General features: G+C 38.8%; 24 protein-coding genes, 2 long non-coding RNA genes and 1 pseudogene across 52 annotated transcripts in view; 9 read left to right on the top strand and 18 right to left on the bottom strand.

The window, feature by feature from the left end:
• Positions 1-12,610, bottom strand: part of gas1a (growth arrest-specific 1a) — a 12,623-nt gene extending 13 nt beyond the window's left edge. The window contains exons 1-2 of the mRNA XM_037778592.1: positions 12,594-12,610; positions 1-3,264 (exon numbers count right to left, since the gene is read on the bottom strand). The exon at positions 1-3,264 is cut by the window's left edge and continues 13 nt beyond it. Coding sequence (XP_037634520.1) covers positions 1,934-2,737 — 804 coding nt within the window. The 5' untranslated portion in view covers positions 2,738-3,264; positions 12,594-12,610 and the 3' untranslated portion in view covers positions 1-1,933. The remainder of the gene's footprint in view (positions 3,265-12,593) is intronic.
• Positions 12,611-67,030: 54,420 nt separating this feature from the next.
• On the bottom strand, positions 67,031-89,853 carry LOC119493268. Its single transcript, XM_037778424.1, has 5 exons — positions 89,545-89,853; positions 86,550-87,577; positions 79,603-79,804; positions 76,165-77,175; positions 67,031-70,035 (listed from the first exon to the last, which is right to left on the bottom strand). The coding sequence occupies exons 1-5, from the start codon at positions 89,714-89,716 to the stop codon at positions 67,763-67,765; spliced, it is 4,686 nt and encodes a 1,561-aa protein (XP_037634352.1). The 5' UTR covers positions 89,717-89,853; the 3' UTR covers positions 67,031-67,762.
• A 1,335-nt stretch (positions 89,854-91,188) lies between these two features.
• Positions 91,189-93,027, bottom strand: LOC119492639 (zinc finger protein 699-like). Of its 2 annotated transcripts, XM_037777225.1 has the most exons (3): positions 92,718-93,027; positions 92,151-92,567; positions 91,189-92,108 (listed from the first exon to the last, which is right to left on the bottom strand). In XM_037777225.1, exons 1-3 carry the CDS (start codon positions 92,884-92,886, stop codon positions 91,501-91,503), a joined length of 1,194 nt encoding a protein of 397 aa, XP_037633153.1. In that variant the 5' UTR covers positions 92,887-93,027; the 3' UTR covers positions 91,189-91,500. The 2 variants fall into 2 exon arrangements, with proteins under 2 accessions (XP_037633153.1, XP_037633151.1); XM_037777223.1 differs by having other exon boundaries at positions 91,189-92,567.
• A 795-nt stretch (positions 93,028-93,822) lies between these two features.
• On the bottom strand, positions 93,823-96,231 carry LOC119492636 (zinc finger protein 121-like). The gene is made up of 2 exons (XM_037777219.1): positions 95,926-96,231; positions 93,823-95,783 (listed from the first exon to the last, which is right to left on the bottom strand). Exons 1-2 carry the CDS (start codon positions 96,095-96,097, stop codon positions 94,558-94,560), a joined length of 1,398 nt encoding a protein of 465 aa, XP_037633147.1. The 5' UTR covers positions 96,098-96,231; the 3' UTR covers positions 93,823-94,557.
• A 1,414-nt stretch (positions 96,232-97,645) lies between these two features.
• Positions 97,646-157,215, bottom strand: LOC119492638 (zinc finger protein 664-like). 3 transcript variants are annotated; one of them, XM_037777222.1, is made up of 2 exons: positions 155,959-157,215; positions 97,646-99,307 (listed from the first exon to the last, which is right to left on the bottom strand). In XM_037777222.1, exons 1-2 carry the CDS (start codon positions 156,128-156,130, stop codon positions 98,334-98,336), a joined length of 1,146 nt encoding a protein of 381 aa, XP_037633150.1. In that variant the 5' UTR covers positions 156,131-157,215; the 3' UTR covers positions 97,646-98,333. The 3 variants fall into 3 exon arrangements, with proteins under 3 accessions (XP_037633150.1, XP_037633149.1, XP_037633148.1); XM_037777221.1 differs by lacking the exon at positions 97,646-99,307 and adding an exon at positions 154,067-155,795 and having other exon boundaries at positions 155,984-156,296; XM_037777220.1 differs by lacking the exon at positions 97,646-99,307 and adding an exon at positions 154,067-155,794 and having other exon boundaries at positions 155,959-156,295.
• LOC119492645 (zinc finger protein 699-like) lies at positions 101,802-104,088 on the bottom strand. 2 transcript variants are annotated; one of them, XR_005207821.1, is made up of 3 exons: positions 103,783-104,087; positions 102,653-103,688; positions 101,802-102,603 (listed from the first exon to the last, which is right to left on the bottom strand). XR_005207821.1 is itself a non-coding variant. In XM_037777235.1 (2 exons), the coding sequence occupies exons 1-2, from the start codon at positions 103,952-103,954 to the stop codon at positions 102,724-102,726; spliced, it is 1,137 nt and encodes a 378-aa protein (XP_037633163.1). In that variant the 5' UTR covers positions 103,955-104,088; the 3' UTR covers positions 101,802-102,723. The 2 variants fall into 2 exon arrangements, 1 of the variants encoding a protein (XP_037633163.1); XM_037777235.1 differs by having other exon boundaries at positions 101,802-103,688; positions 103,783-104,088.
• Positions 107,316-109,016, bottom strand: LOC119492649 (zinc finger and SCAN domain-containing protein 12-like). The gene is made up of 2 exons (XM_037777240.1): positions 108,704-109,016; positions 107,316-108,567 (listed from the first exon to the last, which is right to left on the bottom strand). Exons 1-2 carry the CDS (start codon positions 108,873-108,875, stop codon positions 107,426-107,428), a joined length of 1,314 nt encoding a protein of 437 aa, XP_037633168.1. The 5' UTR covers positions 108,876-109,016; the 3' UTR covers positions 107,316-107,425.
• LOC119492633 (zinc finger protein 121-like) lies at positions 109,837-116,453 on the bottom strand. Of its 2 annotated transcripts, none has more exons than XM_037777209.1 (3): positions 116,135-116,453; positions 114,771-115,988; positions 109,837-111,300 (listed from the first exon to the last, which is right to left on the bottom strand). In XM_037777209.1, the coding sequence occupies exons 1-3, from the start codon at positions 116,304-116,306 to the stop codon at positions 111,041-111,043; spliced, it is 1,650 nt and encodes a 549-aa protein (XP_037633137.1). In that variant the 5' UTR covers positions 116,307-116,453; the 3' UTR covers positions 109,837-111,040. The 2 variants fall into 2 exon arrangements, with proteins under 2 accessions (XP_037633137.1, XP_037633139.1); XM_037777211.1 differs by having other exon boundaries at positions 114,855-115,988; positions 116,135-116,452.
• Positions 117,423-120,350, bottom strand: LOC119492646 (zinc finger protein 112-like). Its single transcript, XM_037777237.1, has 2 exons — positions 120,038-120,350; positions 117,423-119,872 (listed from the first exon to the last, which is right to left on the bottom strand). Exons 1-2 carry the CDS (start codon positions 120,201-120,203, stop codon positions 118,908-118,910), a joined length of 1,131 nt encoding a protein of 376 aa, XP_037633165.1. The 5' UTR covers positions 120,204-120,350; the 3' UTR covers positions 117,423-118,907.
• LOC119492650 lies at positions 118,050-129,455 on the top strand. Its single transcript, XR_005207822.1, has 3 exons — positions 118,050-118,087; positions 124,352-124,356; positions 129,324-129,455. It is a non-coding gene; the product is annotated as an uncharacterized LOC119492650 (long non-coding RNA).
• Positions 121,321-133,523, bottom strand: LOC119492640 (zinc finger protein with KRAB and SCAN domains 8-like). 3 transcript variants are annotated; one of them, XM_037777228.1, is made up of 3 exons: positions 133,178-133,506; positions 132,432-133,028; positions 130,845-131,238 (listed from the first exon to the last, which is right to left on the bottom strand). In XM_037777228.1, the coding sequence occupies exons 1-3, from the start codon at positions 133,347-133,349 to the stop codon at positions 131,183-131,185; spliced, it is 825 nt and encodes a 274-aa protein (XP_037633156.1). In that variant the 5' UTR covers positions 133,350-133,506; the 3' UTR covers positions 130,845-131,182. The 3 variants fall into 3 exon arrangements, with proteins under 3 accessions (XP_037633154.1, XP_037633156.1, XP_037633155.1); XM_037777226.1 differs by lacking the exons at positions 130,845-131,238; positions 132,432-133,028 and adding an exon at positions 121,321-123,055 and having other exon boundaries at positions 133,178-133,523; XM_037777227.1 differs by having other exon boundaries at positions 130,845-133,028; positions 133,178-133,504.
• Positions 124,088-163,166, bottom strand: LOC119492642 (gastrula zinc finger protein XlCGF17.1-like). Of its 4 annotated transcripts, none has more exons than XM_037777231.1 (3): positions 162,805-163,166; positions 129,631-129,709; positions 124,088-125,540 (listed from the first exon to the last, which is right to left on the bottom strand). In XM_037777231.1, the coding sequence occupies exons 1-3, from the start codon at positions 162,974-162,976 to the stop codon at positions 124,586-124,588; spliced, it is 1,206 nt and encodes a 401-aa protein (XP_037633159.1). In that variant the 5' UTR covers positions 162,977-163,166; the 3' UTR covers positions 124,088-124,585. The 4 variants fall into 4 exon arrangements, with proteins under 4 accessions (XP_037633159.1, XP_037633158.1, XP_037633160.1 ...); XM_037777230.1 differs by lacking the exons at positions 129,631-129,709; positions 162,805-163,166 and adding exons at positions 126,992-127,169; positions 144,679-144,750 and having other exon boundaries at positions 124,088-125,619; XM_037777232.1 differs by lacking the exons at positions 129,631-129,709; positions 162,805-163,166 and adding exons at positions 141,542-141,573; positions 141,721-142,382 and having other exon boundaries at positions 124,088-125,587.
• LOC119492648 (zinc finger protein 391-like) lies at positions 128,284-129,317 on the bottom strand. Its single transcript, XM_037777239.1, has one exon. The coding sequence runs from the start codon at positions 129,112-129,114 to the stop codon at positions 128,320-128,322; it is 795 nt and encodes a 264-aa protein (XP_037633167.1). The 5' UTR covers positions 129,115-129,317; the 3' UTR covers positions 128,284-128,319.
• On the bottom strand, positions 135,750-139,021 carry LOC119492632 (annotated as a pseudogene).
• On the bottom strand, positions 140,185-144,695 carry LOC119492635 (zinc finger protein OZF-like). Of its 7 annotated transcripts, none has more exons than XM_037777214.1 (4): positions 144,501-144,695; positions 143,753-144,358; positions 143,088-143,581; positions 140,185-140,476 (listed from the first exon to the last, which is right to left on the bottom strand). In XM_037777214.1, the coding sequence occupies exons 1-4, from the start codon at positions 144,670-144,672 to the stop codon at positions 140,279-140,281; spliced, it is 1,470 nt and encodes a 489-aa protein (XP_037633142.1). In that variant the 5' UTR covers positions 144,673-144,695; the 3' UTR covers positions 140,185-140,278. The 7 variants fall into 7 exon arrangements, with proteins under 7 accessions (XP_037633142.1, XP_037633143.1, XP_037633144.1 ...); XM_037777215.1 differs by having other exon boundaries at positions 143,088-143,323; XM_037777216.1 differs by having other exon boundaries at positions 143,088-143,239.
• On the top strand, positions 145,075-154,315 carry LOC119492651. 2 transcript variants are annotated; one of them, XR_005207824.1, is made up of 4 exons: positions 145,075-145,150; positions 145,491-145,583; positions 145,673-145,804; positions 153,897-154,315. It is a non-coding gene; the product is annotated as an uncharacterized LOC119492651 (long non-coding RNA). The 2 variants fall into 2 exon arrangements; XR_005207823.1 differs by lacking the exon at positions 153,897-154,315 and having other exon boundaries at positions 145,673-145,834.
• On the bottom strand, positions 145,864-148,070 carry LOC119492644 (zinc finger and SCAN domain-containing protein 12-like). Its single transcript, XM_037777234.1, has 2 exons — positions 147,585-148,070; positions 145,864-147,355 (listed from the first exon to the last, which is right to left on the bottom strand). Exons 1-2 carry the CDS (start codon positions 147,754-147,756, stop codon positions 146,376-146,378), a joined length of 1,152 nt encoding a protein of 383 aa, XP_037633162.1. The 5' UTR covers positions 147,757-148,070; the 3' UTR covers positions 145,864-146,375.
• LOC119492641 (zinc finger and SCAN domain-containing protein 2-like) lies at positions 157,581-159,329 on the bottom strand. The gene is made up of 2 exons (XM_037777229.1): positions 159,014-159,329; positions 157,581-158,865 (listed from the first exon to the last, which is right to left on the bottom strand). The coding sequence occupies exons 1-2, from the start codon at positions 159,183-159,185 to the stop codon at positions 157,829-157,831; spliced, it is 1,209 nt and encodes a 402-aa protein (XP_037633157.1). The 5' UTR covers positions 159,186-159,329; the 3' UTR covers positions 157,581-157,828.
• LOC119492631 (zinc finger protein 883-like) lies at positions 160,127-166,765 on the bottom strand. 2 transcript variants are annotated; one of them, XM_037777207.1, is made up of 3 exons: positions 166,518-166,760; positions 164,983-165,830; positions 160,127-162,663 (listed from the first exon to the last, which is right to left on the bottom strand). In XM_037777207.1, exons 1-3 carry the CDS (start codon positions 166,687-166,689, stop codon positions 161,290-161,292), a joined length of 2,394 nt encoding a protein of 797 aa, XP_037633135.1. In that variant the 5' UTR covers positions 166,690-166,760; the 3' UTR covers positions 160,127-161,289. The 2 variants fall into 2 exon arrangements, with proteins under 2 accessions (XP_037633135.1, XP_037633136.1); XM_037777208.1 differs by lacking the exon at positions 164,983-165,830 and having other exon boundaries at positions 160,127-162,674; positions 166,518-166,765.
• A 2,104-nt stretch (positions 166,766-168,869) lies between these two features.
• Positions 168,870-174,977, top strand: cenatac (centrosomal AT-AC splicing factor). Its single transcript, XM_037777238.1, has 11 exons — positions 168,870-169,148; positions 170,131-170,297; positions 170,758-170,856; positions 170,947-171,013; positions 171,791-171,853; positions 172,291-172,358; positions 172,472-172,586; positions 172,697-172,727; positions 173,027-173,128; positions 173,614-173,746; positions 174,469-174,977. Exons 1-11 carry the CDS (start codon positions 169,032-169,034, stop codon positions 174,587-174,589), a joined length of 1,083 nt encoding a protein of 360 aa, XP_037633166.1. The 5' UTR covers positions 168,870-169,031; the 3' UTR covers positions 174,590-174,977.
• A 2,193-nt stretch (positions 174,978-177,170) lies between these two features.
• On the top strand, positions 177,171-207,858 carry LOC119492782 (protein FAM214B). 2 transcript variants are annotated; one of them, XM_037777527.1, is made up of 11 exons: positions 177,171-177,505; positions 190,585-190,761; positions 197,710-197,896; positions 198,150-198,363; positions 199,225-200,571; positions 202,295-202,353; positions 202,703-202,802; positions 203,894-204,052; positions 204,955-205,023; positions 205,345-205,550; positions 206,646-207,858. In XM_037777527.1, the coding sequence occupies exons 5-11, from the start codon at positions 199,384-199,386 to the stop codon at positions 206,797-206,799; spliced, it is 1,935 nt and encodes a 644-aa protein (XP_037633455.1). In that variant the 5' UTR covers positions 177,171-177,505; positions 190,585-190,761; positions 197,710-197,896; positions 198,150-198,363; positions 199,225-199,383; the 3' UTR covers positions 206,800-207,858. The 2 variants fall into 2 exon arrangements, with proteins under 2 accessions (XP_037633455.1, XP_037633456.1); XM_037777528.1 differs by lacking the exon at positions 190,585-190,761.
• A 3,402-nt stretch (positions 207,859-211,260) lies between these two features.
• On the bottom strand, positions 211,261-235,856 carry naaladl1 (N-acetylated alpha-linked acidic dipeptidase like 1). Its single transcript, XM_037778333.1, has 19 exons — positions 235,660-235,856; positions 235,129-235,301; positions 234,608-234,729; positions 233,435-233,554; positions 217,936-218,128; positions 217,618-217,711; positions 217,417-217,521; positions 216,588-216,673; positions 216,366-216,485; positions 216,189-216,274; positions 216,021-216,084; positions 215,617-215,684; positions 215,402-215,493; positions 214,403-214,496; positions 213,838-213,919; positions 213,435-213,608; positions 212,961-213,048; positions 212,775-212,867; positions 211,261-211,710 (listed from the first exon to the last, which is right to left on the bottom strand). Exons 1-19 carry the CDS (start codon positions 235,854-235,856, stop codon positions 211,533-211,535), a joined length of 2,229 nt encoding a protein of 742 aa, XP_037634261.1. The 3' UTR covers positions 211,261-211,532.
• Positions 219,104-225,388, top strand: LOC119493189 (zinc finger protein 664-like). 3 transcript variants are annotated; one of them, XM_037778336.1, is made up of 2 exons: positions 219,104-219,426; positions 223,079-225,388. In XM_037778336.1, the coding sequence occupies exons 1-2, from the start codon at positions 219,255-219,257 to the stop codon at positions 224,083-224,085; spliced, it is 1,179 nt and encodes a 392-aa protein (XP_037634264.1). In that variant the 5' UTR covers positions 219,104-219,254; the 3' UTR covers positions 224,086-225,388. The 3 variants fall into 3 exon arrangements, with proteins under 3 accessions (XP_037634264.1, XP_037634262.1, XP_037634263.1); XM_037778334.1 differs by lacking the exon at positions 223,079-225,388 and adding an exon at positions 219,717-221,436 and having other exon boundaries at positions 219,105-219,426; XM_037778335.1 differs by lacking the exon at positions 219,104-219,426 and adding an exon at positions 222,308-222,675 and having other exon boundaries at positions 223,079-225,387.
• LOC119493191 (zinc finger protein 664-like) lies at positions 226,651-231,356 on the top strand. Its single transcript, XM_037778337.1, has 2 exons — positions 226,651-226,952; positions 228,314-231,356. The coding sequence occupies exons 1-2, from the start codon at positions 226,781-226,783 to the stop codon at positions 229,339-229,341; spliced, it is 1,200 nt and encodes a 399-aa protein (XP_037634265.1). The 5' UTR covers positions 226,651-226,780; the 3' UTR covers positions 229,342-231,356.
• Positions 235,857-238,054: 2,198 nt separating the features above from the next.
• Positions 238,055-259,352, top strand: LOC119493126 (endoplasmic reticulum aminopeptidase 1-like). 4 transcript variants are annotated; one of them, XM_037778221.1, is made up of 17 exons: positions 249,078-249,770; positions 250,982-251,120; positions 251,319-251,453; positions 251,607-251,727; positions 251,924-252,078; positions 252,276-252,389; positions 252,723-252,854; positions 253,103-253,234; positions 254,242-254,399; positions 254,591-254,670; positions 254,790-254,973; positions 255,163-255,319; positions 256,625-256,809; positions 256,966-257,127; positions 257,263-257,403; positions 257,965-258,046; positions 258,155-259,352. In XM_037778221.1, exons 1-17 carry the CDS (start codon positions 249,301-249,303, stop codon positions 258,323-258,325), a joined length of 2,718 nt encoding a protein of 905 aa, XP_037634149.1. In that variant the 5' UTR covers positions 249,078-249,300; the 3' UTR covers positions 258,326-259,352. The 4 variants fall into 4 exon arrangements, with proteins under 4 accessions (XP_037634146.1, XP_037634147.1, XP_037634148.1 ...); XM_037778218.1 differs by lacking the exons at positions 249,078-249,770; positions 256,966-257,127; positions 257,263-257,403; positions 257,965-258,046; positions 258,155-259,352 and adding exons at positions 238,055-238,420; positions 239,599-240,117; positions 254,499-254,507 and having other exon boundaries at positions 256,625-256,886; XM_037778220.1 differs by lacking the exons at positions 256,966-257,127; positions 257,263-257,403; positions 257,965-258,046; positions 258,155-259,352 and adding exons at positions 248,042-248,058; positions 254,499-254,507 and having other exon boundaries at positions 249,252-249,770; positions 256,625-256,886.
• Positions 259,353-261,506: 2,154 nt separating this feature from the next.
• Positions 261,507-273,003, top strand: LOC119493125 (endoplasmic reticulum aminopeptidase 1-like). Its single transcript, XM_037778217.1, has 19 exons — positions 261,507-261,835; positions 263,000-263,518; positions 264,246-264,384; positions 264,584-264,718; positions 264,880-265,000; positions 265,197-265,351; positions 265,549-265,662; positions 265,944-266,075; positions 266,248-266,379; positions 266,898-266,981; positions 267,307-267,464; positions 267,848-267,927; positions 268,042-268,225; positions 268,415-268,571; positions 270,021-270,205; positions 270,371-270,532; positions 270,663-270,803; positions 271,763-271,844; positions 271,961-273,003. The coding sequence occupies exons 2-19, from the start codon at positions 263,028-263,030 to the stop codon at positions 272,129-272,131; spliced, it is 2,823 nt and encodes a 940-aa protein (XP_037634145.1). The 5' UTR covers positions 261,507-261,835; positions 263,000-263,027; the 3' UTR covers positions 272,132-273,003.
• Positions 273,004-275,174: 2,171 nt separating this feature from the next.
• si:dkey-283b1.6 lies at positions 275,175-279,150 on the top strand. 3 transcript variants are annotated; one of them, XM_037776663.1, is made up of 4 exons: positions 275,175-275,304; positions 277,639-277,735; positions 278,211-278,487; positions 278,631-279,150. In XM_037776663.1, exons 2-4 carry the CDS (start codon positions 277,707-277,709, stop codon positions 278,748-278,750), a joined length of 426 nt encoding a protein of 141 aa, XP_037632591.1. In that variant the 5' UTR covers positions 275,175-275,304; positions 277,639-277,706; the 3' UTR covers positions 278,751-279,150. The 3 variants fall into 3 exon arrangements, with proteins under 3 accessions (XP_037632591.1, XP_037632590.1, XP_037632592.1); XM_037776662.1 differs by lacking the exon at positions 275,175-275,304 and adding an exon at positions 277,405-277,532; XM_037776664.1 differs by lacking the exons at positions 275,175-275,304; positions 277,639-277,735 and adding an exon at positions 277,942-278,024.
• The last annotated feature ends 4,101 nt before the right edge of the window (positions 279,151-283,251 follow it).

The raw sequence follows: 283,251 nt of genomic DNA, 5'->3' as shown, positions 1-283,251 counted from the left end.
CCTTTATGCCTTCTATAAAAGTATATCATTAAGGCAATCATACAGTGGATTTAGACATTTCTTTCTCTAGGCTATACACAGTGAATAAATCAGCTCGTAGCCTAAAACATAAAGGATTCTCTGAAAAAAAAAAAAATCTATATAGGCTATACACATATATACAATGCACATTATCTTTGAAGAGAATACAGTCAAGATAACTTCCCTTTAAAGCTGGAATATTCAGTCTTTTTATTCACATGATGGACATTTGGATGTAACTATAGGTGGCATGTAATAAATTACTGTTTCACTTTAACTCCTAATAATCTATTTACAGTTTCATACAGTTCCAGCATTAAATACGTGTAAATCAGATCGGCCTGGTGCCAAATGGCATCAGTGTCATATATAAAAATAGTTCATATCTCTAAAAAAAAAAAAAAGAAAAGATTGGCAGTGCACAGCATGTACTGATTAAAACCAAAACAAGCCTCTATTGTGACAACTTTACAATCAGAGTCTGTGACTGAGGGGAAAGTAGACAATCTAATTTAGCTTATCACACACAAGCAAAGCATCTGGAGAGCTGTGGAGTGGTGTGGTTTGATAAGAGAGCATGCCTGGAGCTCAGGCAAGTTTAGGGAAACATCTTTCTGGTGTCATTTGCATAGAAAATATCCTGATTTGATATCCTTCAGCGTCTAAAAACACAGACTAAAAACACCCTTTCCTCTAGTCTGTGGGGCTCTAACCTTTCACAATAGTAGCAGGTCAAAGAGTGACAAAAGTTTAGATTGCTTTTTTATCCGGACAAAAGTCGGGGGCAGATTATGAACCTATACATCTACCTACCTATACATCTCTGTAAATGTTTAAACATCTGACAGGTAGGTTACAGATAAGTGACCAGCAGCTGGAGTCAGCTGGACGATGGAAGTTTTTTAATCCTGCAGCTCTTTCAGTTTAGAGTTCCTCCGCAGGACTCTGACACAAAGTGAAGTTTCTAAACTCACAGGACAGACAATGGTTTGATTTTCATTCTGAAACACTGTGGATGTCCTAAATCGTTGAAGCCCTTTCTGTTTATAGACTGAAGCTTGTGCTGATTGTTTGAAATGGTTTCTGTGAGCCGAGTGGACGCACAACTGAGAAAAGGACCTGGAATTTATCTTTGTTTTTGTTCAGGGATTATTAGAAAGGCCTGGACTGTAATAGGACTATGATAATGCAAAGTTAATAATTTGTTTTGTATGAATGTTCCTACTGTTTATTATGCACCTAATAGGAACATTCATACAAAACAAATTATGAACTTTGCATTATCATAGTCCTATTACAGTCCAGGCCTTTCTAACAGGGATTATATGAAGGGCAATAGAGCCAAAATGGATAGAAAATATCCTGATTTGATATCCTTCAGCGTCTAAAAACTCTTAATTCAAACAAGGCCTGCAGCAAAAAACACACTTTCCTTTAAGTCTGTGGGGCTCTAACTGTTCACAATAGTAGCAGAGCAAAGAGTGACAAAAGTTTAGATTGCTTTTGCTTTTTATCCGCACAAAAGTCGGGGGCAGATTATGAACCTATAAATCTACCTACCTATACATCTCTGTAAATGTTTAAACATCTGACAGGTAGGTTACAGACTCTAACCTTTCACAATAGTAGCAGGTCATAAGAGTGACAAAAGTTTAGATTGCTTTTTTGCTTTTTATCCGGACAAAAGTCGGGGGCAGATTATGATACCTGGGGATTATATGAGGGGCAATAGAGCCAAAATGGATAGAAAATATCCTGATTTGACATCCTTCAGCGTCTAAAAACTCTTAATTCAAACAAGGCCTGCACCAAAAAACACACTTTCCTTTAAGTCTGTGGGGCTCTAACTTTTTCACAATAGTATCAGGTCAAAGAGTGACAAAAGTTTAGATTGCTTTTGCAGATTATGGGATTATATGAGAGGCAATAGAGCCAAAATGGATGCCAGCAGGGTGAATACACAGTGGGCTGCTGGAAGAGAGGCTGAGCTCTCCGGCTCCACTAGATAGTCCGCATCCGGTAGTCCGTCGTCGTCGTCATCTGGGTACTGACTGTAGTCGGATCCGCTGCCTTCTTCTCTCACTGGAGAGTCAAAGCAAAGCGCCTTCATGCTGCTCTTCACAAACTCACAGATGGGCCGATCCGTGCCATCACACATGCATGTGTCCAGCTGCTGACCTTTAGGTATTTTACGCATATTGGCGATCACATTCCTGCATGCATTCGTGCAGATCGCCCCGCTGAAGAGTTTCCCGCAGTGCTTCAGATAGTCGTGCATCGCGGAGCTGCACTGCCCGTCTCTCTCGCACTGGCGCCGGGCTTCCGTGCAGCCGGTGCTGGTAGTCCTGGGCAGGCACGGCTCTATTGCACGCTTGGTGCTCGTACACAGCGGGTCGTGCGCGCAGCTGCAGTCCTCCAGAGCCGGGCCGTTTTTGGTCAAGTTGAGCTGCACGAGAGAGGAGATGCAGTGGCTCGGGCACTTCCTCCTCTCGCCCTTCAGCACGGGCCCACAGGCGCGCGAGTAGTGTTCGTATGCGTAATTGCACTCCGGCTCGGCTTGGCAGTTCATGATGGCTTGCCAGCATATCAGTCTGCGGTTATGGGACGAGGAAGAGGCCACGGAGAAGTAGCCGAAAAACAAAAAAAGCGCACAACCGAGAGGCCAAACGAGTCTGCAGGAGACGCTCCTCCGTGCCAGTGCGCCAGAGCGTGCCATTGTTCTCTGCGAGAGAAAACTGCACAACTCACAGCAGCAGTGTCATATGGGAAACTTCTACACTATACTTCCATGGATAGTGTCAACAGGCTGGCACTGCGTAATGTGTAATCCCAGCTCCATAAATCTGATCCATATGAGCCGGATTCTTCAGATAAAGTCCTGTTATCCATGCATGATTTCGGGGGAAAACTAAAAACAGAAACTCACAGGAGGAAAAAAAAGACAAAAAAAAAGTTTTCCACAAGTTTTTGGAGAGTTTCTGCTCATTCCATTGCAGGGAATCTGAGATCATGAGCAACAAACTGCCTCCAGCTCAGCTCAGCTCTCTGGTGTCCTCCTCTCTCTCTCTCTCTCTCTCTCTCTCTCTTCTAGCGGATCTCTCAAGCAAAAAGTCCCGAGAGCCCTTTTGGAGGACTCCGCCGGATCATCTAGAAGTCCTGAGTGCAAACAAACAGTGCATGAGGAAGAAAAACAACAACCCTTGTGGGTCGCTAAAGTGGTCCTCTACTCTCTCTCTCTCTCTCCTTTGAGCATTTGTCTTTCTGTCCCTCAGCCCCCTTCTCTCTCTACATATTAGAGAGGTGCTTCTCATTGGTTGGCCACTTGTTGTGGGTTTCCTACGTAGTGATGATGGGCGGGAGTTCAGGGTGGGAGGAAGATGATGGTCTTCTTGAGAAATACAAGGTGAGGTGGGATGAATGTGTTGGGGAGTAGATTCAGTGGAAAGAGCATGCAGTCCTCCTTTATTATCTGGGGAACTGATTCTGTAAACTTTTTTTAGGCACAGAGAATTTTATCAAATCATATCAAACCCCCAAAATAAAAGGTTTTCACTAGAATAGTGTTGATATTTGTCTATACGGTCTGCAGGATGGATAATAATGTACTATACCCATTTTTAACAGTCTCTTCTGCACTATATTCACTTTTTTAATAGTCGTGTATCACAGCTGTTACCCTGCACTATATTCAGTTTTAACAGTTTTCTTCTTCATCTCCTTGTATTTTTATATCTGGTATATTTTTTTGTACTTTGTACTACTAACTTTTTTACTGCCTTTTTACTAACATGTTTCGCACTATGGAACTGTGATGCTGGAAACTTGAATTTCCCTCGGGATTAATAAAGTTACTATCTATCTATCTATCTATCTATCTATCTATATATATTATGATCATCAGCTTAGGTTCATCATTTTAATTTACGTTACTGAATACATACCCATGACCTACTTTGCTTGCACAATAATAAAAGCCATAGGGATTTATTTAAATCGCTTGCGACATGTTATACCTCAACTGATGTTTTTTAGTGTTTAAGTGTGTTAGAGAGTAGACTTAGCAGAGAGAGCAGTCCTCCCTGTTTATTATCTGAGAAATTTACATTATTCATGTTTTCACAATTTCTTAATGTACACCCTAAAAAATAAATGATAATAGGGTTTTAAGGGGGGAAAATAGGGCTGTGAATTGATTAAAATATTTAATCTGCTCAAGGGAGATTGTCAAGTATTTAATACTCTTATCAACATGGGAGTGGGAAAATATGCTGTTTTATGCAAATGTATGTATATGTTTATTATTGGAAATCAATTAACAACACAAAACAATGACAAATATTGTCCAGAAACCCTCACAGGTACTGCATTTAGCATAAAAAATATGCTCAAATCATAACATGGTAAACTGCAGCCCAACAGGCAACAACAGCTGTCAGTGTGTCAGTGTGCTGACTTGACTATGACTTGCCCCAAACTGCATGTGATTATCATAAAGTGGGCATGTCTGTAAAGAGGAGTCTCGAGGTCAAGGGACCCCTTTGAATATGGCCATGCCAGTTTTTCCTCGCCAAGATTTAGAGTAAATTCGGAGCGTTACTTAGCCTCCTTCGCCACAGGCTAGTATGACATGGTTGGTACCAAAGGATTCTTTATGTTTTCCTATGATGCCAGTAACTTCACTCTAGCTTTAAAACTGAGCCCAAAGGTCACAATCACAGTAAATGTGCTTCAACCACCAGACCAACATGACACCCCAATACAGCACTTTTTACCCTGTAATATCCTGCAGATAATTGATAATGACACTGTGACTGCACTGTTTTACAATAATAAATTGAACTCCGTGCCTGCAGTGCTAATGATCTGAGCAGCGCCCTCACTGATAACTTCATCATCCACATCCTATTAACTCTTCCTCAGCAGAGCAGTTGAGGACAAATTAATTGTGGTATAACAGGGAACTCATTGAACATCATTTAATATAATCACTCATTAAGGCTAACTTCCTTCATATTACTGCACTCCATCATAACGCTGTCAGATGTTAAGCCGGTGAATCATTGGCACTTTCATTTGCAGCGTCTTGCCTTAACATGTGATCTGATATTAATCCTACCGGAGTAGACACACTAATATCATCAGTTAAACCTGACTGACTTCAACCTCCTTTACAGTATATCAGTGATATCTAAGTGATCACTTTTTTCACTTACCTCAACCTGCCGTGTTAACGTCAAGATGTTGAATTGGGCAATAGGTAATAAATGTGAGCTTAGTATCTCTGCATGTAAATCATAATATCTTGACACAGCCTCTATGATGGATTTCTCTCTGCATACTTGTTGAATAACAACAAAATAAAAAATTGTTGATTCTGTTGGGTTGGACACCAAAATCTGATGTTTACTGTTGATGTTTAATACAGTTTAAAAGTATTTCTGCTGTCAAACACTACAGGAAATATCTTGTGACATCATGCTAATAATTATTCATGGGTATAAGAAAAATATGTCACCGAACAACTAAATGAGCTCAGAGAATCAATGTGCGTTGCAAATAGCAATTTTACAGTGTTATAATAGCTTTAGTGTATATAATTTATATACTTTAATTGAAATAAATCGCTCCTCTGTTGGTTGTGATTCACACTAGTCCTCGACCAAAGAAATTCTTAGTCGACTAACACTCAAACCATTTTGTCGACTAATTTATTGGTTGATTTAATCGACAGATCTGTAAAACAGAGTTTCTCCCAAAGAATAACACAAAAGCACCACTTTAAATCTTGCGTTTACCAGAGATGTGCTCACAAGTTTGTTAGAAATTAGTCATTCAGCATGAAAAATGCATAAAAAGATGACTAAAGAAATCTTAGTCAACCAAGACCAAAACGACCAATTAGTCGACTAATCATCTAAGAAGGGGCAGCCCTAATTTACACCTCTGTTTCTACTCATGTTTTCAATAGTTTACATTTTCACTATAGAATAATCTGACTGCTAAATGGAAAAATAAGAGGTGATTTTACATATATATAAACTTGACTGTATTCATGACGTGTTTCTGGGGTTAAAATTCTTCTGTTCACTACACATAAGTATAGAATAAAGCAGTTTGGGGGTCAAAAAACATTCAGCAGGTCCGTAAATTTGTGTCCTGCAGGTTTGAATCACACTAGAAACAGTCTGGTTTTGGGAGAGAATTTTTGTTTAAAGGTATTGGATGAAGTGACCTCAACCACCAGCAGGGCTGCAACTAACACTTAGTTTCATTATTGATTAGTCTATAAAACCAGCAGTCTATAAAACCACCTAAACCAGCAAATCTTCACATTTAAGGAGCTGAAACCGGTGATTTTTTTGTTTTGTTTAAATCCTTAAAAAATGTCTAACAATTATCAAAATTATTCAGGCTAATTCTGTCAACCTACAATTTATCGACTAATCGTTTTAGCATCTTTCTCATGTAAATGTCCATATTCGTGGAGATAAGTTGAGCCCAAGGTTCGCAGACATTTGCCAATTCTACACTGTGCTGTCAACATTAATCTGCCACTAAAAAAAACATACTGTAAATACAAGAGTATGAAAACAAAATCACGGACCAGGTTGCTATAGAGGAAAGTACACATATTAAGAGCTGCAGTTCTTCTTAAAACAGCCCTGAATGATATTTTTTTCTCTGACTATGAAAAAGGTCAACAAAAATCTGAAACTCTTGTTTGTTTTAGAAAAAGTTTTGACTTTCCAGCTTCTTTCCAGGAGCTTAGATAGTCGCCTTAAGATATCTGCCTGGACCTCATCATCAAAATGACACATGAGTGTGTGTGTGAGTGTGCGTGTGTGGGTGTGAGTAAAATGATAGCCCACATGTTGACACATGAGCAAGAGGAGGCAGTTTAGTTCTTGAGGCTTGATGTGGATGAGGGAGTCAGGGAAAGAGAGCAGCGAGGGCACAAAGGCTGTTTGTGTTTCAAACAGCATTCTGATCTCAGGAATGTACCTTTAGGCCACAGCCGTGAGCTTCCCGCTGCAAACAATGCACTCAATGTCAGTTACGGCTGGCTAGCGCAGACGCTGCTGGCGCTACTCCAAGGTCCCAACTCGTCGAAAATGATGGATACAGGGAACTCAATACCTCAGGAGTCCCACTCCTGCCTTCCCCTCCAACACAAAGAATGGAAACACTGTGCGCTCCGACAAAAGATTCCCAAACACCAAAGTCTTCATTGTTTCAAGTGCTTTTAGCACAACTGTAATATGAAACAGAGGCAACGCCATTCAAGCGAGGTATCCAGTCATTCATCTTTTTATATTAGTGCAAATAAAGCAGCAATTTAGCCTTTCAGAGTCCATAATAATTTGCATATTTTGAAAGCAGATTAAGTCAAGACTTCTAGGAGAAAAATCCTCTTTAAAAACTCATCAACCACATTAAAAAATCTTTAATCCTAAAACACTTGCAGACGGGAAAAAAAAAGCTGATAGAATCATCCAACACTTTTGTCTTTGCCAACAGCTGTACGCTTAAACCAGATGTGCTGCACTGAGAGCCGAGTGTCGTTACTTTGAGGGCTCAATTAAACCAGAGTTCTTGCCGCAACAGTCCAATTAAGGGACAAACATAATGGTATTAAAACCATCCCCTGCTGATGTTCAGAGCAACGAGAGCGAGCGACGTTCGGCGGTTTTTTAACATCAAACCAGGAAATGAAGTTAAGTTGACTGAAATAAAAACATCATTATATTTTATAGAGGACCCAAGTTAGCATTGCTTACAAGTATGTTAAGTATGTGCTGTTGTTTTTTTTCATCTTTAGTTTATTTTGACATGTTTCACAGTTTCATTTTTGCATGAAACGAATTTCAACAGACTAGTTTTATAATGTGTTTGTAAAACTGTGTGAAAATCTTAATAGTGAAAGCACCATAAAATGGTTGTATAGGTCTGTAAGAACCAAAAAATCCTTCACACTGTCTAACACTTTTTTATTCTCCTGTCTGAGGATTGTTTAATCATAAACAGGTATGATAAAAGTTTATGAACCAACACCCTTGTCCATAATACTTCCTGGAGTGCAAAAACTTAGTTGAGATTGTTACTTAAAATATAATTTTTCTACTTAAAGTATAAGTTTTAAAAATAAACACTAGATTATGGCTTCTACTTGTGCTAATGGTTTCTCTTAAACTACATTAATGGCATTTCTGATGTCCTATTTTATACATTATGAGATTCTTGTTGCACATTTTTTACATTTCTAGCCCACTAATGGTCACAGGATCGCTGTTGTTGAAGTGTAAAGAAAGGTTGTGTTGTATCTGAGTGAAGCTGAATCCCAGCAGAGCGGGTCAGTCAGCGGCAGTAGGCCTGCACCGAGCCGTCTGAAAAAGGAAATATCAGGATACAGGAAATGAGTTGGCAGGAACTATCCATTCAAATTGCTTCCTCTTTGGGATTTCAGAGAAGCGATAATGGCAAGTGATAAGTTATTTGGAACGGAACCAAACAAGATTAAGGATTCATTTCCTTCCTCGTGTCGGCCTATTAATTTGCCTCCCGTTTCATCCGTCCTCTTCTGAGGATTTGTGTTGATTTCTTCGGTTTGGAACTGCACAGTGACGCACGAGTGATTACAACCGTACAAGTTGGCAGATAATGGCAGAAAGCCAAAAATAAAACCACCTATTTTTACCATTTCTAGACAGCTTTGGCTGCAAGAGTCAGGAATCCCTGGAAATTGCTTTGCTCGGAAGGGAAAATCCCCTGCAGCAATAAACAACAACAACAACACCCCCCTTTCACAACGATGAAAAACATTAATATAATGCAGTTTTCAGAGAATAAACACATTTGACTTTTCTAAAAATCAAATCAGATTAGGGGATTTAAACTTCCTTTCCTGTTGTGCTATATTGAGTGGGTGGATCCCATCTTCAAAATCCTGCTAAATGGTTAAAATGTTAAATGAAGTGTTATGGGGGGGGGGGGGCGTGTTCCTTTAATCAGTGAGATTAAAGTCATCCATCATGTCAAACAGGCACCGATCCTGCTGACCCTTTTAGCACAGTCCACTGCACTATAATTTCTACAAGATTCAACATGATCTGATCTGCACATTAAGATCTGCCATAGAAAGAGGAAATAAACTCTGACAAAATAGTTATCACAAGTTTGGCCATTTTGATGGGGTGCAGCAGCAGTCATAGTTTATATACAGTAAATCAGTAATTTGTAAAATAAGAATCAGTGACTCCGATCCATAGAATCAATAATTGAGAGAGTGTATTTTATTGTCTATGAGACAAACATTGTTTAAATAGGAACTAAAACTGCAAAATATCTAAATGTGGTAGAGAAGAAAATCAGCCCCGTCTCCTACAAAATTACGTTCCCATACAACTAAACTGTATCGTCAATTATGTTTTGAGGGAAACGTATTTTCTCCCAGTTTATGGTCACAGTTTTAAACATGTGGTTAACCATGTAAACTGAAACAAAAAACACCACAAAACTACTTCATTAGGTTTAGTAAAAAAAAACATCATGGTTTGGCTTAAAATTACTGTTATATTATTAAGCTACGATCGTAAATTCAAATAATTGAATGTTGAATTTCAGTTTTAGACGGGACACAAACAGCGGTCTCCCTGGGTGAAAGCCTTGTGTTTGTTTGACCCTTCCATAAACCCCGATCTTCTCCCTGCGCGGACTTCCTTGGACTATCATTACAAACGTATTTGTGATACGTCAAAAACAAACGTAATCCATGACAAAATCCCTTGAAACGTAATTCACAAAGCAGTTTCGTCGTATGGGAACGTACATTTTCAGGAGACAGGGCTGAGAAAGCCAGGTGTTACCATTACAAAATACAACAATATCTTTAAAACAAATAGTTTGGTGTGGCATTGGGCCTAAGGTGCACCGTCTGCAACACCCTCAGTTTGCGTCTGGACTCAGACCTTTATTGCATGTCCTTCCTCGTTTCTCTCTCTCCTCTCATTTCCTGTCTTCTTTCTACTGTCAGCATCAAAATAAAGTCATATAATGCCCCCCAGTGTTATTTCAAACCCGTCATTGAGATACTGTAGACGCCAGTCAAACAGACAGAAAGTGGAGTTAATAGATTTTGCAAACTGTCCACACCGCCAAACCACAAACCAAGCAGCAGACTGGATGTTGGTTATCACGATCACAGAGGTCAACAATGGCTTTTACAACTATAAGAGGTAAAGACATTTAATCGAGGCATCCAGAGACCTCCTCTTCCTGCTAGGCTCCTAAGTGGAACCTGCAAACAGTCTTGGGGGGATTGTCATCATTTGAGCTCCTAAATCAGGCAGACCTGGACATCCTGATCATGAAAACAGCACTCATCTTGGCCCTCGTGTCCTCTAATAGTAAACAGTGAAGTCCATTAGTGGTGGAGAATGCGCTTTTAGAACTGTAATTACATCCAGGTAACTTTTACAGTATTTACCCCGACAGACCTCTATGAATCTCTACACGGCCTCCGCACACCACATATCACACAAGCAGCTGTTGCAACACATGCTGCTCCGCCGTCAGCCTGCATGAGCGGCTGTTTATACAGGCCCGAAGGCCTTTCATATCACTGCAGACAAACACCAGCACATATGGACCGACCAATAAAGAGCCTAACCTCCGACACAGACACATGACCTTAATCTCACAAACATGGAACACAGCAAGAAAGAATTTAACAATATAAAAACACAACAAAGCAAAAGGTACACATAATCACTTTGACTACATAAACATTCCTGATCTGCTGTTGATGAAAGGATCAGCTTCGTTAGAGAGAGTCATAGAGACTTGTGACGGTCTGCAAATACTGCAGGCTTTATAAATACAAACTAGTCACAATGGAAAGTTTGTTTTTAGCTATTTTGTGAGACTGTTTATGAGAAAATAATGTGATTGAATAGTTTTGCGACTGGCTAATGGTATTATGATGGTAGGGCTAGGTATCGTTTGAATTCTTTCAATATTGCTGCCAATGCAGCACCTGAATTTCAGCACTAATACCAAAAAGATACCTTGTTAAATAATACCTTAATTTGAGGAATATTAACATGTTTTGTTTACAAACCATTTTTCCCATAAAAATTCATTACACACCTCAATGCATCAGCATTTAAAGTAATAATCTCAAAGATTTTCATTTAAATAAATATCTGTAAAGTCACTATCTATCGCCAAATGAGGTAAAACAATAGTGATTGACCCTATGGTCCACTGGTGAAAGTTAGCGACGTGTTTTCAATCACCCAGCAGTGGTTGGTCCACCACAGAGGGTGGGCGGAGGTAACGCAACAGACTCACTCTTCAGCACACTTGTGTGTGAAGCACTGTTTTTGTTTTTGGCAGTTCTTCAAACTTGATGGTATAGATACATTTCGGTCTGTACTCGAGAAACATTGGAGTTAAAAATCCAACCAGATATGATGGTAAAGCATACATTCACTGTGTTATATTAATCTATGTTTGTATGTATTTATGACAACCTTAGTATCCCACAAAGTGTGTTCATACTCAACGTCTCTGCAGGTCAAGACACACTACTTGCAGCAGAAGTGGTATGTCCTATATGTAGCAAGGCAGAAAGTATGGGTGTGGAGGTTGGAGTAGTGGGTGGGCATGTAGCACATTGGACTTCATGCAGGAGACCAGAGTTTGCATCCCATCACAGACTAACCCTAACCATACATTGACCATAGTTTGTTTGCCATAAACACAATCATTTCCAAACCTTACCCATCTTGTAGTTGCCCGATATTGTAGAAAGTAAAAAATGTAACCACCTTGGCATTGGATTTGAGAAATCGTTACCATTGAATATAACCTGGGGTTTAGCAGAATTGTCCAATATCAATAATCTTGTCTGGCAATAGGGCTGTGTTATGTTCTTTTTGTGTTTTATATTTAGGATAGTAGTTTGGAAAGAAAAAAAGAAATACACTTCACTGAACTCCTCCGTGCATCTCTGACATTTATGCTACCCAGTCCTCAAGTACACAGTTGATAGGATATGTAAACAACAGAACACTCAGCAGAATACCATCTTGCATGGCTTTCAAACTTGCATCCCAGAACCCCCCTGCAGTATTTTGGCAGACCTCCAAACCTCGAGTACCAATTTAAGAGATTAGACCCAGAAAAAGCACACAAGACCAAGACAAATGGCCCCCACCAGATCTCCCCCAGCCAACCTCTGGCATCATAGCCTGCTATAGAGACGTCAAGTAGTGCGGGAGGGAATGTGAAACCCTAGCATGTTCCCCCATTTGGCACGTTCCTGAGGCTCCGACGCCGTTATGAGGCCACTTCATAGGAGTGTAAACTGTGTATTTAAAAAGCCGTCATTGTGGGACTAACATTGGCCCTGGTGTAGGTTGTTAGAATAACTGAATGACACAATGGTTTCTTTTCTAAATAAACAGATGTGGGTAGGCTATTAAAACCTCCATTTTTTTCTCTTCCTCTTCGTCTCCTCCTCCCCCTCCTAAATCCCATCTGTAAGTGGCCTCACACACATATATACACACTCTCTCTCTCTCTCTCTCTCTTTCACTCACTCTCACTGCTTCACTCTCTCTCTTCCTCCCTCCGTCCACATGTCTAAGAAAGGCAAAGGGCCGGTTTCCTCCTGCAGCTGTTCAGCACAGACGGGCCTCTATTCCAGCCTCCACAGTCAAGTGATATCGGTCGTCTGCCCAGGCTGATTAATTGCGTGTCATTCTTAACTCCTTCAAGACCACTGCCCCTCTGTTACCCCCCCAAAAGCACCCCCACTCCTCCTCCTCCTCCTCCCACGCTGCACATGGAGGAAATGAACTCACCACAATCCTGCTGGCACTGGACTCCTATCAAATCTAATTCTCAATGAAAGATTACTGTGGGATTTCAAAAAGACTGAGGCCGCTCCAAATAATAATAATAATTCATAAGTTCTGTGGATAGCTAATGAAAAGCAGCTTACCACACAATTAGAGTAATAATGTGATATATTTTTCACTTCACTCCGTGCACTGAAGCTTAAATATATTCTACAATTGTTGATTTAAAAGGTAGGTTAAAAAGAAAAAGAAATGTGCTTCATATTATTGGAAGAAACAATTGTGGTTTGTAATAAACAAATAAACATAATAGTTACCAAAAAAAAACACAAGGAATGACTTGTCAAGTATTGCCCAATCTGTTCGATTTAAGGCAATCTCCAGGAACAGCAAAAACACCAACATCTAGATAACTAGAAAATGCATTTTCGGCTGTAAATGCGTGGGAATGCTGAAATTAACTGCGAAGTATTACTGAAAATACGGAACTGAATTGTAAAACTGGCAGAGTTGAAAGCTGAACTGCATGACCCAAAAAATGTAAGAGCTGAAATACATTGCTAGAAAAGCAGGAAGCTAAACTGTAATACTGTCAAAGGTAGAAGATGAAATTAATTAACTCCTTAGACAGAAAGTGTTTTTTGGGTGGAATGAACCTTCAAAACAATAAGTCGTTAGAAAGAATTGAATAGTGATAAAAAGTTTAATATTTGAAATAGTATAGTATAGTAGAAATATTAGAAATAAGAAAAGTCACCGCACTAATGTCCTTAAAGAGCTGAATATTTTGATATTTGAATGGTTTCTGTAGCTGAACGTATGCAGAAGTAGTTAAAGTCCATATAACTACAAAACTGTGGATACTGAATGTTATTGAGAAAAGATATCCAACAAGATCCACTGCTACAAAGCTTTCAACAATACGAAATATCTAATTCTGTAGTGGTTTATGGCCCATTGAAAACTGTTGTGGGGCCCTTTTTGGGGAATACCAACTAAGTCAAAGAAACTTCAAACTGGTTCCTTCAATGCAAAAAGACAAAAACTTTCTGGGGTTGTTTTATTTTGGAATTCTGGATGGAAATTTGGCTGCAAAGGAAAAACACATTATTAGCTTGAGAACTGCTAAAAAACATAATCAAGATAAGTAAATGAACTTGTGAAACTTAAGCTGGAAGTGTGCTTTAAAAGTCAGAACATTTCAACCACTATTTGCCAATGTCCCCAACAAAGTAGTGCAGAAGTGAATTCCCAGCTGGTTCTGCAATGCTGATAAGGCAGAGCGGCTGCCTGGTGACCAAATAAAAAGCACATGTCTGACATAGCATCAGCGATGCATCAATCCTCCGTGAACTCTTGACTCCGAGGGGATTACTGTGGATAAGAATGATGTGACCAATCCACATGTTGCGTACTTTGAAGAAACACAGGCGCCATTTTGGAGTGTCAGCTTTCAGGAAACCGTTTTTCAAATACATACATTTGAAGGTTTTAGTGTTTTTACGTTGACGGTATTTACTTTTGAAGCTGGAGTCCCTTCCTTAAGGACAGTTTTTCCTTTTTAATAAAGCATAGTATTGTTAGTGTACTGAATATTTGTAGTGTAGCATCACTTTGTTTACTTTAAATCCAACCATGTGTAGGAACAGATTAAATGTGCAATATACAAATATTTTTTTAAAACCACAACTAAACAACTCAGCCTCTTTTCTTGTGTCTACGTGCCTTACTCCCCTCCATTTGCTTAAAGCAGGCTTTTCAAGGACGATCAATACACTTTTGGTTGAATAGTTTTTGCCATAGGCTTGGTCACTGCTGAGCTGAGTTGTGGTTATCTGAAGGAAGTCCTAGCAACAACAACAACAACATCAGAAAGCAGTATGCTAAGCCAAACATGCGAAGACAAGACCTGCTGGGAAACCATCCTGAACACGAGGATTGCTTTTTTAACTTCAGATTCCCTGCCTTCACCTTTAGCTGCCTTTGGCTTTATGGATGCCAATCACCTTGGCCTCAGGCTAGATGATGTTTCATTGCAGACGGCACATCAAGATGACTGACAAGTGTGCAGGCTTAGCCGAGGGAAGAGGAGAGAGGGATTAAGAATACACTTCCCCGAACCAAAAGGCAAAAAGTTGATCTGAGCCAGAATTTCCAGTACCAGTTGGTGTTCACTTAGAAGCCATATTATTGATTCTGAAACAACCTGTACAGACATGACAGCTCTAAAATCTTAACTGAATCAGTCAAGCGAAGCAACAGTTTTTGGCCTGAAGACACAAGTGATGTTGGGTTTTAATGTGCCAAACAACTGGACAGCTAAAAAATAAAATGTTTCTCCACATCATTTCTCATGGTGAACAAATATCTGAAGCATCAGGTCTCGCAAGAAGTTATCAACCACATCATAACACCAGTCCCAGCGTTAGCTAGAAGATAATTGTTTCTTGTTTGGGATTGCAGACCAAAATACTGTATATGTATATTTACTGACTTAAAACTGTGAAACTTGTAACAGATTGGCATTAATTTAAAAGGTAGTGTGTACGATTTATCGGTATCGAGTGGTGTGGTTGCAGATTGCAACCAACTGAGTACCCTTCCGCTCACTCCTCCCTTTCCAAGACTGCGGTAACGTGAGCCGCCGAGTGCAAAACCGTGGTCAGGTCAGGTAAAGTAAAAATGCGAAAGGATCTCTCTAGAGCCAGTGTTTGGTTTGAGCAACATGGCAGACTCTGTGAAGATATAAGTGGCTCATTTGAAGCTAAAAAACACGATTCTTTATTTCTGGTGATTTTACACTAATGAAAACTTAGTTATGAATATTATATTATATTTCTGCCAATAGATCCCCTGAAATGTTACACAACGTTCCTTTAAAACATCAGGTATTGTTATCTTGACGATTGAAATGCGTTATCGAGTCATTAATTTGGTAAAACTGTTACAATTTGAGGTATTTCTGTCTGATTAGTGGTAGTCTGTTGATTTGAAAAGCAAAAAGAAAAGAACTACATCTCACTATAAGTATTTTGATGCTATTCTGATATTGTTGCTTTTTGTTTTTTAAAGAAGACATCATGTAAAATTCCTTCCACAAAATGTAATGTCCTTGGCAAACAGAGGTTTTCATATTGATGCATTTGGTCCGCTCACATGTGTGTGCGTGTCACGGTCTGGGATTTCCATTGCCTGAAATTACCTCATTAAATCATTTCAAAATGACAAGTTTATCGTAATCGTTGTGCAATCGGAACACAAATTATCCAAGATAAGGTGCATTCAAATCCAGTAAATCACGATGACTCTGACTATTACCTGACATTTTTATGCTCTAAGGACCCACTCATAGTTTTATCTTTCTGTGGAAGAAGACAGGCTTCCCAAAATGTTTTCTCCCGAGTAAGAATCCAAACTTGTTAAACAAAAGCCGTCTTGGTGCTGATGCCACAACATACCCCGTCAGTGTCTGCTTTCAACTGATAACAGCCAGGCAATCACTCTAGTGGGGCCCCAGATGGTTTTGGACAGATTCATCACAACTAACACCCAAGGTCAGCTGCAGGTAATCCATCAGGGCGCTGGGCTAATTCAGCAGTGTCAGGTAGGAGAAAAATAAGTCTGTCCATGGAGGTTACGACTCCATTGACACAACTTATGGCTTCTTCCAAGTGTGCAAAGTTAGAGCTGGACTGTGTGCAGGTCACGCTCTGATCTAACATGGATCAACAAAACCCCTAAGTATGTAGTGTGCACAGGAGTATACACACACACACCAATTAACTCCCATGACCGTGTTGTATGATGTGGTGTTCGACTCAAATCACAGGAGCTACTGACAAAAGTACCCCAGTCAACGGCCTCATTACTCAGCACTCAGGGCAACTCCCAACAAACAAGTCACATAGCATACAATAATTACTAGGAAGAATTAGGCATCAGTCCAATCCAGAAAATGTGTGTCTCATTGCTGGAACTTCCTTACACTGACGTCAAATAAAAAAGCTCCAACAAACCGTATCAAAACAACCAAAAAAGAAACCTTTTCTTAACACGGAGTCCTTTTGCAATGTCCTCTGTAATGCTGCGTTACAAAAATATTGTTAGCATAACATGTGGCTCATTATGCATTTTCTGCAAAAACATCTGTAGGCCAAGAAAAATAATGACTTCATATCCCATATTGGATCGCTCTGAGATTCTCATTAGACTCGTTGCCACAATGGTTTGTGTTTGTTTGGTTTATGCTGTATAAACAAGTAATAAGTCAAGCTGAATTCACAGCTAATTGAACATTGATCCGCAGGAAGGGGAAGCTCAGGATAGTGATCCTTGAAGCTTAGTTATTACAAATATTTATTGGCCAAGTCATCCAAATATCAATTATTTAGCTCCAATCACCAAGCCTCCAACAGTGACGTTTCTGTGCTTTATTACCTACACAAAGGAGGTTATGGTTTTTTTTTTTCCTGGGTTTGTTTGTTAGTTAGCAGTGTAGCTCAAGAACTACTTCACAATTCAATATAGTGTAAACTTATACCACAGGCCAAGGAAGTTTGGGCTCATATCTCCTGCACCATATCGTGTAGAAACAAAATATTTTTTCTTTGATTCAATATAGACCAAACTGACTTCAGCCATTTTGAGCATTTTTCTAAAAAAAAAATTCCCAATACTTTTGCGAATTCTTCTTAAATACATATTTTTTTGTTTTGTTTTTGTTCGTTTTTAATAAAAAAAATATCGTACTGTATGCATGGCCTGTATAAACCACCATAACTCATTGCAACTTAATTTCAATGACACAGAAATACGTCAACTCTGAGCAATCCCACTCATTCTGATAGCACTATGATACGTTTAAATTGACATAACTCAGTGGTCTGAATTTTGCACAATTCACCCTAAAGTCTATTCATAGGTATGTATATAATGATACCTGTATAAATCTCAAGTGATGTTAATGATCAGTAAAATCCAGGCTTGTTTGATTAAGGAGTCAATACCTTTTATGCGCAAAAAGTGAACTGCAGCCGGTGTCCGTCGGGGGGGTAAAACACACCAAGTCTTAAAATTAAGTCAGTGAACTCTTAAATTCACCATTAAGACTATTAAAAGTTAACCAAACACCACATGAAAGCTAAATTAGGAGTAATATGGTGCGGTGGAATGTGTTTAGTCTTCCTAAAATAGTTGGAAACAGTGAAGAAGAAGAAGAACTGTTCTGGCTTGTTAACTGAAACAGGAGAAGAGAGGGCAAAAGAGAGAAGGCATCGGCATGCACTGCATGGACAAAAATATTTGAGAATCACCACTTTTTATGAGGTAATGAAGTTGACATAGTTAAAAGACATTTCACTAAAGAGCTGCACATTAATACCAGGAAGGTAATCATTCAGAGATTAAGTTTCCACAAGCCAAAGCTGAGGTTTAAAAGTTAATTATTCTATTTATATGTGATAAGCAAGGGACCTTCAATGGTGTTTCTACTTTTTACCCAATACATTGTGGGATTGCTTTAATTTAAGCAAAGCAAGTTAAACTTAATTACGGTGTGAAAAGTATGTTGATCAGTTTCAATCAATGCTATGAAGTTGCCGCCTTTGGCTGCTTGGTTTTGTTGCTGCACTCACATTTCCAATCCAGGTGTGCACCCATGACTCCTCCCTGTGTCTCTTTGTGTTAAAGGGCAGGTGTGTCCCGCTGTGGTGTATACGGCCAAGAGTTTACGACCTTGTGTGCTGCCATTTTCTGTTACCTCACACTGTTAGCCTCTGGTCGTCCCGTGAGCTGGTAGGAATGTGAGCGTGGATGTGCAGTGGCTTGCTCAAGACACCTTTTATGACCCTTGGGTGCCTGCTGCTAACTCAGTGGCCTTTCCAAACCTAAATGGAAATGTTTTGTAAGGAAGATGTTCACACATTTATACAAACTAAAATTCCAGAGCATATTAATGTAGGCTAAGAATGAGTATACAGACAGATAGCAAGACATTTATGTCTAATTTCAGAGATTTTACAATAGAAACTCATGGGACGGCAAAGACTGACGCTCGAGAGCAGACTAACAGTGACGCCATATCTCCACTCTATTACATACCATATCCATCACCACGAAGGACACTGAGGCAAAGGGGACATTTGGCATAATCACGGTCATTTCCTGGACCCAGCCATGCACCCCGGCTGTCTCTATGTATGGAGTCTGGCAGTCTGGGCCCATATAGACAGTGCAAACACACAGCGAACACACTCATCCATCCAGCATACAAGAAGACCTCTGATCCATCTGCGACAGCAGCCGAACAATCTGCTCCTTCTTCTGGCTTTCGCTGTCCAGACATACTTTCTGCTGCAATCTGTCCTCCCCGAATGAAGATAAAGAAGAACACCAGAGCCTGATTTATCAGTCAACATTGAACTATCTGAAAGTCCCTTACACAGATGGCTGGATAATGTCAACTCCAAGACCTTTCTCTGCCCCTGCTGATTTCTTTTATCTACCTCCTCCAGACATATTCCTGAGAATACTCAAGAGCACTAATGATAAGCCTGCAGCTTCAAAGTTACAACTAAAGATTTTGTTATCGCAGCAGCTAGGCTAAGCATTTAGATTGTAGTGGACGTTGCGTTAGTAACTGTAAAAATAAGAAGGCACTTTCCATTTATTAGATGCCTAAGGTGACCTTAGGGGTCAAACACATCAGACCCTCCCAAAGCCAAGCTGGTAAAATTAGAAACGGATAGAAACACAGCTGCTCTCTCGGCTAATAAAGTTATTACCAATGTTTCAAACAAACATTTGTTAGTGTGTTTCTTCAAAGACACCTTGACAAAGGTGTTGACGCCAGTTATTGTCTTTCATGCAATAAATAGCACCTCTGTTAATTTGATGTTGGTTTACCATTACAGAAGCTAATAAAAGTATCATTACAAACGGTTATTTATGAGTTGTGTGACTTCTTTCTTAGACAGTGATTCAAGTTTAGATTTAAAGCGGTATTAATACACTTTCTCCTACAGTTTCCTACGTACACACCCAGAAAACCTGGAGAAACATTTTCATTTATTTAGAGCTGTGTTTTCTTTTGGCTCTATTTTAGTCTCCACCGCCTCCCAAGGGGAAGATCTGTCTCTTTAGCTGCTAAATGCTCCACTATGTTCACCAGCTAGTCGCTAACTTTGTCTTTGTACGCTGGGAAGGTAGCATACAGTGGGTTTAGTCAGAGCTTTTTCACTGATAACAGCCGCCAGCTACTGCGGAAACAAGATTGATGAGAGTGATGAGACTCAACCAAAACAGTAAAGTTAAAGTGCACCTTTAAACCAAAACAATAAGTTTAAGGACGCTAAAAAGTTCCACAGAGCTGAGGGGAACTGCAGAGCTGAATACAATTTTTAGAAGAAATTAAGCGGTTTAACAGAAAGCAGTCAAATTCCAGTCTCTAATCTGAGATAATTGAGTTAATTTGTACTGTATGGTCCAAGTACAACGGTATCTTACATAAACGATAAAATGCCATCATATCTATCTGTCTGTGCTGTTAGTTGTCTCTCCAACTCCTCCACTCTCCTGTCAAGCTAAACGCTCTGCTGCTGATCACATGAAGCATAAGTGCTTTTCTCGTCTGTCAGCGCAGCTCAACCCACAAACACACGATAAACACCATAATGTGATATTATCTGGAACTGGCATCAAATGTTCTTTCTAGTGGTGTTGTAATGTAACGTCTGAAATCCCGTCAACCTCAAACCTCAGGCGTGTTTTGACAAATCTGGCATGCAGCGACAGTTTTTGTTTTGTTTTTTAAAAGTATGCAGACTCTGATGACTGTCAAAATCTGATCAGTGTAATCTTCTCCATGGAAAAAAAAAATAGGTTAATGGTGTTAAAATGTTGCTATTCTTGTTGTGTCTTTCTCACTTGCTGAAGTGGTGACGATTATCTCTCCATGGACAGAGAGCCATATTTAGACAGAGTTCATGGTGATGTGATGAATGTATGTTTCCAGGGCATGACATAAACTTTATGGTCCACCAGCTTGCAAGAGATTTGCACCATCAAAATTAATTTCCAGCATATTTTGGCCACATTGTTTGGAAGATCAGTCCATCATAAATATTTCTACTAACCAAAAACTTAAGCTTGTGAATAGCATTAAATTTAAAACGACTGTCACTTTACTTTGGCTAAACAGTTGGATGTTTTCCCCTCACAGAGAGAAAAAGGTCAGCACGTCTGGTCTTTGAATCTTTGATATCAAACTATCCAGCACACTCAGGTCTTATCATTAAAGCATTTTCTGGGCTTGAGTAAGCCTCTTCACAGGGGAGGAAAGACACCCGGGCTATGCTTTGAACTTGAGATAACATGGTCTCCACATGGTGTGTGTTACGGAAGTGCTTTTGTGTGTGTGTGCATGCATTTGCATTTTCAAGTTAAAGTAAAATAAGGCATAAGGAACATTTGGCAGGTAGAATCTGCAGAGTTCACTATCCGAAATGTTTTATTCATGCAGGCACCTTGGAAAAGAAATAAGGGAAGTATTTAAAATTGTTCAACCACATGTTAAACATCAGCACACACATAAATAACAATCTACAAAACATTAACCAGTTTGCCACGTTGTGATGCCATTCTTTCTTGATTGTAATGCTCCCTTCAGTCTCAAATTCATTCCAGTTTCCTGTTAGTTTTTCTAGTTGTACATGTTTAGGGCATTCAGAGGACAAACTCTCCTGACTGAGTCCAAAAGGATTCCTTCTAAGTAGCCTGATTTTTCCATCAGGCTTCACTCAAGTCTCTGGTTGGAGTTTGGGGACAAGCAAGACCTGATTTACACATCTTCCAGTTCCTCCACCCACCCCCCTCCCCTACCTGACAGGAGCAGCTGCATCTCATGACAGATAGGCCATGTCATCTCCAAAATTCCTGCAGGGCTGCCCTGCTCTCAGCATTTCTGTCAGCACTCAATATGACGTTCTAATTTTACCAAGGCTGGCACGCCTGTGCACCCTCAGTGTGCACCGCACACATATGTATATTCTCAGTTGTATAGATGCGCTCTTTTGCTACATGTACCAAGTACTGTCCTGAAGTACTCGAGTATTTACATTTTCTGCAACTTTATACTTCAACTGCACTACATTTCAGAGGGCAATATTTTACATTTTACTTCACTAAAGGTTTTATATAGAAAATATAACATGAAAGGAGAGCGGTGTTCGTACCCGTGTGAAACCAGAAGTCAACAATGATATATTTGTCACGCAGCTTCCATATTTAAGTTACGCCATTTCCACAGTTATTTTAATCCAAACCACGATCTTTTCCTAAACCTAAGTAGTTTGGTTGCCTAAACCCTAACCAAGTTGTTTCCTGTGAAGACGGAAGTTTATTTTGAAAAGACTGTATGCATGTAACAAGCAGAAATTGAAATATGTCGCTGGACAGTTGGGCACGCTCACATGCACGAATATGCTCTAAAAGCACGCGCAGCCGACCCGGCTATGTCAACAAAGCACAGAGAAGCTTGGATTATAACACACACAGAGGGAGAGCGACTTCATTCTCTGCTCAGGCAGCAATTAGTCCTCTATATCTTTACATAACAAATAGTTGTTTGATGCTATATTAATGCTCTGGATATCATAAAGAGCACCTTAAAAATCAAAATACGTTTTCTTCCACTGCCACATACACAAACCAAAACAAGGATAAACAGATGCAATTAGAAAAAAGAAGTGACTTGCTGGTGTCTCTGGATTTGTGGAGCCTGTACACGCGTGAAAAATTGGTGTTGCAACAAATTCTCATACACAACATCCAATGCACAGCCATACACAAACCAATGCAGGCGCTCCAAGGTCTTGTTAAGGCCATGGAATGAGCTGCACAGCCCTCTGGGTAATGGACTGGGGATGTGCTGGAAGGAAACTCAAGCCTTCTTGCCATTCCAGGCAGAGCACAGCAGGCCTTGCTCCGTATCAATGACAAAAGCAGACAGGCAGCAAGAGCTGATGCATAAAACATGAGCCTGAGAAAGTTAGCACAACTGAGTCAATTATCATTTTTTCAGGAACATGGGATAAGTTGCTGCAACAGAACGTCTACCGAGTGTTTGGTAAACTACATAATAACTCACCGTCAGACTACCAGACTCCGTAGAGAATATGATTTAAAGAATTACGGAGGAAAAAAGTATTTCATATAATGATGTGTAGTAAAAGATGACTTTGCTAAGGAGTGTTAACTCTAAGACAAACACATTTAAACACGCATGTAGTCAAACTACTGTGTAGTCCACAAAGATACAGCAGTTTTGTATAAATTCAGACAAGGCCAAGGAGTTGTTTTAGTTGAAGCCATATGGGACTCATTTGCGAAGGAACTTCTGGCATCGATTCCAGGGCCTGGTTTTGATGTTCAGATAGGCACGGTACACACTTCGATCAACATGAAACTATTCCAAGACAAATGTGTCGCTGTCACTGTAATAGTGAGGAAAAATCCAAACCTAAACCACATTTAAATGTCTTTTATTTCCTTTTTTTTCCACACTTCAACAGACATGAAGGGAGTTAGCTTGTTCCATATCTTTTAATAATCCTCTCGCTACGTCCATAAAAAAACAAACGTCAGTATTAATATTTCTTTGCCTTGAAAGTCGAGCGCAGCTTTTTATGGCGGGATATTCCAGTAATTGGATTCCATTTTAAAAAGTGTAAAAACTATTGTGTCTATAAAGTTACAGTGAACGTTTCTCAGTTCAACTTTAACAGGCAGATTTCTGTCTGCTTTTCTCTCCTGCTTGGATCAAATTAGTTGAGGGGCCTGTTTGGGGAGAACTTCGGCTACAGCAGGGACCAACACAAGGTTCAACTGCAAAACGTCTTGTGTTGCATCAGCTTCTCATGCAGTTACATCAAATCTTTGAAAAAAATAGGGCACATAGAGAGCAAGAAGCTTCCCAAAACAACAAGGAACCTCGTGATGAACTAACCTGTGACCTCCGAGACAGGGAGCCAAAAGAACATCTGTGAGAGCTTGACTGATTATAGCTTTTAGTCGTAAGTAACAGTAGAAGAGACAATTGTCTTGGGCCAGTAGCATCTTTATAAAATTTTCTACTTAGTCCACACAACTTCAAACGTCTGCTGCAATGGGCAGAGAGAGGCTGTTGTTTTTTTCCCCACATATTACTGGCATTGGTTGTTTAGGTTTTTTTAAATGCAATTTTTCAACAATGTTCTCACGATGAAAACAGAGGTGCAGTGTCGAGTATGGGTCCCTAGAGCAGCCAAATTTAGTGGTTGCGCTGCAATCCGACTCCCACAGATAAAAATGCAAACAAAAACAAAATGTCCTATCTAAAAGTACATGAAATTGCTGCCGATTACAGTGCTGGTAATCATTCATATAATGCCGTTCTTTGAAAACAGCACAACATATTAGTGTTCTTGTAATCTGGTGTGTTGCCCTTGAATGTTTCACAGTAATGCCCCTCACCATGTTAGCCATGCTGTGATTACCATCTGAGCAGCTATGAGAACGCCATTTGCTTTAGATGCGTGGTAAATTACAAGGAAAACAAAGCCCACACACACGTATAGTAACATGCAGACACTGTGGCACCAAAATACCAAATGTTGCACCATTCTGTAGCTGTGAGAAAAACCTCCAGCTCTTTTGACACTACCTACACTGTCCTGGCGTAGCACACTGGAGAGGGAAAACTAGATTAAGTATTGTACCATTCTCAAATTTCCACTGGCCAACTTCTTGCTCCTTTAAAGCCAAATGAACGTCTGAGCGGAGCCTCCAACTGGTCCAGGACTCTCAGCAGGCCACAACTACCTTTAAGCTCCAGTAAGTGGTTTCTTGGCACACAAAGGGAAAGTTCTCCCATTTTAGCGAGCAGTTTAATCTTGTGGTTTTTCTGGAACTGATGGATTGAACTTTACCTTAAACGCCGGGGCTTCTTTGTGGACTTGTGTCCTAGAAGACAGTCTCCAAGCATTCAAAAGTACACCATCATGTTACACCAATGATCTAGCAGTGCCAGTAGTCGGATTTTACATATCAAAGTCTGATTACAGATCTTGGGGAGTGCTACTGCATGAAAAAAGTTGTATAAATCCTTGTGTAGCTCCAGAGGGAGCTGCGTGAAATCGGAAAATTGCCTGAATATCTTTGGGTTCTGGACTGTTGCTTGAACTAAATACAATATTTCATTACATCACCTTGCAGTTTACGTACATTTTCAGTATTTCAGAAGCCTACATTCTTTTCTTCATAGCACACAGTACTGTACTCATACACAAAGCATCTCTTTTGGCCATGGCCAATTCTTGCAAAGCTACTTAATGACATATTTTAGTTTAGCATAACAAATGACCAAGATGAGGTTTTACCGAACAGCAGTCATTTCTGACATTTTATTAGAATGATCCAACAACCCCATGCTAGAAATAAGTTGGAGAAAATGTAGTAAATTGGCTTTGGAGCAGGAAATTTGAGAATGCTTTCAAGTGCAGGTATTACACACCATGCAGTGTTTGGAGACAGGAGGGCAGCGCTGAAGTCTGTTGGAATTTCTTCACCTCAGATGAATTTGACAGACTCAAATCAAAGTGTCTGCGTGGAGCCTCGGCCTCTCTTTTTTATGGCAACCTTGCGCAACAAAGGAGGCCTCTTCTATGAAATATGAGTACAGTGTGTTTAGTAGTAGTAGTATTATGAGTATAGAAGCTTGCTGTAGCTTCTTCTCCTGTAGGCCGTGACTCTTTCAACCTGTAACTTCAGTCCACCAGCAGCTGCACGCCCGCATGGAGCCGCCTCCATGAGAGATTCACTGCCTGCATCCATCAGACAGACGGAGAGAGATTGAGGATGCAGTCAGGGTGACAGGCAGCGCAGGTTAGATTTCACATTCACATATTGATCAGAAGAGATATAGAGGATCACTAGCAGGGACTGAGACACCCATTTTAACTCACACAACACTATTCTTTTAAAGGATGAGGCTGGTGTTGTTCTCTATTTTTCATATTGTCAACAAATTCAATGAAAAGACGAAAACCAACAATGTTTTAGACTGATCAAAAATGTATCAGAGCAATCGCAAACAGGCTGGAGATCGCAGCGAAATAGGAAACGCACACTTGAATTTGTCCATCATACAGGCTTCAATAGATATGAAGGGGAAACAGAGTGCAAGATAGGGAGCATTTCTATTGCCTCCGCACGGCTCTCTACTTGGCAACAGTTGAGCTGGCAGCTCATAGCTAACAGGGCTAACAGTGAAAACAACGGCAACACTAATGACAGAGCTAACAGTGTTATCCTGAGGGGGCCCACCGGAGGATGGGTGCTACACTTCCAAAACAACGCCGTCGGTAGAGATGGCGTTATCAACTTTAACCGCCGTATGTGCACAGTGCAGAGCGGTGGCTGTGAGTTAGCTAGTGGGGCACACTCACATGCACGAAAAGCATTCGCGGCCGGCGAGGTCAACAAAGCACAGAGAAGCTCGGATTACAACACACTAGGGATGGAACGGTTCAGGTAAAAAATCCCAACCGTTCAGGTCGCTAGTCACGGTTTGGGACGTGTATGAATTGTTCGGTTCATTTGAAATAAGTTATGCGGCCGATTCTGTATTTTTTCATGTAGAGTTAGGCTCCCGTTTATTTTCACATAGAAAACAAGGCCTATTGAAGGAGGCTGGGAGGTAAGGGGTTTAAAACATGCGCAGTGTAACTGAAGCTGCGGTCGTGCGTTGCTATTGGCTCAATTTCGGCGAGTGCAGACCAGATTTTACTGCGCATGTGTTGTACCCCTCGATATGACGCGTGACCCAGCCCCTTCTCAGCTGGCACGGATGAAGTGGCGAATGCTGCTGTCACTCAGATAAGGAAATGGCGAGTGGACACGATAAAGTCCAGTTAGAGGATCCACCAGCATCGTTTGGCTCTGCTGTATGGGAGCATTACGGATTTAGTGTTACCTATGAAAATGTCGGAAAAAAGTGGTGGATAAAACCACCAACTTTAACAGCACCAAGATGGTGTATGTGTGGCTCACTGATGTGTTTTATGGACAACTATGGAGCTCTATGGCACAGAGGAATGAGATATATTATGCTTTGTCTATACGACAATACGCATTTCAGTTCAACAGAAAAAAAAATATTTTTTTCTGTTGAACTGCCCCTTTATCCGCTGCCGGTATGCCTTTAGGGAAGTGAGAAGATGAAAGAATTTGTTGCATCTATTATCATTTCACATTCATGATTTCTAAGTAAGAGGCAAATACTTGAAGGGAAATGGGATACCTTCTCTTCTGGTGGTGACAGCTGGTCAGAGAGAGAGAGGGAGGAGAGCGGTGTGTGTGTTGGTCAGAGAGAGAGGGAGGAGAGCGTGTGTGTGTGTGTGTGTGTGTGTGTGTGTGTGCGTGCGTATAAGTGAGAGAGGATGCAGCTGCAGCCTGGCTATATGATGGTAGGGGTCCAGAAGCAGATGGGGGATTCAGACTGCACTGCAACACGATAGCCATTTTTGAAATACCCACATATTTTAAAAAAAATATATAAATTAAATCACTTTCTGGACCCAGGCTCTTGAACATAACAACAAAAGGAAAAATCAGCATTTCCCAAGCCCCTATTTAACCAAGTTTTTTCTTGTAATGGATGACATTCTCTTATGCAAACACTTTTAACTTTAGGACTTAAGTGCATTGTGACATTTGAAAAGATAAATTACATAATAACCCATCCGTACAGATGTAGTTTCTGTCTTCTGTAAAGCTTCCCATGACGAGCGACGTCAGCTGATTATGGAATCCTGCAGTCTAGTTTTCGTCCTTCAGGTTTGAAATGACTGAACAACTTTGGCATCTGAACTGAAGGAAACCTAATATTAGGAATTCTCCCCCATAAAGCATCTCTCCCTCCCCCCCTCTCTCTCTCTCAGCCCTGAGGGCTTCTAGCCTCGAGCCTCATGAGGTCTCACTCTAATGATATAAGCAATTTTGGTTGAGCAGGAATGTTTCATGAAATTTACTGCGGGCCAGTCGTAGGTTGGCCGTCTGTGAAGAGTTTCTGATTACTGAAATGTGTAAGAGATTGTTCCCTAATTACTAATATCTGCTGTGGAGTCAAAAGTGTACGATGCACGTAGAGAGAGACATAAACAATAAATCACATTTTGAACTTAATTTAAATGGACAAACTTTCTAGGCAATTTAACATTTTCAGCAAAAACAGCATTCCTATATGAAGCTTTTTGGACCATTACTTTTTGGTACAATATAAATTTATTTTCATTTAAACAAATTAATATGGAGTTTCTGTTTTCCAGATGACATACTAGAGCTCCAAGAGTGTGGGTAACGTATTAATACCACAAATCCAAACTTAAATCCTTTGCTCCATTTAAGCAATTTCCATCAAGTCTGTAGCCAGGATGACGACATAATGCGACACCACTCAAATCTTACACATCTATGTAATGACACAATATTATGAAGGTTTCATATTACCATCTATAGCCTCAATAGGCTTAAATATATATTACAGGCTGAAAGCGATAAAGGAGAAAGCTCCCTCGCTGCTCTGGATGTGATCAAAACCTGCTGTCCCTCGAGGAGGTCGACCCCATGAGGCCAAATCTGTTTGACTCTACTTTTTCTCACGTTTGTCTTGTGTGACAGCGCTGAGAAAAATGAAAATAACACTGACTGCACCATAATCCAGTGTGATATATAATATTGCAGGATTTCAGGTGACACAACACATCGTCTGCAGCCTCACAGATCCTCAGTCTTAATAATGTTGCCATTGATCTACTTTAGATTAACAATGCTGGGTTTTCGGTCAGCTCGCCAAGTTGTCAACTACACAGATATTATCCTTTTTCTTAATTAAATGTATTATTAATAGCACTCTCATGGCTGTAAGTTAAATATGACGCTACAGCAAATCCAAACTCACACCTTAGAGTCTCTGCTGGTTACCTGGCAACCTCGGGATGACAACAAAACAAGTCACTGCACCAAATAGTCCTGCATATGTTCCTGGTAAAATCAAAAGTTGTCGTTTTTACATTTTGTCTAGATTAAATAAACGATATATAACATGTTAATTAGTGAGCTTTAGAGGATTGTTAGGACACAGTCAGGCTAACCGTTTCCCCCTGTTTCAAGTCTTTATGCTAAGCTAAGGTAATCAACTGCAGCGTTATATTTAACGGGCATATATTCTAATGGTATCAATCGCCTCATCTAACTCTCAATATGAAATCTAATAAACATATTATATTATTGTTAGGGCTGTCATTGTAAACGCGTTAACGCAAATTAATTTTAATGCCACTAATTAATTTAACGCAACTTGCAACTTTTAGGCTAGAGTGAAGATACTGGTATCATATGAAACTAGAAGGAATCCATTGGTACCAACCATGTCATACTAGCTTGTCAGGAAGGAGGTTAAATAAAGCTCTAAAGTTACGCTCAATTTTGGCGAGGAAATACTAGCATGGCCATTTGAGCATATTTTTTATGCTAAATGCAGTACCTGTGAGGGTTTCTGGATAATATTTGTCATTGTTTTGTGTTGTTAATTGATTTCCAATAATAAATATATACATAAGTTTGCATAAAGCAGCATATTTGCCCACTCCCATGTTGATAAGAGTATTAAATACTTGACAAATCTCCCTTTAAGGTACATTTTGAACAGATAAAAAATGTGTGATTCATCTGTGATAAACTATGGACAATCATGCAATTATCATAATTGGTTGACAGCTCTAATTATTGTACTATATCTATTATCTTTCTATTTACAATATAAAAATCCGGCTTCCATTAATGATGAAGCCAATTAGCTGATAAAGGCTTTCTTGACCTCGCCATGCTAGAACATATCTCTCTTGCACAGCAGCATGCAAATCCTCCTATATGTTACCCGAGTCTGGACATGAGTTACAGCAGCTATAATGTGGTGGCTGTTTCACTTTTATCACTCCAATTATAGTTAAAAACATGACGCCTGCGTAAGTGCCTGCTTGAATTTTCACTGGTCAGGGGAATAGAAGGGGAGAGCGGAGGGCTGCAGAGGGAAACGTACACTCAACACTGTGAAGCGAGGGTTTATGAAGAGCCTATCCCCCCAGCAGGAGATGTTTTATTAGTGGTGTTTAAATGACCGGCTTGTTAAACATCAAGCGGCAGGCAGGCAGCCAGGCGGCTGTGGCCTCAAGATCCACTGCAATGCTACATCGCTGGCTATTTTCACCCTCTTCAGAGCTTTATTTGACATGCTAGTGTGTAGACAGGGTTGTTTCGAGACACAATAATCACTTTTAACTTCAGTTGAAACACTAGATTCCCACCTGTGAGTGCTCGGGTGGTCCTGGGTTATTCAGTATCTCCACAACGTCAGAGAGAGATAGAAAAGCAGGCCAGGGAAGAGATGTTAGATAAATAAGAAGCCTCTCCTGAAGTCTTGATGATATTAACACCTCCTTGACACATGCAGAGAATCAACTTAAAAACCCTACATGTATATTCATTCACACACATGAAGAGTCATGGAATAATCAAACCACAGGCCCCATCTTTAACTTTTAATGTATGATAAAATGTGATTCATTTGCTTAAAGGTCATGGGAGCACGTTAAAAGTAAATGATCCCTGGAGATTAAGGATGCAGTCATGGAAAATATGGGACATTAACTGTGCTCTTTGATGATGATGACACAGATGGAACATAAGAAAATGGGAAAAGTCAAGTAATCGCTTCAGATGTCGATCCATTTTAGGGCAGTGCTCAGTTATTGCTGATTATTTCCTCTCCTTTCTCTTGGTTTAGATTCCTCCAACAGTTCATGTCTGCACGGTTTTAAAGCATCTTGAACATTATTTATCACTGGCTGCAATTAAAATGACTTAGAGGGATTTTGCAGTAATTAAAGTTTGGAAAAATAAAATTTTCTTAAAGACTGATGTAATCAATTTAGAGCTGCAACGATTAATCAGTTAGTTGATTGACAGAACTAATCAGCAAAAGTGTTTGGAGCTATTTCAAAATACCCAAATTCCCTAGTACCTGCTTCTCAAATGTGAATATTTTCTTTGATTTCTAAATATGTTTTCTTTTATGATTATAAATTTAATATCTTTGGGTTTTGGACTGTTGGGCGATCAAAACAAGATATTTGAAGACATCACAATGGGCTGTAGGAAATTGTGACTGACATTTTCCACTAGTTTTCAAATAGATCAAACAATTAATAGAGAAAATAACTGAAAGATTAATCGAAAATGAAAATAATGCTGATGTTAAAACCAATTTAATGAATTAATTATCCCTTTATGGTTATTTTACTTTATTTTTTTAGTGGAATTTTGTGCACTTCCGTTGAGGTCATGACATTTATGTTGGCTAAGAAATTGTGACCGACATTTTTCATTATTTTTAAATAGATCAAATAATTAATAGAGAAAAAAACTGACGGATTAATCAAAAATGAAAAAAATCTGATGTTCTGAAAGCCAATTAGATTAAATAATTATCACTTTCTGGTTATTTTACATTTTTTACTATAATTTTCTGTATATCTGTTGAAGTCATGACCCTTATGATGGCTAAGAAAATTATATTATAAAAAATATTATATTACATTATATAATATATCTGTATATCTCATATGGATATATATTATATATCATGTGCAAAATCTACAGATGCAAGTCCAACAACAACAAAAAGTCTCATTTTGACATGACACCAACAAATGTGGATTGCCTGTTTCTTATTTGCATACACAGCAGCCTACTAAACTGCAGAGAAAGTAAGGAGCATCACAAACTGTCAGATGGTTATTCTGCACTCTGTACTGTCAGACACGTATTGCAGTATCAAAAGATTATGCACCAAATCACTTCCCATCCCACAGACTGTCAATCAAAACAGGAGGATTCTGGCTGCATGAAAAGGTAGTGAAGACAGTTTTGCAAGACGTTTCTCTGTCGCAACTTTCAGTGTTATTCTCCTATGATTGAATTATTTTATCCTCTCTGCAGTCTGGGTTTGTGTCGGTGCCTCTTGAGGGGTGAATAAGAGGACTCCTCTGGCTGAAGACAGAAAATTGGCACAGGAGGATCCAAATTTAAAGTTGATTGTAAACCTCAAACTAGAACACTTTCAAGTGTTTCTGCTGTGGATGTCAAAAGAAGCAGTCAGTAGTGCTCAGACGGGGTTAACCTCGGTCACTTTCAAGCTGTAAAGTAGAGGATGTTTGAAATCTGAAGATCATTTGCCTGCAATGACGCAACTTAAAGGTTCTTGAAGGATAAAGTAGATAAAAAGCTAGAAGAATAAAGTATTTTAGAGGTGACCAGCTACTTGCAGCAGAATTAAACTGAAAAAAAGGGGACAAAGTCAGGGATTTGTCAGCCTCCGTCAAAGGAGGAAAGGAAGCACCATATATTCACGACTATATAAAGTACTGTAAGTTCTCATGCATGTTTACACGGACAGGAATAGCATGCTATACTGCAGATAAGTATACAGGCAATAGACCTTGAAGCCATTCCAGAAACAAACCACTCAAATTCACAGAAGACAACTTATCTCTGCAGTAACTCAAACAACACACTAGATTTAGAAACCTTATCATCAAATCCACCTGCAACAGTCTAAATAAAGCTCTGTTGTTCTGTTGGACTGGTTGCTGGAGTGCCGAGCGACACTTGTGTTAGTTTGCAGCACATTCGTGGTCCTGGTTACAATGACTGAACACTCAGGGGTGGTCTGATCTATTATAGACAAAGCTGTTACTGATATATTATCACTGTTTTCCATGCCCGACCTAATATAATGATGTGTCTTCAATTGAGCTTTCGCTTTGGCAAGTGATCGAGGGATCTAGGATGGTATTTAAATAAAGGAATAGTGTGAGCTAGGTGTTCTTCCTAAACCTAACTAAGTGGTTTTGTTCACACGGAAAGCCTAAAATGCGTTACCATAACACGTGGAAATGTCATGCTATTTATACGCCTTCCCATGAGATCAGGTTGATGAAATGTTATGACAACTCTGCACATTTTGTCAGGTTTTGGTGATTATAAGGAGAAATCAATCGTTGAACTAACTCCAGTCAGCTCACCCAAATTGCATAAAACATATCGCCATGACAAACTGTAAATCATTTCCATTGGAACTATTTCTTAGAGTGCTTTCACAATCAATCAAACCCAATGAGGATCAATACTACTTGAAAAGGTTCCAAGTGAACTCTGGTACGGCTTTTAATAAATCATTAAAAAGTGTGTGACATATCAATCCCTCAGTAATAAATCACGTAACATTGCTGTACAGTATAAGATGTCACTTTTTCATCCCGTCTCTTCCTGTTTGACACACGGCCGATTTGCAGTCTTGTAATACTAATGATGTTCATAATCAGTTATTTCTTTGCGAGGTGACATCTTTGTGATACCAGACCTGCTGTTGGTCAACAACAGGATTACATTTTCCGACGTGACTCCTGAAAATGTAGGCTGACAGTCGCCAAAACTGTCTAATCAATGCGCATTATCAATCTGTCAGTCTATATAACTTCATTTTTACAACTCTTGGTTTATTTGTGAAACGTCAGTGTGAACAGGGACAGGTCCAGAGGTAAAAAGCAACATGGTATAATTTTTTCCCCTTCATCCAGACCAAAATGAATCGAACTACAGGTGTGAAAGCGCCCTTGGATAGAAAATAATTCCACAGAAAACAGCTCACAACGTGTGTGGTTTACTCAGAGAAGGATATTGTTTCTGTAAAAGCTCATTTTTCAATGCTGTGAGCACCACAAAAGGAATTTAATTTACTTCCACTGCGTTGGGATGGCGACAGAAATCTCAGAGATGAATATCTCACAACCTCGACAAATACAACATTTCTAGATACTGTATCACTTGGTGTAAGAAAATATGTTTTTTTCATAGTAATTTGGATGAAGTGGCCCTTATATGTAATCTTACCTTCCTCACTGTCTGACCTTTCAGTGATTTAACTTGTTCCTGCGACAATAATATGACTTTTTCTTTTACGGGAGCACAAGCAGGCTTTTATTGCCGAGTCCCGAGCCGTCCAATTGATAGATTTGATTTTGATCCTGCTACAACTGCCCGGCGTGGTTGTCCAGACTGCCTGTGATTTATCTGGTGTCTCTAGATTAAACAGTGTACACTCTGGCAGCGTCGGAGACAAGCTGCGCTCTGAACAATTTCAAATGTAAATACAACCTGACTATGAAAATCTGTCTTTGAGCTTTAGGGCTTCGTTGTGTTCTCCAAGCAAATGAGGGCAGGGAGCGGGAGTCAGATGATTGACTGCACAGGGAGTCTTCCTTCAGCTAGTGAAAAACTTAGATAGGAGTTTGAGAAAGTTGTGTAAGCCTGAAAACCTGCAGGGAATTGTGCAAAATAGACATTGTTTTTAGTTTGATACACATTTATGCAAACAAAAGCACACAGGATGATCGGATAATTCAAACAACATGAAAAGAGAGCAAACATTTGGTCTAACATGGTGTCAAAGCAGAACAAGCTGAACAAATTCTCCTGAACTGTGATTATATTCCATTAACCCCAGCCTGCTTTCTCTGTAAGAGACAACAGTTGAAAGCAAATGCTGGCAGCACTGACACAGCGCCGTATTAATGATCCACTGGGGAGTGGTTTGAGTCCAGAACATATTTCATGAGCCAGAAGAATGAGCGCTGAGGTTTCTGGTTTGGGGTCAACTGAAGAGTCAAGACCAAACATCCCTCGTGGGGTCCCCACAGGAAGTCATCGCTAAGAGTGCAATTAGAGAGAGGAAGCCCCCCAGTTTTTGCTCCGAGTCTTCCTGCCCAAAAGATAGCATTGGCATCTTTATCTTGGGTCAAATTGATATCTGGGTGATTCAGTTACATGAGCTGTAAAACAGAGACATGTAGTCCTGAGAGTCATGCTGAAAATGCACCTCATATGTTCTGTGAACATGAAGATAACCAAGTAAACTCCGCTCTATACTTCAAGACTTTGGCAAGTAGTTCAACAAATACGTTTTGATTGATTGAAATATCACAAAAACGCTTATATGCTCGGGCTGAGGTGGAAAAGTAGTGAAACGCACATTAATCACGCATTTTTCTTTTGCCCTTTTTTTGGAAAATTCAGTTAAAATTTGCACGAAATCTGCATAGAAACTTGACTAGTGATCCACTATACAGGATAAGTTATTTGTAATGTAAACAAAACTATTGTTAAAAAAAAAAAAATGACTGACAAAGCAAATTAATGGTTTATAAATGTAATTTGAGAGTCTGATTAACCATTCAACTTAAATTTTATTTTAAATCGTCACATACCAACACGTTCTCATCCCATCTAATCACATACTGATGCTTGGTTAGAACCCCTTTGGCATCACTTTCTAACAAACTGAGTAACCCAGCGCGTCAGACGCTGCGATACGGTCGCAGTAAACACATGGTTAACAATGCTTCCGTTTAGGCAACGAAACCACTAAGTTAGGTTTAGGGAAAAAACATCATGGTTTGGCTTAAAATGACCACGTATGTAAGGTGAAAGTGAAACTTAACGTAGTGAACAAAAATACAAAAAATAATACGTTCCAACACGGATACCAACAGCGGTGGCCTGTATGAAAGCCCTGTGTTTGTTGGACCCATCCACCTCCACACCCACCCACACCTGTGTGTGTATTTTCGGTCTTTAAACTACATCATCCCATTTCCGGAGCACTTTCTCTGAGTGTTTAATATTTATGTGGATGGGTTTACATTGTCATACAGACGCTAAAGGTTGCCTTGTGCGTCGGTATCAGACGCCAAGGGGCGGGACAAAGCGTCGCTATTTGATGCCCTGGGAGTGGGAACTGGCTGCACATATACATTAAATCAGACCTCTACATTTAATCCATCCTAAGCATTTAAGGAGCAGTGGGCTGCTGTGACGCCTCCGGGGAGCATTAGATGCCATCTTTCAATGATTGACAGTTTTTGATATTTGGTGCTCATGACCCACGTTTCCCATCCCTAATTGGGAATAGATGGGAGATTAAACAAAATTGACACACAGAAAAGGTCTTCAGAACAGTTAAAAAATAATCACCTCTGAGAATCTGAATCTGAAGTGCTAATAGATTTTAAGGGATAGTGCTCTGAAATAGCATTAATACTATAATAACAATCATAAGTTAATTATGGCCAAATTGAAACACACTGACTAATGTCTAATGTTGTATTATTTGGTGGAGTTGAAGCAATCTAAAAACATCTGAAAGCTATCAGCTCATTTGATCAAATTACACCAATCTATTCCCTTATGTTTCACAGTTACACGCTGGAGCTGCTAACCACTATGCTGAAACAGATCACAACCTTAAAACAGAACTTGCCAAGTCTCTGCGTGTTGATGTCTCCAACTGTGATGACTTTTACGTGACCGCTTACTCACAAAGCTGACTGATGTGTGTTTACGTGTTGAGGAGTTTGGCGTTAGCACCAGGCGGGCTCCTGCTCCAGCTGCTTGTTTATGTTCATTCTGGAGACCAACCACCTTCGACCGACATCAATTCAGGCTGGAGAGACACAACCACCATGTGTGAGTGTTCTCGTACTGTAAATATTTCCTTAGCTGTCGGCTGCCCTCCCTGCCAGCGCTCACATTTTAAGAAGGTGTGGGCTCAGACAGATTTAGAGCAGGTTTACATACTACAGTACATCAGGGGCTGTTGAGGATTACTTGTCAGTTAAAGAGTTCTCTCAACAAAAATATGTCTTTCTACATGACGACTTTAGTTAGTCTGGTAAAGTTGATTAATGGTGACTTTGTCCTCATCATTTGAACAAATTAGTCGTTAGATACCTAAGATTCAAACCTGATCTTAGATCAGTATTCATGTAATCTAAAGAATATCAAACAAGGCAATACCTGAACAAACGCATCACTTCATCATTTTATCCTATTAGACATTTCTGTGAAATTGTCATATGAATTCTTGAGTTATGGCCAAAAACATGTTTTGTGAGGTCACCATTACCATGACCTTGACCTTTGACCACCAAAATCAAATCAGTTCATCCTTGAGTCCAAATGGGCGGTTGTGCTTCGGAGATGTCACATTCACGAGAATGGACCGGACGGACAAACCTCTGGCCACGTCTGTCGCCGGTGTGGGGCCATAAAAATACATCAGAGCCAAATCAGCTTTGGCAAGACTCTGAATGCTATTTTTAAACTTCTTGATTTTTATGGGGGTTGAGAGACATTTTAGATGAAGCAATTAATCGATTAATGAATTAATCAAACTTTTCAATATCAATTAATCATTTTTAAACAACTAAAAACCAAACCAAACCAAAAAGAAACTAATATGGAAAACAAATTAACTTGTTCCAGCTTGTCAAATGTGAACTGAAAATATCTGGATCTTGGACAAAACAACACATTTTAAGGCGTCACCGTGGCCTCTGGGAACTATTTAAATGTTTTGCTATTAGCTGACATAAATAAATCAAGACAATAACCTGTAGATTAATCAATAATGTCTATTATCATTAGTAGCAGCCCTAAAGACTTTACTTCACTATTAAGTGTTCTAAATACTACATGCTTACAAGGTAGCTCAGGCGTTTAATTGCCTCGTAGCCTCATTTACAGTTTGTACAAGCTTTGTAGGAAGAATATGAGAATATGTGGACTTGAGGGGGAAGATATACTAAAAAATAACTGTAGTGGAAACATTTTGAACAAAGACCTCCAAGATATTCATTACTAGATTATTGGTTCATGGTTTTCATAGCATTTAAACTTTCAGTGCACAGTCACTGTGAGGGATCTGGAGCTGGTTTACTGTGTGGATTGAATGCACCACAATGGGATGGGTGAGAGTCCCGCAAAAATCAAACGTTTCTTGGGTGGCTTTTTATTTCACAAAAGCAAACACTAGCATGACTAATCACCGGACAGTCTCACTTTTCTTCTTTTCTTTTTCCACACATTAGGAGACTTTGCACTATTTATCTTCCCAAGCTGTTTGAGTGTGAAAAAAAAACACTTCTTTTATTCCAATCCAGAAAATAACGAGTGTCCATATTAGTTGAGGGTTTTTTTTCACAATAAATAATTAGTTGCTATGGCTATGCTGAAGGGAAAATATGATGTTGCTCCATTGGAATGTCTCCTCCATGTCCTGCCAAATCTGAGCTGGAAACACTTAGTAGGGAACCTGTGTGTACTAGGAACCACTAATAATTTGCTTAAGGGAACCCACATCTGGTCGGATGGCTGAGGCAGAGGTTAAGAGTGTCGAAACTGGGCCACCGCTCCCTGCCAGTTGCAGGCTGAGAATAGGGCCTAATGTTAAACAAAAATCTTAACTACAGGAAATAGGCCTGTTATCATAATATAACCATTTGCCTTGGCTGACAACCAGACTGAAATTGCTCCTTGTTTACTATTTTTGAGTGGGGCCAGAAGTTTATGGACAGATAAATCACAAATCCTTAGCGGAACAACTGCAGTCGCCGAGCTGTTTATTTTTAGTATCGAGGCCAAAAAGTAGAGCAAATAGACGGAACAAGTGTGAAAAAAGGCAAGTTTGTTTACACAGCTATCAGCTTTGTTTGAGGGCTTAGATGATAATCCGGAGAGTTCCGCCCTCCGAGCTACCGAACACTGACGAGCGCTCAAACGCTTCACAACTTCTCAAAACAGCTGCTTTTGGAACAGAAGCAAACAGCAGAGGAGTGTTTAAAAGTTACAACCTGGCTGAAACAAAACCCGAAAACCAATTAAACAACACGAGGAGGGAGATGGTTTCTTCAAACTGCGAAGGCCGTCTCTGTCATTTTGGGAGTTTTAAGGTAGAATATGTCCCAAAACATGTCACTCATGTTTTCCTCCTATCTAGATTACACTGGCTATCTATTACTGTAGGGCTGTATATTGGCAAGAATCTGTCGATACGATGCGTATCATGATACAGGGGTTACGATTCTATTTATTGCGATTTTTTTAATATCTAATTTTAGGAAAACTGTCATAGTATAAAGAACACACCACCATATGCATAAAATTGGAGTATATAAAGTTTACTTTTTTGCGTTTTATTTGCATTTATCACAGTCCCTGTAACACCCAAATAGGGCTGCAACTAACGATTATTTTCATTGTCTATTAATCTATTGATTATTTTCTCGATTAATCGATTAGTTGTTTGGTCTATAAAATGTCAGGAAATGTTGATCAGTGTTTCCCAAAGCCCAAGATGATTTGCTCAAATGTCTTGTTTTGTCCACAACTCAAAGATATTCAGTTTACTGTCATAGAGGAGTAAAGAAACCAGAAAATATTCACAGTTAAGAAGCTGGAATCAGATCAATTTTGACCTTTTTCTTAATCGATTATCAAAGTAGTTGGTGATTACTTTAATAGTTCATAACTAATTAATTAATCGTTGCATTTCTACATCCAACATCATGGCACTATACGAATAAAGTATTGACTGAGTTAATCTTTGCATGTATACTAGTGTTTTTGAGAATCAATACAGTATCACAAAGCATAATATCGCGATGTTCGATATTTTCCCTACTATCTACTGGTGAAGAAGACAAGAGGGAAGGAAGAGATGATCAAGTGAGAAGGAATTTTTGGGAAGGCATTTGTGTTTTAGCATCACAAATGTGTGAATTTTGGCCTAAAGGGTCTCACCTGTGTTCTAACGCTGTAAACTCTGCTGACGAACCATTCCTTCCACTCGCATAACCTTCAGTGAGAAATTAACCCAAAGCGACAGCGTTGCACAGTTTGACCCAACGTGAAAACGACTTCTCAAATCCCCTCTGAAAGACCCTTTCAGATGACGGCAGCAGGACCCAAGCGGCTCATTGGTGACCAGGAACAAGCCTCGAATCAGTGCAGTGTTTTGGCAGCGTGCCCTGCCCTGCGCTGATGGGATCAGTGTTTTGGTTCCTGCGTCAGGGTGTAGTTTTCCATCAGAACTAGGGTGAACCACATCCATATGAATTGCCGCATATTTTGAGGTTATTAAAGGAGGCCTATGCTGGCACGCTGATCCTCGGTTCTGTGTATGATAAAGTTTTAGGACCCCGGGACAGCGCGGCACCCTTGTTACTGCAGCAGACCCGCTGAGAGAAGCCTAAAGTAAAAAGAAAAGACCAGCTGGGAACACTTAAAAGCAAAGCTAGCATATTAAGTTTTTCCAAAAACAAAGTAAAGGTCTTTTCACTTCTATCGCTAATATACCAGCTTTCTTTTTTTTTTCTTAAATGTGAGCAGTGGTTGTTTCACCCAGTTTGTTTTGTGTTTTGCCTGCCAAAGAAAAGTTATTTTTATGAAGTTCCTCAGAAGTTTTAAGGTAAGAAGGTCAGAAATAAGAAATAGTGTACCATCACAACAATAAAAGCCTCTGAGAAAATCAGAGTCCTATGGCCAGAGTAGAAAGTAGAGTGATTGATTTTTGAATAAGTTAAAGTGAGACTACTTAGCTTTTGAAAAATGAAATAGCACAATATTCCTCTTGCAAATGAAAAGTTGGTTTTATTAGCAATAAAAACGCAAACTTGCTCAGTTCAATACACCACTTGCTCATGGTGGCTCATGCTGGCTAATGTTAGCAAACTTTAGATGGATATTGTTTTAGTGTAACTGACATTGCTGAGTCAGTTTGTGTGTAATGTCACAGATCAGCATTCCAAAGGTTTTATCACAAAACTAAAACAAGAAGCAAACACACTGTACCTCCCAAGGACGCGTGTTTGTGGTTTCCTGGTTTGTGATCTCATTCCACTTGTATGTAAAAGCTTGTTTTGACCAACCCACAGATAATCACTACCCAGCTCAGCAGTTCACTGAAACTCTACAAAGTTCTTTAGCATCTTTTAGCTCATTGATTTCGTTTTCTGACCCACAACTTTACTGTTTTGGTTCACTCTCCTAGCTCAGTGGTTTTTACTGTTTTCAGGGAGAAAGCTTCGATAAACCTGCTGTACACTACCTGGTAAAGTTAGCTACTAGCTGGTGAACATAAAGAAGAATTTAGCTGCTAAAGAGCCAAATATTTCCCTCAGGAGTTGGTGGAGACCAAACACAGAGTCCAAAGGAGATTGAATATTGGACTTGCATTCATCGGGTGGACACAAGCAGAATTGCAAATGAATGCTAATGTTTCTCGGGAAGGTTTGGGAGATGTGTAAATAGGCAAACATTCACAAACAAGTTCCCCACATAAACTTAAATAGTGATGTCAATGTCAATGATGTGATCACAGCTTGTTTCTGTTCACAATTCAGTTATTGCAGGTTTAAAGTAATGGACTGAAGGGACAATGCCATTATGCTGCAACTTCAAATTGTGGCCAAAACAAGCCAAAAGCTTGTTTAGTAAAAATTACATAATCTCACTTTAAGAAAATCTCACACTACAGAAGTGCACTGAAAGCCAATCTCAAGTTGTTCACGTGTGATTTTAAGATTTTTATCAAGCATGAGATGAGAACTACACAGAAATGCAACATAAATCTTCAAGATAAATATGACAGAGAGAACACAAAAGAAAAAGCGGGTATTGTATGCAGTGTTTTGTCTTACTATCAATTACACCAGCACACATTGTAGACAACTCCAGAGGGATATAATTAATGTCTCAGACCAACAAAAAACAGATGTAATTCTGTTCATAAAGAGGCCAACATGCAGCCTCTACCAATGTTTTACCGTGGAACTATTCGCTTCGGGCACTGCTACATGCTTATTTGTTTTAACGAGGATTTCTAGCCTGCATGGTTCTCCTATATTAAAGCAGTGAAATACAAAGAGGAGAAAAGTACACCAGCCATGAAGAAAGGGGATATTTATTATAAAGCTGGGACACTATACAGGTATGATAGGAAAAAAAAAAAAAAAATGGCTCGTTCGCCTCTAGGAAAGACCTGATTCACAACGTCATTTTTGCTGCATTAGGCGCTGGCACGTTTCTTTGGAAAAACAAATGAACATGTGCTGCTAGTGGTGACACATATGTAAGGTCACTCATATCCCAGACAACCAAGTGTTTCATTTGAACACCATTAAAAGAGCTCTTTGTCAAAACAGAGGAGCCAACAAGTGACGGTACAAACTGCACCTAATGGAGGCAGTTCCTTTTCTGAGTCTTGAGTTTTAACGTATAGTTTAGTAGAGTAATGTTACATCTTGTTAGGATCTCATTAACTGTCTATTAAAAGGAAGTAGTAAAGTAAAATAAGGGATACAAAGTATGATGCTATTGAGGCGTTATGAAGTTAAGCTATAGTAAAAAGATTGCACTGTGGAGCCAGACACAAAAATGCCAGCTTTCCCAGCGTATTACAAATTTATATGATAATGAGCACATGAATGTGTTAGCTTTAAATCAGTTAGCTGCTTTTAAGTATTTATATTTGCCATTGAATGCTGTTTTTTCTACCAGATTTATTTGGTCAGATTTCTCTCTGTTTTCTCAGGCTGCTACATCAAGTTGGCTCTGCATTTCCCAAACTCCAAAAATGACCATCAACATCTGCAAGGGTTCATGCCAGCTTTCCAACATTTTGTTTTTGGTCACTCTGACTAACATGATGACTCACTCTTTAATAGGGAAATGCAACAGATCTCTTTAAAGTTTACGATTATTTCTAATGGAAAAACAGTTGTACAGTCACGAGTTACTGAAACAAAACTGTCCAGTACAAACCCCTTTCTATGGGGTCATTACATGCAACGAGGGGATTTTATGTAGGACAAATCAAGGAAACAACGTCATTATGGATTACATTTGTGTTAACTTCATTCTAGACGTTGTTTTTAAAGTTTTAACAGAATAAAATGTTCTGTCCCGATGTCTATTACTGTATTCTGTAGATATAGTAATGCCATAAAAGTGTTTTTAAACAAAGTACAAAGTATTTGTTTGTTTTCAGGGTGGAACAGGTAAAAGTCTGTGTGAGACAAACCAGTAGGTTTTTGTCTGCAGGCCTATCTTAACCATCTGAGGGAACCTAAAGCAGGGGGCTGTACCCAAATCTACAGACTCTTGTCGGAGTTCATTTCCCCCCAAACCTCCTCCTCTCAATGAATTCCAGATGTTTTGCAGACGAAAGTGAATTCTAAAGGGTGGAGGGATGCTGGCAGTTGGAGGTAGTTGTTCTTTTTTTTGCACAGTATGTATAATGTATGTATGTCGTCTACCTAAAAAGCAATATAGGCCCCTTACACATGGCAGTGCTCCAAGGTCGTGCAGAGACATTTTGTCCTTAATGTCTTAAACAAGTTTTGAAACTCAATTCAGCTGTACGCCCAGCTACATACGATAAATGCAAATGCAGAATATACAGCTGATTCAGCTGAAACAGTCGTAACAAAAAGCAAGTCCACACATACTACACGATTGCCAACTCAGTTCAAGTAACAGCCAGCATAGAAACTATTCCAAGTCTAATGAAGTCCTGACTTGCACATCTTTGGCACAGAAACTCTACAATTCTGCGAACCCTCAAACTCAAATAGTAGGTCAGGCAAACAAGCAGAGGAGGTGTTTCAGATCTAGTGACTGTGTGTGGTCCGCCTTCACTGGAACAACCTGGGGTAATGAAGACACGACTGGAAGAAATACACTGCTCTCTATTTTTAATAAATATCAAATCCGCCTTGCCTGAGGGCAAGATGAAAAGAAGCCTCAACCTGGTGTTCCTCTTGGCTCGTAATAAAGTGGCAGCCCCCATCCAAGCTTCTCAGACAAGAGGAATCAAACAAAGAAATGCATGAAATGCAGTTATTATCCCCGTAGTTTCTACAAAGTCTATAGATCTAAAAGTACACCACACTGATGAGGTGTTTCTACTCTTGCAGACAACTATACTGGAAGCGTGAACTTGAACATGACATACTTTAAAATCTTTCGTAAGGATGTTTATGCTTTTAGCTACCTGTGGTTTGTTTTTCTTTCAAATATGAACGAGGCTGATGTGAGAAATTAGTGTTTCACCATGAACTTCCCTGACCCCTCATCAGACCCATTAAGGCATCCCTCAAACTGCTCTAAGCACCGCTGTCCCCGAACCAGTCTGACTTATAGCTGCAAATCATGGTTTCGTGCTCACTACTCTTTTGCCTGACTCACTCGACCAAGACTGCAGACTCATTGTTTGCTTTCCTTCCTGGTAGCGGCACACGTCGGCTACCGCGCATGACATTGGCAGCAGATGTGGCGGGGCCCAGAAAAAATAAACTGGCCGACGACGATGCCGTCCGCAGAAGCTAAATATTGACTTAGCGACCTGTAATCAGATTCACACACATGACAGAATGGAAATAAACAGCAAACTTTTACCCGTGTCGCCTCTGCCGACCCTCCCACCACAACACAGGAACCCCAGCTCGCTGGGAAAAACCAGCCGCCTGGGGCTCTCGGCTCAGCCGATCTGGTAATGAGAACTTGCCTATGACGCCAAGGGGTGGGAATAAGAAAATAGGAGACATATTATGATGTATAATTACTTGTGTGACAGTCCTGCCTCCTACCAGCTCTAAGATCAAGCTTTGGAGTGAAAGCTTTGGAGTTCTTTTCTTCTCAAAATAGAAGATTTCTAGCAAAAAGGCGACTTTTGAAGATGAAGTGACTGAGTCTATGGTTATATGGCTATATTTTGACGTTAAAAAGGCAATAATGAATAAGTAAACACAGATTTCCTATTGGATTCAGTGGAGTTTAGAACCAAGGTTTCTATTTTTGACTAAAACTAATGTAGCCTGTTTAAGAGATAACCTTTCTCCACATCTGTTTATAAGATCAATGTTAATCCAAGCATCTGTTTATCTGCAAGAGTCACAGTGCTGGCTCATCTTCTACAGAGACAGAAAACATTAAGCCTGCATTCTCTGAGCTCTATAAATTAAGTCTCCAAATATAAAGACCTTCATGTGGTTGGAATCTGGAGATTAAACAATGGTCGTAAATCAGGCACATCTGGGGTGCAATAAATCTGTCGTCCTATCTTTGGGCTCATCTCGCTCTGGGTCCCGTTTACCAGGATTTGAAGAGCTCACAGTGCAGATAGAGGGATCACTTTGAGGGGATTATCTCACGCGCTTGTTGCATTGTTCATCCATGAAAATCACTTTTTGCTATGGATCAGCATGTGCTTGGAATCAAATTGTGCATGAATTTCATTACTTTAGATACTTACATTTGTTTCCAAGGATTATTTTTGGCTCACAACAAGGGCTTTGCTTTCCACTAATCTGCAAAAAGGCCCGATATAGTGGTGACTCATACGGCTTCATAGTTTGAATTGAGAACTACTAGCAAGTCCCAATTTGCGTGTTATATCCCGGAATTAAGTCTTAAAATGTTCTTGTGAGTGCACCTGCTTTCATACCTGCAGGAACTAGTTATCATACCAATTATTTGTGCACGAAAATTCTGTTAAACATGCAACACTATGATGTTTGTGCTTCATATCAGACACCAGTCATTTCTCTAGACACAACCACTCCTTCTTTATGTGTTAAAATATGTAATTCCTTCATTATTATGCAGTAATGTGTTTTACACCCCTTTCAGAATACTACTGAATACATTATTGTACCAGTATGCTTTGATCAAGCTACAGTATAGTCACGTCTACTGTATATTTAAAGTTTCACGCATAATTATTATTTCTCTCCATGTCTCCCTGGCTTATTTGCACCAGATGTTTGGGAATTGATTCTGTATCATACACCACCAAACCATCTGTTATTCATTCACTCTTTATTTTGTTTTGTTTCTATGAATTTAACACACTCAAAGTGAATGTCGAGAATCTTTTATCACTTGCCAGTGGACCAAACTAATGAGGGATATGAAAGCTTTCTGCCGAGCTTTATGTTTTGGAGCACTGAAGCCTTCAACCACATACTTTTGTAGCCTATATATATGTATCTGAAGTCATCAATCTGAAGTACTATAAGAGGATAAATTGACGTTGAAGTCAACAAGATGTTCATTTTTTCCCCCATAAAAGAGTTAGAGGGATAAAAAGCTTAAGTTAGACCACGCCAAACTGGCGTGGCGCTTTTCCAACCTAAGCTAAGTTCAATACTTTACTTTTTCCAGCCTTCTCACAAGTACAGTATACCAGGAACAGTCTCTTCTTGCGGATTCAAGCAACAACAATTATAAAACAACGTTTAAAGAATACATGGCGTCCACTGTGATGTTTTAGGTATCTCAAGCAAGTTTCAAGTCTCTGCAAGTGGATTTGGATTCTGTGCCGACATGAACTGGAACTATTGGCAAGGTAAAGTGGGGAAAACACATTAAATCTAATAATCTACAGTATGCCTTTGGAAAATTGGCAGGTTCTCTTTAAGATGCTCAAAGTACATCCAAATGTGGGCTTGTTTTAGACATTATATTTCAGAAAGGGGCCATTTTACAATTTGACTCAGACAATTCGGGGCTATCTAACAAATGATTTGAATCATCAAACTCAAGGGGACAGCCCTATTTGTTCTACAAAGACCTGTCCCAGAATGAAATATGCATAAGTCATCGGAATACCTAAGACACAGTCCATTACCAAGGTAAAACACCCACATGCGTTCAGACTTATGCAGGTCAGTAGAATAGATGACACTAAATTGCCCATATCTTTTGATGGTGGGAGGAAACCTGATGACAGAGACGAGATTCATAAAAGACAAGGAGAAAATGCTTCACACAGAAAGGACTAAGATTGTGATCAGCTGGATATTAGCGCTGTGAAAAAAAATGCAGCCCCTTCAAACGTTTAAATGAGACCACTGCGTTGGCACAGCAGTAGTGCCAACACAGAGGGCTCAGGGGGGAAAAGCGGGATTTTCTGGCAAGAAAAGTTACACTTTGCCCAACTTTTACCACAACGCATTGCGATGACATCCAGCAACACGCTGTGTAAGCCTATCAAATATTCACAAGCCTACATTCCTGCTAGATTTATTTGTAATGTCAACAGTGAATTTCCATTATTCTAAAATGATTGTTGCTGTAATAGTTGTAAAAATTCTCCCTAATAGTTTTATAAACCACTGTGCAGTGTTTTGGCATATGATAATACTTTAAATTTTACTCAAATTGGACTTCTTGGATCGTGTTTCATGTCTCACCAGAACCTGAAGCAACATGCTCCCACCAATGCAGCCCCTCGTTTTAATGCTGCTTGGGTAACACAGAACTTTAAAACCAGAGCCAGAGTGGTATTATCTCTCAGGTAGCATTTTATTTACTTAAAGGTCCTAAATACGAAATTGGGAGCATTTCTATTGCCTCCACATGGCTCTCGTCGGCGGCTCGCAGCTAACGATGCTAACAGCACTAAAAGTGAAAACAACGGCAACAGAGCTCACATTGTTTACCTGTCAGGACGGAGTTATCAGCAGTAGCTAGCCAGTGAGGCACGCTTATATACATGAACGTGTACTAAAAGCATGCCCGGCCAGCCCGGCTATGTCAATAAAGCAAGGAGAAGCTCGGATTACAACACACAGAGGGAGAGTGACTTCATTCTCTGCTCAGGTAGACATTACTTATCTTTATCTTTATCTTTATATAGACAATAGTTATTTGCTGCTATATTAATGCTCTGGATAACGTATAGCACCTTTAACAGCAGCTCAACACACGCACTTTAATATTATAGACTCCACCACAACGTTTCCCTCAAACAGTCTAGGACACAGCTTGTAAAATGTCTTCTTGATCAAAATATTTTTTTAGAGCCTAGACGACAAGCACTTTACCGTGTCCAAGATTTGACAATAAGTGAATATTCATGGCTACACTATATATCTAGTGTATTCCATAGTGGTTACAGTAAAAGCTTAATGTGGAAATAGATGTTAAACTACTGATGCTACTTTTTTCCATACACTCTAAAAGGCAGGATTTGAACCAGACCCAGGTAGGATGGCTGCCATATGGTTCCATTTGTGTGTGGGAATGTGTTTTGACATTTCCTCTCTATTGTTAAGATCTAAATGAACTATCCAAATGTTGCCTTTTATTTCAGTAGGAGGCTGTAATTGTCGGATGCCTGGATAAACTGTCAGCTTAGACCAATTTCTTCCGCAGCCATCTGGACCATTCACGATTTGGCCCATTAGTCCCCCCCTCAATGCCTGCACATTTTTGGCCTCCCTACACAGGAGAGGAGATAGCGGCTCAGATGACGCCAAAGGTAATCACAGGAACTCGAACGAGCCCCTGCCATTGGTGCGCGGTCCAGACTGATAAGTTGGACAAAATGCACATTGGAGGTTGAAGAGGAGATTTTATTCCAGGCCAGGCTAATTGCTGCTGATTGCCGGGCAGATTGGTGGATCGTTGGCTAATCAAGATGGCAGCAAATTGATTAAACCCTGGCCAGTCCTTTGAATGAGGGTTTGTTCCCTCCAAGTTAAAATGACTATCATGGAAAAAAATCAGCAATCAGGAAAGAAACACGATTGTTTCGTGAGAAAAATGTGTCATGTTCGTAAACATGCATCTTGTTGGTCTGTTTTGTGATAGGAGGGCATATAAAGGACACATTTTTGAAATAACAACAAAATATTAGGGCTGCTCCCTGTTAGTCGACTAATTTTGGCCTTAGTTATCTTAGATTTCTTTAGTGGATTTGTCTTTTTTTATGCTTTTTTTCATGCTGAATGACTTCTTTCCAAGAAACTTATGATGGTAAACACAAGATTTAAAGTGATGCTTTTGTGTGATTCTTTGAGGAGTAACCCAGTTTTAGAGATTTAGTTTTGGAGTTTAAATCAACTAATCGATTAGTCGACAAAAGAATCATATGAGTATTAGTCGACTAAGAATTTCTTTGGTTGAGGACAGCCATAGAAAACATTAAGGCAAATGAATATTGTATTGATAAGTTGCACTTTAAGTATTCTTTACATATATCAGTGTTAATTTAAAGTGTTAAAAATTAGGATTCGAGTCAACTATTACCAGGAAATTAGACATAATGGTACGTCCTCGCTTAGCTAATAACTATTTAAATGCAATCCTACAGATATCTTAGCTTTCATCAGTAAATGCCACAGTGCAGTATAAATGCCAAACTCTTTTCCAGGGTATGAAATATTTCTCCTGAATAATAGCAGTCATGAGAAGAAGTTTTGTGAAATCCACCGGGTTTGGAAAATAATTTATCCTTCTAACCTTCTGTGTTATAAACGGAAGTCGGCTCTCAAGTTTGATGATGTGGTTATCTAAAATGATGGCCTTGCAACACTAACGTCTAATTATCTAATCACATTCATATACGTCAAGTAATAAAAACATAAATATGAATAGATACACAGTACAAGTATAATTCAAAAGGAGTCTTGCACAAACTTTCAATCAATAGGTCCCAAAAGATTCAATAAAAACATCAAACAGACATTTCATTTAAGTAGCAAGGTTATCAAAGTTAACAATACACTAAGGTGAAACAAGGGTCAATAAAAGAAGAAAGAACTGTTATGTCTCCATATGTTGTGTAGTATGAAAAGTGCAAAACATCTTAAAGCGTTTTCATGATCAGCTTTGGATGAAAACAGGATGAGAGCTGCATATTACATAAATCCTCCTCAGCTCATTTGTTGTTTACTTAATGACACTTCCAACCCCCTTCTTCAAATGAACTTGTTGCCTTCACTAACTCCTGGCTTGTCCAGTGTTAAAATTAAAGTGTTACTCTTGTATTCTTTTGTTCTGTTCAAAATATGATAAATGAGATGGCGAAACAGTGGACTCAGCATCAATTCCTGGAACTGATCTGATCCCCCAGAAAATCCCCCTGGAGAAAGCCATGTGCATCTTTTCTACATTTTCCATCTCATCTATTTCATTTCCTCTGGAGCTTTGCGCAAATGAAACTCTTCACTTGCCTCTGGCAGAGCGAATAAAGTGGAGTAGTGAATGTTTACTACTGCAGACTGCAACCGTAACAGGGAATCACCAGATCTTTCAAACACAATAATAGGGCGCATTCACGGCTACTGACAAATTGATGAAAACTGAAAAATGTAAAAGAATTGGAACAGGAGTAAATATGAGAATCTACAAAGCTCTTCAAAATGTCTCATAAGGTGCTAAGTGATATCTCGCTAATTCCATTTTTGCAATTAAACCTGCAATAACTGATTTGTTTTGCAGTGCAACAAGCTATAAACACAACATTGACATATTATCACCCCATAAAGTCGATGTTGCGTTTCTAGTCACCTGATTAGATTTTATTTTATTGATTTTATTCCGTCATAAAAAAATACATGATGCCTTTTTAAATAATCACAAAAAAGACATAATGGAACGTGGACATGTGAGGGGGAAATATATATATATTTTTTAATTATAAACCAATTATTAACACATTATTACATTACATATTGAACTTGGCAAATGTATTCGCTCTCCTTTAAGCTCTGTTTTGAACCTAAAGGGCCACATATCGTTGCGCGGGGCATAAATGGACAGTGCAGCTCCTTAACTTGGATATAAGCTTTAACTCTGAGGAGATACAAAGGGTCTATTCTCCGCCTTGCTGACCTGAACACCTTACTGTAGGGCAAAGGGATTTCTGTTACTGAAAGAAGAGGGATGGGGAAGTGGAGACAGAGCAGTGACCCTCTGAAAATTACATTTCGATGTCACATAAACAGATTTGAGTTTCAACCACTCACATGCTTTTTTATAGCTGCACTCCGGCTTTAGTTAAAAAACAAAAAACAAACACTTAGTGGATTTTACCCTTCAATTTAACAATGCACACAGAGTGGTTGACTGAATAAATTCAATAACGCACCAAGCTGAGATTTGTCTCGGATGAATTTAAATCCACCCTATTCCCATTTGGGAAGGGCTGTCGGAGATACAATCCCAGTAGAGACGGGGGGACAGCAAACTGTTGTTTATTCTTTAATTCTCTCCAGGGCGCTAAGAAAATGCCAACAAGGTTTCCATTGTGAAAGAACAGACGTCCTTTGTGTGCCCTGCCACAGAGTTCTGTGTTTCCATAGCCCTGTGCTCTCCACCCTCTAAATCATATAATATTCCTGAATTACAATGACATGTGCAGGATAGGGTTTCTCCTCTCTCAGACGTTTCTGTCAGAGCGTCTTAAAGTTTTGTCTTGGCCAGGAAATCTGAGCCAGCTCAACACACTGACTGAAGACAATGGTCTTCAGTAATTTATGGGTTTAAAGAGGTCTGGTGTAAAAGCCATAAAAAGTTAAAGTCTGAGGGAAGAGGAACAGTTTTGAATTATTTTTGGTATCAACAGCATCCAGCATGGATTTAACCAGTCAACCAAATTTACAAGACTAAAGGCACTTTCACAAGTCAACATTTAGTCCGTTTTAATCTAACTCTGGCGCGGTTCAACCCCTGGTCCATCTGGGCCGTTGTGGATGCAGAAATCGTACTCTGGTGTGGACCAAAACAACCGGTTAGAGACTGTTTGAGATAGGTATTCTCGGAGCGTTTCCAAGCGAACCAAAATGCAGGCTGCTCGTGCGGGCATTTGTTGAGTTGGACACAGGTAAAAGACAGGTTAACATGAGTGGGAGAGGACTGACTTTTCAGTTGACATCCGGGCCAAAGAGAACATACAGAATATGTTAAATAAAGTCCAAACTGGAGGAGAAGAGATTCATAAGCATAGTAGGTAAGTGCCGAATCAAAGTGAATAAAGTTAGGACAGCTATATATCAAAGTTTGCGATTCCCTGCGTAGAAGTGGCAGAATCATCTGAATAATGAAATTATCTTCTGAATTCCCATGAATGTTTGTGCCAAGTTTTACGACAACCCATCTAATAGCTGTCCAGATATTTCAGTCAACCAGCGGGCAGACATTGCCTTCCCTTGAGACCACAAGCATGGCTAAAATGAGAGTAAGAAAGAATGTCTACAATTTGTTGCAGGAACACTGTATTTTCGGGAATTGCATATGCAAGTGTGTGCTTCTCGGTTTGACATGTGCATTAACATCTTGGCAGAAATACTGTCTGTTGCAAAATCCTCCCTCTCCTTCTTACTCTCACCCTCTTTCATTCTGCCTGCAGTTCTCCCTTCATGCCCTCCTCTCCTCCTCTCTCATTGGCTGTCGGAGACATGTCTGTGGTTCTGTGGGATCCTCCCATGTAAACAAGCATGTTTCACCGCCAGCAGACTGCCAAAACCCCTCAATTTGTCACTTCCCCAAGTCAGTTAGTGTTTTGCGGCTTGCAAGGTGCTAGCAAAGGTACTTCAAGGGGAAACCTCAGGCAAAGTGAGGCCAGAGATGGAGGAGATGTGGTTGGTGGCTGGCGCTTTTGTAGGTGTGCTGAAAGTAAAAACCACCAAACAGCCTCCAAAAGAAACCAATACAACCTTCATCTGTTTACACTTCAGACTATGTTTTAGCTTGACAGATGTTACTTCTTAGCGAATTAGACCATCAGGTCGTCATATTACTCCCGGCACAGTCAAACTGTGTAACCGATGGTCACTGGCAGCTCTGCGCATCCAGAACTTGGCATCTGTCTGGTCCGAACCACAAACCCACCATTCATTAGCAGCACATGGCCATGAAAGGCTGAATACTCTTATTTTAGTGCTTTTTATGCTTCAGCTCAAAAGTCACGATGTCAAAAGTTTAACAAAAAAAGTGTCAGAGAAATCACATAATATCATAATACAGTACTACACATAAATAAAGGAATTCATCTCAAAAGGTCCCTTTTTGAACACTTTTCTTTTCCAAATGTCATCTGTCAATACTCATGTTCGTTAACATCATTCACTGATACTTCATTGATGATTGAGGTTTCATGACCCCAAACTTTGTCTACAAAGATGATCAGCCATTGGGTCACAACATATCAGTAGTATATCATTTGATTTTGACTGAGCCTACTGGACTAACTTTATGAGTAGTAGTAGTAGTATTTAACCCTAATGACTTTAATACAAGAGGTCATTTTGCCATGTGAGGTGTCAAAATGGAGTACATCTTATTTTGAAAGGGTATGACTACTGCAGAACTGAAGATTAGTCTATCAATCAATTAGCTGATTGAAAATAAATCTGCTCCAATTATAATGATCAATTCAAAGTTTACTCTTTTTTAAAGTAAAAAAAATCCCCAAAATTCACTTTAAAATGTGAATATTTGTTGTTTTTTAGTTTTCTGTAATAGTAAACTGAATATCTTCTGATTTTTGTGTCTCTTGTTATGATGGCCATTTTTTAGCTGATGTTTTACAGGCTAAACAATGAATCTATTCATCAAGAAATGGATCTGTAGATTGATCAATAACGGAAAAGATTAATTGCAACCCATTAATATACTAAACATGCAATTTACTAATTGCAAGGTGGTCTCAGCTGTTTGTACTTGTAACAGCTTGTCAGATAATCTACAGCTTGAGGATCTAGTGTGGCTATGATGGTACTTGAGGTTTCATATAAACAAGGGATGCCCAAACACTGACAATCAACTCTCAAAGTTGAACATCTTTGCATTTGAACACATTTGTATTATTTTTAGTACATTAAAGCATGCTAATATTAAAAATAACTGGGAGGACTGATGGGGGAATTAACATTAAACTATAAATAATGTGAAAAAAATAGATATATCCACGTAATTTAAATCTAAAACAACTTCAACTCAAAGATGTCTAATCACCATGTTCACAACCTGTACCTGTATGAAAAGCATAGGGTGGCAAAGCAGCAGAATATATATCATGTGAAAAAAGCGTGAGGACAGATAAAAGGTTTGATAAGAGATCTGTTAGCGTCCGAGTTTAAAGGTGCTAAATGTGAGATTGGAGCATTTCTATTGCCTCCACACGGCTCTCAACATGACGACGGCTGAGCCGGCGGCTCGCAGCTAACGATGCTAACAGCGAAAACAACGACACTGAGCTATCAGTTTTTATCTGAGGGGGAACCGGAGGGTGGGTGCTACACTTCCACGACAGCTGCATCGATCACGACGACGTCATCAGCTGTAATCGCCGTATGAGAGCAGTGCAGAGCGGCGGCCGCGAGCTCGCCAGTTGGGCACGCTCACATGCGCGAACATGCACTAAAAGGCACGCGCTCAAGTAGGTATTGGAACCCATCCCTAATTGTCCCTGATAAACCTGAGTAACAAAACGTAATCTAAGCCAAACACAGTCTGCATTGACTGTAACTACTTATAAACCATTTTGAGTTATGAGGGCTGCTTCGCTATATAGAAGTTGTTGCAGTCCCCTGACAGACCAACCAGTATACATGTTCCTGTATGATTCTGTCCAGTTGTTGTCAAGACAGATGGATACATTTGCTGTTAAGGGGATAAAATCTGTGATCACATCGTTACAGAACGGACTCTCTAACCACCAGGCTTCTTTGCCAGCTTTTGAACTGCAGAGTATGTTCATGATATTATGACATACTGAGAGATTTCAGCAGCCCTTGTTGGACAGCTTAGAGACTCAAGTGTCAGTGGTTTTGTGGGTGTCAGTACAGAACCCAAAGCTCATGTGAAAATACTTTCAGATGGGATTGAGTTAACGAAGACGCACAGTTGTCTTTGTCATCTGTGCATATGTGCACACGCATGCAGATGTGTACAGCCGCCCCCGCACAATACACACACACGCTCGCCCACACACTTCTCCCATTACTTGTCTGTTGTCTTTCCACAGCTCATGTTCACCAGATGCAGCAAGAAACAGATGAGAGAGAGAGAGAGAGAGTGAGTCTAAGGAAGCGATTGAAAATGTAAAAGAAGATAGAGGGAGAAGGGAGGAGAGAGGAGAGGAGTGAGCAGAGGGAGGGAGTGTGGATAGAGATGTGTGCGTGTCTGATGATTCACGCCTGCAAGGTAGAAGAGGAGAGGGGTCAAGGGGACCGAGAAGAGAGGGGGAGGGAGAAGGAGAAGAGGGAGTGCAAACCTCCCTTGGCCAAGCTGAAGAAAACACATGCTGGCCTCCCGCTGATATCTGTGTTAGCCATGAGACCGGCCTGGACAGGTCTGCTCACTTTCTCCCCTCATTCCTCTTCACTCCCATCTTCTTTTTCACACTCACCATTTGCTCACTGCCCTATTGCCTCACATTTCCTCCTCTCTCTCTTTTTCCTTTTTTGTGAGCTGCAAACTGTTGCAACCACTCAGCCTTTCTACTCTCTCTCTCTCTCTCTCTCTTGCTCTCATGCTGTTTGGGCTGCGACCTTATAAGGGTGTAAGAAAATATATATAATCGAATACTGATACTGAATTGATTTTTTATTAATATTGAAAGATGAACTCAGTCAATACTCTATTTAATTTGCAAAGAGATGCGCCCTCTCAGTGTATGCACCCTCTCAAAGTAGTGCTATGGTGTTACAGGGACTGTGATAAATGCAAATGCAGATCCCACTGTTCTGATTGCTTAAAAAAAAAAAAAAAAAAAAAAAAAAATCGCAAAATTTTAAATTGCAATATATCGCCTTGCTTACAGTATACAGTATACTGTCGCAATATACTGATTCGTGACCCCTGTATCATGATACGTATCGCATCGCCAGATTCTTCCCAATACGCAGCCCTAGTGTATATGTTGATATTGAAATGAATGATTGATTTTAATCATATAGCCCGGCCCTACTTACTGTATATCTAACTTTTTCTTGAGTCATGTGTCTACCTCGTAACTGTACCTGAAAATGTTGTCCCACTTTGCTTCCCTTCCACATAGCCTTTCTCAGGCCACAAGGTCAAACCAGAACACAGAAAAAGCCCAGGAGCCTCCTGGAGATATCTGGAGAATGCCGAACATGGCCGACAAATGAAGACACAGCTGCGCTGGTCTGAGAGCTCTCAGGCTCTCAGGAACGTGGAGTTATGAGGCCGCTCACACACGACTCTGTTTGCTTAGTCTCTGACACGGAAAGACAACCAACACGAGAGACGGGCAGAGAGGGAGAAAGGAGGGAAGAAAAGGGAGGAGAGGGGTGAGACGAGAGAGGGTGGGTGAAAGACTGATGGTCAGGACGTTGCCGCTACTGGAATGCTCAAACACCCTGCAGGCCCCTCAACACATGATCAGCTGCTTTCATAATAAGGAAAAGTTGTTAAAGTGATGCGTCCCTTTAGAGAAACATTAACAAATACAAGCATTATATGCTTTTATTCATTCTAATATGTGACCACAAGGATGTTTGGGCATTTTTCTTGTAATTGCAAACAACTTCATCGGTTTCTTAAAAGAATGTAGAACAAAGTCTTTGTCCAAAAAATTGCAATATCATGAATTTTGAAAAGAGAAATCATTTCCCAAATTCTTGTGTCAGTATTAAAGCCAAAGGAATCCATTTTATTAAGCAACTGTATGCTTTGGCAAAGTTGCCCATAATCTTTTGAGAAGTAGCTTTTTTCTTGAGAAAATTCCTGTTTCATACATTTCTTCTCAGAATGATTCAGATTAGATTCTCAAATTAGACCAAACTCCTGTATGTTTTACAATAAAGCTTTTCTTCTCAGAGGTCAATCACACTCTTTCATGAGATGTCAGACCTCATGCGGCAGCCGTTTTTTAAATATTTAGTGTTTTTCCCATGGGTGTGACTCACTTGGAGACAAAATGTTCAAAAAAATTATATAAAATATAGATTTTGCTGTTCTGTGATCTGAGATTAGTTGTTTTTTTGTCAGAGAACTATAAGATTCAAGCAGCATTTTGCCTGTTTTTCTCATTTACTGCAAATCACATATACTCCACATAGATGGAGACCTTTTCCTAAAGTATGCTGTAATATTTTAGGTATCTTGTCTTTCAAAACAGCTCTTACAGCTGCATCAACAAGCTGAGATGAAGTAGCTGATAACAATAAATGCAAAAATTAGGATTATTTTCCCTATCGGTTAATCTGCAGTGGATTATCTGAATTAATCAATTAATTCTTTGGTCTATAACATGTCACAATATAGTCATAATGCCCGTTATATTTTCCCACAGTCCAGAGTGACTGAAGATATTCAGTTTCCTATCATATATCATGAAGAGAAGCAGTAAATTCCTATATTTTAAAAGCTTTTTTGCTTAAAGAATGAATGATTAATCAATAATCAAAACAGTTGCCAATTAATTTTCTGTCCTTTGACTAATCAATTAACCGTCTCATTGTTGCAGCTCTACTCTCAAATAAGTTGATTTTCATATTGTAAAGGACATGAAAGGAAACTACGGTTTCCTGGAAGGTAAAAACACATTTTAACACTAATAGGCTTTCGAAAATGATGATTTGTAGCAGATGGACTACAACGTGTAAAAACTTTAGTATGGTCCTTTAAAACTCAAAACGTTTCAGGATGACACACACACAAACAAAAACACCGTCCAAAAGGTGTCAGTCATTGCTCCTGGTTGGTGGCCTATTGATGTCAATCCCAACACACACACACACACACACACACACACATGCAGTTGAAACAGCTGGCCAAGCTAAACCTGTATCAGTAAAGGCAACAAGTTCATTTGAAGACAGGGGTTCTCTTTGAAGTCGTGTCACTCGGTCAGTGAGCCAACACTATTGTGAGCGGAGGAAGATTTACGACCTCTCCTTTGCGTTCCCACAGCTGCTTTAACACTATCTGCTGGTGACAGCGCAGCCGGGCAACTGATAAAGACTCACATAAAAAACACCACAAAGTACCACTTTTCAACTCTAATGTGCACTCTGATTTAGTAAGTGTGATGCATTATACAGACATTAAAAATAATGCATACAAGCTTTGTTTGGTAAACGCACCTGTATGTAGTAAAACTATAATAAGCTTTCTTTGTTTTATGTCTAATGCAGGTGTGGTTTGAATAGAAAAAATCTGAATTTGATTTGTGTCTTGGTTTAAATCCTGATCCTGTTGAAAAACTCATGCTATGACCACCTCTTTATTTTAGATTTTAGATTTAGATTCAGGGTGAGGCAGTCACAGCCCAATCAGCCAGTGAACTGGCGCCCCCTGCTGGCCATGGGGAGGTACTCACGGCTAGAAATGTGTCTGAGAAATGAGATTTTGATACTTTCTGGCAGGGCTATATAATATGACCTATAATCAATATCAAAATAAAGTTTGTTGCAAACTGAGTAGGGCTGCAAATACCTATTTTTAATATCGATTAATCCAATGATTCTCAAAGTGGGGTCTGTGGCACTCTGTCAGGGGTCCGCAAAATAATTTGCTATAAATCATAAAAGTGTGCTGTCTCATTAAAAAGTACATATCTACAAAGCATATTGTGTCCAATACTTCCACCCACGTTAGAAACTCTGATATGATTGTGACACACAGCAATAAGTTCATTATTGTAAAGCTGAAGCACTTACTGAAAGTCAGCTTTAGACTGGTGAGTTTAAAAATCTGGATTTTGTAGGACTATGTCAGTCTTGCTAATTAAACTAAGTTAATTTTACAGTAAATTAAGTTAATTTTCTGTAAACTTTTAAGATCAATTATTTGAACTGTAGGCTATAAATGCTGTCAAGTTGAGTCTAAATGCTATTTGAATAAAATCACACTCTGTTTAAAAGGTATATAAGTGGTATTAGAATTAAATAACGTTGCAAATTATTGTGAAAAATGGCCACCACAGAGTCCTGAAGTCAGCAAAAAGTAACTAGTTTTGTCAGAACAGCAGTCCAAAACCTCACGGAAACAGAGCATTTTGGCATTTCTCTTTAAAAATGACTCAAAGCGATTAATCGATCACTAAAAGTGTTGCAGATTAATTTTCTGTCGATCGACAGAGCAATTAATCTACTAATCTTTGCAGCTCTACTGTGTGCACATACTACATGCACATTAACATCTATGGCCACAAGCATTGATTATCTAAAATTTTGCCCATCTGGAAGCAAAACACAATCTGCTGCCGTACAACACACACCCACAGATTAAATATAAATATTAAAATGTCTAATAGCACACAGTTGTATACTTTAACAGCTGGCTGATTAATGCTTCCTCCCTTCTGCTCTCCTCTCATCAGCTACACCGCCTACCCAGGTTTAAAGGCCCTTTCAACCATTATTTCTGTAAAAGACCCTCATTCTCACTGCATTCAGTCCAAGTTATCACAACCACGGAGCTGCACTTAAAGGCCATTATTTATGTTAGAGCTCCGGCTGCCAGGTTGAAACTAGAGCACTTGTCTCCCATGGCTAAAAGGGAACTGGAAGAGGTAATGCCACCATTACACAACTCTAATGTGTCTGCTTCTCCTTGGCTCCCTGATGGTGAAATAACTGTCCTACTGTGATCAGAACAGCAGTCGCTTCCTTCCTTAAAAAGCCATCTTTTCAGCTATTACCTCATGTCACCTTGAAACAATCAGATCGCCTCTCCGCTTTTCACTCAAAAGTTTCCGTAAAACTCCCCTCTCACAGCTCTTAAAATATCATTCTGAGGTCATGGGAATATTGTTAGAGAAATATTCCCTGACTTTCAATTGTTTGGCTGTACGTTTTGGGAAGTAGGAACAAAAGCTTGTTGTGCTGGCGCTCTGGATAACGGCATCAGTTTAAAGCCCTGAAGCATAAAAGCACTGGAGGAAGACCGAGAAATAGACTGAATTCAAACTTCTATGAGCAGTTTTTGAAGAAAATTACATACAAAACCCCACTAACTAAAAGCAGAATAACATACAGTAAATAGAAAGGGCCTTAGATATTCAAAAGGGGACTTGTCACGAAGATTCTGGTAAAAAAAAATACAACAAATACAGGAGTGAAAATTGGAGAGATGGTTGGAGCCCACGTTGTTTGTCCTTCACATTGTCAGTAATAATCCGCTATGTTTGAGAAAATGGACCTGCACCTGTTGACAACAACTGCCACACTGCCTGAGTCATCCTCCTGCTCATTAGTGTTCATCTCTCATCTGTTGCAGAAGTTTTACTGTTACATAAAGTGTTGGACATATTAAAAGTTTCTTTAGAACATCTCAGTTCGACATTAAATCCTATAACACTATCATGTAATAATACTCGGGCTGCAACTAATAATTATTTTCATTATCTATCAACCTGTCAGTTATTGTTCTCAATTAAATCAATTGTTTAGTCTATAAAAAACATTAGAAAATAGTGAAAAATGTCAATCACAGTTAGATGTCATCAAACATTCCGCAACCCAAAGATATTCGGCTTACAATGAAATAAAAATCCTCACATTGGAGACGCTGGAACCAAAATGATTCATCAAACATTAAAATAGTTCAGACAGTTATTGATGGTTGATTATCAATACTGTTGAAATAATTTATCAAACAAAAATTCCAAACATTCAGGTTATCGGATGTGAGGACTGGACTAGTTTTCTGTGTTTTATTTAACATTGTAGAGCTGCAACAATTAGTCAGTTAATTGATTACTCGATTGATAGAAAATGACTTGGCAGGTACTCTGATAATTGGGTAATTATTTACGTCTTTTTTTTCATGCAAAAATACTGAATATTGGATGGTTCCTGCTTAAATATTTTCCTTGCTCTACATTAATTGCAGATCTTTGAGTTTTTAACTATTAATTAGATAAAAAAAAAACATTTGATGACATCACGTTTGGCTCAAGGACACTGTAATGGACGTTTTTCAATATTTTCTGATGTTAAAGACCAAATGATTCATCGGGAAAATGGACTACTGAACTATAAGGATAAAATCTTCAATCATGGGGTAGGCAATTTTATATCATGATATCACTACAGTATATTTTGATATAGTAAATGTTCTGAAAACTCAATTGAGAAAATATTTATAGATAAAATAACGAGATGTGAATGTCTGTTTAAAGATACTTCATCACGTTGATGCAAAAATCCTGTCAATCGATTTTTATCATAAAGAAATGGTGACCTAATACTACCAGATATATAAAAGGGATAGTACACTCCACCTTATTAGGTATACCTGTGCAGTCTAATGCAATCCAATGCAAGTGTTCTGCCATAAAATCTCCTTTTATGATGACTATAATGTTCAGGTTTGTTGACACTGTCATAGAGGTGTTTATTCAATTATATGTTTTAGTATTGAGGTCACAGTTAATAGTGGTGGTGTTGTACTGGGCTGCATTATACTGAGAGGTGTTGCTAATATTCTGCTCCCCTCACGTATTGTATGTAAATGGGAAGGACAAAAAATTAGGAACACTTCTCAATATAATGTACGGTAACACCACCTTTAACTATGACCTCAGTGATGACCATAATTGAAACTGACAAAGTCAACACAAACTGAACATTATGTGCTTCGTAAAGATATGTTATGAGAGTTGAATTGCATTAGATTGTACATGTGTAGCTAATAAAGTGGCCGCTAAGTGCATTCGTCATATTGCCCAATAAAAACTCTAGTGCAATTTTATTAAACAATATGAAAATTACACAACCATTCAGCCACAACAGGCCTTAGTCAGAGTCGTTATATTGTGGCTGAAATGTTGCCTGCGACTCAAGATAAAGTAGAGCACATTTTCTCCTTACAACAATAGGACATGCATATGGTGCTTGTTAGAGTGAAACATTTTTGCTCTGGCACAAACTAAATACAGAACTAGTTCAGAATATCATACAGTCTGTCAGCAGTGTATGATCAATAGTTTATGAGTCGTCAATCTGCACACCTGCATCCATGCGCTTTTTAGACCCAAATGTAACATCTACAAAAATCCCACATCCTGTGAAAATTAGAGCTCAGTTTTTAAAAACATGCATAACTTCTTACACGAAAACGCAAACAAACAAACCCAAAGAAAAACTGGGGTCTCAAAATTGCTACGTTTGTAACCATGAAATTACAAGGTAACATTATGGTTTATACAGCTATAAAAACATAATTATGCACTGTGGCTTTATGAATACTACAGTTTTCAAAATTAGGTCTCTTAGAAAAGCTAAATACCTTTCTGTTAATTTGTTCCCCTTTCCCAGGCCTTTGATTTGGCCACTGTGGTGAGATAAGCGTTTATAAATGACGGGGTTAGCAACTGAGACACTTTCCGCGAGCACACAAGCGTGTCGGGCCAGAATGGATATGGATTTGATTTGCAGTGCACGCCGACGCTCCAGCCAACGCTAATCGCCAGGGAAAGCTTGTGAAAACCATGATGGATTCCGCAGACATGGTTTTTGAGCTTGGGGTTTCATCACAAATCCATTTAAGCTTTTATGTAATTTGGTTAAATATACAGAAACCTTTTTATCTTTTTATGTGTCCATTTCTGACCCACTAGCCTTGTTGGAAAGTATGATGTAGGGGGGGAAATTCCCATTGAAACTGACCTCATTTATGAAACTCAAACTCTGCAGTGTGTGTGTGTGTGTGTATAAGAGATAAAATGAAGGTGATGCTGAGTGACAGAATTAACAGACGGTAGAACCAGACAATATTGGAGTTTAGTACTATAGTATTTGGTTTAAGGAGCTCTGCCGGAGCAACTCGGCTTCTAGGGCCTGACTGCTGTCCAATCCAATTTCCACAGTGTTAACTAGAAACAAATATTTGCTGAAAAGCAAAATGTCAGCCAGAACATATAGGCAGTGACAGGCTGCTCCAACCTGCTGAGCTTAATGAGAAAGAAGACGGAGAGACTGTTGTTAATGAGGCTAAGGCGTCACGTTTTTTGACCTGTGATGATTCCTGATTAGGATTTGAGTTAGTATTTTAAAAAAAACTACAGAGAGAAGGAATATATGAAAGGCTATGTTTTTCTTCCTACATTTGTTATTTGAAAAATAGTTATATTACTCCCAAACTCATACGCAAGTTTCATCTGTTCATGCATGGTCTGTCACAGCCACAAAAAAATAAAATGGACCAATTTGGCCAGTAATGTGATGGACCCTACCAGCATGGACCAAAAGCAAAGATGCAAACCCACTAATGACGGCTAGAAACTCCTCTCACTCCAGAGTTCAAATTTCTCTCATAAAATATGAAGTTGGTGGTTATTTTTTTACAGCATGTTATGTTTTTAATACCCGATTTCACTTCATCCAAAATTGTCTTGCAAAGATAGTCTCCCTGTCAACTGTTGTTGCCACTTCTTATCAAATATATATATATATGTATATATACATATATATATATATGCAAATATGGCTCCAGTTACTGCCAAGATGGCTGCAGGCCGAAAACCCAAACCTTCTGTGCATTCCAATATCCATACTACCATACCATTTAGTATGCTAGAAGTCGATTTAGTATGTCCCAATACATAGTATGTCAAATACAGTATGCCAAAAATACCAGGATGTCCTACTACATCCGGACACATTTTGCATTATGCAAACCTGCATGCTTTTCTGACTATTTTGACCCACTATCCTCTGTGCAGCAAGAAGGTCAAAGTTCAAGACACAATGTTATGATGAAATAGTATGTCCCAATTGTGTGCATACTGCAACAGTACGTACTTTGTAAAGGCAGCTGCAGTATAGACTAAAAGTAAAAATAAAAAAGTATGCAATTTGGAATGTAGCCTTGGCCTTTAATATGACTTCAGAAACTTATGATCACAGATGCTTTCACTATGTTATAGTTCAGTAAGACAACTCGAATGAATGTAGCCTATTGTGTACAGAATATGTGCAGAGATGTTATTTGCCATCTACAATATAGGCTCTGACCTCATCACTCCCCACAAGCAACACCTAGCTCAGCACACCAGATGTAAGAGATAATAATTTCCCCCCAATGAAAACTAAGACACAGAAACTGTAAGCTCATGCCGAGGAAATGCTATCTGAGCAGCAGCAGCAGCAGTGTTACATCAAAGAGTGCAGCAGCAGCAAATCCAAACATGAATACATTTAAGATGAATGCACAGCAGCAGGCCAAAATATAAAGCAACGAGTAATTATTAAAAAATGCATATTTAAATTCATATGAAATCATGGCATGCAGCAGGCTAATTTAAAGTCTTGTAGCATGGTAAGCAACAGATGATCACCAGTGCATGAATATGGAGATGAGTGTGGCTGAATGTAACAGCAGTATAGGCGATAGAGCAGAACATCAGCAGTAAAGCAAGCTGACACATAAAGCCACTGTTCTGCAGGAAAAATCATATTCACATAGGCTATATAGAACCAAAATTAGAGACTACAAAAACTATAGTGACCCACGTTTGCCGTGAGACAGGGTAACACCTCAAAAAACAACGACTTGAGAAGAAACAAACATGCCACAAAACCAAACATCCATTCATCTATTCTGTAAACAACTTATCTACTCTGACATGTGCATTCATCACCATGTAAATCAATAGCATGAACTGCATCAAACAGTTGCAAAACAACAACCAAAGTAAAAGCAATATTAGACAAGAAATTAATTCAGCATGATTAAATAATACAATGAAAATGCAAGCACACAAGCAGCAGCATAATCAGACATTAGCAGCTGGAAGAGGCCAAAACATTGAACACAAGCAAATGTAAACACTGCATTGAACAGCCATCAGCAGCATCATACTATGCCACAAATACTTACCAAACAGAGCCAAAACACGGGCTCACAATTTACATATATTAATACAAAAGCAGCAAATTCTTACCTTGCAGAAGTAACGTTAAAGCAGCAGATGTTTCGCCTCTGGACAGGAAGGGGTTGCAGGTGTTTCGACTTGAAGGGCACATGTGCGGCTGACAAACAGAGCAGGAAACATGATGCAAATATATGTTATTTCTCTACAAATCCTTCCATAATCAACAGGATCGGACTGTTAATCAATGAAATGCTACTTACGGTCTGCTTCTTGCTTGTGGTGCAGTAAAGTTTGCACATGTGCAATGCAGCAGCAGCAGCGGTGTGAGCAGAGCATTAGGAGCTAGGAGCAGGTAAAGGTGAAAGGGTGCGTGTTGCAGTGAATAGAGTCCGCCATGTGAACCAGGGTACCAAAAAAACAATAAAAATGTAAAATCATAATTATGTTCTTCATAAAGTGTATGGCTGGCCGAGACATGCAAAATTGCACTGTGCAATTAATGAGGGGGTAGGGAGGATCCTCCTGGTGGTTGCACTTAATTAGGGGTGTAAGAAAATATTGGAAAAAGTTCATGATATTATTTGTGATGCAAAAACACTGCATCGATATTTAATTAATAGTTTACATGCAAAGATGAACTCAGTCAACTTTATTTAAAACGTCAGTAGGCAACACGTTTTTGGCATCATTGGGAAAAAATTCCATAATAACCTTTCAGCATTTAGAGATGTTTGCAAAATGCCTAGAGCATCCTAAAGGACTCTTTCCAGCCCTCTCACAGACTGTTTGACCCGTACTTTGTATGAGATACCGCAGTATTAAACCTGCAGTAGGCAGAATGTTTTTGGCATCATTGGGCAAAAATTCCATAATAACCTTTCAGAATATTGTAATTCAAGTGTTCTGAGAGAAAACTAGACTTCTGCATCTCCTCATGGCTCTGTTTTCTGGCATTAAAAAATCTAGCAGGTGATGGGAGAATTTTATCAGTCACAGGTAATTTCAGAGAGCGAGCGTTCCTATTGAGCGTTCCTATTGGCTGTGCTCCGGCTGGTGGGCGGTGCTTGATATTTCCTCAATTGATCTCGACATGGCTGCTGGGTCACAAACTTTCTCATTTTACAGCTAAACAGTGCACTACAAGATGATTCTGAAAACATTTTATGAGAGAAATAGGCATTACAGTAACAGAATATTGATTCATATTTGATCAGCGCTGCCTAGTTTGACTGTTTGATTGGACTTTGCGAGTGTTTGACCTGCGTTGAATGAACCACCAATAGGAGCGCTCTCTCTCTGAAATTACCTGTGATTGACCAGTCTCCCATCACAAGTTAGATATTTTAAAGCCTGAAAACAGAGCCATGAGGATGTGCAGGAGTCTAGTTTTCACTCACAACCCGTGAATTACAATATGCTGAAATGTTATTATGTTATTTTTGCCCAATGATGCCAAAAATATTCTGCCTACTGCAGGTTTAATACTGCGATATCTCATACAAGGTAGGTGTCAAACAGTCTGTGAAAGGGCTGGAAAGAGCCCTTTAGGATGCTGTAGGCCTTTTGCAAACATCTCTGTGTCCTGGATGGAGGATAAAAATAACCATTAGCGTTTTCTTTGGTAGATAAATGGTGTCTAGTTATACAGTCTAGAAGAAAAACATTAATTTCAATCCAACATACTGTATTTTGGGACTGTTTTTCTGTTTTGCAGTTGCCTCCCCCGAAGTCTTACTCACACTTCCTCCATCAATCACATAATGAAACAAAGTAACACAAGTCATCCAAGATGATTACAAATATTTGCCTGTTTGAAACTGATACAGTGGCTGAGGTTAGGGTTAGGAGAGTGGAGGGTTGCAACCAGCTGTGCAAACACAATCTAGATGATTTATGAACCCACCTGTGAGCTGCTAATGGTTCAAAATGACACTGGAGCCACTGCAGCTCTGGAACCACGACCCACTGATTAACCACTGCAACACAGACTGATAAATATACTGTACAAAGATGTAGGTGGGTGGTCTGGCAGACAGATAGAGACAGTTTCTTTAAGTTCATTTTATTTATCTATCATCAATTTTTATCACTTTGTATACGCCGTGAAACTACAACTATATACATGCATATGGGCTACACTTCATTTTGATATCTGACAGGAAGCTCTGCACTAAAATAATATTTTGCAGTGAGTGAGCCTTCGGTTGGGAGTGTATATATAACTGAGAAGACAAGATGAAGAGATAGATAAAGTGTGTGTGCATACAAAGGATATAGTGAACGTAATGAAAACATACCATATTTGGTAATGAGCCCACTCAGGTGGTAGGTTTCAACCACAAGGCAAAGCACACTTTGAGTCTGGATCTCAGCTTTAATGGTTGCCCCTGTTACCAGTCTCAAAATAACTACAACATCTGGGGGTTATTTTAAGAGCATAAAGTTAGCTCAATAACTTTAAAAAGAAATGCTATTAAATATCTAGTGAAATCAACAACATGGTTCACATAATTACTATTATTTGACTATTTATTGACTTCAATGGTGCAAGTACATAAATGGAAAGCAGAATTAGGTTATATTTGATTAAATGCTGCTAGAAGGTTTCTCTTTAACAACATGAGACAGATAAGGTTGATAATTTAATAAGCTTTACATGAGGGATTACCTCACACATCACAATTTAATTGAGAGACAAAAACATCAGCTGCATGAAAGCATCACATGCCAAACAAACACCAGAATAGAAAAAGTTCAGCCACTATACAAGAAATTAATTCACAATACCAATAAAAATTGGGCAGCTGACAGCAGCATTAAAAGCAGAAATATACAGCCTAAACATGTACGTACAATTTGCACATTAACACACCACCACCACAGACAATATCGCCTACTCAAAAATATAAAATTCAATGATGCAAATATAAAAAAGACCACATGATGGCAGAATGGGACCATGAGTGTTTTTCCTGCAGAGGCACGTGTTGTAACCGGTCTATCAGATCTGTCTCAGAATTTCGACATCCATTTCCACATGGGTTGTGATGTCATCACTTACCAGTCATTGCATATGTGTGCTTGTGTCAGCCATTTCAACAGCAGTGTGCTCTGGAAAGCAAAGGCATAAACCTCCAAGACTATCTCTAAGGCCAAAGTTCATTGTTGTTATGCCCATGCAGAGAATTTTTATTACATGATCTATAAAAAAAAGGCCCTATTGATTAGTCAGGTACAATTAAAACTTTTAAGAACTGCCCTTCCGTAAGACATCTTTATGAACACTCATGTGACTACACCGTTTTGTGTTGCTTATGAACGCAGCTCCACACAAACGGCATATGTACGGTCTCTCGCCTGTGTGGATCCTAATGTGTGTTATCAAGTCTGTTTTTTGAGCAAAACTGGTTCCACAAGTGTCACACTGATACGGCTTTTCACCTGTGTGTGTTCTAATGTGCTTTGTCAAAGTCGTGCTGATTGAGAATCTTTTCCTGCATTGAGGGCATTTATACGGCTTCTCCCCTGTGTGCACTCGAAGGTGAATTTTGAACGCCGAGGAATCTGCAAACTCCTTCCCGCATTCGATGCAGGTGTACGGCTTCTCGCCGGTGTGAACCCTGGAGTGCTTCTTCAAATTAGCACCGCAGCTGAATGTTTTCTCACAGGTTCTGCAAACGTACGGCTTCTCGCCTGTGTGAGTTCTCATGTGGTTAGTCACCGCAGCAAACTGGGCGAACCTTTTCCCACATGTGCTGCAATTGAAGGGCTTTTCTCCAGTGTGAGTTTTTATGTGTCGTTTCAAGGTCGACTTCTGGACGAACTTCCTTTCACAGTAGCTGCATTTAAACGGCCTTTCACCCGTGTGGATTCTCATGTGAACTTTCAAGTTTTTCATGTAAGAAAAGGGTTTACCGCAGTCGTCACACTTGTAAGGTTTGTTTTGGGGGTTCGGCTCAGTAGTATCAGCTGATTTTGCGTTCCCATGGTGACTCTCTTGTGTTTTTTGTGTATGATTTGAAGTTAATGTGGCATGGCCATTGTTACATTTACTCTTTGGTTTTGGCTCAATGCTTGTAGCTGATCTTGCATCCTCATTCTTCTTTGGTTTCGTCTCAGTGCTTATGGTTGATTCTGTGTTCCTTGGGCTCTTCTTTGGTTTTGCCTCAGAATTTGTAGTTGATGTTTTCTCTGCATTATGTTTCTTCTTTGGTTTTGGCTCAGTATTTGTCGTTGATGTTGTGTTCCCAGAATTCCTCTTCAGTTTAGGCTCAGTATTTGTCATTGATGTTGTGTTCTCAGACTTCCTCTTCAGTTTAGGCTCAGTATTTGTCGTTGATGTTGTGTTCTCAGACTTCCTCTTCAGTTTAGGCTCAGTATTTGTCGTTGATGCTGTGTTCCCAGACTTCTTCGGCAGTTCAGGCTCAGTAGTTGTAGTTGATGTTGTGTTCCCAGGCAGTTTAGGCTCAGTATTTGTAGTTGATGTTGTGTTCCCAGACTTCTTCGGCAGTTCAGTATCAGTAGTTGTAGTTGATGATGTGTTCCCAGACTTCTTTGGGTTTAGCTCAATATTGGTAATTGATGTATTCTCTGAATTATGTTTCTTCTTTGGTTTTGGCACAGTATTTGTGGTTGGGGTTGTATTCACAGAGGTCTCTTTTGGTTTTACAGTATTTGTAGTTGATGTTATGTTCCCAGACTTCTTCGGCAGTTTAGGCTCAGTATTTGTCTTTGGCGTTGTGTTCCCAGACTTTTTCGGCAGTTTAGGCTCAGTATTTGTAGTTGATGTTGTGTTCCCAGACTTCTTTGGCAGTTTAGGCTTAGTATTTGTAGTTGATGTTGTGTTCCCAGACTTCTTTGGCAGTTTAGGCTCAGTATTTGTTGTTGGTGTTGTGTTCCCAGACTTCTTCGGCAGTTTAGGCTCAGTATTTGTAGTTGATGTTGTGTTCCCAGACTTCTTCGGCAGTTTAGGCTCATTATTTAATGTTGTGTTCCCAGACTTCTTCGGCAGTTTATGCTCAGTATTTGTCGTTGGTGTTGTGTTCCCAGACTTCTTCGGCAGTTTAGGCTCAGTATTTGTCGTTGGTGTTGTGTTCCCAGACTTCTTCGGCAGTTTAGGCTCAGTATTTGTAGTTGATGTTGAGTTCCCAGAGTTCTTTGGGTTTAGCTCAGTATTTGTCATCGGTGTTGCGTTTCCATGGCTTTCCCTCCTGGGGTCTTGGTTATCAGCAACACGGGAGGTGTGAGAGAGGAGCTGATGGTCACTCTTTGGGTCTGATACTCCAGAGTCCGTCCTGTCACATTCAGATCTTACACATTCAATACGGATTTTGTCAAGGGGATCATCCTCTACTGCACTCTCCTGCTTCAGTACAAGCTGACTGGTGGAGATGTCCTCCTGTTCCTCTTTGATCTGGGGAGGCTTTTGGTCCAGACTGGAGTTCCTCTCTGGATTACAGAGCTGCTGGTCAAGAAGAACTTCCTTCTTCTCATCCTTACAGACATATTGCTGAGGGAGCTCTGAAGGGACAAAACAAAGAACATTAATGATTTTTCTTTCTCCCTTGTGCAGCTTTATTAAGAAATATACTATAAAATAACTCTTGGTGTATGACATATGACTCCGTTTTTAACTACTGTGGCAGTATAAAAGTGCCAGTAGTCTGTGGTCTGCTCAATAAATAAAAAGTAGAATATAAAGAGAAGTCAATCCAAGCTTCACTTTATCCTAAGTTATCCTATGGGGACTGTGTGTTAATTTTCTTTAGATGAGGGGGGCAGGTCTGATTGTTTTGGGGACAAGGGAGGGCCTTTTATTAATTTCTTTTTCACTCCAGATATATATATTAATTTAGCTTTCCTTTGAGACATGTACTGTGTAAAACAACAACAAATATTTACATTGACACAGAACCTTGTAACTCACTGCTTCTGCATCATAACTGTAAGCAGAATTGGAGTATAGCTAGGCTAAATTGTCACTGAGTTACCTGACCTACTAAAACTGAATTTCAGTATAGGCCGTAAAATAAACTCACATTGACAATAAAAATAGGCCTCACATTTCTTTTCACTTAACTTTCAAGTGCAAATATTTTTAATAAAGTGAATTCATTCATTCAATTTATTAATTTCAATGAAGTGAATTCAAATATTTCTACTTCCCTTATCTGAATGGAAATTTCCATTTCTGCCTTACCAAAGCTGCTATCCATCTATATCAAAGATAACATCACTAGCAAAAGAGGGAAGATTTCACCTATCAAATGCAGATCTGTGTGTAAGACAAATTCAGAAAAAAAATGCCAGTGTGACACATGGTGACAAACTTCAGTGTGACATTAGATGAACTGGGCATTTACCTTGCTGTATTTTTCAGGTATAAAAGACCTTTCAAACGTGACAAGATAAACATCTTAAATAGGCCCCTTTCTATTTCCTGTTTCCAGTGGTTGCAGTAACTGACAGGAATTAAACTTAGAAGCTGTTGCCTTAGCATCAGAATGGCAATGAAAAGGTCTATAAAGACCCTTTGATGCCACTGGTCAGCAAGATTCACTGACTATTGCCATGGAAATGTGGCTCTTAGGTCTGAGTAGGGAGGCTAACTTATTTTGGCATACATTACTGTATTTTTGTGAAACTGTCTAACTTGCATTAGACAAACCTAAGAGCAAAATCAAGACAGATATGAAAAAAACCTTGACTTCTGCTTGACTTGCTTCAATTTCACACCAAAAAATAGCCTATATTAATTAATTAATTAATTAATTAATTAATTAATTGTAGGGTACTTTATACTTTATACTTTACTCCACGACATGTATTTAACAGCTGAAGGTACTTTTCAGATTCATTTTACAAACAAAAAATATGATCAATTTATAAAATATGTTCCTCCTCCAGCAGCTGCAACATTAAATAAATAATAATATTCCAATAATATGATATACATAATAATCTATCTAACTCTCTGAAAGGGACCATTCTGTCCAACAAGTACTTTAATTTAATACTTCAAGTACATTTTGTTGTTACGTACTTTTAATTCAGTGAAATCTTGAATGTAGGACTTTCATTTGTAATTTTTACAGAGCAGTAGGCGTACTTCTACATGTACTAATATGTAAAAAATATGAGTAAGCTACTTCTGACACCACTGGTTGTTATAGTCCTATTTGAACTTGTTTCACTGACAATAAAATAACAATTAAGATTGCTTTGTAAAACATGAATTTTAATTTTCAATGAGTAACATGATGAACCAGCAACAGCAGCTGAATGTGGTTCATCTGTCAAATGTCCAAATTTAAACTGACGTTTATTTTTTTGTTGTTGATGTTTTTTCTTTTTACACCTAAACCGAGTTAGAATAATGTTACAGTAACAAAATGATCTTCTACAGACCTGTCCTGTGTAGCTTTATCACAGGCTTCAAAAGGACATCCAGCAGTCTGCGTTGACGGACGAGCTTCTCCTCATACACAACTAAAGTCTGCTCACAAACTCCTAATATTTCCTCCACGGCAGCATTTAGTCGCTCGTTGATTAACTTTCTCAAACTCTCAATTGCAGACATTTTCAGGAGATTAGGATTTTAGTTCTGTGGCTGTAACTCAGACACACACTGTTCGTCACTTATCTGAACAGAAACACTTCCTTTCCTGACAAAGCTGTTGGTTATCTATCTGTTCATTAGTGATAACCTTAGAAAAAAATCGAAAGAGAGACGGTCTCATCAACCCAAACCGGTAGTGCTGCGTGATAGAGGCAGCTACAGGAAAGCCACGTTAGTAGCTTACATCCTGCAACTACATGTCACCCTCAGTAATGTCTGTCCATCAGCTGCCAAAAATATAAATTACAAGCACACAGTTTAAGGAAATAAGGTAATTACAATTTATTAAAAATGTATGAAGTAAAAACATCCTCAATGCATTCAGTGCGTTTTACAGAACGGATGTGCTGTAGAGAGAAATAGACTGCATTTTTAAAAACAAACTCATTACATAGAAGCAACATTTGCCTACAATCAATAATATGAAATCTGATAACAACATTGAAAAATTGCATTAACAATTTTTAATAATTTCTTTGTATTTTAACAACAAAAACTTTGCAAGGCCCAAAACTGTGAGTCCTTTCCAGTTTCTAGATCTATAAAAGAGTCATAACAATCTAAATCCCAGTGTTCAAAAATATATACAGATGTTTGACAATTTCTCTGTATTCACAGTCTATATTCCACAAATGAATAAATAGCCTCAGAAAATGGGATCCAAGACTGTCTCTGGAAATAGGCAACAGACTTCCACAGAAGCAGGCATGTTTTCCAGTGTGTGGTAAATACAACAACAGCTTGAACATTTGATTCAATTGAAGCCGTCCTAAACTACTATGTTGACATTCATTTTGAGTCACCATCATGAGACCCAAAAAAACAGCGATAAGGCCACATTCAGACTAATATTGGCATTGCGTGCAAAAGCGCAGCCCACTCATTCATTTCAATGAGACAGCTCAAAAAAGAACACATGGCTGTCTAGCAAAAAAGTTAAAGCTAGATCAAGTTTAGCTGTAACACAATGCAACTGCATCCAATCCGGCAAAGTACCACGTTGGCCAGTCAAATACATGCAAGATCACATTCCAGGCAGACTACTTTGTAACAAAAATAGCGTAAATCCACTATTTACGTCACGATTGTTGATAAATGACTGTCACTGTGATAAACATCTGTGCAGTGTTCAAGCCTTCAAACTCATAGATCTATTACTCAAACCAACCTTCCTGGACTGTATTTCATCTTATATCATGAAGCAACAAACCCTCACCAAAGCTTCCCCGTCTGAACACCCGATGCGAGTGGCTAGTACACTAAAGTTTGTGCAGCAAAAAAAAGCTGATTTTATTTACAATCAAGACCACAAAGTAAAAACTAAGAAAGAGAGAACATTTAAAGGGGAACTCCACCTATTTTAAGTCTGTATACAGATCTAATACTGCATATATGAAAAAAAGTTGTAATATTCTATTAAGACAGTGTAACACTAACAAGGTGAACAATAACTGCTGAGTCCTGGAGGCTCGATAAAGCTCTGTGGCTCCAGAGAGAGCTGTGTGAAGTCTGATGAATTGTGTCAGCACGGTTGGGATTGAAAATTACAAAAACATGAATGAAAAAAATCTGGGGGTGTGGAGTTAGGAGCAAGTGAGCTTGCCAGATATCTGAAGCCCATTCCTCATCTCTGACTGAGGCTAGCGTCCCAAGGCTATATTATTAGCAGCTACTAGCACACCAAAATCTTTGGCCAAACTGTCTGCAGATGTGCTGCATTGTGGGAAATGTAGGCATCCAATTTTGACAAGGAAGAAGAAAAAAAAAAAAAAAAGACGATATGTCTGATTCTGCTTTCTGCTTGTCTGATTTTTACATTTCTTAACTGTCATCCCTGAGTGCAATGCTAAATTGTTGGAGCACTTTAAAATAAAATGAAAAATTTGCAGTAGCAATTCTACTTTAGTGTAATTCATTTACTTGTATCTTACGTATGGTGTATCAAATGCAGACAGGTTTTTAATCAGTGGACCTTTCTGTATCACTTGCATGTACTTTCTTGTTGTGTTTGTGGCGTTTTATCCAGGTGGAGAACTGTTCTCCACAAGTACTGCATTTGTAAGGCTTCTCCCCAGTATGTAGCCTCATGTGTATTTTCAGGTCTGTTTTATGACCAAACATCTTCTCACACTCAGTGCACCCGAATGGCTTTTCCCCCGTGTGTGTCTTTTGGTGCCTTCTCATAGCTGTATTGGTAGCAAATTTTTTCTTGCAAAAGGAACACTTAAAGGGCTTTTCCCCCGAATGCACTCGCAGATGATTTTTGAAAGACGAAGAATGTGCAAAATCCTTCCCGCAGTCGGTGCAGATGTAAGGCCTCTCACCTGTGTGAATTCTCATGTGCTTCTTCATGTTCACACACGTGCTGAAGCTTTTATCGCAGGTGTCGCATTTGAACGGCTTTTCCCCAGTGTGAACCCGAAGATGCAGGTCGAGATTATAACGTCGGAAGAATTCGTTTCCGCAAACCTTGCATTTGAAAGGCTTGTCAGAGTGAATTATTATGTGTTTATTCAAATCCCAACTCTCCCTGAACATTTTCCCACAAGTGTCGCATTTGAAAGTCTTTTCAACAGTGTGGGATTTCATATGAAATTTGTAGTTTTTGAAATTAGTCATCACTTTACCGCACCTGTCACACTTGTAGGGGTTATCATCATCCTCGATGCTACGGCCAGATGTCTTCCCATCTTTTTTCTTTGAGGGTGGGTCAGTACTTCCATTGTTGCGTTTCTCACTTTGTGTTCGCTCTGTACTTGTGGTTGATGTCGTCTTTCCATCCTTGCGTCTCTTTTTTGGTGTTGGGTCAGTACCTCCATTTGACGTTGTGCTGTCATCGTTTTGTCTCTTATTTGCTGTTGACACCTTGCTTCTTGTAGACATTGCGCGCCCATCATTACGTTCCTTATTTGGTGTTGGCTTTGTACTTGTAGTTGATGTTATTTTCACATCTTTGGGTTTCTTATTCGGGGCTGCTTTAGTGCTTTTAGCTGATGTTGTGTTCTCACTGTTACAATTCTTATTTGATGTTGACTCAGTACTTCTAGTTGACGTTGTTTTCCCACCATTGCGTTTCTTATTCGGTGCTGGTTTAGTGCTTGTAGTTGCTGTTATTTCCCCATCGTTGGGTTTCCCATTTGCTGTTGGATCAGTACTTTTAGCTGATGTTGTCTTCTCATTGTTACGTTTCTTAGTTGGTGTTGGCTCTGTGCCTGTAGTTGATGTTTTGGTCTTATCGCTACGTGTCTTATTTGGCGTTCGCTCAGTACTTCTGGCTGATGTTTTATTCCCCTCGCTACGTTTCTTTTTTGGCGTTTGCTCAGTATTTCCATTTGATGTTATGTCCTTGTCTTTGCATTTCTTCTGAGGTGTTGTTTGAGTTCTTGTAGCTGATGTTGTCTTCTCCTTGTTACATGTCTTATTTGATGTTGGCTCAACACTTCCAGGTGAGGTTGGTCTGCCATCTTGGCTTTTCTTGTTTGGTGTTGGATCACTATTTCCTTTTGATGTCGGGTCATCATCATTACCTTTCTCATTTGGTGTTCGCTTGGTACCTCTAGCTGATGTTGTGGTCTTATCGTTACTTTTCTTATTTGGTGTTGGTTTTGTACTTTTAGTTGATGTCGTGTTCTCACTATTATGTTTCTGGTTAGCTGTTAGCTCAGTACCACTGGTTTTATTCCCATCGCTACGTTTCTTATTGGGTGTTGGCTCTGTATCCCCATTTGATGTTGTGTTCTCATCACTATGTGTCTTATTTAGCGTTGGGTCACTATTTCCACTTGATGTTGGGTTCTCTTTGTTACCTTTCCTATGTGGTGTTGGCTTAGTACTTGTAGCTAATGTTGTTTTTACATTATCTGGTTTCTTATTTGGCGTTGGCTCAGTACCTCTATTTGGTTTTGCTTTCCCACCACCACTCTTTAGTGGTGTTGTCTTAGTACTTCTGATTGACACTGTGTTCTCATCATTATGTTTCTTATTTAGTGCTGGCTCACTATTTCCACTTGATGTTGGGTTCTCATTGTTACCTTTCTCATTTGATGTTGGCTCAACACTTCCAGTTGAGGTTTGTCTCCCATCTTGGCTTTTCTTATTTGGTGTTGGCTTACTCTTTCCTTTTGTAGTTGGTGTCTCATCTGAGGTGGTGTTCTCATTATCTTTCCCATGTGGTGTTGGCTCCGTACTCGTAGCTGATGTTGTGTTCCCATCGTTGCTTTTCTTTTCAGACGTTTGCTCTGTACTTGTAGCTGATGTTGGGTTCCCATCGTTGCTTTTCTTTTCAGACGTTTGCTCCGTACTCGTAGCTGATGTGTTCCCATCGTTGCTTTTCTTTTCAGACTTTTGCTCTGTACTTGTAGCTGATGTTGGGTTCCCATCGTTGCTTTTCTTTTCAGACGTTTGCTCCGTACTCGTAGCTGATGTTGTGTTCCCATCATTGCTTTTCTTTTCAGACGTTTGCTCTGTACTTGTAGCTGATGTTGTGTTCCCATCGTTGCTTTTCTTTTCAGACGTTTGTGCTGTACTTGTAGCTGATGTTGTGTCCTCGTCGTTGCTTTTCTTATTTGGTGTTGACTCAATATTTCTGGCGGGTGTTGCACTTCCATGGTTACAAGTTATCTGATCTTGGTTCTCAGCTCTCACAGGAGATTTGTGAGAGAGGAGCTGCTGGTCAGTGCTTGGTGCTGATGCTGCAGAACTCTCCCTGTCAGATCCAGATAATATATCTTTGTTTGAGATGCTGGATTGAGGATCTTTAGTCGCTGCACTCTCAGTTTGGTCAGGGTCCAAAGGCTGAGACCGGTCACTGTGGACACTTCCCTCACAAGTTGGAGTCACCTTAGAGGCGTTAGCTTCCTGTTGCTGTGCAAGCGGCGGTTGTTCCTGACTGATGCACATTTCCACATGTTCCTCTTTAATCGGTGGAGGATCTGGTGGGACCAATCTGGATCTCGTCTCATGGTGCTGCTGCTGCTGCTGCTGCTGCTGCTGCTGCTGATACAGGATAACCTCCTCCTTAGGGACATGAGTGCGTAGGAGATCTGAATGGAAGGACAAAAGAATGGGACAATGATGAAATATAAATATATATATAGCCTAGATTTTAGGGCTGCAACTAATGAGTATTGTCATTATTAATTAATCTGTTGATTATTTTCTCAATTAATTGATTAGTTGTTTGGTCTATAAAAAGCCAGAAAATGATGATGGTGATGATGGTGAAAAATGTCATGATGATCAGTGTTTCCCAAAGCCCGAGATGACGTCCTCAAATGTCTTGTTTTGTCCACAACTCAAATAGAGGAGTAAAGAAACAAAAAAATATTCACATTTAAGAAGCTGGAATCAGAGAATTTTTACTCTTTTTTTTTCTTAAAAAATTACTCAAACCGATTAATTGAATATCAAAATAGTTATAGGCGATAATAACGTGTTAACGCAAATTTGTTTTAACTCCACTAAGTTCTTTAACACATTAACGCAATCAATGTTTTGGAGGTTGTAGCAGGCTTAGTTTGAAAGCCAGAGGGAAGATACCGGTATCATATGAAACAAGAAAACCTAAGGAATCCATTGGTACCAACCATGTCATACTAGCTTGTCACGAAGGAGGTTAAATAACGCTGCAGATTTGCGCTGAATTTTGGCGAGGAAAAACTGACCATTTTCAAAGGGGTGCCTTGACATCTGACCTCAAGATATGTGAATAAATAAAATATTTAAAAAGCCTCTTGGATCAGCTGGAAAAAGCATCGTCACAAAACTGAAAACAGGGCTGATTTTCTGAGCTCATGAAAAGTTGACTTTTTAGAGATACATGTATGTGGTTCTCACAGGACAGCGATGCTACAAACATATGATAATCTTATAGAATATGATGCATCACTGTAGATTAAACTACCCAACAGTATATAAAATAGTTAAAAACACCTACAGGAGTAAAATGCAACATGCACATTAATGCAGCAGTAATATTAATCCAGAACCATCACATATAATAGTAAAACACTGATAGGGAACATTTTACTGCATGATCAATACTTTTACTTTTAATACTTTGAGTCCATTTTGCTGATAATACTTACATACTTTTACTTAAATACGTTTTTGAATGCAGGACTTTTACTTGTAGTGGAGTATTTTCACAGCGTGGTATTAGTACTTTTACTGAAGTAAAGGATCTGATTAATTCTTTCAAAAACTCAAAACTGCATTTAAATACAGTACTTGAGTAATAGCCTACAGTATGTTTAGTTACTTTCCAACACTGATTATTGTCAGTGGTGGAAGAAGTACTCAGATACTTTACTTAAGTAAAAGTAGAAATACTGTAGTCTAAAAATACTCTGTTACAACAAGTAAAAGTCCCAAATTCAAAATATTACTTAAGTAAAAGTACAGAAGTATTATCAGCAAAATATACTTAAAGTATCACAAGTAAAAGTGCTTATACTATGCAGAATGGCTCCTTTCAGTGTAATAGAATATTATATCATTCTGTTTTTATCACTAACACATACATGTAAGAGCATTTGAATGTTGTAGATCCTCATCTTGGAGACAATTGTAGATAATTTGTATACTACTGGGTAGATTTAAAGTAAAGTATTACATCCTATCATGTGTGTTTTTTTATGTAAAAAAAAAAAGTAGTTATAACTGTATATAAATGTAGTGGAGTAAAAAAAAAGTACAATATTTCCCTCTGAAATGTAGTGGATTAGAAGGCTAAAGATCTGAACACTCAATACTGCATTTAAATACAGTACTTGAGTAATAGCCTACAGTATGTTTAGTTACTTTCCAACACTGATTATTGTCAGTGGTGGAAGAAGTACCCAGATACTTTACTTAAGTAAAAGTAGAAATACTGTAGTCTAAAAATACTCTGTTACAACAAGTAAAAGTCCCAAATTCAAAATGTTAGTAAAAAAAGTACAATATTTCCCTCTGAAATGTAGTGGAGTAGAAGGCTAAAGTAGCAGAAAATAAGCAGGAAATACTCAAGTACATTACAAGTGAGTCAAAATTGTACAGTACTTGAGTAAATGTACTTGGTTACATCCCCTAGCAACAGTAGCAACAGCAGTTGCTAGGGGCAACAGCTAGCTAATAACTGTCATGCGTGTATTTACCATGGATGTATTAAAAGAAGGTATTTACTGGTATTTACTGCCCTCTGGAGGATGTGACCCGGTATGACCGGAGAACAGAGACTTCCGCATGTAATGACATATCACGTGTGATAGTATTTCGTCAGAAATAAGCACATTAAAGTGTAGAAACAATGCGGACACACGTAGCGAATCCGTGTTTTGATCAACTGTACACTAATCCATCACAGCTTTAATCTCTAGAAACCAAATAATCCGTTACAACTTTCAACCTCTGTAAAGTGGGACTATACATAGTTAAAGAAATACACATATAACACACAACTGTCTTCATTAGAGATGATTGTTTCTCACCTGTCCGTCGTAACTTGAGCTCAGGTGTCAACACGACGTCCAGTATTCTGCGCTGTCGAGCGATTTCTGTCTCTAAATCTTCTACTTTCCTCTCAAAGGTTCCTAATATCTCCTGAGCAGCCGCAGTGAGACGATCACTGACGAACTGTCTCATACTTTGGACTGAATCCATTGTTGAATTAAAACTGAGATGAACTTTTATTCGTTAAAAAAGTTCATCCAACTCTTTGAAGCTGAACTGAACGTGCTTACTATTTACAGTTTACTTCCTCATTTAGACGGGAGTGTCTACAAGGGAACCTGGAAATTGGGGGGAACTCTCGCGAGATTTTAAGGTGAGGCTATTGATCTATAATAGTTAAGGTTAGGCATTTTATTGTGTTATAAAGTGATTAAAAAACAAGTGAAGACATGTGCAGGGACATATATAAAAAAGACCAAAATATATTATACAGAGAAAGACAAATAACAAAGTACAAAACTAAACTAAACTAAACTGAAACAACACAAGGGGATAAAAGCCGGTTGAAGAATGTGTGTGTGTGTGTGTGTGTGTGTGTGCGTGTGTGTGTGTGTGTGTGTGTTTGGCATTGAATGAGGCTAGATGGTCATATATGACATATATCTACTCTTAAACACATATACTGTACACATGCACACATATCAAGCACACACACACAGACACGCACACAGATATCCTTCCTTTTACGTGTAGAGCATAGGGGGAACAAAAATAAAACAAAAATAAAATAAATGAGTAAAATATATTTATAATACAGTATATACACATACACATATATATTAATAATATGAATAATAATAAAGATGATGATGATGGTGATGATGATGATGAGGTCATGATAATAATATCAATAACAATAATAATACCAACACTTACAATAATAAGTGAGATAAATAAATAAATAAGTAAATAATAACAATAATAAAGAAAAAAAATGTTTTAAGTTAATTCGAAGGTCATATATAATTATAACTGTGTATGTGTGTGTGTCAAACTCTTTAATAGGTAAAGTTAAGCATTGATCTCGAATAATTAAGGTTGGGATAGGATGGGTCGTCGGGCAGTAAGTCTCGCGAGAGTTTTTGCAAGTTTCTGCAGATCTCAGATCAGATTTCACAATTTGCAGGTTACCTTCTATACCTTTTAGACACGACCACATTAGTAGATTATAAACAACTTCTGTCGCTCATACAGCCACCTACTGTCCCGGAGTGTGTGCTAAAAACAGTGTGTTATCTTCTACAGTATTTCCATGTGTCATTTTTAAAATAAAGAAAACCTGATTCTTATTAGCAGTTTATAAATAATAATAATAATAATAATAATAATAATATACTTTATTATATGGTACTTTTCAAAACAGCAGTTCCAAAGTGCTTCACTGTTAATAACAAAAAATACATAATAGTACACTGCATGAAAATACAATTTATAAAACGAAAGAAGATACTCAACAATAAAAACAATACAACAAACAAAACACAATTAAATGTCAATAAAACCAAAGTTGATTTAATTAAATTTTAATTTTATTTCATTTTTTTTAAAAAAGGACAATTAATCAACATTCAAACAAATGTAAATTTCACTACACTCTACATTTCTCCATCCACTGAGATTTGTTTATCAACACCGTCTTGTATAACTTTAAATACTACATTACATTTCTGATTCACCGAGGTGAATTACTGACACATCCCTGTTACGCACAATTAAAGCTTGTAAATATCCACACCGGTTATTTTATATAAAATAAAGACAATAAATAAAGTTGGATAATAGCTTCTTTGTTCTAGCTTTTTGTCCATTAGCTCTTAAAGCTTTGTAAATAGTTACAACTAATTATCTTTGTGATCGATTACTCTGTCAGTTTGTTTGTTTTGTCAAACAATTTTCTCCGTTTGTGTCCCGTGCGCCACGTTACAATCAGCTGTTCGTTCGTGTCCCCTGTTCACAACGTTCAGTGTCATTTTCACTGTACAATCATAGTAGTTTAAAGCCCAACCATGTAGTTTTTTTCCTAAACCTTACTTTAGTGGTTTTGATGCCTGATCCTAAAGTGACGCCAAGTGGCAAGACAAAGCATCAGTATGTGACGAGTTGGGATGAAACGTGTTGATCAGAGATATGATACTGCAAGGAACAAAATGTTTTGACTGTGGGAACATGTGATGATCTACAGCCACAGGGAACGAGAATTCCTGGTAAATAAAGTCAAACATTTGTAACTAAAACTCTCTTTTCAACATGTCATGTCTGCAATGATACACTCAGAAGCATCACACAAGTCTCTGTGTAAACAGTTATCTGCTTCTTCATGGTTGAGCAGCCGCTCGTGAACTCATTTCCTTCGAGGCGGCACTTGTTATTGTAAAAGTGTAAAAGCTCTCCCCAAATGCTGCAGCTCTAAGGCTTCTCACCCGTGTGCAACCGGACGTGTTTCGTCAAGGCCGAGCTCGAAGATAACGCCTTCTCACAGTAAACACAGCTGTAAGGCCTTTCACCTGTGTGACTCCTTATGTGAACTTTCAAATGTTCGAAGCGCCGGAAAGTCCTCTGACATTGGCTGCAAGCGTACGGCTTCTCGCCTGAGTGGGTTATCATGTGTCGTTTGAGGTTACGCTTGAAACTGAATCCCTTTCCACAGACTGTGCAACTGAAAGGCTTCTCGGCAGTGTGAGTCGTCATGTGAATTTTAAGATGTGTGAACAAATAAAAGTCTTTACTGCAGCTGTTGCACTTGAATGGTTTGTCGCTTAGTTTGGTCCCCTGGTGTTTCAACCAATGCAACCCATTTCCATGGTCGCCACTTGTGTGATCTCGGTTATCTGCTACGTGAAAGTTGTGAAAAATTAACTGATGGTCAGTGTTTTGTTCTGGTCCTCCAACGCTCTCTCTGTCAGATTCAGATTTTGTCCTTTTTGGTGAAATGTTGTCTGGAGGCTCAGTCTGTGCTGCACTTTCATTTTGATCAGGAGCCAATAGCTGAGTCCAGTCTTCCTCGTAAGTAGTCTCCTGTTTCAGTTCAAGCTGCTCTCCCTCCTGACTGGTGTAGAGTTCCTCCTGTTCCTCTTTAATCTGTGGAGGCTCTGGGTCGTCTTGGTCCAGACTGGAGTTCCTCTCCTGAATACAGAGCTGCTGGTTAGCGAGAACGTCCTCATCCTTACAGACATCTTGCTGTGCGAGCTCTGGAGGGACAGACAACAAAAGGCTTGCTGATACCAATACCGGTATATATCATGGGATGGCAATGTATGCAAAATCACATTCAAAATAATCAAATTAAAGCTGGATTGCAGACTTTTACATATAAATGAACGAGCCCTTGCCATATGAGTTCACACAATGCTGATTAAGCCTATCGTCGCCAGGGAAAGTTCTCTGTATTTCGCAGTATACTGGAGTTGTGGTGTCTGAGCCGACTTTCCCGCACTGGCGCACATGCCTACAGGTGAGCTCGCCGCAACTCCACAACCCCCCAGGAGCGCTCTCTACAAGTCTTCTTGTAAACATTTTTTTTAAAACTTTAATCCCTCTTCTGAATGCTTTCTTTTGTTATCTGGAGCATCCAGTTCAGAAACTTTTCTTGGACGCTTCTTCGCGACACTTATTTTGTACAAATAAAGAAAAAGAAGCACAACATCCCGATAGTTTTTTCCTTTCATTTCCCATATTGTGTTGACAAGAAGATGCAAGGGATTAACAAGAAGTCACTGCTGTTAAATCTAAGGTAAAAGGCAAAACAAAATGTTGTACAAAGCAAAGAGATGACCTGTGTATTTAAAATCACAAGTGTTTACTGCTCTCTAGGGGTCACTGTGAAAAACTGCAATATTAAATTCATCAAGTTAGCATCAGTACAGCCACGTTAACATACTGCTACTGGGAAATGTATACTTTCTTAGCACATTACATGGTGCAGGGCTTTATATTATTTTATAACAAAGTATACATTAGAAATACAGATAATATTATGAACATATGATTGTCTTATCGATACCTCTAAAGAATATAATCTGTATTGATAACTGTATTATTCCTACTAAAGTCTGCAATGGTGCTAGTTTGACAAAGTCTAATAAAGTTCCTGCCTGTGACCACTGGAGGACATTAAAACTCGTGATTTTAAATAAACAGGTCAAGTTAGTAACAGGTCATTTTTATTTACCAGTTGTTTAACCTGAATAATGTACATTTTTTATTATTATCAGTTTCTGAGTCTGCCTCTATGTTGATCTGTGCATTTAAAATCACGAGTGTTTGCTGCCCTCTAGTGGTGACAGCTATGAACTGCTAAATTAGTAAAAGTAGCGTCACTGCAGACATTATAGCATACGCACACTTCCGGCAAATCATTTCAAAATAAAACTTACATAGATGTATAGTTATTCGTGGTCAGCGCGGGAGGGCAGTATATATTGTCATGGCAATGATTGGCTATAAGCAATAACGACATGGCAAATACATGATATTTAGTGTAATAATTTCATATTATATAGAGTATTTTTTAGAGATTATTTTGTGCACATATAGGAAAATAAAGGAAATAAAATAAAATAATATATAAAATATAATATAATATATATATAATTATAATTACAATTATAATTATAATATATAATATATAATATAATATAAAATAAAGGAAATACAAAGGGAAACACGATTAGGATGTTGTGCTTCGAAGCACAACATCCTAATCGTGTTTTCCTTTGTATTTCACATATTGTGCTGACAAGAAGATGCAATTCACTGCTGTTAAATCAAAGATAAAAAGCAAAAAAAAAAAATGCTCTTCGGTTGTACAAAGCTAATATTAAACTGCAATGTTAAATTGTCAAGTTAACATCAATGCAACCATAATATAGGAGGACAGCTGCACAGCTCCTAAACTCTCTATAAACCCAGAGGGAAACCTGTGTACACTGATTTTCTCTCAGTACCCTCGACCCAGTGACTACATGTCTGCGTACTTTGCACCATGTCAAGCAAAGGAAGAATAAGTCACCGAGTCTTTATTCATGTGTGCAACGAATAGCAGTTTTTCAGTGAGCATGATTGCTTGTACTGTATTGTTATTGTTGTTATTATATATATCTTGTCCTAATTGTTTCACTATTATGTAGTCATATTATTTCTTTATATTAATCTTGTCTCTGGGTGGAGGCTTCAAATAAGCCCAGTAGGTTTTTTGCCTCTTCCTGCACTGTTTGTTATGTTGTATAGTCTTAAATTGTGCAAAACAAATAAACAAATTGCTTGCACACCGGCAATATTTGAGCTATCTGTTTATATCATGTTTATTTTTGTTTATAGCTTATTTTGTATATTGTATATTGGTAGAATTTCAAAAAAAATTTAATTCTTATTTTATTCAAACGTTTTTATCTATTATTTTGTTATTATACTGTTTAACTTGCACCAACAAAACCAAAGCAAATTCCTAGTGTATACCTCTCACACCTGGCAATAAACACGATTCTGATTCTGATTCTGAACAAATAAACAAATATTAAAGTTAACATCCTTGCAACCATAATATACATGGACTCCTGCACAGCACATAAGCCCTCTATAAACCCAGAGGGGAAACCTGAACATTAGAATAAAATGTTGCTAGTAACTATTAGATATAAATCATCCTGGACATCATGGCTGGACAACATGCACCTCGTGTAGCATTTAGTATGACTCCATTATATAGACTGATTTTCTCTCTGCTCCCTCATCTCCAGCTACTGCAACGTCTGTGCACTCTGCAGCAAATAATAATTCACTGTGTCTTTATTCATGTGTGATTGATTGTTACACACCTGTCCTGTGCAGCTTTATCTCAGGCCTCAAGACGACATCCAGCAGTTTGCGTTGACGATAAATCTCCTCCTCGTATGCTGATACAGTTTGTGCAAAAATGCCTAATATCTCCTCTGCAGCTGCAGTTAGTCGCTCGTTGATCACATTTCTCAGATTCTCAACTGAATCCATATTTCTCTCTGCTGTGGAGAATAAGCTCAAACGACTTCCGTGTTTTTTTCCCTGGCAGGAACAACAATAATACAACTTCCGGCCAAATTTTCACATTAAAATCGCAATTTCATATTATTACTCTCGTATTTTTGTATTATTATTGTTGTTTTTTGTTATATTTTTTTGTTTTTTGAACTCTATTCTTTCTTTTTATCATTATTATTATTATTATTATTATTATTATTTATTTTCTTAATTTTATTTCAATTTTGAATGTTGAAGTTGTTTTCTCTAGTGTATTTAATGAGTTTGTCTATAAGCTCATCTACTTAAAAATTGGTTTATAAACTGTTGTAATTACGAACTGTAAATTGCATGTATGAAAACAACCTTGAAAAAAGGGAAAAAATAAAGTATAAAAAAAATTAAAGTGTAATTTCTACAAATCCACAGAAAAAAAATACAAAACACAGATACACATTCTGACTGAAAACCCAAGGTATTCAAATAAATAATCATATAAGGGAAAAGAAAGAAAAAGAAAACAGCAAATCTGGGACCAGTGTATGTTTGGAATATTTCCTTGTTTATTTCAAATAATTATTTCATGAACAGTTTTTAGCCATGCGTAGGGAGTTATTTTGATTACTTATCACCTACATTTGAATGGCATGCGTCCGCTCATATAGGGAGCATGCAGGTAGTGACATATTTCTTATAGAGCTGGATGGTAAATAAACAGACCTGTACATTTAGATCCAGTTTTTCAGTAAGTCACCCCCGTTGTTTATATGTGATGGTAATTTAACATGTCTGAATAAGCTTTTGAGTCAGTTTTACTTACAAATCTTGAATCTCTTTCTGTTATGCTTCCAATTTGGCACAAATTTTACGTTAAATCGCACCAGTCTTATCTAACTTTGTACACATTTTGAACCTTTCTCAAAAAAAAATGTCAGCTCTGTTGTTTCTCCCGTGCATGGATCCTCTTGTGTAATGTCAGTCCTGTGCTATGAGCAAAATTCCTCCCACAAATGTTGCATTGATACGGCTTTTCCCCTGTATGGACTCTGGTGTGTATTTTCAACGTTGTGCTGACAGCAAACCTTTTCCCACACCAAATACATTTATATGGCTTCTCCCCTGTGTGCAGTCGGACGTGATTTGTGAGAGATGAGTGGTAAGAAAACTCTTTTTCACAGAAGACACAGCTGTACGGTTTCTCCCCCGTATGAGTTCGGGTGTGCCTCCTCAAGTCTGCGCCACGGCTGAAACCTTTCCCGCAGGTGTCGCAAGCGTGGGGCTTCTCACCTGAGTGAGTTTTCATATGAGTGACGCGGTTTGACTGACAGTTGAATTCCTTCCCACAAACTCTGCATCTGAAGGGCTTCACCCCCGTGTGGGTCATCATGTGTTTCCTCATCAGAGCCTTCTGGGTGAACCCTTTCCCACAGGTGTCACATTTGAAACGCTTTTCACCGGTGTGGGTCCTTAGGTGAATTTTTAACTTCAAGAAATCATGAAACTCCTCAGCGCAAAATACACATTTGAAATGTTTGTCCTCTGGTTTCTGATCATCAGAACTTGCATTCTCTTGGTTCCCTCTCGCTTGGTCTTGGCTTTTAGCTCTGCGAGAGTCGTGAGGAAGGCGGTGGTCATCGTTTGGTTCTGATACACCTGAGCCCTCACCGTCAGATTCAGATTTTATTACTATAACTGCGGTGTTGGTCGGTGGCAGTGGATCCGGAAGCAGAGTCTGATCTTCACTGTGATCCCTTCCCACACAAATAGGCCTCAACTTAAACATATCAGTCTTCTGCTTCAGTACAAGCTGCTCTTCCTCCTGACTGGTGCAGAGTTCCTCCTGTTCCTCTTTAATCTGTGGAGGCTCTGGGTCCTCTTGGTCCAGACTGGAGTTCCACTCCTGAAAACAGAGCTGCTGGTCTGCAAGAACTTCCTCATTACAGACAGATAACTGTGAGATCTCTGAAAGAAAGGACAGGAGAAGCACTGTTATTGGTCAGGTTAAAGAAGCTCCTATGTAAAGCCAGTGGTGGAAGAAGTACTCAGATCCTTTCCATATGTAAACATAGCAATACCACTAAGTAAAAATACTCTGTTACAGGTCCTGCATTAAAAATGTTACTTGAATAATTATACATCATATTAGATTATACATGTTGATGCATTAAACGGACTGTTTGTAACTTCTTACACGTATAAATCAATCCTGGTCAGTGTCCCATGCGTGCTCGCGTGTAGCTACGCTGTTCAGACGCAGAGTACAACACAAACTACACGGAAGCACCAAAACCACAAAGTTCTATCTAGTGAAGCCCGTCTTGCAAAACAGTGTTGGCCGCGGTCGGAGGTCACAGGGGAGACCGTAGCTTTGGTCTCCAGGGCCGGAGTCTCTGCTGTACTCTGCTCCTCTGCCTGCTTGCCTAAATACAAATATTTACCTATACATTTATTGAAAATTACTTTACTATAAATATTATTTAATAATTATATTCCGCTATTTCCCCAATAGCTAGTAATTTATTTAATACATTTCCAGGAAAAGAATACAAAGTTAATTGATTTGCTTTATTTCTATGTCTGCTGGTAAATAGATGATAATGAGCAAATAACTTCTTTGAAATTTCTTTAAAAACTCCCTGAATCATGACATTAGCTACCAGGTTACATCTGTGTAGACAATAAGTCACACAATGGTGAGATTTGTGCCTGATCAGAAGTGTTTTCTATTAGTTTTGGTTTTGGAGGTAAATATTAGGTAAATATTGGGGTAATTTGACAGTAATTTCAAAGAAATTGCAAACAAGTAACTTGCTAATTATCACCTAATTACCATAAAATGTATGGACCTGTAAAATGAAGTGATACCAAATATAGTCATGCATTAAGGTTACATGATATATTCCATAATTCTACAGTCTGGTTTCACTGACTCAGTGTTGACAATTTTAAAGTGTTCTCCATATAGATTTCAGAAGTGGCACTCAAAACGAGAAAAAAGTCGTAATATTATGAGAATAAAGTCATAAATTTAAGAAAAAAAGTTGTGATATTATGAGAATAAAGTCATAATATTATGAGAATAAAGTCATAAGTTTACGAGAAAAAAAGTCGTAATATTATGAGAATAAAGTCATAAGTTTATGAGAATAAAGTCATAAGTTTAAGAAAAAAAGTCGTAATATTATGAGAATAAAGTCATAAGTTTACGAGAAAAAAAGTCGTAATATTATGAGAATAAAGTCATAAGTTTATGAGAATAAAGTCATAAGTTTAAGAAAAAAAGTCGTAATATTATGAGAATAAAGTCATAAGTTTACGAGAAAAAAAGTCGTAATATTATGAGAATAAAGTCATAAGTTTAAGAAAAAAAGTTGTGATATTATGAGAATAAAGTCATAATATTACAAGAATAAAGTCATAATATTATGAGAATAAAGTCATAAGCTTACAAGAAAAAAAGTCGTAATATGAGAATAAAGTCATAAGTTTAAGAAAAAAAGTTGTGATATTATGAGAATAAAGTCATAATATTATGAGAATAAAGTCATAAGCTTACGAGAAAAAAAGTCGTAATATTATGAGAATAAAGTCATAAATATAAGAGAAAAAAGACGTAATATTATGCAAATAAAGTAATAAGTTTACGAGAAAAAAAGTCATAATATTATGAGAATAAAGTCTCATAATAAAAAATAAAGAAAAAATGAATGGCCAGTAGAAATGTTCAGTGACCTGCCACAGTGTCAGGTGAGGAAAAAGCTTAATTTCAGACCCTGGTACTTATGTACAAGTATCATAAGGCAATACAGTAAAATATACTAATAAGAATACATGCAGGAAGTAATCATTAGGATCAACTGAATAAGAATATAAACAGATCCCCTCACGTGATCTACTAGCAAAGGAAAGGACAATGTAATATAACAAACTTTTCTTATGTAGTTTGATCTCTGGCTTCAGAGCGATATCCAGCAGTTTGCGTTGTCGGTCGATCTCTTCTTCATACTCGACGATGGTTCTCTCAAAGACTCCTAATATCTCTTCAGCAGCAGCAGTTAGTCGCTCGTTGATAAAGTTTCTGAAGCACTGGACGGAAGACATTGTGAGCGAAGTAGTTAAACATCAGATAGCATGCAGGCCTTTTGGTTTTTATTAGATAAACACACCAACAGCTAAAAACAGCTATGTCTGCTCTGCTACTAACTGCTTCTTACTTCCGCCGGACTCAATATGATGTTACACCGATTTAAAGGGAACGCGCTTTCTACTGCAGAAGTGTTACATCCGGTTTCATCTGTCACAAAATAATGTGAAAAATGTGAAAATTAAAAAAAAGTTCATACACAAATTATATAATAAAACTACGAAGGAGAATTAGGGCCACATTGAGGAAAAATAAATTAATTTTAATTTCGAGAATAAAGTTAAAAGTTTACAAGAAAAAAGACGTAATATTATGAGAATAAAGTCATAAGTTTAAGAGAATAAAGTCGCAATATTATAAGAAAAAAGTCGTTATATTATGAGAATAAAGTCATAAATTTAAGAGAAAAAGGTCGTAGTATTATGAGATTAAAGTCATAATATTATGAGAATAAAGTCAGAAGTTAACGAGAAAAAAAGTCGTAATATTATGAGAATAAAGTCAAAAGTTTAAGAAAAAAATATCATAATATTATGAGAATAACGTCAAAAGTTTAAGAAAAAAAAGTCGTAATATTATGAGAATAAAGTCATGTTTAAGAGAGAAAAAGGAGTCGTAGTATTATGTGAATGAGAATAAAGTCATAATATTACGAGAATAAAGTCATAAATTTAAATACCACAGTGTAATTCATGGTGCATTCAAAGTGTTAAGTAAAAAAATGGAAGTACTAGCAAAACATGTTTAAGGTAAGAAACGCTAAATCAATTATTATATGATATTTAAATATTTTGGGGGTAAAAGTAAACAATTCCAATACAGCTTGGATATTAATAAATATTTCATTACAAAAGTGATGTTATTTTTAATTTTGACTTTCAAACTGTATCTACATCAGCTGTCAGTGTTTTCAACTGATTGCACACTAGAACTACTGAAAAAAAAAACACGTACAAGACGCTGATCTTTTGAAAGACGAACATTTATTGAATTTTTGCAAATGCTCAGTCATCCACATCATACCATTAAATTAACAGCCACTACTGTGCACTCACTGTGAAACAAAGATTCTAGAGATGCTGTGATTTTCCTAGAAACGCTTTCGCTCCAACATATATCTAACTCATGACAAACACACTCGCAGCTTACTCATGGTCACACTGTCGATTCTGCGTCCAGAGGGCTATCCTCGTTTGTTGACTCAAGGGAAGCGAAGAAGAGTCCGGTTGTAACATTATCCAGCAAAGGATCCGCTGCTGCACAGAGCGCTGTGAGCTTGTTTATTCAAAGTTTTACAAATATTGAACATGTCACATGCCCAAATTCAACAAAGCACTCCATGGGGTCCCCAGCGACACACCCGCTAAGTGTGAAGTTGATCGGATGAGCGGTTCTCGAGATATGTGAAGGACATACAGAAAGGCAGACAGAGATTCCTTGCTTTATAGTTAAAAGAAATACAGCGGCTAACAGAAATATAAGTAATACAGTCATATGACTGGAAACTTTACACAATGATATTGACATGTCATCTTTGTGCAAACCATTTTACATTCAACTACAGAGATGAAGCTATTGCTACAAGTGTATTTCATTCTGTTAGTGAAAACATCTCCACAGCAGTTTCAGCTCAATAGTTTCTCCTTTGTATATTGATCCTCGGGAGTTTTTCCAAGTATGTCATTTGAGTAAAACTTTTTCCACAAAAACTGCAACGATGTGGCTCCTGACTTGTGTGAGTTCAAATAGAAAACGAATTGTCTGTATGCACTCCTATATGCCTTTTGAATTCAAGCACTCCAAAGAATCTTTCCCCACAGATCTTGCAAAGGTACGGCTTCTCACCAGCGTGGGCTCTTATCATGTGGAGCAACAAGCCCCTATTACGTCCGTAACCTTTTCCACATGTTTTGCAAGGAAATGGCTTCTCACCTGTGTGGGTTCTCATATGGACTGTCAAGTTACTGTTCTGTCTGAAAGCTTTCCCACATGTTTTACAAGCATACGGCTTCTCACCTGTGTGGATTCTCATATGTTTTTTCAATGCTGAAAAATCACAGAATCTGTTACCGCAGGTCTTGCAAAGGTATGGCTTCTCACCTGTGTGGGTTCTCACGTGGACTTTTAAGTCACCAGGAAGTCTGAAATCTTTCCCACATGTTTTGCATGAATACGGCTTCTCACCTGCGTGTACTCTCATGTGCCTCTGCAATTTAGACTTATAATTAAAATCTTTTCCACATGTTTCACATTTAAAAGACTGTTTACCTGTGTGAGTATTACAGTGAATCTTTAACAAGTTAGAGTTGTTTACATTGTTACTGTAACTTCTGTTTTGTTTCTTTGGCTTCAGCTCTTCATTACTAGTTGATCCTGAGTCTCCATGTTTGCCTCCTTTCTGATCTTGGCTCTCAGCTACATGAGAGTTGTGAGAGAGGAGCTGGTGGTCACTGTTTGATTCTGATTCTTCAGGATTTTCACAGTCAGATTCGTCTTTTAGCCAACTGATACACATGCTAGGTGGAAGCTCTGTCTCTGCTACACTCTGACTTTTGTCAGGATTAAAGTACAAAGTCTGATCTTCACTGTGATCACTTTCCTCATCAGTAGGAGTCAACATAAAGGTTTCAGTCTCCTGTTTCAGTTCAAGCTGCTCTTCCTCCTGACTGATGCAGAGCTCCTCCTGTTCCTCTTTAATCTGTGGAGGCTCTGGGTCCTCTTGGTCCAGACTGGAGTTCCTCTCCTGAATACAGAGCTGCTGGTCAGCGAGAACCTCCTCCTCCTTACAGACATGTTGCTGTGGGAGCTCTGGAGGGACAGAACAAAAGGAAGAGGATACTACTGTGTTGGTAAAGAAAAACCAACATCTGAGCAGAAAAAATACAATATTTAGACCAGGATCATATAGAAGAGACATTGGCATGTTAGGTTATTAAAGATTACTGAAGTTGTACACACCTATCATGTGTAACCTTTCGGGTTTCCAAACGATATCCAACAGTTTGCGCTGACGATCGATCTCTTCCTCGTACTCGATAATAGCTTTTTCAAAACCTCTGAATATTTCTTCAGCAGCAGCAGTTAGTCGCTCGTTGACAAACTCTCTCAAATACTCAACTGAAGACATTGTTGCTTAATCATAAATTAAATAAGTATCCGTAATTACAAGATCATCTTACAGCTAAAGCTACTAGAGCTTGTGTTGTTTACTTCCGCTGGGTGTCACACTGTTAAGGTCCGACACCGGAAGTGCAGCAGCTTCTCTTTCCGGTTTCAACTGATGGCATTTATTCAAACGTGTGTGTTTTAACAGCAGTAACCAGGATGTTCATGTGTCTCGCTTCATTCCACAAATAAATCTGGTAATCTTTAGTAAACTACCACTTTTAACTGACAGACATGTTTTTGTTGCGGTTAGGTTTTTTTTGCACATGTTGTGTACTTCTTGTTATTGTTTAACTTTTGTTGTTTTTTTTTAAAATGATGTTAGTTTAGATCTTTCTTCCTTTTTTGTTATTGTTTTTTTTTTTTCCTGGGGTTGGGGGGGAGGTCCTTTGTATAAGCCTGTGGCTTCTTGACCTCTCCTGACACATTTCTTGTTTGTTTTTCATTGACTGGATTTTTGTGCAGTTTTATATACAGTATGTGCAAATAAATAAATAAAATAAATCTTTATTTTGCAGATAATGATTTTGCATTAAAAAAAATAAGCAGTGGTGGAAGAAGAGTTGAGACAGTTTAAGTAGAAATACTACAGTGTAATTCAGGGTGCATTCAAAATGTTAAGTAAAAGAATGGTACTAGCAAAACATGTAAGAAACGTTAAATTAATAACTATGCATAATAGCCCTCGTTATTGTCATATATAATTATAAAATATTTAAATGTTTTGGAGTAAACGGTGGTGAACAATTCCAACACTGCTTACATGTTAACAATTATTTCATTACAAAAGTGATGCTATTTTTAATTTTGACTTTCAAACTGTATCTAGATCAGCTGTCAGTGTTTTGAACTGATTTCACACTAGAACTACTGACAAAAAACACATACAATACGCTGGTCTTTTGAAAAATGAACATTTATTAAAATTTAGGGCAAATGCTCAATCATTCGCACAGCAATAAGTCAACCACATCACACCATTAGAGTAACACTGTGCACTCACTGTGAAACAAAGATTCCCGGGATACTGTGATTTTCCCAGAAATGCTTTCACTCCAACATACTGTAAAATATAAATACAAAGACGCACCTATTGCAAAATTGTGAGGTTATACATCTTATACGGAACTGAAATCTCTCCTGCATATTTTGCAAGAGTAAGGCTTCTTGCCTTTATGGGTCAGACTACACCAGAAACCTCTGTGCCACAACTAAGCACTCACTATGAAACTAACATTTCCCCTTGATTTGGGAAACTACGATTGTTTCAGAGAAATACTGTTTGCAAACAGACATATAAGTAGTCATATAAAGGGAAACTTTACATTAAAATATTACATCTCGTCAAGTGGAAAACATTTTAAATTCAGTTATAGAGATGTAACTATTGCAAAAGTGTACTTCATTCAGTTTGTGAACACGTTTCCACAGCAGTTTCAGCTCAATGGTTTTTCCTGTGTATATTGATCCCCTTGTGTTTTCAAGAATGTGATTAGCTTTTCCCACAAGTGCTGCAGTTATGTGGCTCCTGCCTTGTGAGAGTTGAATTACAAAACTACCTGTCTGTAAGCACTTCTATATGCCTTTCCAATTCAAGTACTCCAAAGAATCTCTCCCCACGGGTTTTGCAAAGTTACAGCATCTCACCTGTGTGGGTTCTCATGTGGACTGTCAAGTAACCACTCTGTCTGAAAGCTCTCCCACATGTTTTGCAGGTATACGGCTTCTCACCTGTGTGGGTTCTCATGTGGACTGTCAAGTCACCATTGTTTCTGAAAGCTCTCCCACATGTTTTGCATGAAAATGACTTCTCACCTGTGTGGATTCTTATATGAGTTTTCAGTGTTGACATATAACCAAATCTTTTCCCGCAGGTCTTGCAGAGGTATGGCTTCTCACCTGTGTGGACTCTCACATGCCTTTTCCATGCTGAAATATCACAGAATGCTTTGCCGCAGATTTGGCAAACGTACGGTTTCTCACCTGTGTGGGTTCTCATGTGGACTTTCAAGTCACCACTTAGTCGGAAATCTTTATCACATGTTTTGCATGAATACGACTTCTCACCTGTGTGGATTCCTATATGAGTTTTCAGTGTAGACATGTAACCAAATCTTTTCCCGCAGATCTTGCAGAGGTATGGCTTCTCACCTGTGTGGACTGTCATATGCCTTTTCACTGCTTGCATGGAACAGAATCTTTTCCCGCACGTCTTGCAAAGGTACGGCTTCTCACCCGTGTGGACGCCCAGGTGTCTCTGCAATCTTAACTCATACTTAAAAGCTTTCCCACACGTGTCACATTTGAAATATTTTTTACCTGTGTGAGTATTACTGTGAATCTCTGACAAGTTAGAGTTATGTACATTGCTACTGTAACTTCTGTTTTGTTTCTTTGGCTTCAGCTCTTCATTACTAGTTGATCCTGAGTCTCCATGTTTGCCTTCTTTCTGATCTTGGCTCTCAGCTACATGAGAGTTGTGAGAGAGGAGCTGGTGGTCACTGTTTGATTCTGATTCTTCAGGATTTTCACAGTCAGATTCGTCTTTTAGCCAACTGATACACATGCTAGGTGGAAGCTCTGTCTCTGCTACACTCTGACTTTTGTCAGGATTAAAGTACAAAGTCTGATCTTCACTGTGATCACTTTCCTTATCAGTATAAGTCAACATAAAGGTCTCAGTCTCCTGCTTCAGTTCAAGCTGCTCTCCCTCCTGACTGGTGCAGAGTTCCTCCTCTTCCTCTTTAATCTGTGGAGGCTCTGGGTCCTCTTCGTCCAGACTGGAGTTCCTCTCCTGAATACAGAGCTGCTGGTCAGCGAGAACCTCCTCCTCCTTACAGACATGTTGCTGTGGGAGCTCTGGAGGGAAAGACAACAAAGAGAAGATACTACTGATGACAGAAAAACAGACATCTGAGCAGAAAAAACACATTTAAAACAGGATCCTATACGAGTCATACAGCCATGTTAGGTTTTTAAAGACCGTTGAAGTTTTACACACCTATCCTGGTTATCTTTATTTCAGGATTCAAAACGACATCCAACAGTTTGCGCTGACGATCGATCTCTTCCTCGTACTCGAAGATAGTCTTTTCAAAACCTCTGAATATTTCTTCAGCAGCAGCAGTTAGTCGCTCGTTGACAAACTCTCTCAAAGACTCAACTGAAGACATTGTTGTTTAATTACAAAATTAAATAATTATCAGTACTACAACTACAATATCGTCTTCCAGCTAATTCAACACGTCCATACAGCTGACGCTACCAGAGCTTGTGTTGTTTACTTCCGCTGGGTGTCACACTTTTAAGTTCCGACACCAGAAGTGCGGCAGCTTCTCTTTCCGCTTTCAACTGATTGAAATAATTATCTGCGCTTCAGCTACAATATCGTCATCCAGCTAAATCCATATATCCATAGAGTAAACGTTAACTTTGTAGTAGCTTGTATTGTTTACTACCTCCTCCTTGTTCTTCTGCTTCTTCTTTTTGGGGGTTTACGGCATCCGTTATCTTGTATTTATTTTATTTATTTTATTTATTTTATTTATTTTATTTATTTTATTTATTTTATTTATTTTATTTTATTTATTTGCGTAAGGACCTCCCCCTCCAACCCCAGCAAAAAAAAAAACAATAACAAAAAAGGAAGAAAGATCTAAATTAACATCATTTTTAAAATACAACAAAAGCTAAACAACAACAAGAAATACACAAAATGTGCAGAAAAACCTAACCAAACAGTGGAAAACAATCCAATATAAACAATGAAATACATACAAAAAAACAGTACAGAAGAAAAGAAAATATATCTAAACATATCAAAAGATAATTAGACATCATTAATTAAATGTGATGATAATTTCCTTTTAAAATGTTCTAAGGATAGCAAGCTCTTGATAACATGTATTTTGGTGTTCCATATTTGTACACCACGATATCTGAGGGAGTACTGGCCATGTTTTGCTCCCTCCTTCTGAAACTAGTCCGCTACTGCACCATCTTCAAGATCCTTTTCATTAGGCCAGTGTGTCTCTCAAGAGGTCAAATAGGCATTTTACTCTTAACAACTAAAGAAATCCATTTTAAAATATTAAGCGGAGTGTATCCATCCAGTGATTTGTCGCGACAACGATTTGGAATTGAAACCAATAACTGTATTTTGTGATGATACTGAAACTACTGATGATTTATTATTTTTCATTGTATGTATTCTGGAGCTTTATGGCTTTATGATATACATGACTGGCTTTTCCCAAAAGTTTCTCATCTGGGAAACTTCTCTCAAAAGGACATTGTTTATGGGCTTGTCATGGACAATAACAAAGATGACTTTCTGGTGAATAACATTCTCATTCCTGGAAAATTTTATTTGCACAAATCCAAGTATATGAAATTGAAACCTGTGTTTCATTCTGAGTTTTGTTTCTTACATAAAAGCCCTTAAAGTCATGAAAAACGAATATGCATTGAAACTTCTTAGTATAATAGAAGAATATGAAATACAGGTACAGCCCTAGCCCCAATGATATATGAGCCATGTTGTTTGTAAATTTGAATTTGTTTAATTAAAAAAAAAACTCTTAACAACTTGTTTGGCTAGTCTGCAACTCTCTCATTAGCTAGAATGTAGAGACTCAACCGTATATACATTAAAGAAATGTGAGGTCTGCATTAGGTTTGCATTATGTCACCACTGTGGCTGGGAAGTATTCATCACATCATCACCATACAAATCTTTATTGTTAGAATACATACATGCAAAACTGCATTTCGTTGCAGACGTTCCTTTCGGCACTATATCATATTTTAATTGTTGATCAAATTCATTGATTGCGTCATGTAGCACATCATCTACAATGTGTGTGTGGGTCTCCTTCAAAGCCCAAAACATTACAGTATATCAAGTAATAGTATAGTATATCACATTGAACCAATCACAAAATACCCAAAAATATTAAATTAACAGAAATACTGCAGATAATAGACTAGCTGGCAGGATTACAACATAAGTGACCCCAACACCAGTAGAGGGTTTCACAGCTTCAACATCAGAGTTCACAATCCACTCATATAAGTTAAGTAGTGTATACTTAACAAAAAATAAATAAAATAAAATAAAATAAATAAATATTATATATATACTTTTTCAACTTTTTTTTGGCTGTACAGAAAACTACTTGTCTGTATGCACTCTTGCATGCATTTCCAATTCAAACACTCCAAAGAATCTTTTCCCATAGATCTTACAAAGGTATGGCTTGTCACCAGTCTGGGCTTAAGTCACCACTAAGTCTGAAAGCGCTCCCACGTTTTTTGCAGGTATACGGTTTCTCATCAGTGTGGATTCTCATGTGCTTTTTCAAATCTGGCATCCGACAGAATCTTTTCTCACAAGCACGAATATGGTTTTTAACCTGTGTGGATTATTATATGATTCTTCAGTGCTGACATGTAGCCAAATCTTTCCCCGCAGGTCTTGCAAAGATACGGCTTTTCACCTGTGTGGATTCTCATGTGGACTTTCAAAGCATTGCCACGTCTGAAAGCTTTCCCACATAATTCGCAAGTATGTGTTGTCTCACCTGTGTGGATTCTCTTATGCCTTTCCAATGCTTTATTGTCACTGAATCTTTTCTCACAGGTCTTGCAAAGGTACGGCTTCTCACCTGTGTGGGTTCTCATGTGGAGTTTCAAGGCACTGCTAAGTCGGAAATCTTTCCCACATATTTCGCAAGTATGTGGCTTCTCACCTGTATGAATTGTCACATGCCTTTTCAATACTGAAATGTCACTGAATCTTTTCCCGCAGGTCTTGCAAAGCCACGGCTTCTCACCTGTGTGGGTTCTCATGTGGACTTTCAAGACACTGCCAAGTCGGAAATCTTTCCCACATGTTTCGCAAGTATGTGGCTTCTCACCTGTGTGGATTGTCATATGCCTTTTCAATGCTGCCTGGGCACAGAATCTTTTTCCGCAGGTCTTGCAAAGACACAGCTTCTCATCTGTGTGGACGCTCAGGTGTCTCTGCAACGTTGACTCATTGTGACTTATGCTTTGTGCCTTTGGTTTTGGCTTCTCATTTCTAGTTGATCCTGACACTCCATGCTTGCCTCCTTTCCGATCTTGGCTATTAGCGACATGATAGTTTTGAGAGAGGAGCTGGTGGTCACTGTTGTTATTTTCCTCATAAGTAGGAGTCAACATGAAGGCCTGCTTCAGTACAAGCTGCTCTCCCTCCTGACTGGTGCAGAGTTCCTCCTGTTCCTCTTTAATCTGTGGAGGCTCTGGGTCCTCTTGGTCCAGACTGGAATTCCTCTCCTGAATACAGAGCTGCTGTTCAGCGAGAATCTCCTCCTCCTTACAGACATGTTGCTGTGGGAGCTCTGGAGGGAAAGAGAACAAAAGCAATAAATTACCTTTGTGATGTAGACAAAAACTAGAATTAGCACCTCACTGTTGTATACCTCCGCCAATCAGTCTAGTTGTAGTTGACATTCATGTCTTAGACGGTAGTGGAGTAAGTGTTTTAAAAAGTACGATTTTGGCGAAAATGCATGTGTTCAGGAAGTATTGCGATAAACGAGATTTGGATTATTCTGCACGAGTTTTTTGATTTTTGATATAGTTTTGCTGTTGTTAAACCTGGCTTCCATTTACTCTGTTCCGGACATTTTTGGATTCTCTTCACCGTGGAGGCATTCAAGAAAAACAAAGTTTTCTTCAAGAATTCAAGTAACACGCGATGAGTAATTGATATACAAATGGTCATTCTAAGGGTGAAATATTCCTTTAAAGGGACTGTTAGTAAGAATCAGAAATGCTTGTTAACAGCGACACCTGTGGCCGTTAAGTCAACGAAAGTCAGCGTCGGGCTCGCGCTTGTGCTCGCTCCACATAGACATGAACGAGCATCGCTCAAAACAGTGAGGTGACACACGTCAGCTAAAACCACAATATCACTCTATATTTCAGCTGCTTGGCAGTAATGTTAGCTGACCAGACGAAGGTCTCTCCATGAATCAGTGCTGATCCTAGTGTTGGCTTTTCCCGCCTCAGCCTCCTGACCGCGGCCGGAGGGAGACACCGGCCACAGGTGTCGCTGTTAACAGGCAATTCTGATTCTTACAAACAGTCCCTTTAATGAAGTTTGACAAACACAAGTAAATTGATTTTTTATTTTTTCTCTTAAAGGCAAGAGCCTGGAAGAAAACACTTAAAATAAAATACCACAATTGGCATCTTCAAGGTAACATGATGTGTTGCTACAAAGTGCTGTCCCATTCATATTTATACCAATTTCAAGCCCTCACAGCCTCTCACACTCAAGGATTTTTTAAGGTTTAAGGCCTTAGGGAGGACATTGGGAAGCAAATAAGTACCAGTATATATTAGTATATATATTCCTCTGTTCTGTGTTAATAAGATAATTACATTTTTACACACCTATCCTGTCAGGATTCCAAACGACGTCCAACAGTTTGCGTTGACGATCGATCTCTTCCTCGGACTCCAAGATAATGTTTTTAAAAACTCTGAATATCTCTTCAGCAGCAGCAGTTAGACGCTCGTTAACAAACTCTCTCAAATACTCAACTGAAGACATTGTTATCGGGTTAAAAAAAATGAAATAATTGGCTGCACTACGACTACAACATCGTCTTCCAGCTGATTCAATGCACGCAGCTAAAGCTACTAGTGCTTGTGTTGTTTGTTTACTTCCGCTGGGTGTCACACTGTTAAGTTCCGACAGTGTCTTTCCGCTTTCAACTAGTCTACTACATCTCAACTACATGTAGCCTACATCTATCTTGCTTCATTCCACGTGGAAATGACTAAAATGTTATTATTTTCTAAACTACTACTTTTAACTAACAGACAACATTTTTGTGACTTCGCAGATAGTCTAATTATTTCGTATTAAAAAATAAACAGTGCCCATGTAAATTTTATTACTATATATTTGCGCTTCACACCCTCCCCCCCTTTTTTATTTTCTATTAACTTATTTATTTATTTAATTTATTATTACTCTTATTTTTGTATTATTTTTTTAACTCTATTCTTTCTTTTTATCATTATTGTTATTATTATTTCTTTTTTTAATTTTATTTCAATTGAATTGTATATATATTATTTATTATTGTATTTATTTCAACTGAATGTTGAAGTCGTTTTCTCTAGTGTGCTTAATGAGTTTGTCTATAAGCTCATCTACTTAAAAATTGGTTTATAAACTATTGTAATTACGAACTGTATATTGCATATATGAAAACAACCTCGAAAAAAGGGGAAAAAATAAAGTATAAAAAACAAAAATAATAAAATAAACAGTGGTGGAAGAAGTGTTCCAATTATTTAAACCTGCAGTAAGCAGAATGTTTTTTGGCATCATTAGGTAGAAATTCCATAGTAACCTTTCAGCATATTGTAATTCAAGTGCTCTGAGAGAAAACTAGACTTCTGCACCTCCTCATGGCTCAGTTTTCAGGCTTTAAAAAAATCTAGAGAGAGCATTCCTATTGGCTGTGCTCCGGCTGGTGGGCAGTGCTTGGTATATCCTCAACTGATCAACTGATGACTGCTGCCGGTTCACAAACTTTCTCATTTTACAGCTTAACAGTACACTTAACAGAAAACATTATTTACTTCCGCTGGATGTGACACTGTTAAATCATCCTCCAAATCATAATTTAATTCAACCTCCAGCTGGTGAGCTGCAACATTAAAACACCTCTTGCATGCTATAACTTAACACTGTGAAAAGAACTATTCTTCACTATAACTCTTACTTGTGATGTCAGTCACATCCATTTGCAGCCTTGATGAACAGAATTTTCTTATAGCTTTAGACTTCAGGGTGAATCTGGGATTCTTGAATCATCACCATACAAAGCTTTATTAACATACATACATGAGATCAAATAACTGCATTTCATTGCAGACGTTCCTTGGGCAATCATGGCATGCACTACATTGTTATTGCTTGTAGTTAACGTAATCCTCCAATCCATCAAGCTGGGAACATCGGTCTGAATAACTGGCATTTAAAAAATATTTTAATTGTTTACAAAATTATTTACAGCACCATGTAGCACACCATCCGCATTGTGTGTGTGTCTCCTTGAAAGCCCCCAAACAACATTACAGTATCAAGTAATAGTATAGTTTATCAAGTTGAACCAATCACAAAATACATAAATAATAAAATGTATAGAAATACTGCAGATAAAACATTTGCAGGATGACAACATACGTGACACCAGTAGAAAGTGGGTTTCTCAGCCTCAACATCAGAGTTCACAATCCACTCATATAAGTGAAGTGGTGTATGAAAATATTTTTTTAAATTACATTTATTTAATTTAACAGGTCAAATGTTAAAAGGAACTATAAACTCATTGTGTAATAAAGGCGTTTCAAAGATTTGATTGTTTCAAAGAAATATTGTTGCTACACAAATATGAGTAATGCAGTACTATGAAGGAAAAAACAGGTTGATTTAACAAACCTTGATGGGATTGTTGACGATGTACTACTTCATTACAGTAAGATTTTGTGATCTCTTCTTTATGGGAAATTGTGTATAAACAATTACAAAGATGTTGCTATTACAAAAGTGTATTCATTTAGGTGAGTGAACACTCGACCAGAGGGGCTGATGGTTTGTCCTGTTTATGGACTGTTTTGTCAGGTCACATAACCTGACAAAGAGAAAAACGTTTCCCACAAGTGCTGCATTCATGTGTTGGTTCAAATAGAAAATTACTTGTCTGTATGCACCCTTTAAGACCTTTCCAATTCAAATACACAGCGTCTCATCAGTGTGGGCTCTTCTCATGTGGACACCCAATTCATCGTTACGTCTGAAATATTTCCCACATGTTTGACAAGCATACGGCTTTTCACCCGTGTGGATTCTCATATGCCTTTTCAATTTTGACATTTCACTGAATGTTTTCCCGCAGATCTTGCAAAGAAACGGCTTCTCACCTGTGTGGGTTCTCATATGAGCGTTCAATCCCGATGCATGACTAAATCTTTTCCCGCATGTCATGCATAAATGTGGCCTCACACCCGTGTGGATTTTTTTATGAGCGCTTAATCCTGATGACTGACTAAACCCTTTCCCGCATACTTTGCAAAGGTACGGCCTCTCATCTGTGTGGATTCTCATGTGGCATACCAACTGACTATTGTGTCGGAAATCTTTTCCACATGTTTTGCAAGTATATGGTATCTCAACTGTGTGGATTATCCTGTGTCTCTGCAATAGGGACTCATTGTTAGTGTTGCTTTTGTGATTTCTATTCTTCTCTTCTTCTGGCTCTGCATTTCTAGCATGCTTGCCTCCTTTCTGATCTTGGCTCTCAGCTACATGAGAGTTGTGAGAGAGGAGCTGGTGGTCATTGTTTGATTCTGATACTTCAGGATCTTCCCAGTCAGATTCATCTTTTATCCAACTGACACACATGCTAACTGGGAGCTCTGTCTCTGCTGCACTCTGACTTTTGTCAGGTTTAAAGTACAGAGTCTGATCTTCACTGTGGTCACTTTCCTCATAAGTATGAGTCAACATAAAGGTCTCAGTCTCCTGCTCCAGTTCAAGCTGCTCTCCCTCCTGACTGATGCAGAGCTCCTCCTGTTCCTCTTTAATCTGTGGAGGCTCTGGGTCCTCTTGGTCCAGACTGGAGTTCCTCTCCTGAATACAGAGCTGCTGGTCAGCGAGAACCTCCTCCTCCTTACAGACATGTTGCTGTGGGAGCTCTGGAGGGAAAGACAACAATAAGAAGAGGATACTACTGTGATGGTAAAGAGAAAAAAATTGGATTATATGTTTAAAAATAAACGTTTTACACACCTATCCTGTGTAACTTTATTGCAGGTTTCCAAAGAATATCCAACAGTTTGCGCTGACGATCGATCTCTTCCTCGTACTCGAAGATAGTTTTATTAAAAGCTCTGAATATTTCTTCAGCAGCAGCAGTTAGTCGCTCGTTGACAAACTCTCTTAAATACTCAACTGAAGACATTGTTGTTTAATTACAAAGTTGAATAATTATCTGCGCTTCGACTACAACATCGTCCTCCAGCTAATTGAATTCAATGCTAACGCTACCCGCTCTTCTGTTGTTTACATCCGCTGGGTGTCACACTGTTAACGTTCCGACTGTGGAAGTGCGACTGGTGGTCAAAACATGTACATCTACCTCGCTTCATTTCACAAGGAAATGAAAGATGTAGAAATCTAGGAGAGATTCTCTTTACTGAATCTCTCCTAAATACTTTGCATACATTCTTGCATTTATGGGTCCGACTACACCAGAAACCTCTGTGCTGCAGCTGTTCATCTGTGTGCGGCCTCATGTGGCCTTTCAAGTTACTGCTAGATTTCAAATCTCTCCCACATGTTTTGCAAGTATATGGTTTCTCACCTGAGAGTTCAGGGCGTGTAGGGATACACATGTATGTGTAGGCTCCTGTACACACACAGAGGCCATGGTTGGCCCTGCATACATTCATGTATTTTTTTCTAATTTATCAAAATATTTCTATGAATTTATATGCTGTCGTTTTGCTGTAATAATGTTTTTTGCTTTCTTTTCAAAGTTTGGATAAATGATAGATGGTCTGGTATTGCATTGCACCCTCATTTCTACTTAGCACAACTTTTTCCATTATATTTATTGTTATTATTATTATTTATTGTCATTATTATTATTTATTTATACTTACTATGTATCTATACATTTCCCACATCTAACAGTCAGACCAATGATCTGAATCTGGACCCATAACAAGATTTCAATGCAACCTGACTCAATTTAAATATCACTTGCATAATCCAACCTTCCTGGACTAGTGACACTGTAGACATTTTAGAAAGTAGACCTCTAAGACTTATATTTGAGTACCGCTTATATCTTGCTATATCTTGGTGGTACTCAAATACAAGTATACATTTTCTAGAATATGTACATTTCACTGTATCAAGCAACTTTTCACAATTTGTCACAATTGTTGTTTAATTAAACGTTTATTTGTCTGGATGTTACACTGTTAAGTTCTGAAAGTGGAAATGAGGTTCCACTTATAATTGTTGGCATTTTATTCTTTGAAATCAGTTAGCATTAATCAAAAACTAACTTTAATCAATTAATCATTTTGTCATTTATTAAGGAAAAATGGCAAAAATTTGGCCAGACATAAAAGTGAAATAGTGAATAAAAATAGCAAAAAGAAAGGCACATTCACATTGATAGGGTTTCTCTCTGGTAATATAAAACAGTGATGCCAGTTGCTCTCAAATGTAAAATCTGACTTCTTATAAAGATGTGTAGGAGGTTTCATATAAAACTGTCAAAGATGACTTGAAGTATATGGATTTTACTGCAAACTTCACATTAAGATATTGATTTCTCGACTTTATTTAAAACAGTTTCAGATCGATGGTTTCTCCTGAGCATATTGATCCTCAAGTGTTCTTTCAGGAATGTGATTTGAGTAAAACTTTTCCCACAAGTGCTGCAATTATGTGGCTCCTCAATTCTGTGTGTTCTTGTGGGTTTTGACCTTGAACCATGATAACTGAAACTGTGAAGCCTCCCACATATTTTACAAATACAAGGCTATTTGCCTGGATGCGATCTTATATGTTTTGCCAAATAAGATACATTAAAGTACATTTTCCCGCAGATCTTGCAACGTTACAGCTTCTCACCAGTGTGAGATCTTCTCATGTGGACTGTCATGTCACCGCTACGTCTGAAATCTTTCCCACATGTTTTGCAAGTATATGGTTTCTCACCTGTATGAATTCTTATATGAGTGTTCAATGATGATTTCTGACTGAATCTTTTGCCACAGGTGTTGCAAGAATACGGCTTCTCACCTGAGTGACTTCTCAGGTGCATGTCCAAGCATGACTGATAGTTAAAAGCTTTCCCACATGTGTCACATTTTAAAGTCTTAAAGCAAGAATATTGACTTTCACCTGTGTGTGTTATCAAGTGTCTCTGCAAATGTGACTTATACTTGAACGCTTTCTCACACGTGAAACATTGGAAAAACTGTATACCTGTGTGAGTATTACTTTGAATCTTTGACATGGTAAAGTTATGTACATTGTTAATTTGACTTCTGCTTTTCGGATGTTGATTCTTTGTTTTTTGTTCTGCATTTCTAGTTGATCCTGAGTCTCCATTCTTGCCTCCTTTCTGATCTTGGCTCTCAGCTACATGAGAGAGGAGCTTGTGGTCACTGTTTGATTCTGGTACCGCGGAGCTGACTGGCATGTTGACCAAAGACTCTGTCTCTGATGCACTTACAGTGTCATCAGGATTAAAGTACAGAGTCTGATCTTCACTGTGGTCACTTTCCTCATCAGTAGGAGTCAACATAAAGGTCTCAGTCTCCTGCTTCAGTTCAAGCTGCTCTCCCTCCTGATCGATGCAGAATTCCTCCTGTTCCTCTTTAATCTGTGGACGCTCTGGGTCCTCTTTAAATAATTATCTGCGCTAAAACATCGTCCTCCAGCTGATTTAATTCAATGCTAACGCTACCGGCTCTTCTGTTGTTTACTTCTGCTGGGTGTCACACTGTTAACGTTCCGACAGTGGAAGTGCGACTGGTGGCCAAAACATGAACATCTACCTCGCTTCATTCCACAAGGAAATGTAAAATGTAGAAATCTAGGTTCTAGATTCTCTTTACTGAATCTCTCCTACATATTTTGCAAGCGTACAGCTTCTTGCCTTTATGGGTCCGACTACACCAGAAACCTCTGTGCTGCAGTGCTGCAGCTTTTCATCAGCATAACAGACAAATAGCAGTAAACAATAAATAAGATGAACAATAAAGATTAGTCAAAGTGATCTGAATTTATTGAAAAAACAGTGATAGTACAGTAATTATACAAGTAAACAAAAAACAATCATACCCAATATCGTAACAGTTATTCATTGGTGTCACATGTTACACTGTAAATGGCAACTTTATCGTCCATTTTCAAGAATACCCCCCCAAAAAAGTCCAAATGAGTGTCCGTAGTACTTCAAAGTTTACTGAGCACATCTTCTCATATGGACTTCCCGAATATGGATTCTCATGTGGCTTATCAAGTAACAATTGTATCGGAAATCTTTTCCATATGTTTTGCAAGTATATGGGATCTCACCCGTGTGAATTTTCATATCCCTTTTCAATACTGAAATGTCACTGAATTTTTTTCCGCAGATCTTGCAAAAGTGCAGCATCTCGCGTGTATGGATCGGTATATGGACCTTCAATGTTGACGTCCGACAGATTCTTTTTGCACGTTTCGCATGAATATGGTTTCTCCCTGTGTGGATTCTAGCATGAGTTTTTAGCGCTGTCATGTAACTAAATGTCATCCCGCAGGTCTTGCAAAGGTACGGCTTCTAACCTGTGTGGATTGTCATGTGGAGGTTAAATTCACCTTTATGTCTGAAATCTTTCCCACATGTTTTGCAAGCGTACGGCTTCTAGCCTGTGTGGATTCTCATGTGGCGGTTAAAGGTACCTTTAAGTCTGAAATCTTTCCCACATGTTTTGCAAGTGTACGGCTTCTCACCTGTGTGGATTCTCATATGCCCTTTCATGACTGAAAGGTCACAGAATCTGATCCCGCAGGTCATGCAAATGTGTGGTTTTTCACCTGAGTGAATTGACATATGCCTTTTCATGATTGAAAGTGTACGAAATCTGATCCCGCAGGTCTTGCAAGGGTGTGGTTTATCACCTGTGTGTGTTCTCATGTGGATTTTCAATGTTGATGCTCTGATGAATTTGTTTCCGCAGATCTCGCACAAGTACAGCTTCTCACCTCTGTGGATTTTCATGTGCATGTTAACGGTACTTTTATGTCTGAAATCTTTCCCACATGTTTTGCAAGCGTACGGCTTCTCATCTGTGTGGATTCTCATATGCCTTTTCATGACTGAAAGGTCACAGAATCTGATCCCGCAGGTCTTGCAAGGGTGTGGCTTTTCACCTGTGTGATTTAACAGGTGTCTCTGCAATAGTGAATTATACTTAAAAGCTTTCTCACAGGTGTCACATTTGAAAGACTTTTTACCTGTGTGAGAATTAAAAATAATCGTTGACATAGTAGGGTTACATACTTTGTTAGTGTGACTTCTGCTTTTGCAATGTCTTTTTTCTAGTTTAGGCTCTGCATTTCTAGTTGATCCTGAGTCTCTATTCTTGCCTTTTTTCTGATCTTGGCTCTCAGCTACATGAGAGTTGTGAGAGAGGAGCTGGTGGTCACTGTTTGGTTCTGATACTTCAGGATTTTCCCAGTCAGATTCGACTTTTATCACACAGATACACATGCTAGCTGGGAGCTCTGTCTCTGCTGCACTCTGACTTTCGTCAATATTAAAGTTCAGAGTCTGATCTTCACTGTGGTCACTTTCCTCATCAGTAGGAGTCAACATAAAGGTCTCAGTCTCCTGCTTCACTTCAAGCTGCTCTCCCTCCTGACTGATGCAGAGTTCCTCCTCTTCCTCTTTAATCTGTGGAGGCTCTGGGTCCTCTTGGTCCAGACTGGAGTTCCTCTCCTGAATACAGAGCTGCTGGTCAGCAAGAACCTCCTCCTCCTTACAGACATGTTGCTGTGGGAGCTCTGGAGGGACAGACAACAGAAGGAAGAGGATACTACTGTGATTAAGTGCAAATAAGTTCTAGGATATATTTAAACAACTGAATTCCACTGTTTTGTGGTATTGAAATAATAATAATAATAAAAAAGTTTTACACACCTATCCTGTGTAACTTTATTTCAGGTTTACAAACGATATCCAACAGTTTGCGCTGACGATCGATCTCTTCCTCGTACTCGATAATGGTTTTATTAAAAACTCTGAATATTTCTTCAGCAGCAGCAGTTAGTCGCTCGTTGACAAACTCTCTTAAATACTCAACTGAAGACATTGTTGTTTGATTATAAGTGAAATAATTATCTGCACTACAACTATAATATCGTCTTCCAGACAATTCAACACGTGCATGCAGCTCACGCTACTAGAGCTTTGTGTTGTTTACTTCCGCTGGGTGTCACACTGTTAAGGTCCGACAGTGGAACTGCGGCAGCTTTTCTTTCCGCTTTCAAACTGATGGCATTTTATTCAGAGCTTGTGCGTCTTTAACATCATCTACCTCGCTTCAATCTACAAAGAAATTTGGTATAAAACTACAACTTTTAACTGACAGACAAAATAGTGTTTTTGTTACTTCGCAGGTACTGATTTTGTACAAAAAACAAGCAGCGGTATTCTGATTATTTAAGTAGAAATAACACACAGTGATCATTGTGTATTCAAAATGTTAGTTAAGAAAAAGTAAAGAAGTATTATAAGCAGCAGTTAATCGTTCGATGACAAACTCTCTCAAATACTCAACTGAAGACATTGTTGTTTAGTTACAAATTCGCTTCAACTACAACATCATCTTCCAGCTAAGTCAATACTTTCACAGGGAAAGTAGGTTATTTTCTATGTACTACTACTTCATGTAATTGATGTCTTTTAGAGCTATCACAAAATCATATTAGTGGATGTTGAAGAACTTTAAAGGTAGGATGTTAAAAGTAGCAATAACACACTAAAATTTACCCATGCACTGAAAATGTTCGCACACCTACCAAATCAGAAACATTTCATTTAAAACAAGAAACATTAAAGTGTTTGTCTAGTTCACATAGTGATGGATAACAAGGCGTCATACTTAATAAACCGACTACAAGTTTTTGAACAAAAAAGTATTTATCAGGAAAGTTACTATAGCTGTCAAATAAATGTAGTGAACTGAAAAGAACAATATTTGCCTATAAAAGGTAATAAAGTGGAAGTATGTGTAGCATAAAATGAAAGTAATGAAAGAATACCTCAAAACGGATGTTTGTTTTTTTATTCGTAGATTTGTGTGGAATTTACATTTAATCTTGGCCAACAGAGGACAATCATTGTTGTACATGAGTACATGCATATATATTTGTTTTAAAATAAGGCAGCTCCACTGATCAAACTTCATAGTGGTATTAAATAAAATATTTACTCTATCTTCAGCCGGTGAGCTCCAACATTGAAACACCTCTTGCATGCTGCCACACTCTATTCTTCACTATGACTACTTTTTGCTTTTAATGTCACTCACACACATCTGCAGCCTTAATGAACAGAATATACTTATAGCTTTTTTTCTTACATCACCTTACAAAGCTTTATTGCTAAAATACAAACATGAGATCACAAAACAGCATTTCCGTGCCCACCTCCCTTTGGGCACTGATCATTGCATTCATTCACTATTCATTCATTACTACTGCTTGGGCTGATTCGTTTGAGAGCACCATGTACAATTTCTGTTTGTGTGTCACTTCTGAAGTCCAGAAACAACAGAAATTATAACAAGTTGATGCAATCCCAAAATACATTCAAAAACATTAAATTAAATGACATGACAAAAAAGAAAAGTCATTGGAAGAATTGCAACATACACGACCCAGCCCCAGTAGAGAAAGGGTTTCTCAGCTTCAACATTACAGTTCACAATCCACTCATATGACTAAGGTGGTGTATAAAAATTGTAAAAAAATAATAATATTCATTTTACAGACTGAAAGTGTGTATAAGAGCTATAAACTCATTGCGCAAGAAAGATTTGAGAGATTATGATTATTTCAAAGATATAATGTAGTAATATGAAGAAAATGTACTACTTTATTATAATAAGATATTGTGACCACCTCTCAAAGGAATTGTTGACATTCAGTTAAAGAGATGTAGCGTTTGTATTTCATTCAGTTAGCAAACACATCTCCACAGCAGTTTCAGCTCAAAAGTTCCTCCTGTGTTTATTGATCCTCAGGTGTTTTTTCAATTCTGTGATAAGAGTAAAACTTTTCCTTCAAGTTCTGCAATTATGGGGCTCCTCACTTCTGTCAGTTGTTCTGTTTTAACCATGAACCATGAGAACTAAATTGTCTCCCACGAATTTTGCAAATACAAGGCTACTTGTCTGAATGCAATCTTATATGCCTTGCCAAGTGAGACAAATCAAAGTATCTTTTTCCACAGATTTTACAAAGGTACGGCTTCTCACCGGTGTGGACTTTTTTTATTGTGTACTGTCAATTCACGGCGACGTTTGAAAGCTCTCCCACATGTTTTGCACAAATATGGTTTCTCACCTGTGTGGATCCTCATATGTTGTTTCAACGATGAAACGTCACAGAATCCTTTCCCGCAGGTCTTGCAAAGGCACGGCTTCTCACCTGTGTGGATTCTCATGTGGCCTCTCAGGTGACTGCTACGTCTGAAATCTTTCCCACATGTTTCGCACGAATATGGTTTCTCACCTGTGTGGATTCTCATGTGACGGTTAAATACATCTTTAAGTCGGAAATCTTTCCCACATGTTTTGCAAATATATGGCTTCTCACCTGAGTGAATTGTCATATGCCTTCTCATGATTGAAAGTGTACGGAATCTGATCCCGCAGGTCTTGCAAGGGTGTGGTTTATCACCTGTGTGTGTTCTCATGTGGATTTTCAATGTTGATGGTCTGATGAATTTGTTTCCGCAGATCTCGCACAAGTACAGCTTCTCACCTCTGTGATTTAACAGGTGTGTCTGCAATAGTGAATTATACTTAAAAGCTTTCTCACAGGTGTCACATTTGAAAGACTTTTTACCTGTGTGAGAATTAAAGCTAATCGTTGACATAGTAGGGTTACATAATTTGTTAGTGTGACTTCTGCTTTTGCGATGTCTTTTTTCTAGCTTAGGCTCTTCATTACTAGTTGATCCTGAGTCTCTATTCTTGCCTCTTTTCTGATCTTGGCTCTCAGCTACATGAGAGTTGTGAGAGAGGAGCTGGTGGTCACTGTTTGGTTCTGATACTTCAGGATTTTCCCAGTCAGATTCGACTTTTATCACACAGATACACATGCTAGCTGGGAGCTCTGTCTCTGCTGCACTCTGACTTTCGTCAGGATTCAAGTACAGAGTCTGATCTCCACTGTGGTCACTTTCCTCATCAGTAGGAGTCAACATAAAGGTCTCAGTCTCCTGCTTCAGTTCAAGCTGTTCTCCCTCCTGACTGATGCAGAGTTCCTCCTGTTCCTCTTTAATCTGTAGAGGCTCTGGGTCCTCTTGGTCCAGACTGGAGTTCCTCTCCTGAATACAGAGCTGCTGGTCAGCGAGAACCTCCTCCTCCTTACAGACATGTTGCTGTGGGAGCTCTGGAGGGACAGACAACAAAAGGAAGAGGATACTACTGTGATTTAGTGCAAATAAGTTCTAGGATATATTTAAACAACTGAATTCCACTGTTTTGTGGTATTGAAATAATAATAATTATTATTATAGTAAAATAAAAAAGTTTAACACACCTATCCTGTGTAACTTTATATGAGGTTTCCAAACGATATCCAACAGTTTGCGCTGACGGTCGATCTCTTCCTCGTACTCGATAATAGTCTTTTTAAAAACTCTGAATATTTCTTCAGCAGCAGCAGTTAGTCGCTCGTTGACAAACTCTCTCAAAGACTCAACTGAAGACATTGTTGTTTAATTATAAGTGAAATAATTATCTGCACTACGGCTACAATATCGTCTTCCAGACAATTCAACACGTGCATGCAGCTAACGCTACTAGAGCTTGTGTTGTTTACTTCCGCTGGGTGTCACACTGTTAAGGTCCGACAGTGGAACTGCGGCAGCTTTTCTTTCCGCTTTCAAACTGATGGCATTTTATTCAGAGCTTGTGCGTCTTTAACATCTACCTCGCTTCAATCTACAAGGAAATTTGGTATAAAACTACAACTTTTAACTGACAGACAAAACAGTGTTTTTGTTACTTCGCAGGTACTGATTTTGTACAAAAAACAAGCAGCGGTATTCTGATTATTTAAGTAGAAATAACAGGGAAAGTAGGTTATTTTCTATGTACTACTACTACTACATGTAATTGATGTCTTTTAGAGCTATCACAAAATCATATTAGTGGGGGTTGAAGAACTTTAAAGGTAGGATGTTAAAAGTAGCAATAACACACAAAAAAATACCCATGCACTGAAAATGTTCGCACACCTACCAAATCAACATGTGATTTAAAGCAAGGAAGTGTTTGTGTAGTTCACATACTGATGGATAACAAGGCGTCATACTTAATAAGCCGACTACAAGTTTTTGTACAAAAAAGTCTTCATCAGCAAAGTTACTATAGCTGTCAAATAAATGTAGTGAACTAAAAAGAACAATATTTGCCTATAAAAGGTAATAAAGTGGAAGTATGTGTAGAATAAAATGAAAGTAATGAAAGAATACCTCAAAACGGATGTTTTTTTATTCGTAGATTTGTGTGGAATTTACATTTAATCTTGGCCAAAAGAGGACAATCATTGTTGTACATGAGTACATGCATATATATTTGTTTTAATATAAGGCAGCTCCACTGATCAAACTTCATAGTGGTATTAAATAAAATATTTACTCTATCTTCAGCCGGTGAGCTCCAACATTGAAACACCTCTTGCATGCTATAACACTCTATTCTTCACTATGACTACTTTTTGCTTTTAATGTCACTCACACACATCTGCAGCCTTAATGAACAGAATATACTTATAGCTTTTTTTTAGACTTCAGTATGAATCTGGTGTTCTTACATCATCACCTTACAAAGCTTTATTGCTAAAATACAAACATGAGATCACAAAACAGCATTTCCGTGCCCACCTCCCTTTGGGCACTGATCATTGCATTCATTCACTATTCATTCATTACTACTGCTTGGGCTGATTCGTTTGAGAGCACCATGTACAATTTCTGTTTGTGTGTCACTTCTGAAGTCCAGAAACAACAGAAATTATAACAAGTTGATGCAATCCCAAAATACATTCAAAAACATTCAATTAAATGACATGACAAAAAGAAAAGTCATTGGAAGAATTGCAACATACACGACCCAACCCCAGTAGAGAAAGGGTTTCTCAGCTTCAACATTACAGTTCACAATCCACTCATATGACTAAGGTGGTGTATAAAAATTGTAAAAAATAATAATAATAAAATTCATTTTACAGACTGAAAGTGTGTATAAGAGCTATAAACTCGTTGCGCAAGAAAGATTTGAGAGATTATGATTATTTCAAAGATATAATGTAGTAATATGAAGAAAATGTACTACTTTATTATAATAAGATATTGTGACCACCTCTCAAAGGAATTGTTGACATTCAGTTAAAGAGATGTAGCGTTTGTATTTCATTCAGTTAGCAAACACATCTCCACAGCAGTTTCAGCTCAAAAGTTCCTCCTGTGTTTATTGATCCTCAGGTGTTTTTTCAATTCTGTGATAAGAGTAAAACTTTTCCTTCAAGTTCTGCAATTATGTGGCTCCTCACTTCTGTCAGTTGTTCTGTTTTAACCATGAACCACGAGAACTAAATTGTCTCCCACGCATTTTGCAAATACAAAGCTACTTGTCTGAATGCAATCTTATATGCCTTGCCAAGTGAGACACATCGAAGTAACTTTTCCCACAGATTTTGCAAAGGTACGGCTTCTCACCGGTGTGGACTTTTCTATCGTGGACTATCAATTCACGGCGACGTTTGAAAGCTCTCCCACATGTTTTGCACAAATATGGCTTCTCACCTGTGTGGATCCTCATATGTTGTTTCAACGATGACACGTCACAGAATCCTTTCCCGCAGATCTTGCAAAGGCACGACTTCTCACCTGTGTGGATTCTCATGTGGCCTCTCAAGTTACTGCTACGTCTGAAATCTTTCCCACGTTTCGCACGAATATGGTTTCTCACCTGTGTGGGTTTTCATGTGGCGTATCAAGTAACTATTGTATTGGAATTTTTTCCCACATGTTTTGCAAGTATGTGGCTTCTCACCTGTGTGAACTGCCATATGACTTTTCCACGCTGACTGGTCACCGAGTCTTTTCCCGCAGAACTTGCAAAGGTATGGCTTCTCGCCTGTGTGGATTCTCATGTGGACTCTCAAGTTACTGCTACATCTGAAATCTTTCCCACATGTTTCGCAGGTATACGGCTTCTCGCCTGTGTGAATTGTCACATGCCTTTTCAATACTGAAATGTTACTGAATCTTTTCCCGCAGGTCTTGCAAAGGTGTGGCTTCTCACCTGTGTGCTTTCGCATGTGGAGCGTTAAGCAACTATTCCATCTGAAACCTTTCCCACATGTTTCACAAGTATATGGACTATCACCTGTGTGGATTCTCATGTGGACTATCAAGTGACTGTTGTATTTGAAATCTTTTCCACATGTTTTGCAAGCATACAGCTTTTTAACTGTGTGTATACTTAGGTGTCTCTGAAAATGTGACTTAAACTTAAAAGCTTTCTCACACGTGACACATTGGAAAAGGCTTTTACCTGTTTTGGTATTACAGTGAGTCGTTGACGTAGTAGGGTTAGATACATTGATAGTGTGACTGTTGCTTTTGTGATCTTCATTCTTTGGTTTTGGCTCTGCATTTCTAGTTGAGTCTCCATTCTGGCCTCCTTTCTGATCTTGGCTTTCAGCTTCATGAGAGTTGTGAGAGAGGAGCTGGTGGTCACTGTTTGGTTCTGATACTTCAGGATTTTCACGGTCAGAATCATCTTTTAGCCGACTGATGCTAGCTGGGAGCTCTGTCTCTGCTACACTCTGACTTTTGTCAGGATTAAAGTCCAGAGTCTGATCTTCACTGTGGTCACTTTTAACTGAAATGTAGCTTAGAGGCTTTTCCTCCATCAAACTATAGGTTTCATCAATTCTCATGTTGCAAGTCTGACCTTCGATGTGGTCACTTTCCTCATCAGTAGGAGTCAACATAAAGGTCTCAGTCTCCTGCTTCAGTTCAAGCTGCTCTCCCTCCTGACTGATGCAGAGTTCCTCCTGTTCCTCTTTAATCTCTGGAGGCTCTGGGTCCTCTTGGTCCAGACTGGAGTTCCTCTCCTGAATACAGAGCTGCTGGTCAGCGAGAACCTCCTCCTCCTTACAGACATGTTGCTGTGGGAGCTCTGGAGGGACAGAGAACAAAATGAAGAGGATACTACTGTGATTATTAAGAAAAAATGCTTGCAAATAAATTCCTGGATATATTAAAACAACTGAATTCTATTGTTTTGTGGTATTGAAATAAAAATAATAAAAAAGTTTTATACACCTATCCTGTGTAACTTTATTTCAGGTTTCCAAAAGATATCCAACAGTTTGCTTTGACGATCGATCTCTTCCTCGTACTCGAAGATAGTTTTATTAAAACCTCTGAATATTTCTTCAGCAGCAGCAGTTAGTCGCTCGTTGACAAACTCTCTCAAATACTCAACTGAAGACATTGTTGTTTAATTACAGATGACATAATCATCTGTGCTACAACTACAATATCTACTACGTCTTCCAGCTAATTCAACACGTGCATGCAGCTGATGCTACCAGTGCGCTTGTGTTGTTTCCTTCCTTTGAATGTCACACTTTTAATTTTCGACAGTGGAAGTGGGTTCTTCCTCTTCTTCCTCTTCTTGGGGTTTTACAGCAGCTGGCATTCTTTGTGTTGCATTGCTGCCTCCTTCAGGTTTTACCCGTCCACTACACTAGCCACAATGACCAGTAGGGTGTTTTCCAATAATATATAGTGAGCTGTTTAATTTGGCAGTGCCCAATTCTTAGTCTGCTAATTATAACCTGTTCTTTTCTGTTTTTGCCATGACTTCTTAACCCTCCTTCTTTATTTTGGATTTTACATAAATGTCTCCCCAGTGCTATCCCAGTGCTGCTGCCACTGTTGAAGTCATTTATCTCTCTGCTTTTAATAAGGGTTGTCTGTGGTTGCACAGCTGTCTCGCTTAATTTCACAGGGAAATTATGTTTTTTTTTCTCTGTGCTTGACTGATGTATTTATGAGCTATTTCGAAAAAAAAAAAAATGTTGAATAAAAAAAATATTAGCAGGGATGGAAGGACTTAATACAGGTAACGTTCAGTAAAACATACCCCTGCATTAAAAATATCCGTAAACACACAACACTTTATTGTTAGAATACATACATGAGATCACAAAACAGCATTTCGTTGCCCACATTTCTTTGGGCACTGATCATTGTTTTCATTCAGCTTAGGCTGATTTGTTGACAGCTCAACTCATATCACTGAGAGGGTGTATGAAAATAGTAAAACAAATGACAAAATATATATATATATTGTGTGTATTCATTTTTAGGAACTATTAACTCACTGTGCGTCCAATATTGTTTTCAAAGTTGGGAGTCTCCCAATGAGAAATTAATTGTTTCAAAGGAATACTGTTGCCCATAAAAAATTCAAGTAATGCAGTAATATTAAGAAAAAGGTTAGTTCACCAAAACTTGATGGCATTGTTGCCAATGCACTACTTCATTATAATAAGACATTGTGACCTCTTCTCAATGGGAAATTGTAGAAATTAAATTATGTAGCGATTGCAAAAGGGTATTTCATTCAGCTAGTGAACACATCTCCACGGCAGTTTCAGCTCAATGGTTTCTCCCGTGTATATTGATCCTCAGGTGTTTTTTTTTCCAAGTAAATGATTTGAGTAAAAAAATGTCCTTCAAGTGCTGCAATAATGTGGGTCTTCACTTCTGTGTGTTCTTGTGTTTTGACCATGATCCACTAGAACTGAAACGTCTTCCATATATTTTACAATTATAAAGCTACTTGCCAGTATGCAATCTTATATACTTTACCAAATCAGATATATAAAAGTAAAATTTCCCACAGATCTTGCAAATGTACGGTTTTTCAACCGTGTGACTTTTCAATTCTGATGTACGACTGAATCTTTTCCCACAAGTGCTGCCAAAAATATGGCTTGTCACCAGTGTGCATTCTCATGTGGACTGTTAAGTCCGTATTAAAATATAAATCTTATGTTTCACATAAATAAGGCTACTCACCTGTGTGGATTCTCAAGTGTATATCCAATTTTGACACTGAAAAGCTTTCCCAGATTGTCACTGTGTAAGTATTAGGGGGAATTTCTGCCATGGTAGAGTTGCATACATTGTTACTGTGACTGGTGCTTTTGTGATGTCTTTTATGTGATTTTGGCTCTGCATTTCTAGTTGATCCTGAGTCTCCATGTTTGCCTCCTTTCTGATCTTGGCTCTCAGCTACATGAGAGTTGTGAGAGAGGAGCTGGAGGTCACTGTTTGGTTCTGGTGCTTCCGAATTTTCATGGTCAGATTAATTTTGAACTCCTCCAGAATTATCATTATGAACGTAAACATAATGAATGTAAACAATGAACATGTTGTTAGTACTTACAGTTGAGAACTTAGTAGCTTGTGGAAGATGCACAGTGAGTGCAACGGCAGAGTGTGCCAGGCAGGCAGGCAGCCCATCCAATCATTTCATTCGGACCAAATTAAATTATTGGACGGGCTTATTACAGTCCTACGACAGCCACAGATCCCGGATTTTTTTCTTTTTTTGTCAGTACATAGTGAATTTCAACAAGTATAACAAAACAAAGTGTGGTAAAAAGCTAGCTAGCTTAAACTTTCAAAGTATCTACTCTAACTATAGATCGTATAAATGTTTAGATTACAAAAGTGATGCTATTTTTTGTCTTGTTTCCTGTCCATCAGGTTGTATCTAGATCAGCCGGTCAGAGTTTTGAATTGATTGCACACCAGAACTACTGACAAAAAATCACAAGATTAACAGCCACTACTGTGCACTAACTGTGAAACAAATATCCCCAAGATATGGAAGACTGATTGTTTTGAGAAAATTATTTTACTTAAACATATTGTCATGTATGTAAATACTAAGATGCACCTACTGCGAGGTTATACATCTTTTTACTAAAATAAAAAAACCCATCCACGTTTTTTTTAAGTACATAGCTTCTCTCTTCTAACTCAAACTGAAACCTCTGTGCTGCAGTTATATAGCATTTCACCTGTGTGAGTTCTCGTGGCCTTTTAAGTTACTGCTAGATTTGAAATCTCTCCCACATGTTTTGCAAGTATATGGTCTCTCACCTGAGTGTGTTCTCATGTGGAGTTTTAAACAACTACTCCATTTGAAACCTTTCCCGCATTTTTTGCAAGTATACGGCTTCTCACCGGTGTGAGTTCTCATGTGGTCTAACAAGCCACAACTGCGTATGAAACCTTTTCCACATGTTTTGCAAGAATATGGCTTCTCACCTGTATGGATTCTCATGTGAACAGTCAATAATGATGTCTCAATGAATCCTTTACCACAGATGCTGCAAGAAAATGGCTTCTCACCTGTATGGATTCTCAGGTGTCTCTGCAGTTTTGACTTATACCTAAAAACTTTCCCACATCTGTCACATTCTAAAGGCTTTTTGTGAGTATTACAGTGAATATTTAACATAGTAGGGTTACATTCATTGTTAGTGTGGATGTTGCTTTTGTGAGGGCTTTTCCTTTGTTCTGGTTCTGCATTACTAGTTGATCCTGAGTCTCCATTCTTGCCTTCTTTCTGATCTTGGCTCTCAGCTACATGAAAGTTGTGAGAGAGGAGCTGGTGGTCACTGTTTGGTTCTGATATTTCAGGATTTTCCCAGTCAGATTCGTTTTTTAGCCAACTATTACACATGCTAGCTGGGAGCTCTGTCTCTGCTGCACTCTGACTTTTATCAGGATTAAAGTACAGAGTCTGATCTTCACTGTGGTCACTTTCCTCATCATGAGGAGTCAACATAAAGGTCTCAGTCTCCTGCTTCAGTTCAAGCTGCTCTCCCTCCTGATTGATGCAGAGTTCCTCCTGTTCCTCTTTAATCTGTGGAGGCTCTGGGTCCTCTTGGTCCAGACTGGAGTTCCTCTCCTGAATACAGAGCTGCTGGTCAGCGAGAACCTCCTCCTCCTTACAGCCATGTTGCTGTGGGAGCTCTGGAGGGACAGAGAACAAAATGAAGAGGATACTACTGTGATGGGAGAGGAATAAAATGCCTACATGCGAATAAATTAGTGCCAGTAGGCTAACTAAACAATTTGGATTTTACATAAATAGATTTCCTCTGTTTTGAGGTATTAAAACAATTAACTTGTACACACCTAACGTGATCCTGTGGAACTTCATTTCGATATCCAACCGTTTGCGCTGACGATCGATCTCTTCCTCGTACTCGAAGATAGCTTTTTCAATAACTATAAATATTTCTTCAGCAGCAGCAGTTAGTCGCTGGTTTACAAACGCTCTCAAATATTCAACTGAAGACATTGTTGCTTAATTACAAATGATTATCTGCGCTACGGCTATAATATCTTCTTCCAGCTAATTCAACACGTCCATGCAGCTAACGCTACTAGCGCTTTGTGTTGTTTACTTCCGCTTGTGTTGTTTACTTCCGCTGGGTGTCACACTGTTAAGTTCCGGCAGTGGAAGTGAGCTGGCCTTTCCTTCCGTTTTCACTTGAAGTTGAACATCTCTCTTGATTCATTCCACAGAAAAAAAAATAGGTTATTTTCTCTACTAATACAGTTAACTGGTGTCTTTTCGAATTATTTCAAATAAATTATTTTAAATAAAAAAACACAATAGCAGGGATGGAAGGACTCAGGGAATGAAATTAGCACCTGCCACTTGCCAAATAACGGTAAATGTTGGCTGTGGCAGGTACAGAATTCAGGTCACCTGCCACCATGGCAGACAGGTTTTCCTTATATTAAGAAATATTATTTTTTAAAAAGCAATTCTAAAGCATAAATTAAATATTAATTTATATTACTTATATAGGTAGTATAAGGTTATAAGGTTACATGATATATTCAGAATTCTACAGTCTGGTTACCACTGACACAGTGTTTACAATTTTAAAGTGTTCAAGCTAGAGTTCAGAAGTGGCAGACAAAAGAAATTGAGTGGCCGGTAGAAATGTTTAGTGACCGGCCAAAGGGGCAGGTGAGGAAAAAGGTTAATTTCAGACCCTGGAAGGACTTAACACAGGTAAGTAAAAGTAGCAATAACACAGTGTAAAAATACCCCCATGCATATGTTAGTAAACATGCCAAATTAGTGTCAGAAAAAAGTTAATTCAAAGTATGAAACGTGAAAGTATTCATTCACATTGGCCTGTCGGTGTTACTGCAGTTATAATTTGTAAATAGCATTTTTGTAGTACATAATTGAGGTGGAATTTTTTACCTGGTTCACATACTAATGGATATTTCAACAAGGCTTCATACGTAATAAGCTCACTATAGGTTTTTGGATGTAAACATCCTTATCAGCAAAATAACTATAGCTGTCAAGTAATTGTAGTGGCCTAAAAAGTAAAAAAAAAAATGCCTGTAAAATGTAGTAAAGTAGAAATATAAGATGATAAAAAGGGCAGTAATCAAAGAATACCTCAAAACTGTCTTTTTATTTGAAGTGTTCAAGATTTCATATCCGTGTGGAATTTACATGCACTCTTGGTCGTCTGAGGACAATCAATGCTCATAGGTTTAGACTTCAGGGTGAAGCTGCGGTATTCTTAAATCATCACCTTACAAAGCTATAATAGTAGTAATTACATGAGATCAAAAAATTGCATTCTGTTGCCCACATCCCTTTGGGCATTGATCATACTTTTGTAGGAACTATGAACTCATGCAACAAAGATTTTTGAAAGATTTGGGATTTATGATTGTTTCAAAGAAATGATGTTACCAACAGAAATGAGTAATGCAGTAATATGAAGGAAAAACAAAAGTAGTTTAACAAAACTTGATGGCATTTTTGAAAATGTACATCACAATAACACATTATGACCTCCTCTCAATGGGGAATTATATATATTCAGTTACAAGATGTAGCTATTGCAAATCCACAAGTGTATTACATACTGTGAACAAATCTCCACAGCAGTTTCAGCTATTTTGATCCTGAGGTGCTTTTTCAAGTGTGATTTCAGTAAAACTTTTCCTTCAAGTGCTGCAATTAAGTGGCTCCATACTTCTGTGAGTTCTTGTGTTTTGACCATGAACCACTAGAACTGAATTGTCTCCCACATATTTTGCAAATACAAGGCTAACTGCCTGTATGCAATTTTATATGCTTTGCCAAATGAGACGAATCAAAGCATCTTTCCCCACAGATCTTGCAAAGGTATGGCTTCTCACCAGTGTGGGCTCTTCTAATGTGGACCAACAAGCCATCATTACGTCCAAAATCTTTTCCACATGTTTTGCAAGAATATGGCTTCTCACCTGTGTGGATTCTCATGTGGCCCATCAAGTAACTGTGAGATCTGAAATATTTTCCACAGGTTTTGCATAAATATGGCTTCTCACCTGTGTGGGTTCTTATATGAGTCTGCAAATCGTTTGACCGACAGTATCTTTTCCCACAGGTGTTACAAGAATACGGCTTCTCACCTGTGTGGATTCTCATGTGAACATTCAATAATGATGTCTCACTGAATCTTGTTCCACAGGTGCTGCAAGAAAATGGCTTCTCACCTGTATGGATTCTCAGGTGTCTCTGCAACTTTGACTGATACCTAAATACTTTCCCACATGTGTCACATTCTAAAGGCTTTTTGCCTGTGTGAGTATTACAGTGAGTCTTTAACATAGGGTTACATACATTGTTAGTGTGAATATTGCTTTTGTGAGGGCTTTTCCTTTGTTTTGGTTCTGCATTACTAGTTGATCCTGAGTCTGCATTCTCGCCTTCTTTCTGATCTTGGCTCTCAGCGACATGAGAGTTGTGAGAGAGGAGCTGGCGGTCATTGTTTGGTTCTGATACTTCAGGATTTTCCCAGTCAGATTCGTCTTTAAGCCAACTGATACACATGCTAGCTGGAAGCTCTGTCTCTGTTGCGCTCTGACTTTTGTCAGGATTAAAGTACAGAGTCTGATCTTCACTGTGATCACTTTCATCATCAGTAGGAGTCAACATAAAGGTCTCAGTCTCCTGCTTCAGTTCAAGCTGCTCTTCCTCCTGACTGATGCAGAGTTCCTCCTCTTCCTCTTTAATCTGTGGAGGCTCTGGGTCCTCTTGGTCCAGACTGGAGTTCCTCTCCTGAATACAGAGCTGCTGGTCAGCGAGAACCTCCTCCTCCTTACAGACATGTTGCTGTGGGAGCTCTGGAGGGACAGACAACAAAAGGAAGAGGATACTACTGTGATGATAAAGAAGAAAATACCTACATGTGAATACATTAGTGCCAGTATATAGGCTAACTAAACCATTCGGATTTTATATAAATTGAATTCCTATGTGTTGTGGTATTAAAATACTTAAGCTTTACACACCTAACGTGATCCTGTGGAACTTCATGTCGTGTCTCCAAACGATATCCAACAGTTTGCGCTGACGATCGATCTCTTCCTCGTACTTGAAGATAGTTTTATTAAAAAACTGCAATTATTTCTTCAGCAGCAGCAAACTCTCTGCTTAACTGAAGACATCTTTGCTTAATTACAAATTAAATATCTGCGCTACGACTTCAATGTTGTCTTCCAGCTGATTAAATCTGGGCATGCAGCTAACGCTACTAGTGCTTGTGTTGTTTACTTCCGCTTGTGTTGTTTACTTCCGCTAGGTGTCACACTGTTAAGTTCCGACAGTGGAAGTGAGCTAGCCTTTCCTCCCGTTTTCACTTGATGTTGAACATCTCTCCTGCTTCATTCCACAGGGGGGAAAAATACGTTATTTTCTCTGTACCACTACATTTAACTGATGTATTTTCGAACTATTTCAATTAAATTATTTTAAATAAATAAATAAAAAACATAATAGCATGGATGGAAGGACTTAATACACCTAAGTAAAAGTAGCAATAATACAGTGTAAAAATACCCCTGCATATGTTATTAAACATGCCAAATTAATATCAGAAAAATTTAATTTAAAGTAAGAAATGTGAAAGTACTCATGCACATTGGCCCGTTAGTGTAACTAAGGTTATAATGTGTAAATAGCATTTTTGTAGTGGAGATTTCTCCGCTTTCAACCTGATGGTTTGAATAAATTGCAACATTTGTCGCTTGTCACTTTTTAGAATTAAATGCTCCGATAGTGTCTGAAAAACTCTCCAGTCCAGCGAGAAAGTCAAGAATAATTTCATCCACCAAATGCAGAAAAACAAACTGAACAAAGTGGTAAAATAACAAAACTTTTGTTTTTCACGACATTTAATATTTTCAAAAGTAGGAGACCTACTTTCGTAGGAGCTATGAACTCATGTGCAACAAAGATTTTTCAAAGAAGCAATAATGTTGCCAACAGAAATGATGATTACTGATGATAATGCAGTAATATGAAGGAAAAACTAGGTTAGTTTAACAAAACTTGATGGCATTGTTATAAATGCATCACTTCATTACAGTTAGACATTGTGACCTCCTTTCAATGGGGATTACATACATTCAGTTACAAAGACGTAGTTATTACAAAAAACAAAACTGTATTACATACTAGTGAACAAGTCTCCACAGCAGTTTCAGCTTGTTGGTTTCTCCTGTGTATATTGATCTTCAGGTGTTTTATCAAGTCTGTGATTTGACTAAAACTTTTCCCACAAGTGCTGCAATTATGTGGCTCCTCACTTTTGTGAGTTTTTATGTTTTGACCATGAACCTGAATGGTCTCCCACATATTTTTCAAATACAAGGCTAACTGCTTGTATGCGATCTTATATGCTTTGCCAAATGAGACGAATCAAAGCATCTTTCCCCACAGATCTTGCAAAGGTATGGCTTCTCACCAGTGTGGGCTCTTCTAATGTGGACCAACAAGCCATTATTGCGTCTGAAATCTTTTCCACATGTGTTGCAAGAATATGGCTTCTCACCTGTGTGGGTTTTCATGTGGCCCATCAAGTAACTGTGAGATCTGAAATATTTTCCACAGGTTTTGCACATATATGGCTTCTCACCTGTATGGCTTCTTATATGAGTCTTTAAATCGTTTGTCCGACAGTATCTTTTCCCACAGGTGTTGCAAGAATACAGCTTCTCACCTGTGTGGGTTCTTATGTGGCATAACAAGACACTATTATATCGAAAATCTTTTCCACACATTTTGCAAGAATATGGCTTCTCACCTGTGTGGATTTTCAGGTGTCTATACAAATAGGACTCAAACTGAAAAGCTTTCCCACATGTGTCACATTTGAAACACTGTTTACCTGTGTGAGTATTACGGTGAATCTTATGCAAGTTAGAGTTGTTTACATTGTTACTGTGACTTGTGCTTTTGTTATGTCTTTTCTTTAGTTTTGGCTCTGCATTTCTAGTTGATCCTGAGTCTCTATTCTTGCCTCCTCTCTGATCTTGGCTCTCTATATGAGAGTTGTGAGAGAGGAGCTGGTGGTCACTGTTTGGTTCTGATACTACAGCGCTTATAACTGAAATGTAGCTTAGAGGCTTTTCCTCCACCACACTCCGAGATTCATCGAACCTCAAGTCCAGAGTCTGATCTTCACTGTGGTCACTTTCCTCATCAGTAAGAGTCAACATAAAGGTCTCCGTCTCCTGCTTCAGTACAAGCTGCTCTCCCTCCTGACTGACGCAGAGTTCCTTCTGTTCCTCTTTAATCTGTGGAGGCTCTGGGTCCTCTTGGTCCAGACTGGAGTTCCACTCCTGAATACAGAGCTGCTGGTCAGCGAGAACCTCCTTCTCCATACAGACAAGTTGCTGTGGGAGCTCTGGAGGGACAGAGAAAAAAAGCAATAGGATACTACTGTGAGAAAAACAGACATCTCAGAAGATAACATTTTTGTATATTTACTCCTGTTTTTAAATGGAGCCCGGGGAGGGACATGGAGGGGGAAAAAAACAAAGTTTAAAGGTGTACCTTTGCGAGATTTTGCAAATGTTAATGTACCTCTGGGTCAGTTTGGCATCATGAAAACAATGGTTAGGTTAAGTTATCTTTATTGTACCATGAGGGGAAATTTGTTTTGCAGCCAGGGCTCACCACGAGAAACGCATGCAGCTGTTCGCTGCAAGAGCAGCTGTTCGCTGCAAGAGCAGCTGTTCCGCTCTCTGGAGCGCACAGACCCGTGGGAGAGGTTCATAGAATGTTATTTTGAGATTGGTCTCAAATATAAAGACATTAAATCAGTGATACTAAATACTTGTTGCAACAACAGATTAATGCTTAAAATATAATTTATTTCAATTAAAGACTGTGGTTAAAACAAAAACGTACTTTTGAAATCAACGTAGTTTTAGTATGCTAACAGAGAGACCAGATACTGCAACGATACAGTAGCTAGCTGTATAGTATGATTCATTGCAATGACATAAAGCATGATAAGCATGTATAGTTTACATTTTTATATGCGGTTTATATTATTATATGGTTAAATAGACAATAAATGAGTACGTTTATTTTTATTTAACATTTTTAACAGCTGGGTTTAAAGGGGATGGCAGCAAAAAAAAAAAAAAACACTGTCTGGGGTGAATGTAAATGAGTATAGCTAATTACTTCTCTATCAATTTATACTTTTCATGTTATGTTAGTACACCATATATAGATTTATTCCATAGAGTTGTTTTTTTAATGTTGTGTGTGTAGAATCAAATATTTGCAAATGACAATACATATTGAAAGATTAGGTATTGAAGAGTAGTTCGTCAAAGAATACAATAAAAGCATGAGAAATTGCAATGACTTAATTATTTTAACTTTAAAGGAGAGATTAGAGATTGTCTTTTTTTATATATATATTTACTGTATTGTTATTGTTATTATATATATCTTTTTCTAATTGTTTGTTATTACTCATGTTATTTCTTTATATTAATCTTGCCTCTAGGTGGAGGCTTCAGATAAGCCCAGTGGGTTTTTTGCCTCTTCCTGCACGTATATTATTATTTATTTTTTGTTATGTTGTGTAGTTTTAAACTGTGCAAAATAAAAATATATAAAATAAATTAGACTTTCATTTTAACTAAAAATGGGGCAGTAGGCCTATACTGTATATTAACATGTCTGAAAGGCTGATTTGCTGGGCTGAATGTGAAACCATACTCCTCTGTTACTATTTTTGAAAGACCAGTTTTACACACCTATTCTCCGTAATTTGATTTCAGGTTTCCAAACGACATCCAACAGTCTTCGCTGGCGATCGATCTCTTCCTCGTACTCGAAGATAGTTTTATTAAAAACTCTGAATATTTCTTCAGCAGCAGCAGTTAGTCGCTCGTTGACAAACTCTCTCAGATACTCAACTGAAGACATTCTTGTTTAATTAATTACAAATGAAACAGATGCGCAACGACTCGTCTTCCAGCAGAAACAAGCAGCTGACTAACGCTACTAGCACTTACTTGTGTTGTTTACTTCCGCTGGATGTCACACTGTTAAGCTCCGACAGTGGAAGTGAGCAAGCTTTTGGTTCCGTTTTCAATTGGAGTTGTACATGTGTGCTGCTTTAATTTTACAGGGAAACAGGTTATTTTTTCTTTTACTCCTACATTTAACTGATGTATTTTCGAGCTATTTCAAAGAAATTATTTAAAATGAAAACATATTAACTTATTCATATATGTTATATTTATAACATATAAACATATTCTGCACTTTAGTCTATTTAAAAAAACAAAAAAAATCTCTACCTCAGTTCTTATCCCGCATTATATTACATATTTGAAATTTCTTAATATCTATATCTCCTATATTTTATTATCCAGCACTATATTCACATTTTTAATAGTCCCGTATCTCAGTTGTTACCCTGCATTATATTCATTTTATATTCTCCTGTTATTTTTTTATATCTGGTATATTTTTTTATACTCTGTATTACTCAATGGGGAATTGTATCCATTTCATTAGAGATGTAGCTATTACTTAATTTTGCTGGTGAACACGTCTCCACAGGAGTTTCAGCTCTATGGTTTCTCCTGTGTATATTGATCCTCAAATCAAGTATGTGATTTGGTTAAAACTTTTCCTTGATGTGCTAAAATTATGTGGCCCCTCACTTCTGTGAATTCCTCTGCGTTCTGACCATGAACCACTAGAACTGGGGCCCATTCCATAAAGCATTTGTTTTAATTTGCTTTAGATTGTTTAATTTGTTTTAAATTAATGTATCTTTGTATTAATTCCCTTATTTATTTAGTCTTGTTAAATTTCCACTTACATTTTTTATGTACTGAGTGTTGACTTTCTACTGGGACACTGTGTGAAACAACTCCTTATCTGTGTAAAACTACTCCTTTTCCCACACTCCGTTGTAGATTTCTATATAATCACATTGTAATAATCTCCTGCAGGCAGTCTTCTGCAGACTCTGTGTGACTCTGTATAACCAGTGCCTCTTCTTATAAGAATAAAATACAACAAAGACATTTCATCTGTTTGAGATCTTTATTTCAACGTTCATTAGGACTCATCTAGGAAAATTGACAGAATTTCCATTACAATGCAAATATCTTTTATGGCTTGACAATACACACGCATCAAAGAATTTTTTCCCACAGATCTTGCAACGGTACGGCGTCTCACCAGTGTGGGCTCTTCTCATGTGGACCAACAAGCAACTATTACGTCTGAAATTTGTTCCACACATTTTGCAAGAGTGCGGCTTCTCACCTGTGTGGATTCTCATGTGCCTGTTCAATGATGAAATGTCACCAAATCGTTTCCCGCAGCTCTTGCAAAGGTACGGCTTCTCACCTGTGTGGGTTCTCATGTGGCCTGTCAAGTGACTGCTACATCTGAACTCTTTTCCACATGTTTTGCAAGAATGTGGCTTCTCATCTGTGTGGATTAACAGGTGTCTCTGCAATTTTGAATTATATTTAAAACCTTTTCCACAAACGTCACATTTTAAAGACTTTTTTTCTAGACCTGTGGGAGTAGTACGGTGAATTTTTAACATGGTAAAGTTTTTTACATCGTTACTGGGACTTTTCATTTTGTGATGTCCCTTCTTAAGTTTTTCCCCAAAAGGGTTGCAAGAATATGGCTTCTCACCTGTGTGGGTTCTCATGTGTCTGTCCAGTGATGACTTATGCTTAAAAGCTTTCCCACAAGTATCACACTGGAACAACTTTTTACCCGTGCTAGTATTACAGTGAATAGTTGACATTGTAGAGTTGTTCACATTGTTAGTGTGACTGTTGCTTTTGTGACGTATTTTCTTTAGTTTTGGCTCTGCATTAAGAGTTGATCCAGTCTCCATTCTTGCCTTCTTTCTGATCTTGGCTCTCAGCTACATGAGAGTTGTGAGAGAGGAGCTGGTGGTCACTGTGTGCTTCTGACACCACAGAGCTTATAACTAGCATGTTGACTACAGACTCTGTCTCTGCTTCACTTAGAGTTTTATCAGCATTCAAGTCCTTAGTCTGATCTTTGTGGTCACATTCCTCATCAGTAGAAGTCAACATAAAGCCTCCTTTCTGATCTTGGCTCTCAGCTACATGAGAGTTGTGAGAGAGGAGCTGGTGGTCACTGTTTGGTTCTGATACTTCAGGATTTTCCCAGTCAGATTCGTTTTTTAGCCAACTGATACACATGCTAGCTGGGAGCTCTGTCTCTGCTACACTCTGACTTTTGTCAGGATTAAAGTACAGAGTCTGATCTTCACTGTGGTCACTTTCCTCATCAGTAGGAGTCAACATAAAGGTCTCAGTCTCTTGCTTCACTTCAAGCTGCTCTCCCTCCTGACTGATGCAGAGTTCCTCCTGTTCCTCTTTAACTGGAGTTCCTCTCCTGAATACAGAGCTGCTGGTCAGTGAGAACCTCCTCCTCCTTACAGACATGCTGCTGTGGGAGCTCTGGAGGGACAGAGAACAAAGGGAATATTATACCACTAGAAATGCAGACATGTGACCAAATTAGTACCATAATATGTATAGTGATCATATATAAATCTTAGTCCTCTGTCTTGTTTCATTAGGGTTGTACATGTGTTGCTTCATTTCACAGTGACAAATTAGGTTATTTTTCTCTTTACTACTACATTTAACTGATGACTTTTAGAGCTATTTCGCAGACAATCATGTAAAATAAAAACAGTCTTTTAGCGAGGATGGAAGAACTTTACACAGGTAGGTAAAAGTAGTAATAACACAGTGTAAAAACACCCATTCATTCAAAAATATTAGTAAATGTACCAAACTACAATCAGAAAAATTTAATTTAAAGTATAAAACATGAAAGTGCTCATGTAAAATGGCCCCTGTCAGGTTATATAGCATTTTATTTTATAGCAGCTAGTTGAGATGGAGAAAATATATATATTTATAATTTAAGGCGTCAGTCGTTTACATTTATAGGAGAGTTTCTCAGTTTCAACATCCATCCACTGAGATAACCTACGTATGTAGTGTATAAACATAGTGAAAAAATAATATTAATTTAACAGGTCAAACATTTGACATATGGCTTCTCACCTGAGTGCAACGCCGAAAGGAGATACAAAAACATTCAGTAACTTCACTGTTATACAGTGTAGTGCTACCAAAAGCCCTTCACACATCGTTAGTCTCTTCATGATAATAGTACACCAGTTATTTTAGGGAAAATGTGCTTTTGCATCATGTCTGTGATTTTTTTCTTTTGACAAATATTCAATACCTTCGCTGTTATAAAGTTTAGTGCCACCAAAATGTTTTGACACATCAACGGTCTCCTGTTGGTTATACTCCAACACTAAGTTTGGAAAAATGTGCTTTTGCATCACTTTGGTGAATATTTGTGGGATATCCAATAACTTCACTGTTGGGAAAAATGTGATTTTGCATCATTTTGGTGACTTTTTAGTGGGAAAATATTCAATCAAGTGCAAACAGCTGCTGACGGCAAATTATTATATCAAGAACATTCTCTTACATTCAAATTTTCTGTATTTCATGTTGTCTTGTAGATAGACATGAGTGTGTTGTGTGTATAATATATATCACTCAATCATATAATGCCACTCTTTATTTGTACAGTATAGTACTTTTCATACAAACATTTGTAGTGCTTAACACAATACAATATATAAAGGCTGTAATTTAAAGATCCAACATCCGTTCATTCTTGTTGCATTATGTCACATTGTGAATTGAATTAGTACTAGTAAATATAGCCTTTAAGTTGTCATGAACAATGTATGCACATCTGAGAGAGATCATAAAATACATTGGTAAAACAAAACAATGGACGTCTGATGCAGCTGTGCCACAAGTCACATTTAATTGACGTTGCATTAAAATGACGGCTCCGAGGCAAAGATGTCTCATTTGTTGCAATGCCTGTTGCCTTCACTCCTCTGTCCTCGCCTCCTCCGCTCGCATCTCCCGTGGGAGGGACTTAGACGCGAGGAGATGAGTCGAGGAAAGGAATCAAGGATGTACAAACTGGGAAATGGGAAAGGCCTTATGACTTCACCAACCCTGGCACTCACCAAGAGTGCATGTAAAGGCAGATTTCAAAGTAGTGTCAAAAATTCAGTTATCAAGACAACATTTGGAGAATTTGTGTACTTCATCTAGACAGCATAGAGATGTCTGTAATTTGTTATTTTTACAAAGATGTATTGCTCAATAAGTGGGAAACTTAAGTTTAAAGATGCTCTATTTCAATTGACTGCAATAGCCTACATGATAGAATTAAAAATACTGTCAAACATTCAGTTTTTGAGATACAATTAATCCACCACACAACATCTACCATGGCATCAACATTTTGTCATTTATTTTCAAGAACATTGGAGATTTATTTAGCGAGCATTTGCAGTAGCAGTTTAAAGTAAAACATTTTGATGCACTGTGGGCTCAATTTTTAATAATTCAAAAATCTGTCTGGATCATTTGTAGAGGACAGTCTGAAGAAAGCGTAGCAAAAATAGTGTCAATCGAGCAATAAACGGGGGAGGAGATAGGTTTAATTAGTTTTACAGTTTTTGCAAAAAACAGAGTGATGGACTTCACAACTCCTGGCAGCTTGAAGCATCTGAACATTTCTGCTCTCTCAATTAATTTCAAATTTCAATTAATGACATGATGCAGACAAAAAAAAACTAGTTAGTAGGATGACTAAATAAGTGACCCAACACCACAAGAGAGGGTTTCTCAGCCTCAACATTAGAGAGTTCAAAACCCACTCATACCGCTGAAGTATCTAAAAATTGTAAAAGAGAATATTGATCTGGCAAAGGTACGGCTTCCTTCTTACCTATGTGTGTTCTCATGTGGCGTATCAACTGACTGCTACATCTGAAATCTTTCCCACACGTTTTGCAAGAATATGGCTTCTCACCTGTATGGATTCTTACATGAGTGTTCAATATTGACTTCTGAGTGAATCTTTTCCCACACGTACTGCAAGAAAATGGCTTTTCGCCTGTGTGGATTCTCAGGTGGGATGTCAACTCACTACTCTGTCGGAAGTCTTTCCCACATATTTTGCATGTAAACGGCTTTTCTCCTGTGTGGATTCTCATGTGGTTCAACAGGTTACTGCTACATCTGAAATCCTTCCCACATATTTCACAAGAATACGGCTTCTCACCTGAGTGGATTCGTATATGACCGTTCAATATTGATTTCTGCGTGAATCTTTTCCCACACGTGTTGCAAGAGTATGGCTTCTCGCCTGTGTGAATTCTCAGGTGTCTCTGCCAATGTGACTTTTTCTTAAAAGTTTTCTCACAGGTGTCGCATTTGAAAGACTTAATAGTTGATCCTGAGTCTCCATTCTTGCCTTCTTTCTGATCTTGGCTCTCAGCTACATGAGAGTTGTGAGAGAGGAGCTGGTGGTCACTGTTTGGTTCTGATACTTCAGGATTTTCCCAGTCAGATTCATCTTTAAGCCAAGTGATACACATGCTAGCTGGGAGCTCTGTCTCTGCTGCACTTTTGTCAGGATTAAAGTACAGAGTCTGATCTTCACTGTGATCACTTTCCTCATAAGTAGGAGTCATCATAAAGGTTTCAGTCTCCTGCTCAAGCTGCTCTCCCTCCTGACTGGTGCAGAGTTCCTCCTGTTCCTCTTTAATTTGTAGAGGCTCTGGGTCCTCTTGGTCCAGACTGGAGTTCCTCTCCTGAATACAGAGCTGCTGGTCTGTGAGAACCTCCTTCTCTTTGCAGACATGTTGCTGTGGGAGCTCTGGAGGGACAGACAACAAAAGGAAGAGGATACTACTGTGATGAAAGGAAAAAACGACATCAAATTAAATTAAAAGTGTGTATTTAACCCATCAGGATGCTACATGTCACACTCCTTTGTCAGTATATCAAAGAACAGGTTTTACACACCTATCCTGTGTAGATTTATTTCAGGTTTCCAAACGATATCCAACAGTTTGCGCTGACGATCGATCTCTTCCTCGTACTCGACGATAGTTTTCTCAAAAACTCTGAATATTTCTTCAGCAGCAACAGTTAGTCGCTCGTTGACAAACTCTCGTAAATACTCAACTGAAGACATTGTTGTTTAATGAAGTAATTAGCTGCACTACGACAATAATATCGTCTTCCAGGAAATCCAATACGTGCATGCAGCTAATTGAGCTAATGCTACTAGCGTTTGTGTGGTTTACTTCCGCTGGATGTCACACTGTTAAAGTTCCGACAGTGGAAGTCAGTTATCGTTCCGCTTTAAGTCTACAGCTGCTTTTATCTGGATCAAACAGTCTCAACGAGCAAATACACATAACTTTATGTCCATGGTAATAGCAAAAGTATGTCTTTGTGAAACTTTAACGTTTATTGTAACCGAGTAATAATTACAATTGTGGCTAAAGAAGTGTTTGCAGTTTATTTATATAACCAGGCATGACATTTACATGAGAATATAGGCATAGGCTACTATAGGCTCTTGTTTCTGATGTTTATATGTGTTTGGTAGGCTTAGCTATGTCTAAAATCATTGTTTTATTTTGAAACTAGACTGTAATTAACATGGTTTACGGATGGATTATATATCAAATAAAGAAAAGGTCTATTTTGCAAATATGACTTCATTATTTAACCTACCTACAAACCATAAAATGCTGTGATTTAAAGCTGTTTCAGTGATTCAGTGAGTTTTTTTAATTCATTTATGAGGATTATATCTGACAGATTAAAGCCCACTCAGTCCTTTTTAACTGCTGAAATTCCTTTAAAGGACCATTACAATACAGTTTTCACCTGCCAAAAACTGTTTGCAGCTCCTAAATTGTGCCCGGAAAGTTTTTTCTGTCTCAGAATGGTTTGATTTCATTCATGAGGATTAAATCTGACAGATTAAAGCCCACTCAGTCCTTTTTACCTGCTGAAATTCTTTTAAAGGGCCATTAAAAGCCATAAAAAACTGTTTTCACCTGCCAAAAACTGATTGCAGCTCCTACCTTGTGACTGGAAAGGTTTTTCTGTCTCAGAATGGTTTGATTTCATTCATGAGGATTATATTTGACAGATTATAGCCCATTCGGTCCCTTTTACCTGCTGAAATTCCTTTAAAGGACCATTACAGCCCATGAAATACAGTTTTCACCTGCCAAAAACTGATTGAAGCTCCTACCTTGTGACTACAAGGTTTTTTTCTGTTTCAGAATGGTTTGATTTCATTCATGAGGATTATATCTGACAGATTAAAACCAACTCAGTCCTTTTCACCTGTTGAAATTCTTTTAAAGGGCCATTACAAGCCATAAAATACAGTTTTCACCTGCCAAAAACTGATACTATTAATATTTCTAGTAATTTTACCTTTATTTGATAATCGTTAGGTGTACATATTTGTGTTATTTTCATATTTGTATGCAGTTATTTAACTTCCATAGAATTTTATACTACAGTATCCATGGTAACTATGGAGCTATAAAAGCTCATCACTGGGGAAACAAGTCAGACCGGGCTTGTATTTCCCAGGTGAGTGTGAGTGTTTAAACTTTAATCTGTAAATATGAATGTATAGTCTATGTGTATAATCTAAGAGACTGGGTTTAACGTTTGTCCCGAAGTGCTTGTAAGCAAAATAAATGTATGTTGAATCGACATCGGAGCTGTCTGTGGTTCATTGGAGTGAACCGTTAACCGTTAACCGTCAGCTGTTGGTCTACATTCAAACACAACGCAGAGACTGTTGGCTGCCACCGCTATCAGCGGTACAATACAAAGTTAACGGGGCCGTCATGAACTGTTTTATAGAGGAAGTAACCTGAGGAAGTTACACTGTGAGGTAAGTAAGTTGGAGTTGAGTGGTATAAGACGGTCCTTGGTGCTACACCTTTCGTGTTCCTCCGCCATATACCGTTTCCTAACGGTCGGCGGTAGTGATGGGAATTCCGGCTCTTTTTAGTGAGCCAGTTCATTTGGCTCAGCTCACCAAGAAGAGCCGGCTCTTTCGGCTCCCAAACGGCTCTTCGTTTTACCACTTCTGCCTTTTATAATTCAGCTAAATTTAGCGCTGTTTTGACCTATGATTAGTATGTGTGCACATATATAACTTAAATTATTCAGTGTAATTATACCTGAACGGTACACCATCAGGGAACAATTTATACCACTCTGTACCACAGCGACACACCATTAGCCACTTTTCAATCTCGGCGCTACTGAAATATTCATCAAGAAGGTCTTGTCATTAAAATTTAGATCAAGTCAAAAAAACTTTCAGTCACAAGGTAGGAGCTGCAATCAGTTTTTGGCAGGTGAAAACTGTATTTTATGGGTTTTAATGGTCCTTTAAAGGAATTTCAGCAGGTAAAAATTACTGAGTGGGCTATAATCTGTCAAATATAATCCTCATGAATGAAATCGAAAAACTCACTGAATCACTGAAAAAATGTCAGTCACAGCATTTTATGGTTTGTATGTAGGTAAATAATGAAGAGTCATAGTTGCAAGAGACCTTTTCTTTATTTATATATAATCCATCCGTAAATCATGTTAATTACAGTGTAGTTTCAAAATAAAACAATGATTTTAGACATAGCTAAGTCTACCAAACACATATAAACATCAGAAACAATAGCCTAGTAGCCTATGCCTATTGTCTCATGTAAACGTCATGCCTGGTTACATAAACCTCAAAAACTTCTTTGGCCACAATTGCAATTATTTGGTTACAATAAACATTAAAGTTTCACAAAGACATACCTTTGCTATTACCATGGACATAAAGTTATGTGTATTTGCTCATTGAGACTGTTTGATCCAGATAAAAGCAGCTGTAGACTTATATAAACTGGGCGATACAGTTTTAAAGGGCTGTGCGCGCTCCCGCAGACGGCAATCAGTTTCTGGCGGATGATCGCTTTTTGGCACAACACCTGCTCTTTCGGCTCCCAAACGGCTCTTCATTTTACCACTTCTGCCTTTTATAATTCAGCCAAATTTAGCGCTGTTTTGACCTATGATTAGTATATATGCACATATATCACTTAAATTATTCAATGTCATTATACTACATCTTATAATTTCCCGAATTCTGCTTTTGTGTTATCACAGTTATTAAAATGCATCCAAATGCCGCTTCGTTTCAGACTGTAGTGTCTGGCTGCTGGCACTGCTCACATAACCTGGTTGGATAATAAGGTTATTTTCTCTGAGTACACAAAGTAGTAAAGTAGTACTTAAGTAAAAGTAGCACCATGTAGTACATCGGCTATAATTTGTGTTTGTTGGTCACCTCTAAAGCCCAAAAAAATGAAATATCAAGTTGGTGTTATCACAAAATACATACAAATATAAAATAAAATGACATCTTGCAGATGAAGAAAAAAGTTGGCAGGATGACAAAATAAGTGACCCGACACCACTAGAGAGAGGGTTTCACAGCTTAAACGTCAGAACTATCAACTCACTTTGCAACAAACAAGGTTAGTTTAACAATACCTGATAGCATTGTTCACAATATACTACTTCATTACACTCAGATAGTGCAGATCGACAGATCGACCTTTTCTCAATGGGAAATTGTAGACATTCAATTACAGAGAAGTAGCTATTTTCAAAAGTGTATTTGATTGAGTTATTCAGTTAGTGAACACGTCTCCACAGCAGTTTCAGCTCGATGCTTTCTCCTGTGTATATTGATCCTCAGGTGTTTCTTCAAGTCTGTCATTTGAGTGAAATGTTTAAGTGCTGCAATTGAACTGTATTGTCTCGCACATATTTTCAAATACAAGGCTACTTGTCTGTATGGGATCTTATATGCCTTGTCAATTGAGACACATCAAAGAATCTTTTCCCACAGATCTTGCATAAATATGGCTTCTCCCCGGTGTGGGCTCTTCTCATATGGACCAACAAGTCATTATTACGACTGAAATCAATTCCACAAGTTTTGCATGTAAACGGCTTCTCACCTGAGTGGATTCGTATATGAACATTCAATGTTGATTTCTGAGAGAATCTTTTCCCACACGTGTTGCAACAATATGGCTTCTCGCCTGTGTGGATTCTTATATGAGTCTTCAAATCGGATGTACGAAAATAATTTTTCCCACAAGTGTTTCAAGAATATGGCTTCTCACCTGTGTGGGCTCTTCTCATGTGGACCACCAGGTCACTATTCCGAAAAAAATTGTTTCCACACGTTTTGCATAAATATGGCTTCTCACCAGTGTGGACTCTTCTCATGTGGAACAACAAGTTACTATTACGACTGAAATCTTTTCCACATGTTTTGCATGTAAACGGCTTCTTACCTGAATGGATTTGTATATGAACATTCAATGTTGATTTCTGAGTGAATCTTTTCCCACACGTGTTGCAAGAATATGGCTTCTCGCCTGTGTGGATTCTTATATGAGCCCTCAAATCGGATGTACAAAAATAATTTTTCCCACAGGTGTTACAGGAATATGGGTTCTCACCTGTGTGGACTCTTCTCATGTGGAGCAACAAGTCACTATTACGACAAAAATCTTTTCCACAAATTTTGCACAAATATGGCTTCTCACCTGTGTGGGCTCTTCTCATGTGGACCGACAAGTCAGTATTACGACTAAAATCTTTTCCACACGTTTTGCAAGTAAACGGCTTCTCACCTGTGTGTATTCGTATATGATTGGTCAATATTGATTTATGAGTGAATCTTTTCCCACACGTGTTGCAAGAATATGGCTTCTCGCCTGTGTGGCTTCTCAGGTGTCTCTGCCAATCTGAGTTGTTCTCGAAAGCTTTCTCACAGATGTCACATTTGAAAGACTTTTTACCCATAGTAGAGTTATATATGTTGTCACTGTGACTTGTGCATTTCTGATGTCTTGTCTGTGGTTTTGGCTCTTCATTACTAGTTGATCCTGAGTCTCCATTCTTGCCTCCTTTCTGATCTTGGATCTCAGCTACATGAGAGTTGTGAGAGAGGAGCTGGTGGTCACTGTTTGGTTCAGCTATGTCAGGATTTTCCCAGTCAGATTCGTTTTTTAGCCAACTATTACACATGCTAGCTGGGAGCTCTGTCTCTGCTGCACTCTGACTTTTGTCAATATTAAAGTTCAGAGTCTGATCTTCACTGTGGTCACTTTCCTCATAAGTAGGAGTCAACACAAAGGTCTCAGTCTCCTGCTTCAGTTCAAGCTGCTCTTCCTCCTGACTGGTGCAGAGTTCCTCCTGTTCCTCTTTAATCTGTGGAGGCTCTGGGTCCTCTTGGTCCAGATTGGAGTTCCTCTCCTGAATACAGAGCTGCTGGTCAGCGAGAACCTCCTCCTCCTTACAGACATGTTGCTGTGGGAGCTCTGGAGGAACAGAAGGAAGAGGATACTACTGTGATGGAAGAAAAAAACATTAGAGCAAATTACAAGTTTTTATTTAATCCATTAGGATGCTACATGTCATACTCTTTGTTAGTATATTAAAGAACAGGTTTTACACACCTATCCTGTGCAACTTTATTTCAGGATTCAAAACGATATCCAACAGTTTGCGCTGACGATCGATCTCTTCCTCGTACTCGAAGATAGTTTTATTAAAAACTCTGAATATTTCTTCAGCAGCAGCAGTTAGTCGCTCGTTGACAAACTCTCTCAAATACTCAACTGAAGACATTGTTGCTTAATTAATTACAAATTAAATATTAACCTTCTCTACAACTATAATATCGTCTTCCAGCTAATTCAACACGTCCATGCAGCTAACGCTACTAGCGCTTGTGTTGTTTACTTCCGCTGGGTGTCACACTGTTAAGGTCCGACAGTGGAAGTTAACTTATTGTTCCGCTTTCAATCAGGGTTGTACATCTTTATTTCTTGGGGTTTCAAGGCAGCTGGCATCCTCCTAGAACTAGTCCATTACTGTGCCATCTTCATTATAGGTCCTTTTTACTGGACCAGTGTCTCTCAAGATAGCCGCATTATTCCCCTTCCTTTATACTATTATATTACATATTATACTTATTTCTGTTAATCATTCCTCATTTCAGTTAACATCACTTCTGTTTCTGCCTCATACCTCCTAGGAGACACAAGAACATGCTGTACTGTCACTGGCTGCTGGCACTGCTCACATAACCTGGTTGGATAATAATAATAATCTTCTCTGTACTACTATAAAGTACAGAGAGTAGTAAAGTAGTACTAAACTAAAAGTAGCAATAGTACGATGTAAAAATACCCCTGCACTCAACATTTTAGTAAACATAAGAACATTTATTGTGAGAATACATACACAAGATCACAAAAACAGAATTTCATTGCCACATCACTTTGGCCACTGCTCATTGTATTTATTATTAGGCTTAATCATTGACAGCACCATGTAGTACATCGGCTACAATTTTTGTTTATGGGTCACCTCTAAAGCCGAAAACAACAAAAAATATTTAAAGAACATGCCATTACAAACATAAAAATATAAAATGAAATGACATGTTGCAGATAAAAAAAAAGTTGGCAACATCACCAGAGAGAGGGTTTCACAGCTACAACATCAGAGAGTTCACAATCCACTCATATTAACAGAGGTGGTGGATTGAAAGAATATTATTTTAAGAGGTCAAACATTTGTAGGAATTATAAACTCACTTTGGCACAAATATTTTTCTAAGATTTGGGAGTTTACGATTGTTTCAAAGAAATATGGTTGATACCAAAGATATGAGTAATGCAGTACTATGAAGGGGAAAAACTAGGTCAGTTTAACAATACCTGATGGCATTGTTGACAATATACTACTTCATTACACTCAGATATTGCGACCTTTTCTCAATGGGACATTTTAGACATTCATTACAGAGATGTAGCTATTTGAAAAAGTGTATTTCATTGAGTTATTCAGTTAGTGAACATGTCTCCACAGCAGTTTCAGGTCGATGCTTTTTCCTGTGTATATTGATCCTCAGGAGTTTTTTCAAGTCTATGATTTGAGTGAAATGTTTATATGCTGCAATTGAACTGAATTGTCTCCCACATATTTTCGAATACAGGGCTATTTGCCTGTATGTGATCTTACATGCCTTGCCAATTGATACGCATCAAACCATCTTTTCCCACAGATCTTACAAAGGTACGGCTTCTCACCATTGTGGACTCTTCTCGTGTGGAGCAACAACTCAGAATTACTACTGAAATCTTTTCCACATGTTTTGCATGTAAACAGCTTCTCACCAGTGTGGACTCTTCTCATGTGGAACAACAAGTTACTATTACGACTGAAATCTTTTCCACATGTTTTGCATGTAAACGGCTTCTTACCTGAGTGGATTTGTATATGAACATTCAATGCTGATTTCTGAGTGAATCTTTTCCCACACGTGTTGCAAGAATATGGCTTCTCGCCTGTGTGGATTCTTATATGAGCCCTCAAATCGGATGTACAAAAATAATTTTTCCCACAGGTGTTACAGGAATATGGGTTCTCACGTGTGTGGACTCTTCTCATGTGGAGCAACAAGTCACTATTACGACAAAAATCTTTTCCACAAATTTTGCACAAATATGGCTTCTCACCTGTGTGGGCTCTTCTCATGTGGACCGACAAGTCAGAATTACGACTAAAATCTTTCCCACATGTTTTGCAAGTAAACGTCTCACCTGTGTGGATTCGTATATGATTGGTCAATATTGATTTTTGAGTAAATCTTTTCCCACACGTGTTGCAAGAATATGACTTCTTGCCTGTGTGGCTTCTCAGGTGTCTCTGCCAATCTGAGTTGTTCTCGAAAGCTTTCTCACAGATGTCACATTTGAAAGACTTTTTACCCATAGTAGAGTTATATATGTTGTCACTGTGACTTGTGCATTTCTGATGTCTTGTCTGTGGTTTTGGCTCTTCATTACTAGTTGATCCTGAGTCTCCATTCTTGCCTCCTTTCTGATCTTGGCTCTCAGCTACATGAGAGTTGTGAGAGAGGAGCTGGTGGTCACTGTTTGGTTCTGATATTTCAGGATTTTCCCAGTCAGATTCGTTTTTAAGCCAACTATTACACATGCTAGCTGGGAGCTCTGTCTCTGCTGTACTCTGCCTTTTGTCAATATTAAAGTTCAGAGTCTGATCTTCACTGTGGTTACTTTCCTCATAAGTAGGAGTCAACATAAAGGTCTCAGTCTCCTGCTTCAGTTCAAGCTGTTCTCCCTCCTGACTGGTGCAGAGTTCCTCCTGTTCCTCTTTAATCTCTGGAGGCTCTGGGTCCTCTTGGTCCAGACTGGAGTTCCTCTCCTGAATACAGAGCTGCTGGTCAGCGAGAACCGCCTCCTCCTTACAGACATGTTGCTGTGGGAGCTCTGGAGGGACAGACAACAGAAGGAAGAGGATACTACTGTGATGGAAGAAAAAAAAACATCTGAGCAAATTACAAGTTTTTATTTAATCCATTAGGATGCTACATGTCATACTCTTTGTTAGTATATTAAAGAACAGGTCTTACACACCTATCCTGTGCAACTTTATTTCAGGATTCAAAACGATATCCAACAGTTTGCGCTGACGATCGATCTCTTCCTCGTACTCGATAATGGTTTTATTAAAAACTCTGAATATTTCTTCAGCAGCAGCAGTTAGTCGCTCGTTGACAAACTCTCTCAAATACTCAACTGAAGACATTGTTGCTTAATTACAAATTAAATATTAATCTGCGCTACGGCTATAATATCGTCTTCCAACTAATTCAACACGTGCATGCAGCTAACGCTTCTAGCGCTTGTGTTGTTTACTTCCGCTGGTTGTCACACTGTTAAGGTCCGACAGTGGAAGTCAGTTAACTTATTGTTCCGCTTTCAATCAGGGTTGTACATCTTTATTTCTTGGGGTTTCAAGGCAGCTGGCATCCTCCTAGAACTAGTCCATTACTGGGCCATCTTCACTCTAGGTCCTTTTTACTGGACCAGTGTCTCTCAAGATAGCCGCATTATTCCCTTTCCTTTATACTATTATATTACATATTATACTTATTTCTGTTAATCATTCCTCATTTCAGTTAACATCACTTCTGTTTCTGCCTCATACCTCCTAGGAGACACAAGAACATGCTGTACTGTCACTGGCTGCTGGCACTGCTCACATAACCTGGTTGGATAATAATAATAATCTTCTCTGTACTACTATAAAGTACAGAGAATAGTAAAGTAGTACTAAACTAAAAGTAGCAATAGTACGATGTAAAAATACCCCTGCACTCAACATTTTAGTAAACATAAGAACATTTATTGTGAGAATACATACACAAGATCACAAAAACAGAATTTCATTGCCACATCACTTTGGCCACTGCTCATTGTATTTATTATTAGGCTTAATCATTGGCAGCACCATGTAGTACATCGGCTACAATTTTTGTTTGTGGGTCACCTCTAAAGCCCAAAACAACAAAACATATTTAAAGAACATGCCATTACAAACATAAAAATATAAAATGAAATGAAATGTTGCAGATAAAAAAAAATTGGCAGGATGACAACATAAGTGACCCAACATCACCAGAGAGAGGGTTTCACAGCTACAACATCAGAGAGTTCACAATCCACTCATATTAACAAAGGTGGTGGATTGAAAGAATATTATTTTAAGAGGTCAAACATTTGTAGGAATTATAAACTCACTTTGGCACAAATATTTTTCTAAGATTTGGGAGTTTATGATTGTTTCAAAGAAATATGGTTGATACCAAAGATATGAGTAATGCAGTAGGCTACTTGCCTGTATGGGATCTTACATGCCTTGCCAATTGATACGCATCAAACCATCTTTTCCCACAGATCTTACAAAGGTACGACTTCTCACCATTGTGGACTTTTCTCATGTGGAGCAACAAGAGAAAATTACGACTGAAATCTTTCCCACATGTTTTGCATGTAAACGGCTTCTCACCTGAGTGGATTCGTATATGAACATTCAATGTTGATTTCTGAGTGAATCTTTTCCCACACGTGTTGCAAGAATATGGCTTCTCGCCTGTGTGGATTCTTATATGAGTCTTCAAAACGGATGTGGAAGAATATTTTTTCCCACAGGTGTTACAAGAATATGGCTTCTCGCCTGTGTGGACTCTTCTCATGTGGCGCACCACGTCAAATTTAAGAAAGAAATCTTTTCCACATGTTTTGCATAAATATGGCTTCTCACCAGTGTGGGCTCTTCTCATGTGGACCAACAACTTAGTATTACGACTGAAATCTTTTCCACATGTTTTGCATATGAACGGCTTCTCACCTGAGTGGATACGTACGTGAACATTCAATGTTGATTTGTGAGTGAATCTTTTCCCACACGTGTTGCAAGAATATGGCTTCTCGCCTTTGTGGATTCTTATATGAGCCCTCAAATCGGATATACAAAAATGTGTTTTCCCACAGGTGTTACAAGAATATGGGTTCTCACCTGTGTGGACTTTTCTCATGTGGCGCAACAAGTCACTATTACGACTGAAACCTTTTCCACATGTTTTGCATGTAAATGGCTTCTCACCTGTGTGGATTCTCAGGTGTCTCTGTAAAATTGAGTTGTTCTTGAAAGCTTTCTCACAGATGTCACATTTGAAAGACTTTTTACCCGTGTGAGTATTAATGCCAATTGTTGACATAGTACGGTTATATATGTTGTTACTGTGACTTGTGCATTTGTGATGTCTTGTCTGTTGTTTTGTTTCTGCATTACTAGTTGATCCAGAGTCTCCATTCTTGCCTTCTTTCTGATCTTGGTTCTCAGCTACATGAGAGTTGTGAGAGAGGAGCTGGTGGTCACTGTTTGGTTCTGATACCACAGAGCTTATAACTGGCATGTTGACTACAGACTCTTTCTCTGCTGGACTTAAAGTGTCATTAGAATTGAATTTCAGAGTCTGATCTTCACTGTGGTCACTTTCCTCATCAGTAGGAGTCAACATAAAGGTTTCAGTCTCCTGCTTCAGTTCAAGCTGCTCTCCCTCCTGACTGATGCAGAGTTCCTCCTGTTCCTCTTTAATCTCTGGAGGCTCTGGGTCCTCTTGGTCCAGACTGGAGTTCCTCTCCTGAATACAGAGCTGCTGGTCAGCGAGTACCTCCTCCTCCTTACAGACATGTTGCTGTGGGAGCTCTGGAGGGAAAGAGAACAAAGGGAAGAGGATACTACTGTGATGATAGAAAAAAACATCAGAGCTAATTACAAGTTTTTATTTAATCCATTAGGATGCTGCATGTCATACTCTTTGTTAGTATATGAAACAGGTTTTACGTACCTATCCTGTGTAGCTTTATTTCAGGTTTCCAAACGATATCCAACAGTTTGCGCTGACGATCGATCTCTTCCTCGTACTCGAAGATAGTTTTATTAAAAACTCTGAATATTTCTTCAGCAGCAGCAGTTAGTCGCTCGTTGACAAACTCTCTTAAATACTCAACTGAAGACATTGTTACTTAAGTACAAATTAAATATTAATCTGCGCTACGGCTATAATATCGTCTTCCAACTAATTCAACACGTGCATGCAGCTCACGGTACTAGCGCTTGTGTTGTTTACTTCCGCTGGTTGTCACACTGTTAAGGTCCGACAGTGGAAGTCAGTTAACTTATTGTTCCGCTTTCAATCAGGGTTGTACATCTTTCTTGCTTGGGGTTTCAAGGCAGCTGGCATCCTCCTAGAACTAGTCCATTACTGTGCCATCTTCATTCTAGGTCCTTTTTACTGGACCAGTGTCTCTCAAGATAGCCGCATTATTCCCTTTCCTTTATACTATTATATTACATATTATACTTATTTCTGTTAATCATTCCTCATTTCAGTTAACATCACTTCTGTTTCTGCCTCATACTTCCTAGGTGACACAAGTACATGCTGTACTGTCTCTGGCTGCTGGCACTGCTCACATAACCTGGTTGGATAATGAGGTTATTTTCTCTAAGTATAGAGTAGTAAAGTAGTACTAAAATAAAAGTAGCAATAGCACAATTTAAAATACCCCTGCACTCAATATTTTAGTAAACATAACACAATTTATTGTTAAGATACATACACAAGATCACAAAAACATAATTTCATTGCCCACGTCTCTTTGACCACTGATCATTGCATTTATTATTTAGGCTAAATCGCAGACAGCACCATGTAGTACATTGGCTACAATTTGTGTTTGTGGGTCACCTCTAGAGCCCAAAACAACAACAAATTATATCAAGTTGATGCCATGACAAAATACATTAAAATGTAAAATGAAATGACATCTTGCAGATGAAGAAAAATTTGGCAGGATGACAACATAAGTGACCCAACACCACTAGAGAGAGCTTCAACATCAGAGAGTTCACAATCCACTCATATTAAGTAAGGTGGCGGATGGAAAGAATATACTTTTAACAGGTCAAACATTTGTAAAAACTATAAACTCACTTTGCAACAAATATTTTTTTTAGATTCTGGAGATTATGATTGTGTCGAAGAAACCGGCAGCGGTCGGGAGGCTGAGGCAGGAAAAGTCAACACTAGGATCAGCAGTGATTCATGGAGAGACCTTCGTCTGGTCAGCTAACATTACTGCCAAGCAGGTGAAATATAGTGATATTGTGGTTTTAGCTGTTGTGTGTTGCCTCATTGTTTTGAGCGATGCTCGTTCATGTCTATGTAGAGCGAGCACAAGCGCGAGCCCGACGCTGACTTTTGTTGACTTAACGGCCACAGGTGTCGCTGTTAACAAGTAATTCTGATTCTTACAAACAGTCCCTTTAAGAGATTATGATAGTTTCAAAGAAATGTTTCTAACAAAAATGAGTAATACAGTAATATGAGGGAGAAAACGAGTTTAGTTCAACACAACTTGATGGCATTGTTGACAATATACTACTTCAACTTATGGTGACCTCGTCTCAATGGGGAATTGTAGACATTCAGTTACAGAGATGTAGTGATTGTATTTCATTCAGTTAGTGAACACGTATCCACAGCAGTTTCAGTTCGGTGGTTTCTCCTGTGTTTATTGATTCACAGGTGCTTTTTCAAGTCTGATTTGAGTAAAACTTTCCCTTCAAGTGCTGCAATTATGTGACTCCTCACTGCTGTGATTTCTTCTGTTTTGACCGTGTACCACTTGTATCACCAAATATTTTTTCAAATACAACGCTACTTGTCTATATGGGTTCTTATATGCTTTGCCAATTGAGACGCATCAAAGTATCTTTTCCCACAGATCTTGCAAAGGTACGGCTTCTCACCAGTGTGGGCTCTTCGAATGTGGGACAACAAGTCATTACTACGCGTGAAATATTTTTCACATATTTTGCAAGAATATCGCTTCTCACCTGTGTGGGTTCTCATGTGGACCGTCAAGTCACCGTTACGACCGAAAACTTTCCCACATATTTTGCAAGAATATGGCTTTTCACCCGAGTGTATTCGTATATGACCATTCAATACTGATTTCTGAGTGAAGCTTTTCCCACACATGTTGCAAGAATATGGCTTCTCGTCTGTGTGGATTCTTAGGTGTCTCTGCCAATCTGAGTTGTTCTTGAAAGCTTTCTCACAGGTGTCACATTTGAAAGACTTTTCACCCGTGTGAGAATTAAAGTGAATTGTTGAAAGAGTAGGATTATATACGTAGTTGCTGTGACTTGTGCATTTGTAATGTCTCGTCTCTGGCATTGGCTCTTCATTTCTAGTTGATCCTGAGTCTCCATTCTTGCCTTCTTTCTGATCTTGGCTCTCAGCTACATGAGAGTTGTGAGAGAGGAGCTGGTGGTCACTGTTTGGTTCTGATACTTCAGGATTTTCCCAGTCAGATTCGTCTTTTAGCCAACTGATACACATGCTAACTGGGAGCTCTGTCTCTGCTACACTCTGACTTTTGTCAGAATTAAAGTACAGAGTCTGATCTTCACTGTGATCACTTTCCTCATAAGTAGGAGTCAACATAAAGGTCTCAGTCTCCTGCTTCACTTCAAGCTGCTCTTCCTCCTGACTGATGCAGAGTTCCTCCTGTTCCTCTTTAATCTGTGGAGGCTCTGGGTCCTCTTGGTCCAGACTGGAGTTCCTCTCCTGAATACAGAGCTGCTGGTCAGCAAGAACCTCCTCCTCCTTACAGACATGTTGCTGTGGGAGCTCTGGAGGGACAGACAACAATAAGAAGAGGATAATACTGATAATAGAAAAAAAGGATAGCTGCGAAGAAAAAAACAAGTATGTATTTTAAGCATTAGGATGGTATGTGAGTTTCTATAGTGCCTCTTGTGTTATTTTTTTTTATATGAACCTTGATTCTGCAAATAAAGTTTTAATTGAATTGAATATCACACTCCCTTGTTGGTATATTAAAGAACAGGTTTTACACACCTATCCTGTGTAACTTTATTTCAGGTTTCCAAACGATATCCAACAGTTTGCGCTGACGATCGATCTTTTCCTCGTACTCGAAGATAGTCTTTTTAAAAACTCTGAATATTTCTTCAGCAGCAGCAGTTAGTCGCTCGTTGACAAACTCTCTCAAATACTCAACTGAAGACATTGTTGTTTAGTTACAAATGAAATATTTATCTGTGCAGCGAGTTTAATATCGTCTTCCAGCTAATACAACACGTCCATGAAGCTAATGCTACTAGTGCTTGTGTTGTTTACCTCCGCTGGTTGTCACACTGTTAAGGTCCGACAGTGGAAGTCAGTCAGCTTATCGTTCCGCTTTCAATCAGCGTTGTACATCTTTATTTCTTGGGGTTTCAAGGCAGCTGGCATCCTCCTAGAACTAGTCCATTACTGTGCCATCTTCATTCTAGGTCCTATTTACTGGACCAGTGTCTCTCAATACAGCCGCTATATTCCTTTTCCTTTACCTCCATACTATTAGAAGAAGAAGAAAGCACTTAATTGATCCCCTGAGGGGAAATTACATTTTTTCACTCTGTTGGTTTTTTTTACAAACAGGCCCAAAATACACACATGCATAAGCAGGACGTATATAAATGCATTAGTGGAGGGATGTCAGAGCGAGGGGGTTGCCCCTGACAGGCGCCTCGAGCAGTTGGAGGTTTGGTGCCTTGCTCATGGGCACCTCAGCAGTGCCCAAGAGGCAAACTGACATCTCTCCAGCTACCAGTTCACACTCAGTACTGAAAAAAGTCTGAAAAAATGTCTGAAAAAAAAGTCTGAAAAAAAAGATCTGAAAATGTCAGACAAAAAAAGTCTGAAAAAAAGATCTGAAAAATGTCTGAAAAAAATGTCTGAAAAAAAAGTCTGAAAAAAAGATCTGAAAAATGTCGGATAAAAAATGTCCGAAAAAAAGATCAAAAAAAATGTCCGAAAAAAAGATCTATAAAATGTCTGAAAAAACAGATCTGAAAAAAAAGATCTGAAAAATGTCGGACAAAAACAGTGTGAAAAAATGTCCGAAAAAAAGATCTAAAAAAATGCCCGAAAAAAAAGATCTGAAAAAGGTCTGAAAAAAAAGTGTGAAAAAAAAGATCTGAAAAATGTCTGACAAAAAAAGTGTGAAAAAAAGATCTGAAAAATGTCGGACAAAAAAAGTGTGAAAAAAAGATCTGAAAAATGTCGGACAAAAAAAGTGTGAAAAAAAGATCTGAAAAATGTCGGACAAAAAAAGTCTGAAAAAATGTCCGAAAAAAAGACCTAAAAAAATGCCCGAAAAAAAAGATCTGAAAAAGGTCTGAAAAAAAAGATCTGAAAAATGTCTGAAAAAATAGATCTGAAAAATGTCGGACAAAAAAAGTCTGAAAAAAAAGATCTGAAAAATGTCTGAAAAAATAGATCTGAAAAATGTCGGACAAAAAAAGTCTGAAAAAAAGATCTGAAAAATGTCGGATAAAAAAAGTATGAAGAAAAAGATCGGAAAAATGTCTGAAAAAAAAGTCTGAAAAAATGTCTGAAAAAAAAGATCTGAAAAAATGTCCGAAAATAAAAGATCTAAAAAAATGCCCGAAAAAAAAGATCTGAAAAAGGTCTGAAAAAAAAGTCTGAAAAAAAAGATCTGAAAAATGTCGGACAAAAAAAGTATGAAAAAAAAGATCTGAAAAATGTCGGACAAAAATAGATCTGAAAAATGTCGGACAAAAAAAGTCTGAAAAAAAGATCTGAAAAATGTCGGATAAAAAAAGTCTGAAGAAAAAGATCGGAAAAATGTCTGAAAAAAAAGTCTGAAAAAATGTCCGAAAAAAAAAGATCTAAAAAAATGTCCGAAAAAAAAGTCTAAAAAAATGTCCAAAAAAAAAAGATCTAAAAAAATGTCCGAAAAAAAAGCTCTGAAAAATGTCTGAAAAAACAGATCTGAAAAAACAGATCTGAAAAAAGCAGATCTGAAAAAATTTACGAAAAAAAAGATCTGAAAAAAGTCTGAAAAATGTCGGATAAAAAAAGTCTGAAAAAAAAGATCTGAAAAATGTCGGATAAAAAAAGTATGAAGAAAAAGATCGGAAAAATGTCTGAAAAAAAAGTCTGAAAAAATGTCTGAAAAAAAAGATCTGAAAAAATGTCCGAAAAAAAAGATCTAAAAAAATGCCCGAAAAAAAAGATCTGAAAAAGGTCTGAAAAAAAAGTCTGAAAAAAAAGATCTGAAAAATGTCGGACAAAAAAAGTCTGAAAAAAAAGATCTGAAAAATGTCGGACAAAAATAGATCTGAAAAATGTTGGACAAAAAAAGTCTGAAAAAAAGATCTGAAAAATGTCGGATAAAAAAAGTCTGAAGAAAAAGATCGGAAAAATGTCTGAAAAAAAAGTCTGAAAAAATGTCCGAAAAAAAAAGATCTAAAAAAATGTCCGAAAAAAAAGTCTGAAAAAATGTCCGAAAAAAAAAGATCTAAAAAAATGTCCGAAAAAAAAGCTCTGAAAAATGTCTGAAAAAACAGATCTGAAAAAACAGATCTGAAAAAAGCAGATCTGAAAAAATTTACGAAAAAAAAGATCTGAAAAAAGTCTGAAAAATGTCGGATAAAAAAAGTCTGAAAAAAAAGATCTGAAAAATGTCGGATAAAAAAAGTATGAAGAAAAAGATCGGAAAAATGTCTGAAAAAAAAGTCTGAAAAAATGTCTGAAAAAAAAGATCTGAAAAAATGTCCGAAAAAAAAGATCTAAAAAAATGCCCGAAAAAAAAGATCTGAAAAAGGTCTGAAAAAAAAGATCTGAAAAATGTCGGACAAAAAAAGTCTGAAAAAAAAGATCTGAAAAATGTCGGACAAAAATAGATCTGAAAAATGTTGGACAAAAAAAGTCTGAAAAAAAGATCTGAAAAATGTCGGATAAAAAAAGTTTGAAGAAAAAGATCGGAAAAATGTCTGAAAAAAAAGTCTGAAAAAATGTCCGAAAAAAAAGATCTAAAAAAATGTCCGAAAAAACAGATCTGAAAAAACAGATCTGAAAAAAGCAGATCTGAAAAAATTTACGAAAAAAAAGATCTGAAAAAAGTCTGAAAAATGTCGGATAAAAAAAGTCTGGAAAAAAAGATCTGAAAAATGTCTGAAAAAAAAGATTTGAAAAATGTCTGACAAAAAAAGTGTGAAAAAAAAGATCTGGAAAATAAAGTCTGAAAAAATGTCTGAAAAAAAAGTCTGAAAAAAAGATCTGAAAAATGTCTGAAAAAAAACTCTGAAAAAATGTCCGAAAAAAAAGATCTGAAAAATGTCCGAAAAAAAAAATCTGAACAATGTCTGAAAAAACAGATCTGAAAAAATGTCTGAAAAAACAGATCTGAAAAAATGTCTGAAAAATGTCGGATAAAAAATGTCCGAAAAAAAAGATCTGAAAAATGTCTGAAAAAACAGATCTGAAAAAATGTCTGAAAAAAACAGATCTGAAAAAAATGTCTGAAAAAACAGATCTGAAAAAAACAGATCTGAAAAAATTTACGAAAAAAAAGATCTGAAAAAATGTCTGAAAAATGTCAGATAAAAAATGTCCGAAAAAAAAATCTGAAAAATGTCTGAAAAAACAGATCTGAAAAAATGTCTGAAAAAAAACAGATCTGAAAAAATGTCTGAAAAAAACAGATCTAAAAAAATTTACGAAAAAAAAGATCTGAAAAAAGTCTGAAAAATGTCGGATAAAAAGTGTGAAAAAAAAGGTTCTGAAAAATGTGCGAAAAAAAAGATTTGAAAAATGTCTGACAAAAAAAGTGTGAAAAAAAAGATCTGAAAAATGTCTGACAAAAAAAGTGTGAAAAAAAAGTCTGAAAAAATAGTTTGAAAAAAAGATCTGAAAAATGTCTGAAAAAAAAGTCTGAAAAAATATCCGAAAAAAAAGATCTGAAAAATGTCCGTAAAAAAAGATCTAAACAATGTCTGAAAAAATAGATCTGAAAAAATGTCTGAAAAAACAGATCTGAAAAAATTTACGAAAAAAAAGATCTGAAAAAAGTCTGAAAAATGTCGGATAAAAAAAGTCTGAAAAAAAAGATCTGAACAATGTCGGACAAAAAAAGTCTGAAAAAAAAGATCGGAAAAATGTCTGAAAAAACAAATCTGAAAAAATGTGTGAAAAAAACAGATCTGAAAAAATTTACGCAAAAAAAAGATCTGAAAAAAGTCTGAAAAATGTCGGATAAAAAGTTTGAAAAAAAAGATCTGAAAAATGTGTGAAAAAAAAGATTTGAAAAATGTCTGACAAAAAAGTGTGAAAAAAAACGATCTGAAAAATATCTGACAAAAAAAGTGTGAAAAAAAAGTGTGAAAAAAGTCAGAAAAAAAAGATCTGAACAATGTCTGAAAAAACAGATCTGAAAAAATGTCTGAAAAAAACAGATCTGAAAAAATTTACGAAAAAAAAGATCTGAAAAAAGTCTGAAAAATGTCGGATAAAAAAAGTGTGAAAAAAAAGATCTGAACAATGTCGGACAAAAAAAGTCTGAAAAAAAAGATCGGAAAAATGTCTGAAAAAACAGATCTGAAAAAATGTGTGAAAAAAACAGATCTGAAAAAATTTACGCAAAAAAAAGATCTGAAAAAAGTCTGAAAAATGTCGGATAAAAAGTGTGAAAAAAAAGATCTGAAAAATGTGTGAAAAAAAAGATTTGAAAAATGTCTGACAAAAAAAGTGTGAAAAAAACGATCTGAAAAATATCTGACAAAAAAAGTGTGAAAAAAAAGTCTGAAAAAAGTCAGAAAAAAAAGATCTGAACAATGTCTGAAAAAACAGATCTGAAAAAATGTCTGAAAAAAACAGATCTGAAAAAATTTACGAAAAAAAAGATCTGAAAAAAGTCTGAAAAATGTCGGATAAAAAAAGTGTGAAAAAAAAGATCTGAAAAATGTCTGAAAAAAAAGATTTGAAAAATGTCTGAAAAAAAAGTCTGAAAAAATATCCGAAAAAAAAGATCTGAAAAATGTCTGAAAAAACAGATCTGAAAAAATGTCTGAAAAAAACAGATCTGAAAAAATTTACGAAAAAAAAGATCTGAAAAAAGTCTGAAAAATGTCGGATAAAAAGTGTGAAAAAAAAGATCTGAAAAATGTGTGAAAAAAAAGATCTGAAAAATGTCTGACAAAAAAAGTGTGAAAAAAAAGTCTGAAAAAATAGTCTGAAAAAAAGATCTGAAAAATGTCTGAAAAAAAAGTCTGAAAAAATGTCCGAAAAAAAAGATCAGAAAAATGTCCGAAAAAAAAGATCTGAACAATGTCTGAAAAAACAGATCAGAAAAAATGTCTGAAAAAACAGATCTGAAAAAATTTACGAAAAAAAAAGATCTGAAAAAAGTCTGAAAAATGTCGGATAAAAAAAGTCTGAAAAAAAAGATCTGAACAATGTCGGACAAAAAAAGTCTGAAAAAAAAGATCAGAAAAATGTCGGACAAAATAAGTCTGAAAAAAAAGATCGGAAAAATGTCTGAAAAAAAGTCTGAAAAAATGTCTGAAAAAACAGATCTGAAAAAATTTACGGAAAAAAGATCTGAAAAAAAGTCTGAAAAATGTCTGACAAAAAAGTGTGAAAAAAAGATCTGAAAAATGTCGGATAAAAAATGTCCGAAAAAAAAGATCTGAAAAATGTCTGAAAAAACAGGTCTGAAAAAATGTCTGAAAAAAACAGATCTGAAAAAATTTACGAAAAAAAAGATCTGAAAAAAGTGTGAAAAATGTCGGATAAAAAAAGTGTGAAAAAAAAGATCTGAAAAATGTGTGAAAAAAAAGATTTGAAAAATGTCTGAAATAAAAGATCTGAAAAATGTCGGACAAAAAAAGTCTGAAAAAAAAGATCTGAAAAAAGTCTGAAAAAAAAGATCTGAAAAATGTCTGAAAAAAAAGATCAGGAAAAAAAAGTCTGAATAAAGTCTGAAAAATGACGGACAAAAAAAGTCTGAAAAATGACGGACAAAAAAAGTCTGAAAAGAAGATCTGAAAAATGTCGGATAAAAAAAGTCTGAAGAAAAAGATCTGAAAAAGGTCTGAAAAAACTGATATGAAAAAATGTACGAAAAAAAAGATCTGAAAAAAGTCTGATAAAAAAAGTCTGAAAAAAAAAGATCTGAAAAATGTCCGAAAAAAAAGATCACAAAAAAAGTCTGAAAAAAAAGATCTGAAAAATGTCTGAAAAAAAAGTCCCTACAGACAGAGCTACTGCCATATTACATATTATGTATTATACATATTTCTCTTAATCACATGTTCCTCATTTCAGTTAACATCTCTTCTGTTTCTGCCTCATACCTCCTAGGTGACACAAGAACATGCTGTACTGTCTCTGGCTGCTGGCACTGCTCACATAACCTGGTTGGATAATGAGGTTATTTTCTCTGTACTCCTATAAAGTACAGAGTAGTAAAGTTGTACTTAAGTAAAAGTAGCAATATCACAATGTAAAAATACCCTTCCATTCAACATGTAAGTAAATATAAGCACATTTATTGTTAGAAAACATACACAAGATCACAAAAACAGAATTTCATTGCCCACGTCACTTTGGCCACTGATCATTGTATTTATCATTTAGGCTGAATTGCTGACAGCACCATGTAGTTCATCGGCCACAATTTGTTTTTCTGGGTCACCTCTAAAGCCCAAAACAACAAAAATTATTTCAAGTATTTGCTGTGCAACAAATATTTTTCCAAGATTTGGGAGATTAAGATTGTTTCAAAGAAATGTTGTTGATACCAAAATTATGAGTAAAGCAGTACTATGAAGGGGAAAAAACTAGGTTAGTTTAAAAAAATGTGATGGCATTATTGACAATATACAACTTCATTACACTCAGATATTGAGACTTTTTATCAATAGGACATTTTAGACATTCAATTAAAGAGAAGTAGCTATTTCCAAAAGTGTATTTCATTGAGTTATTCAGTTAGTGAACACTTCTCCACAGCAGTTTTGGCTCGATGCTTTCTCCTGTGTATATTGATCCTCAGGTGTTTTTTCAAGTCTGTCATTTGAGTGAAATGTTTATGTACTGCAATTGAACTGAATTGACTCCCACATATTTTCAAATACAAGACTACTTGCCTGTATGGGATCTTACATGCTTTTTCAATTGAGACGCATCAAAGAATCTTTCCCAACAGATCTTGCAAAGGTACGGTTTCTCACCAGTGTGGGCTCTTCTAATGTGGACCAACAAGTCACTATTACGACAGAAATCTTTTCCACATGTTTTGCACAAATATGGCCTCTCACCAGTGTGGGCTCTTCTCATGTGGTCCATCAAGTTACCGTTAGATCTGAAATAATTTCCACATGTTTTGCACAAATATGGCTTCTCACCGGTGTGGGTTCTCATGTGGTCCATCAAGTTACTGCTAGATCTGAAATATTTTTCACATGTTTTGCAAGGATATGATTTCTCTCCTGTGTGGATTCTCATGTGTTTTATCAAATTACCGCTACACTTGAAACTTTTCTCACATGTTTTGCATGTAAACGGCTTCTCGTCTGTGTGGATTCTCAGGTGTCTCCGCCAATTTGAGTTGTTGTTGAAAACTTTTTCACATGTGTGACATTTGAAAGACTTTTTATTTGTGTGAGTATTAAACTCAATCATTGTGCTTGTGCATTTGTGATGCCTCTTCTTTGGTTTTGGCTCTGCATTTCTAGTTGAGTCTCCATTCTTGCCTCCTTTCTGATCTTGGCTCTCATTTACATGAGAGTTGTGAGAGAGGAGCTGGTGGTCACTGTTTGGTTCTGCAGAGTTTTTAACTGATGTGATAATAGACTTATCACCTAGATTCTGATTTAAATCATGATTCAAATACGATACACTGTTTGGTTCTGATACTTCAGGATTTTCCCAGTCAGATTCGTCTTTTATCCAACTGATACACATGCTAGCTGGAAGCTCTGTCTCTGCTACACTCTGACTTTGGTCAGGATTAAAGTTCAGAGTCTGATCTTCACTGTGGTCACTTTCCTCATCAGTATGAGTCAACATAAATGTCTCAGTCTCCTGCTTCACTTCAAGCTGCTCTCCCTCCTGACTGGTGCAGAGCTCCTCCTGTTCCTCTTTAATCTGTGGAGGCTCTGGGTCCTCTTGGTCCAGACTGGAGTTCCTCTCCTGAATACAGAGCTGCTGGTCAGCGAGAACCTCCTCCTCCTTACAGACATGTTGCTGTGGGAGCTCTGGAGGGACAGACAACAAAAGGAAGAGGATACTACTGTGATTATTAAGCAGAAAATGCAGACATGCGAGTAAATGAGTATCCAGCATATATTTAAACAATAGTAACCATATCTTAATCGAATTCCTCTGCTTTGTGTTATTGAAATAATTAAGTTTTACACACCTATCCTGTTCAACTTTATATCAGGTTTCCAAACAACATCCAACAGTTTGCGCTGACGATCGATCTCTTCCTCGTACTCGAAGATAGTTTTATTAAAAACTCTGAATATTTCTTCAGCAGCAGCAGTTAGTCGCTCGTTGACAAACTCTCTCAAATACTCAACTGAAGACATTGTTGTTTAATCACAAATGAAATATTAATCTGCTCTACAACAATTAAGATGACTCGAAGTTTTACTGATTGACTAACTTCCATAAATAAACTCAATCAATCCACTCAAGTAGCGCGACTGGCGCCTGTCATCTGTTTACTTCCGCTGGATGTTACACTGTTAAGTGTCCGACGGTGGAATGTATGTGTATTTTTGTTCCGTTTACAATTGTTCCCATTTTTACAGAACATGTGTTTAACACCATCGTCAGGGCTGTAACCAGTTATTTCAGTAACACTTGTGGCTTATAAATAGGCAACAATGACTGCGCAGAAGCCTTTTTTTGTATTTAAACTAAGTATGGGAATTGTTGTGTTGGGTTTACATTTGCCCCCCACTGAATAATATGTCCTCATCAGAACCTGAGTCTCCATGTTTGCCTTCTTGTTGATCTTGGCTCACAGCTACATGTAAGTTGTGAGACAGCTGATGGTTATTGTTTTGTTAGATATAATTATACATTAACGTTACAACAACATCATTTGACATAGCATATAGCACATGATCTACAGATTGTGTCACTTTATATCACGTTGAACCAATCACATGCATGACAATACACGGTTAAGAGAAATGCTGCAGATTAAAGACTGAAAACAAAAATGACCCAACTCCACTAGAGGGTTTATTCATTTAATTTTATTTCAATCAATAATTTCCATTTGTAAAAGAGTTCATAGATTCATGATCAGAGAGTTCACAGTCCACCCATATAATTGAGGTAATGTATTGTATGAAAATGGTAAAAAAAAAAAAAAAGAAAGATTATTAATTCAACAGGTCAAACATTTATAGGAACTATGCAACAAAGATTTTTCAAAGATTTGGGAGATTACAATCGTTTAAAAAAAAAATACTGTTGCTAAAAGCAATATTAGCAATACAGTGATGTGAAGGGGGTAAAACAGGTTAATTTAAAGGAGCAATGGGTAGAAATGGAGCAAATGATTAAAAAAAGTTTTTTTATAAAACGGTCACTATATCCTCACATTAGTGCATAAAACAGGTAATCTGAATCATATGCCTCTGTGTCCTCCGGTGCTCCTAACGGCATCTGCAAGATTTCACAGACCGGAGGAAAACAACCAATCAGAGCCGAGCTGGAGCCTTGCCGTCTCTGAGCAGCTGTCAATCACTTGCAAGCTCCGATCAAACTAGGCAGCGCTGATCAAATATGAATCAATATTCTGTTACTGTAATGCCTATTTTTCACCTCAGATGTTTTCAGAAACATCTTATAGTGTACTGTTTAGCTGTAAAATGAGAGTTTGTGACCCAGCAGCCATGTTGAGATCAGTTGAGGAAATACCAAGCACCGCGCCAGCTCCAGCTGGAGCAAACTTTCTCATTTTACAGCTAAACAGTACAATACAAGATGTTTCTACTCATTACAATAAGAAATTGTCACCTCTTAACAGGAAATGCTTTATTTACAAAGATGTTGCCATTACAAAAGGGTATTTATTTTAGTACGAGGACACTCATACAGAGGGGTTGGTGGTTTGTCCTGTTTATGGATGTATGTGAACTGAAAAAAACTTTTCCAAAAAAAGATGCATTCATTTGCATTTGGACTTGTGTGTGTTCAAATAGAAGGCTATTTGTCTGTACTCCTGTTATGCCTTTCCAATTCAAACATCTTTTCCCAAAGGTGTGCAATTATGGTTCCTCATCTGCATGGCTTATTAAATGAACCTTCAATAGTTTTGTCCACCTGAATCTTTTCCCACACGTTTTGCAAGGATATGGCTTCTCACCTGTATGGATTGTCATATGAGCTTTCAATAGTGATCTCCGACTGAATCGTCTCCCACAGGTGTTGCAAGAATGTGGCTTCTCACCTGTATGGACTTTCATATGAGCGTCCAATAGGGATTTCCGACCGAATATTTTCCCGCAGGTGGTGCAAGAATGTGTCTTCTCACCTGTGTGTGTTTTTGTATGAGCGTTCAAAGTTGATACCTGACCGAATATTTTCCCACAGGTGGTGCAAGAAAATGGCTTCTCACCTGTGTGGATTCTTTTATGAGCATTCAATGTTGATGTCCGACTAAATCTTCTCCCACACGTGTTGCAAGAAAACGGCTTCTCACCTGTGTGGATTCTCAGGTGTCTCTGCAATTGTGACTTATACTTAAAAACGTTCTCACACGTGACACATTGGAAAACGTCTTTACCTGTGTGAGTTTTACGGTGAATCGTTGACACAGTAGGGTTAGATATATTGTTAGTGCTGTTGCCTTTGCGATATCTTTTCTTTCGTTTTGGTTTTGCATTATTAGTTGATCCAGAGTCTCCATTCTTGCCTTCTTTCTGATCTTGGCTCTCAGCTACATGAGAGTTGTGAGAGAGGAGCTGGTGGTCACTGTTTGGTTCTGATACCACAGAGCTTATAACTGGCATGTTGACTACAGACTCTTTCTCTGCTGGACTTAAAGTGTCATCAGAATTAAATTTCAGAGTCTGATCTTCACTGTGGTCACTTTCCTCATAAGTAGGAGTCAATATAAAGGTTTCAGTCTCTTGCTTCACTTCAAGCTGCTCTCCCTCCTGATTGATGCAGAGTTCCTCCTGTTCCTCTTTAATCTGTGGAGGCTCTGGGTCCTCTTGGTCCAGACTGGAGTTCCTCTCCTGAATACAGAGCTGCTGGTCAGCAAGAACCTCCTCCTCCTTACAGACATGTTGCTGTGGGAGCTCTGGAGGGACAGAGAACAAAAGGAAGAGGATACTACTGATAATAGAAAAAACAAATAAGCAAATAAGTTTGTATTTAAACCATAAGGACTCTATATGAGTCATATTCCCATGTTTTTGCTTTTAAAGACCATTCAAGTTTTTACACACCTATCCTGTGTAACTTTATTTCAGGTTTCCAAACGATATCCAACAGTTTGCGCTGACGATCGATCTCTTCCTCGTACTCGAAGATAGTCTTTTTAAAAACTCTGAATATCTCTTCAGCAGCAGCAGTTAGTCGCTCGTTGACAAACTCTCTCAAAGACTCAACTGAAGACATTGTTGTTTAACTACAAACAAGATAAATCTCTGTGCAGCGACTACAATATCGTCCTCCAGCTAATTCATCACGAGCATACAGCTAATGCTACTAGCGCTTGTGTTGTTTACTTCCGCAGGATGTCACACTGTTAAGGTCCGACAGTGGAATGTGTGTATACTTTGTTCCGCTTGCAGCTATGGAAAAACTATGAAACCACTGTATACCTGCTTGGTCAATATGAGGCTGCCCCACTGATTAAACTACCAAATGGTATTAAATCCTATATTAACTTAATCTCCAGCCCGTGAGATAAACACCTCTTGTTCACAACAACTTAAAGGTCCCATATTGTAAAAAGTAAGGTCTTTTATATTATAAAGCAGGTTTAAGTGCTATATAAATACTGTGGAAGTATCAAAACGCTCAAAATACTGAGAAACACACACACACACACACACAGCCCGTATTCAGAAATTGTGTGTTTGAAACAAGCCGTTAGGATTTCTGTCCATTTGTGATGTCACAAATATACAATATTTAGATCATTACACGGTTTTAAACATAAACCTTCTAAATGTGTCCCAGTTTATTTCCTGTTGCAGTGTATGTAAATAACATCAGCTGACAGGAAGTAAACATGGACCCAAGCTGTTGCCTAGCAATGCAATTCCATTGAAAGGTGCTAAAACGGAGCGTTTCAGAAAGAGGTTGAATACAAGTATATTCAGGGAGACAGTAAGAGGAAAATAAAGTTGTTTTTTTAACATTACAGCATGTAAACATGTTCTAGTAGAAACACAAAATACAAGTATGAACCAGAAAATGAGCACGTTAGGGACCTTCAACACTCTAATATGACGACTTCAACTTTTGATGTCAGCCCCACCCATCTGCTGTCTTGATGAAAAGAATTTGCTCATAGCTTTAGACTTCAGGATAAATCTGGTATTCTTACATCATTACCTTACAAAGCTTTATTGTTAGAATACAAACATGATATTGAATAACTGCATTTTGCTACCCACATTTCTTTGGACACTAATCATTGTACTTATTTATTACTTTATTTATGTATTGCTGACACATTAACAGCACCATGTAGCACACCATCTACAATTTGTGTTCATTGTATGTCATATGTACATATGCATGCTTGTAGTTACCGTAATCATCCATTTCATCAATTTGGGAACATCAGTGTAAAAAAATATAATTTATAAAAATATTTATATAGTTAACAAAATTCTCTGACATCATGTACCACACCAGATACAATGTGTTTGTGTCTTATTGACAGCCCAAAAACAACAACAATTATTATATCAAGTTGATCAAATCAAATGACATGCTGCAAATAAAAGAAAAGACTCTAAATTGGCATGGTCACAACTTGAGTTGCCCAACACCAGTACAAAGAGGGTTTCTCAGCCTCAACATCAAAGAGTTCACAAACCACTCATTAAATGAGGCGGTGTATAAAAAAATATATAAAAAAGAATATGCATGTAACAAGTCAAACATTTGTAGGAACTATGAACCCACTGTGCAAAAAAAGATGTTTCGAAGATTTGGGAGATTATGATTGTTACAAATAAATACTGATGCTAACAAAAATATGAGTAATGCAGTAATATGAAGGACAAAAAATAGATATATCGAGCAAAACTTGTATGCATTGTTGATGATGTACCACTTCATTACAATAAGATATTGTGACCTCTTAATTAATGGAAAATACTTTATATACAATTACAAATATGTTACTACTATATTACAAAAGTGTATTCCTTTTAGTGGGGTGAGAACCAAAAAGGTTTCAGCTCAGTCGTTGGTCCTGTTTATGTATTGTTTTGTGCGGAATGAGAAGAACATTTCTCTTCACTTTTGTGGCTTTAGGTGAGCTTTGCTCATGAAGCATAACAACTGAGTCCTCTCCCGGATTTGCGAGTAGAAGTCTACCTGCCTGTATGCATGCAGTCTTATGTATGCCTTGCCAATTGAGACACATGGAATAATCTTTTTCCCACAGGTGTTGCAATTATTTGGCTACTCATCAGTGTGTGCTCTTTCATGTGGACTGTGAAGTCTCCACAGAACTCTCCTGTGTTTTGCAAGTCCACTGCTAGTCACTTGTATGAAGTCTTGAGTGCCTTTTCAAGTCTATCATCCGATGGTACCTTTTCCCACAGGTGCTGCAGTTAAACGGCTTTTCATCCGAGTGAATTTTAATGTGGACTTTCAAGTCACCGTTAACTCTGAATTTTTTCCCACATGTTTTGCATGAATATGGCTTTTCACCTGTGTGAATTGTTTTATGCCTCCTTAATGTTGATATGTCATTAAAACCAGTCTCACAAATGTTGCAAAAATATGGCTTCTCATCTGTGTGAACCCTAAAGTGTCTATCTAATTTGTACTTGGTATCAAAATCTTTCCCACAAACGTCACATATGTGATTACCTGTGTAAATATTCAGGGGAGTCTTACATACATTGTTACTGTGACTTTTGTTTGAGTCTCCATGCTTGCCTCCTTTCTGATCTTGGCTCTCAGCTACATGGGAGTCCTCTTGGTCCAGACTGGAGTTCCTCTCCTGAATAAAGAGCTGCTGGTCAGCGAGAACCTCCTCGTCCTGACAAATATACTGAATTGTATGAATTCTTGAGTGCCTTCTCAAGTCTACCATCCGACAGTATCTTTTCCCACAGGTGTTGCATTTATACCGTTTTTCACCTGTGTGGGTTCTAATGTGGGATTTCACGTCACTGTTGAGTCTGAATGTTTTCCCACATATTTTGCATGAATATGGCCTTTCACCTGTGTGAATTCTTTTATGACCATTCAATGTTGATGACCAACTAAATCTTTTCCCACACGTGTTGCAAGCAAACGGCTTCTCACCTGTGTGTTTTCTCAGGTGTCTCTTCAATAGTGACTTAAACTTAAAAACTTTCTTACATATGTCACACTGGACAATGTTTTTACCTGGGCGAGTATTACCGTGAACTGTCGACATAGTAGGGTTAGATACACTGTTAGCGGGACTGTTGCTTTTGTGATATATTTTCTTTGGTTTTGGTTCTGCGTTACTAGTTGATCCTGAGTCTCCATTCTTGCCTTCTTCCTGATCTTGGCTCTCAGCTACATGAGAGATGTGAGAGAGGAGCTGGTGGTCACTGTTTGGTACCAACACCACAGAGATTATAACTGGCATGTTGACTTCAGACTCTTTCTCTGCTTCACTTAGAGTTTTATCAGCATTCAAGTCCAGAGACTGATCTTCACTGTGGTCACTTTCCTTATAAGTAGGAGTCAACATAAAGGTCTCAGTCTCCTGCTTCACTTCAAGCTGCTCTCCCTCCTGACTGATGCAGAGTTCCTCCTGTTCCTCTTTAATCTGTGGAGGCTCTGGGTCCTCTTGGTCCAGACTGGAGTTCCTCTCCTGAATACAGAGCTGCTGGTCAGCAAGAACCTCCTCCTCCTTACAGACATGTTGCTGTGGGAGCTCTGGAGGGACAGACAACAGAAGGAATATCATACTACTGTGATAGTAGAGGAATAAAATGCAGACATGGAAGTAAATTAGAACCAGAATATATTTAAACAATTTTAAACGATTAAAACATGCTTTACACACCTGTCGTGTGCAACTTTAACTCGGGTTTCGAAACGATATCCAACAGTTTGCGCTGACTATCAATCACTTCCTCGTACTCGAAGATAGTTTTATTAAAAACTCTGAATATTTCTTCAGCAGCAGCAGTTAGTCGCTCGTTGACAAACTCTCTCAAATACTCAACAGAAGACATTGTTGTGTAATTACAGATGAAGTTATTATCTGCGCTGCGACTACAACATCCTCTTCCAGCTAATTCAACACATGTATTCAGCTAAATGTAGCTAGCGCCTGTTTTGTTTACTTCCGCTGGGTGTCACACTGTTAAGTTCCGGCAGTGAGTTCGTCTATTGTTCCGCTTTAACTGAGGGTTGCGCATCTTCATTTGACTGAGGGTATTAGGTTATTTTCTCTGTACTACCCATGGTACGTCTGCATTTAACTGATGTTTTTCGAGTTATTTCGAAAACAATCATTTTAAATAAATAAAGGAGGAAGAACTTAACACAGATTAGTGGGTGCAAATGTGTAAATGTCAAAATACCCATGCATTCAAAATGTTAGTGAAATGAAACGTGAAGGTTCTCATGCACAATATAGCCCGTCAGTGATTGGCCATGATGTGTAAATATATTTTTTTGTAGCATGTAGTTGAGGTGGAGCTATATCATTTTTATTTATGTACTGCTGATACATTAACAGCACCATGTAGCCCACCATCTACAATTTGTGTTCATTGTACAGTATGTCATATGTACCTTGCTTGCTTGTAGTTGCCCTAATCATCCAGTTTATCAATTTGGAAACATCAGTCTGAAAAGGCATAATTTATAAAAACATATTTATATAGTTAAAAAAAAATCTCTGACAACACCATGTAGCATACAATGTGTGTTTGTGTCTTCTTGACAGCCCAAAACAACAAAAGATATTATATCAAGTTTATAAAATTAAATGACAAATAAAAGAAAAGACTCCAAGTTAGCAGAGTGACAACATAAGTGACCCAACACCAGTAGAAAGAGGGGTTTTCTGCTTCAACATCAAAGAGTTCACAATCAACTCATTAAATGAGATGGAGTATAAAAAAATATATAAAAAAGAATATACATGTAACAGGTCAAACATTTGTAGGAACTATGAACCCACTGCGCAAAAAAAGATGTTTCGAAGATTTGGGAGATTATGATTGTTACAAATAAATACTGATGCTAACAGAAATATGAGTAATGCAGTAATATGAAGGACAAAAAATTAGCTAAATTGAGCAAAACTTGCATGCATTGTTGATGATGTACCACTTCATTACAATAAGATATTTTGACCTGTGATTTATTGAAAATACTTTATATACAATTACAAATGTCCCTCCACAGAACTCTCCCGTGTTTTGCAAGTCCACTGCTAGTCACTTGTATGAGTTCTTGTGTGCCTTTTCAATTCTATCATCCGACGGTATCTTGTCCCACAGGTGTTGCAGTTAAACCGCTTTTCACCTGTGTGGGTTCTACTGTGGACTTTCAAGTCACTGTTAAGTCTGAATTTTTTTCCACATGTTTTGCATGAATATGGCCTTTCACCTGTGTGAATTGTTTTATGCCTCCTTAATGTTGATATGTCATTAAAACCAGTCCTACAGGTGTTGCAAAAATATGGCTTCTCATCTGTGTGAACCCTAAAGTGTCTAACTAATTTGGACTTGGTATCAAAATCTTTCCCACAAATAGCACATATGTGGAGTGGAAACATTTGACCTGTGCATGTATTCAGGTGAGTCTTACATACATTGTTACTGTGACTTTTGTTTGGGTCTCCATGTGTGCCTCCTTTCTGATCTTGGCTCTCAGCTACATGAGAGTTGTGAGAGAGGAGCTGGTGGTTACAGTTTGGTTCTGATACTTGAGAGCTTTTAACTGATAAATTGACAATAGACTCCTTCTCAGCTGCATTCTGAGTTAAATCATGATTTAAGTCCAGAGTCTGATCTTCACTGTGGTCACTTTCCTCATAAGTAGGAGTCAACATAAAGGTCTCAGTCTCCTGCTTCACTTCAAGCTGCTCTCCTTCCTGACTGGTGCAGAGTTGCTCCGGTTCCTCTTTAATCTGTGGAGGCTCTGGGTCCTCTTGGTCCAGACTGGAGTTCCTCTCCTGAATAAAGAACTGCTGGTCAGCGAGAACCTCCTCGTCCTGACAGATATACTGAATTGTATGAATTCTTGAGTGCCTTCTCAAGTCTGTCATCCGACAGTATCTTTTCCCACAGGTGTTGCATTTAAACCGTTTTTCACCTGTGTGAGTTCTAATGTGGACTTTCACGTCACTCTTGAGTCTGAATTTTTTCCCACATATTTGACATGAATATGGCCTTTCACCTGTGTGGATTGTTTTATGTCTCGTTAATGTTTGCATGTCCTTAAAACTATTCCCACAGGTGTTGCAAAAATATGGCTTCTCATCTTTGTGAGCCCTAAGGTGTCTATCCAATTTGGACTTAATATCAAAATCTTTCCCACAGAAGTCACATATGTAAAGTGGAAACGTTTTATCCGTCCAAGTATTCAGGTGGGTCGTAAATACACTGTTGCTGTGACTTTTGTCTTGGCTTTCCTTTGGTTCTGGCTCTGTATTTCTGGTTGATCCTGACTCTCCATGCTTGCCTCCTTTCTGATCTTGGCTCTCAGCTACATGAGAGTTGTGAGAGAGGAGCTGGTGGTCGCTGTTTGGTTCTGGTACCACAGGGTCTTTAACCGATATGTTGACAATAGACTCCTTGTCAGTTGTATTCTGAGTTAAATAATGATTCAAGTCCAGAGTCTGATCTTCACTGTGGTCACTTTCCTCATCAATAGGAGTCAACATAAAGGTCTCAGTCTCCTGCTTCACTTCAAGCTGCTCTCCCTCCTGACTGGTGCAGAGTTCCTCCTGTTCCTCTTTAATCTGTGGAGGCTCTGGGTCCTCTTGGTCCAGACTGAAGTTCCTCTCCTGAATACAGAGCTGCTGGTCTGCGAGAACCTCCTCGTCCTGAAAGATATACTGCAGTGGGAGCTCTGGAGGGAGAAAGGAAACAGGACGTGTGATGGAAGAAAAACTGACACCAGAGCAAATACTATACTAATGCGATGTTGAATGAGTTCCAAACATTCCCCTGTCCAACGCTTTGCTCCAGCCTGAAGTACCGCTATTTGGTGGATCGGCATAAACTTTAGTACACACATTCAGGATGAATTACACTGACTTTAGTTATCCCCTAACTTTTATCTTCCGCCATCAGCAGGTCTTTTTTTTTTTACTTTGACAATACTTGAGTGCATCACCAAATGCTTCCAAAACTAATAATAAAAATAATAAATGTATTTATATAGCACTTCTCAAAACAGATGTTACAAAGTGCTTCACAAGACAATAAAAGCAGATAAACAGAACATCACAGAACATATCAATAATAATATAAATGGTAAAATGGTAGGACAAGTTGATAAAACAAATATGCAGTATATATACATAAATGTGTATAAATGTACACATGCGTCCAGATGTTTATATACATATATTTATACCCAGCCTTATACTTATAGATGCAATCCTAAGAAAGAAAACAAATAAAAATTGACCTCCCATGAGCCACAACTGTAAGCATACTAACAGGCTGATGGTGAACATGGTAAATAATATACCTGCTAAACATTAACATGTTATATATTATGTACAGTGAGATAATTTAAAGGATCTCACACCTATCCTGTGCAGCTTTATTTCAGGTTTCCAAACGACATCCAACAGTTTGCGCTGACGGTCGATCTCTTCCTCGTACTCGAAGATAGTCTTTTCAAAAACTCTGAATATTTCTTCAGCAGCAGCAGTTAGTCGCTCGTTGACAAACTCTCTCAAATACTCAACTGAAGACATTGTTGTTTACAAATGAGGTTGTGCTTCGTGTCTACAGCTACAACTGTCCTCCAACAGCTGAGACGACTAGCTAGTAACGAGGCTCTTCCTTCAACCATCAGTCTTCTTCTTCGTGTTCTTTTTTTCTGGGCGGTTGGCAAACAAAGAGCTGATGCAGTACGCCACCTACCGGTATGGAGTGTGACTCCAGTCTAGCCTGTATAGACTATGCCAGACAGTCTATGATTAAAGTGGCAGTAGGCAACAATATTTTGGCATAATTTGGCAAAAATTCCATAATAACCTTTCAGCATATTGTAATTCAAGTGATCTGAGAGAAAACTACACCTCTGCACCTCCTCATGGCTCTGTTTACAGGCTTTAGAAAATCTTGCCCGTGACGGCAGACTTTGACCAATCACAGGGCATTTCAGAGAGAGCGTTCCTATTGGCTGTTCCACAAAAGGAGATGCGCGTTCACGTCTGGTCTCTGCAGATAGTGAAAGCCTCGGTCAATGGCGGAACAACCTACTGGAAAGCTTGCTATTCCAGCATTGGCAGCAACTGCCTACACCTCAAAACAACCCAAAAAAAGAAAGACAGACTTTCAAAAAGACAGTCCAAACTGTTGATGTCGTTAGAAGGTAATGTGTAGCTCGCTGCGGTAGCCTCCTCAGATGTAGCGAGCACGTATGAAGCGCGTGCATATGCCCGTTCTCGTGTGGGGGGAGGGGCTTCAGACAGAGAGGGGAGAGCGGAGAGAGGAGAGAGAGGAGAGAGCAGCTCGAGGGGATGCAGGATTTTGCGTTTTCCGGATTTCTACGCACTGCAGCTTTAATACCAATAATTTAAATTGATTAATGATAATAGTACGACGGAGTATTCAAGATTCAAGATTCAAGATTCAAGATGTTTATTGTCACGCCGGTTGTACAGGTACAAACGTGTGAAATACTTTTCGCTAGGAAGCTCCATTAAATAATAAATTATATTACATTTACATTTACATTTACATTACATTTACATTTACATTACAATTATAAAAGGAAATACTTTATACAAGGGCATATTAAGAACATATACAGGCATATTAAGAACATATGTATTAACAATATATACATATATATTAGGGCCACATTGAGGGGGGAAAAACAAATTGGAGATTTCGAGAATAAAGTCATAGCTTTACGAGGAAAAAAAAGTCATAATATAACAAGAATAAAGTTGTAATTTTACGAGAAAACAAGTCATAATATTACGAGAATAAAGTCATAAGTTTTATTTTAGAGGGGAAATAGAGCAGCGTGTCGTCTGTGTGAAAATGAGGAACGTGGAGCATCTTGTAATACTTTAGTAAAGGTTTCACAAATAAGGAAATACTTATTCTGGTACATCAGCACCACATTATCATCAGTATCAGGACATTGAAAAGATTGTGAAAGAAACTGCAATTATTCCAAAGAAATAAACCGAGACAAACAGCTGCTACCCGTCCAGAAGCAGACTCAGGCTGCTATGTCCTCTCGTCCGTTTTGTTGGTTACTGGTAATATATTTTCCTAATATTACGACTTTTTTTCTCGTAAAATTACGACTTTATTCTCGTAATTTTAGAACTTATTTTCTCGTAAAGTTACTTTATTCTCGTAATAAAATCTCAGATTTTTTTTTTCCCTCAATGTGGCCCTAATACTCCGTCGTATAATAGAAAGTTAAGCAATGAAAATAATAAAATAGTGTTCCTCTATGACAATGAAACAAAAAATAGATAAAATTCATCTCATGAAATTATCACATAAATCAGACTTCAATTAAATATCTCTTTTTTTATCTTATCATATATATCTGACAGTTCTGTTTTGTATTATGTTTTCATATTTCAGTTAATGTAGACTACTGTTTAGTCCTGTATGACCAAATCTTAACCTGGAAATTATTGTCTTTCTCCTGCTTGTAGCCTACTTTTCATTTCCCCAACTATAATCTATAAAAAAAAACATTGTCCTTTTCTCTCTTCAAGCATATGTTGAAGGACAAGTGGCAAAAATCACACTTTATTCTCTCTTTCTGTTTTTGTCTTCCAGACCCTTCCCCTCTCCATCTCTTAATACATCCATGTTCTCCATAGCATGAGAGAGTCGGAACAGTTTAACAACAGCACCACATCCTGTCTGCTTCTGCTTCCGAGGGGAAACATATCGAGACGGCATCGCTTCCGGTTGTCTTGTGTTTTCCCGCAGTAACGTTAGATGTTTTAGGAAAGAAGGCCACAAAATGCATCGAAATGCTTAGTTTTAGCTCGGGGCTTGCGTCTAAACAGCTTTCGTAACATATATTGTAGGGTTTTTACTGTTTACTGTCTCAATGGGTGCATATTACTGTGCTATTTGTAGGCAAACAACCTTCACTGGGAAGGGACATATCTTCGGCAAAAATCACCAGAGCAGACTCAGAGTGGTTCTTCTTAAGTTCTTAGAAAAGGTAAGTAATTTGTTCCTACTGATGTATAACATTTGTAATATTTTGTGCTCATATTTTCTTCCACATTGCTGAAGTTGACCTATTAGCTTTCTAGCCCCGATGCCAATGTTAGCTGCAAACCTTTGTCACAATCCAAGTAATCAAGTTGTCACACTTTGAATGACATAGATTTCTTTATTTTTATGTTTAATAGCTTGTGCTACCCAGCAACCCAGCAAAAATTTCAGGTCACCTGCCACCATGGCAGACAGGTTTTCCTTATATTAAGAAATATTATTTTTCAAAAGCAATTCCTAAATTAAAGATAGTCAGTGATTAAGGTTACATAATCCATATTTCTACTATCTGTTAACACTGACTCAGTGTTTACTAGGGATGGAAGAAAATATACAAAATATGGAGTATTGCAATATTATGTTTTGTGATACTGTATCGATTCTCAAAAAATATTGATTTCTAATTATTAGTTTACAAGCAAAGATCAACTCAGTAAATACTTTATTTTATTTGAATAGAGAAATGCAAATGCAGATCCTACTATTCTGATTGCATAAAAAAGTTAAAAAATATATATTTTTACTCAGATTTTATGCACATGGCGGTGTGTTTTTTATACTATGACCGTTTTCCTAAAATTAGATTTTAAAAAATCAATATATCGTCTTGCTTACAGTACCGCAATATATTGCAGTATATTGAATCGTAACCCCTGTATCATGATAGGTATCGTATCGACAGATTATTGCTAATACACAGTCTTAGTGTTTACAATTCTAAAGCGTTCTACATCGATTTCAGAAGTTGCAAACAAAAAAACTGTGTGGCTAGTAGAAATGTTCCGTGACGTGCCACAGTGGCACGTGAGGAAAAAACTTAATTTCAGACCCTGCCAGCAACACATAATGTTTTAAGGTATCATCAGTTTAAATCAGGGTGTAACTTTTATGTTTCCTGTCTTTGTCTTATATCCACTGTCTTCTAGGTGAAGGACGCTCGCAGAACACTTAAAAAACCCCAAGTAGAAAAGTTTGATTGCACCCAGCACAAGAAGACATTCTGGTGCTACTGCTGTGGGTGTGAAATTGACAGAAATGTTACAGACGACAACATGACTGTGCTGTACGGAGGCTTGATAGAACACATGGCCACGTAAGTTTTATTAAATACACTTTTATTCAGGTTATTTTGTTTTCACTGATGCCCTGCTACACGTCCACCCTGTACAAGCGCAGGATGATCCACACAGAGCATCTGACTTAAGATAAAAGAACATTTTTACTTAATACACACATCATCAGTCTGTCCTTTTATTATAAAATATTATTAAAAGTACCCTAAATCATCCCTCATAATAAGGAAGCAATTTAATTATAGGAAATAGTATTAGGGTATCATCTGTGTTGTGTTCTGCGTCAGAAAAAATACTTCAGAAATTTGTTTTTGCCATTTTGATTGTATATTTTGTGATTACACTACGGTTTAGATGCAGCTCATGTTGCCCAAACTAACACATACATTTGGTAGAATTCTCATACCCATGCTTTTGTCCATATGACTTTTTGTGATAAAGTGCTTTTGTTTTGACATTTTAAAATGCATTTGCTTTCAGCCCAGAACACAGGAAGAATACTCACAAGTTCTGGTGGGACAATAAGGCCGACCCCAAGTTTAGAGACAAGGTCATCATCACAGAGGAGGAAACTGAAAGGTAGGCCTGGTGAGCCAAAAATCTATATTAATTAAGCTTGTTTGGGAAATAAAAGATTCTCTGCAAAGATAATTGTTTGTTTTTGTTTAGGTTTAAAGTGGAGGTGGCAAAAGCGCTGGAATCATTTGTGGAGGAGGAGGATGAACACATAAAACTGGTAATGCATAATCACTTAAAAAAAAAAAAAATGAACTCCACATTAACCTTAATAACAACTTAACAAGCCAAAGAGTCATACAGTCATGTGATGGGGCTTTATTAAGCTGACACCATGGTGATTAAAGCTAAATGCAAACATCAGCATGCTAACATGCTCACAAAGACAATGCTATCATGCTGATTTTAAGCCGGTTACCATGTTCACTATCTTAGTTTAGTGTGCGAACATGCTAACAATTGCTACTTTGCATTAAACACAAGTACAGCTTAAGGGCTGATGTCATAAGTTTTGGTCATAAACCAAAGTTTTGAACGATTTGATATTCTCACCTGATGATCGTGATGAATGAAGTTGGGGGATCACAAAAGTTTTTACAATTCAACCCTGAGATAGACATTAATGTCTATGTCAAATTACACAGCAATCCATCAAATAGTTGTTGAGACATTTCACTCAAAACCATAACTGTCAACCTCACGGTGGCGCTTGAGGAAAAGTCAGAGGATTAACGTCATTTAGTCATGAGGCTATATCCTCCGGGCACCATGGATGTATGTACCATACGTTATGCCAATCCATCCAGTAGATGGATATTTCACAGGATAAGTGAGAACTTTGACCTGCCTCTTGGCAGTGATATAATTCAGTCGGGACTAAAGTGTTGGACAAACCGACATTGCCACCCTTGGAGCCAAACTGCTAGCATGTCTATAAAAAACAGACTTAAAATCTGCTGATAATTTTTTTTTCTTGTTTTTCTTTTCATGCCTGCAGCAAGCTCATCATATCCGGGCCCAGGAGAAGCATCGTCAAGAGGTCCTTCAGTCTCTTTTAGAGGTTTGTTTTCCAAGGATGCAGTGGCAGTATCCATTGCTGTGGCCTTGACTGTTGTTTTTTTGATTTTGACTAATATGGGAAATGCCATCATTCTCCAGCTTAATTGTTGTAACTGCCACAGTAAGTAACCAATGAGCCTCTGGAGATCCTGTTTGAATTTAAATATTGAGGATGGCAAAATCTTGTATTTGGTGGCTTGGGTGGTTTAGAGAAAAAGTAATTTTACTCATCATGTTATAGTAAAAATGAAAAAAACTTTTTTTAGTTACAATCCTAGATGAGATGGTGAGAATGGATAGAAGTTGTAAGAGAAAAAAAAAGACATGAATAGAGAGAGGTTTATATTAACATTGTGATGATAAAAGCTGAGATGAAGCATGATTAGTGCTCAGACTTCCTCTATGAACCACTGTTGGCTATTCCTGAATCAATATCAGCGTGAAGCAGAGCTGGAGCTGTTCAGTGGACCCAACGGCACAGACATGTCTGCTGAGGATGCTGTCAGGTAACACTTTGTCTACCTACTACATTTGATCCTTTTTTTTTTTCGCACTATCATTAATAGAGCTTGAATTAACTTTTGTTGTTTTGGGGCTCATTTTGTTTTCTGGGGAACAGCTCTCAATTTATGCCTCAGGGATCATACCAGCAGGCGGGGAGCAGCTTTGTCGAGTCAAAGGTCAAAGCACCGCGGGCTGCAGCAGGAAAAGGCCTGACTTTCATCGGCTATCAGGTAGCTCACATTTAAGAACGTGTTTAAGTTTAATAATGAACTGTATTTATGTTGTTTTTTTCACACAAACACAGTTGTCTCACTTGATCACTTGTTTTTTTCTGTTACAGGATTCTTCAAACGGTGGAAATGTTCATACAGGTACAGTGATATATTAATTTATGTAATGGTAAAGTATCTGAAGAAATCATGCTGAGAGTACATCGGAAATATACATGGGACAAAACAACAGGAAAACCTTGCAATGTATACCAATCCAATACAAATAGCCTCACAGTAAGCACTACTTTTGAGAAGTTGAGTTGAACCATTACTATTATTATGTATACAAGTAATATTTCAGCTTGTGCACAAACCCAGTGTCTCTAATAGTTATGAGCTGAGTTCACCTATTGCGTGCGATTGATGAAGAATAAGCATAAAGCTTCTGTGTGTCGTAGGTGCCGTCCCTCCTTGGCTCCAGGAAGATCCTCTGGAGGGGTCCTCCGCAGCTGGAGCACATCCGGAGATCGGTCCATCGCTCCAAGACTTCCTCAAACGGAGTAGGAATCACACTTACAGATTTTTTTTACGTTGTGTGTTATGTGATTTTATTGTCAGTTAAACAGTTTGTTTGCTCAAAGAAATGTTCCAGCCATGAGGATAATTTCCACGAGCAATTATGTTTTATTGGTTGCTGTCACATCACTTGTGGTAACCAGGGAGCTGTGATTTATAACACGTCATCTTGTATTCTGCTGTTTTTATGCCTCCATATGTTTGAAGACTGTCTGTTCTTTGTTGCCATTTGCAAGCAAAATCACAGCAACAAATTCAGATTTAGGTACTACTGTTGTACCTTTAAAAACCATGGCATTTAAGCTGTACCAACATATTGGTATCTCATCTTAATCTTAGTCAGTCTTAATGATACAAAGATTATGTCCATGTACACTTTAGGAAAAATCAATACAGATCTCACAAATATTGGAGTATAATTTAAATATGTTATGATATACAGTATGTAATATATCATATGTTTTTGCAGAGGAACAAGAGAAGCTGAAGAAGCTTCCACCGAACAGAGTGGGCGCCAACTTTGATCACAGCTCGCAAACAGACGCCAACTGGCTGCCCTCCTTTGGTAGAGTGTGGAACAGTGGCCGACGCTGGCAGTCCAGGTGAGATCACAACACTCTTCACTACAACTGAGACTAATATGCAATGATTGTAGCCCAAGACTCTTCTCACTCCATCCCATGCATTTTACACACATACAGGCCTTAAATTAAGGCCACTTTGGTAGATGATCATCAGTTTGCAGAGAAACCTATTGCAGCAACATGGGGTATAATAGTTAATTCAGATGTTATTTTTAAGGATTTCTTTACATGATTCTTTTTACAGTTGCAATCTTCCTGCTGTCAACTGATTTTTTAATGTTCCTTTTTCAGTCCCATTCAAAACACCACAAGTGACGCTCCAGTTTGCCTACTTTAATAACTGGAAAATATTTTGATACATATGCATTCATTCGTTATCCGACAGTCACCTTCCAAAGTGGTCACTAATGATGTAGTCATACCTGACAGCCAATGGAAAACAATCCTATCTTCATTCTACTGGCTAGAGACGATCTCCATACCATGTATTTATTAGTGGTCATCTTTTTTATACTATCCCAATAGTATTTTAGCACTTGCTAAAGAAAGCTGTGAATATGTAAATACTAAAATATTTTCATTAAATACGTTTCATTGAATTTCATTATCATATGAACCAGAGTGTACCTAACATTGGCCAAACATTCAAAAATAATGTTAGAATTTACATAATGTTAATTTTCAACTCGGTAAATTAACTTCACTAATCTATGCATGCAAATGTGACTTCTTTTTAACAGGCACCAATTCAGAGAAGAGGAAGGGCAGAAGAACAGACGGAAGAGGAAGAGGGAGAACGGCACAGAGGAGTCAAAGAAAGCGAAAACAACTGAACAGCTGACAAATTCTGACAACACTTAAAACTGAGTATGGTGTGTGAGAATTGAGTCAAGGGATGTAAATAGTTTGCAAGATGTGAATGAGGTTTTATACTATGATTCTGACGAGTTGTAATTGGTTGAAATGCTCAGGCTGACTAGAAACCCTACTCTGGTACCTACCAAACAGTATTTGTATATGGGGAAATTGTTTTTAACCATGTAACATAATTGGAGAAAGTTTGCAGTATAGATGTTAACTTAGTATATTAAGCAGTGCCTCTCAGACATATTTATATTAGAAAGTTACCTTTTGAGAATTGCATTTTTGTAAAAAAAAACATTGCATGGTCCAACTTCACAACACTATTTCCAAAATAATTTATCAATTTGTGTAAACTCACTCAACAACAACCGGCTGCATATTCAATGAGTTAAACCAAATTGGTGCTGCCACTCAGTTGGTCACTGACCTGCTCCATTTAATCAAATGGAAATCAGTGACTTCATTCAAAGGCAACAGAGAGAAAAACCTTTATTATTAAGCGTTTTCCTGCTAAGATTCTCACAGCAAGTCCAGGCTTCTGATTAGCAAGTAAATGGTTATACTACGGCTCTTTGAAAAGACAACATGATTGTTCTGGCAAGTAACCAGCAGGGGGCGTCAGCCACTCAACTAACAAAGGCACCTGCTGTGTGACAAAATGATAAGAAAAGGCTTTACATGAAGGCAAGCTGTTGAAGTCGACATTTAGATAACAACGTGGTAAAAACCTAAAGTGTATCGTACAATTTTAAGGATGTATATCCTTGTTTGTACTTATGTGGCAGTAAAAGACAGCACGATCGAATAATGCAGGTTTTTTTGTGTCTTGTCTCTGTCTGCCAATAACCCTAAATGGCAATACACATAATGAGCAGTGTTATTCTCAGTGTTTCTAAAACCTCCAACAATAAACACGTCTCTTTTTTGCAGAGAACTTGTACAACCAAATTATGAGCTTTCATTTCCCTTTTCATGATCTATGTTAGGTGATGCATTACTGGAAAAGGCTTATAGGCTGCATATGCAAATGTTTGTCACTTTGAGAGATGTGATAAAATATGTGAAAACAAAGTGTTTGAAAAAAGTGTATATCTTTTGTCTCAATAGAATCAGCATTTTAGATTCAGTGCTTTCTAAAACTAGAAAGTTCCACCTTTATTACAGAAAGAAGGAAGTTAGTTTCTGTGAGTAAAGCTTTCAGTGGTGTGTGGGGACGCTGACACTCTTCAGGGACATTTCTTGTCTCCAGAAGCTAATTTAAAGATGGTCAGGTAAAATATTCTCGTAATAGGAGTTCTCATAAAACTTGCAGTTGATGATGATAACGATAACTTGATTTGCCACTTAAAATGGTATATTTGCACCCATGTTGCACAGAGCAGGGGTCCTGCAAAATCCAACTATTGTCTGTATGCATGCTTAGTCTGCAACTACTGCTGCTCATTCAAATTCATCCATGACGAGGAATCATTTTTAAAATGCTAATCACTTGATAACTGGTTTTGTAATAGGTATAAAGATTTGGTTCTAATCCCCTGCAATGTTTAATGCAGCATAACCCGTCTGGAATAAAAAACAAATACAGAGAGAGGCAATTTTGCAATGACGTTGACAAAGGGGAACGTCAGCACAGAGATGGATGAATGGCCAAGGGCAGTAAATGCAATATATTCCACTCCCTGAGCTCACAGCCGGCCTTTCTTTTATCTGTACAGGCCTCCTCCTCTCCATGACAAGGTATAATCAGGCCCCAGTGTGCACTGGGTATATGGGCGTGGAGCTCAGTGCAGCTGCAAGGCAATATGGGGAATACAACGTGTAGCTGATCTATTCTTAGCTATGTGACAACATGGCTATGGCTGATTCACTACAAAACTGAAGAAAATGGGGTAGCAATGTGTACATTTGACATTTGAATGTAACCCTAAACTGTAAAATATATATCACATGTTGATGTCAGTACTGTGTGACTGTATAAAGATAAGATAAGATAGGATATTCCTTTATTAGTCCTGCAGTGGGGACATTTGCAGTGAACAGCAGCAAAGGGGATAGTGCAAAAAACAAGATGCATCAGCTAACACAGTAAAAAAAGAGCTAAACAAAGTGTAACAAAATATGAACCATTTAAATAAAAGGAAGTATAAAAATAGGAGCAGTATATACAGTAGTGACAATAAACAGACTATTAACAAAATTGCACAAGTGGAAAATGATATTGCACAGTGACAATGAATGAATAAAGTGTTTGCTTTCATATCAGATCATGTTTTGTTGTATTTTTTTGTTAAATATTAGAAGATCTATTGATAGCCAGAGCTCCAGTATAACAGCCATCCTTTGCACTAAAGAATGGGAGGGGAGAAAAAGCACGTGTACTGGGCGTTTCTTACATTAATCCCTCATCCAATCACAGAGCAGGATTTATGCATATTTTAAAGAAGGCGTAATCCCTGAGCGCTGATTGGCTGAGAGGAATAGAAGCAGCCAATCAGTTAAATGACAGGCGCTCAGCTGGCCGTGAAGCCCCGCCCCCTCTATATATTAACTGACGAACCCCGGAAACGTTGTCGCTTAAAGGGCCAGAGGAGGAATTCAGGCAAAGGTTGAAACAACGAAAACAGCTGCGAGCACACAAAAAGACAGGCACACAGAGAGGAAGGGACGTAGTCAGCCTACTAGCGAGCTATGTGGCAAGACAGAGTGGGAGGAAGAGACTGAATCTGGCAGATTATCTTACCAATCAGACATCCAGATAAGGTTTTAACAGCTTTTTAGCTTTTTGAAGTCGATTTTTTACCCTTTAGCTACCTGAAATGCGACAACGCTGCAGATAGATAACAAGAAAGGCCAAACGACTGGGACACGTCAGTGCAAGCTTGAGTTTTTCCTCCTGAGTCCACCTTTTGTCTGGTGAGTAGCCTTCAAAACCTGTGAAATCTGGCTTGCTAAATCTTCTGCATTGTGTTGCACTTTAAATGATAGATGTTGCATTATACAAAGGTTATTTTTGTGATTCATGGATGCTTGCAGTGACACATGCAGGTAATCATTTCCCTTTAATTAATCTGTGCAAAGAATGATTGGAATCCAGCCTAAACCAGCTGATGACCTGACAGTACAGCTTGCCTGGTGTAGGGGGCGTTCCCATTGCTTTGTCTGCCTTCCTCACTCTTTCTTTATGTGTGTGTGTGCGTGTGCATGCAGTCTGCAGTGGTTAGGGATATAAATCCCAATGCATTAATCACCATCGTGAGTGGGTGTGTGTGTATCTAATCAAAATGCATGTGCAAATATTTAGTTATAACTGCACACTGATGCCCTCCTGGCATTGTGCATAATGGGCTGTGCAAAGAAGGAGGGATCAACCAGCACTAGCATGTAGTCTTTAGGCCTATATATATGTATATCTGTGAGATTATGACTATAACTCAGCGGATGGAGTGATGATGATAAAGCTTATAGGAGATGAGGAGTGCAGTAGGCGTATTGTTCCCTTTGGATTGCACTTGGGAATTGCATTGCATCATGCAGTGAAGGGAGCATTGACACCTTGTTACAGTAGATGTACAATCTATAAAGTGCTAGAGTAGAGTCAGTTATTACTGTGTTATAATGCTGCCTGTGATGCACTGCCTCCCATTGTCCTGACATGCAGGACAGGATGGCATTGACACACACATTAGGCACAAGTATATGCAGTCAGACTCACTCTGCATCAGCCCATACAGCACACGTGCATATGGGAATTCATCAGCTGTCTCACATGTATGTTAATAAAAAAGATTTCTGCACACACGCACACACAGTCATTGCCGCAGTAAATCCATCTGCAATAAGTCGACATTTTTCTCTCTCTCTCTTGCTTGTCCTTGCGTTGCTCTGACAGCCACCCCCCACCCTTCTGTCTGGGAGAAACCAGTGGGCTTTGTCCTCAGCTGAGTGTGACGTCACGCAGATCTTTGCTGTAACCAACCCTGAAGGCGAGGTGCATGTTGTTCAGCAGGCCTGGGTCCTGAGTCTGGGCTTGTCCCATGCACAATCACTCTTTCACTTAAGTTCCCAAATGCTAAAACACACTGGGCAAAAAATATAAAAGAGAAGACATTAATTCAGTGTATTCAGGTGAGACAAAGAAACTTAGAAAATCCTCTCACATCAAAAGAAAAGATAGGGAGTGATCAAAAACTCAGCAAGGATTAGTGTGGGACATTTTAGCGTGGAAGGAAAACAACAGCAGGAATTCCCAGTGATGACTGGTCTGTTTGCTTCTATGCTTACTGCCCAGTCAAGGACGTTGAGTTAAGCAAGAGTGTGGTCATGAGTGTGTTTTTTCATGGTAATATACAGAGCCATCAGTACCTAGTTATGCTATTTAGAAGAGTACATTATGGTCGACATGACCCTAACTTGAAGCTTGTAATACTGTAAGAGCCCAGTTTCTTCTGACTAACTAGATTATGCCCAGACTAACACTGTTACAGCCTCCGTCTAACATTGGCCTGCAAGTGTCTCTTCTTACCTTGCCTGCAGTTCAGTTACAGTATACCGTTTTATTTAGTTCTAGTCTGTGACATTAAGGAGTCCAAGTTAAAGGGCACCTGTGCACCCAACCTATGTTTGAGCAAATGGAATATAGCTTCCGTACCTCTTACGGCTATCTAACTGAGTGGTTATGGTTCACGGTTGCAATTCTCCTTTTTCTTTTTTGCATCTCAACCTGGCAGCGCTTTGTGAGTGTGGCAAGTGGGGGTGGCTATTAAACGCTCTGAGCTGATGAAGGCTTGTTGTCAGCCCTCCAATGTGTCTCTGCAGGATTTGATGTCAGAGATTACAGATGATTATGTGGGTTAGATCCAGTACTCAACACTGCTCTGGGCTATATTGATCTCTCATGTGAGTGTGTGTGTGTGTGTGCATGCAATTTACATCCTTATGAGAGCTAAATTACCTGTCTTAAATAAAGAGCTATTTAGCTATTAAGTGTTAGATGTAAAGGGTAAGATAGCAAATGTAGTTGTACAAGCATGTGTATGTCACTGTGAATACATGTTTTATAGCCTTAAATCAACACCAAGAACCAGTTTTGACTGGTAGACTGACACAGAACAATGTCTTTCTTGTCCTAAAATAATAATGATAAAAACTACAGCACTTGTTTTAGGAGCTCAAGATTCAATATTCCTTTATTGTTAAATCTCAATATACAGGTATAAGAGAGTAAAATTATTTTGTTTTGGCTCCTCGACATAGCAGCATAATAGCATTAAAATGCAAAGTGCATATAGTGTGCAAATAAGTGTACAAGGTGCTGTGTGTGTAAACGTGCAAATGAGCTTATACCTAATGTAGTTTTCTCTTATTTCACAACAATGACCGACTCGCTGTTCATTATCCCTTACATATTTTTATTTTACTTACTCGATCCACTGTTTGTGGAAGCCCAGTGGCATAAAATTGTATGCATTTTTTAAAGATTATAAATCTATCACACAGATTATAGGCAGTATATGGCATTACTAGATGTTTTAAAAGTTTACATCATCTCATGACCCCCTCCGGGGTCCCAACCATGGGTTTTAGATTTGCTGAAATGATTAGAGAGTCAATCAGAGTGATGCTGTTTTATTATAAGATACCTTGTCCAGCCAAGGGACAGAGCAGTGGCAGGTGGAGATGAAAGATAAAATGAACAAGAGGAGAGGTCAAAGGGCAACTGTGTGTGTGAATGCGTGTGTGTTTGCTTGTATTTTCACCAAATGGTTGTCACTTATGCAAAAAGGCTGTTGTAAGGAGATAGTCTTTATATAAATCACACTTTTTAAAGCTTAAAGTACATGTTTTAAATTGTTTTCTCTCTTTCTTAATAATAGCTTATTCCTCATAGCACCTGTGCAGCTTTGACAGGTACCACTTTGACCTTGAAACCGACACCTTTTAAACCAAGTGTCAGGCTTAACATTTAAGGTCAGTTAGTCCACTTAACTGTCAATAAGAGGGACTAGTTAGTCCTCTTACAAACCTGCAGATTCCATGTGTTTGTAACTGTGTTCTAGCATTGACTGACTGTGGTTAATAGATTATCCTATTTATAGGGCACTGAAGGGAATGTCAATGATTTCAAGCATGCTTGTTCAAGAATAAGTGAGTATCAGGAGACTATTTTAAATGTGGTAGAGGGTCTAAGTCTATTGATAATTAGACCAAACTCAGCAATGCAATAATGGAATGAAAACTCAAATAATGAGGTAGTCACCTAAGCAGTATATTTAAGGATGAAATTAAGTTGAGGTATTCAGTAATTACAATCTAAGTGTCTCAAACTGCCCACTCCAGCCAGGATTGAAGGTCATTTTAATGTTGCTTCTGATTGACCTTGCAAAGGGCGGATACTGCTTGTGACATGCTGGAGTTGCCTAAATGACTCATAATTTGATGAAGCAGTTATTTAGAAAACCTATAAATCAATGTTTCAGCACATATCGTCCCATTGAGGATCAGTGCAGCAGTAGATTACCTGCAGAATGGAAATATTGAGACGTGGCTAATATTCAGTATTATTTCATTTTTCTCATGTTTCATTAAAGGATGGAAAACCAGCATCACATCTTTTGAGAGACAGTCTGAAAATGTTGTCTTGTGTCAAGTGCTCCATCTTTGTTTTGGGTGTTTGGTAGCTCCATGTATAGTAGCAGCCTGCTCGACTTTATTCAAACACATTTGACAACAGAAGTCCAGAGAGAGAGGAGGAGGATGGCAAGGCGACAGTACCACCTGCTGAATAAATCAACATGGTTTGACATTACACCCTGAGAGACAAAGCGCTGTGATATCCAGTTCTATTCAGTGTGGGTATGTGAGAGTTTTATCTCTGGCTAGCAGTACTTGTGAATGTACATTTAAGCCATTTTATCAAGCAAAAATGTCAAACATTATCGAATAGTCAATCAACGGAAAAATAATCAGCAACTATTTTGATAATCAATTTATTATTATGATGAATTATTAACAGAATATTATTATTAATATTCCCTAGTTCCAGCTTCTCAGTTTGAGGACTTGCTGTCTTATTTGACAGTAAACTGAATATTATTAGGTTTTCAGTGGGGAAAAGATAACGAGTAATTTGATGACATCACTTAAGGCTTTGTGAAATTATGAAAGGTATTTTTTCACTATTTCTAACATTTCATTAAACAATGAATCGATTATTCAAGAAAATGATTGCCAGATTAACCGATAATGAAAATAATTGCATGTTGCAGTTGTTAATTTATTTCTTCAGGCTTCTCAAAAGAGAGGATTATTTAACCATTTGATTCAATCTTAAACTAAATATCTTTGGGTTTAGGGCTGTTGGTTGGGCAAAACAAACCATTTGAAAATGTCATCGTGGGCCTCTGGGAACTTTTCATTTTTGGAAAAATAATTGACAGATTAATCAATTATTTCTTACAGCCATAGTCGGGGGCAGTACCACAATTACCACACTGATGCACAAATATAAAACTACAATATTTAGGTGGGTATTGGAAGGTTATAATAAGGTTATAGTTGAAGATTGCTCAGAGAGAATTTACCACAGCTCAGGAACCACAGTTGGGCACGCAATATTGCTTGATACATCAATTCTGGATTGATATTCTTTGTTGTTTTATTCATGCAAAGTATCACAACTAGAACCAGAAAACTAGTTTAGTATGTGTTGTTTAACATGTGTATATTGGTAATAATGAGCTGCTGCAACAAACATGGAAGATGTCTAAAATGCAATATTCGTAAGTGGGTTTTGATCCTAGTGGATGACTTGGCGTGCATATACACAGGCTAAATATAATTCTATGTATGTAGCCTGTGAACCATTTATTCTGTTGATATTGCTTCCATACAACCCCCAGAATAAATGAGTAGATGTTGGAAGGCAGATGAATCTCTGTGCATTATATAGGTCAACACAGAGCTTATCAAGCTAAGACCTGTTCACTCTGTGTCCTCTCCCTCTCGTCCTTGTCTTGTTCCCTCTGTCCATCACTCTCCAGTGCGTTGTCATTTGTTTCCTTCCCCTCGCCGTGCATCAAAAGCCCTCTCGTCTATCTGTGCTGCTTGTTTTCCCGTCTCTCCATCTTGTAGAGGCTGAGCATGTATGACAGGCCCGGGCCTTTGCATGCATCATTTGTCACTTAAATTGAGTTTTACAAAAAATTAAAAAGCGTTTCACATTGGTTAGCTGTGATAACCGCTCTTGGAAATTCATTATTAATATTATTTTACATACTGGATTTGTATGTTTGGATTTATAAAAGAAACAGTAATGACCTTCAGGTAATGATCCAAACTGGATAGGGAGCTTTTTTGTGTTGATGTTTGCACCTGAACTGGAAGTATGTTGGGTTCAGCTGAAACAATCTTGTTTTTCCTAATATTAAAGAACAAAAACAATTGTGTATTTTCCTGCAGGCCTGAAAGCATTAGTACGTCTCATGTCCTCCCAAAGAGGTTTAAAGCTGTGGTGTACTGTACACCTTCAAGGAGTATGGTGCTGTATGCGTGTGTGTGTTTGTTTCTTTTCCAAAATGCCTAGAGAAGCAAGAGCTAATCACACAGTAGGCCTACAGAAGTGGAGCCCTGAAGCTTTTTGTTTATCACTGGGGCATATCTGTGTCTTTATTTGTATACTCACAGTTGTGGTGCATTTTTGTGCTGTAAATGTTTGTGTGTGTGTGTGCCTGGCCGCCATTCTTGCGGGTCTCATCGGAGCCAGGAAAAATCTGAGCCTGCGCAGTTTTTTTTCCAAAATTGCACTGTCCTTGGCAGGATCCCCTTTGTTTGCGGCCCAGTGTAACAAGCAGAGGACACTATCAGTGTCATGACACAGTTGAGAAACGGTCACCAGATGGACTGAAGAAATTACCTTTTATACAATGTCAAATTATGATCAATATACTGCATGTATGGTTGAGTGTCCAGTGACGAGTTATCTGAAAAGATCAGTCTCACAGTGTGATCAACTAGTCATCTGGCATCATCATGTTGAATCAGAATGTTTTTATGCCTCTGTACCGATGACAGCCGTGGTCAGAGGCATAATGTTTTTGGGTTGTCCGTCCATCCGGTCCATTCTTGTGAACATGATATCTCAGGAACGCCTGAAGGGAATTCCCTCAATTTTGGCACAAACGTCCGCTTGGACTCAAGGATGAACTAATTTGATTTTGTGGTCAAAGGTCAAGGTCATTGTGACCTCACAAAACATGTTTTTGGCCATAACTCAAGAATTCATCTGCTTATTATGACAATTTGACACAAATGTCTAATAGGAGAAAAGTGATGACATTTTGGACAGACATATTTTGATGACATATTATGGGAGAAACATGCTGTCATTATCATATTTGCATGCAGAGAGGTATTGCAAAATTAAGATGCATATAATGTGATACATTGGCAGCTTTCATACAAAGAGACATACACACATATAGGACCTGTGTCCAACTTATTTAGGTTGCTTGTGTTTTATTTATGTGCTTGTGTAATGTCTGTTTGCCTATTTGATTTGTATATGAATGGGTGCAGCCCTGCCATAGAGCTCAAACACAGAGTTGCAACTCTTGTGATACCAAAGCTTCTCATTATTAACTGCTGCTTAACGAGCACAAGCATGTGTGTGTTTGTGTTAGACTGATCTCAGGATTAACCCTAGCCAGACCTCTCTCCGCCCTTCAACCCGTAACGCCCCCCGCAGACCAAAATGGATGAGCCGCTCGCTGTGTATGTGTGCGTGTCCATAAACATGCACGTGTGCAAGCTTCGCTGGTATTTTAGTTTAGGTTAACACTTATCCTTAAGGTCATTGTAAAGGGGTGCTTTGTTTCCTCAGCTTATTCTGCTGTTGTGAAATTATCACACACCTACAAATGTGGATATAATGAAGCAAGCTCTAATCGCTATTGTAATCTTCTCCCCATGCCACTGTGGCTAGTCACTAGGGCTGTCAAAGTTAACGCGATAATAATGCGTTTTGCCGCCACTAATTTCTTTAACACATTAATGCAATCGATCTTTCGGAGGTTGTAGCGGACTCAGTTTTAAAGCTACAGTTAGAGTGAAGATACTGACATCATATGAAACTAGACAACCCAAGTTATCCAACCAACCATGTCATACTAGCTTGTCGGGAAGGAGGTTAAATAATGCTCCTTAAAGTTTTGCAAGGAAACACTGTCATGGCCATTTTCAAAGAGGTCCCTTGACCTCTGACCTCTAGATATGCGAATGAAAATGGGTTCTATGGGTATCCACGAGTTTCCCCTTTACAGACATGCCCATGTGATATGTGATAATCACATGTAGTTTGGGGCAAGTCATAGTCAAGTCAGCACACTGACACACTGACAGCTGTTGTTGCCTGTTGGGCATGTTATGATTTTAGCATATTTTTTACTGCTAAATGCAGTACCTGTGAGGGTTTCTAGACACTATTTGTCATTGTTTTGTGTTGTCAATTGATAAGATTATTAAATACTTGACAAATCTCCCTTTAAGGTACATTTTGAACAGATAATTATAACAATTAACCATGGGCAATCTTGCGATTAATCGTGATTAAATATTTTAATCGATTGACAGCCCTACTAGTAACCAATCATCAGTCAGGTTGGCTGGTTAAATAGCGACAACATACCCTGGTTAGGTATTAGTGAGCAAAATAGCGAAGAAAGTGATGTTCTTTCTTTTCATTTCAGTGCCCAGATGGCAGGCTGGACTACATTCAGCCCCTACCAGCCTGAGTGGTGCAGCACCACCATGCTGTGCGAGTTCCCCAAGCATGAAAGGGAGAAAAGGAATTGATTTAAGCTGAAGGAAGATGGACAGAAAAAAAATACCCAAAGGCCAGGAGAAGGGGGGGCACACAGAGAGTGAGGTGAAAAGACAGGCAGCTGAATTCAGGGTGAAGGAGTGAGGGCTGAGAGGGAGCTAGAGAGAGAGATGGGGCTTTATATCCTGTCCTCCATGAATAGGCAACATATTTCTCTGGAACATTCCATCCTCTGAGCTGGCCCGGCCTGTCACCAAGACTCAGGGTGCCACACTCCTCCCCATCTCTGCATTTCTTCCCATTGCACTGTCTCTCTCTTTTCTTCTTGTACGTATCAACCATTACTTGATTGTGTCCTTCTCTTTCCTTTTACTCCCATCTTCCCGCAACAAAAGTGAGCCAACTGTAAAGGAAAGCTTTTCTGACCAGACACCAGAAAGCATCACAGAGTAGACCTCTACTCCTGCAAGTGGAAGTGTTTGATATTTCATAGAAAAAAGTAACAAAATCATGACATAACGTTAGTGTTAGTTATAGATCAGTAGGTAAATATGTTAGAAAATAAAAGAAAGGAAGACTGGATCACACCAAACTTTAATTATCTGTGAGGAAATCCACTGATTACAAGATACTCAAAAGAAACATTTCCACACATGCAAAATCTAGTCAAGAAACGATTGCAGAAGTGAACAGAGAGGCACATCTGGTAATGGAAAAACAAACAAGTTATTTGAGGAACACTTTATTTGGACAGTCCGGTGTTTAAAATGGACTAACAAAAAAGTCTGTGTTCAGTATTCAACTGCATCGGCGTGGTTTAAACTTCACCCCAATCCTAAATTTAACCCTAACCTATATAGATGCCATTATATCAAGTGACACTTATCACTTGATAGTAAAGTTCAATACTTAAAGAAGCATGTCTCTTTTAAGCGTTGTGATCTTATTCATCAACAGGCAGCTGGTTAAACACACCCTCCCAGAGAGAGTTCATCTCACCGGCTTGTTACAGTGCTCTTGAAATGTAAACATAAAGCAACCACTCTGAGTGGGAAACAACCTGCAGGAACTGGTCTGATCTGATAATGGTAAAGTTTTTGGGTGGGGTAATAGCAGTCAAACTGACCTAGTCCTGTAGCCTGCAGGAAGAAAGCGGGATGTACAAGACACTCTTGCCTGCAGAGGAATAAGGGCTGAAATGTTGAAAATAGAAAGCAGTTAATGTTATTACCATGTGGTGACACATAATAACTGAGGCTGCTGAAAATAGAAAATGAAAACAAAATAGCATGTGCTGTATAAGTGAGACAGCCAGCACTTAAAACGGGAAGGTTGATATATTTATTTAATAAATGTTTTATAATGGCTTTAATTTATACTAAATGGGGCCAACAAGTTAATGACTGTCATTGTAAACATCAGCTTTCCTACAATATTACTGCCTAATTACAGCATACTAATGCACCTAAATGTTACAATAAAACCAAACACATTGCATCAGAGAATTCAAATGGATCTGAGCCAATAAGGCAACGCACCAGTGCTTCCCATAGATATTAGCTGCGAAATTTGCCCCTGCACACCGTAGCTTTGTTGATATTCACTGTTTGGCTGCTCTCACCACTCACTCGGAGAGATGTACACCTCTTAACTTAAACACACATATAGGTCTCCATGTGTGTACTACTGACACACTTTTGTACATGCCGATAGAAATAGACACCGACACACGCAGGGGTCCATGCCTCTTCAAACATGTCCAGTATTGCACAGACAGCCCCCCCCCCCCTTTCATACACTCAGAGACACACTTTCCTTTCCCACCCTTCCTCCACCTCCCTTCTTCCTCTCCTCCTTTTGTTCTCTCCTACCCCGAGAAGGAGGGTGAATTGGACCTTGTTTTCGATATTTCAAACTGGTTACTTTACACTGTGACTGAATGATTTACTCAAGGAAGTTTTGGGCTGGTAGAGTCCGATCGAAGCTCTTCAGTTTTTTAAGGATATGACCGATTAGTGCTGTTGGGTTAAACCCCAAAAAACACAGCTGGTGTCACTTTCAGAGGCCCAGAAAAACAAGGTACTGTATGAGAGTAGTGTGTCTATGTGTGTAACGCAGCGTTTCACATGCCCTGGATGAGAATCCAACCCCAACATCGTGATCTAGACATCAAAACAAACACTGCCAATGCTCTCAAGTCATGGACTGCATCAATGCATGTGTTTGATGGAATGTGAACAGTGTGTTTTCAATGCTTCTTTCTCCTCAGCTGCACTCAGCCTGCCCTTGAATGGAGGAGGGTCTTCAGCGATTAGATACACCCTTTTTTCCCAAATATGGAAGGCAACATGGGCTCTTAAAGGGACAGAAGTGTGTTTGTGCATGCTGAAACACAAAATCCTACATAACAGTGCTGCTTGAGAGCAGAAAGTCCCCATTATCACAGTTTTTACAGGCTTCTTGCCTCATTTCAATCTGCCCCGAGTTTATCTTCCTCTATCTATTTTGCAGTCTTGTGCCGTCTACCTCCCCCTCCCCTATCCCCACATCTCTATATTTGGAGGTAGATGAAGCCGAGTGTTATTTTTCAAACCTCATCTCTGTTCACTTCTACTGTTCACACACACACACACACACACACACACACACACACACACCAAAACAACAGTGACATACTTCCACAGAAATCTATACACACTGCATCCATCTATGTGTATGACTACTTTGATAATTGATTGATCATTTCAGTCCATTTTCAAGCAAACATTTCAGACATTCCCTCTCAAATGTTAGGATTTGAAGTTTTTATTTCTTTTATATGTTAGTAAATTGAACATTTTGGACCATTGGCTGTAAAAACAAGCATTTTGAACATGTCACATTGGGCTCTGGGAAATTATAATGGACATTTTTTCCATTTTCCAACAATTTATGGGCTATATGACTAACCATTTATTCAAGAAAATAACTGGCAGATTAAGCAGTAATGAAAATAATTGTAAGTCGCAGCTCTACATGCATGCATGCACACAGGTGGACTGTTACAACCAAAGCAGGAAATTCACTTTTTTTGCAGTGGTTGTTAAAAGGCAATAAGTTCAAAGTATAATTTAATCTCTCCATATATAGTACCCACTCTAAAGATGAACGAAAATAGGTACAAAAGACAGTGATATTAGATAGTGTAGCACAGTAAACTGGTGGTAGTTTTGTCTGTTAAATAGGGTGCAATAACTAAACGCTCACTAACTTCACATCCTTCACATGTGAGACAAAGCTATTGATAGCTCTCTGTGTGTCTTTGCATCTCAACCAGCACAGATCTGATAACAAGTCAATCCTGGTTCCCTAAATAAGGGTAAAGCATAACCGGGTAGACGTGTGTTTGTGTCTGTAACAAAGCTGCGTGCTAAATATGTGTTCTTGACAGCTCCAAGTATGTTCTGTGCTCAGTGCTTTAGCTTGTGTAATCTCCGGCCACAATGTGTGTGTGTGTGTGTGTGTGTGTGTGTGTGTGTGTGTGAGAGGTGAGAGCGGGCATGCAAGTGTGTGATGCACTTGCTCGCATACTGTGTGTACTTTAACCACATCAATCCGTTTGAAATAGTTCATGCCTCGTCAACATGCTGCTCCTTATTAGCTCACAGATGGCAAAATATACACACTCGCACACACAGCTGAGGGCTGCTGCTGGTACTCAGCTGATAAACTTTTTCACATGCACTTCATTCTCTATCTGTACTGTAGCAGCCGATAAGCCTTCTGCTTTTGTGCTGCGTACATACCACGCTACACACAGAGTGCCTTTTGTGTTTAAAAGACAGCAAAGGAAAGGGGAGGATGAATTGCATAGATGTTTGCGTCTGTATTCTCCGAGGCATTAACCTCCTTTATTAACTGTTGTTCTTTAACTAACAGACACACAACCACACTGTGGGGGGCTGGCACACTATGGGAAGAGATTACACAAGTTAAACACTGTACACAAAACATGCTTGAAGCTGTCAAACACAGACACGGTTAGAGGAAAATGCTCTTTGATCTCTACTCAGTGTTGCCAGATCTCGCGAGAGAAATGAGCAACCAGGTCTATAGAAACAAGCCCAAAAGAAGCAACTCTCCCCCAAAAAATAGACCAAAACAAGCGACCTTACCTACCACAATATGAGAGAGAGAGGTGGCCACTTGATCACTTCATATATATGTATGAATTTATTATGGATTGCATGCATTGGATTGCATTTTTGCATCCATTTTTAGCTTATAACTTTACATTTTTCTCGTTATAAACTTAAAGTTCAACGTTTCGTGTCATTTTTGCATTTACACGATTAGATTTAGATCGGGGTTGTGTATGGATCCTGCAACAGGACAAACTAGACGGGTATAGAGGAGAGAGACAGGAGCCCAAATAAGCAACTACCGCGACTACCAATATGTCTTAGCCACTTTTCAGGAAAACAAGCCCAAAGTCACTTATAATAAGCAGACTTGGCTACTCTGTCTCTACTTATGTAGAACAGGCCAAGCAGGAGCAGGTGGGCGGGGTTTTGGTTCCCCACGCCTCCTCCCCCCCTTTCACTCCCTCGCCCCAACCAATCACGACCTCAGCCACTACAGCTGACCCCCCTTTTCACTAACCAATCAGCTTTCAACGCTCCCTCCCCTCTTTCTTTCCCCTGTATGCCTTCACTGCTGAGTGAGCAAAGCACGCCTTGCTCTATCAGCTGAGAGGAAACGACAGAAAGAAAACACACAGAGAGAGAGAGAGAGAGAGAGAGAGAGCTAGTGGCGAGAAAGGGTTGAAAGGAGGGGCCTGTAGATAGAGGAAGAGAGGAGAGAGTGAGGGAGAGGAGGAATGGGAGGAGAGGAAAGGGGGAATGCTAGCATTTGCATTCAAGATATTTTGGAGGGGCGCGAATGAGAGAAAGGAAGAAAGAGGGCTAGGGGGGGAGCTTGAGAGAGAAAAGGAGAGGGAGGGAGATGGGTGAGGGGTGAGACTTGTTGATGGGTTTTCGATTTGTGTATGTGACTGAGGGTGGAGAGAGGTAGACAGGAAGAAAACAAAGTACAGAGAGAGAGAGAGGCAGAGCTAGTGCAGGCCTTCTCACAAAACAAGCAGAGGGAGGCAGAACAAGTTGACTGATCTCTGTCTTTCTCAACACCACCTATTCAGGAGGAAGGAAGCAAAGAGAGACAACAACCCGGAGAGTCGACAGAGAGAGAGAGAGCAGCTTGATCCTGTGGAAATAGAAACACAGCAGAGCAGAGTTACCCATCCAGCCACCAAACTAAACAGAAGGAAGAGAGACAGAGAGTGAGGAAGCGAGATAGACCCCATCTTTCTAAGAGGGTGAGTGCCACAAGTTCTCCTGCTGTAATAACGTTGCTCCTGTCATATTGTCAGCTGGGCTCGGGTGACTCAACGTCTCCTAAAATGGCCACATGAAAGGCATACAGACAGGCAGACCTACAGACAGAGGGAGGGAGGGAGAGACAGAAAGGGACCCCGTGTCAAACAGCATTCTCAGCAAATATGTCACTGAGCCAGCTTAGTTTAGACTCCCAAGCCTGAGTACTGGATGTGTGTTTGGTGCAACACTGTCTCGCTCAGGGGTTTATCAGATTCAGTCAACTTAAGCTGTCACTTTCTGCTCTTTCATCGCTGCTTCCTGTCTTCTGTCTTTGTCTGACACTCAAACATACTCTGACTTGTCTCTCTAACACACAGTCTGTTGTCATTCCATCCCCTTGTGACATCAGATTTCCAAACTCTAGATGACTCCTGTAATCTAATCAACAGGTGATTGTGTTTTTGTGTTGGAGAATGTGCACATAAGTGTGTGTGTGTGTGTGTGTGTGTGTGTGTATGTATGTTTATCAGCCTCCAGGCACAGCACAGGCCTGGGAGTAGCACGGGCGGGGTTCTGCTGAAAGTTGATGAGACAATCGGGGCATTTGGGAGGCTCCTAACTTCACGCTGACGTTATCATACCTCTATGTTAAAGGCTGGGTGTAAAGGGTGGACTGAGGACACAAAGAGGACAGGGTGCAGCTAGAGACAAGACTGTTTACAAGAGGCCCATTCAAGATGAGTGTGTGTCATTGATTGAAAACAAGTAATTTCAATTAGTCTATAACAAGGTTGGAGAAGTAACCCCATCCAAAAGCCAAATGCTGACAAATGCCCCCTTCTCTCTTGTCGTTGTGTAAAAAGTTTGCGTGCTGACTAGGGCTGTAGACGTTAACGCGATAATAACGCAAAATCGTTTTAACGCTTCTAATTTCTTTAACGCATTAACGCAATCGATCTTTCGGAGGTTGTAACGGGCTCAGTTTTAAAGCTAGTGAAGATACTGGTATCGTATGAAACTAGAAAACTAAGGAATCCATTAGTACCAACCATGTTATACCAGCTTGTCGGGAAGGAGGCTAAATAACATTACAAAGTTACACAAAATTTTGGCGAGGAAAACTGCCATGGCCATTTTCAAAGGGGTCCCTTGACCTCTGACCTCAAGATATGTGAATGACAATGGGTTCTATGGGTACCCACGAGTCTCCCCTTTACAGACATGCCCACTTTATGATAATCACATGCAGTTTGGGGCAAGTCATAGTCAAGTCAGCACACTGACACACTGACAGCTGTTGTTGCCTGTTGATTTGAGAATATTTTTTATGCTAAATGCAATACCTGTGAGGGTTTCTGGACAATATTTGTCATTGTTTTCTGTTGTCAATTGATTTCCAATAATAAATATATACATACATTTGCATAAAGCAGAATATTTGCCCACTCCCATGTTGATAAGAGTATCAAATGCTTGACAAATCTCCCTTTAAGGTACATTTTGAATGGATAAAAAATGTGTGATTAATTTGCGATAAATCACGATTCACTATGTACAATCATGCGATTAATCACGATTAAATGTTTTAATCGAGAGTGTGTGTGTGTGTGTGTGTGTGTGTGTGTGTGTGTGTGTGTGTGTGTTTGTGTGTGTGTGTGTACACATGCCTGTGGCATCTAGGTGTTGTGATGAATGTACACAGGCCAAATGTCAGGGTTATTTTCTGAAGATAGGTGCTGGCTGTGACCTCTGCCCCCTTCAACTTTATACATTTCACTGAGAGCTGGTTTTAGAGGTCAGAGCCTTTGCCATACCTCCTGGTGAAAAGTTTGTGAATACTTTTGTGTGTGTGTGTGTATGTGTTTCACCCCACACATGTGCAACTTTTTAAAGTTTACAGGGAGAAACAGGGTCTTAAGTGTATTATTGTCTGTTTTGCAGATGTTTTTGCTTAACATACTGACGCTCCAATTACTGATGAGTGTAGTCTAACAAGCTCTTAATTGGCTGTTCAGTGGAACTAACCCAGTGTGTGTGCAAATCATTTGCCACGTGTAGATCAGCACCTTGTTTGACTTTATGTTAGTTTTTTACCACCACGCCTAACACCACCTCTCTCATGATGATGAAATTAAACGCATCTGGGCTTCCTGATGTGCTTCAAGTCATCTGACCTGAGACCGTTGACCTTTGACCTAATGACCACAGCCGCCTTTGGCCTAAAGGAACACCCAGACTTGCACATATTTCAACAGCAGCTAAATATCCTCCTTGAAGGGCTTGACCATCTCCTGAACAAAATGTCTAAGCTCCACAACAGGCATGTGTCAAGTCAGAGGTATTGAACCCTTTGACCTCAGTCCTTACACACGACTGTGAGTAAGAGTGCTGTGCTAGTGGTTCTTGATGCTGTTGCTTCAGTTGGAATGCCCTTGTGACCTTTACTTAGTTTTATCTTTAGTTTTATTGATGGTTTTAATGGAAACAAGCAGTTAATAAATACATGTATTGTTGTCCTTTAGCTTACTTCTTTTGGAAAATCACTTCCCATTTCAATGTTTCTGTAAGCATGACTCTATTCTCACTTTGATCCAGATCTAGGCCTGGGCCAAGGCAAACTGTTCCCCTTTAAAATGCATTTTGTCTTGGTCAAGCCCAAGCAGCCTCTATTATTGTTTTTCACCTTTTTTCTCATTTGTCTTTGTTTCACCCACACACGCATTGTATTTCAGAAGCAGGTTTATTTGCCAAGTACATACATACAAGGAATTTGACTCTGGTTTTATGCATCTCTCTCAATGTACTTACACAGAAATAGAAGTAACAGCTAGGAACAAGGACAACAAAGCTGGACAAAGGAGTAAAGAATAGTCAGGATTGTTATGTATGCAAGCAGTGAACAAATAGGTCTATATATATAAATAAAAAGCACCAATAACCAACAATACAATAAGAATAAAATAAGAAATAAAACGTCTATATACAAGTCAAGTGTTCTGTAAGTGTAGACAATACAAATGGACTGGATGATTATGTGCAGTATGTACATGTTTACATGTCTATATACTGTATGTAGAGACTTTAAATTTTATTAATCATATGCAGACTATACAGAGGACGGACCTGGTGGCTCAAATGTTTTTTTGTTGTTTTTTTAAACTGAAGAGGTTCACTGGTATTCACAGGGGGTTGCCATACATCTTAATTTTTAGGCTGTGTGCTAACAAGTCTCAGACCTGCTGATTTATGTACTATAGCCATGAACACTGTTCAAGAACACTGAGTTGACCCTGATGCTGGGGAGCTCTAGCTGCTCCTGCTGTATTTATACCTTCCTCAAGGTCTTTGGCTGGGCTGTACTCTCTCTCCCTCTCTGTCAATTTCAGTTCAGTATGCTTTATTAGCACAAGTGTAACAAAGACAATATTGTAAAAGCATCAAGCAATAATGAGATTTAAAAAGAAAAAGGTACATTCATGAAATGATGAAAATAGCAGAAAACAATGAACACTTGCTCTGTTTGTCTGCGTCTCTGTCTCTGTCTGGGTGTTTCCCTCTTGTCAGGCATTTCTCATTCCTTTGTCTGTCATCTCACCATTTCTAATCTCGCACTGTCTCTTTTTGAATAATTACTTGCTGGTCCACTTCCAGAGATGCTGCAGATTCTGCAGATGTTACATCGAGATAGCACTTGGCCTGCCAATGATGTGTGAAATCTTCCTGCTTCATGTCAGCAGCGTTCAGTCAAAAAACATTTTTTAATGATTTTATGTAAGAATAAACTGTTTTGTTTAGTCATGTTGGTGAAATCGGTTCACTGAAGTTGCAAAAAGGGGGTTTGCATTAGTTTTATATACTATTACAGGTGCGGTACAAGTATGAACAGGTCATGTGCATTTTACACACATCAGATTGTACAAGTAGATTAGATGTGAATATGGGAACATCGTCTCTCAGGGAAAGTGTGAGTGTATTAAAACCACTACAATGTTCAGCGATGCAGTAATAGCGTTAAATTCTCCAGTCGGAGCTGGCACACATGCCCAGCAACCTGAAGCCTTTCTTGGGGAGAAGCCAGAGTTTGTCCCCTCCTCTGTTGGTTCCTGGATCAAGCCTGAAAAGGGCTGGGTAGCCTCTGCCAGCCTCCGGCTCAGCTAGTTCAAAACAAGGTCAGAAATCAAGTGGGAACTAGCACAGAGCCTTTGGGTTCTCCCAGTGAGCTATGACATAGGCGATGACTATAAATAATCATTGCTGACTCCTCTCCCGTTCTTTCCCCATCCCCCACCCCGTGGCTGCCCCTGGGTGCTCGCTGTGGAGACTCCACCTGTCTTCAGGGAGGTGATTCCTTGTATTGTGTTGATTGAACTCATTATACAGTGTGCAAGTCATGTTGCTTATCTGTTGTTATTTGACTTGGTAATTCCTGTTTGACTGGGGCAGTTCTGGTTTGGCCGAGCGTCCTCCACCCCGAGAGACATCAGCAAAACAATCTGGTTTACAGCATTGTCTTCCAAATGTCCTGGCTTGGTCAGCAGCAGTTGATATATGACCCTTGAGTGTTTTCAGAACTTGTAGTGATACTGTCTTGTTCCCTCCTCTTCATATTAGCCTAATTCCAGCCAAAAACAATGAGATATAGGAGTTGCAATTTCATGGCGCTTAGGCTATGAATGTTAGAATCTAGCAGGTCTATTTTGTGAATGTATGTGTGACTGCATAGGGACCATATGTCATGTGAGTAATTACTTTACTTCTGACATTGTCTCCACGTGATTCTGATTGTTTGCAGGGATAGGAAAGCGTCTTACCTGATGATACATCCTTATACTGCAGTTAATCAGGTTATAATGTATAGCGGAGAGGTTTTAGTCTCTCTCTATTTCTCCTCTAATGTCCCTCTGTCTGGATCCCTCCCATTCTTGTGTCATCTTTGACAGATGATCCCTTCCTTCTTGTTGAAGTTGAAGAACGTATTGTCCCGAATGAATGGAGAATTTGTTTTGGGAAAAGATATGAAACACAATACATGCTCATATAAGCACTATTTTTCCGCCAAGTCATTTAAACATTGGCTGCAGGTCACCTAGAGAGCAGCTAGTAATACTTGCCTAGTTTGATTGTTACATATTTTTATAGCAATTTGGGGATTTTATTCAACATCTCTTGTGGTTTCACCAGTGGATACATTTCAATCTGGTGGAAAATACCAATGAACAACTCTCGTTCTCCTTTTCCTCACCAGTCTTTTCTTTCCTCTTGCTTGATATTTAGCTCTATGTCATCACTTCTGTGTACGTGATGGATCCCGTCATGGTGATTCAAAAGGAAATACTAGAAAGTGAAGTAACTGGTTGCTGTAATGTACTGTAGGTCTAAATAGGAACCGACTGTAATTCTCTTCTTTACTGATTTATGTGAATGTCACATCTTGGCTATTTTCAAAACTCCTCCAGTTTTCACATTTTACATTCCAGTGAATGATGAAATGTGTAAGCAGGTCAATGAAATCATTATTTTTGCCTGCTTTGGGTTAACAGAACATAGGCCTTTGTCACAGTGTGTTGAAATGTTTGGCTGGCTGTACACACCTCATGGAGGACAGCCATTTTGATAGATATTTTCTTGGTGGAGCATCTTTAGACGGGCTCCCCCAGTACCCCCCCACCATCCACCACCCTCCCTCTCTCTCTCTCTCTCTCTCTCTCTCTCTCTCTCTCTCTCTCTCTCTCTCTCTAGCTCTGCTTCTCTTTCTCCCTCTTTGTGGCCAAGCACAAAGGAGCCGTTATCCTTGGGCTACTGGTTGCCACGGCGACGGCTCACTGTGACTCTCTCCCCCCCCCCCTTTTCTCCACATTCCCAAGTTCTGGTCCAAGTGGGTCGGCCTGCTTCACTTGGCCTAGCACCATTTACTGCCAGTCTAGAACTGGAAATATCAACTCTCTGTTCCACGACTCGCTCCTCCATGTTTGATCCTCAACCCAAAGTGTCTGGGTTTCTGTAGGAAAACATAAAACAGAATGAGTGTAATGTTTCTCCCTCAGTTGACTTGTTGAGTACTTACTGTATATGATACGGAGATTGATTATTTGATTGATTTGTCTTTTGTGTTGTTCTTCCCAAGTTCATTAACAGGCTTAAATATTGACTTCCTAACTTGCCGTGTTTGCACAATGCGTGTGCCTTTGTCTACTACAGTGTATGTCAAGTATGCACAGGTATGAGGACGTATATGAGTTTCTGTGACTCTCTTTGGTGTCATTTTGAATATGTACATCATAGGGTTTTCAAAGTTAACGCAAATTTGTTTTAATGCCACTAATTTCTTTAACGCATTAACACAACTTGCGATTTTTAGATTGTAGCGGGCTCAGTTAAGGAATCCATTGGTACCAAACATGTCATGCTAGCCTGTCGCAAAGGAGGCTAAATAACGCTCCAAACTTGCGCTAAATTTTGGCGAGGAAAAACTGTCATGGTCATTTTCATAGGGATCCCTTGACCTTTGACCTCAAGCTATTTAAATGAAGATGGGTACCCACGAGTCTCCCCTTTACACACTTGACACTTTTATTATTTTTACATATTTTTTATGCTAAATGCAGTACCTGTGAGGGTTTCTGGACAATATTTGTCATTGTTTTGTGTTGTTAATTGATTTCCAATAAAAAACTATTTGCATAAAGCAGCATATTTGTCCACTCCCATGTTGATAAGAGTATTAAATACTTGACAAATCTCCCTTTAAGGTACATTCCAACAGATACAAAATGTGTGATTAATTTGCGATTAAATATTTTAATTGATTGACAGCCCTGGTACTTCAATATATCTGTTGAGTGTGTTTTCAGGATGAATAGTCGCATCTTAATGACAGTTAGTGGTAAAGTAAAATTAACTGACTGACCACTGATTTGATTTGTTTCTTTATCTTTCCATCTCTTCAGGGACTCTGGGTGGAATGACCCTGTCATGACGCCACAGACCTGCCACACCCCACGCCCAGGGGACCAAGGAGGGCGTGTCCGGCTATCAGCCAACCACAGAGGGAGCCCCAATAGAGTTATTTCCAATTCCAGTTCAGAGACATTTCCTCTCAAAAGCCTCTTGCATCACTGACACACCACCCCTCTGGTAAGCTTTAACAAACTAAATGCATTTGATGTGTATTGACCAACTGGTTGCATGACCAAGTTGCTTGTAACTTCTAATGATAATGAAAACTTTTTTTATTCTTGGAAATGCACCCAAATGTGTTCGACAATGCAATGATGCATTATATATAATCACGCTGTAGTAACTTCAAATCATAAACTATAATATCTATCATGATTTTAGTTGATTGTATTTAATTTTTTCACCGACAAACCTCTTTATTTCTCCTCAGGTTGTAGCTTCCGTGCCCGCCTCATTCACTCCTGCTTCCTGTGGAGTCGTCACTGTTTCCTGACTACCTATCTTGGGATGTTGGCGTCGTTTCGTGGCAGCTGCCATGGAGATAAATGGATTCTTTTAGTAGACCATTTTAGACACAACCTCCAGATGTTGTGCCAGATGCAGGTTGGCCACACGGGCAGAATTAGACAAGGACAGGCACAGAGGTGAGATGCTGATCTCGGGCATTGTCTCAATATGTTATTCAATTACACAGGAGTCAAATTAGGCTTATGCCTTGTTTAAATTGAATTATGTATAGTGGCTCATTAATTCAATTACAGAGCTGTGGTTTCATATTGTTTTAAATCCGAAAGGTCCTGAGTGGTGTTAAGATTTTATGTTCAACTGTCTATAAATATAAGGACCTGATTTCTCCTCTGCTTTTGTGGCAAGAATATTTTTCAGGGTAGAAAAAGGTTTATTACATACACCTTGTTCAGATAACACCATGACAAGTCATTGCATCATTATTGCAATTTAAGTGTCAGGCAGTGTGTCATAACCAACAGTCAGAGGCAAACTATTCCTTTGCAGTCACAATAAAGAAAGCAGCAAAAAGGGATTCAGCACCCCGGCTTTAACTATTTTTTTTATCATGTAGTCCTGACTTTCTTCTGAGGTTAAAAATAGGATGGGACACCTGTTTGAAGTGAGTGTCATCATCAAGCATGTACCAGATACCACATGTGTGTCTATGGCAGTCAGTCAGTACTCTGCTATGTGGAGAACTGTAAAAGATAAGAAAACCTTCATACCAAATGAGATGCGTTAATTCTATTGAAAGATGTAGCAAACTTTGCCACGTGTGATGCAACAAAAATATTATCAGAACCCAAAGCTCCTGAATTACAGATATCATTAGTTCTCACATCATTGTTGATAGCTTAGAAAGGCTCAGTGCGTTCTTGTCCTTTTGAATTTTAGCATGCTATTTCATGTTTTCCATTACTCATACAGTCTTTCATTGTTAAATGCTTTATTGAAATGTATCCTGAATAGTAATGCTGTATTTCTCTTCCTCTCAGGTGCTGTGCGGCTCAGCTTCCTAATTCACACAGTTTGACAACATCACAGCAGGAAGTATAGGACTTCCTATTCCTGTGGAACATCTTACTCTGCCTCCTGGCACTTGAGAGGACCTACTTGACTCTGTTGCAAGTTAGTCAAGACTCTTATCCTTAACCATGCGGCACATTCACGTTGAGTTAGCCCACAAAAAGGCTCCATTAGAGCTTCCAGGCCAGGAGGGGGACCTGCCTCCACCTACAGCCCCAACACCGGGTCTAGACCCTGGTGTCAGACCGGGGGCGCCCAGGCGCTTTGGCCAGGAGGAGTTGCGGCTCCAAAAGGTCTACCAGCTCTCCATTTTCTCCCAGTTGGGGGGATTTTCTACCTCCACAGAAACCCACACTGATACCCAACCGAGGCCTGTCCGGTTGGGCGTGAAAAGGGGGCTCGAGGAGCCACAGTTGACTCATAAGCGCCCCCACCTGGGGGACTTCTCAGACACTGAGGCGTTAGAGGAAGGGGTGCTGTGTGGGCCAGCCCCAGCTCAAGGTGTTGGGATGGGGTTAACTATGGGCCCTGGTGGGCCTAGTTCTGTATACTCTTGCACACAGATGGAGCACAGAGACTCTGAGGGGGGACTGTCACCAAGGTCTCCGCCCCTCTCCCCAAGCCACAACCCCTCCCGACGCCCAACTCAGCACAATCATGACAGGCCCATTCCTGATGTGTTTGCTCCACTCTCACCTAAATCACCCCCAATGTGTGACCCACATGGACATCTCTCTGAGCAGGGCCATTCCCTCGGTGGCTCAGCTAGGACTGAGCAACCTAACGGGGGCCACACACCCTCCTACTCACTAGGTAGTCCTGCAAATGAGAGCTGCAGTAACGGCTCATCTGGGGGCCAGCCCAGCCCCCACTTGTATGAAATGTCCACGTATGAGACTCCCAACCCTGCCAGTCCCACCAGCCCTCCAGGCCCTTTCTCCCCCCCACACCACACAGAGCTGCAGGAGCCAGGGGAGGCCACCGAATGGGAAGTTGGACTTGAATCTTCTCCACCTGAGCGAAGTGCCACCCAGGCTGCCTCCTCATCCTCTAATGGTCTGGCTTCCTGGGAGAAAACTCCCGGCAGTAACGGCCACCGTCTATCCTCCGGAGGCCACTGGCCAGCCAAAAAGAGGCTGCTGTCGCCTACCGACACAGGGGAGTCGTGCTCAGAAGATGAGGGACCCTCCACATCCAAGAGAAGCAGGCTGTCATTGCTGGCTCCAGGACTTGGCCCGACCTCATGTCGCAGCACTGATGCTAAAGCTGCCCCTTACTGGAACCACCTGCTGCCCTCTTCATGGGACCGGCCTAAGGTCAGCACACTCACACACTTCTGTCTTGGAAATGTTCTTTTAAGTAATTTACCAAAACAACTGCAACAGCCTATTAGTTCCAACTACTGTAACATTACTATTAATAGCTAACGTTAGCTGTTATGCAACTTAACTGTAATTACAGGAAAATATCACCCATGGTGTACGAGTACCTACTTCACTTCAAGTTAGCTTAACACACCACGTACAGTTGCAAACTGAGAAGTTGCAGTAAAAAAACAACACAGAATTGAACCTTTCTCAGTACATTTGGTGACAGAAATGCAGTTCGCTCTGAGCAAGTGTAAATAGTTTACAAAATATTCCTTTGATCGTAATATTAGTCATATCATAAAGTACTTGAAGGAAGCAAATTAGAGTTGAGGAAAAATTGTTTTCTTTTTTTAATGACCAGATGATACAGTTTCCCAACCCTAATTAACTACCACTAGAAAGAAGCTGCAGGTGATTTTACGGCAGCATACATTAAGAAACAGCATGTGCACATTTGCATGCAAATACCATGCTTTTAGACCAAAAACATTAAGACCACGCTATGCGGAGGCTTCTAAAACTTTGAATACAGAATAAGGAATAGCCGTTCAAAGTCGGCGGTTGATGGCGAGACATCTGTGAGCCTTTGACAGTCCTTGGAACGGAGGCTGAGGCATAAATAAAGAGAAACTAAAAGAACGAGTAAATGTGAAAGAATGAAGTGATGGCCGGCTCATTATCACGCCGTGCTGGAACAGGCTGAGTAGCTCCAGAATAAAGCCCATTGAGGGAGCGTCCATTGTTCCCCCACATGAGTGTACTGTGTCTCTCACACACATGCACACACATAAACACACAGACACACGCACACATGTACATACGTCCTGCTTAAAAATGGTTCTGGAAGTGAATTGGCCATTTTTGAACATTGGGAGGCCAGAAAGAGCTTTGAGTGTGCGTGTTTGTGGGATGGGAGTGTGCTAATGGGGCACAATAGGGTTCACTAGTTAGGTTTCATACAGTGGTGGGCTCATTGTGACTAGAGGTGTTTAGAGTATGTGTGAGGGAAGCACAGGGAGAAACAGGTGTAAGAAAGGCTCAAGGACACAAATCAGGAACAGAGAGGACAGTGAAAGGAAGAGTTAAAGAAAAGGAGCAAGGCTAAACTGTCACAGTCGATATTTCAGTTAATAAAGGAGATATTTAAGAGACAGAAAAGCGTAGACGGGAGGATATTCTAAAATGCCGTCCGTGGTTTTGATCGAGTGTGACGATGAGACGACAAGCTGACAAAGAGCTCCGAGCTCTATAGAGAGCCAGTGTGACCAAGGGTTGGTTAATACCAATAAGCTAACCATGAGTGAAAGGTTTGCTGTGAGCAAATGGCTCGCAGGAAGCATAGGTCTGGCTAGTGACGAGTCATCTGACAGTTGGGTGGCCTTTACGATGAACGGCAGCCTGGAAATGGGGAATGTTTATGCGTGTGATGCAACATCCAAAAGTCAGTGCTCAGTAAGTAAGAGGACACCTGAAATACACAATTACACCTATAAATTACTCTCACGGGAACACAGAAACACTAACACACGCCCATTTAATCTTTATTTTCTCAAGCAAGTTTGTTTTTAATTTAATTTGTTTGTGAATAGATAAGGTCTGACTTAATTAGGATATTAATTGAGAAAAACAACTCATAATTTCCTGTTTTTTTTGTCCTCTCTTTGTTCAGACCGCCACAGACTGCACAAGATCAGGGAGACGGCTAAAAAGTGGGCTGCGGCTGAAAAGGTGAGTTCTCCATCATATTTCCAACAAAGTTACATCATTTAATTACAAATAGTTACATAAAAAACACAAGGTTTCTAAAAAGGGATTAAGAGAAGAATATTTAAACTTCAGCAGGTGCATGTTTAGAGTTTAGGAACATGCACACATGTGTATGGATCAGCTCAATGTCAGTTAGATTGACTGCAGCAAAGTCAACAGAGGGAAAAAAGGTGGTAGTTAATGTAGGTTGTGTGTTATTCTGAATTAAAGTTTGAGGCAAGTGACACGTTGGTTGAGACAAAATGAGTGTAATCTTAACCACCACTAACCACCGGTCTGTTTTGTGTGTTTTTGTGGTCATATTATTCAGTCGCCAGCTGCGCAGTGGCAGACACACAGACACCGGCCGCTCCACACGTTCCAGTTGGCCCTCATCTTCTATCAGCAGATCTCTACTTGGCAACTTTGAGGTACAATTTTTAAACATTGTTTTAATAACTTTAGGAGGCACAAGTAACTGCAGGTCAAAGATGGAGCTGATGTCCATGGTGTATTGACAGATGCAGCTGCAAACACAAACCTTAACCAAACCCAACCTACACCCATTCCAAGTGGAGAGTCTTGGTTCTTCCATGACCACACACACTTTGTGGCCACCTGTACAATCTAATGCAATTCAATACAACAGCTCAGCCATAAATTCTACCTTTATGAACTTTATAATCTTCAGTTTTTGTTGACATTGTCAGAAATGTGTAAATTCAATTATATGCTTATTATTAGTTAAAGGTGGTTACCATTTACATACATGAGGGAAGCAGAATATCAGAAACACCCCTCAATATAATACAGTACAACACCACTACTAACCATGATCTCAAGGCTAAAACATATACATGAATTAACAATAACATTAACTCTATGACCGTGTCAAAAAAGCACTTTTAAGTCGTTTCAGTCTTGTTATTGGGACATTTTTGTAATGCTTAGAAATTGTGACTGTTCTGATGTACAGGATATGTCAGAGTTTTATTTGCAAATTTACAATTTACATGAAAATGATAATGGGAAGTAATGTGTAGTGAGAGGGCAAAAAGTACATTATTCATTACATTTCAATTATCAATTATAAAACACCGGTTAAACTCTTTTTAAGACATTTTTAAACAGGACTTTTATGGACAATTTTAACCATTTTCATAATAGGTTGCATAATATTCGTTTGCATTAAAATAAGGTAAAACATATAACAATATAATAATGGTGGTCCCAGATTTAATGCTTTCAAAATATCCTGCTCTTGGCTCACACTGTTGTTGGCCTGCAGATGCATACTTTATTACTGTGTTGAACACTGCTTTGGTTTTAATTAAAATGAAATATTTATGTATTTAGTTTTTATGGATTTCACAGTCCAAGGGTGTATTTCAGATTTCTTGGCCAAACTTGACTCAGGGTGCAACAGTAAATGCTTAAGCCATTAATGAATACCAAGTTTTACAATATAAAGAGTTTTAAAAGGCTCCTGTTAACTCTCTTCTCTCTCTCGTGTGTGGTCCAGGAGTCCATACTGAAGGGACGATTCTCCCCGTCAGGCCAGATTGAAGGCTTCACAGCAGAGATCGGCGCCAGCGGCTCATATTGCCCACAGCACGTCACCCTGCCGGTGCAGGTTACGTACTACGACATCTCAGAGCACAGTGCGCCCTCACCCTTCCTGGTCAGTCTGTGTGTGTGTGTGTGTGTGTGTGTGTGGTTGTGTGCCCGCTTAGTCAAGCACAAACAATAAACCAAACAATAACCAACACTGTTTATTGCACGTGGCAGGTAGTGTGTTTGCTAGTATGAAAATAATAGACTCATTGAAAGAAAAACGATACAAAATTAGAGATCAGAACAACTTGCCAAAACAATAACAGATACAGAATTGGCTTCAACAAGGTTGATGTTGGCTTGCTTCAAAACCAGATGTAAAAAATATGTGGCATGTTTTTCCTATCCTGCATATATCATTAAGCCTTTTGTCCGTCCACATCAGCACTGAATACTATATATGCTATATATTCATCACACACATAGTTTCACAATATAACATAAGATCAATAAGTGCTGAGCAAGGTAGGACCAGCATTAATGTGTGGACAACTTAAGTCCTGCTTACAAGAAGTCCTGTGTCTGCTGTTACACTGGACCATTTGGAAACCAGCTGTTTTCACTTTCTTAGCTTCATGCCTCATATTGCATTTGATTTGCTGTGGATAAATGTGGCATTCAACATTATATGACTCCCTGTGTAGCCGCCTTTGTAACAACAGCATGATGTAGTTATTTTAGCATTAGTCCGCTTTCATGTAGGATTTTTTTTATATGTGTTTAGTGGATTTGATGAGGAATTGGTTTTACATGCATAACATATACAGATGTGTTTCACTTACTATTGTAATACTGCTGCCACGCTGCTGCTGCTCCCTAAAAGTTTCATTATGGCCATTTCTTCTATAAGTAGATGTAGATTTTGATCCTGATATAGAAGTTCACAGCTTTTAAAATGTACCAAAGAGTTATTTTGTCGTTACAGTGATTGAGGACATGTATTCAGTGCCGTGTCTCTCTCCCTCACAGGGGGTGATCTCCCTCGAGCCTCTTGGAAAGAAAGGATACAGCATACCCAAAGCAGGGACCATTCAAGTGGTAAGTTTATCTTTTCTTTCATCCAAAATAACCTCATGTACTCTTAATTTAAAGAGGACCGATTATGCTTATTTTCAGGTGCATACTTGTATTTTGGGTTTCTACTAGAACATCTTTACATGCTTTTAAATGTTCAAAAAATACTTTATTTTTCTCATACCGGCTGTGCTGCAGCACCTCTTTTCACCCTCTCTCTGAATCGCTCTGTTTGACCTCATGGAAAAAGCACAAAAGCATAATAGGTTCTTTTTAAAACCACTGCCAGCGGTCTTATTTTTTGGCTGTTTGAAATGCTGACTTTGGTCTGACATCTGTTCTCAGACCTTATTTAATCCCAACAAAACTGTGGTGAAGATGTTCCTGGTGACCTACAACTTCGGCGACATGCCCGTTAATCACATGACCTTCCTGCGCCACCGGATCTTCTTGATGCCCGTCGAAGAGGGGGTCGAGGGTAAAGGCGAGGCGTCTCCAGGGGGCGTAGTCGTAGACAGGAAGAAGATTCTCTGCTACCTGATACATCTCAGGTATGAGTGAGGTTTCAGCCGTTTGCATTACTTTTTAGACCTGATGTTTTGTTAACACTTGACTTTAAACTCTGCTTTACTAGCCTGTGTCGTGATGTCTGGAAAAGTATCATTAGATTACAATAATAACTTGAAAAGCTTAATTGAAATATCCTTAATAAGCAAGATTGGAACACAGAGGAACTACAGTATAGTGTCTATTTAAAATAATATTATATTGTTATTAGGGCTGTCAATCGTTTAAAATATTTAATCGCGATTAATCGCAAATTAATTGCACATTTTTATCTGTTCAAAATGTACCTTAAAGGGAGATTTGTTGAGTATTTAATACTCTTATCAACATGGGAGTAGGCAAATATGCCTTTTTTATGCAAATGTATGTATATATTTATTATTGGAAATCAATTAACAACACAAAACAATGACAAATATTGTCCAGAAACCCTCACAGGTACTGCATTTAGCATAACAAATATGCTCAAATCATAACATGGCAAACTCAAGCCCAACAGGCAACAACAGCTGTCAGTGTGTCAGTGTGCTGACTTGACTATGACTTGCCCCAAACTGCATGTGATTATCATAAAGTGGGCATGTCTGTAAAGGGGAGACTCGTGTGTATCCATAGAACCCATTTACATTCACATATCTTAAGGTCAGAGGTCAAAGGACCCTTTTGAAAATGGCCATGCCAGTTTTTCCTTGTGAAAATGTGTCTTAAGTTTGGAGCATAATTTAGCCTCCTTCGCAAGCTAGTATGACATGGTTGGTACCAATGGATTCCTTTGGTCTTCTAGTTTCATATGATGTCCGTATCTTCCACAGTACAACTGAGCCCGCTACATCCTAAAAAACGCAAGTTGCGTTAATGCATAATAGTAGTTAGTGACGTTAAAACGAATTTGCGCTAACGCGTTACCTTTGACAGCCGTAATTGTTACACACCTATACGTAAGAACATAATGCCTTTGCAAATTTTTCATTGAATACTAGCAAACTATTCTTGAGCACTCGCAGTAATTTTCCAGGTTTAAGTAGAGTTAGAAAAAAGCGTTTTTTCTAACACATGTTTTTTGGTTCTGACTTTCTCAGATTCCAGAGCTCCAAATCTGGGAAGATCTACTTGCACAATGATATCCGGCTGCTATTCTCCCGCAAATCCATCGAAGTGGACACAGGGATCCCTTATGAGCTGAAATCTTTCACCGAGGTGCCAAGAAACCCTAAATACTCCCCCCGCGTGTGACCCCGGCTTGACCCTCCCCGACGCCAATGCAGCCCCTCCTGTGCTTCCTAAAGAGGAGGGAGGGAAACAGACAGACTGCTAGAATGATGGACACAAAACTTGATGAGACTTGATGAGACACGCCACATGCACACGAGACACACGTGCACATATGATACGGTGTGGGTCGTTGTAAAAGTCCCCCTTTTATGCAATTATTCTCCATTGAAAGAACAGACAGTCAAAAGAAACTGGTGATAAAAAATGTCACTCAACCAAACACGGCATTCCTTGTATCTTCCATTCACTGAATATATGAAAAAATAATAGTCTCAGATCAGTTCAGCATTTATGCAGTCAAAAGCAGGACTTTTACAACGCCTTCATCTGTACAAAAAAGAATTGCACAAACACTGACACGCACACCAAAACAGACAAGACTCACGCACAGCACATACTACACACGTCACAGCTGAAACACTTCTGGTGGTGACTCTCTGAGTTCAGTGTTAACATGCATGCCTTGTGACTTAAACACCTGGATTTTCCTCTAGTGCCGTATCACACTGTCCTTCACTCTGCCTGCAGCTCCAACCGCCTCATCGGACCAGTCGTTTCCAAATCATTGGATTTGACAAACAATAAGCACATCCCTGATTGTGGGGTGACGATAATGATTACCCCACCTCCCCCACTTTTCACACACACTTCCTGACCAGCAGAGAGGAGATGAGCAGAGACACAAACACTAGTGAAAGGCTGAAATGGAGTCAGCCATCTTGATCGGATGTCTTATCATTTAACACATGATAAAAAAAACACCACACTGACATGATTTGACCAAACTCAGGACAGGTGTTGAAGAATAAATTTCTTACCATTTCACCTATCATGGTACAGACCGCTGTGTACACTTCAAGCCAGGAGGGTCATACCATGTCATGAAAAACAGGGGAATCCAGTTCATTTTATGTAGCCAGACTGAGGGACACTGTGCTGTTTCTTTTTTTTAATTTTTCTTCTTTTTTTTTTTAGACTCTGTTCGGAGCAGTCTGATGTTGGAGCAGAAAATGAAAAAAACAAACAAGCTGTAGTATTTTTAATTTATGTTTTCGCAAATGTCTTAATAAGCAATATGCTGCACAAAGTAGAGTGTGTTTTTCAGCTGGACGAGCTTTCTCTCTGGAGGGGGGAACAGAGAAAGTGGAGGATTGAGAGTGAGGGAAGGAAATGGGAGGAGGGAGGGATGATGAGGGAGGGAAGGGTGGTGGGGTATTTAATATGGGGAAAAAGTCTATGTATATTTAAAAGAATAAACTCTGCGACTGGCGAGTAACACCTGTCTTTGTTGTTGTTTTTGATTGACGAACATTATGGAAATCCTACTTTTTTACCTACACTTCTCATAATGCAATTTGTGTCATAAATTTGAACAAAAAGTCTCAAGCCTGATGACATCACTATGACGTCATCAGGGTTATTTTCGTCAACTTGACAGATGGAAAACATTATATGACTGTTTTCACAGACTGTGTAGCACTAACCATGACAAGTAAACTGAACTTTAGGGCTGCAACTAACGATTATTTCTATTGTTGATTAATCTGTCTTTGATTTTCTCGATTAATCAATTAGTTGTTTGGTCTATAAAATGTAGAAAATGGTGAAAAATCTGTGTTTCTCAAAGCCCAAGATGACGTCCTCAAATGTCTTGTTTTGTCCACAACTCAAAGATATTCAGTTTGCTGTCATAGAGGAGTAAAGAAACCAGAAAATATTCACATTTAAGAAGCTGGAATCACAGAATTTCTTTCTTTTTTTCCTCAAAAAAATACTCAAACCAATTAATAGATTCATCTTTGCAGCTCTACTGAACATCATATGTAAAATCGGTGGAAGTGCCCCCTTAAAACTAATCCAGAGTTTTCTTCAGAACAGTTAGTATCTTAGTCAAAACAATATTCAAGTCAAATAAATACGTATGTGTTAACAGGCTATTCTATTTCCACCCTGACATGAAACAAACCAAAAATATGTGTTCTAATACAAAATTTAAGTTCCATCGTGTAACATTTGAGTATTTTCTGCAATGAAAAGCATCATCAATAACAAGATCAGTTCACACACAAAGTAATGTTCCATCACGCTTACATAAGCTGCTTATTCACAGTACACCTAGAATGAGCTTTACAAACTGCGTGTGCACGTGTTTTGATAAAAGCAAATTGGAGACATATTGTCAGACCACTAAGAGAAAGCAGCTGACTAAAAATCATGAAAGGAACCCTGAGATCAGAGATTCAGCTCGATTTCTATTCTTGCAGACTGTTTACAAACCGGCACGAGAGGAACCTTTAAGCTATAAAGTGTTTCCTCCCCCGGCTTCTACTGCACCACTGAAACTGCTCTGTGGCCGTGAACAGACAGACTTTGGTTGTTCTGGGCAGTTCTGCAAAATATTAATGTCAAACTGCATGAACGTCAAGTGCGGCATTGAATCTATCCTCTGTATATATTCCCCAGCTAAAAATACAGAAGAACATCTATATATATATATCACACGAACAAAACAGCCAGTCATTCCTGCAATACACTTGCCACAATGTCAGAAGAATTTGCTTAAAGCAAGATAAATAATGGCTTATGGTCTGATCCTGAACTAATGAGGTAATTTTATAGTTTGTGTAACATCCAAAAAGATAGTTTCAAGGATGTTTTCTACAGACAAAATCACATAAACACAATCTAATGAAAACAACTGCAAATACTGCTGCATGTGATTCATATTAGATTGCTTGTCAACTGCTGCACACGTCCGTTATATCCCTGCCTATTACTTTTAACTCATATCTTCTGTTCCTCTTTGTTTGACTTAGTAAATAACCATATACATATCTATACATGTTGCAGTTTTGTGACTGATACACCTGTCGCTGGTCTCTAGATCTCTGTTAGGTGCTTTGAATGCATGTTTTAAAGCTTACAATGCTTCTAAATGGCATTTAACTTCATTTGACTCACCTGTGTAACAGTGTTTATCATTTAAGAATAACCAAGAACCAAAGGGTGGCATCTTTTTAGGAGTATAAAGGTAAAAAATAAATTATGTTACACCAGTACTACCTCAAAGTTGTGTTTCTGCAGTGGCTTGAAGGGCTCAGATGGTTGTGACTACACTAAACTCTAACCAGAGGAGGGGAGGTGGCTGGATAAAACCAGCAGTCCCTGAGAGACCAGGAGAGCCTGGACAGGAATGTAGAGATGAGCCCATGTTGTTAGAGAAGACAATTTTTCACACTTCTTCTTCTTTCCCATCTCTCTCCAAAGCTTTTTTGTTCTTCCTTTCTTTATTACACATCACATATTATCCAGGATTAACAGCATTACGGTGAGATGGATCTGTGAGATGAATTACGGCTGATTTGATTGGGCTTGTAGCCATTATTGTCACTCAGGTTGTGTGACATGTAATCCCCAAATGCTGACTAGGCCCATAGGATTGTCTCAAAGCATTTTGTGACCCCTGGTGGCAGCAGCCATTATTGCAGCTCCACATTCAGTTCTGAAACAGGGCTGCATGCAGGTTTTTGTTGCACATTTTGCAGTTTAGTTATAGAGAATTTAGCTTCTTCGGAGCTCTGATAGTCATCTCATGTTGCTGTGAACACATATCATCCTGCGCTGATTGCAGGATATTCTTGACAGATGTTGCTAATATAGGCCTTCATCCCAATATGAGAAACCTTTGCACCAATCTCTCCAACTAACATTGACCTTTTGTATGCTCAGTATGGAGTATGGTCTTGATTCATTATCTTCTGGATCATAAACCCAGTGAATCTGCATTGCATCATTCTGCGATAATGGCTCTGCAGTGCCTGTCTGCTTCCCTCATTCCCAGACAGTCTGGTGGCTGCAGGGCTACGACCGTTTACTGCTACTACCAGATGAAATAGTTTTGGCACACATAAATCATTTAAATGTCTGAATAATTAGCAAGTCATCGGGCAGGCATCAGGCTCAGGCAGAACTGTGCTGTGTTTGATCTTTGAAGTGTAAATAATACCATCATATGTCTTTGTCAAGACACTAAAATGTTAATTATGAAAAAATTAGATATTTGCAATGAGAACAGAAAACTTATGCTATTACTCAACTGTTTATATTAAAAAAAAATGAAATTAGTTTGCCGTCAAATACTAACATGCATCAGCAACACTGCTTTTCAGTGGTTAGACACAATTTTACAAATTTAGGTGTAATGCTAACATTCATTTGGAGATGAGCTGGTCATTGATTTTCTAAAGAAAACAGCTTTTTCTTTTATAAACACATGGCAAGATAAGATAATGCAATTATTGCTGTGCTTATTGTTGTTCACACAATGCGGAAAGACTAGTATTAGTAATCTGCGTGAAAACAACTACTTTTGACCTCTAATGTTAGCAAATTTGTTGCACACATACAGTAAAGAAACTACAATTGTATTAACAGTGGTTCATCTTTAATATTTAAAGCGCTTTAATAAAAAATATTCATTATATTTAAATATTTTAATCCTGCGACAAAGATAGAAGACATCATTCACGTTGCTGTTTGGTGATGAGCTTTGTTCACTGATTCTTAATTAATTAATATCATCCATAAATATTCTCATCATGGCCGAGCTGATCAGAGCTCATTGGCTGAGAGTCCCTATCTTTTTAATATTTTTTAAATCCCTGAGCGAGTGCAGTTCCTCCTCTTCCTCTATATTATATGACGTCAACCAGCGTGTGGGCAGCGCCCTCGATGGCCTGGCTCAGGACTGACAGGTGGTAGTGCACTTTGTCCCAGGCGTTGGACTGTCCCGATGACTCAGCGTTGGCGAAGGCGTCAGCCAGACCTGGGAAGGTTGGCTTGCCAGCACTACTTGAGGCCCAGATAACATGCCTGCGTGACATACAGGGAAATAAAGAGTGATATAACAATGATAGGCGGCTGAACGGTTAAGTGCTAAGTCACAATGAAGCAGACAATCATGGTCATTATCTCCAACATGTCATGACGAGAGGAGTGTAAGAGGACGATTTTTAAAAGAAACTGAGCTTTGGGAACCCTCAACAATGCAGCGTGTGTGATAAATACAATGGGGTGTATTGTATAGGATGAATGCTTTACAGTTGTCTTTGTAACAGCCATGCTAGCACCACTGTCTAGCTTTCTTTAGGCACAGATGTTTGAGCATGCTCACAATGACGATATACATGCTAATGTTTAGCAGATAATATCTAGAAAACCACGAATGTCAACCTCATGGTGGTGCTAGAGGAAAAGAGACGGGATCACCAAAGTCAATCGTCTGGCGAACATTAATGTTTATTCAAAATTTCATGGCAATCTCTCCAATAATGGTTTAAGACATTTCAGTCAAGGCTGTTATGTGTTCCCTGTGCTGTTGTTCCTTCTCCCCCTCCAGTAGCTCTGCCCAGGTGTGCTGCATTGCTCAACGAGGTGCACCCGGCCTGAGAACGAAGTGTTTCATTAAAAGCTCCTGTGCCAGCAGCAGAAGGGTGAGGCCTCATCTGTATTTTCTTTGTCCCTTTGCACCAAACATGAGGTCATGCTGTCTTTCTATCATTGTGTGTCAGTATTCATGTCTGTCATTATACTATAATGTGAGTTGTAATGACCGTATGTTGCAACCAGAATGCCAGCAAAAAAATTGGTAGCCTACATTTGTTGTTTGTGGTAAAAACATATAGTCCTGCAGAAGCACTTTGTGTTAACCCTCTTGAGTCCGAAGGTTTCACTTAAAACAGTGGCTTTTACCAGGGTAATTAACCAGGCCTTTACTGGGCCCTCATTCCTCCTACTGTCTTTGTATTATGTACAGTATACCTTGTGGCCATCAAGTACAGTGCCGCATCAGCAAACAACACATGCCAGCTTCCTTATATTTTGCATGCTTGCATTGCGCTCCCCGGGGCTATTAGACTGACACATCATCATCTTACCTGAATGCATATTTATCTGGGAAGGCCAGAGGGTTCAGGAAAGCTCGGTCCAGCAGCATGAGCTGGTCGTTGATCCTTCTGACCTTCAGCGGTCTACGAGAAGAGAGGCGGAGAGAAAGGGGGTTGATTCACCTCTATGTGGACGGCAAAGGAGATTTAATATGTCTGTATTGTTTGTGCTCTTACGTTTCATTTGCCAGGTCTGAACTGTGAATCACCTGGTCCAAATGAGTCGCTGCACTGCGGAAGCTGGCCACGGCATGTATTAGTGGTTCTGAAACAAGACACAGATCAGGTGTAGCAGCAGCCTCCCGGTAAAGATTTCACCCTCTCTAATGCTCTGTGACTGCTGGTAGGAGAAACAGATGCTGCTTCTACTATTTGTTCTGTTCTTAAGTGCAGCCTGAAGACAGTTTTTCTAGTAGTTTCTTGCAGAGAGCATTTTGTTTAGGTTCCAGTCAGAGACTCTGTCAACTTTAGGTCCAACAATTAGAAGTAATGCAGTAAGTCAAATGATTGTTCCACCCCTTTGTCTGATCCATAAAACTATAACATACACTGCCCCATTTGAAACACAAAACCCAGATTAAACTCATTTATCTATTTACCCTTTAGTGTACTGCACGTTCCTGCATCACTGAAACATCTCTAACTGCTTACCAATGGAGATATTCCTAGTTTGCAGTTGGTTCTGATACAGGGTCACTGTTGTGTTGAGGTAGTCTTCAAGAATCTCAGCGTAGTCACTGCAGTTTAATGGCAACACCAGGCTGTCAGCCAATCGGATCAGGATGTTCCCTGCTGTCCTGGCAATGGCCTGGTGACTGACGAACCCTGAGAGGAGGAAGTAGTAGAATGAGATGTTATTAACAAAAGAGGAATTGTTGGGAGATGTTTTGCTGTCTTTTTTGTGGTCAAATTTGACAACAGAAGGTGGAGAAATTGAGTAGAATCTGTTTGGCTTAGAAATATAAGGCTTTTTGTTAAAATGTACCACATTTTCAAATGATATAACATAAAAATAAAGCTTCATCTGCAGTACCAGGACAGAAGAAATGCTCACCAGGGTCAATGAACTTTGAAGCGTAGTCAAAGGTGTCGTATGCTGTGTGGTACGCAGGGTAAATCCGAGCATTTGTTTTACTCTGTATGAAGAAAAATATCCATATGATGGGAGTTACATGACTAAATGAGTCTAATTCTGACTTCTCCTCACACGTGCACACCAAATAAAAATGTCTTGGGTGACAGCCTGTTACAAACAAGAAGTAAAATGAGACAGCTTAAAGGTAAACAGCAGCAAGATAGCAAAGTGCAACATATTGATCCAGTTGGCAGGGAGGAGGATTGTGTCTTCAAGCCAATGAATAGTTAAATAAATGATGAAAAATAAAAAACAAGGCTTGTATTTGTGGTCACATCATTGCACCACAGATTGAAGATAGTTGTTGTGCTTGTTGCTGCTGCCTTCACATATTTCGATGGGGAAATCAAACTGTATTACAGTTGAATAACTTTTGAAATTATAATTGTCACCATACAAGGTTTCTACAACCTACATACAGCACTCACATTGTCATCAGACAAAAATCTATGACAGTACGTCAAAGGCAGCGAGTCTTTCATACCTTGTCATATGTGTATGAAATGTCCATGGAAGAGATTCCCAGGTGATGGACAAAGGCAGCGTAATCACTCCCTGCTCCTGCCAGGTACCCCACCCTGTCCAAGGAAGACGAGAAAACAAGAAGCATTTTTTATTGAGTGCAACACAGATCTGAGATTTCCGTGGGGACACATACAGTATACTTTAATATGAACACGTTCATGATGCAAATCTCACAATACTGTAAACTATTCTGTATTTTCAATGCAATGATTTGTCCAATCTTTAACAAAACAAAACAAAGCCATGTGGGGTTATCTAACAAGGTACTGCCTGTAAAATAATTATAACTGTCATGACAATGCAGACGATAGGCAACAAAAATGTAATATTATATCCCATGCATTCTGTTGTTGCTGAGAATACTTGCTCATCTTCAGCTACACATGTTTAGTAACAGCCCCTTCATTTGCATTATGAGGCAGAAATGCATAAAGAAATGTAAAAAAAAAAACTGTACAGAAATAAATAAGTTTGGGAAAATAAATAAGGGGTGAAATGCAAAGCGAAAATCGTGCAGAGTTAATTATGTAATTAATTAAATAAATACATAAATACATTTAAAAATAAATATGAAATAAATAAAAATAAATAAGAAAATACAAACAAAAACAAATGCATAAATCAATAAATAGAAAATGCATAAATTAATATATAAATAAAAGAGCAAATTAAAACTGAAATATCAATTTATGTTACATTTTTATCAATTAATTAATGGCTACATTTATTTTAAATATTATTTTTGCCACATTAAATGACTATTTATGAGTCATTTATTTATTAATTTATTTTTTATTTTGGCAGGTACCGTCCTCCATATTCTTGGTCTAGATCAACAATGGGCTAAATACCTTGCATACATAGTATTGCAAAAATTCAAACAGAAATGAGGGGTACTTCTCCCGGGATGCAATGCAATATGTGGGAAAGTTAGAGAGGTGGAGCAGTAGTTCATTACTTGGGAATGCGTCCATGGGCCGGGCTGGTCCTGTTGGCATACTGGATCCAGTTGTCGTACACAGATGTGGAGTCCAGTCCAGGTGCATCGATCTGGAAAACAAACACACGTTCATGTGACAGGCTCCTTGTGGTGTGTGGACAATAGTTTTGCTCAAGTTCAGATGTTGAAGAGAAACATCTGAACACATACGTCATTTTTTTTAAAGAGCTCACCTGTTTTGTGGCTTTGAAGATGACGTTCTGTAGTGATGGCATCGCAGAAGCCCTGAATGTGGCATTGGCTGAGGAGTGGAAGATGAATGAGTGTTTTGGATTAGCAACACTAATACCTTGTACATTTCCAAGGCACAACACTTGCAGTCTCAGAACACAACTCACAGTTGCAGCCATTGTATGAATCCTTCTTCATGTATTTCATATTTTGTACCACTAAATAATTCATGTCTGTCAACAAGAACATTCTTACAAACATCAGAAGGCTGAAAAATCAATCATAAATCAATCATAAATCAATCTAAATTGTAAATGTCTGAATTTTTTTGAGGAAACTACAATGGCTGCATCTGTCCAGATGAAACCAAGGACTGAGACTAGATATTTTCTTCTTAGCTTCTTACCAAAAACAGCTATATCCACATTGATGTAAGCAACGGTTCGTTCACTGAGCTTGGTGAAGTATTGCTAAAGAAAAGACAAGATCAAGGTCATATTGCAAGGTCATATATATGCTTATGAACGCATGAGCATATTGCTGGGTGTTATGTCTAATCCTGTGGATAAATCACCTCTGTGTACTCTGCAGACCCAATAAGGCCGAACTCCTCCGCTCCCCAGCTTCCAAAGATAATGGACCTGCGAGGCCTCCACTTGCCTGCATGGAACAGAGAGGAACACAGATTAAGTCTTTATCCAGAACTATAAACAAAACAAGAAGTCATTCATTCAGCTATGACTGTCCTCACCCTGCTTGACCATCCTGCCCAGCACTCTGGTCAATTCAAGCATGACCGACGTCCCACTGCTCGGGTCAATGGCGCCATGCACCCAACTGTCCCTGTGGTTCCCATAGATCACATACCTGTCTGTGGACATAAACACACACAGAGTAAAAACACAGTAGAGTAATTACAAGCTGAAAATAGATGATATAGAATGACTGATTTGGACTCGGCCTCCAGTCTCACCTGGCTCGACACTCCCTCTGATAACTCCCATCACATTGGAGGAGTTCTTCACCTCCTCATAGTTGAAGATGTCCAGTTTCACATCACTGGAAAAGAGTTCCCAATTCAGAAGTATGAAGCAACAAGGAATGGAGACAAATAGACGTCCCACTGCTCCAACAGGAGATTGTATTTATTAAAAAAAATAGACATAAATTTGCTATTTTAAGCATTAAGCTGCGACACTTTAGTTGCCCTTTAGGTCAACATTAAAGGTCCTGTGTGTAGGATTTAGTGAGATCTAGCGGTGAGGTTGTAGATTGCAACCAACTGAATACCCCTCCGCTCACCGCTCCCTTTCCAAGGTCGTTGGAGAACTTACGGTGGCCTTCAGGTAACGTAAAAACACAAAAAGCCCTATATAGAGCTGGTTTCTCCGTTCTGGGCTACTGGACCCGCTCCTTACGTAGATATGAACAAAAGTTTCAGGTGATTATACACGAATGAAAACATAGTTATGAATATTATATTCCATTTCTGCTAATAAATCCCCCTAAATCCTACACACTGGTCCTTTAAGACAAAGAAAAATAATCGGACTGAATTGCTATTTCAATTTCACTTCATTCATCATATATTTATTTGAATTGCTGAAAGAAATTTGGGCAGCAAGTGAGAGGTGTGGAACCAGGCTGCAACATCAAAATAATGCTTGAAAACAAGAGAAACAACAGATATAACATATGAAGTAAAAATGAAAGGATTGATTTCTTTTATAATTTAAACAGGTGCATTGCTCAATAATTCTCCCAGATCATTTTTAAATGCAGCTAATGCCTAGCAGTACTACCTGTCGTTGAAAAGAGATGTGGGTTTGAACCCCGGACCGCCAAAGTTGTAGGTACAGTTGAACGCTCCCTGCCATATAATTGGAGCTGCTTCTCCACCTAGTTCACTGAAATGACCCATGGGAAAACAAGTTAGAATAAATTCATAATCAACCATTTTTGGGCTGTATTAATTCCACAAGCAGATTTGCCAAATCACAAACCAGATTAGCCTGTAGGCATCCTCAAATCCGATTGGTTGCATTGGAATGGGAGGGATCCCTGTGATGTTCTCGACTGGAATTCTGTAGGTTTCATCTACAAAAAATAAAGTATAATTGTGAAGAATTTATAGAAAAGTTAAATATTAAAATAAAAATGACCTGATTTTATCTTTGTGTGCGTCTTTGAAGCTAAATGAAGCTGTTGTAAAAGTCCCTCCCCGGATTGTATGGGAGCCAAAGTGCAACAGTAGTAGAGTAAACAAAAAAAAAGAAAACATTACTGTATTGTGAAACATTTTTACACAAGTCACTGGTTACCTTTGGCAGCCAGGTAGGGTGTGAGCATGTCTCCATAGTTAGTGCCAAAGGAACCTCTCTCCACACCAGAAGGCGGCATGTACCAGGAGTGAGGATACGTCTCATTGATGTCTGACATGAGACCGTCGTTGATGTCCAAAGGGTCTGTGTAGACCAGCACACCGATGACTCCGTATGGTGCTGCATTGATGGCCTGCATGAGACACACATGGCATTTGATTAACAACACAATTTCATTTACACCTTTCAATAAACTTAAAGGAACAGTGTGCAGCATTTCGGGAGATCTATTAGCAGAAAGGGAATATAAAATTCATAACTATGTTTTCATTAGTGTATAATCACCTGAAACTAAGAATCATTGTGTTTTCGTTAGCTTAGATTGAGCCCTTCGTATCTACATAGGGAGCGGGTCCTCTTCACAGAGTCCGCCATGTTGCTCCACCATGTTCTACAGTAGCCCAGAACGGACAAACCAAACACTGGCTCTAGAGAGAGCCTTTTACATTTTTTTAACGTTACCTGAAGGCCACCGTAGTTCTCCGACGCGCTTGTGAAACTGCAGTAACGTGAGCCACAGAGTGCAAAACCGTGGTGACGCCAGCCGCCGTCTGACTTCTGTTGCTCCTAAAGTAGTGTTATTACGGTAAGGGCGGCCTATGAGCAAGGCGAACAACGTTACCCCGGTTTTGCATTCTGCGGCATACGTTACCGCCGTCTTGGAAAGAGAGGAGTGAGCAGATGGGTACTCAGTTGGTTGCAATCTGCAACCACACTACTATCCTACACACTGTCCCTTTAATGTAACAGGCATTTCCACCTGGAAGCATTGCAGTACAACTATCTTTCTACTGATGGCCATTAAACTGTGACAACACTCTGCATGCTTTACCCAACCTTATTTTTTGTGCTTGCCATTTATGCACATTTGTCTTTGAGTTGTTGACTGATCTGGGTTTTTGCTGGTCAAAAGAGAGACCATATAACTGTAATACATGTGGGAGAGAATTCAGATTTAGCTGTAACTTGAAAAGCCACATGTATTATTAGATATATTTGGTTGGGTAGGGAATGACATTGCAAAACAATTTGGAATGTTTGATCTGAGGATAAGACCTTCAGTATTTTAGCGGGTGGTGGATCCATGGAAGAAGAAGAAGAGCTCACTTCCACTGTCGGAACGTTTACAGTGTGACACCCAGCGGAAGTAAACAACACAAGCGCTCGTAGCTGTGGAGCCGCATCAGAGACTGTTATTATAGAGCATCTTTGGCTGCATAGAATCAGCAGGACATTCTTTCATTTGTAATTAAACAACAATGTCTTCAGTTGAGTATTTGAGAGAGTTTGTGAACGAGCGACTAACTGCTGCTGCTGAAGAAATATTCAGAGTTTTTAATAAAACCATTATCGAGTACGAGGAAGAGATCGATCGTCAGCGCAAACTGTTGGATATCGTTTGGAATCCTGAAATAAATTTGATTAGGATAGGTGTGTAAAACTTGATTATTTTAATACCACAAAACAGAGGAATTATATGTATATGTAATCAAAATGATTTAAAGTGGAACTAAACCCCCAAACCATTTTTTTCCAGCTGAAAACCAATGCCACTTTTGTCAAAAGCATTTTAATTCTACATATTGCATTTTTAATATGCATAGTGACCACCGTCTCCAACGCTTCAATGTCTGCATTGCACTGCAATTTACTTCCATGTCTGCATTTTCTTCTTCACCATCACAGTAGTATCCTCTTCCTTTTGTTGTCTGTCCCTCCAGAGCTCCCACAGCAACATGTCTGTAAGGAGGAGGAGGTTCTTGCTGACCAGCAGCTCTGTATTCAGGAGAGGAACTCCAGTCTGGACCAAGAGGACCCAGAGCCTCCACAGATTAAAGAGGAACAGGAGGAACTCTGCATCAGTCAGGAGGGAGAGCAGCTTGAACTGAAGCAGGAGACTGAGACCTTTATGTTGACTCCTACTGATGAGGAAAGTGACCACAGTGAACCAGAACCGAACAGTGACCACCAGCTCGTCTCTCACAACTCTCATGTAGCTGAGAGCCAAGATCAGAAAGAAGGCAAGAATGGAGACTCAGGATCAACTAGAAATGCAGAGCCAAAGAAAAGGCATAAAAAAAGCAAAAGTCGCAGTAACAATGTAAACAACTCCAACTTGTTGAAGATTCACCGTAATACTCAGGCAGATAAAGCGTCTTTTCAATGTGACACGTGTGGGAAAGCTTTCGAGTTTAAGTCCCATTTGTATATACACCTGAGAATACACAGAGCTGAGAAGCCACATTCTTGCAACGTCTGTGGGAAAAGATTCAGTCAGATATCAATATTGAACGATCATGTACGAGTCCACGCAGGTGAGAACTTGAAGCCATATTCTTGCAAAATATGTGGAAAAGTTTTTCGATATAATAGTTATTTGACGGTCCACATGAGAACTCACACAGGTGAGAAGCCATATTCTTGCAACACCTGTGGAAAAGATTTTCGATCTAATAGTCACTTGATAGACCACATGAGAATCCACACAGGTGAGAAGCCGTTTGCATGCAAAACATGTGGAAAACATTTCAGATCTAGCAGTAACTTGATGAGCCACATAAGAGCCCAAACACACGGGAAGCCACATTGTTGCAACACCTGTGGTACAAGATTCAGTCGGAAATCAGAATTGAAAATTCATATAAGAACCCACACATGTGAAACGCCACATTCTTGCAAAACATGTGGGAAAGATTTCGGTCGTAACAGTGACTTGACGGTCCACATGAGAACCCACACAGGTGAGAAGCGATATTCTTGCAAAACATGTGGAAAATGTTTCACACGTAATAATGACTTGTTGTCCCACGTTAGAAGAGCCCACACTGGTGAGAAGCCGTACATTTGCAAGATCTGCGGGAAAAGATGGTTTGATGCGTCTCAATTGGCAAGGCATATAAGATCGCATACAGACAAGTAGCCTTGTATTTGCAAAATATGTGGGATACAAGGGGTTCATGGTCTACAATTCCCTTGAGACGAGGTCACAATATGTTGAAGTAGTATATTGTCAACAATGCCATCAAGTTGTGTTGAACTAAACTCGTTTTTTCCTTCATATTACTGCATTACTCATTTTTGTTAGCAACAATATTTCTTTGTAACTATCATAATCTCCCAAATCTTTGAAACATCTTTGTTGTGCAATGAGTTCATAGTTCCTACAAATGTTAAACCTGTTAATGAATATTCTTTTTTACAATTTTCATACACCACTTCGGTTATATGAGTGGATTGTGAACTCTGATGTTGAGGCTGAGAAACCATCTCTCTACTGGTGTTGGGTCACTTATGTTGTCATCCTGCCAATTAGAGTCTTTGTCTTTTTTGTCTGCAACATGTCATTTTAGAAGTGACACATAAACACAAATTGAATATGGTTAAATGCTGTACTCTGATCTCATGTTTGTATTCTAACAATAAAGCTTTGTATGGTGATGATTTAAGAATACTAGATTCATCCTGAAATCTAAAGCTATAAAAAAAAATCCTGTTCATCAAGGCAGCAGTCGTTGTAGCACGTAGTTCTGAGTTATAGGGAATACGGGACGCAGAGAGAGACGATGGGGAATACTAATCTGAGGGAATTAAGGGGTGCTGGAATTCACATTAAATGCATACTGAGCATAGGAGAGAGAGCACAGGTCCAGGTACTGTTAGCTTTTTTTAAGGGGAACATTTTTAAAAATATGATATGATGGATAAACATGGATAGGGTGCTAGGGTGGCTGACATGGATAGGGATTTTATAGCAAAACTAGACTGTAAAATATGGAGGATTAAATATAGGTTGGATAGATAGATAGATAGATAGTAACTTTATTGATCCCGAGGGAAATTCAAGTTTCCAGCATCACAGTTCCATAGTGCAAAACATGTTAGTAAAAAGGCAGTTAATAAAGCTAGTAGTGCAAAGTACAAAGTACAAAAAAATTATACCAGATATAAAAATACAAGGAGATGAAGAAAACTGTTAAAACTGAATATAGTACAGAGTAACAGCTGTGATACAGGACTATTAAAAAAGTGAATATAGTGCAGAAGAGACTGTTAAAAATGAATATATTGTGCAGGGTAACTCCAGTAGCTTAGTCTGTGAAAGTGCACTGTGTGCATTATTATCTGAGTCTGTCTGTGGAGCACTTTTTAGGGGGGGTTAGGGTTAGGGGGTATTTGTGTGGGTATGTTTATTATTATTTTTTTGAGAGATAAATAATAAGTCTACTGTCTGGAACAGAAAGTGGCAGTAATGCACCAATACACTGGATTCCAACAGTCGTTAACAAGAAGAAGAAGAAGAAGTAGCAGAAGAAGAGCTCACTTCCACTGTCGGAACGTTAACAGTGTGACAACCAGCGGAAGTAAACAACACAGGCGCTACTAACAGCAGCTGCATCCAGAGACTGTTATTATAGAGCATTTGGCTGCATGCACCTATTATTGCATTATCTAGAAAACGATATTGTAGTCGCAGTGCAGATAATTATTTAATTTATAATTAAGCAACAATGTCTTCAGTTGAGTATTTGAGAGAGTTTGTTAACGAGCGACTAAATGTTGCTGCAGAAGAAATAATCGGAATTTTTGAAAAGACTATCTTCGAGTATGAAGAAGAGATCGATCGTCAGCGCAAACTGTTGGATATTGTTTGGAACCCTGAAATAAATTTGCACAGGATAGGTGTGTAAAACCTGTAATACCACAGAACAGAGGAATATTCTATTTATGTGTGATCAAAATGGTTTAAAGTGTAATTAAACCCTCAAACCACTTTTTTTCAGCTGAAAATGAATGTGTATGTGTATTTAGTAACGTTAGTGTTACTGATAGATTCAGGTCCTAATCTTGACACTAAGTGCAAAGTATCTGAATTCTACAGTATTGTGTTTTAAATATGCATTATTTACTTTACTGGTTGAAAACTGGTTATTGCAATTGAATTTTGCTATTCGATGATGTGGAGGCAGGTGACGTAAATGGAGGCAGCTTTCGTCACCAACCAACTCTCCAACGCTTCAATGTCGGCATTTTCTTCTTTACCATCACAGTAGTATGATATTCCTTTTGTTCTCTGTCCCTCCAGAGCTCCCACAGCAACATGTCTGTAAGGAGGAGGAGGTTCTCGCTGACCAGCAGCTCTGTATTCAGGAGAGGAACTCCAGTCTGGACCAAGAGGACCCGGAGCCTCCACAGATTAAAGAGGAACAGGAGGAACTCTGCATCAATCAGGAGGGAGAGCAGCTTGAACTGAAGCAGGAGACTGAGACCTTTATGTTGACTCCTACTGATGAGGAAAGTGACCACAGTGACACAGAACCAAATAGTGACCACCTGCTCCTCTCTCACGACTCTCATGTAGCTGAGAGCCAAGATCAGAAAGGAGGTATGCATGGAGACTCAGGATCAACTAGAAATGCAGAGCCAAAACCACAAAAAAGACGTCACAAAAGCACCAACTTTTTCAAGATTCACCGTCATACTGAGGCAGATAAAGCGATTTTTCAATGTGACACATGTGGGAAAGCTTTTGAGTTTAAGTCCCATTTGTATATACACCTCAGAATACACAGATCTGAGAAGCCACATTCTTGCAACGTCTGTGGGAAAAGATTCAGTCAGATATCAGTATTGAACGATCATGTAAGAGTCCACGCAGGTGACTTGAAGCCATATTCTTGCAAAACATGTGGAAAAGATTTTCGAAGTAATAGTTACTTGACGGTCCACATGAGAACCCACACAGGTGAGAAGCCATATTCTTGCAACACCTGTGGAAAACATTTTCGAACTAAGAGTCACTTAATAGACCACATGAGAATCCACACAGGTGAGAAGCCGTATTCGTGCAAAAGATGTGGAAAAGATTTCAGATCTAGCAGTAACATGATGAGCCACATGAAAACACACACAGGTGAGAAGCCACATTCTTGCAAAACATGTGGAAAACGTTTCACACGTAATAATGACTTGACGGCCCATGTTAGAAGAGCCCACACTGGTGAGAGACCGTACCTTTGCAAGGTCTGCGGGAAAAGATACTTTAATGGTTATCAATTGGGAAGGCATATAAGATCGCATACGGACAAGTAGCCTTGTATTTCCAAAATATGTGGGAGACAAGTGGTTCATGGTCGAAACACAAGAACTGACAGAAGTGAGGAGCCATAATTGCAGCACTTGAAGGAAAAGTTTTACTCAAATCACAGACTTGAAGAAGCACCCGAGGATCAAGAAACACAGGAGGAACCATTGAGCTGAAACGCCTGTGGATACGTGTTCACTAACTGAATGATCATCTCTGTAACTGAATGTCTACAGACTCATTTTTGTTGACAACATTTCTTTGAAAAAATCATAAACTCACAAATCTTTGAACATCATTGTTACACAGTGAATTCATAGTTCCTACAAATGTCTAACCAGTTCAATTTTTTTTACATTTTATATACTTCAGTTATATGAGTGGATTGTGAACTCCTGCCAATTAGAGTCTCTTATTTTTTGTGTGCAACATGTCATTTAAGTTTATATTTTTATGTATTTTGTGATTGCATCGACTTGGTATAGTTTAGTTGTTTCTGGCTTTAGAAGTGACACGTAAACACAAATTGTAGATGGTGTGCTACATGGTGCTGTCAATGAGTCAGCCTGGTAATAAATATTATAATCAGTGCCCAAAGGAACATGGGAAAATAAATGTTGTTTGTTTGATCTCATGTTTATATTCTAACAATAAAGCTTTGTATGGTGATGATTTAAGAATACCAGATTCATACTGATGTCTAAAGCTATATGAAAAGATATGAGAAGATGCTTAAAATGTTTCTTGTTCTTTACTACGTATAAGGCTGTGCAGGTTTACACTTGAATGTGAGTGGTTTATATTAAATGATGCACTCCTATACAGCCAGCAAGACAACCTTCATCCCACACATATGCATCAAACTCACTGCAGACTAGGTTGTAAAACATGGAGGATAAAATATAGGTTAGGCTTACTGTGTGTGGGTATGTGTAGGCCTATGATTTTATTATTATTTTATTTTTATTTTGTTTTGTAAGTCTGTTGTCTGATAATGCACCAATAAGCTGGATGTCAACCACAGTTAAAACAAGAAGAAGAAGAAGAAGAAGAAGAAGAAGAACCCGCACATCCGGCGGGAAGTAAACAACACAAGCATGAGTAGCGTTAGTTGAATGCACCTGTTGAAGGAGCAGAAAGACAAAGTCGTAGTGCGGATAATTATTTAATTTGTAATAAAACAACAATGTCTTCAGTTGGGTATTTGAGAGAGTTTGTCAACCAGCGACTAACTGCTGCTGCTGAAGAAATATTCAGAGTTTTTAATAAAACAAAAACAACAACAAAAATATATAGAGGTATTTGTACATTTAATAGGCCTATCTTAATGTGATATTATACTTCTACTTTACTACATTTTACAGGCAAATATTGTATTTTTTAGGCCACTATATTTACTTAACGGCTATATTACTTTGAGGATTAAGATTTTTACAAAAAAACTGATAGTGAGCTCATTAAATATGATGCCTTGTTAAACTATCCATCAGTATGTGTACCTGGTAAAAAAATTAAATAACTCCAGGTGGAGGTACTATCATTTTTATTGTATGGGTATTTTTACACGGTTTGCTACTTTTACTAACCAGTGAAAAGTTGTTCCATTTTTCTTTTAACTTTTAAGTGAATTGTCTTTGTAATAGCTCGAAACGAAGGTTCAGGTTCAGGTGACTTTATTTGTACCCGTAGGTAGATTTGTTTTGCAGCAAAAATAGAGGATGGCATCCGTATTGACAATAAGGTAGAGCACAGACAAGAGACAGACATACCAAAAACATGACAAAGAGGACTCACAGGGAGAGGATAACATATACCTTGAAAAACAAATTGGGTGTTTACGAGGAAATATGGAAATCATTTAATGATTTCATAAAAAGTAGTGCTATTGGTGAGCTTCTACAGGAGGAATAATTAAGATAGGACACGTAAAAATTCACAATAATGGTAGACCCTCAGAAGGGAATGAACTCTTTTTATGTTATTTATTATTTATTTTCTATATATTTATTTTCTGTTTATGTGTATCATCATTTTGTTAGAGGTGCCATTTAACTGTTTAACTGTATGATTGATACTGTGAAGCTGTATATTGATTTTGGCCCTGTGAGAAAGAGAAAAGTGAAGAGAGAACGGGTGGGTGGGTGGGGTATGTTATGTTTGTTAAAGTAAATCCTGTATTGAATATATTACATAAAAATGCTGATGTTTGTATAACAAAAAAAACAATAAAGACATTGTTAAAAAAAAAAAAAAAAAAAAGAGTACTCAAAGGCTTACTGGAATATCAGGACCGAGCAAAAAGAAAAGAAGGCCACAAGAACAATATGAAAAAAAAAACTGAAATATCAGGACAAAAAAGACAATAAAATGAGAAAAAGGATAAACTTTTCCATAAATATGTGCAAAAGCTGCTAGGACTTATTTAAATGAACAATTGCAACAAATTGCAGAAAATAAGTCAGTGTAGAGAGAGAAAAAAACAATTTCCCTGTGAAAGGAAACAAGACAGATGTACAACCTTTACTGAAAGCGGAACGATAAGCTGACTGACTTCAACTGTCAGAAGTCGGAACGTTAACAGTGTGACACCCAGCGGAAGTAAACAACACAAAGCGCTAGTAGCTGCATGGACGTGTCGAGTTAGCTGGAAGGTTATATTGTATTTGTAGCGCAGATAATCATTTAATTTGTGATTAAACAACAATGTCTTCAGTTGAGTATCTGAGAGAGTTTGTTAATGAGCGACTAACTGTTGCTGCTGAAGAAATATTTGGTGTTTTTGAGAAAACTATCGTCGAGTATGAAGAAGAGATCGACCGACAGAGAAGACTGTTAGATATCGTTTGGAAACCTGCAATAAAGTTACACAGGATAGGTGTGTAAAGCTTGATTGTTTTAATACCACCAAACAGAGGAGTTCGATTATATAACCTTATAATCCAAAGTAATTTATACTGCATTCAAAGAGATGTTTATGCGAGCCTGTTTGGTTCAGGGCTTTCTGCTAGAAAGGTTTTATTTTAACCTAAGGAGTGTGTGTATTAAATTAAATAAGGATTAATGAATTTTGCAAAGCCATAAAACATGTATTTGTTCTTATTTATACTTATTTTGTAATAATGTGTATATTTTCTTTTCTGTATTTTTTCTATTTTCAAAGTTTTTTTCACCTAATGACTAATGACTAATGGCTAATAATAATAATTCCCAAATGAACTGAACTTTCAACTCAACCTACAAAATAAAGGAGGGAAAAAGGAAAAGCTGTTTGTCATTGAGTGGATTCCAGTTGAACATCTTCGAGTAGATGTTTCAATCTCTCTCAAGTTGGGATACTGCACATATTTAAACAATAACTTGACCATTATATTTTGCTAAACCTAACTGGGCTTGTTGCCTAAACCTAAAGAGATTTTTTTTACTTTATTACCAACACAGTAATATTACAGTACATTAGACAATACAACAGTAAAGGGAGTATTGGGGGGGGGGGAATAAATTAAAATTATGCTAATTACACACAATAAGAAAAACACCACAAATACTTAAAATGTGAATAATCCACATATATATTTTTAAAAATGTTGTCCATGCGATACATGTGGGAAAGCTTTCACTTGAGAATCCACACAAACGTGAAGCCGTTTAAATGCAACACCTGTTGGAAAAGGTTATGTTGGGCATCAGAATTGAAAACTCACATAAGAACCCACACAGGTGAGAGGCCATATTCTTGCAAAAACATGTGGAAAAATTTTTGGACGTAGTAGTAGCTTGTTGGTCCACATTAGAAGAGCCCACACTGGTGAGAAGCCGTATTTTTGCAAGATCTGCATGAAAAGATACTTTCATATCACATCCATACATGGTCAGTAGGAAACAGTTGTTAAATAATAATAATAACAATATATATTTTTCACGCTGGTATTGGATTGGCTCTCGGTATCGGCCAATACCACAAGTTCTGGTATCAGAATCGGTATCGGGAAGGAAAATTGCTTTTGGAACATCTCTACAAAAATGCTATTTACACATTATAACCTAAATAACACTGACGGGGACTACTGTACATGAGTACTTTCATGTTTTATACTTTAAATTACTGACCGTAAAATGGAACGTTTACTAAAGTTTTCAATGCATGGGTATTTATACACTGTTATTGGTATTTTACTTATATGTGTTAAGCTCTTTCATCCCTGCTAATATGTTTTAATTATTTCTCTGTCCCTCCAGAGCTCCCACAGCAACATGTCTGTAAGGAGGAGGAGGATCTCACTGACCAGCAGCTCTGTATTCAGGAGAGGAACTCCAGCCTGGACCAAGAGGACCCAGAGCCTCTACAGATTAAAGAGGAACAGGAGGAATTCTGCACCAGTCAGGAGGGAGAGCAGCTTGAAGTGAAGCAGGAGGAGACTGAGACCTTTATGTTGACTCCTACTTATGAGGAAAGTGACCACAGTGACCCAGAACCAAACAGTGACCACCAGCTCCTCTCTCACAACTCTCAAGAAGCTGAGAGCCAAGATCAGAAAGGAGGCAATCATGGCGACACAGAGTCAACTACAAATGTAGAGCCAAAGAAAAGACATCACAAAAGCAAAAGTCACAGTAACAATGTAAACAACTCCAACCTGTTAAAGTTTCACCGGAATACACAGGCAGGTAAAGCGTTTTTCCAATGTGACACATGTGGGAAAGCTTTCAAGTTTAGGTCTTATTTGTATATACACCTGAGAACTCACTCAGGTGAGAAGCCACATTCTTGCAGCTTCTGTGCGAAAAGATTCAGTCAGATATCAACATTGAAGGCTCATATCAGAATCCACACAAGTGAGAAACCATACACTTGCAAAACATGTGGAAAAGATTTTCGATACAGTGGTCACCTGATGGTCCACATGAGAACCCACACAGGTGAGAAGCCATATTCTTGCGAAACATGTGGAAAGGATTTTCGATATAATAGTCACTTGATAAACCACATGAGAACACACACAGGTGAGAAGCCGTTTGCATGCGAAACATGTGGGAAAGCGTTCGCACTTAGTGGCCACTTGATAGGCCACATGAGAACACACACAGGTGAGAAGCCGTTTACATGCAAAACATGTGGAAAGGAATTTGGACGTAATCGTGGCTTGTTGTCCCACATTAGAAGAGCCCACACTGGGGAGAAGCCGTACCTTTGCAAGATTTGCGGGAAAGAATACTTTGAAATGTCTCAATTGGCAAGACATGTAAGACTGCATACAGACAAGTAGCCTTGTATTTGCAAAATATGCGAGAGACAATTCAATTCTTGTGGTTCATGGTGAAAACACAAGAACTGACGGAAGTGAAGAACTACATAAATGCAGCAGGAAAAGTTTTACTCAAATCAAGGACTTGAAAAAACACCTGAGAATCAATATACACGGGAGAAACCATCGAGCTGAAACTGCTGTGGAGACGTGTTCACTAACTGAATGAAATACACTTTTGCAATCACTACATCTCTGTAATTGAATGTCTACAATTCCCCATTGAGATGAGATCACAATATTTTATTGAAATGAAGTAGTACATTTTTAACAATTCATCAAGTTTTGTTGAACTAACCTCTGTTTTTTTTCCTTGATATTACTGTATTACTCACAGTATTCCATAATCTCACACATTTTTGAAAAATAATTTTTGCTCAGTGAGTTCCTAGTTCCCAGTATAATACAATGATAAGTGCCCACAGAAGGGTGGGCAATAACATGCTGATCTCATGTTTGTATTCTAACAATAAAGCTTAGTAAGGTGATGATGTAAGAATACAAGATTCACACTGAAGTCTAAAGCTATAAGCAAAATGTATTCATCAAGGCAGCAGATGGAAATGACACTCTGTGATTCAAAATTGTTTTCAGATATCCCAAAGGTGAAATATTTGGGTTATTTAGGAATCCAGATATAGCCTTCAGTTAATCAAATCACTAAAAACAATTTCACTTCTATTTTCACGATTCTCAGTCATTAAAATGAATGGTCTTTCCTGCATAAACTTTTATAGCTCTATAATCCACCCGTCACCACCAGCGGGGTGTTGGGATAGGTTGCATTCATTACTCTCTAAATTTAGTTGGAAAGGCAAACGCCCTTGTATTAACTTCTTTACCTCACAACAAGACAGACAATCCCCAAATTGCATGCTCTGCCATCGGGGAGTTTCTGGTTCATTTTTGCATATGGTATGGGATTGCTCAGATGTTTTTAGATTTGGAAATGTGTCTCTTCATATCTGTCAGAGATTATAGAATGCTCTGTACCATGCTCTCCATTGGTTTTATTGTTGAATGATGATTGTATGTTGAAATTTAGTTCCAACAACGATCGAGTACGGCTGGCTGGCCTTACAGCAGCCAAAAAAAAATAATCGCTCTACGTTGGCAGGCTCCATAGTCTTTGCAGAGGCAACAGTGGTTACTTACTTTTCTAGATATTCTTTACAGTCTGTCACAAGAACTCATGGTGCAAAACAAAATACTGTAAATGTTTTAGTAAATGCTGTTGAAAGTATAAAGGCGCTAATGTAAGTAATACGTAAACCCTGGCAGAGATGTGTCATGGGTGGTTGACTGTGTTCTTGGTTTGGTCATGGTATCGGTCATTGTGTGGATGATTTGCAATGGTGCTGCCTTGGTGGAGTTAGTGTGTTGTATGGTACCACTTCTGCACGTGATTGGTTGTTATGAGGTATTCCAGTATGGATCAGAACCACATCGTATGGTATGGTGTTTCCAACATTTCTTTTTTGCTCCCTACTATTACCGTATAGCAGTTTTGTATACATGTACATGTATGTGCTATGATACCTCTTTGTAGGGAATGGTTGGTGTAGTCCTGTGGGGCGGCAGGGATATGTTGGGATATGTCCCGTGAAGTTGTTTCTATCTGTATGTATGTATTATGTAATCAATAAAAATCTGATCACAAAAAAATCAAGGCAGCAGATGGTTGCGACTGACATAAAAAGTAAAAGCAGTTAAAGTGAAGAATAGTTCTTTTCAGAGTGTTAAGTTATAGCATGCAAGAGGTGTTTTAATGTTGCAGCTCACAGACTGGAGGTTAAATTGTTAAAGTATGATTTAATACCGTTTGGTAGTTTGATCAGTGGCGCTGCTTCAAACTGAACAAGGGGAATTTAACTACATCTACTCAAGTACATTAATTGTCCTCAGATGGCCAAGATTGCATGTAAACTCCACACCGATGTGAAATCTTCCAATAAAAAAAGATCAGTTTTGAGGTATTCTTTGATTACTTTTCTTTTGTGCAACAGCTAAAGTCACTTTGCTGGTAAAGATTTTTACATACAAAAAGTGTGTACTGTAAGTGCCAATGTTATTAGAAGCAAAGATTCAGCCTTCAGCTCTGGATTCCCAGCAGACAGCCTGAGAGACTCTGTAGACATAAGAGTCTGAAGGTACAGTCAAAACACTGTGTGTTTATTAAAGACATGTGCTAAGAGTGAGAATAAGGGATGTTCGTGAGGTGGGAGATCCGCCATTTGTGCATGTGAACCCTGTTTATTGCAATAAAACTCCGAAAAGCAGATGTTCTCTGTAAGTTCATGTTTTATATTTTGTTAAGAGGAAATTTTCCACAACAATTTGCTCGGCAGGATCCCAACAGAAACGGCCACTCGGTGAGTGAATAAATAATTTTCTTTTCCTTTATCTTACCCTGTGTGCAGCTTGATGGCGAAAATTGTACCAAATTGAATATTTGACAGGGCAGCCTCCTCGGGAAAGTTAAATCCAGGATGCTGGAAAGGAGGCTCCGACCGGTGGTGTAGTGTATACACAGGTATATGGGATATACCCACCTCTTTTTCTGCCCACCTATCAGCCAAAAAACCTTTTGAGGAGAGAAGGAGAGTATACCCACCTCCTGCTCGACAACTTACCAATCTACCTAGTCGCACACTCACCTCATTAATGACCGCTATACCACAGGCTCCGACCGATTGTCGAACCTCAGATTCAGGAGGAGCAATGCAGTTTCCATCCTGGCCGTGGAACAGTGAACCTGCTCCTTTGCAGGGCTGTTGGAGGGGTCATGGCATAATGCTCATGCAGTCTACATGTGTTTTATTGGGTCTCAAGGCACAGCGGTGGGGAGGAGATTGTCTGGTTTGGGGGGCTCAGAATTGCGCTTCTGCTCTTTGCAGATGATGTGGTCCTGTTGGCTCCATCGGACTGTAACCTCCAGCACTCACTGGGGTGGTTTGCAGCCGAGTGAGAAGCGGTCGGGAGGAGAGTCAGTACCTCCAAGTCTGAGGCCATGGTTCTCTGCTGAAAAACAGTGGATTGCTTCCTCCGGGTTGGGAGTGAGTCACAAGATCTGGGTAGTGACCAAAGGAATGAGATTGCGGCTACAAGCGGCCAAAATGAGTTTCCTTCGTAGGGTGGCTGGGCTCAGCCTTAGAGATAGGATGAGGAGCTCAGATATCCGGAGGAAGCTCGGAGTAGAGGCGGTGCTCCTTTGAGTCGAAAGGGGCCAGTTGAGGTTGTTCGGGCACCTGATCAGATGGTGCGGCTGAGGCTCAGAGGTCGGCGATTCAATCCTCGACTCCTCCAGTTCACATGTCAAAGTGTCCTTGTGCAAGATACTTAACCTTAAATTGCTCCCAAAGGCTGTGCCCTTGGTGTGTGAATGAGCATTTGTATTAGATACTGATGGGCAGGTTGGCACCTTGCATGGCAGCCTCTGAATGCCTCCTGGGCACCTCCAGCTAGAGGATTGCCGGGCACCCCCAACTGGTAAGAGGGCCCGGGGTAGACCCAGAACACGCTGGAGAGATTATATATCTCGTCTGCCCTGGGAACGCTTCGGGTTCCCCCAGGAACCACTGGAGAGAGGGACGCCTGGAAGACTTTGCTAAGCCTGCTGCCCCTGTGACCCATCCCCCAAATATGCGGATGAAAATGGATGGATGGTTGTATACAGAAACTCATTTTGAATCTTGCTGACATACATTTTCTTGATTTTCAGGCCTATTGTGCAACACATTAAAGTATGCAATGTTTTTTTTTAAATTTGTTTTCAATTGATATTATTTCTCACGGTCACATTGCTGTAATGAAAAATACAAGCAAGGTGAGTTTCGTTAAATTGGTTAGACTGTAAATTCCTGTCCTCAACACCCTTTACTATCTCAATAAAAGGTGTCATTTAAAGATCAGAGGTGTTGACTATATTGTTGACACTTGGCAAAGCACTCAAAACTCACTAGCATACCACTTTTGGCACAGATGTCTGGATAGATTGTCTCCGCTTATCTTTATAAACCATAACCAAACACAGAAAGGATAATAAGTTACTCACTTTAGCAGCTCTTCCCGCTCCGCCATATCTGGTGATCGCGATGGTTCCTTCCAGGTCCACTGTCTTGTTCAACAGCTGGTAGTCACTTGGTTTCCCCTGGTTGGCGTACACCAGTCGTCCCTAAAACCATAAGAAAAATCAACATTGGCCAATAAAAGCAACACACGTGATGGTGAATGACGCCAGGATTAGGTGAACTTTTCATGACCCAAGTTCAGATCCTCCTTGGGATTCGGCAGAGCGAAGGTAAACTACACAATATTTAAAAGAAATACTGTATCCACGATATAAGACCTACGATATATTTATTCAGATTTCCCAAATCTTCTCACAAAGCCAATCATACAACTCCCTGTGAACCCTTTCACTAAACTCTTGTTCTGTTATTTCAAATGCTGAAAGACTGTTATATAATACTGACTAACAAAAGACTTTATTTTATTCCTTATCACTGCCTCCTCTTTCATTACATGTCTTATTATCCTCCTCACCTGATATAGATGGTCACAGATAGTAACAACCAGCCTTTATTACTCTCAACAGATGGGCTCTTGTTGGTTTATGAACTCAGTCTACATTATAAAGTGTGATGTTATCAGTACTTGATAAACAAAGCAATTGGGGTTTATTATCTGTTAGGAAATGCAATTTTGTGGCACCTGTAAAGTCACATCTGAAAAAAATTAAACGACTAAAAAACAATCATTCCAAATTATTGTTCTCTTAGGCTTTTCCCGCTTTCCCTTTTTTCACATTGTTTAGACATGTATGAACTAAACCTTCCTCCAAGCTCCAGATCTACTTTTGTTGCACCGCCACTTAACTGTGATTGTTTAAATCAGGATAAATATCCCTTATCTGTCCTCTGCCAGGAGGCTTGTGCTGTGTGAAACAGGGATGTGACAATCATGTGATTTTTATAGTGTCAGTGAGTTACTTCCCTGAAATGATGTACACCTCATTTAAAGAGGAAGTCCCATGAACAGACTATCAATAGCTTTATCTGTTATACGGTATCTGTGCAAGAAAACACTGGATGCTTCTTCTTTTACTATATTAAGTAAGTGAGTTTGGCTACAGATTTGGTTTCCAAGACAGGTTATTCTTGTTAAAAACGCCTTCTTTGGCTTTTTCTTAAAAAATATTACATTACCCAAAGGGGTAGCTTTTTACCTTTGGGTGTCCAGCAGGGGAGTATGCAGCGTATGGCTGAACCACATCAGGATCATTTTGGTCTTCAGTATAAGTCTTCTCTTTTTGTCTGGCAGTGTGCAGCACAGTATCAGACGAGCTCACTGAAATGAACAACTCACGGTGAATGGGCTGCTAGCACAGAAAGTAAAACTCAGCAGAATGTAATGTTATTTCCACCTAAAGTTGGTTTTGATGCAACATCATGGGAAAAATGTTATAATGTATAAATTGACTTCCTGGGAAAACCCTGCAGGTGTCAGTTTTTCTCCAGTTTTACTGCAGAAAACCATACAGCACGACACACGTAGTAAAGACTATTGACTCACTCCATCTTATAATGCAATATGCCATTTGAACAGTTTCTATGAAGTCACTGTGTTAGCCCCGATACCTTTTAATCCCCCTGTATCCCTGAACTTTCTAAACCTGTAGGTAAAGGATACGTGCTGAATGTAGAGGGATGGCGTGACTGTCCCCACGTTGATTCCAACACGACTCACCTACAGTGACCTTGTTGGGGTTCTTGGGATCCGGGAAGGACAGGTAGACCATGTACTCCTCTCTCCAGGCTTGGTCCAGACCGGTTTCAAGGTCCTGCCATCTCTTTAGCATAAACTGCACTGTCTGCTCGTCTCCATTTGATGTGGCCATATGAGGCACTTTGGTTAACTCCCTGTGGAGGAAGAAGAGGATAAAGAAAGGTTTGATCCGGTAATGTTTTGGATAATTTACTGTCAAAAGCCACGAGGAATTTAAAGTGGTACCTCGGGGAAACCACAAAGGGATCGAGTGACCTGTTGTTTTCCATGAAACCTTTAGGAATATATTGTATGATTCTAAATTAACCCCATGACCTCATAGACTGAGACATTTCAATGTGACAAAAGCTGCTTGAATATAGGTTGACATCTTTTTATAATCCACCTCTTTTTTCTTACTTTTCTGTTTTTTTACTTGGAGTTCTGAACATTTTGTTTCACTTGAACAAATAATTACAAAATGAAAAGTGTAATTAATTGAATTTAACTCACCGAAGGTTTTCCTGAATCTGGATGTTGTCCACCTCAGACAAGAACTTCTCAATGAGGCTCTCGTCCACATCCTTCCCCACATCCCTCACCCAGGACGGTGCGCTGCTGCTCTTGTCAATACCATAGTGGCCGATCAGGATGCCTGCAGTCAGTACGGCAGCACCACACACAATCCCAATCAGCACCTGCTTTATCATTCTCCCCCCTGGAATTAGACCTTCTGAGAAGATAGTTCTCCTCCTCTTTTGACCTGAATCTTGAGCCAGACAGTGAGCTCTCTCCAAAAGTCAGGAATGTTTGTGGTGTTGCTTATGAATCCACGCTTATGTAAGAGAAAATCCTCGCATCTGAGTCTCAAATGATCACCGCAACACCAGTGCAGCTGCTGAAGCGACCTCCCATAAGAAAGAGACATGCTCATTGTAAAGTTTACTCATTAATATTTGCAGATGGGATGGACTTTATCTCTTTGTGTGTGTGTGTGTGTGTGTGAGAGAGAATCCTGTGAGTGTGCTATGAATATTTGGATTTGACGTTAAACTTTAAATCCTTATCAGTTTCTAACCTGAGATTATGATTTTAAGAGTGATTTCTGGACTTCTTCTGGGTGCAAAAGTGGCCCTCTACTAAGGATGAAAGGCTTGACATGTTTTAAACTGTATTCATTGCTAAAAAAGCAATATATTCACAATTTAAGTGCCTCTTCTTAGCTTCATAATACTTTGAACAGCTGAAAATGTCATTATGTGACATGATAAAGACTATTCTCCATTACATTAATAGTTAGTTTAGTGACTTAAACATAACAAAATACACAAAATAACTTAAAATAATCAAATAAAGACATTATGTTCAAATGATGTTTCATGTGCAACACAATTCTGTCAGCACATAAATAAAATTACTGAACAACATGTTCTTGTTTCAACTTTTTCAGACAAGTACAGTATGTAACATAACTAAGACTGTCTTGACTGTGTGCTTATAAATCATGAACTTAGATCATTTGATTTGCTAAAATTGTTCATGGATCTTGTGAGTCGAAGGACATAATGTGTTTCATTCTGTATGCCAATGCCACATGATCACGATCTTTATTAGGGTGGCATATGACTTCTTCTCAGTTCAATATTATGTGATGATAGCACACACGATAAGATCATGTGCTCCAAGACAATTTATTTAATTTTATAGTTGCTTTAAATGCTACTAATAATGATATAATCATCTGTAATTTTAGGTTGATTGTCAGTGTAACCCCCTACCAAAAAGAAGTTTGATGAGTTAATTTCAGTTAGTTCTATCAAATGTATTTATATTTGAGGGACCACTATTTTTTTTTTAAATCTTATTTTCATTTATAGACTCATGTAGGGAGCATTAGCTTGCATATGAAACAACAACACAAGTCAGAAGGTACACACATATGCATTATAAGACAAAAAAACTGCAGTTAAGGAAAAAAATAAAATAAATAGTAAACAAAAATAAACAGTTAAACATTTGGACATTCAGGGGGTTGACAGTGGGTCATAACGTAAACTTAAAGGTCCCATATCGTGCTCATTTTCAGGTTCATACTTGTATTTTGTGTTTTCTATTAGAACATGTTTACATGCTGTAATGTTAAAAAAAACTTTATTTTCCTCATACTTTCAGCCTGAATATACCTGTATTTACCCTCTGTCTGAAACGCTCCGTTTTAGCGCATTTTAACGGAATTGCAACAGAATTGCGTTGCTAGGCAACGGCTTGGGTTAATGTGTACTTCCTGTCAGCTGATGACACTCACATCCACTGCAACCAGGAATAAACTGGGACACATTAAGAATGTTTACGTTTATTATTGTATATTCGTGACATCACAAATGGACAGAAATCTTGACAGCTTGTTTCAAATGCAGAGCTTCTGAATACAGGCTGTGTGTATTTCCCTGTGGATTGATTGTTTCAATACTTTCACAGTATTTATATAGGACTTAAGCCTGCTTTATAATAAAAAACATGAAAATGTCATTTTTTTATAATATGGGACCTTTAAGTAATTGAGCCGCAAGGACTAAATTAAAATGAAAGAGACTTAGGTATGACATCATATAAGTTATTAACAGACTGACTATTCTTAGATAATAGCTTTATGAATGATAAGTAGCTTTTGCATTCATTTTTTTAAACAAATTAAGGAGGGTTTACTGTTTTTTTTTTCATTGCAATTATGAATATGATATTAACCCAGAATAATAAATATCTTTAGACGGACCCCTATCATCAGGCATACAGTTACAGGAAGCCAAAAGAAACAGACTGTTAATAAAAAGCAAATGGTACCATCTAGTGATGAATATATATCATTACAGACCACAACAACACGGAACTTCCTGTTCACATGTCGATGTTTCCTTCTATTTCCTACTGTAACATATGGTACCTCTTGTTTTGGCTTCTTTAGACAGTAACCATGGTGGAGTGATGCAGTTATGCTACTTAATTATTAGTAGACTATTTGATAAAATAACTCATACTTCCTGGACTGCAGACATGAAAACAAGACATCCTGAAATAATAATTAAAAAAGCACCTCTTATCTTGAATTTAAAGTCATGTCACCAGAGCTGCAGGTCACTAAATGATCTGATATCTAACTAACTAACAGTGGACGTTTCCTCTGGTTTCTCCCAGCATGCAACACCTCCTGCATCTCTTTCACTTTCAGTCTTGAAGCAGCTAGATGTGCTAAACACTGCGTGCTCAAGAAGACAAGGTAAGTTGACATTTTCTTTGACATATGCTGACGTTACATCACACAAATGATTAATGTTAACAATATAAGATAATAGTCGATAAAATGCATCAGTTTTGATGAAATAGGAGGGTTCTTTTCGACCATAAATGAATGGAAACTTTGTGTGAAATCGAGAGTGTTGCACTTCCAGCTCATCTGCCATGTTTGTGCGTTGTCACTATCTTATTCTTATTCACTGTGTGTTTTTGTAGCAGCTGTTTGATTCACTTTACAGCTATGAGTTTTTAGAAAAGTGAGATGCATGCTAAGAAATGTGATGCTAAATCTTTCAATGGACAATAAAGTCCTGGTTGTTCACTAAGAACTCGTCTATCTGTGTCCACATGTCCTTGGGAAATAAGATAAGCTATTAATCAGAATCAGAAATATTTTATTGAAATGAATTCAATAAATATATAAATAATAAATGTAAAAACAAATGCATAAATAAATAAATAAATAAACAAAAAATAAAAAAATGAATGAATACATTTAAAAAATAATAATACATAAATAAATAAAAGGGAAAATTAAACAGAAGAGTAAATGAATAAGGGAATTAATGCAAAGATAAATAAAATAAAGAAGCAAATTAAAACAGATATGAATTTATGTCCCATTTTATTAATTAATTTATCAATACATTTTTTATATTATTTTTGCTACATTTAATTACATATTTATTTATTTATTCATTCATTCATTTTTTATTTTGGCAGGTTCCGTCCACCATAATTGTGATGTTACAGTTGCTCTTATATATGAGCATAAAGAAATGTAAGAAAATAGAAGTAAAGGAGTATGTAACATGTAAATTATGTACATAATGCTACAATATATAGCACAATATATGTAGAGAAATATAAATAAATAATAAAAATAAGAATAAGAAATTGGAAATATAAGATATATGTGCATCAAACACATACAATATATAACCACAGTGTAAATAAGTATATACAAAATGCTGAGAAGTGGGATCAATTAATTGTACTAAATATTATTATATAAAATAAGAGTAATTCTTGAAATGCACAGTACAGTATAAATGCAGTATTGATGACACTATGAATATTGCACAGTTGAATTATTGTATAATTTACTCTACAGTTTAGTAGTATCTTTGAACATAATTTGTATGTTTTGGTGTATTACAGGTGAGGATTTCCTGCTTTCATTGTCACCATGTTAGCAGCACATCTCCTGCTGCTGCTGTTCGTTCCCTTTCCTCCCTCATCAGGAGCTCAGCTACCAGATCAGGGTCAAGCCAAGAACGCCCCCATAGCCACCAACGGCCAGCCGTTCCCATGGGACCGCATGAGACTTCCTAAAACCATCTCCCCCGTCCACTATGACCTGACCATCCACCCCAACCTGACCACCCTCGACTTCACCGGAGTCGTTCGTATCCAGCTGGATGTGCACGAAGACACCAGCACCATCATCCTCCACTCCAAGCAGCTGCAGATATCCAACGTGTGGCTCCTTATACCTGAAGGTTTGAAGCCTCTCTGGGTGTTGGAGTATCCTCGTTTCCATGAGATCGCTCTGCTGTCAGACTCGGTGCTGACCAAAGGTAGGAGGTATGAAGTTCAGCTGGAGTTCGCTGCCATCCTTTCTGACAGCTTCAGTGGTTTCTACAAGAGTACCTACCGCACCAGCAGTGGAGAAGTCCGGTAATAACTTCTTCTTCTATGTTTCTTTGAAAGTAGCTGTATGTAGCATTTTAACATCATCGAATCAGCAACACATTAAGATGACCTCTAGGATAATCACAGCCTCATGAAACTTTACAGCCACAAACTAGAGACCTGGAGCATTCAGAGCATGGACGGCTTTCCTAGCTGTGTTTACAATAAGGAGGTTTCTGCAGGATTGGTAGGTCATCCAAGATGGGATAAGTATTCTAATAGGCAGCCTTGGCACTCAGGAAAGGAAGCAGTTCAGGGTAATCTGTCTGTAGAATATAGAATAGTTCTTGTTTCTTCACCTGAGGGGCTGTAATCTAGAAATAGGTCAAGGATTTACAGGATAGTTGGAGTAGGTAAGAACCAGTGTGTGTGTTGGTGAGTGTGATTGAAGACAGAGCTCCGGCTTTGGTGAGGAGGAGTTGCACACCTGTCCTGGACCGTCACCTAAACGTGACCTGGTAGAGAAGACGCATTTCCTCTTGCACTGAGGGTGTGTGTGTGTGAGTGTATTCTGATCACTGGCAAGAAGGTCGTACTCTATATCCTATACCGGATTGGCACTCAGTGTGATCTGGTGGACGGGGTACGATCGTCTGTGGACCACTGAAAGGAATAAATGAGTTCTGAAACAATAGTTGCTTAGATAAGTATACTATTGTGTACGAAACAGCGTGATGGAGTGAGGTGCTAAATAAGCATTGGAATAAGACACTCTTGAGATAAAGGAGTGTCAGGAAGAAATTACTAAATTAGCAATTGGGCAGGTAAGAAGAGGGAGAAAAGAACTACAACTAGAATTAGATTTAGGATTAGATTTCTATGATACAGGCACACTTATAATATACTTACACAATCAGTGCACACACACACACTTACACAATTAGTGCACACACACACACACACACACACACACACTTATACAATCAGTTCACACAAAGACACACACACACGCCCACACATTTGTTCCCATGAGAAAGAAGTATTAAGAAAAACGTTCTTTTCTTGAGACACACCTTCTCGTAAAAGTCCTGCCAAGCACACAATTATCTATTTTACTCAAACCAGGCGTGACTTACACAGAACTGTCAAAACACTAAATGGGAACCCGTGTGGGCATGTGCATGTGTGTTAAAGTTTATGAATTCACCTTCATGACAACACATATTTTTTGCAGTAGGTGAAGTTCTATGCAGACATTTAGCTACAAACTGATTATTTTGGTGCTATATATTTATTATAATTCTATCTTGTCTAAAAGTGTTTAGAATTAAAACAATATAACCATCCAGATAAAGAGACAATAACTGTTGTCATGAACATCATAGCAAAGTAAAGACAACTTTATTTATATTAGGGATGTACCCGAATCCAAATTGGTTATTCAGGAAAGCACAAATGATGCGATGAAAACAGATTAAACAAGCGTACAACAACACAACGCAAGTGTGGGAAAAAAACGCGTGAACGAGCCCCCAAATATGTTACGGCCTCTCAGACAAACAAAGGCTATATAACAATCAATTTATTTTAAATCAGGACAAAAGTAAGTATAAAAAATGTAACTGAGTAAACAAAAGGTTGGAGATCCCGGTTAAATGAACAAAAGAAGGGGAAGTTGCTGGGCCAGCCACACAGTGGGCCGTCGCACCCAGCTCAACCGTCTAAACTCAAAAGTGTCTAACTTAAACCAAAAACCACCAAAATTTATATACCGGAGATCTCAAGCCCAAAAACAAAGTCACAAACTAAATGCTGGGAAAATGTGTATATACAGACGTAGGCAAAGTTGTTGGTACCCTTCCGTTAAAGAGAGAAAAACCCACAATGGTCACTGAAATAACTTGAAACTGACAAAAGTAATAATAAATAAAAATTTACTGAAAATGAACTAATGAAAATCAGACATTGTTTTTGAATTGTGGTTCAACAGAATCATTTTAAAAAACAAACTAATGAAACTGACCTGGACAAAAAATGATGGTACCCCTAGAAAAGATGTAAAATAATGTGACCATAGGGACATGTTAAACTAAGATGTGTCCTGTAAATAGCATCACAGGTATCTTCAAACTTGTAATCAGTCAGTCTGCCTATTTAAAGGGTGAAAATTAGTCACTGTGCTGTTTGGTATCATGGTGTGTACCACACTGAACATGGACCACAGAAAGCTAAGGAGAGAGTTGTCTCAGGAGATCAGAAAGAACATTATAGAAAAGCATGTTAAAGATAAAGGCTATAAGACCATCTCCAAGCAGCTTGATGTTCCTGTGACTACAGCTGCACATATTATTCAGAAGTTTAAGGTCCATGGGACTGTAGCCAACCTCCCTGGACGTGGCCACAAGAGGAAAATTGATGACATATTGAAGAGACGGATAATACGAATGGTAACCAAAGAGCCCAGAACAACTTCCAAAGAGATTAGAGGTGAACTCCAAGGTCAAGGTACATCAGTGTCAGATCGCACCATCCGTCACTGTTTGAGCCAAAGTGGACTTAATGGAAGACAACCGGGGAGGACACCAAATCATAAAAAAGCGAGACTGGAATTTTCCAAAATGCATATTGACAAGCCACAGAGCTTCTGGGAGAATGTCCTTTGGACAGATGAGACAAAACTGGAGCTTTTTGGCAAGTCACATCAGCTCTATGTTCACAGACGCAAAAATGAAGCATCCAAAGAAAAGAACACTGTACCTAATGTGAAACATGGAGGAGGCTCGGTTATGTTATGGGGCTGCTTTGTTGCATCTGGCACAGGGTGTCTTGAATCTGTGCAGGGTGCAATGAAATCTCAAGACTATCAAGGCATTCTGGAGCGAAATGTGCTGCCCAGTGTCAGAAAGCTTGGTCTCAGTTGCAGGTCATGGGTCCTCAAACAGGATAATGACCCAAAACACAGCTAAAAACACCCAAGAATGGCTAAGAACAAAACATTGGACTATTCTGAAGTGGCCTTCTATGAGCCCTGATCTAAATCCTATTGAACATCTGTGGAAGGAGCTGAAACATGCAGTCTGGAGAAGGCACCCTTCAAACCTGAGACAGCTGGAGCAGTTTGCTCATGAGGAGTGGGCCAACATACCTGTCGACAGGTGCAGAAGTCTCATTGAGAGTTACAGAAATCACTTGATTGCAGTGATTGCCTCAAAAGGTTGTGCAACAAAATATTAAGTTAAGGGTACCATCATTTTTGTCCTGGCCAGTTTCATTAGTTTGTTTTTTAAAATGATTCTGTTGAACCATAATTCAAAAACAATATCTGATTTTCATTAGTTAATTTTCAGTGAATTTTTATTTATTATTACTTTTGTCAGTTTCAAGTTATTTTAGTGACCATTGTTGGTTTTTCTTTCTTTAACGGAAGGGTACCAACGATTTTGCCTACGTCTGTATATATAGAGAGAGGACAGAGATGTTGAATGTCATTGGGTAATCACTACTTGTGGTGGGTGATATTCCAAAGTATAAACTACCTTACAAAACCGGATTAAAATCATGATTACTTCTAAGTAAATGTTGTCACTCTCAACCTCTGACTTCCTAGGAAAAGAAGCTCCAAAGCTACCTTGGACCACGCCTTGTGTGTGTGTTTGTGTCTACCTCCTGAGCTCCAATAGCCCATCTGTATTCATGTGTGATGATGTTAGTCCCCATTTTGAAACTTGACCACAAACTAGAGACCTGGAGCATTCAGAGCATGGATGGCTTTCCTAGCTAGGTTTACAATAAGGAGGTTTCTGCAGGATTGGTAGGTTATCCAAGATGGGATAAGTATTCTAATAGGCAGCCTTGGCACTCAGGAAAGGAAGCAGTTCAGGGTAATCTGTCTGTAGAATATAGAATAGTTCTTGTTTCTTCACCTGAGGGGCTGTAATCTAGAAATAGGTCAAGGATTTACAGGATAGTTGGAGTAGGTTAATGCATCTCTTGTTTCAGGAGTCTTCCCACAGGCACTGAAAACTGCCATCATCAAACCACTCCTCAAAAAGAACAATCTGGACTCATCAATAGTAAATAACTACAGACCAATATCAAATCTTCCTTTCCTGTCTAAAATAATTGAAAAAACAGTTTTTCAACAATTAAATACCTTTCTGGCACTAAACAACTCTTTTGATGTCTTCCAGTCAGGTTTTCGACAAAACCACAGCACTGAGACTGCTCTTGTTAAGGTCTTCAATGACATCCGATTGAACACAGACAGTGGTAGAACTACGGTTTTAGTTTTACTGGATCTCAGTGCCGCATTCGACACGGTTGACCATAACATATTACTAGACAGACTGGAAAACTGGGTGGGTATTTCTGGCATAGCACTCAGCTGGTTTAAATCATACCTTAAAGACAGGGACTTCTTTGTGTCTATAGGTAATTGCAAATCTGAGCTGAACAAAATCACATGTGGAGTTCCCCAAGGCTTCATCTTGGGGCCTCTTTTGTTTAACATCTACATGCTCCCACTGGGTCAGATTTTTGAGAACAACAAAATAAATTACCATAACTGTGCAGACGACACACACATTTACATAACTCTATCACCAGGAGACTACAGTCCAATACAAGCACTGAGTGAGTGCATTGAACAAGTCAATAATTGGATGTGCCAGAATTTCCTTCAGCTGAACAAAGACAAAACTGAGGTCGTAGTTTTTGGAGCCAAAAAGGAAAGATTAAAGGTTAGTGCTCACCTACAATCTGTGATGTTAAAAAGCTCGGACCAAGCCAAAAACCTTGGTGTAGTGATGGACTCTGACCTGAGCTTTAACATCCATATAAAGACAATTACAAAGACAGCCTTCTATCACCTGAAGAATATAAGAAGAATTAGAGGACTGATGTCTCAGCAGGATTTGGAAAAACTAGTCCATGCATTTATCTTCAGCCGACTTGACTACTGTAACGGCGTCTTTACTGGTCTTCCTAAAAAATCGATCAGACAGCTGCAGCTGATTCAGAACGCTGCTGCTAGAGTCCTCACTAAGACCAAGAAAGTGGATCACATCAGTCCAGTTCTGAGGTCTCTACACTGGCTGCCTGTCTCTCAGAGAATTGATTTCAAAATACTGCTGCTGGTTTACAAAGCACTAAATGGTTTAGGGCCAAAATATATTTCCGATCTTCTGCTGTGTTATGAACCATCCAGACCTCTCAGGTCATCTGGATCAGGTCTGCTTAGTGTCCCCAGAGTCACAACTAAACATGCAGAAGCAGCATTCAGTTTTTATGCACCAAATATCTGGAACAAGCTCCCAGAAACCTGCAGGACCGCTCCAACTCTCGCTTCTTTTAAAACAAAGCTTAAAACTTTCCTGTTTGCGGGTGCCTTTTCTTAAACCAGATAATGATCTGATACTGCACTAGAGCTTTTACTCTTTTGTGTTTTACGCTATTTTAGTTTCTATCCTAGCTTTTATTTTTAGCTTGTTTTTATTTTCTAATTTTTAATGTTTTAATCTTTAATGTTTTTATAACTGTTTTAATTATGTCTTAATGATCTTTTGCACTTTGTCGCAATGTTCTTGAATGTTTCTGTAAAGCACTTTGAATTGCCCTGTTGTTGAAATGTGCTATACAAATAAAGCTGCCTTGCCTTGCCTTGCCTTGCCTTGCCTTGCCTTGCCTTAAAATAAATTGATTGTTATATAGCCTTTGTTTGTCTGAGAGGCCGTAACATATTTGGGGGCTCGTTCACGCGTTTTTTTCCCACACTGGCGTTGTGTTGTTGTACGCTTGTTTAGTGTTTTCATCGCATCATTTGTGCTTTCCTGAATAACCAATTTGGATTCGGGTACATCCCTAATATAAATAAAGTTGTTTTTACTTTGCTATGATGTTCATGACAACAGTTATTGTCTCTTTATCTGGATGGTTATATTGTTTTAATTCTAAACACTTTTAGACAAGATAGAATTATAATAAATATATAGCACCAAAATAATCAGTTTGTAGCTAAATGTCTGCATAGAGCTTCACCTACTGCAAAAAATATGTGTTGTCATGAAGGTGAATTCATAAACTTTAACACACATGCACATGCCCACACGGGTTCCCATTTAGTGTTTTTACAGTTCTGTGTAAGTCACGCCTGCTTTGAGTAAAATAGATAATTGTGTGCTTGGCAGGACTTTTACGAGAAGGTGTGTCTCAAGAAAAGAACGTTTTTCTTAATACTTCTTTCTCATGGGAACAAATGTGTGGGCGTGTGTGTGTGTCTTTGTGTGAACTGATTGTGTAAGTGTGTGTGTGTGTGTGTGTGTGTGTGTGTGTTTGTGCACTGATTTTATAAGTATATTATAAGTGTACCTGTATCATAGAAATCTAATCCTAAATCTAATTCTAGTTGTAGTTCTTTTCTCCCTCTTCTCACCTGCCCAATTGCTAATTTAGTAATTTCTTCGTGACACTCCTTTATCTCAAGAGTGTCTTATTCCAGTGCTTATTTAGCACCTCACTCCATCACGCTGTTTCGTACACAATAGTATACTTATTTAAGCAACTCTTGTTTCAGAACTCATTTATTCCTTTCAGTGGTCCACAGACGATCGTACCCCGTCCACCAGATCACACCGAGTGCCAATCCGGTATAGGATATAGAGTACGACCTTCTTGCCAGTGATCAGAATACACTCACACACACACACCCTCTGTGCAAGAGGAAATGCGTCTTCTCTACCAGGTCACGTTTAGGTGGCGGTCCAGGACAGATGTGCAACTCCTCCTCACCAAAGCCGGAGCTCTGTCTTCAATCACACTCACCAACACACACACTGGTTCTTACCTACTCCAACTATCCTGTAAATCCTTGACCTATTTCTAGATTACAGCCCCTCAGGTGAAGAAACAAGAACTATTCTATATTCTACAGACAGATTACCCTGAACTGCTTCCTTTCCTGAGTGCCAAGGCTGCCTATTAGAATACTTATCCCATCTTGGATGACCTACCAATCCTGCAGAAACCTCCTTATTGTAAACCTAGCTAGGAAAGCCGTCCATGCTCTGAATGCTCCAGGTCTCTAGTTTGTGGTCAAGTTTCAAAATGGGGACTAACATCATCACACATGAATACACATGGGCTATTGGAGCTCAGGAGGTAGACACAAACACACACACAAAGTGTGGTCAAAGGTGGCTTTGGAGCTTCTTTTCCTAGGAAGTCAGAGGTTGAGAGTGACAACATTTACTTAGAAGTAATCATGATTTTAATCCGGTTTTGTAAGGTAGTTTATTCTTTGGAATATCACCCACCACAAGTAGTGATTACCCAATGACATTCAACATCTCTGTCCTCTATCTATATCTATATATATATATATGTTTTTTCCCCACACTTGCGTTGTGTTGTTGTACGCTTGTTTAATCTGTTTTCATGGCATTATTTGTGCTTTCCCGAATAACCAATTCGGATTCCGGTAGATCCCAAATATAAAAAGAGTTGTCTTTACTTTGCTGTGATGTTCATGACAACAGTTATTGTCTCTTTATCTGGATGGTTATATTGTTTTAATTCTAAACACTTTTAGACAAGATAGAATTATAATAAATATATAGCACCAAAATAATCAGTTTGTAGCTAAATGTCTGCAAAGAACTTCACCTACTGCAAAAATCTGTGCCATCATGAAGGTGAAATCATAAACTTTAACACACATGCACATGCCCACACGGGTTCCCATTTAGTGTTTTGACAGTTGTGTAAGTCATGCCTGCTTTGAGTGAAATAATTAACTGTGTGCTTGGGAGGAGTTTTAGGAGAAGGTGTGTCTCAAGAAAAGAAAATATAACCATCCAGATAAAGAGCATCACATTTATTAGGTGTCACATTCTTAATATGCATCTCACTTTTCTAAAAAAAAAACTCATAGCTGTAAAGTGAATCAAACTGCTGCTACGCAAACAAACACTGCGTGCTCAAGAAGACTCGGTAAGTTGACATTTTCTTTGACATATGCTGACGTTACATCACACAAATGATTAATGTTAACAATGTAAGATAATAGTCGATAAAATGCATCAGTTTTGATGAAATAGGAGGGTTTTTTTCGACCATAAATGAATGGAAACTTTGTGTGAAATCGAGAGTGTTGCACTTCTAGCTCATCTGCCATGTTTGTTCGTTGTCACTATCTTATTCTTATTCACTGTGTTTGTTTGCGTAGCAGCAGTTTGATTCACTTTACAGCTAGTTTTTTTTTTAGAAAAGTGAGATGCATATTAAGAATGTGACACCTAAGAAATGTGATGCTAAATCTTTCAATGGACAATAAAGTCCTGGTTGTTCACGAAGAACTCGTCTATCTGTGTCCACATGTCCTTGGGAAATAAGATAAGCTATTAATCAGAATCAGAAATACTTTATTGAAACTAATTCAATAAATATATAAATAATAAATGTAAAAACAAATGCATTAATAAATAAATAAACAAAAAATTAAAAAATGAATGAATACATTTAAAAAATAATAATACATAAATAAATAAAAGGGAAAATTAAACAGAAGAGTAAATGAATAAGGGAATTAATGCAAAGATAAATAAAATAAAGAAGCAAATTAAAACAGATATGAATTTATGTCCCATTTTATTAATTAATTTATCAATACATTTTTTATATTATTTTTGCTACATTTAATTACATATTTATTTATTTATTCATTCATTAATTTTTTATTTTGGCAGGTTCCGTCCACCATAATTGTGATGTTACAGTTGCTCTTATATATGAGCATAAAGAAATGTAAGAAAATAGAAGTAAAGGAGTATGTAACATGTAAATTATGTACATAATGCTACAATATATAGCACAATATATGTAGAGAAATATAAATAAATAATAAAAATAAGAATAAGAAATTGGAAATATAAGATATATGTGCATCAAACACATACAATATATAACCACAGTGTAAATAAGTATATACAAAATGCTGAGAAGTGGGATCATTTAATTGTACTAAATATTATTATATTAAATAAGAGTAATTCTTGAAATGCACAGTAGAGTATAAATGCAGTATTGATGACACTATGAATATTGCACAGTTGAATTATTGTACAATTTATTCTACAGTTTAGTAGTATCTTTGAACATAATTTGTATGTTTTGGTGTTTTACAGGTGAGGATTTCCTGCTTTCATTGTCACCGTGTTAGCAGCACATCTCCTGATGCTGCTGTCCGTTCCCTTTCCTCCCTCATCAGGAGCTCAGCTACCAGATCAGGGTCAAGCCAAGGATGCCCCCATAGCCACCAACGGCCAGCCGTTCCCATGGGACAGCATGAGACTTCCTAAAACCATCTCCCCCGTCCACTATGACCTGACCATCCATCCCAACCTGACCACCCTCGACTTCACCGGAGTCGTTCGTATCCAGCTGGACGTGCACGAAGACACCAGCAGCATCATCCTCCACTCCAAGCAGCTGCAGATATCCAACGTGGGGCTCCTTGAAACTGAAGGTTTGAAGCCTCTCCGGGTGTTGGAGTATCCTCTTTTCGATGAGATCGCTCTGCTGTCAGACTCGGTGCTGACCAAAGGTAGGAGGTATGAAGTTCAGCTGGAGTTCGCTGCCAACCTTTCTGACAGCTTCAGTGGTTTCTACAAGAGCACCTACCGCACCAGCAGTGGAGAAGACCGGTAATAACTTCTTCTATGTTTCTTTGAAAGTAGCTGTATGTAGCATTTTAACATCATCGAATCAGCAACACATTAACACCTGAATTGGATGAAAGCCGTATGCTTGTTGTTCCCCCTGGGAATGAGAACGAGCTGAGTGGACATAAAATTGGTGGCCTGATGTGGTGATGTTGTTTGTCCAGACAAATATGCAACTGGAAACACAGGGGTTGATGGGAAATGTAGTCTTAATTTTGAGAAACAGCACTACCCCCAATATCACAAGTATGAGACAGAGGCCAACAGTAATGTTAACTAGAAAATTTCGCAAGAAATTTTGAACAGTGTGCCTGGTGCTGGGGGGGGGTCTGAGGACGATAGTGAGATTATAAGAAGGGGGATGACAGGCCCAATAAAGTCCGAAGTCTCGTGACCTGTTTAAACTTTTAATCATTTTTCACTCTAGCGATGATGTCACACACTCTAGCCCTTAACTACCCACGCAATACACACCCATTATAAAATCTGAAACTTATAAAAAAAATTCACAAAACGTAAACTGCGATTTTGTGAAAACCGTGCAAGCTATCACAAAATTTCCATTTGGCCAAATAAAGTCCCAAGTCTCGTGACCCGTTTAAACTTTTAATCACGTTTCTACGTTAAAGTATGGCGACTCTGTATGGCCCCAAAGAGGAGTGCTTTTGAGCACTCTTCACATCGATTTTCAATGCATTCCTATGGAGCAAATAATCGCGCTATTGCGCGATTTTTTCGGAAACCGCTGCGCGAATCTCTTAGTCAGGCCATAGCACACGATTCCCGATCATTCCACACGTTTTGATGTATTTTTTATACATGTGCTGGCAACGCTGCGGGACAAGTAGCGTGCCAAAGTTTTAGGCGGAAGATGAAGAATATTAAGATTAAGCCCGCAGGATAATAGACCAGTGTGCTTTGCACAAGGCTTTGCCTTGTGCTTCTAGGCACACTGGAATAAACGCGTCGAATAATAGACCAGTGTGCCTAGAAGCACAAGGCAAAGCCTTGTGCTTCTAGGCACACTGGAATGATGGTGTCATTTGTTTACAAGTGCAACAACTTTGTCAATGATAAATTGATTCTGAAAATGCTACATATAGCAGCTTTAATTATCCTTTTAATCTACTCACAGCATGCTCTGTTAAACATAATATAACCTCTATTTCACCATTATTTATTTGCATTATTAGGGTTCTGGCTTGCACGCAGTTTGAAGCCACCTTTGCTCGAGGAGCTTTCCCCTGTTTCGATGAGCCCGCCTTCAAAGCCAACTTCACCATACGGATTATACGAGAGCCACGCCACATCGCCATATCCAACATGCCCAAGGTACACATGAATGCAGTTATATCAGTTTACTGGTTGACAAAAATCAAGTTCTGCCTTCATCTTTGCTGTGAAACTTTAATAATAAGATGCACTACACAGTGAAAAGCATTACGATTTTTAAAAAGGTACTTATTCACCGTACTCTGTCTCTCTCCTTTCTTTTCTCCATTTCTATCACTACACACCTGTGTTTCTCAGGTAAAAACTGTGGATTTGCCGGGCGGTTTGCTGGAGGATCACTTCGACACGTCTGTGAAAATGAGCACTTACCTGGTGGCCTACATTGTGTCTGACTTCCTGTCTGTGAGCAAGACCACCCGGCATGGTGTCAAGGTGAGGAGGACAACAGACGCCGGCCATGCCATCATTTAATTCTCTCACTCAGAGACTGTTTATTTACAGAGATATTTTTAACTTTTAAACTTTTACAGTATTTTGAATCGACAGTATACATTTTAAATTGTTTTGTTTTGTTATTACCGTCAGATTTCAGTCTACGCTGTACCTGAGAAGATCGACCAGACGGCCTACGCGCTGGATGCTGCTGTCAAGCTGTTGGACTTCTACAATAAATATTTTGATATTCCTTACCCACTCCCCAAACAGGGTGAGTAGAAATACATGGTATTATCTTATTATTAAGCCACTGGAGTCACAGTAGCTGCAGTATTTACTTAGTAAAAATTGTTGTTATAGTTATTAATATTTGTGTTAGTACATATTTCAGAGGAGTTGGACCAGCAGGTGATGTGAATGTCCCATATATGTAGTTGTACTTATGTGCTTGCTGTTGTACCCTGCAGACCTGGCTGCTATCCCTGACTTCCAGTCGGGTGCGATGGAGAACTGGGGGCTGACCACCTACAGAGAGACGAGCCTCCTCTTCGACCCTGACAAGTCCTCAGTTTCAGACAAACTGGAAATCACCAAGGTCATCGCCCATGAGCTCGCACACCAGGTAGCTGGCCTGCATCGGTTTGAAAAATAACTAGTTGATGATCTTTGAAGTTACAAAGAAAAATTGCCTCGCTTTTATGAGGAGGTGATTGAAGTCAGAAGCTGCTGTCTCATGCTACAAGCTGAGACTAAGATGCATTTGTATGTTAAATACTGGTTTTGCACCTGAAGCTCATACATGCTCTTCTTCCCGTCCAGTGGTTTGGGAACCTGGTGACGATGGAGTGGTGGAATGACCTGTGGCTCAATGAGGGTTTCGCCAATTTCATGATGTTTATTTCTCCGAGGATCACCCACCCGGAGCTGCAAGTGGTGAGAGCCGAGCACAGAGATTGGACCTGTATCTTACTTATGTTCAGAGCATACAAATCAGCAATTCAGTATCTTTCATAATCATATCTCCCTATTTCTGTCTCTTCAAGTGTAATTCAAAAATAAATCTATTAATGGTACAGTGGTATAAAAGTATAGTACAGTACATTATCTGAATAACTCATGTCATCAGCTTTTTGTTAGATATGGCTACAGTATTTCTGGATTATTTTGACATTGCAATGTGTGTGCTTCACGTTGATGTTTTTTTAAAAATGTTTGTCCCAAGTCAGACCTGAACTACACTATCTCTTTCCTCTCTCTTTCTCCCAGGATAAATTCTTCTTGGAGATATGTTTCAAGGCCATGGAGGTCGACTCCCTCAGCTCCTCTCACCCCATCTCCACCCCCGTGGAAAACCCCACGCAGATCCAGGAGATGTTCGATGACGTTTCATACGACAAGGTCAGCCTCATTCTGTCAGAGGACCAACCGTTTGGTGCTGATGCTCTTGGATATTTGAACTGTGTGAACAATTATCTGGGCATAAATCATAATTTGCGTGAATGAGTTATTCCCAACACTTAATCCAAACTGTGCAGTTGAAATATAACATTAAAATACAGGTAAAATAACATATAAAAGTACTTAATCACACAACAGGAAGTATTTGGATTGTTAATTCACGGCATGTCTGTTTTTTTTATTTTTAGGGAGCATGTATTCTGAAAATGCTGCAGGACTTCCTGACTCCTGGGGCTTTTGAGATTGGCATCATCCGATACCTGAAGCACTACAGCTACCAAAACACTGTCAACAGCCAACTGTGGGAGAGCCTAACTGATGTGAGTGATGTGTGTGTGTGAATGTGTGAGTATGGCTAAGTGATTGAGGGATATACCACAATGTCTGGACTGCTGTCTTTTTTGCATAGGAAGGTTTCTAACTGAGTGAAATGACCCGGAAGTATTTAAGTGGCAGTCATGATAAGAGCTGGTCGAATTCTCTAAATGCTAAGGAAAGGTGCTTCAATGCTTCCTTTCTTACCTCCTTTAGCATAGGATACACTGGACCACCATTTACCAAAGGACAGGATCCTCCTTCTTAGGAGGTGTGATTTTATTTTGGACAGGAATCCTTAATTGAATGGTACGGAATCGAGTTTGTCACTGGACTCGTTTTCTATGTGTTAGAAATAAAGTAAAGAATTCTCTTTCACATCTTTCCTTGACCTCATGACATTTTCCATGGAGGTCAAGGAAAGGTTGTGTGGAAAACACATTAGGACGTAATTGTTTTGACCGTTTGACTGCAGCCCTGGTGTCACATTTACATTAGAGCTTAAAATAAGTGGTTGCATGTTTTTCAGCTCGCCATACAAATATTTTTGTTAGACAAATTTGCCATATACTTCATCCACTGCCAGTGTTGGGACTGTTGTGATTCTCTGCTAAAGTTTTGTGCGCTTCCCCACCAGATCTGCAGCTCAGACAATCTGGACGAAGGAATGAAACACAAAGAATTCTGCTCAAAGCGCAGCGTCCAGTCTGGAGCCACTGTAAATTTTCAACAGTTTCAACAAAGCACTCTGACGGAGCAAACAGACTCTAGTTATTATAATTACATTGAGCTCCGCAAGCATAATTAATCAAAGTGGAATTTCACTCATGTCATTTTTATGGTTGCCTGCAGAAATCTTGTTTTTTGTTTCTTTCATACTATTTTACGTACATGATACTTTGCTACACAAACTCCATATTTATGTATTTCCCAAATGTTTCTATATGTTTCTGTCACTGTTTATGATGTTAAATCATTTATTGTGTATTGAAATGTGTGTGTGCATACGCAGAAACGGTACTCCGGTGATGAGCTGGATGTCAAGGCCATCATGGACACCTGGACGCTGCAGGAGGGCTTCCCGCTGGTCACTGTGGATGTCAGAGGTCGGGAGGTCAGGCTCAGTCAGGAGCGTTACCTGAAGACAGACGACCAATCCCTCACTGAAGGGTAAAATGTCTTAGATTAATCACGATTAGTCAATTGCATATAACACAAGTGTACAGCAAAAAAGATGCATTATCATTTGTTGCAACTTCTGACTTCTAGAAAAGCAAAGTTACAGTTTTCTAAAATGCTCCATTTTGGGGTGTAATAGTTTCTGTTGCATTTTATTCATTTTTTAAATTGTATGTTGTCAGATTCCTGTGGCAGATCCCACTGACGTACATGACCAGCGCCTCCAACACCATCCAACACTTCCTGCTTAAGACAAAGAATGGTGATTTTTATATTTCTATAGTGCTATAATTCTATCCTTTATCCACATATTGTTCATACAATTTTAATTCCGCAAGTCTGCATCGTTTCATAGACTGTCTCTTCTCCTCCTCCATGCAGATGTCCTGTACCTGCCGGAGAAGGTGGACTGGGTGAAGTTCAATGTGGACATGAGAGGCTACTACATGGTCCACTACGCAGGCGAGGGGTGGAACTCCATCATCAAACTGCTGCAGCACAATCACACAGCCCTGCGCATCAACGACCGCGCCAGCCTCATCCACAACGTCTTCCAGCTGGTCAGGTCTGTTTAAAGATCGGCTAACAACAGCTGAGCCTGCTGTTTATCCTGCATCGCACAATAGTTACTAGTTTTAGCTGACAATTACCATACAAATACCAACTTGGTGGTAAGAAAGGTTGTCTTTCTTGCTGACAAAACGGACAAAACTGCAGCATGGTGTTGATTTGAAGCCTTTCATGTGTGTTGCAGCACAGAGAACGTGAAGCTAGACACGGCTCTGGAGCTGTCTCTGTACCTGTCCAGAGAGACTGAGATCATGTCTGTGAAGCAGGGCTTTGGACAGCTCGAACCTCTTTACAAACTGATGGAGAAGAGAGACATGCCCGCCCTGGAGAACCAGATGAAGGTTAGTGGAGGCAGCATTCATGGCACAAAACAGACAATATTCCATATATTTCAATAAAATCTTGCAGTCTGCCTGAAAGTTGAAACCACTCTTAATGGAGGTTTGTGTCGTCATACTACTTAAAAGGTTTTGGGAAACTCAAACTTGTCTTTGAATGGGATGAATCCAATATGTGAATTGTGTGTCGAGGCAAGTTTTTTTAGGTATTTTAAATCCTGTATTGTTTGCGTCCATGTTTGCTAGCTTGCAGTTTTCTTCTTCACTGCCTTTGCTGGCAAATTGCTGCATTTCTTGGTGCATTACCACTACCTCAGTTCAGGATCAGTAGGCAACCTCCGGGGTCTGAGAAGTGAAGCCAATGCAGAAGTGCCTTAAACTTGCATTCTTTCTAATATCCAGCAGGGGGCGACTCCTCTGGTTGCAGAAAGAAGTCTGATTGTATAGAAGTCTATGAGAAAATGAGCCTACTTCTCTTCACTTGATTTATTACCTCAGTAAACATTGTAAACATGAGTTTATGGTCTCAATCGCTAGTTTCAGGTCTTCTTCAATACAGCATGATGTTCATTTAGTAAATTATGGTCCCATTTAGAGTCAAATAGACCATAAAGCAGGGGATGCTTTAGGCCGTGGCTACCTTGGGATTGACAGGTCGCTACCACGGCGTTGTCCGGTCTGGGAGTTGTCCGTGTTTTCGTCTTAGAAAATTAACCCTTTCACAGTGTGTTTACAGTTCATGAAAGTTAATTTTTGGTCGCCTAAAAATGTCACTTTGGCATCCACACACCAGTGAGTGACTTTATGGTGACTACGTCCACTTCTTCTATACAGTCTATGCCTACCATTGGCAGGAATGTGCATATGCGTGCTTGTGCACGAGACAAACAAAAAGGGGACCCACTTCCTCATAGTGCTACAAGAGGTCAAAAACTCCACAAGGAACCTTTAAACTTCTAGTGCTTCTGTGTTGCAAGAACGGTATCCACACTGAGTCATGGTTCCTTGCATAAGCACTGGAAAACCCTGAAAAAACAATGTGCACATGTTGTATAAGCAGAGTGCTCCTTGTAACTTCTGGCAGTTCAAACAAACAAAATTCCTCCTCTCAGGCTTTGAACCAGAATACAACACAAGTTCAGGAAAGACACAGTTGAAATTTAGTTATTTTAACATTTACCTTTTTAATATATAATGTTTAAGGATTGATGTCTGATGACTGAAACTAGCAACTATTTTCAACATTTCTTTGGTTAATTCATTGATCATTTTGTCTGTAAAACGTTACTGACTGCGTGTGTTTCTCAGGACTACGTTTTGGATCTGTTCCGGGGGCTGATTGATCGGCAGGAATGGAGTGACTCTGGATCAGTGTCTGAGCGAATGCTGAGGAGCAAGCTGCTGCTGTTTGGCTGCGACAGGAACTACGCGCCCTGCGTGACAAAAGCCACCGAGCTCTTTAACAAGTGGAAGGACTCTGACGGCACCATGAGGTCAGTGGTGATAAACAGCACAACAGACAGTTTCCTATAGATATTTGTGTATGATTCCTCCTCACAAATACTGCCTCGGTTCAGAGCTGAGCTTTCAATATTTATAAGCTATTTTCAGATATTTTTTACTGAACTGGAATCCTTCTCTGTTTTTAGCCTCACTGTTGACGTCACCACGGCTGTGTTTGTGATTGGAGCTCGAACACCAGAGGGATGGGACTTCCTGTTTGAGAAGTACCGCAGTTCGATGCAAATATCGGTAAAGAGCCGCATGAAGATTGCAATGGCCGGCAGCCCCCTGCAGGACAAGCTCAAGTGGTGGGTACATTGTGATTCACACTACAGCGAGCATTTTGTTTACCTTGCTTTTTATACTCTCCAACTCCGTCCTCTCTGCTTTCTCCCACTGTTTCTATTTCTTTCTGTTTCCTTTACCTTTATATCTGTGTGCAGGATGATGGAGCAGAGCCTCCAGGGTGAGGTGATGAAGACTCAGGACCTCCCGGGCGTGGTTGTCAGTATCAGCAAGAACCCCCATGGCTACAAACTGGCCTGGGACTTCCTCCAAGACAACTGGAACACCCTGATCAAGAAGTTAGTCAGCCCATCACGCATGTCCTTTACATCCATCTCTACTTTTTACACAAGTTTGCAACGATGTGTAATCCAAAAATGTTAATAAAAAAACTTCTTAACCCCGTAAAAACGGACCTCCCATGGTTCGTTGTTTGAATGATAAATTGATGTAAAATAAAAAACATAACAGCTAGAGCATTCATTATTTTTGCAGCTGAAAGCTAAGGCTTTTGTGTTTTGCGTCATCATGTTGTACTCTCATGATGACGTCATTAGGTTATGTTACGTGCAGAATGTAATGAAACAATCAAAATTCCTTTGCATTCGATCTGCTCATAAAAATGAGCATACAGTATCTCAAAAATAAACAAAAATGTGCATGGTTCAAATAACTTATGGAGTGTTAAGAAATATTTTGTTCATGTTTCCACATTTAGAGATCTTTTAGATCAATATGTTTTGTTGCTTTTGTTAGTTCTGTAGCTCAAATCTGTCGATCCCTGGAATACTTGTTTTTCCACAAAATGTTAGCAGAGTTGTGTTTTCTAAACTTTGTCTCTGTTTGCTTCGATGCCATAGATTTCACTCGGGCTCTAGCACCATATCGCAAATGGTGACTGGGGTGACGGACCAGTATTCTACCAGGGAGATGTTAGATGAGGTAAGGAAGGCTGTGGCCATACTTGTGGGTGTCCATTACTTATGTCTGTCTATAGATTCATGTCAAATATTGGATATTTGTGTTTAAGTCTACCTTCTCTGTGCTCAGGTGAGAAGCTTCTTTGGCTCTCTGAATGAGGAGTCGGGCTCAGAGATGAGGTGTATCAGGCAGACCAACGAGACCATCGAGGGTAACATTCGCTGGATGGACACCAACCTTCCTCTGCTGCAGGCCTGGCTGGACAAACGCAGCCCTAGAGCCGTGCATGAAGATTTATAGTTCCAGGGGAAACCGAAAAGTTTAGATTGGACGATTATGTGGCTAAAGGCAGAAACGACAAGAGGTATGGATGCAACTCAAAAGACTTGAAGCATCTCTTGGAGTCCGACTTGAATCACAAATTTGATGACTTAATATTTGAACACAGAATTCAAACAGACTTGCAGTTCAACTTTGATTTTAACACCAGTGACTCCTGACTTATACCCAAATGTAAAGATAAAAGAAACAAATTTGGATGCTGTGTTATCTCAGTGCAAATTATTAATTACCCCAAACCTGACTGACCTGATTTGGCACTTATGTGTCAACACTTATGACTTACTTGTGACTTGCAAAACAATTACGTTCTGCCAACTCTGTAAAATACAGCCTGTGTTTCTCAAAGGGGGTGTTCCTCAGGTTCAAACAGATCTAAGTAGATTTCCTTAAAGGACCCCACATGGGAACGGTTTGAGGGGGTAATATCACTTTGAAAAATGTACTCTGTCATGACACCTGAACATTTGTGCTCAGAACTGTCTGTGTGTGTTTGCATGTTTGTTGGTGTGTGTGTTGTGTGAAGTTGGGGTGGGTGAGTTTTTACCTGACATTTTAAGATGTTCAAAGATGAATTCTGTGTGAAGTCTCTGTTTTTGTAAAGTTTATTTCCATCTGTGCTGCATTATCACTGCAGAAAGCAACAACATCCATATTGTACAGTGTTGTACAAATAGTAAATGTTGCACAAAATAAATGTCGTGCACATTGGGTATTTATTTTTTCCTCAAATATTTACCAGATACCAGACCACTCCTTCTCACTTAAAAAAACAAAACCAAAAAATGATTGGATATTCCCTCTCACCAGAAATTCACCAGAAAGAAGGTTACTGCCTTCAGCCTTCAGTAAACATGCTTCAAGTTAAGGGATAATGCACAGCGAGCCGGTCATTGTTGTGAAATAAACCCCGACAGGGTGGCCCTTTAAAATGACCCGCTAGCTGTACATTATCACGCTTATTTCTCGGCTACTTACTTAAGAAATCAATAATTTGACACAAAAAATGGTCCGCCAGAGTCCGACATCAGAACTGCGCCCATAGCAACGATCTGTTATACATAGCAACGGTCTGCTATAAAGAAATAACAGACCATAGAACGCCGTGATTGACCAAACAGAATCAAGTATTCAACAAAGCTGTGTAATAAGATGTGGGAATTCCTACAATTGTTACACCTGAATGGATTCTGAAACAATTGTTAAATGCACTTGTTTTTTTGCCCATTTTAAGGGTTGTTGAAAGTCCATGCACTGATCAATTTGAATATTTCGGGCTATTTTGAACCATGTCATTTTTTCAGACTAGTTGAAAGAAAACATCCAAAATACACATTTAGGTGTTTATTTTACTACTATTTGTCTATTTGCATCTGTAGAATTCTCCTAAATTTACCAAAAGTTAGCAGTAGATAATGCCTCATTTGCATATTTAAACATCAAATTTCAGAAAACTTGTAATACAAAAAATAATTGTCTTATTGTGGGGACGTTTGATGGTGATATCTGCATGTAGTGTCTCCCCTAAAATGTGCTGCTGTAGGATCAGATAGAGTTTCCAGTATTGGGAATGTGAATGTGATTTCTGACACCACTGGTCCTTCTTGGTAGCATTTTTAATTTTATTGAAATTCTCATATAAATGACAAAAGAAAGTGCACTATAAAGAATATGTTGTTACAAAAAGGTCTGTGGTTTATTCAACACAACAGTGTCTTATTGTGATGCTACTGTAAAATCGTCTGTTGGACAGGATTCATAGCAATACTTTGTCAAGACAATATGTGTTCGTTGAATAAAATATTGGACCAATAAAGTTAATTTGACTTAATTTCCCATTGTATTTATATCATTGTATTGTATTCTATTATTTTTTACCTTAATAATACTGGTAATTGTTGCATGTGAAGCCCTGGGAGTTATATGGATGTAACCTTTGTACCTTTTCTCTGATCAGCAGGTTGGCAGTAAAGATTACATTTCTAGGTTTGTTTTATAATCATATATAGTTCACCTGTATTTCTATTCAGTCACACAAAACCACACACACTCGCACAGCATAAAACCAAACTTGAGCAGATGGCCGAACAACTAAACTCCACCAATTTGTATGCATTAACATCACTTTACTTGTCGAGGAGAGCAGCCTACTGTTCGGCCTGTGACAACAGTTGCACAATGTACCCTGCTGCTCTGGAGGAGATTAGCCTCTAAAAATAACATCTGATGATGTCATAGTGATTCAGGTTCATACTTGTATTTTGTGTTTTCTACTAGAACATGTTTACATGCTGTTATATTAAAAAAAAACTTTATTTTCCTCATACTTTCAGCCTGAATATACCTGTATTTACCCTCTGTCTGAAACGCTCCGTTTTAGCGCATTTTAACGGAATTGCAACAGAATTGCGTTGCTAGGCAACGGCTTGGGTCAATGTGTACTTCTTGTCAGCTGATGTCATTCACATCCACTGCAACCAGGAATAAACTGGGACACATTTAGAATGTTTACGTTTATTATTGTACATTCGTGACATCACAAATGGACAGAAATCCTGACAGCTTGTTTCAAATGCAGAATTTCTGAATACGGGCTGTGTGTGTATTTCCCTGTGGATTGATTGTTTCAATACTTTCACAGTATTTATATAGGACTTAAGCCTGCTTTATAATAAAAAAACATGAAAATGACATTTTTTTATAATATGGGACCTTTAAGTAATTGAGCCACAAGGACTAAATTAAAATGAAAGAGACTTAGGTATGACATCATATACGTTATTAACAGACTGACTATTCTTAGATAATAGCTTTATGAATGATAAGTAGCTTTTGCATTCATTTTTTTAAACAAATTAAGGAGGGTTTACTGGTTTTTTTTTTCATTGCAATTATGAATATGATATTAACCCAGAATAATAAATATCTTTAGACGGACCCCTATCATCAGGCATACAGTTACAGGAAGCCAAAAGAAACAGACTGTTAATAAAAAGCAAATGGTACCATCTAGTGGTGAATATATATCATTACAGACCATAACAACACGGAACTTCCTGTTCACATGTCGATGTTTCCTTCTATTTCCTACTGTAACATATGGTAGCTCTTGTTTTGGCTTCTTTAGACAGTAACCATGGTGGAGTGATGCAGTTATGCTACTTAATTATTAGTAGACTATTTGATAAAAAGGGGACAGGAAGTCTTTATAGCTCATACTTCCTGGACTGGCTGCAGAAGCTGCAGACATGAAAACAAGACATCCTGAAATAATAATTAAAAAAGCACCTCTTATCTTGAATTTAAAGTCATGTCACCAGAGCTGCAGGTCACTAAATGATCTGATATCTAACTAACTAACAGTGGACGTTTCCTCTGGTTTCTCCCAGCATGCAACACCTCCTGCATCTCTTTCACTTTCAGTCTTGAAGCAGCTAGATGTGCTAAACACTGCGTGCTCAAGAAGACAAGGTAAGTTGACATTTTCTTTGACATATGCTGACGTTACATCACACAAATGATTAATGTTAACAATGTAAGATAATAGTCGATAAAATGCATCAGTTTTGATGAAATAGGAGGGTTCTTTTCGACCATAAATGAATGGAAACTTTGTGTGAAATCGAAAGTGTTGCACTTCCAGCTCATCTGCCATGTTTGTTCGTTGTCACTTTTATTCTTATTCACTGTGTTTGTTTTTGTAGCAGCTGTTTGATTCACTTTACAGCTATGAGTTTTTAGGAAAGTGAAATGCATATTAAGAATGTGACACCTAAGAAATGTGATGCTAAATCTTTCAATGGACAATAAAGTCCTGGTTGTTCACTAAGAACTCGTCTATCTGTGTCCACATGTCCTGAAGAAATAAGATAAGCTATTAATCAGAATCAGAAATACTTTATTGAAATGAATTAAATAAATATATGAATAATAAATGAAAAAACAAATGCATAAATAAACAATAAATGCAAAAATAAATGAATACATTTAAAAAAGAATAAAAAAGAATACATAAATAAATAAAAGGGGAAAATTAAACAGAAGAGTAAATAAATAAGGGAATTAATACAACAATAAATAAAATAAAGAGGCAAATTAAAACAGAAATACCAATATATGTCACATTTGATATTATGATATTATTGATATATGTCATATTTTTTATTTTGGCAGGTCTTTCCATAATTGAGACGTTACAGTTGCTCTTGTATACAAGCATAAAGAAATGTAAGAAAATAGAAATAAAAGAGTATGTAACATGTAAATTATGTACATAATGCTACAATATATAGCACAATATATGTAGAGAAATATAAATAAATCATAAAAATAATAATAATATAAAAAATAGGAATAAGAAATTGGAAATATAAGATATATGTACAAATATGTGCATCAAACACATACAATATATAACCACAGTGTAAATAAGTATATACAGAATGCTGAGAAGTGGGATCAATTAATTGTACTAAATATTATTATATTAAATAAGAATAATTCTTGAAATGCACAGTACAGTATAAATGCAGTATTGATGACACTATGAATATTGCACAGTTGAATTATTGTACAATTTATTCTACAGTTTAGTAGTATTTTTGAACATAATTTGTATGTTTTGGTGTATTACAGGTGAGGATTTCCTGCTTTCATTGTCACCATGTTAGCAGCACCTCTCCTACTGCTGCTGTTCGTTCCCTTTCCTCCCTCATCAGGAGCTCAGCTACCAGATCAGGGTCAAGCAAAGAACGCCCCCATAGCCACCAACGGCCAGCCGTTCCCATGGGACAGCATGAGACTTCCTAAAACCATCTCCCCCGTCCACTATGACCTGACCATCCACCCCAACCTGACCACCCTCGACTTCACCGGAGTCGTTCGTATCCAGCTGGACGTGCACGAAGACACCAGCACCATCATCCTCCACTCCAAGCAGCTGCAGATATCCAACGTGTGGCTCCTTATACCTGAAGGTTTGCAGCCTCTCCGGGTGTTGGAGTATCCTCGTTTCCATGAGATCGCTCTGCTGTCAGACTCGGTGCTGACCAAAGGTAGGAGGTATGAAGTCCAGCTGGAGTTCGCTGCCAACTTCTCTGACAGCTTCCATGGTTTCTACAAGAGCACCTACCGCACCAGCAGTGGAGAAGTCCGGTAATAACTTCTTCTTCTATGTTTCTTTGAAAGCAGCTGTATGTAGCATTTTAACATCACTGAATCAGCAACACATTAAGTTGAGATGTAAATGTAAACACAATAAATCAAGACCATAAGTGACCCAACACGTTCTCATCCCAACTCGTCACTTACTGACGCTTTGTCAGACCCCTCTGCATCACTTTTCGTTCGCAGTAAACACACGTTGTGAATTAAAGAAAAACACTTGCTTAGGTTTAGGAAAAAATAACATGGTTGTGCTTAAAATTACTACATTTTTACAGTGCAAATGTGACTTGACGCACAATAAGTGGAAGTGAAATGTACGAAACACGAACAGTGGTCTCCTGAATTGGATGAAAGTCGTGTGCTTGTTGTTCCCCCTGGGAATGAGAACGAGATGAATGGACATAAAATTAGTGGCCTGATGTGGTGATGTTGTTTGTCCAGACAAATATGCAACTGGAAACACAGGGGTTGATGGGAAATGTAGTCTTCATTTTGAGAACCAGCACTACCACCAATATCACAAGTATGAGACAGAGGCTATCAGTAATGTTAATGATGGTGTCATTTGTTTACAAGTGCAACAGCTTTGTCAATGATAAATTGATTCTGAAAAGGCTACATATAGCAGCTTTAATTATCCTTTTAATCTTCTCACAGCATGCTCTGTTAAACATAATATAACCTTTATTTCACCATTATTTATTTGCATTATTAGGGTTCTGGCTTCCACGCAGTTTGAAGCCACCTTTGCTCGAGGAGCTTTCCCCTGTTTCGATGAGCCCGCCTTCAAAGCCAACTACACCATACGGATTATACGAGAGCCACGCCACATCGCCATATCCAACATGCCCAAGGTACACATGAATGCAGCTATATCAGTTTACTGATTGACAAAAATCAAGTTCTGCCTTCATCTTTGCTGTGAAACTTTAATAATAAGATGCACTACACAGTGAAAAAGCATTACGATTTTTAAAAAGGTACTTATTCACCGTACTCTGTCTCTCTCCTTTCTTTTCTCCATTTCTATCACTACACACCTGTGTTTCCCAGGTAAAAACTGTGGAGTTGCCGGGCGGTTTGCTGGAGGATCACTTCGACACGTCTGTCAAAATGAGCACTTACCTGGTGGCCTACATTGTGTCTGACTTCTTGTCTGTGAGCAAGACCACCCGGCATGGTGTCAAGGTGAGGAGGACAACAGACGCAGGCCATGCCATCATTTAGTTCTCTCACTCAGAAACTGTTTATATATAAAGATATTTGTAACTTTTTAAATGTACAGTATTTTTAATCGACAGTATACATTTTAAATAGTCATGTAACAAACGTTTTGTGATTACCGTCAGATTTCAGTCTACGCTGTACCTGAGAAGATCGACCAGACGGCCTACGCGCTGGATGCTGCTGTCAAGCTGTTGGAGTTCTACAATGAATATTTTGATATTCCTTACCCACTCCCCAAACAGGGTGAGTAGAAATACATGGTATTATCTTATTATTAAGCCACTGGAGTCACAGTAGCTGCAGTATTTACTTTGTAAAAATTGTTGTTATAGTTATTATTATTTGTGTTAGTACATTTTTCAGAGGAGTTGGACCAGCAGGTGATGTGAATGTCCCATATGTGTAGTTGTACTTATGTGCTTGCTGTTGTACCCTGCAGACCTGGCTGCTATCCCTGACTTCCAGTCGGGTGCGATGGAGAACTGGGGGCTGACCACCTACAGAGAGACAGGCCTCCTCTTCGACCCTGACAAGTCCTCAGTTTCAGACAAACTGGGCATCACCAAGGTCATCGCCCATGAGCTCGCACACCAGGTAGCTGGCCTGCATCGGTTTGAAAAATAACTAGTTGATGATCTTTGAAGTTACAAAGAAAAATTGCCTCGCTTTTATGAGGAGGTGATTGAAGTCAGAAGCTGCTGTCTCATGCTACAAGCTGAGACTAAGATGCATTTGTATGTTAAATACTGGTTTTGCACCTGAAGCTCATACATGTTCTTCTTCCCGTCCAGTGGTTTGGGAACCTGGTGACGATGGAGTGGTGGAATGACCTGTGGCTCAATGAGGGTTTCGCCAAGTTCATGGAGTTTATTTCTCTCGACATCACCTACCCGGAGCTGCAAGTGGTGAGAGCCGAGCACAGGGATCGGACCTGTATCTTACTTATGTTCAGAGCATACAAATCAGCAATTCAGTATCTTTCTTAAACATATCTCCCTATTTCTGTCTCTTCAAGTTTAATTCAAAAAGGAATATATTAATGATACAGTGGTATACAAGTATAGTACAGTACATTAGCTGAATAACTCATCAGTCAAAGTAATCAGCTTTTTGTTAGATATGTCTACAGTATTTCTGGATTATTTTGACATTGCAATGTGTGTGCTTTCCTCTCTCTTTCTCCCAGGATGACTTCTTCTTGGGGAAATGTTTTGAGGCCATGGAGGTCGACTCCCTCAGCTCCTCCCACCCCATCTCCACCCCTGTGGAAAACCCCACGCAGATCCAGGAGATGTTCGACGACGTTTCATACGACAAGGTCAGCCTCATTCTGTCAGAGGACCGACCGTTTGGTGCTGATGCTCTTGGATATTTGAACTGTGCAAACAATTATCTGGGCATAAATCATAATTTGCGTGAATGAATTATTCCCAACGCTTAACCCAAACTGTGCAGTTGAAATATAACATTAAAATACATTTTAATTTCAGGGAGCATGTATTCTGAACATGCTGCGGGACTTCCTGACTCCTGAGGCTTTTGAGATTGGCATCATCCGATACCTGAAGCGCTACAGCTACCAAAACACTGTCAACAGCCACCTGTGGGAGAGCCTAACTGATGTGAGTGATGTGTGTGTGAATGTGTGAGTATGGGTAAGGACTGCTGTCTTTTTTGCTTAGGAAGGTTTCTAACTCAGTGAAATGACCCGGAAGTATTTAAGTGGCAGTCATGATAAGAGCTGGTCGAATTCTCTAAATGCTTAGGAAAGGTGCTTCAATGCTTCCTTTCTTACCTCCTTTAGCATAGGATACACTGGACCACCATTTACCAAAGGAAAGGAGTTTGTCACCATACTCATTTTCTATGTGTTATAAATAAAGTAAAGAATTCTCCTTCACATCTTTCCTTGACCTCATGACATTTTCCATGGACATCAAGAAAAAGTCGTTGGAAAACACATTAGGACGTCATTTTTTGACTATTTGACTGCAGCCCTGGTGTCACAAGTGTTGTTACCTGTTTTTCAGCTCGCCATACAAATTTCTTTGTGAGACAAATTTGCCATATACGCCATTCACTGCTAGTGTTGGGACTGCTGTGATTCTCTGCTAAAGTTTTGTGTGTGCTTCCCCACCAGATCTGCAGCTCAGACAATCTGGACGAAGGCCGGATGAAACACAAAGAATTCTGCTCAAAGCGCAGCGTCCAGTCTGGAGCCTCCGTAAGTATTTAACAGTTTCAACAAAGCACTCTGACGGAGCAAACAGACTCTAGTTATTATAATTACATGAAGCTCCGAAAGCATAATTAATCTAAGTGGAATTTCACTCATGTCATTTTTATGGTTGCCTGCAGAAATCTTGTTTTCTGTTTCTTTCCTACTATTTTATGTACATGATATTTTACTACTATCTACACAATTTCCATATTTCTGTATTTCCCAAATGTGCCTCTAGTACTCTCATGTAAGAATGTGCCACAAATCTGTCAGTGTTTATGATGTTAAATCATTTATTGTGTATTGAAATGTGTGGGTTCATACGCAGAAATGGTTCTCGGGTGATGAGCTGGATGTCAAGGCCATCATGGACACCTGGACGCTGCAGGAGGGCTTCCCGCTGGTCACTGTGGATGTCAGAGGTCGGGAGGTCAGGCTCAGTCAGGAGCGTTACCTGAAGACAGACGACCAATCCCTCACTGAAGGGTAAAATGTCACATTAATCACGATTAGTCAATGACAGATCACACGAGTCAAGTATACAGTATCAGTCATTGCAGAAGTGTCTCTTCCTGCATTGAAAGTATATTTTAAAGCCACCGTGTCATTCTCTATACTACCACCAGGTTGTGACAAAGGAAGGACTTTTCAAATAGTACATGCACTGGTGTAGTCTATATGCAAAAATCCATCAATTTATTGCCAAATTGCGACATCATTTGTTGCAACTTCTGACTTCTAAAAAAGCGAAACTACAGTTTACTAAACAGCTCATTTTTGGGATGTAATAGTATAGCAGTATTATGTATAGTTTCAGTTTTTGTTACATTTTATTCCAAATTTTTATTTTTTAAATTGTGTGTTGTCAGATTCCTGTGGCAGATCCCACTGACGTACATGACCAGCGCCTCCAACACCGTCCATCGCTTCCTGCTTAAGACAAAGACTGGTGAGTGTGATGACACTGATTTTTATATTGCTATTTTTCTATCCTTTATCCACATATTTAAATTCTACTAGTCTGCATCATTTCAAAGCCTGTCTCTGCTCCTCCTCCATGTAGATGTCCTGTACCTGCCGGAGAAGGTGGACTGGGTGAAGTTCAACGTGGACATGTGCGGCTACTACATGGTCCACTATGCAGGCGAGGGGTGGAACTCCATCATCAAACTGCTGCAGCACAATCACACAGCCCTGAGCAGCAACGACCGCGCCAGCCTCATCCACAACGTCTTCCAGCTGGTCAGGTCTGTTTAAAGATCGGCTAACAACAGCTGAGCCTGCTGTTTATCCTGCATCGCACAATAGTTACTAGTTTTAGCTGACAATTACCGTACAAATACCAACTTGGTGGTAAGAAAGGTTGTCTTTCTTGCTGACAAAACGGACAAAACTGCAGCATGGTGTTGATTTGAAGCCTTTCATGTGTGTTGCAGCACAGAGAACGTGAGGCTGGACACGGCTCTGGAGCTGTCTCTTTACCTGTCCAGAGAGACTGAGATCATGTCTGTGACACAGGGCTTTGGGGAGCTCGTACCTCTTTACAAACTGATGGAGAAGAGAGACATGCCCGCTCTGGAGAACCAGATGAAGGTTAGTGGAGGCAGCATTCATGGCACAAAACAGACAATACTCCATATATTTCAATAAAATGCATAAAATCTTGCAGTCTGCCTGAAAGTTGAAACCACTCTAAATGGAGGTTAGTGTCGTCATACTACTTAAAAGGTTTTGGGAAACTCAAACTTGTCTTTGAATGGGATGAATCCAATATGTGAATTGAAACAGCCACTTAGAGCAAAAATCCAGGCAATGACAATAAGAGAGAAATGTGTTCTTCCACTTAAAGATGCCTTGTGGAGTTTTCTTGTAGACAAACAAAAGTTATATTTACATTCAGTGTTACTCACCAAAACTCATTGTGTGTCGAGGCAAGTTTTTTTAGGTATTTTAAATCCTGTGCTGTTTGCATTCATGTTTACTAGCTTGCAGTTTTCTTCTTCACTGTCTTTGCTGGCAAATTGCTGCATTTCTTGGTGCATTACCGCTACCTCAGTTCAGGATCAGTAGGCAACCTCCGGGGTCTGAGAAGTGAAGCCAATGCAGAAGTGCCTTAAACTTGCATTCTTTCCAATAGCCAGCAGGGGGCGACTCCTCTGGCTGCAAAAACAAATCTGATTGTATAGAAGTCTATGAGAAAATAAGCCTTCTTCTCACTTGATTTATCACCTCAGTAAACATTGTAAACATGAGTTTATGATCTCAATCGCTAGTTTCAAGTCTTCTTCAATACAGCATGATGTTCATTTAGTAAATTATGGTCCCATTTAGAGTCAAATAGACCATAAAGCAGGGTATGCTTTAGGGCGTGGCTACCTTGTGATTGACAGGTCGCTACCACGGCGTTGTCCGGTCTGGGAGCTCTCCGTGTTTTCGTCTTAAAAATGTAACCCTTTCACAGTGTGTTTACAGTTCATGAAAGTTAATTTTTGGTCGCCTAAAAATGTCACTTCGGCATCCACACACCAGTGAGTGACTTTATGGTGACTACGTCCACTTCTTCTATACAGTCTATGCCTACCATTGGCAGGAATGTGCATATGCATGCTTGTGCACGAGACAAACAAAAAAGGGGACCCACTTCCTCATAGTGCTACAAGAGGTCAAAAACTCCACAAGGAACCTTTAAACTTCTAGTGCTTCTGTGTTGCAAGAATGGTATCCACACTGAGTCATGGTTCCTTGCATAAGCACTAGAAAACCCTGAAAAAACAATGTGCACATGTTGTATAAGCAGAGTGCTCCTTGTAACTTCTGGCAGTTCAAACAAACAAAATTCCTCCTCTCAGGCTTTGAACCAGAATACAACACAAGTTCAGGAAACACACAGTTGAAATTTAGTTATTTTAACATTTACCTTTTTAATATATAATGTTTAAGGATTGATGTAGGGCTGAAACTAGCAACTATTTTCAACATTTCTTTGGTTAATTCATTGATCATTTTGTCTGTAAAACGTTGCTGACTGCGTGTGTTTCTCAGGACTACATTGTGGATCTGTTCCGGGGGCTGATTGATCGGCAGGAGTGGACTGACTCTGGATCAGTGTCTGAGCGAATGCAGAGGAGCTACCTGCTGCTGTTTAGCTGCGTCAGGAACTACGCGCCCTGCGTGACAAAAGCCACCGAGCTCTTTAACAAGTGGATGGACTCTGACGGCACCATGAGGTCAGTGGTGATAAACGGCACACCAGACAGTTTCCTTTAGATATTTGTGTATGATTCCTCCTCACAGCTACTGCCTCGGTTCAGAGCTGAGCTTTCAATATTTGCCGCACTTGTATGTAGAGATTAAAAGTTTTCAGATGACCTGGAATCCTTCTCTGTTTTTAGCCTCCCTGTTGACGTCACCATGGCTGTGTTTGTGATTGGAGCTCGAACACCAGAGGGGTGGGACTTCCTGTTTGAGAAGTACCGCAGTTCGATGCAAATGTCTGTAAAGAGCCGCATGAAGATTGCAATGGCCGTCAGCCCCCTGCAGGACAAGCTCAAGTGGTGGGTACATTGTGATTCACACTACAGCAAGCATTTTGTTTCCCTTATTTTATATACTCTCAACTCCGTCCTCCCTGCTTTCTCCCACTGTTTTTATTTCTGTTTCCTTTTCCTTTATTTCTGTGTGCAGGATGATGGAGCAGAGCCTCCAGGGTGAGGTGATGAAGACTCAGGACCTCTCGGGCGTGGTTGTCAGTATCAGCAAGAACCCCCATGGCTACAAACTGGCCTGGGACTTCGTCCGAGCCAACTGGCACACTCTGATCAAGAAGTTAGTGAGCCCATCATGCATGTCCTTTACATCCATCTCTTCGTTTTACACAAGTTTCGCAACGATGTGTAATCCAAGAATGTTAGTCAAAAACTTCTTAACCCTTTAAAAACGGACCTCCCCTGGATCGTTGTTTGCATGATCCTGTGTAAATTGATGTAAAATAAAAAACATAATAGCTAGAGCATTCATTATTTTTGCAGCTGAAAGCTAAGGCTTCTGTCTTTTGCGTCATCATGTTGAACGCTCATGATGACGTCATTAGGTTACGTTTCGTGCAGAACGTAATGAAACTGCTCATAAAAATGAGCATACAGTATCTCAAAAACTAAAAAATGTGTATAGTTCAAATAGCCTATGGAGCGTTAAGAAATATTTTATTCATGTTTCCACATTTAGAAATCTTTTAGATCAATATGTTTTGTGTGTTTTATTTAGTAACATTTATTGAAAAAAACGTGTCCGATTTTTGTATTTTTTTAAATTATGACACAATTCAATACTTTTATCAATTATTATAGTTTATTGACTGACATAATCTTGTAGTTTAGGTTGTACAGATTTTAGGGACATGAAGCATATGAAGATACTCCAAGAAATGACATCACAATAAGAATAAAAATACCAACATAGGTACTGGAGAACCATTTCTATTGCAGAGTTCAAAGGGTTAAAGCTGCCGTTTTAATAACTTGGTGTCAGACAAGTCCTAGCGTCCAAGATATTTAAATCTAAATTTTAGTGTGTTTGCTAACATTTGAGTGTTTTTGTCATTTTACTAGAAAGAACTTCAAGATTCAAAAAGTGTCGATAACAAAGCATTTTTTTAAAAACCCATATGTTGATTTTTGTTAGTTCTGTAGCTCAAATCTGTCGATCCTTAGATTACTTGTTTTTCCACAAAATGTTAGCAGAGTTGTGTTTTCTAAACTTTGTTTTTGTTTGCTTCGATGCCATAGATTTGACTTGGGCTCTAGCACCATATCGCACTTGGTGACTGGGGTGACGGACCAGTATTCTACCAGGGAGATGTTAGATGAGGTAAGGAAGGCTGTGTCTATACTTGTGGGTGTCCATTACTTATGTCTGTCTATAGATTCATCATGTCAAATATTGGACATTTGTGTTTACAGTAAGTCTACCTTCTCTGTACTCAGGTTAGAAGCTTCTTTGGCTCTCTGACTGAGGAGTCGGGCTCAGAGATGAGGTGTATCCGGCAGTCCTACGAGACCATCGAGGGTAACATCCGCTGGATGCACACCAACCTTCCTCTGCTGCAGGCCTGGCTGGACAAACACAGCCACAGAATCGTGCATGAAGATTTATAGTTACAGGGGAAACCGAAAAGTCTAGATTGGACGATTATGTGGCTAAAGGCAGAAACGACAAGAGGTATGGATGCAACTCAAAAGACTTGAAGCATCTCTTGGAGTCCGACTTGAATCACAAATTTGATGACTTAATATTTGAACACAGAATTCAAACAGACTTGCAGTTCAACTTTGATTTTAACACCAGTGACTCCTGACTTATACCCAAATGTAAAGATAAAAGAAACAAATTTGGATGCTGTGTTATCTCAGTGCAAATTATTAATTACCCCAAACCTGACTGACCTGATTTGGCACTTATGTGTCAACACTTATGACTTACTTGTGACTTGCAAAACAATTACGTTCTGCCAACTCTGTAAAATACAGCCTGTGTTTCTCAAAGGGGGTGTTCCTCAGGTTCAAAGAGATCTAAGTATTTCCTTAAAGAACCCCACATGGGAAAGGTTTGAGGGGTTTGAAAAAAGCGCTCTGTCATGACACCTGAACATTTGTGCTCAGAGCTGTCTGTGTGTGTTTGCATGTTTGTTGGTGTGTGTGCTGTGTGAAGTTGGGGTGGGTGAGTTTTTATCTGACATTTTAAGATGTTCAAAGATGAATTCTGTGTGAAGTCTCTGTTTTTGTAAAGTTCATTTCCATCTGTGCTGCATTATCACTGCAGAAAGCAACAACATCCATATTGTACAGTGTTGTACAAATAGTAAATGTTGCACAAAAGAAATGTAGTGTACATCGGGTATTTATTTTTTCTCAAATATTTAGGTACCAGACAACTACTTCTCACCTAAAAAAAAAAAAAAAAAAAAATGATTGGATATTCCCTCTCACCAGAAATTCACAAGAAAGAAGGTTACTGTCTTCAGCCTTCAGTAAACATGCTTCAAGTTAAGGGATAATGTACAGCGAGCCGGTCAATGTTGTGAAATAATTTCACAAAAATGACCTGCTAGCTGTACATTATCACGCTTATTTCTCGGCTACTTACTTAAGAATTCAATAATGGTCCGCCAGAGTCTGATATCAGAACTGTGCCCATAGTAACGGTCTGTTATACATAGCAACGGCCTGCTATAAAGAAATAACAGACCGTAGAACGCTGTGATTGACCAATCAGAATCAAGTATTCAACAAAGCTGTGTCATAAAATGTAGGAATTCCTACAGCGGCTACACCTGAATGAATTCGGAAGATATTGTTAAATGCACTTGTTTTTTTGCCCATTTTAAGGGTTGTTGAAAGTTCATGCACTGATCAAATTGAATATTTTGGGCTATTTTGCTTCCATAACATCTTTTTTTCAGACTAGTGGAAAGAAAACATCCAAAATACACATTTAAGTGTTTATTTTACTACTATTTGTCTATTTGCATTTGTAGAATTCTCTTAAATTCACCAAAAGTTAGCAGTAGATAATGCCTCATTTGCATATTTAAACATCAAATTTCAGTAAAATTGTAATACAAAAAATAATTGTCTTATTGTAAGAAATCAACTGGGGAAGTTTCATGGTGATATGTTAGTTCAAAATGTTTGCCCTATTCACCTCTAGTGTCTCCACTTGAATGTGCTGCTGTAAAATCAAATACAGTTTCTGGTCTTGGGAACGTGAATATGAATTCTGACACCACTGGTCCTTCTTGGTAGCATTTTTAATTTTATTGAAATTCTCATATAAATGACAAAAGAAAGTGCACTATAAAGAATATGTTGTTACAAAAAGGTTTGTGGTTTATTCAAAACAACAGTGTCTTATTGTGATGCTACTATAAAACCGTCCGTAGGACAGGATTTTTAGCAATATTTTGTCAAGACAATATGTGTTGGTTGAATAAAATATTGGACCAATAAAGTTAATTTGACTTAATTTCCATTTGTATTTCTATTATTGTATTGTATTCTATTATTTTTAACCTTAATAATACTGGTAATCGTTGCATGTGAAGCCCTGGGAGTTATATGGATGTAACCTTTGTACCTTTTCTCTGATCAGCAGGTTGGCAGTAAAGATTACATTTCTAGGTTTGTTTTATAATCATATATGGTTCACCTGTATTTCTGTTCAATCACACAAACACACACACTCGCATAGCATAAAACCAAATTTCAGCAGGTGGCCGAACAACTAAACTCCACCAATTTGTATGCATTAACATCACTTTACTTGTCGAGGACAGCAGCCTGCTGTTCAGCCTGTGACGACAGTTGCACAATGTACCCTGCTGCTCTGGAGGAGCTTTGCATCTAAACATAACATCTCATGATGTCATAGTGATGTCATCAGGGGTTATCTCGGCTTGGGTTCGAAGGCTACAAAGTTTTAACAGAAAGTCAAACGGGTGGAGTTTGTGAGACATGGGTGTTGAGCTGCATTCTGGTAAATGTAGGATGAAAACTCATGAAATTTCAATTCCGTCTCCGTCCCAGTCTTTTGCAAGTGTCCCAACTTTATGGATGTGCAATATTAAACAGCTGGAGTACCCCTTTATTAACCCGGATCCAAAACAATGAGTTAAATGAGAGATGTAACGCTCAAATTTAGTCAAAGAAAATCCCATGAATTGTTGCTTTAATCCTAATTAAACAAAGTGTGTCACGTTTTTCCCCCCACACAGAGAGCGGTGTCGTCACCTGTTGATTTGACTCTGGAGCACCAGTATTGACTCTATGCTCATGTAAACACTGCAAATTGTAGCTGTTTATTAGGAGTTTTAATCTCTCCTAACCTTTACGTAAAAGTGTATTTTACTGCTCTTCCTCTGCTGCTCTAGTTTCTAGGGTAACTTCATTCTCAGCTGAGGCCTTGTGGAGAAAGGTAGCTGTCACTTTAAATCTCCTAATGCTGCCATAACCTCTTCTGATGGACCTTTAGCACAAACTAATAAAACACAGCTTCCAACTGATAAAACACTTGCATGCATTCACATTTATGAGCATATATTCATACACTTAATATTTGTGTATAAGCTGAGCACGAGCTGTTGATATAACAAAGACTGGTTTGATTTCTGAGGGTGTTTTAGTGGCTGATACACATGCTGGGCTTTGCACTCTAGTGCACGTACACACACACACACACACACACACACCGCTCCCTTCATCAAACTGCACTCTGCTTCAGTGAGTTTTCCTTCCCAGTCGTACACCTGAGGAGAGTCGTCTCTGGACTGGAGGTAAGAGCCTGAAGTTTGTCTTTCTGCTTCCTGTTTATAGAATTAACTGCTTAATGACTGAAAACTGATCAAATTTAATCTGAAGTATCTCAAACGAAGCGTGTTATGAGCCGTTTATTTGTTTAGTCAGTATTTACAGACTTGGACCCTTGTTCCAATGTGCTCACTGATCATGTGTTGTGTATTTTGACCTCACTTTACCGCTACCTCTCGTGATTTTTGTGGTCTTTTGCTTGGTTTTGTTTAATAATCTATTCAGCACATAAAACATGGTAATGTTAGACCACTTCAAAATATGTATCACACTTTTGTTTGCCTATTAGTACAGATTCAACATCACGTTGACAACTTGATCCACGCTAGGAAAGTTCAGTCAATTTTGATCAAAATGTGTCTTAACGTGTGATAAACTTTGACCAACTTTGTAAGTTCCACCTCACAAGAGAGGAAATAAAGCGACAGTGTACCCGTAGCTACAACTTGTTAACAGTGACTTTATTGAACTATAGCCTAGTGCAGGGGAACTCAAACTTTTTGGGGCCAGGGACCCCTTAGAGGGGAGAACATTTTCCAAGGACCCCCTCTTAATCGTAACACCAATCAAGCATACGCTTACTACCATTTGTACATTTAGACGCCATTGGAACTGTTTGTATTCTAAAACTGTTAACCTGTTTCACAGTGACACACGGAAACACATTTCAATTTTAATCATGTTAAGATAAGATGAGATAATCCTTTAGTAGTCCCACAGTGGGGAAATTTGCAACGTTATTGGATGTTAATACCACTTATATACTTTTAAACAGAGGGTGATTTTATTCAAATTGCATTTGGACTCAACTTGACAGTATTTATAGCCTACGTTTCAAGTAATTGTTCTCATAAGCTTTCAGAAAATGAACAGTGGCAAGACATAGTCCTAATAAATCCAGATATTTAAACTCACCAGTATAAAGCTGACTTTCAGTAAGTGCTTCAACATAAAGATAATTAACTTATTGCTGTGTCACAATCATAGAGTTTCTATTGGCCCAAAGCTAATGTAGGTGGGAGTAATGGACACAGAATGCTTGTTTTATTATCGCAAATGGTCCCCATCTGTATGTACTTTATTAAAGCACTTTATTTACTAAAGTGTGCTTTGTGCGTTGGTATCTAACGCCAAGGGCCGGAATATGACACTCTGGGAATGAGAACGATCTGGTATAATTGTGTTGCTGTCCTATGAAACAATGCATCTCCATCAACTTTTCATGAACATAGAACAGCCCTCTTTTCAGCTTGTGACAATCCAGTGTCAGACAACCCAGTGTGGTTTTGAATTGGCTACTTAGTTTAAGAGGCCGGAGAATCTTCTCAAGCCATCTTATGCTTTGATACCGATGCCTTTGACTTCCTTATTTCCTTATTACCTCAATATGCCTGTTGATCACCTGACAGGTTTCCAAGCTCAGTGGAACAAACGTAATCATCAGATCTTTGTGTAATAATACCAACTGGTGTAGGTCGACTAAAGCGTATATGAGGTTACTACAGGACAGACTGTTTTCCAGTCAGAGATGTACATCTATCAGTCTATTATCTCTCCGCCTACAAGTAAAGGCAGGCAATAAAATATTCTTGGAGCTTGGTGTCTTGGACAAAACATTTATGGGTCTTAAGTTCAAAGTATAGTTTCCTGTTGATCCAAGGAGAGAAAAACAAGGTTAAGCAGCTATAGAGAGACAACATGTTTTTTAAGCGTCAATTTGCAATAGTTGCGACCACGTATGTGTATAGAAGGTATAGAAGCACACCAATGAAAGAGGAACTCTCTGTTGAGACCAATGATGCCTCCCACAAGAGTCTCAAAAACCAACCAGTCCAGGTTTCTACCTGCCAAAGGGGAGCTTTTTTCTTGCCACTGTCGCATAACTATGCTCATGGGGGATCTCTTGTTGGGTCTCTAAATTATAGAGCTAGACCTGCTCTATATGAAAAGCTTGAGATAACTTCTGTTATGATTTGACGATATATCAAAATGAATTGAATAGAATCTACGACAAACGGTTCATGAGTTAGGCCAAGGTACATCCGTTTAGAAGTTATGCTCCTTTTTGTTATAGGCCACTCCCACTGCCACACCCCCTTTTTTCCAATTGGCATGACACACACCTTCTCACCCACACACCTGACCTCCATGCCAAACTTCAGCCTCCTATGACAAAAACTGTGGCTGCCAAAGGGTGGGGAAATCCTTGTGGACTGACCGACCAACTGACATGTTTGCAACTAATAATTGTGTAACTGAAGCTCAATCAATATGCATTGTTCTGTTTGTTTCCCCTTCAGGTTCGTACTGCGTCTCTGACTCCATTTCCATTTTGGTCCATCGGGAGATTATCCACAGAGCTCTAAGGATGCCATTTGACTACATTCCCATTCTAGAGTAAGGCCCATTTCTTTTCAAAAGTATTATGGTGATAACTCTGCTCTTGACCACAAACTGAGCTTGCATAATTGATGAAGGTGACAAAATATAGAAATGACCATAAAGCCTTTTATTTACACCAAGTAAGGATATATTTCATGTTTTATATGTTATATGGGCTATGCCAATACTCAAGGGAGGAAGGGTAATGAGGGTCAGGTGAAGCTAATCAGGGCGAGGTAGGTAATCATCACACATGTGGCAATCACAAGGGCAGGAAGTGAAAATACCTGAAACAAGAGACAAGGTGTGAATAAGCACTGGTGTTAGTTGCATTCTAGTTCAATTTCTTTAAGTTTTATTTTGAAGAAAAGATTATTATTATTTATTTATTTAGTTAGTTTTTTTGTATTTTTGTCTCTTTCCTCTCACTCCTCCACCTTCCCATTGACAACTCCTTACTCATTTTCTCCTCTTCCTCTTCCTTTTTCAGGATCTTCCTCGGCATCCTGGGCTTCGGCCTCTCCATCATGTTCTGCACGACCTTCTGCAGGGCGTGCAGTCGCCTCAGGGAGGAGCAGATAGAGAGGGAGGCATTGAGACGCAGTGAGCAGAACGGTCGCCCTCCTCCCATATATTTCATCCCCTTCCATGGAAGCTTGCAGGACGGCGAGGACCACCCCAGGGTGCCTCGATACAGCCAGGAGATCCTCACACCACCAGTATATAGCAACGCTGCTTACTGTGGACCCCCACCTTCATATAATGAGGTGACAAAATAATTTGTCCCATTTTTATTTTGGCACTTCCTGTCCCTGAAACCTTAAATTCACTGCAAAAGTAATGCATCTACCTCAATGTGTGTTTCCTCGTATTTAGGTTTGAACTTTACATTTCCTTCTGTGTATTTCAGCTGGGATTGAAGCCTGAGGATCACCCCCCTGCTTACACCGAGTATACCGTTCCTGTGTATCCCATCACACCTCCACCTCACACAGACATGGTTCAACCACAAACACAGTCACAACAATAAGCCGGCACCATCACACTGGGCCGGTGTTGAGCGTATTGATTACTAAACTGCCTCGTGGACTTGAGTGAGCTGGAACTGGACTTTATAACCTTTCAAAGATTGGTTTTTATTGTGAGCTTGTTTTTTTATTACGGTAATGAATGTGATGATGGCACAAAGCTGCAGAAATGGCACCAGGTTTAAAGCTACAGTGCCATGAGTGTATAGCACATAAAACACTTAAGACCCAAAATAGATTTTATTCACATGTGTGGTGGTTGTTAAAACGGGATACGTTCACATTATTTCCCTTCTTGTTCTTATTTTCCAACAAGCACGTTTTGCTTTTGGTCCTGTTTTGTTCGCATGTCATGTTTTTTTTTTTCATTAGCAGGATCTCACAAATCACTTTAAGAGTATTAATGAAATGAGTGTAAATTCAGGTGTGAAAGTGAATCCAACGATGTCACTATGTGGCCTTTTATAAGCCCTTTGTTTTGGGTTCATGTCTCCTGAATCATGAGGAGTTTGTGCCATTTCCCCCCCCCCCGGTTTCCTTTATGTTTCAATTAAACATTTTCTCACCACTTCTAGTTTATCTGATCTTCACAAAATCTGGTACATTATATATTTGGATGAGCTGCATATGTAGTATCAGTCTCCTAGTTGTGGCCTATTTGACAATTAGAAATTAAAACATATTTTTATAATTCAGTTCAATCCTATAAAGTTTGATAGTATTTTGCCGATAGGTGACACAACAAACATGATGAATTGAAATGGCCATAACTTAGTGTTCACTTGATCCTTTGGCACAATGTAACCTTGTACAAAATTCAGATATTCATAGACAGGATTCATACATTTGCCAGAAACCATAAACACTATTACCTACTCAGGATCTCTTTCTATGCGTATTTTAATGCAGATCCTGATCTACATGCTGATTAAAAATGTTTTCTTTCATCAAAATTACAAGTTTAGAATATTGTTCAGTCTTTGGGAGGTGTGTGCTTCCTGAGTGCTTTGTAGTTTACGTTGTGTTTGATATGTAATATAATACATAATGATATAATACTGAACTGAGTAGCAGCCTTGAGACAAAAGCAGAGACACACTGGATGTATAAAAATCATGTGTTTTTACATGTAGCAGTCGTTTTCAGTGATTGAATGATGTATTTATGTTGCATTCAGACATGATGGTCCAAAGCAACAAACTTGTTCTCAGGTAATCAAAGTTGACTGAAGTTGTCTGTAGATTTTAATATGATTATATTGTGTCCTTGTATGTTTAAAGCCATGTTAAGAGTATTAATTTACCTGCAAGCTGAAAGCAGTATTTTAAGGCCAGAGGTGCATTATATCCACAGTCTTTCTCAAATGATGTGAATGCATGAAATACTGATGAGAAACTAACAGCCTGATCTGAAAGCAAGAGAGCTGCCTTTTATGAGATTTCTGGAGATTGTGATCCAAACAATGACGATACTGTAAATGAAATGTGTAAATGAGCAAATAGCACGAAAGATGTGTTTAAATCTCAGGAAAAATATAGTAGCTGGTCTACAAACAGATCTCTGAATATAATGACGAAACACTTGTGTCACTCCGAAGATGTGTCTGTAATATCAAGAAACATGTAATTAGAAATATTGACTCAATATAGAAATCTACCTTTATGTCTATATATTTAATTTTATATCATATTTCTATGTAAATATAAGATGTTCATAATGATATCATGTGCACACCATATTTTGTTTTTCAACAAACAATAAATTCAGCCCTGTATCTGAACTTTCTGTTGTGTATCAACACTTAGGCACGAGAGGCGGCGTACGTCAGGACGCCAATCCCGTGTCATCCAGTCTGACTTTATAAACATTTTTCTTCAGTCCAGCAGAGTCCACTCTTGCACCAAAAGTATAACTTATTACAGTACGCACATGTTAGCCATGCATTTCTTCAAGCAACAGCCTTTCCTGTCCAGTGAAGTTTAGTTAACCCTGAATTTATTCATAAGATCCTAACATCTATGTGCATTTTTTATCTTCGTTATGCACACAAAGAAGTTTTTCTCACTTTTGAAAACTACTAAAAGTTACAAGGAAACAGTGGTGGAAGAAGTACTCCGATATTTTACTTAAGTAGCAGCACCACGGTATAACGATACTCTGTTACAAGTAAAAGTCCTGCATTCAAAATCTTACTTAAGTAAAAGTACATAAATATTAGCATCATAATATACTTAAAGTACCAAAAGTAAAACTACTCATTCTGGAGAATAATTTATATGATGTAATTGTATTAAAATGATTAATGCATTACTGTGTTCATCACTTTAATGTTGCAGCTGGTAAAGGTGGAGCTCATTTGAATTACTTTATGTACTGCTGGAAAGCTTAATTCATAACAATATAGCATAATTTGTTAGTTGATTTATATTTTGTATTATTAATGAATGAATCTGCAAAGTAACTATAGTAACTGATGTCGTCAAATAAATGTAGTGGAGAGTATAAAGTAGCTGAAAATGGTACTCAGTACCTCAAAATTGTACTGAAGTGCAGTACTTGTGTAAATGTACTTAGTTACATTCCACCACTGCAAGGAAAAGCCCACTAAATAGTTGGTGGAGAGTCATAAATCAGATGTACTGGACTGGATGAATTAGTAATCTAATTCTGTAAATCCACAGTCATGCATCTTTTTCTCTGGTTCAGTGAAAGTCGGAGTACGCAGGCAGGCTGGCCAGATGTCTACAATCACTAACGCTGAGTGTGGACAGGCTGACATACAGCCACACATGGTCCAACATATATCACACACATGCACACATGATCTGTAATCCTATATATGTCAGGAGGGCTTCAACGTGTCCCTTTCTCTCTGTTTTACAGCAACTGGATGTGGTGTCGTCTTCCAGCCTCTATAAGGGGAAATCCTCTCCTCTTATACACGTCTTTACTACGCTATGCTATCACTTACACCATGCAGGGGCGTATATATGTGTGTGTGCAAGTGTCTGTGTGGATGCGTGCTTTAGCTTTAATCCCAGAATATCTTTCTTCCTGTACTCGTTTTAGAGTCAGAATGTAATATTATGACAACAGCTGTTCCTGATTCGTGATATTAAACTCTGCAAGTCATTGAGAATACAACACAAACAATATTAGTCTCTCCTCTCCCTCTTTTCTCATGCACACACACACACACACGGACACACATGGTTTTGTTTTGTTTGTAGAAGTATAGGGTGTTGTTGTAAAGTGCACGTTAAACACTAGAGGGCAGTGCAAGTGTGTAGACTCGTGCCCTCAGTGTATATTCATATTTATATTATTTCTAGGAAGTTCTTGCATTGTTTTCACCTTCATCACAACCACTCTGTAGTTGGCCGGTAAGTGCCTTGCTCAAGAGCAGATGACAATAAGTGTTCAGAAGAAAGAGCACTCACTTTCGGATTAACGTCTGTCAATAGCTCATCAGACACATATTCAAAACATATCAAACAATATTCCACTATGCCTACATCTATATATTACAGGTATGATTGTATTCATTCTCTGTATTATACTGCTACTATGAGTCATGTAACAGCACGGTGATTTCAATAGTTTGGCACATGTGCACACAGGCCAACCAGCCCTTGTATGGAGCTTCGACTCTGTAGCCATAAAAAGTTTTGGCTTTGGAAATAAGTAAGAGGTTATCAGTGGGAAAATATGATTCAGAAAGTTGATGGTGCAAGTAAGTAATATAAGTTTAATCAAGTGGAGGAGGTTCAAGGTTCAAGTGAATCAGAATCATGTTAACACATATAAGGAACTTGCAATAAAAAACATAAAAGCTATAAAAAAGCACTATAAGCAGACCTGCCAATCATTCACCTGTATGTTAAACTTTTTATCTTATTTACCATCTTTTAGTACAAACTTAGGAGTATTTATACTGTATTTCCTGTCATGCTTCTAAAGGAGCAAACCGGAGTGACATCATGCAGCATGCAGGCATCCTATTGGATGATGGCATCAATCTGTAATCAAGCAATGATCTGTATCACCTGTTGCTCCACCTGTCTTCACTCTGTGTCTCGTCAGTGGGCCGTCTCGTGCTCCACTAAATCACAAAGAAAAGTGTAAGTAGTATAACACCAAATGTATTGTGAAATGTATTTACATATTACAATCAAACAGGCTTAGTTCATAAGAAAACATCCAAGCTCTTTGCTGTGGCAGTATAAACCGATAAATCCAGATTACTGTTTTGTTCATGGCCATTTACTATGTTTATGCTTTGAAAACATAGACTAGAGACAGTGTGTTAAAAATATTTTGTTAGTTCCATACTATATCTTGTCTTCTAATTCGCACATTTGTAATCTGAAATATGAATTTTCACTTGTCCTTGCATAATAAAAAATATATATATTTATTTGAAGAAGTAACTGTAGCAGTAGAAGCAGCAGGATAAATGTATGAAGGAGGACATCTTGAGGTTTTTGCATCAAAAACTGCTGC

Source organism: Sebastes umbrosus, chromosome 8, assembly GCF_015220745.1.
Source record: "Sebastes umbrosus isolate fSebUmb1 chromosome 8, fSebUmb1.pri, whole genome shotgun sequence".
Lineage (NCBI taxonomy): Eukaryota > Metazoa > Chordata > Actinopteri > Perciformes > Sebastidae > Sebastes > Sebastes umbrosus.
Note: the sequence above shows the minus strand (reverse complement) of the source record. Positions and strands in the feature narration are given on the sequence as shown.

Bases quoted from the DNA above. Each gene is read 5' to 3' on its own strand.
- LOC119492642 (XM_037777231.1), bottom strand. From the start codon at position 162,976: ATGTCTTCTGTTGAGTATTTGAGAGAGTTTGTCAACGAGCGACTAACT. The intron at 129,710-162,804 runs GTGTGTAAAGCA...CTGTCCCTCCAG, and splicing joins GTTAAAGTTGCACACGACAG to AGCTCCCACAGCAGCATGTC. The intron at 125,541-129,630 runs TTAAAGAGGAAC...GTGGAACTCCAG, and splicing joins ATTCAGGAGAGGAACTCCAG to TCTGGACCAAGAGGACCCAG.
- LOC119492639 (XM_037777223.1), bottom strand. From the start codon at position 92,886: ATGTCTTCAGTTGAGTATTTGAGAGAGTTTGTCAACGAGCGACTAACT. The intron at 92,568-92,717 runs GTGTGTACAACT...CTGTCCCTCCAG, and splicing joins CGAAAGGTTACACATGATAG to AGCTCCCACAGCAACATGTC.
- LOC119492645 (XM_037777235.1), bottom strand. From the start codon at position 103,954: ATGTCTTCAGTTGAGTATTTAAGAGAGTTTGTCAACGAGCGACTAACT. The intron at 103,689-103,782 runs GTGTGTAAAACG...CTTTCCCTCCAG, and splicing joins AATAAAGTTACACAGGATAG to AGCTCCCACAGCAACATGTC.
- naaladl1 (XM_037778333.1), bottom strand. From the start codon at position 235,856: ATGATAAAGCAGGTGCTGATTGGGATTGTGTGTGGTGCTGCCGTACTG. The intron at 216,486-216,587 runs GTGAGACTGGAG...TTATGTCCACAG, and splicing joins CAGAGGGAGTGTCGAGCCAG to ACAGGTATGTGATCTATGGG. The intron at 215,494-215,616 runs GTGAGCTCTTTA...TTTGTTTTCCAG, and splicing joins TCTTCAAAGCCACAAAACAG to ATCGATGCACCTGGACTGGA.
- LOC119492633 (XM_037777209.1), bottom strand. From the start codon at position 116,306: ATGTCTTCAGTTGAGTATTTGAGAGAGTTTGTCAACGAGCGACTAACT. The intron at 115,989-116,134 runs GTGTATAAAACT...CTGTCCCTCCAG, and splicing joins AATAAAGTTACACAGGATAG to AGCTCCCACAGCAACATGTC. The intron at 111,301-114,770 runs GTGAGAAACCAT...GAATCCACACAG, and splicing joins CCACATGAAAACCCACACAG to GTGAGAAACCATATTCGTGC.
- cenatac (XM_037777238.1), top strand. From the start codon at position 169,032: ATGGGTGCATATTACTGTGCTATTTGTAGGCAAACAACCTTCACTGGG. The intron at 173,129-173,613 runs GTAGGAATCACA...ATGTTTTTGCAG, and splicing joins CCAAGACTTCCTCAAACGGA to AGGAACAAGAGAAGCTGAAG. The intron at 173,747-174,468 runs GTGAGATCACAA...TCTTTTTAACAG, and splicing joins GGCCGACGCTGGCAGTCCAG to GCACCAATTCAGAGAAGAGG.
- LOC119492641 (XM_037777229.1), bottom strand. From the start codon at position 159,185: ATGTCTTCAGTTGAGTCTTTGAGAGAGTTTGTCAACGAGCGACTAACT. The intron at 158,866-159,013 runs GTGTGTAAAAAC...CTGTCCCTCCAG, and splicing joins AATAAAGTTACACAGGATAG to AGCTCCCACAGCAACATGTC.
- LOC119492782 (XM_037777528.1), top strand. From the start codon at position 199,384: ATGCGGCACATTCACGTTGAGTTAGCCCACAAAAAGGCTCCATTAGAG. The intron at 205,024-205,344 runs GTAAGTTTATCT...ATCTGTTCTCAG, and splicing joins AAGCAGGGACCATTCAAGTG to ACCTTATTTAATCCCAACAA. The intron at 205,551-206,645 runs GTATGAGTGAGG...TGACTTTCTCAG, and splicing joins TGCTACCTGATACATCTCAG to ATTCCAGAGCTCCAAATCTG.
- LOC119492640 (XM_037777226.1), bottom strand. From the start codon at position 133,349: ATGTCTTCAGTTGAGTATTTACGAGAGTTTGTCAACGAGCGACTAACT. The intron at 123,056-133,177 runs GTGTGTAAAACC...CTGTCCCTCCAG, and splicing joins AATAAATCTACACAGGATAG to AGCTCCCACAGCAACATGTC.
- LOC119492636 (XM_037777219.1), bottom strand. From the start codon at position 96,097: ATGTCTTCAGTTGAGTCTTTGAGAGAGTTTGTCAACGAGCGACTAACT. The intron at 95,784-95,925 runs GTGTGTAAAACT...CTTTCCCTCCAG, and splicing joins AATAAAGATAACCAGGATAG to AGCTCCCACAGCAACATGTC.
- LOC119493125 (XM_037778217.1), top strand. From the start codon at position 263,028: ATGTTAGCAGCACCTCTCCTACTGCTGCTGTTCGTTCCCTTTCCTCCC. The intron at 264,385-264,583 runs GTACACATGAAT...TGTGTTTCCCAG, and splicing joins CCATATCCAACATGCCCAAG to GTAAAAACTGTGGAGTTGCC. The intron at 270,804-271,762 runs GTTAGTGAGCCC...TCGATGCCATAG, and splicing joins TGGCACACTCTGATCAAGAA to ATTTGACTTGGGCTCTAGCA.
- LOC119493126 (XM_037778221.1), top strand. From the start codon at position 249,301: ATGCTGCTGTCCGTTCCCTTTCCTCCCTCATCAGGAGCTCAGCTACCA. The intron at 252,390-252,722 runs GTGAGAGCCGAG...TCTTTCTCCCAG, and splicing joins CCCACCCGGAGCTGCAAGTG to GATAAATTCTTCTTGGAGAT. The intron at 256,810-256,965 runs GTCAGTGGTGAT...CTCTGTTTTTAG, and splicing joins GACTCTGACGGCACCATGAG to CCTCACTGTTGACGTCACCA.
- LOC119492644 (XM_037777234.1), bottom strand. From the start codon at position 147,756: ATGTCTTCAGTTGAGTATTTGAGAGAGTTTGTCAACGAGCGACTAACT. The intron at 147,356-147,584 runs GTGTGTAAAACC...CTGTCCCTCCAG, and splicing joins AATAAAGTTACACAGGATAG to AGCTCCCACAGCAACATGTC.
- si:dkey-283b1.6 (XM_037776663.1), top strand. From the start codon at position 277,707: ATGCCATTTGACTACATTCCCATTCTAGA. The intron at 277,736-278,210 runs GTAAGGCCCATT...TTCCTTTTTCAG, and splicing joins GACTACATTCCCATTCTAGA to GATCTTCCTCGGCATCCTGG. The intron at 278,488-278,630 runs GTGACAAAATAA...TGTGTATTTCAG, and splicing joins CCCCACCTTCATATAATGAG to CTGGGATTGAAGCCTGAGGA.
- LOC119492638 (XM_037777220.1), bottom strand. From the start codon at position 156,130: ATGTCTTCAGTTGAGTATTTGAGAGAGTTTGTCAACGAGCGACTAACT. The intron at 155,795-155,958 runs GTGTGTAAAACT...CTGTCCCTCCAG, and splicing joins TATAAAGTTGAACAGGATAG to AGCTCCCACAGCAACATGTC.
- LOC119493191 (XM_037778337.1), top strand. From the start codon at position 226,781: ATGTCTTCAGTTGAGTATCTGAGAGAGTTTGTTAATGAGCGACTAACT. The intron at 226,953-228,313 runs GTGTGTAAAGCT...CTGTCCCTCCAG, and splicing joins AATAAAGTTACACAGGATAG to AGCTCCCACAGCAACATGTC.
- LOC119493189 (XM_037778334.1), top strand. From the start codon at position 219,255: ATGTCTTCAGTTGAGTATTTGAGAGAGTTTGTGAACGAGCGACTAACT. The intron at 219,427-219,716 runs GTGTGTAAAACT...CTGTCCCTCCAG, and splicing joins AATAAATTTGATTAGGATAG to AGCTCCCACAGCAACATGTC.
- LOC119492648 (XM_037777239.1), bottom strand. From the start codon at position 129,114: ATGGAGACTGGATCAACTCTTAATGCAGAGCCAAAACTAAAGAAAATA.
- LOC119492631 (XM_037777207.1), bottom strand. From the start codon at position 166,689: ATGTCTTCAGTTGAGTATTTGAGAGAGTTTGTCAACGAGCGACTAACT. The intron at 165,831-166,517 runs GTGTGAGATCCT...TTCTCCCTCCAG, and splicing joins AATAAAGCTGCACAGGATAG to AGCTCCCACTGCAGTATATC. The intron at 162,664-164,982 runs TATATCTGTCAG...GAGCTCCCACAG, and splicing joins CAAGAATTCATACAATTCAG to CAACATGTCTGTAAGGAGGA.
- LOC119492635 (XM_037777212.1), bottom strand. From the start codon at position 144,672: ATGTCTTCAGTTGAGTATTTAAGAGAGTTTGTCAACGAGCGACTAACT. The intron at 144,359-144,500 runs GTACGTAAAACC...CTTTCCCTCCAG, and splicing joins AATAAAGCTACACAGGATAG to AGCTCCCACAGCAACATGTC. The intron at 140,477-143,087 runs ATGAGAAAAGTC...TTGTTGTTCCAC, and splicing joins ATTTTCTCTTGTTGCTCCAC to ATGAGAAGAGTCCACACTGG.
- LOC119492649 (XM_037777240.1), bottom strand. From the start codon at position 108,875: ATGTCTTCAGTTGAGTATTTAAGAGAGTTTGTCAACGAGCGACTAACT. The intron at 108,568-108,703 runs GTGTGTAAAACT...CTGTCCCTCCAG, and splicing joins AATAAAGTTACACAGGATAG to AGCTCCCACAGCAACATGTC.
- LOC119492646 (XM_037777237.1), bottom strand. From the start codon at position 120,203: ATGTCTTCAGTTGAATATTTGAGAGCGTTTGTAAACCAGCGACTAACT. The intron at 119,873-120,037 runs GTGTGTACAAGT...CTGTCCCTCCAG, and splicing joins GTTCCACAGGATCACGTTAG to AGCTCCCACAGCAACATGGC.
- LOC119493268 (XM_037778424.1), bottom strand. From the start codon at position 89,716: ATGTCTTCCGTCCAGTGCTTCAGAAACTTTATCAACGAGCGACTAACT. The intron at 87,578-89,544 runs GTTTGTTATATT...CCTTTCTTTCAG, and splicing joins GATCAAACTACATAAGAAAA to AGATCTCACAGTTATCTGTC. The intron at 77,176-79,602 runs GTGAGAAACAAT...CCTTCCATTCAG, and splicing joins GCTCAAGTTACGACGGACAG to ATCTCCTACGCACTCATGTC.